General features: G+C 48.1%; 7 protein-coding genes and 1 long non-coding RNA gene across 33 annotated transcripts; 4 read left to right on the top strand and 4 right to left on the bottom strand.

Annotated features, from left to right (window-relative positions):
* Positions 1-15,934: 15,934 nt before the first annotated feature.
* Positions 15,935-59,399, bottom strand: MMP28 (matrix metallopeptidase 28). Of its 4 annotated transcripts, none has more exons than XM_073315565.2 (8): positions 59,276-59,399; positions 46,985-47,064; positions 44,234-44,421; positions 30,343-30,564; positions 25,675-25,920; positions 23,420-23,569; positions 21,732-21,899; positions 15,935-17,456 (listed from the first exon to the last, which is right to left on the bottom strand). In XM_073315565.2, the coding sequence occupies exons 1-8, from the start codon at positions 59,372-59,374 to the stop codon at positions 17,062-17,064; spliced, it is 1,548 nt and encodes a 515-aa protein (XP_073171666.1). In that variant the 5' UTR covers positions 59,375-59,399; the 3' UTR covers positions 15,935-17,061. The 4 variants fall into 4 exon arrangements, with proteins under 4 accessions (XP_073171666.1, XP_073171668.1, XP_073171669.1 ...); XM_073315567.2 differs by lacking the exon at positions 59,276-59,399 and adding an exon at positions 58,237-59,033; XM_073315568.2 differs by lacking the exon at positions 30,343-30,564.
* A 10,714-nt stretch (positions 59,400-70,113) lies between these two features.
* Positions 70,114-101,599, bottom strand: TAF15 (TATA-box binding protein associated factor 15). 4 transcript variants are annotated; one of them, XM_073315076.2, is made up of 16 exons: positions 101,467-101,599; positions 96,440-96,479; positions 94,870-94,921; positions 94,563-94,653; positions 94,362-94,482; positions 91,909-92,123; positions 89,892-90,006; positions 78,107-78,141; positions 77,511-77,543; positions 75,651-75,760; positions 74,720-74,849; positions 72,793-72,897; positions 71,273-71,357; positions 71,093-71,181; positions 70,885-70,987; positions 70,114-70,514 (listed from the first exon to the last, which is right to left on the bottom strand). In XM_073315076.2, exons 1-16 carry the CDS (start codon positions 101,474-101,476, stop codon positions 70,475-70,477), a joined length of 1,374 nt encoding a protein of 457 aa, XP_073171177.1. In that variant the 5' UTR covers positions 101,477-101,599; the 3' UTR covers positions 70,114-70,474. The 4 variants fall into 4 exon arrangements, with proteins under 4 accessions (XP_073171177.1, XP_073171178.1, XP_073171179.1 ...); XM_073315077.2 differs by having other exon boundaries at positions 72,796-72,897; XM_073315078.2 differs by lacking the exon at positions 74,720-74,849 and having other exon boundaries at positions 75,662-75,760.
* Positions 101,600-106,434: 4,835 nt separating this feature from the next.
* On the top strand, positions 106,435-110,908 carry LOC140899491 (uncharacterized). Its single transcript, XR_012155352.1, has 3 exons — positions 106,435-106,940; positions 107,260-107,295; positions 110,144-110,908. It is a non-coding gene; the product is annotated as an uncharacterized LOC140899491 (long non-coding RNA).
* A 2,215-nt stretch (positions 110,909-113,123) lies between these two features.
* RHBDD2 (rhomboid domain containing 2) lies at positions 113,124-122,544 on the top strand. The gene is made up of 4 exons (XM_073315100.2): positions 113,124-113,567; positions 115,142-115,543; positions 115,991-116,141; positions 118,559-122,544. The coding sequence occupies exons 1-4, from the start codon at positions 113,381-113,383 to the stop codon at positions 118,932-118,934; spliced, it is 1,116 nt and encodes a 371-aa protein (XP_073171201.1). The 5' UTR covers positions 113,124-113,380; the 3' UTR covers positions 118,935-122,544.
* A 36,980-nt stretch (positions 122,545-159,524) lies between these two features.
* POR (cytochrome p450 oxidoreductase) lies at positions 159,525-220,850 on the top strand. Of its 13 annotated transcripts, none has more exons than XM_073315674.2 (18): positions 159,526-159,783; positions 167,753-167,818; positions 182,812-182,863; positions 183,668-183,860; positions 199,460-199,508; positions 200,438-200,566; positions 201,888-202,037; positions 204,084-204,208; positions 205,195-205,284; positions 206,313-206,411; positions 209,701-209,817; positions 211,078-211,196; positions 212,717-212,898; positions 214,148-214,297; positions 216,011-216,278; positions 217,601-217,746; positions 218,187-218,272; positions 219,088-220,850. In XM_073315674.2, the coding sequence occupies exons 4-18, from the start codon at positions 183,682-183,684 to the stop codon at positions 219,230-219,232; spliced, it is 2,034 nt and encodes a 677-aa protein (XP_073171775.1). In that variant the 5' UTR covers positions 159,526-159,783; positions 167,753-167,818; positions 182,812-182,863; positions 183,668-183,681; the 3' UTR covers positions 219,233-220,850. The 13 variants fall into 13 exon arrangements, with proteins under 13 accessions (XP_073171783.1, XP_073171775.1, XP_073171773.1 ...); XM_073315672.2 differs by having other exon boundaries at positions 167,753-167,822; XM_073315677.2 differs by lacking the exon at positions 159,526-159,783 and adding an exon at positions 162,712-162,899.
* A 2,336-nt stretch (positions 220,851-223,186) lies between these two features.
* TMEM120A (transmembrane protein 120A) lies at positions 223,187-237,760 on the bottom strand. 2 transcript variants are annotated; one of them, XM_073315684.2, is made up of 12 exons: positions 237,596-237,760; positions 231,218-231,336; positions 230,613-230,729; positions 229,178-229,237; positions 228,369-228,464; positions 226,986-227,075; positions 226,387-226,452; positions 226,036-226,097; positions 225,575-225,667; positions 224,589-224,653; positions 223,952-224,020; positions 223,187-223,397 (listed from the first exon to the last, which is right to left on the bottom strand). In XM_073315684.2, the coding sequence occupies exons 1-12, from the start codon at positions 237,668-237,670 to the stop codon at positions 223,284-223,286; spliced, it is 1,026 nt and encodes a 341-aa protein (XP_073171785.1). In that variant the 5' UTR covers positions 237,671-237,760; the 3' UTR covers positions 223,187-223,283. The 2 variants fall into 2 exon arrangements, with proteins under 2 accessions (XP_073171785.1, XP_073171784.1); XM_073315683.2 differs by lacking the exon at positions 237,596-237,760 and adding an exon at positions 235,164-236,792.
* Positions 237,761-241,890: 4,130 nt separating this feature from the next.
* On the bottom strand, positions 241,891-266,250 carry STYXL1 (serine/threonine/tyrosine interacting like 1). Of its 6 annotated transcripts, XM_078849204.1 has the most exons (11): positions 265,886-266,243; positions 264,715-264,821; positions 262,462-262,523; positions 260,947-261,085; positions 260,496-260,552; positions 258,436-258,581; positions 256,831-256,976; positions 255,563-255,657; positions 249,778-249,887; positions 249,307-249,522; positions 241,891-242,168 (listed from the first exon to the last, which is right to left on the bottom strand). In XM_078849204.1, exons 2-11 carry the CDS (start codon positions 264,815-264,817, stop codon positions 242,037-242,039), a joined length of 1,206 nt encoding a protein of 401 aa, XP_078705330.1. In that variant the 5' UTR covers positions 264,818-264,821; positions 265,886-266,243; the 3' UTR covers positions 241,891-242,036. The 6 variants fall into 6 exon arrangements, with proteins under 6 accessions (XP_078705330.1, XP_078705331.1, XP_073172305.1 ...); XM_078849205.1 differs by lacking the exon at positions 260,496-260,552 and having other exon boundaries at positions 265,886-266,245; XM_073316204.2 differs by lacking the exon at positions 249,307-249,522 and having other exon boundaries at positions 265,886-266,240.
* MDH2 (malate dehydrogenase 2) lies at positions 266,011-279,926 on the top strand. 2 transcript variants are annotated; one of them, XM_073316203.2, is made up of 10 exons: positions 266,014-266,199; positions 268,646-268,763; positions 270,359-270,527; positions 271,444-271,527; positions 273,298-273,407; positions 274,171-274,296; positions 274,984-275,061; positions 277,061-277,160; positions 278,040-278,191; positions 279,608-279,926. In XM_073316203.2, exons 2-10 carry the CDS (start codon positions 268,755-268,757, stop codon positions 279,737-279,739), a joined length of 960 nt encoding a protein of 319 aa, XP_073172304.1. In that variant the 5' UTR covers positions 266,014-266,199; positions 268,646-268,754; the 3' UTR covers positions 279,740-279,926. The 2 variants fall into 2 exon arrangements, with proteins under 2 accessions (XP_073172303.1, XP_073172304.1); XM_073316202.2 differs by lacking the exon at positions 268,646-268,763 and having other exon boundaries at positions 266,011-266,199.
* Positions 279,927-280,637: the final 711 nt, after the last annotated feature.

Here is a 280,637-nt window from a genome sequence, read left to right as displayed (position 1 = left end):
AAAGAAAACGGGGCCTTTAGGGTTAGATCTGCTGCAAAGCTGGGCCCTCATGCCCAATGACACAGCCTGGGGTGACCCACCAGGTCACTCCCTGCCACTGGCCTGTGTGTAGAACCTGCCTGGAGAACCCCCAAGGTGTCACAATGAGCCGCGGGCCAGCAGCTGGCGGCTAGGGAGCTGAGAGTGGCTTTGCAGCGAGTGGCAGTGAGGCCTCAGCAGGTGAGGGACGCAGCTCAGAGGCTTTCTCCTGAAAGCCCTTGAAATGTAATCTCCAGGAGGAATTTAAAATGTGATATTGAATCCTGCCTCAGCATGGTGGGCTAGACTAGGTGACCTCTCGAGGTCCCTTCTCCCCCTCCATCACCCTGGTGTAATATGACAAGGGCCCAGACAAGGAGGGCAGGCAAGTCTTTCTCTACCTTGTTTAAAACCCAGCAACAGACTCTGTCTAATCTCCTAACCCTGCCCAATATTGGGACAAAAGATTTTATATTCCCCTGGGAGTGGATTACCTTAGCAAGGACTCCACGGGCTGCTTGATGCCAGAGAGATCAGAGGGACAGACCCAGCAGAAGCATGGGCTGCCTCGGCTCCAGCCATGATGGATTTCATAGGAACTCAGGACTGAAAGGCACCTCCTGGATCACTGCAGCTGATCCCCTGAAAGCCTCATACAATCCCACACTCCGTTCCTCTTGGACCTGCCCACTGGCAGTGATGGCAGTATGCAGGGAGCTCCATTGCGCTGTCCCCAGGCTCAGCGGTGGTTCCAGCAGGAGTTTGGTTTCAAACACTGAACTGTACTGGGCTTTGTCTGGGGCGTCTCATAGTTACTGGCTCTCTAGCTGCATTGACACAAGGCAAATGCTGCAAGAAATGATTTTGCACCATTCCGGCATTCAGTGCTCCCTCTGGGAGTGTGGCATTGCCATGTGCTTGGAGAGAAGGGCGAATTCCTGTGGTCCCCTTTCCCATCCCCTGCTGGAAGGAAGGGGGCGACTCCAGGCCCTGGTTTGATCACTCATTGCTCCCTGCGTTGGTTGGCCATCTCCAGGCAGTGCTCCTGGGATTGGCATGCCACTCACTCGCAAGGGGGGGCGGAGCCCTGATAAGACCCACCAAGTCCAGACCCACACGGCTCGAGCGGCAGAGGTGGAGTGTGGCTGGATTTTGGTGGCACGCACGTATGTGTTAATGTGATTTGTTGCATCCTCCCTGGTGCTGGGCAATACCATGTAACATTATGCAAAGACCATTCAGCCAGTGACAAACTCCTCCAACGTGGTAGCTTCCTTAGTTTGTTCAGTGGCTTAGAGTGCATTGCAAGGATTTTACTTCAGAGCTTATAGACACAACAGGTCCCCTCCCCAAACCACACCCACCATTAACTATGGCCTACTGCAGCTGGTTACAGCTTGAGAGATGAGATGAGCCCCACATCATGCTTTGGAAGGCAACAGACTGTGGGACCAGATAACTGAGTCCAGAGCTGGGGGCCTCTCACTGGCAATGCCCAATGCCAAGGCATCTGGATCCAGCAACCACCAGCCAAAGCACCCCTCATGCTATGGGGTGAGGGCCATAAGACAAAAGGCAGTTTTGTTCTGTGGTTTCACATAAGTGCCCAGAAGCCTTCGGCCACGTGGTCAACCCAGAGAATGACCATCACATGAGTCAGGCAAGAAAGGGCCCTGGCTGATCAGCAGGGTCACTGGTCCTAGCAGCAGGTAGAGGATATAAATATACTGGGGCCTTAGCCCGAACTTCATTTTATGCTGCTGTTTTCCCCTCCCCCAGCATTTCGATAGCTTCCCACGTCTTGGTGGAGCAAAGAAGAGGAGGAGGAGGAAGAGAAGGAGATGGCAGAGGAGGAGGCCGAAGAGCTGGAAGTGGTAGAAGAGGACACAGAGGAAGAGAACGTAGTCTCCTACACCCCCCTTTCTCCTCAGACAGCCAGCACAGAGCCGGTCCAAGAGCTGAACAAAGCAGAGGAGAACTGGTTCTGGGGCTGGCTCTCGCCATTCTCCATCTTCTCCGGGTTGACCACGGTGGCAAACAGGTACCGGCACTGGGAATCTGGGAGCAGGCCGTGCTCTGAAGAGGGCGACCCACCTGGGGGAAAAGAGGGGAGTCGGCAGCAGTGCTGGTGTGCCTCACACCTACAGGAGGGGAGATGTTACTACAATGACATGATAGCTTGGGAGGTGTCCCTCCAAGTCCTCTAGTGAGGCCAGAGGATCACTCCAACCTGCCACCATTTTCTAAATTCCCTGGAGGCTGAAGTCCTCTGTTCCCAGCTCATGCGCAGCACCAGTGGAAGCGTCCCGCACACTGGGCCATCAGTTTTGGCCAGGCTGCTCCAGAGGGACTGTTTGCATGACCTGCTCCATCCGCTGAGATGGATCATTATTAATGCCAGCTCTCTAAAATGATAGGGATGAACTAGAGCTGGGCAGAGACATAATTTTTCAATTCAGTGGCTGAACCAAACCACTGGAAACCAGTTTGTTGTGGGGCAGCCCTGGGGCTTTTTTAAAAAAAACTTGTTAAATATAAAATTGCAGTGAAATGTTTTTAAAAAGACATTTTGCATTAAAAAAATCTAACTGTTCTAACACAAAAAAAGTCAAAATAAAATGTTTTGATTTGGGGGGAATTTTTTCCCCCTTTTTTCTTTTCTGTTTTTAACTGAAACAATTTGACAAATTTAACCCAAAGTCAGAATGTTTCAGTCGTCTCAAGTCTGCATTTTTTGACAGAGAAATTTTTGGCAGAAAAATGTTGTCGAACTGTGACTTTGGAATACCGTGGTGAGAGTTTTCGTGTTATGGACACTTACCCACTACAAGTGGGCCTGAGACTGCCGATAACTCGTTCCATTCAGACCATATCACAACCTTCACGTGGGTAATGACTTTCAATCACTGCTAACATGGACTGGATTGAAAATGGTGACCTAGAGATGAAACAGGCAACCTCCAGTTACTTCAGTACTGATCCCTACAGCCTGCCAGTGTTGTGTGTGTAACGGATATAAAGAGCAACACTATACTTTCAGCCTAAATTAGTTATATTAAAGGACACAACAAATCAAGAAAGAACAAAAGAAAAGTCTCCATATGAGCGCACCATCTGTGCATCTCCTCTGGAATCTGCTGCTTCATTTCTGCCTCCCAAAATGTCAGCAGAAAGAATCAGTGCTCAGAAAGCCAAGTTCGAGATGGATTCCAGACCAGCACTGGTGCGACCGCTGCCTGAATACTGTGTCCATTTCTGGTGTCCACAATTCAGGAAGGATGCTGATAAATTGGAGATGGTTCAGAGAAGAGCCATGAGAATGATTAAAGGATTAGCAAACATGCCTTACAGTGATAGACTCAAAGAGCTCAATCTATTTAGCATAGCAAAGAGAAAGTTAAGGGGTGACTTGATTCCGGTCTATTAGTAGCTACATAGGGAACAGATATTTAATAATGGGCTCTTCATAGAATCATAGAATATCAGGGTTGGAAGGGACCTCAGGAGGTCATCTACTCCAACCCCCGGCTCAAAGCAGGACCCCCAATCTAGCAGAGAAAGGTCTAACATGGCTGGAAGTTGAAGCTAGACAAATTCAGACTGGCAATAACTGTGAGGGTAATTAACCACTGGAACAATTTAACAAGGGTCCTCCTGGTGGATTCTCCATCACTGACAAATTTTAAAATGAGATGGGCTGGTTTTCTAAAAGCTCTACTCTAGGAATTATTTAGGGGCAGTTCTCTGGCCTGTATCATACAGGAGGGCAGACTAGATGATCACACTGGCCCCTTCTGGCCTTTGAATCTACGTACCACATCCAGTCCCCTAGTTTGTCTCCCACTTTACTCCTATGCCCCTTCAGGCCAGTATTCTTCCTGAGGAGGAAGGCAGGGGAGGATTTCCTTCCCAGCATATCAATGGCATTCCTTAATCAGCAGACCGGGTTAGCTGTTGGCAGTGCAAGGCTCTCCCTTGCTTCCTAAAAAAGCTGGTGAGGCTTGTTCTGAAGGCAACCGTATCTTAACATCAGAGCAGGAGCTTGGATCAGAGGGTAAGAATTTAGCAAGCAGGTCAAAATGTGGGTTCAGAAACCTAACCTAGGAACGTGAGACTTGCCAGACCCCTGTCCCAGATAGCTCTGGTTTCCTCCTGGATTGATTAGACCCTTGATCTATCTCCATCTAATCTAGTGCCCTGTCCCCAAGTGTCCACCACCGGATGCTTCAAGGAAGGTGATCGTCTGATCCATTGTACCATGCTGTCCAAAGGCAACATTTCTTCCTTTGTCTTGCAGGTCAGCAGCTGTCACCCCTGAAGGAGGTTTAATGTTTTATTTTCTTAGCTTGCATAACGAATGTTATTAGTCATCTGAAAACTAGCCAGCCATTTAAAAACATGTGTCATTTCATCACCTTGAAACGGACGTCTCTTAAACTTGCCACACCTGTTGCTATAATCAGTGTCATCCTGCAGGGCTGGGGAGAGAGACTAGCTGCACAGCAGAAGCCATGAGGACTTCCTCTCATCTCCCTTTTCCCTTCCAGGAAGAGATCTCCGCAGGAGCCCATCTGTTGCCGGCTGGACAAGAAGAGGCCCCCTGGCAACGCATGCTCCGAGTGCGAGATCCTGTTCTGCAGAAAGTGTGAGGTGCTGCATTGCAACCCGAGGTTCATAGAGCATTGCATCCTGGGCCATGGCAAGGAGGAGCCAGAGGGCAGGTGCTCGGGCCTCATCAGCCCCATTCTGAGCGCAGGTGGGTTGAAGAGAGAGCTGATGGGCTGGGATTTGACAGTTGTGAAGCACTGCTAGGCATACCGGGTGCATGGGCTCCAACCTGCCTCGTGCTGCAGGCATGGCACCGGGCTAGCCCTAGGTATGTCAGGGCCTTACGCAGAGGATCCGTGTGCTTCCCCTTTACCCCCATCTCAACGGAGATCCCCCTCTCTTGCCCTCCCCCTTCCCTACATCAGTCACTTCCCGTCCCTTTGCCCCCATTCTCCCCTTCCTCTTGGTAAAGAGTGGAACCCAAGCCAGCCTCCACGTGCCGTGCCTGAGAAACTCAGTGTGAATTGCACACCCTTCTCTGGGGTCTCCTTGCCTCCGAACCCGCCCATCTCTTCCTGCAGCCCACACTGCTCCCAGAGCCCTGGGCTCTTCCAGCCAGCTGGCTTTCTCTCGCGGCAGAGCTCTTCCCAGAATCATGGCATCCCTCAAACGGTAACGCCCTCGCTAGCCACCTCTCCAGCTCCAATGCTGGCTGGAAGCTCAGCCTGCGTGTGGCGAAACGTCAGCACTGAGGACGCATCACTGATGCCAACATTGCACAGGGTTAGGGTTAGGGCCACAGTAGATTCCCAAGCTGGTGCAGCTGGCTGAGGGTTGGCACCTGCCCTGTGGCAGGGAGCAGCGTCTAGACCAGCGGCAAAAGGAGATGGGGAAAGAGAGGCCTCTAGACCACTCACAATTAAACACGGAGAGGAGACTGAAAGTTCCAGCATTCATCATTCAGGCTGTCAACCCCCCCACATCATAACGTGTGATCGTCCCTTATTCCAGATTCCATCAACCTGGCTGTCGCTCCAGGGGGAACAGAAGATGAAGAAATGGAGAGAAAATGAAGTTGCAACTGTAATAATTCTCCTTTATTCCCCCATAAATCGCCTGACACCGCAAACATCTTGCATCCGCATTCTTGCTCCTAAAAGAAGGTGAAGGGTTGCCTGCCTGATGACGTGTCTACCTGGCCCGGGCGCTCAGTAGTCTTCCGCAGCACACAAGAGCCTTTCCCGTAGGACTGGTTGAAAATTAGCCATTGGAACGTTTTCTCGATGGAAAATGGGGCGTTTCCATTAAACAAAAATGTCTGCAGAAAGCATCTGGTTTTACTCAAACCAATTCGGTGCGTCACTGCAAATGCAAACATCTGAACGTTTGGGACCAAACGACAAATTTATTTTTTGGGTTTTTTTTTAATTTCAACAGGCTTTGGCCAAAACAAACAAATGAACAAACAAAAAAAGTTTGGTTGGCAGCATTTTCAGCCAAAATTTTGTGGGGTTTGGTTGCCAAAAATTGAGACATTTTTCAGTTTGGGGCTTTGGGGTTTTTTTGACAAAAAGTCAAAAATTTCCACCCAAAAACCCTCCCAGCAAACCCAAACATTTTCCAACCAGCTCTCCCCTTGCCAGCCCCACCCCACGGAAGAGAAAAGCAATGCAGGGGGTTTCTTATACACCTCAGATCAATACCTCACCCTCCTCCTCTTCCCCGCTGGCATCTGAATGCTACATATAATAATAAGGGTATAATACAGATTGCATTAGCGACCCAAACTGGAGACAGAGACAGTCCCTGGATGTGGAGCATGGAAAAAAAATCCCAAGGATGCCGAGGGATTATTCAGGGAGATAAAAAGGGCTGCAACGAAGAGTAACGGGGTGCAAGAGGCTAGGGTAGAGTCTGTTGGTGGAGGAAAGCATTTGACAGTGGACGGAGATACATACATGCTGTGCAGTCAGTGCTGGGAGTGGAGAAGGGCTTCAGATCCAAACAAGCGTCTTTCCATTGGCTGCAGTGGACTTTGGATCTAGCCCCAGGGTTTTCTGTGACTGGCACCCCTTCAACCTCCACTCACTGATAATTCCCCCCCCCCCTCAGTCCCGTTTCCACGGACCAGCCATCAGCATGGGTCACGTGTATACTGGGGAGCGTCTGAAATTCTCCTACCATTAGCCTAGCGCTGATGCAACCTCTCCCAGTGCTAGCAGTGATGGGAGCACTAGCCTGGGTTGGCTGCTCGTGTACCAGACTTAGCTGACACCAGTGGCTGGCGTGGAATAGCTCAGCCACCGCTGATAACACAGGTAGCACTGCACTGCTGACAGATCACGGGGGGAAGATTTCAGAAAATCCTAAGCGTAGAGACACCCTGACTTGGAAAGCAGAGTCGGGGGGGATAGCTCCGTGGTTTGAGCATTGGCCTGCTAAACCTAGGGTTGTGAGTTCACTTCTTGAGGGGCCATTTAGGGATCTGGGGCAAAAATTGGGGATTGGTCCTGCTTTGAGCAGGGGGTTGGACCTCCTGAGCTCCCTTCCAACCCTGATCTTCTATGGTTCATTAGAGCCACTCATCAATTGGTCAGGGAGGCTGAAATTCACCATTTTCCCATCCTGCATGGAGACAAAAAAGTCAAAAATCTTCAAAATTTTTATGACCTTAAAATCTTGGGGGCGGAAATCAGTTTGGGTCAATTGAAATATTTCACTTCAACCATTTTGAAACATTTCATTTTGTTTCGCCCTTCCTCCCCCACCCCCACTACAATGAGCTGAAATTGCCAAACCAAAAATTGTTTCAAAATGGGAAACCAAAACTTTGCATTTCAAAACCACTGCAACGGGACAGTTCGACAATTTCAAACCTTTGTTTTCCAACACTGGCTTGAGGCAGGAGCTTCTTGAAAACTGACCCTTTCCTGCCATCAACAATTCCTGAGGAAAAACATTTTGTCAAAAAATTCCCCACCAGCTCAACTCCAGAGCAAAAACCATGAGCTGCTCCAGCGCGAGCTAGAGAGCCAGGCTCTGTACCTCGGGCTGGAGGACCCGTGTCATCTGTGGACTGGGCAAGACACACACACTGACCGGTGGATTACATTGGCCCTCTGCAAAGGGGTCAATTTCAGCCCAAGGAAATTGTGGTCACATTGTGTGTATGAGCATGTGTGTGAGAGAGAGATTTTCCCATGCTTTTCTCTGCTACCTGGAGTTCTGAATTTTTGTTCCTCAAGAAGGTCTTCACCCTCCCTAGGACTTAGTTACTTTCGTGTAGGTGCAGTAGCGAGTTAAAAGCCACAGAGCAGTAATCTGAGAATAGGGGTGCAGTTTAAGAGGTGCTAATTGGATAGCAGGAAGCGCCACTAGGAAGGCCGGGGGGGGGCACTTGGGTTCTGGCTGACGAAGGCACAAGAAAAGCTGAGGTCTCTAATCAGAAAGAGACAAGCTGAGTTTTTCTCTCTGTGCAGCATTCTTTGGCCCATGCTAGCAGGGGGAATTGTTGATAGCCAAGGTCCAGCAGCTGTGTGGATAGGCTGTAAATTAGATGCCTAAAACTAGAACAACAAGGAGTCCAGTGGCACCTTAAAGACTAACAGATTTATTTGGGCGTAAGTTTTCATGGGTAAAAAAACCCACTTCTTCAGATGCATGGAGTGAAAACTACTTAACTCTAGACTACGGACCTTGCTGGGGTCGTGTGTTAAAACATGACGGTGCCATGATCTCCTTATGTGCACAGGACCAAGCTGTGTTATAGCCATGTTGCAGCCCTGGGATTTATACATTTGCTGGTGTAGATGCACCCATCGTCCCTGTTGGGAGAATGGCAGGCTCTGGTTATTGCAGATCTCACAGCTAAACAGACAATTCTCAACCACAGAAGACAAAATGCTTCTGTAAGTGCTTGACTCTGGACCAGCCACATGCACTGGTCTGATGGGACCAGGCTGTCTTCTGTGGCAGATGGCGCCCGATTCATCTACCAGCCATTTCCAGCTCCTCCTCTCCCCAGTCCTCGTCAGGCTGTCTCCTATGGTGCCCGATTCACAACTAGTCCACTTGCTTTTCTCCTCTATCCTCTGCCATCACCAAACACTGTCCTCACTTAGGAGGAATGTCCTTGGTGACATTCCTCCTAAGCGCGTGGCCCTCTGATCTCAGGGGGACGCTCCCAAAGCTCAGTCAATGAAGTGCTCATTAATCTGAAGCCACCCCTCCAATCCCACTGACAGGTGGAAGGAAGGAGGAGTGTACTCTGTCTTTTCCACCACTCGCCCTCCAGAACCTCCTGTCTGCCGCACAGGTGCTATTGGGTCTGTGCTTCTCTACCAACCATTTCCAGCTCCCCCTCTTCCCAGTCCTCATCAGTGGTGGCAGCATGAATTGACCTGCTTCAGGACTGTTTCACTGCCTTCAACAGGGTTCTGCTTCCAGCTAGAAACGTAATGTTCCGAAGATCACCGCACTCCCCAAGGAATTTTTTGCCTTGGATGGGGTGGATTTTTCAAGCCCTGCTTGTTTCAATGGTCTTGGGTCTTGCAACACTGAAAGAGCTGCGAGGTGCTCATCATATCTCTTTGTTCCCACACAACCACAACCCGTGCTAGAAGGGCAGGAAAGAGATTTATAAACAGGCAACTTCCGACCTTCTATATTTGCTCGTATATTTTTCTAGTTGCCTAGCAGGCTGAAATGCCTTCAGCTCCCTGGTTGGAATAGAATCACCCTGCCTGCCTGTAGGTATCCTGATGCCATGGATCTGGTCCCAGGTGAGCAGATGAGTTCCAGGGATATTAGCAGAGCAGGTGTCTGGAAGCTCATCCATTTGCTGGAAGAACTCCAGGTCTAGCTATTAGGTGCTTGGATGCCACAAAGCTAGGTTTCTGGCTGAGAGAGGAACTCCAGAGCTGGCAGCAGATGGCTAGATAGCATGAAGCCAGCCATTTAAGTTAGGGACTTAATCTGAAGACACGTTAGTACTAGGCTGAAAACCAAATACTGGTTTTGCAATCTGGGCTCGGTGGGAATGCAGCACCGCCAAACCCAAGCATATGAAAAATAATGGATCGGGTCCAAAAGAATTCATGAGATTGGCATGAAAATTGTGAGGTTTTTTTAATAATAAATATTGGGTTCTTTTTGTTTGCCTTCTGGTGTTTGAGCCTCTCTAGGATGCGCTTGCTTCATGTCTTTAAGATTTTCTCTGCAATCACAAGGACTAGAAACTTAATTTCTTTTCATTTCTTCTGACTTTCTTCTCTAAAGACCTGTCTCCAGGTTTAAGGGTTTAAGAAGAACACCATTAATTGTGAACGCCGAGAACATGAATAGTTCCCCAGACACCTGCTCTTCTGCCGTGTAACAAAGCTTGCAGGATTACAGTGTCCAGTTTGGATCATTTGCTCAAAACCTCCATACATATAATGGACATTTTGTGGGCCATAGATTTAGCGTCACATGTTTTGGCTGCATCAGTGTAACCCTGCCCCCACCCCCAAGAACGAGTGTGCAAGGAGTTTGTGACTTGACACAGAATTGTACTCTGCTAGCCAACACCACATTGGGGAAGGAGGTCCGAGTGGCCGAAGAATCTCAAATATTCCTGCAGGCTCAGGAATGCTGCGTGCCTGACATACTCGGAGAAGCAAGGTCACGGAGGAGAAAAGACCCATTGTAAAATGCTCTCTGAGACAGGGCTGCCTGGTGGCTTGGAGCTTGCCGTATTGCATGAAGTATGAGCTCCATCCAGCCCAAGGAGCTAAGCTGGGAGGATCTCAGCATAGACAACTGGGGCAGTGCTAATTAGCAGGTGCCCTGTGTATATTTCTTCTGTCCTATCCCAGAAGGGAGGTCAGGGGAAGCAGTTCCTTTTATTTTCCCTGCTACTTCTTGGACTTCATTGGAGAATCCTCCTCCTTCCATTTCTGCTTCCCCACTTTGATCCAGCTCATGTGATTCACTTATTGCTCAGGATCAACCCTACGATAACAAACCAGTAGCCCAGCGCTCCTGAGCAGCCATGCAATAACAAACCAGTGCATGGAGCCCACTGCTTTTGCGTAGCCCTACAATAACAAACCAGCATGTGCTGCCCTACACTCCAAGAACAAAAAACCAGTCCGCATGTAGCCCAGCGCTTCTGAGCAACCCTAGGATAACAAACCAGTGTGTGCGGCCCAGCACTCTTGCATAACCATACAATAAAAAAATCATTACATGCAATGGAGTAACAATATTTCAGCTCGGGAAGAGACTTCCATTTTAAGCTCCAGGGAGTTATTGTGAGTGACAGAGTGGAAAAATGGGGAAAACGGCCTGAAAACCCGCCTTCATCAGAACCACATGCTCTGAATTAGACCCCTCCCTACTCCCCACTGAAGCTCAGAAATCCCTTCATTTCTCAGCAGCCGTTTTGGACATTCCACAATGTTTGTTCTTGAGATGATTTTACAAGTAAGGATGTGCACAGCTGCAGACAGTGTGCTGCCATGCGAACAATCCCAGAATGCACAGAGCCTGACCGCAGAACATTGCACCATGGGATGCCTTCCCAGAAAGCAGTCTGGTCTGTACTGGGCCCAGTCCTGTTCAACATATTCATAAATGATCTGGAAAAGGGGGTAAACAGTGAGGTGGCAAAATTTGCAGATGATACAAAACTACTCAAGATAGTTAAGTCCCAGGCAGACTGCGAAGAGCTATAAAAGGATCTCACAAGACTGGGTGACTGGGCAACAAAATGACAGATGAAATTCAATATTGACAAATGCAAAGTAATGCACATTGGAAAACATAATCCCAACTATACATATAAAATGATGGGGGTCTAAATTAGCTGTTACCGCTCACGAAAGAGATCTGGGAGTCATTGTGGATCATTCTCTGAAATCATCCACTCAATGTGCAGCAGCAGTCAAAAAAGCCAACAGAACGTTGGGAATCATTAAGAAAGGGATAGATAATAAGACAGAAAATATCCTCTTACCTCTATATAAATCCATGGTAGGCTCACATCTTGAATATTGTGTGCAGATGTGGTCACCCCATCTCAAAAAAGATTTATTGGAATTGGAAGAGGTTCAGAAAAGGGCAACTAAAATGTTGAGGGGTATGGAACGGCTTCCATATGAGACTGGGACTTTTCAGCTTGGAAAAGAGATGACTAAGGGGGGTATATGATAGAGGTCTATAAAATCATGACTGGTGAGGAGAAAGTAAATAAGGACGTGTTATTTACTCCTTCTCATAACACAAGAACTAGGGGTCACCAAATGAAATTAATAGGCAGCAGGTTTAAAACAAACAAAAGGAAGTGTTTCTTCACACAATGCACAGTCAACCTGTGGAATTCTTTGCCAGAGGATGTTGTAAAGGCCAAGACTATAACAGAGTTCATAAAAGAACTAGATAAGTTCATGGAGGATAGGTCCATCAATGGCTATTAGCCAGGATAGGAAGGGATGGTGTCCATAGCCTCTGTTTGCCAGAAGCTGGGAATGGGCGACAGGGGACGGATCACTTGATGATGACCTGTTCTGTTCATTCCCTCTGGGACACCTGGCACTGGCCACTGTCTGAAGACAGGACATTGGGCTAGATGGACCTTTGGTCTGACCCAGTGTGGCCATTCTTATGGTTATCTGGAAAAAGCACAGTGCTTTGTGGATGCCTGATTCACAGGGAAGTGCCTTAAACCAGCATAAACAAAGCACGGGGAGACACCCTTCGGCTGCGGTTATTCGGCTTTAGTTATAGTGGAAGAACATGCTCTGTAGAAAAGATCTTATATAGCTCAGCAGCCTTTTAGCTCTGCAGTTAGCAAGATCCCATTCTCCCTTGAGCCTAGATGTTTATCTAGCACCATCTTGCTCTAATCACAGCATCCTAACAGCGCTCCCTGACGAAGGAATGGGTCCTTGCTGTAAAAGCAAGTGACAGGCGAGGAACAGCGAGCTCCGCTCATTGCGCCGCCCGCGTTAACACAATTGGAGCCCATCTATGGGAAAGGATAAGCACGTTTCTCACTAGACAGTGGGACCTGCATGGAGGTGAATGGCACAGCCTGACCGCAAGGTCATAGATACAATCACAGATCGAGTGCTAGGGAAAAACCCCTTCACAAACGACACCCATCCAAGTGTCAGCCCTTACAGAAGCGGTTAAGAGTCTGGCAGTGCCTTGCGTTTGTACAGCGCCTGGCACAATGGGGTTGCGGTCCATGATGGAGGCTTCCAAGTGCTATGATAATACAAATAAAGTATTACCAGAACCCCTGAAACATACAGCTAGGGGCAGGCTCACCTCCAATCAGGTGAATCAGCACCCTTTACTATCAACATCTTGCCTCCTGCCATGCTAAGTACCTCCAGTGACTGGAGAAGAGGACACATTGTTTAATAGTTAGCGCAGGGGCTTGGGTTTTGGTTCTACTCCTGCCACAGACTTCTTGTGTGGCCTTGGTCAGGTCACCTTACCTTTGGGCGCCCCGTTTCCCCTTTTCTAGAATGCGCCTAGCAATACCCACCTCCCTCCTGGGATTGGGGGGCCTTGTAGGATTCAGACACTAAGATGTATCAGGTGCTCTGCGGTCCTTGGATGGAGATGGGGAGTGTCTGTAGCTCAGCCTTGGCCTAATTCCAACACTGCGTGAGATCCTATTTGTCCTTCATCAAATGAGGCGAATCCATGCCACCTCCGGGAACATGCCCTTTCGTTAGCAATTCCACGTCTGATTTCCCTGAAGTCCGAGGAGCTGCCATCCTTTATGATTAACATGCTTGGGCTTTCTTCCCAGCCTCTCTTATCTGAAGAAGAAATTCCTTCCCAGCCCTTTCATAGACCTGTGATTGTTCTGTTCTTTCCCCCTATCTATCTCCCCCACGGCCACTGGGAGCTGGTGGAGGTTAGGCTAGGGGGCCAGATCCCTCTGCGGGGTAAGTTGTTTGAGCTCTGTGGAGTTGGAGCAGGAATGAACTCGGCCCACCCTGCCCTCCGCACGTATTGCGACATCTTCCGCGTTGTTCTGTGCTTTATATCCTGTCCCCCGCCAACATACCTGGGTGTCAGTAGGCAGCAAACAAAACACACCACTGGCATGTTACAACACGAAGAAAAACAAACCGGGGCAGATGCCCCTTTGTCTCTTCAGCGATGGGGGAGGAGTGACTCCTTAGCCAGCGCCGGTGTGGGCTAGGAAGTGGTCAATATTGTGTCTCACCATCTCATCCCCAAACAGAACTGGCATCACCCATGCACTGCCGCTATGGACAGCCACGAGTTCATCCTCCGTGCTCCTTATTTCAGCTCTGGAGGAAAACGAAATTAACGAATCACAATGCTGGAAGAAATCCTTGCTAATCGGGGGCCTGCTCTTGTGAGGTGAGGCCCTTTAATCCTCAGTGAAGGATCGCATCCCAAGGCAGGAGCAGGCCCTTATTTAGTATAATGCCCTTCATACACACCGTAGCCCGAAATGCTTACACAGTTAAAGCAGCTCTTCATTGCAGGGACTGGGTTTTAGTACAGGGAAGAGGCAGCTGAGCAGTTGCTGGCCGGGGTGAAAAAAAGCCCCTGGGAAATCTGCATGATCTGTTGTTGTGCCAGTCGCAATTTGAACAATCAAAGCTGGTTTCGACAGCTACGGATGAAAAGCTTCTGACAGGTGCCTGCGGCAATCAGATCTGAGGGAAACTTTTCCCCACCCCTGGAAAATAACCCACTTTGTGCCTTTATTGGGAACACTGCATTTCATCCTACTTTGGTCCAAAACAGTCTCCAGGATTCCACTAACAAAGCCAGCCCACTCCATTCCCTTGCTGGCAGCTAATCTGTTAAAATAAACTCAGCAATGCCAACCACAAACATTCGAAAGAAACCAACAAGCCATACGCCTCCCAAATAAATCTTGAGATTGGCTTAAAAATCAAGAGATTCCTTTTATTTGCATTTTGAGCTTTTTAGAGTTCACTGCGGTCACATTCTCAAGCTTTTCTCTGCAGCAAGAAAGGCTAGAAACTTGCACTTGTTTTTACATGAAAGCTGAATTTCTCACAAATATCACATGCCTCCGGGAGCAGGGGGCTTTAAGAAAAAACATCGGACGGTGTGAGACCTGGCAATATTGTGAGCTAAGGGTGAGATGCCCGGAGCTGCCTAAGCGATGGGATACCCAGATCCCATTCATTGCAATAGTCCCTCTGATTGAGGGAGTACAGTCACTGTCAGTTAGCAGGGTTCACAACAGAGATACCTGAGGTATCACCTGGTTCCCCATGCTTCAGCAGAGGGCTCAAGCTGGCATGATAAATGTGAAGGGGTGACTGGTACAGCATTCTCTGCGAAGGCTGGAGGACTCTGGAAATTGCTCTCCTACCAGAGTCAACCCAGCCCAATTCGATGGTCTTCTGGGCACACAGTGGAAGATGCTGGTTTGAGAGGCTTTGGAGAAAGGGCCAAGGAACTGGGATTTGGGTTTTATATGGGAAAGGCCTTACCCTACATTGTTATCAAATCCTTTAATTCCTGCCCAGGAGTGCCCTCTGCTGGACCAAACCAGGAGGCCAGGCTACTTTAAGAGCTGCTTAAATCAGCAAAACTGGAGAGCCACACACACTGCGAGAGAAAGCCGGAGAAGCAGGATGTAAAGGGAGCTGGAAGCCAGGAGACCTCCAAAGAGGGTGTGAGCCGGGACAGCTGCTGGTGAGGAGGCAGCTTTAGACAAGGATTCAAACGCTTTTGATGGCACACTCCAGCAAAACATGTGTCCCCTTCTACTTCCGAGACATTCACTCACTTTCCCGGGGGCTCAGGAGTTGAGAGTCCAAAGTGTTCTTGAAAAAAAAACAGGGCAACGTCTCTGCAGGCCCCTCTCCCCGCACAGGAACAAACCCTGCTGGGCAACTTCTGCAGCGTGGGCAGGATGCGAGCGTAGGGTTACCACTCTGGTTTCTTGATTTCCTGGGCTACCCAGGCCAGCTCCTGCTGAGGCATCCAGAAGAGACACATCTCCAGGAAGATGGAGAGAATGTCGTAAATACAATCCCCAGAGACCAGGCAGAGAAATTCCCTAGCTGATCCATCTGCGTGATGTGGCCCCACCACTGAGCACCACATCACAGCCCAGTCTACGGCATTACCTGGGAAATCAATACACAATCACTGAATCGGCCAGGAGCCACAGATGGAGCAGAGTTATTATGTCCCATGAGTCCAAACCACCCCCACCCTCCCACCCCTGCTATTTTGTCTATTTGCCCAGTCTAGATTTCAGTTTCCAGGAGCGTAGCTTTCACCATTGCCCTTAGGAGATTATGCTTTTTTTCAGATGCTCCCAGATAATTCAGAAGCACAAGCCGACGATGTTTCAAAGGGTTTTAATTGGCGTGTGCAGTGTTTTGTGTTTACAGTAAGGATACTTTCATGGCTACACAGACCACCTCCTCCACCAAGCAAACAGATGCCAGTCTAAACTGCTGTAATTTACAACTTCTTCTGGATCTCTCAGCGAGTTACAGTAGCCTACGCTAACCCCTGAATTTGGCCTGGAGAATGATCAGAGTTGTTCTCATTTGTCACCAAATGAGCACAGCAAGATTAGAGCCACTGGAAAAACGGAGGAAAAATTCGCCAGTCATTTGGAAATTACATTCCGCTTCGCAGGTTCAACATGGGCCCATTCTCCCTTGGTTTGTTTGTTTTAATTGAAAACGTTCAATCTGCATTTGTCAGCTCCCCCCTTTTTCTCGGTAAACGGTCCAGTGGAAACCCCAGTTTGGGGTAAACGAAAAATAGCAATAGCAGGTTTGATAAAAATTCCCATTAAAAATATTGTGAAAAACAACATAAAAAGTATGTGGAAAAAGTCAACAGGGTTTTAGTTTTTAGAGTCTCCCCCGCCCAAAACTTTTCATCTTACGGGAAATATGTTGGCATCTTTGGACCAAAAAATCCCTTCCAAATATGTTTAAAGTTTCAGCCATCTGGACCCTGGCACGTCAGGGTGGTAGTTCTGGGATTATCCAACCCTGCCAGGCTAAAGGGCCAGTCTCCTCCTGTTTGCAAGTGGAGATGTCTTTGAACTGAGAAGCTGGTCTTGTCTTCTCTAGAGCTCTGTAAAATGCCCATTTTAGTGCTTCTGCTTAGGGGGGGCCATGGGCTAACCCACTGAAGAACACGCAGGCCGGAGAGATCTGCCCACTGTTCATCTCAAGGTAGCGACTATCCCTGCTCGCCTGTGCCAGTCATTGGGATGGCTCCTGAGACAAAAGTTCAAGTAGATCATTGGCAAGAGGTACCTGGGTGAAGGACCGACCTGGGAAGCTAAACATGTATCTAATTAAAAGCCCTCCCCATGGGGATCAGCCGCCATCTTTTTGATGCCATGTTCAGGGCCGGATTTTGCCCTTGTCTGTGCCCAGGGCATCAATGCGTGGAGGGGGACGGAAGGCACAGCATGGCCCCGGTCATGTCCGATCGTGTGGGAGATCAGAAGAGAGTCTGACTGGAATTCCTGCCCGAGCAGCCAATCCACGGCAGCTGGACGGCCCATTTCCCAGTCGCCACCACCTGCAGCTTGGCCTGGTCGAACTTCCAGTATTGGTCGTCCCTGAAGAAGTACACGAAGCCATCCTGCTGCGTCAGAGCGCCGTTCGCCCCGGCTGGGACCCCGTTCCAGTCCCTCAGGCTCCTGGGGTAGTAGCGCTCCACCCGCAGGGACTCCTCGCTCAGCACGTAGTACTTGGGGCCCTTGAAGAGCACCAGGTGGCGGAGCTGCTGGAAATAGAGGGCCGCGTCGAGGTGGCGAGGGAGGTTGCTGGTGCTGCACTTCTGGGGGAATCCCGCCTCCAGGGCGGACCCTTTGTATCGCCAGCATCGGCCGCCTGGGGAGAAGCCGGAGACAAAGCTGGTTAGGATCGCTGCGGGGGGGGGGGGGGGGGGGGAGGCCGTGTAGGGGCCAGGACACACAGAGGGGAAGTCAAGAGCCATGATCTATCGACAGCATTTTGACAATGACAAGAGAGAGACAGGGAGCTGGTTTCTCAAAGGTGTGTAGGTACTAAATACTAGACAGCACGTTTCATCAGCAGATCTCAAAGCGCTTTACAAAGGAGCACAGCACCATTCCTGCAATTTTACAGATGGGGAAACTGAGGCACAGAAAGGCAATGCAATTTTGTTCAAGGTCACCCAGCAGGCCCGTAGCAGAGCTGGGAATAGAACCCAGGTCTCCCGAGTCCCAGTCCAGTGCTCTATCCACTAGGCCACATGGGCAGGTCAAATAAGCACTTGGAGGAGGACAGATGGTGTTGTGGTTCAAGTGTAACACTGCACCCCACGTGGGCTGCCGGCAGGAGGGATCTGGATCTAAAAGCAGGAGCCTTTCCTGCCAACCTAAATGACCCAAGGCTGCAACAGGCTCGTCTGTGGCCCAGTACCACGCTGCGGGAGGTCCCACGCCCTGGGCTGTGATTCAGATCTGGGGCCAGCTCACCCGTGGTGAATTGCACAGAACTCAGACAAACTGCCTTGGAAGGATGAACATCTTCTGGATGGTGCCCATACCCAGCACTGCCCACCTTAGTTTGCAAACCATAGCTACGAGAGGTCAGACCTGCCCGCCCTCATTCACCTCCATGGGCATGGACCCTGAATCCTAATGCCTGCATTTGGTAGCAGACTCTTTCCGCAGACACACCCAGCCGCTCTGAGATCATGGGCAGACCTGGGGAAGATGGTTTCCACAGGAATATTATTAGTTCCCATAGCCAGCTGCTGTGTCCTTGGACCATCCATCTATACATGCTCCCCAGTGCTGGTCACACATGCCTGCTGCACCACTGATGGCTGTCCATCAAATGAAAACAAAAGGAGGGGGGGGGAATCAAGGCCATGGCTACAAAAGGCTGACTCAGAGGGAGATGGGTGTAGATTTCTTAATGACAAACAACCAGCAGGTGTCAGTGTGGTCCAATTTATGATAGGTTCCCCAGCCCTACATCAGAATCCCTGAGCGATTCCCAGGGGGAAGAGGGATACTTACCAGGTTTGGGGTTTATTATTAAAAGACAACAGCCCAATTAATGCCCCCTTCACAGATCGACGCGCAACAACAGAGGATCCTAAAGGGCTAACGTGGACTGCAAAGAGGCCTAGATGCGCTCAGGAAACCTGTGATCAAACCCAGCTCCGGGCTCACAAGGGGGAACTCACCTGCACGGGATATCCTACCTAAGGTACTTATAGGGTGACCAGCACTGTAATACCTAAGCACCTCACAATTTCTTTCACGCTTTTCTCCTCCCAACACCCTGGTGAGACAGGGCAGGGTAGGGCTGTTATCTCCATGGCACAGCTGGGGAACTGAGGTGCAGAAAGGCTAAGTGACTTGCCCAAGGCCTCTCAGGAAGTCTGTAGCAGAGCAGAGAACCGAAGCCAGGTCTCTCAAGTCCAAGGCTACAAACACCTGTCTTATTCCGATTATATTTACTCCGTGCCAGACACGCCAAGCAGCTCGATAAACTCTAGGTCAGTGATTCTCAAACTTCTTGGCTCCTTTCACATAGCCCCGACCCCCAGTTTGAGAACCCCTGCTCTAGGTCTTCGCCCCCTTCTGTTCAGGAACTGGAAGTGGGAGAGGCTGGCTGAAGAGACTGGCAATGGGACACAGGGCCATTCACCTCTTCCAGGGCACGGACTGAAACCCCTGTGAGAAGAGCCTGTCTCCGAGCAGGATTTATGGAGCGCTTTGTGCTACCCAGGAGATGGAGGAGTGCTCAGTCCCTCTCCCAAAGGGCATGCAGCCTAAATGAGGCAGGCACTAGTGGATGAAAGCAGCGGAACTGGCCTCCTTAGAGATGGACTGAATGGGCTGCTGGCTAATCTCCCCTCTCAGCCCTTGTGAGGCGATCCCTCCAGGGCAGGGGTGAGGCAAGATCACCCTGCTCTTCCTGTTCCTGCTGCCCGAGGGCTGCCACAAGTTGTGCAAAAACCAACACAATACACAACCAGCTGAGCACTTGCTATTCCCACTGCTTCCCATAGGGGCCGCTGGTGCGCAGGGCCTCAATGCCAAGCCAGTCACTCCAGAGCAAAACCAAGGATCTCAGGACAGATGCAACCAGCGGGGAGTGCACGGACCAGCCCTTACTGGGATCCTCCACACCGAGGACCCTCCATTGCCACTGAGTGCACCTCCTCCTGCTGGCGAGCCCCGAGCGGTGCAGTGAAGTCCCGGGGTCAGGGCCGTCCTTACCCATACGCAAAGTACGCAGCCGCGTCGGGCACCAGGAAATTTGGGGTTGCGTGTTGCTCCAGCCCCCGCCCCGGCTCTTCCCACCCCAGCCCCCTGGGCTCTGCAGCAGGGCTGGGCCTGCACTCACCCTCTTCCCCAAGCCAGCCTCCCGCCCTGTGGAGGCCTGGGGCCCCACACCACCCCTGCGTGGGGGGGCTGCGTAGGGCCCCCCGAATAGCTAGGGATGGCCTTGCCCAGGGACCCCGGAGATCAAAGGGAAACGTCCCCAGCTGGCATTTTGGGCTGTAAACTGAGATCTCTGCAATTGCTGGCTAAAGGCCCCGGACTCTGGCTGTCTACTATGGACCCGTTACCGTTGTGTCCGAGCATCCCACAATCTCTAATGTCTTTCTCCTCCCCACACCTCTGTGAGGTCGAGCTGGGCTGTTATCCCCATGGTATAGATGAGGAGCCGAGGCACGGAGAGGCTAAGTAACTTGTCCCGGGCCATGCAAGGAATCTGTGGTAATGCAGGAATTGAAGCCAGTTCTTCCACCACCCACTCTAGTGCCCGAACCACTAGACCATCCTTCCTTGCAAGGGTGCTTGTACACTGGGAGAGCCGCCCTGACAATCCTTGTAACCGTGCCCTGCCTTTGCGCCTCTCTTCTTTTCCACTGCGAAGCCATGCCTAAATGAGCGTGCCTACGGCTGGCGGGTTAGTGTTATTAGTTTGTATTATGGCTGGGCCCCCTTGTGCTCGGCGCTGTACAACCACATCGGCAGACAGAGCTGGGGCCCTGATCCCTCCCTGGGGGTTATGGCAAAACAAATGAAACAGCCAGAACAGCAGCAACTCCTTCCCCTGCAACCGCAGGCCCTCGGCACATGGGCTGATTTCCCACTGCCCCATCAGCCTCAGCGCCGGCTGGGCACTCGGTTACTGGACTATGGGTTATGGCAAGGGAAGAAAAACAAAAACTCTTTTCAAAGAGCCTCCCCCGCTCCCAGGCTGTTTCTGATCCTAGCCCTGCAGGAGGGGCGGGGGGCGGAAGCCAGGGGCGGGAGGGAAGAGGGACTGCTGGGCTCCACCCTGCTGTAGGAACAAAGCCCCCATTCTGAACAGCCTCCAAGCTGTTACAATTACAAGCCAATGTGTCACTGACATCCATTCTCCTTTGCAGCCGAGTGCCTGGGCCTGCCCTAATGACCCTGAGCTGCCCCTTTAAATGCTGGAAATGGCCCAACTTGATTATCATACACATTGTAAGGAGAGTGATCACTTTAGATAAGCTATTGCCAGCAGGAGAGTGGGGTGGGAGGAGGTATTTCTTCATGCTTTGTGTGTATATAAAAAGATCTTCTACACTTTCCACAATATGCATCCGATGAAGTGAGCTGTAGCTCACGAAAGCTTATGCTCAAATAAATTGGTTAGTCTCTAAGGTGCCACAAGTCCTCCTTTTCTTTTTGCGAATACAGACTAACACGGCTGTTACTCTGAAACCTTTAAATGGCCAGTAAGTCAGCCCACTGCAGCAGTTCGCAGTCAGATGGGGGACTACATCGTCTTAGCCATTGGGGTCCCAAACACCATGGCCACAGCCCCTGTAACACTCAGGGCTCAGAGCGCTGCACTGGCCTCTTGCTAATCAACAACACTTAGCGCTTGGAAAGTGCTTTCCACCCCTTCGTCCCAAAGAGTTTCACAAAAAAGAGGGAGCGTCTTTCTCCCAATTTTACAGATGGGGAAACTGAGGCACAACAAAGCAAAGGGGACCTGCCCAAGGTCAACAGCGAAGCCAGGAACAGAATCCAGAGTCCCAACTCCCAGTCTAGAGCCCGATGCTCCGGACGGACAGACAGATCAAGGACACAGCCACAAGGGGGAGATTTTTGCTCCTCCCCATCTGGGTCTGGCTACCTTTGAAGAAGTAGAATTTGCCGTCTGCCTCCGACACAGCAGCCGCGTCAATGCCAGCTGGGAGCTCTGCCCATTGGGTCTGGAGCAGCTGCGGGTCGGTGGCGTTGCCTCCCTTCGCCACAACCCAGTAGTGGTGGCCTTTGAAGATGTAAAGGTTGTGATCTGCATCTGTGCAGAAGGGGAAACCGAGTTAGAGGGAGCGTGGCCTTGCAAACCTGAGCAGGGGGTCCTATCTCTGCAAGCCAACCGGTCCCCCTCTGCGCCCCACCCAGAACAGAAAGCAGCATGTGCAAATCCACTACAGCAAGGGCCTCTCTCCTGCCCATCCAACATCTCTGCCTCTTCCCCCAGGAATCCACGCTCAGGCTCCTCACTCACCCTGGGGAAGCTCATCTTCTCCAGGGCCAGCCCCATCCCCGTGTGTGTCAGCTCCACCTTTCTGCCCCAACATCTCCACCTGGGGGCCCTGCAGGCACCTTGAACACGCTATGGCAAACCCGCCACTTCCTCCCAAGCCCCCCGCTGCCCGTCCATTCACAACCCCACCTGCCCATCTCCTCACCACAAGGCCATCTTTGACTCACCTCTCCTCTCCCTACATTCAGGGTCTGTGCAAGCCCTACCAGCTCCTCTGCTAAGCCATCTCTAAGCCCCATCCCTACCCAACAGCACTGACCCTTCGGTCCTCTCTCCCCCGACCCCTGCAGCCGCCCGCCCCTCCATGGCCTCCCAGCTTCTCCTCTCAATCCATAGACACTGCTATTGTGGAAGGCGTCTTCCTCCCCGTCGCTCCATCTAGGTTACTCCCCTTCCTCGCCTGCCTTTCGCCAACAGAAGTCAGCCCAATAAAAGATACCATCTCACCCACCTCGTCTATCTCCTCCTGCATCAAGTTCATTCTTCGCCCTCCCCTTCAAGGCTCTGCATCGCTGAGTTCATTTCCTACTACATCCGCTATGCCTTCCTCCTCTGTACTCCTCCCTCAAGCCTCCTCGCACCTTCTTCCTCGCTACCATGTGTACTTAGCTACCCCCCTGGGGAGCATGTTACAGGTCTACCCCTCTGTGCCTGATCTGCCGAGGATAGGAGTCTGTCACAGTCCCACCCTGGGACACTTGGCTCCTGCTTTTAGTTCTGGAGGTCCCCAGTTCAATCCTTGGTGTGTTGGCCAACACAGCAGCTCTCCCACTTGGCATGTCTTTCTCTTTCCCTGCACACCTCTCCTCAGGACACACGTGCTACTTCCTCAGCTCTTTCAGTGGTACCCTAGACTTGATCCCCCAGGGGGTTATTAACACTGCCTCCGCCATCAGCAGCTGGAGGGGAAACGGGCCAGTGGATCTAATACAGTGCTTCTTGGACTTTTGTACTGGTGACCCCCTTTCGCACAGCAAGCCTCTGAGTGCGACCCCCCTGAGGGATTAAAAACACTTTTTTATATATTTAACAGCATTATAAATGCTCGAGGTAAAGTGAAGTTTGGGGTGGAGGTTGACAGCTCGTGACCCCCCACATAATAACCTCACGACCCCCTGAGCGCTCCCGACCCCCAGTCTGAGAACCCCTGATCTAATAAATCTGTCTTTTCCATCTCGAACGTCTACAAATGACAAGCAACAAGAGAGGGCGGGCTGGACGGAGCAGCCGGGAGAGGGCTCCAGCTGCGCGTTGGCGTCTGGGAGACTCACCGATGGTGATAGCATCGAAGAAGGACTGGCAGTAATAAGAGCCGAGGCTCCCCTGCAGCTGATTGTCACCTGGAAAATCAGGGCTCCAGTTCTGGAAATGAGCAAATAACTTCCCAGGAAGCCGCACAGCGGAGCCCCTCAAAGGCTTTCCTGTGATGGAAAGGGAAACCATGAGATGTGTAGAGTGGCTGCACAGGGCCAGACTGGGTCAGACCAAAGGTCCATCTAGCCCAGTGTCCTGTCTTCCGACAGTGGCCAGTGCCAGGTGCCCCAGAGGGAATGAACAGAACAGGTCATCAGCAAGTGATCCATCCTGTGTTGCCCGTTCCCAGCTTCTGGCAAACAGAAGCTCGGGACACCACCCCTGCTCATCCTGGCTAATAACCATTGATGGACCGAGCCTCCATGAATTTATATAGTTCTTTTTTAACCCTTGTATAGTCTTGGCCTTCGCAACATCCTCTGGCAAAGAGTCCCCCCAGGGCTTCGGCAAACCCAGGGAAAGCGGGGGTCTGTAGATGCACTTAGACATCACGCAAGCCTTTTATCTGGATGCGAGGTTACGACCAAGGGACCCAAGCTGGGTGAACCTTTTCAGCTGAAACATTTTTTTCAGCAAAAGATGCAGATTTGGCTACCCTGAACCGGTTTGGGAATTCACGTCAATTTCACTGAATTGTTCAGAAACATTTTCAGATGATCAAAATCTAAATGAAACTTTTCAATGTTGCTGAAACAATTTTTTTGGTTACTTTTCAATTCACCTGAAATTCTGACTGGTTTTGGTTTTGATCAGACAACGATTCCCTGCCCACCCCCCCACCCACCCCGCCCTCTCCCCCGACATTTCAGAATTGCCAGAGAACCAGAAGATCCATCATTCACCCGGTTCTAGCTGAAACAAGAGGGTATAATAGAGGGAGAGTCAGAGCCTGGGGCACTGGGCCTGGTGCAAGATCTGAGGCCTGAACCAGAGGCCGTGAACCAAAGTCAGGCCATGGATTAAAGCAGATGCTCACAAGTTCGTTATCCAGTACATGAACTTGGCAAAGTTGTTGCTAGTTGACGAGGCACTAGATATTTACATAAAGATATTCCAGCTAGTACAGATAAGCCCAGAGGTGAAAGTAAGCTGGTACAGTATGGTGCAGCGTACTGGCAAGAGCCGGTACACAGCCGACCATACTGGCAGGGGGCAGCTTCCCCAGGCGGGCAATTTAAAAGGGCCCTGGGCTCCCGTCAGCGGCTGGAGCCCCTGGCCCTTTAAATTGCCGCCAGAGCCCCGCTGCCGGAGCCCTGGGGTAGCAGCGATGGCTGGGAGCCCCGGGCTCCGGCAGCCATTTAAAGGGCCTGGGCCCTTTAAATCACCACCAGAGCCCCAGGGCTCCTGGCTGCCGCTGCAGCTACCATAGGGCTCCAGCGGCGATTTAAAGGTCTCGAGGCTCCCAGCCACCGGTACCGCAGCCGGAGCCCTGGCCCTTTAAATTGCCTCCCTGCTGCCAGAGCCCCAGGGTAGCGGTGGTGGCCGGGAGCCTCGGGTCCTTTAAATCACTGCCAGAGCCCAGTGGCTCCCGCTGCAGCTAACGCTACCATGGCTGCTACCAGAGCCGGAGCCCCAGGCCCTTTAAATCACCCAGGAGCCCCGGGGTAGCAGCAGCGATTTAAAGGGCCCAGGGATTTAAAGGCCCCACCCCTTCTGCCTGAGGCCCTGCCCCTTCCGCCCGAGGGTCACACACCGCCGCCTGCTCAGGACCCCGGCCCTGCGTACCGATAAGTCCCTTAAGTTACTTTCACCTCTGGGTACACCCCAGCCTAGTTCAAGAGAAGCTGGTTTGACAATAGGGATGTTTTGTCCAAGATATAAGGAACAAGAGAAGGTAACAAATAGATGTCATGAAACACGTAAGGTGGTTTATCCCAGTTGTATGTCTCCATCAAAAACCTCAGGGTACCTTGTCTTAACCCTTTGTCCGGCTTAGGGGGCAGTAGAAAGTCCACTGCTGACGAAGCCGGTCCGTCATAATGGGCACGCATGTGTTCGTGTACCTGCAGAATCTGCGGGGCCCTAGTACTGTACTTCGTTGACAAGAAACCTGGCCGAGCGCCTTCACCACCAACCTGCGTCTGGGGTCCCTCTGGGTAGCACTATCGATGCCTGCAGGGTCAGCTACCCGTGCAGAGCTGGGGCAGCGCGTGGAGAGAACATACACACAAGCCAACAGATGATAGAGGGGATCCAGGAGACCTGTGCTCACCGTACAGGTTCTGGACAGCAAGGATGTCATCCCAGCTCAGCACAAAGTCCTTGCCCAGCTTCTTATAATAGGGAGACATCAGGGCGCTCCTGACGGGCGAGTGCTCCAGCCCCAGGGTGTGCCCGATCTCGTGTGCTACCACCACAAAGAGGTTGCGACCCTTGCCGCTGTGCAGGGACCATCGCTCATCGCTGTCGAAGTGCGCCTCCCCCCGGCGGGGGAAGAACGCGTGCGCCAGGGCGCCCCCTGGTGGAAAGAGAGGAGCAGAGGCGGTTACAACTGACACAAAGGTCACATGCACGTGCCGGTCCTCTTCTACAATGGTGAGGGACGTCTGGGCACAAAAGGGCAAAGGATGCTGTCCATGGGGGCACTAGGTGTATATATAGATTGAGCAATTGCTTAGATTTAGTATTACCCCTAAAATATCCATCATCTTATTTAATGTGGACTTTTTAACAAGTATATTAGTACGGGCTGTGCTGGTAAATGTTTTGGTTTGTGGAAATAATGCAATTAGTATTTTTAGGGGGTGGTTGAGCTATACGGGGGGGGCAAAAACATTCCTGTTTAGGGCCCCCCAATGGGCTAGCACTGGCTCTGGATACAGTGGCAGCTAAGTCGGTGTGCGTGAATACAACACTGATGGGAGATTGACAACCCCAAAGGTAGAAGCCCTGTTTTATTCCCAGATCAGGGAGTATATGGGCAGGGAAAATTTGCTTCCTCAGTGGTGGGGAGAATCTACGAACAATTCATGCCAAATGTCCTGTTCTGTCCTTAACCTCTCCACTGACTCTGCCAGTGGGTTTGGGAAATGGAAATCAGCCCAATAGGAACTGGCATCTAATCCCAGCTAAGAAGACATTTTGTTTACAGCTGATCTTGGCTGGATTTGAACCACTCACCTTCAGATAAATCCTCGCTGGCTCCCTTTCACTAGCTATTCATCTCCTTTCACACGCCACAAACATTCACTGTGGAATCACTACAAAAACTAATTTCCCCCTGCTGATACTCAGACCTTCTTGTCAACTGTTTGAAATGGGCCACCTTGATTACATTGGCCTCATTAGCACTACAAAAGTGATTTCCCCCTTCTTGTCAACTGTTGAGAATAGCGCACTTCCACCTTAATTGAATTGGCTCGTTAGCACTGACCCCCCACTTGGTAAGGCAACTCCCATCTTTTCATATGCTGTGTATATATACCTGTTACTGTATTTCCACTCCATGCATCTGATGAAGTGGGTTTTAGCCCACGAAAGCTTATGCCCAAATAAATTTGTTAGTCTTTAAGGTGCCACACGGACTCCTCGTTGTTTTTGCTGATACAGACTAACACGGCTACCCCTCTGAAACCCATGGAATCTAAGGCACCGAGAAGTGATGTCTGTATCAGGGGCGCTACAGGTCTGACAGCATTTAAATCGAATCCCTTATTTGCAGGGATAATTTAAAAAGGGCTCAGCCCAAAAGCAACCGTTCTTTTAAAACCAAATGCATTGGTCATTTGGATATGATTGTCCCAAAAATACATTCTTAAAATGTGAATTAAAACCAGGCCTTAAAAAAAAAAAAAGAAAAAGAAAAAAGGCTGGCGGTTGGATATTGTGGACTAATCTCTTTAGCAATAGTGAGATTAAAATGATTTCTGTTATTCATTTCTAAATACGGGCGATTTTATCTGTAGAGTGTGTTGTTCCATTGAAATTGGCATGAAGATCTTTATCACATGGGTTAATCGCTTGGGCGTGGGAGTAGTCACTCTGCAGTAACTCAGTATGAGCTACTATGCTGCACTGGCTGAAGGCTACGGGGATTGAAATGCCCCTGACATAGCAGAATGGCTTAGCAAGGGATGTGATGGACTTGGAAGGAAACAGTCCAAGCTGTGAAAAGTTTGTGGTCCTGGATTTGTGTGAAAGTCCACAGCACAGTTTACCAACTGACATCACAAATTCAACACACAAGAACATAAGAACAGCCATAGCAGGTCAGACCAATGGCCCATCTAGCCCAGTATTCTGGCTCTGAGAGTGGCCGGTGTCAAATGCTTAAAGCAGTTGGAGGTTTAGGCACACCCGGAGCATGGGGTCGCATCCCTGACCATCTTGGCTAATAGCCATTCATGGACCTATCCTCCAGGAACTTAGCTAATCCTTTTTTGAACCCTGTTATACTCTTGGCCTTCACAACATACTCTGGCAAGGAGTTCCACAGGTTGACTGTGCATTGCGTGAAGAAGTTCCTTGTGTTTTTTTTAAACATGCTGCCTAATAATAACAAATTCTAAGGAATCACAAATTCCTTAAAGCCAGGACATTAGGAATAAATATCTGCAACTAACCTCAGGTTTCGAAGGTGTGGAATTTGTAGCCGTCACCCCAGAATCGAGAGGCCCACATTTTACCACTGTCATAAATATAAAGGGAAGGGTAAACCCCTTTAAAATCACTCCTGGCCAGAGAAAAAAATCCTCTCACCTGTAAAGGGTTAAGAAGCTAAAGGTAACCTCACTGGCACCTGACCAAAATGACCAATGAGGAGACAAGATACTTTCAAAAGCTGGGAGGAGGGAGAGAAACAAAGGGTCTGTGGGTCTGTCTATATGCTGGTTTCTGCCGGGGATAGACCAGGAATGTAGTCTTAGAACTTTTAGTAAGTAATCTAGCTAGGTATGTGTTAGATTATGATTTCTTTAAATGACTGAGAAAAGAATTGTCCTGAATAGAATAACTATTTCTGTCTATCTTTTTTGTAACTTAAGGTTTTGCCTAGAGGGGTTCTCTATGTTTTGAATCTAATTACCCTGTAAGGTATCTACCATCCTGATTTTACAGGGGGGATTTCTATTTATTTCTATTAAAAGTCTTCTTGTAAGAAAACTGAATGCTTTTTCATTGTTCTCAGATCCAAGGGTTTGGGTCTGTGGTCACCTATGCAAATTGGTGAAGCTTTTTATTCAACATTTCCCTGGAAAGGGGGGGTGCAAGTGTTGGGAGGATTGTTCATTGTTCTTAAGATCCAAGGGTCTGGGTCTGTAGTCACCTAGGCAAATTGATGAGGCTTTTTACCAAACCTTGTCCAGAAAGTGGGGTGCAAGGTTTTGGGAAGTATTTTGGGGGGAAAGACATGTCCAAACAGCTCTTCCCCAGTGACCAGTATTTGTTTGGTGGTGGTAGCGGCCAATCCAAGGACAACGGGTGGAATATTTTGTACCTTGGGGAAGTTTTGACCTAAGCTGGTAAAGAGAAGCTTAGGAGGTTTTTCATGCAGGTCCCCACATCTGTACCCTAGCGTTCAGAGTGGGGAAGGAACCTTGACAACCACTAACCAGCTTCGGAGGAGAAATAAAAAGTAGGGCACAGATCCATGCCTAATGTCTAGTGCCTAGATCCATCAATGGTGCAACATTAATTTACACCACATGAGGATCTGTCCCAAGTCCTTGGGAGCACAGCTGTGTCTAGGAAAGATCTCAGGGCATGCTTTACAGGACTAGTGTTGTTCAGTACGTAGACAGGAGTGAGACAAAGGCACTTGCGTAGTTAGTCCCAGTGTCCTACCCAAACTCCAGCTAAGTAACAATTACATTCTACCCCCCTAAATCCCTGCCTCAGTCTCCATTGGACGGCCTGGCCCCAATTCTGCTCTCACTTACACCTGTGTAAACCAGGACGAACTCCGTCCAAGGAATGGAGCTGGCACCAGAGTGAGATCAGAGACACAGAATCATAAATGCAGAGCTGGAAGGGACCTGAACGCACTATCAAGTCCAGGCCCCTGTGTCGAGGCAGGACCAAGTAAAGCTAGACCAGCTCTGACAGGTGTTTGTGCAACCTCTAATGATAGGGATTCCACAACCTTCCATGGAAGCCTGTTCCAGAGCTAAACTCCCCTTAGAGTTAGAAGATTTTTCCTAATAGCTAACCTAAGGCTCCCTTGCTGCAGATCGAGCCCATAACTTCATGTCCAGTCTCCAGTAGACACTGAATCATAGAGCCAGAGGGTTAGGAGGAACTGCAAGGGTCATCTAGTCTAACCTTCTGCCAAGATGCAGGATTTGTTGTGACTAAACCATTCAAGACAGATGGCTATCCAGCCTCCTTTTGAAAACCTCCGGTGTAGGAACTTCCATGACTTCCCTAGGCTGTTTGTTCCATTGTGCTAAGGAGAACAATTGATCACAGTTCTGTTTATAACAGCCCTTAACATATGTGAAGACTGTTATCAGGTCAGTCTTTTCTCAAGACTAAACATGCCCAGTTATTTTAGCCTTTGCTCACAAGTCAGGTTTTCTAAACCTTTGATCATGTTTGTTGCTCTCCTCTGGACTCTCTCCAATTTGTCCCCATCTATCATGAAGTGCGGCACTCAGAATTGGACACAGTGGTCCAGCTGTGGCCTCACCAGTACCAAGCATAGAAGGACAATGACCACCCACGTCTTACATAGGACAGCCCAGAATGATATTAGTCAGGCCCATCCTTCCCCTTCAGCCATCGTGTGCTATTCCTGGCCAACGACACTAAGCCGATCTGCTCATGGGGGTGGTACTGGAGCATCACAAGCCTCTTCCCCTTCCTACCCCTCCCTCCCTTGCTTGCTGCCTGGTAAGAGCCCCCGGTGTAAAAGAGAAGCTTACGATGAGGGAGCGATTAGCACCTGGCCCATCGAAGGCGTTGCTGAGTCCATCGTTGTGGTCGCCGTGGAAGAAAGCCAGGCGGATGTCAGCAGGGCTGTCCAGCACCTCCCAGAATACCAAGGATGAGACGTTGCTCCAGAGATCGAAAGCTGCCTTCACCGCCAGCCGCACCTGGCGCTGGGGCAGATACCAAGGCCAGTTCACGATCCGGTAGGTCAGGTGCCGCTTGTACCACTTTCCACCTGAAAGAGGGAGGGTTTTCTTTTATGCCTCCATTGTGCTTCCCATCCACAGATCTCACTGCACCTTCCAAAGGAAGGCTGGGATCATTATACCCATTTTACACATGGGGAAACGGATGCACTGAGAAGAAAAGTGATCTGGCCATGTTAGAGCTAGGAATAGAAGCAAGTGTCCTGTCTCCTGACCCAACACCCTATCCAATGGGCTATACTTCACCTCCACTGAACAGTGCATTCAGAAATCCTACAGATCCTGATCTCAGGTACAACAGAGTTAATCTGGAGTAGGTTCCTTTAATGGAGTGACTCTGGTTTCGCATTGGTGTAAATGAGATCAGAATCCAGCCCTGTTGATCTGAAGGTTCTTTCAGCTCAACACACCTCCTCCAGTTCACACACCAGGCAAAATTCAGATCTCAGTGACGAGAAGAAAAAATCTGGAATAATTCCACTGCCTTGAATGGAGTTACTCTGAATTTACACCAGTAAAACTGACAGCAGGATTTGGCCCACTGAATCTCTTCTCGGCAGCAAGGATCTCCATTGCCTACCACCCACAAAGGTTTGCCAGACAAGGGAACAATCACCACCACTGAATTGCTGGAGAGCTGAGCATTTTGAAGCCAAGGGGTGTTTTGATCTAGTTAGGAAAGAAAGTGGGACCCACAGCCTGAAGGAGGGCGTTTCCCCCCCAGAGCCAAGCGGAGTAAATGCACGTAGAGGGCCAGATCCTCAGCTGGTGTGGATGGGTGCAGCTCTGTTGAAGTCAATGGATCTATACCGATTTGCACGAGCTGCCGATCTTGCCCCATAACTAGCTTTACTACCTGTGGGTTTCAGTGAATGAAAACAAGGTTGCTGCTGAAAACAACTGCCCTGCAGGCGGAAAGAAATAGCAAAGATGTGGGAAGGGGAATGACCTCAAACACAGGGGCAAGGCTGGGGGTGGCTGGTAAGGCAGCCCAAAAGGAATGCAAGATTTCAGGCACACGTCGCTGAACTGTCCACACGGAAAGCCAGGCTTCGGTGGCAACGCTCCTGGGCAGCACGTGGGTGGGGTTGAAATGCGTCCCCAGGAAGGAACAATGTGAAAAGGTGAACCAGCAGCCGCTGAGCTCAGGTCACGGAGGCTGGGAGTGGCAGCTCTTGGGATTGACCGGTGGAGCTGAAACCCAATTCTGCAGAGCGGGTTTCCCCTTGCACCCCCCGCCGGGCCACGTGGCGAAGATCGGCTCCGGTGTCGTAAGGCTACAATGCTGCTTTTCAAACCCAGACGGCTGGCTGAGGCTGAGAAGCAGCAGGGGAGCATTTACACCCATCCACCACCAGCGCACGAGCACTCGTGTAACGTGTTTAAACCACGGATCCAACAGTGCTTTCCAAGGCAGGTAAGTATCATTGCCCAGCCCCTTTACCGAGGCAGAGAGTGGTCCAACCGCTGCCCTGTTATATCAGACAGGATCCTTTCACCATCACCTCGCCTTCTCCTCCTCTTCTGTGTTTACCTTTTGTCGCTTGATACATGCTTAGATCGTAAACTCCTTGGGGCAGGGACTATCTTTTCATTATACACCTGTGCAGTACACTGGGGCCCTGATCCCTGACCAGGACCTCCCCGAGCTACCCTCATACAAGTGATAAGTTACGGCTGATATCTGTACAGTGGGGTCAATGAGACTCACCTCCTTAGTGAAGCCCTTTGAGATCTACTGGTGCAAAGCTCTCGATAAGAGCTAAGGGTTGCTATTATTTCAAAAGTCAATGCTAATTTTAGGGGCATTGGTTTCTACATATCCAACATAAAGCACTCGGTAACCTCCGTGTTTCCACTCCATTGTGGGGAAAACAGAGCCGTTTAGTATCCGAACCACCAGCTGTAGTGACCAGGATCTCTGGGGGAAAGTGGCATTGGAGTGGGGGAGTCCTACTGGGGTTCAGATTTCCATGAAGACACATTGCCTGACGTTTTGGGCAGTCTCATGAACATTCCTCCGCCCCCACGCTGAGTTTTAACCTTTGTTTTTCTAAGGGATTTTTTTTTATTACATTTCTAACATAGTGGAAACTGTGCTAAATAAACTAGATTGTAGAGGAGCTTCAGTGATTTACAGCAGCAGGGGATGTGGCCCAAAGAGGCCTATGTGAACGCTATTCTCCTTGCCCTATTACAATACTAGGATGGCTGTGGGTAAGAAATAGCTAAAGCATTCAGCAGGCTCAAACTTGCTTTTTGCCAGCACCAGGTGGACCTGGAACCTCAGCGGTTCCACATTCTCGTTATACTTAGAACTACAATTCTTGAGCTTGTCAACCTAGCAGAGAAAGATACAAAACTATCCAACGGCTAGAAGTTGAAGCTAGACAAATTCAGACTGGAAATAAGGTGTCAATTTTTAGCAGTGAGGGGAATTAACCACAGGATCCATTTACGAAGGGTTGTGGTGGATTCTCCATCACTGCAAATTTTTAAATCAAGATAGGATGTTTTTCTAAGAGATCTGCTGTAGGAATAATTCTGGGGCCGTCCTCTGGCCTGGGTTATATGGGTGGTCAGACTAGATGATCACAATGGTCCTTTCTGGCCTTGGAATCTATGAGCATGTTCTAAATTTGGCACCAGGAGTTCTTCTGGTTCGATTACAAGACACTTTACATTGTCCATTGCAACGTTGTTTCATAGTGTTTTATCCACATACTGAGCCATTGAGCCAGCCACCCTGTACTGTAGTGGTTGAGCATCTCACAATACATTTATCTTCACAACCCACCCATGAGGGACAGCAGTGCGAGAATCACCATTTTATCCATGGGGAACTGACACAGAGAGGGTAAATGATTGGCCAAAGGTCACACACGAAGTCTGTAGCAGGATAGAGAACTGAACCTAGGTCTCCCAAATTCTAGGCTAGTTCCCTAACCACTAGGCCATCCTTCCTCTCAGAAAAGCAGTGTAGCACCGTTAAGTAAATGGATCTATGAACATCAATGCAGCCAGCCTGCTGCACCAGCTGCGGGTCTGGCTCATTACTCCCAGACAACCGAGGAGTTCTGCACACACACACGCAAAAGCCAAAGGATGAGAAGCATTTACTGGCAGTTATGGGGGGAGGAAAAAGAAATTTCTGGTTCCTCATGTGATTTACATAAGGTCCGAGTGGCCTAGGCTATAACATGTGCCAGCACTAATAACCAGCCGGCCAGCTGGATGCAGGACATGGGAACCGTGCATTTGGAAATGCTTCACATAACTCTGCCTTATGGGGCATCACCCAGGGGAATGGCTGCACCTCTAATGGTTGGAAAGCGGACATAGGCACAAAGCATTTCACACCTGGTATAAATTGTCAAATGCAATTGAGAGCAAGGGATTTTTAAACACTGAAGTGGACTTTCCTGAGCCTTCGGGCTGAGAACAGACGTCATGCAGGACTCTGATGGATTGTATAACCCTGAGAAGATACTGTAAAGAGACATCAGCAGAGAGTTTAATCCAAATGCTCAAGGGTGGGGAAGGACAGGGAAAGAAGCTTACAAAACCATAAATTAGAGACGTTTGCAACATTGGGCTGAATCTGCCCCAGTCACAGCCAGAGAAATTCCCTTAGTGGAACAGCTTATTATTCACCTTGGTACAACAATGGGAACTGGGGCTCAGTCCTCAGAGGTATTTTAGGCACCTAACTCCCATGGGAGTTTGAGGATCTGGGCCTTGATCCTTGAAGATTTTAAATCCAGATTTAAATCTTGCCCTGCAGCATTTGTAACCCATGGTTGCAACAAGATGCTGGTACTGAGAACCAGAAAGTGTAACTGACTCAACACTAAAATTAAACCAGCTGGGGCTGGATTTCGTTGGCCCAGGAGAGTTAAATGTACAAAGGGAACAAACGGGACAAAGCATTTAAACCGTTGTTCACTTGGTCTAACCCCAGGCAGTGTCTGTGATGTAGAGAAGGACCTTTTAAAAAGACATAGGGCTCAATTTTCCAGGGGCCCTGCACTTTGTGTCTTCATCTGCGCTGGTCCAAAGTGAGTGTGAAGTGCATGCAACATACCAGATCAGAGTGGTAGCATTTTACACTCCCTGGGGTAAGTGACAATGCAAGGGTGCAGGGCAACAGCTGATCAGGCCCCTGGCATTTAACCAGAGAGTGTTAACCAGATTCCGAGTCCGGTTGTTCACTCCCCGGCCCTGCAGGGTGGAAGCAGCCAGTTCAGCCTGTGGTGGGGAATATGTCCCTCTCATCCCTGAGCATCAGCCCCTTCCAACTGCGCAGACACCAGGCACATCGATGAGGCCCCCTCTTGCTCCTAAAGGCTTCAGGCAGGATTTGGATCTCACTTGCACTGGTGCGAATCAGGAGAGACTCCAGTGAAGCCAATGAGTTCCAGCAGAATAAAATCTGAACCAGGCCCTGCGTCTGCACATTCTGGGGCCAGAGCAGCCCGCAGCTAAAGCAGAGCGAGCGCTGGGGTCTAGGAAAAGGCAACTGCAGCCTGGACGGATGGGTCTTTCCCCGGTGGGGTGCCTATTTCCTGCTGTTTATCCCGGCTCGGCTCTGCTTTTGCAGGGCTTTTTCGCAGCTAATCCCCGTTGATGGGCCAGCGTTTCCAAAGCCTGCAGAGGCTGTTTCAGGGCTTCGTTGCAGATACCTCGAGGCACACTCTTCTCCTGTCGTGGGCACAGCCAGATAAACTTCTGGGGCTGGCGATTAAAGCAGGTGACAGGACATGTCTTTCTAACAAGCTCAGTCCCCTATTGTAAAGGCAAACCATGGCTGGGGCTTAAAACATCAAGGAACACTGCACCAGACATCAGGGAACACTATGGGGAGGTGCCTGGAAGATGCGGCCCTGTTCTCACTGCAGCAGCCAAGCCAGGACCTACAGATGCTGCAGCCTGTCTGAAGTGAACAGTGGCTCAGTTACGTTTCCCTCACTGCCAGCCCCAACTCAGCAGGGTAAGGATTCTATAGGGCTAGAGGCAGGGGCGGAAAAAAGCAGGGAAGGATTCAGGGGCAGATGCAGTCTGCAGCGTGCTTGCCTCTATGAGCATCCGGTGCCTAAATTAGCATGGCCACAAGCAGCAGCATGCTCCTCCCCTGCCATGATCAAAACATGGCTCCATCTTGCTGCATAGAACCAACCCTGGTCTGACCCCAGTTTGGACTGGGGTTAAAACGTGGTTAGGTCCAGTCTACACTACAATATGCAACAGTGTTTTATCCACAGCAGGGAACTAGCATGTTGTAGTCGGGAGCTCGCATTGCAGAGCACACGGGTGAGACTGTCACCTAATAGAAGATCCCATCACGGCTATTCCCCTTTTTCCAACAAAGCTCACCCCGGCTCGGACAGATTGCTTCCTGTTGAAAGCAGGATAAACAATGAGCTCAGCAGAAAGCTTCTGAAGGGTCTGGTTTCCCAGCCACTGGGCCTAATCGCTCTTTGTCCTGCCACAGCCACTCTCGGCATTTCCCCTGGGACGATCACGTGGCAGGAGTGTTCAGCTTCTCTTCCCCTTCCCCGCCCACACGTCAGCATATTTCGTAGATTCTAAAGCCAGAAGGGACCACTTGACCATCAGGCCTGTATAACACAGGCCAGAAGAACTGCCCCAAACTAACTGTTGGAACTAGAGCATCCTCCCTGGCTTTGGTCCATTCTACCCAATTCGCCCCCTCGAGGAAGCTGGCCTGACAGGACGTGAAGAGCCAGCTGAGGAATCCATGTCTCCCCTTGCCCACTTCCTCCATTCCCAGGCACGCTGGAAGCTTCACCCCCCAAACTTGGACTGCCTCGCTTAGGGACTCTTCCTCCCCAACCCCCTCTCCCTGGAATGACTCATACGGGGGTGGGAAGGGAAGATGGTTTATGGCTTCAGAGAGATGATTTCTCCCGAGCTGCATTTCTCTTCTCTTGTGGGTTTCGTCTCCGTTGCGCCCTTAGATGTCCCTGGGCCAAGTCCATCCCTGGAGAGAGGCCACTGGCTTCAGTGGATGGATTAGACCCCAGCGGTCAGACTCTGGTCTCAGATGCACACCCCTCACGCCCATTGACTCCATGTGCACCACCAAGGGCAGAATTTGATCCTCGGGGCCACCGCTGCAGCAGGGGTTAGAGTAAGCAGGAGTAGGGGGAGGCCCAGCTAACAGCAGTAGCCTCTCCCTGGCTTGGGGGAGCAGTGACCCACCCACACCCCTCCTCTTTTACTCTGCTTTCACCACTGCAAAGTCCACGGGGCGGCCAGCACCAGGCAGGATCAGGCCCCAAGTTTCTGGGGCACTCACAGAGCCCAGCAGGTTATGTGATGTTTGCACAATTCACAGCCCATCCTGCTGGCTTCGCTCTGAAGCCAGCAGGGCCCAGCTGTCCCCAGACACAGAGAGACACAGCTCCCAGCGACCAAAAAGCCTCTCATTTACATCGCCCCCGCCAGGCCAACCGGGTTCACACGCCCTTTGGCAAGGGAAGAACGCACCTCTCTGTGCCAGGTTTTCCTCTCAAGGCACCATGGATTCTGCAGCATTCCAATTCCCGATCCACATCGGGGCTGGGGGGCTTAGCTCCAGATGTGAAGTGCCTAGAAGTGCCTGGCACGTTCATCACTACAAGGCAGATACACTGGGATTCCCTGCAGCTCCCTGCGCGTGGGTCGGTCAGATAAGCTCCTCTCTAGTCTCCATGTACACTGAAGATCTCATACGTGTAAGGGTTCCCTGCCAATCCTTCCTCTCCCTGCACACCATGATGGCTGCTGCCCTTCACCCCAGAGGTGGCTGCATTTCAGTGAAGAATGGAAAGATTGTTATACATGATCTGTAAAGTGTCCCAAGACTTTTGAGGATGCAAGAGACCACTTCCCAGCCGCAGTGAGTCCTGCTGCCAACACTCTGGCCAGACAAAATGATTTAACCTGTCACCGGACTGGACATTTCACATGCATGCACACACATCATACGTCACTTCAGCTTGTCATCACCATGGATAGGGTAGAAATAGATGCACTGGAAACCAGCATCAGGAAAGGATCAACAGCTGCCACGTACAGCTTCAGGATGCCCAGATTAACCCTGGGTGTCTGTACCAGAGAGAGGCACTGTCAGACCATGTTCTGCCTAGCCCAGTGTCCTGTCTCTGACCGTGTCCCATGCCACAGCTTCAGGGGGAGCGCACCGAACAGGGCAATTCTGGAGTGATCCACCATCTTCCACTCCCTGTTTCTGGCAGTCAGAGGCTTAGGGTCACCTTGAGCATGGGGTTCTGTCCCTGATCACCATGGCTATTGATGGACCTATCCTCCATGAACGTATCCAGTTCTTTTTTGAACACAGTTATTCTTGTGGCCTTCACAACATCCCCTGGCAAGGAGTTCCACAGGTTAGTTATGCCTTGTGTGAACAAGTACTTCTCGTTTGCATTAAATCTGCGGCCTATTAATTTCATCAGGTGCCCCCTGGTTTTTGCACTGGGTGAAGGGGTAAATAACACTTCTCCATATACTTTTTCTACACCGTTCGTGGATTTATAGACCTCGAACATCTCCCCCCTGTGGCCACCGCTTTTCCAAGGTGAAGAGCCTTCATCTTTTTAGTCTCTCCTCCTACAGAAGCCATTCCATAGCCTTGATCATCTTTCTTGACCTTCTCTGAACCTTATCCAGTTCCACCAGGTCTTGCTGCCTCATCCCGGCAGCAAGGACGCCCGGCCCAGGTTTCCTGGGACAGAACAGGGCTGGGCGAGCCAGAACAGGGAGGGTGCATTAAGCAAGGCTTAGAGCAGGGGACCGAGGGTCGGGATTCTCCGCAGCCTCCCCGAGCCCCTGCTCTCCGGCCTCTGGCAGAACGCTGCTGCTCTGCTTCCGATGCGGGCAGAGTAGCCCAGCACACAGCACCCTCCCCAGACCAACCCCGTGGCTCTCGAGTCAGTCCAGGATCCTGTTCCAAATCACCCCCCTCGACCGCAGGGGGCTGCTCTTGTCTATCTCCTGGTCTCTCTACAGCTCTCCCTGCTCCCTAATCTTTAGCACTCCCTCCCTTCTGCTCCACCACAGTTCCAGCACCTTCTCCTCCAGAGCCCATGTGGCCCTGCCTGCCTCGGTCTCCTCTGTAAACCTGCTTTGCCTATATATCCTGTTCGCTTCCCCGCCCCCCGCCTACAAACGCTGGGTCTTATCTCCCTGGAGCCCTGCCAAGGTAGAGTTTGTAGGAAAGATGCGAAGAAGAGTCCCGTTTTTGTTGGAGGGAAACCAGCTGCGTGTAACAATCCTGCGCGGCCCGGGGGGGGGAAGTGCTGACTCTGGGGAACATTCCCCACCCCACCACCAACCTCAGCCGCTAAAACAGATGCAGACTTGTCACTGGCACTTACCTAATCGCTCATTAACTTTTCCCATGTCCCAGGCACAGCTGCGCCCAGCCCGCTCTCACCACAAAGCACGTTACTGACCGGCATATTTGGAAGGCAGCTGAGGGGCCGGGTAAATGGGTGTGACGGTGCTGACTAGCCTGGCATTAGGCGTGCCCAGCTCAGAGGCAAATCCGGCCCTGTAGCAACAAATCTATGACGAGAAAGTCTGAAGCAATTGACTCAATGGACAGATATACACCCAGACTGGTGATCACGCTTTCCTCCTCGCAAGGCGCTTTGAGAGTCTCCAATGGGAGGCACTACCAAGGTGCAAACCCCTACGTTCGAACACAGGCACCTAGGGCAAAGCATCCTGAGTTTCAGAGCCGATGCCAATCTGGAACGCCCGCTAATTTCAACGGGAACTGCAGTTGTTCAGCAACTTTGAAAATCAAGGCACTTTGATTTAGGTGCCCAAATACGGATGGAGCTGCCCGACCCTTAATTTGCAAATTGTGCCCATTGTTATTACTGGCAGGGTCATGTGTCCAGTTTTAAGGAACGTGGTTTTGTTATAAGCTGCCCTAAAAGAGAGCCTCCTAACCTGGCCTAAGTAGCCGTCAGTCCCAGAGAGGTGTCCAGCCTGCCTTAATTTCCCCTCCTCCAAGCAATCTTCCCTGAGCAAGCTAGAAACAATAAGAGGTCTTGGTCCTTATCTTCAAGGCACTCAATGACCTGGACCAAGGTGCTCTGTCTTCCCTGCCAGAAAAGATGTTTATGTTACAGTGAGATAAATAGGCCATCATAATCCTAACGCAGATAAGGCCATTGTGATGTAGCCCAGCAAGGTCATCTCTGGGTGTTGATCTTGAAAGCTACACTGTGGGGAAATCTACCTGTGCCTTAGCTCCACTTGGATTTCACGATGAGATGGCACCAGTGCATTAGTTATCTTGCTTTAAAAAAAAAAAAGAATCACCAAACTTCAGGACGGGGTCCAGAGTCGACAGCTCCATGCCTCAAGCACCGAGGGACTTTCTGTTATAAGGGTCAAACTCACATGTGCAGGAGACAGAGCATCCTCAGGGGCCAGTGTAAGAGTATATCCCCAGAACCGACAGCCAACTGCGACCGGACAGCGTCATCACCAATGAGGACCAGAAGAAGATCATCATAGATTCATAGAATAGATTCATAGAAGGTTAGGGTTGGAAGGGACCTCAGGAGGTCATCTAGTCCAATCCCCTGCTTGAAGCAGGACCAATCCCCAATTTTTGCTCCAGATCCCTAAACAGCCCCCTCAAGGATTGAACTCACAACCCTGGGTTTAGCAGGCCAATGCTCAAACCACTGAGCTATCCCTCCCCCCTGGTGGACACCACAGTGCCCTTTGAGAACAGGACGATGCCCGAGCTCGAAAGGTAGAGAAATATTCCCCTCTGGCCAAAACCTTGAGAGCTAAGGGTTACCAGGTTGAGACACACACACTGACTGTCGGAGCCTTAGGCACATGGGACCCCCGGTAACAAACAAGTGCTGAGAGAATGCGGAATCGGTCCACGCTACACTCGGCCAATACGGCAACTCATGGTGTCAGATGCCATCAGGTGGACATCTACATAGAACACATCACTGGACATCAGCAATACCAGGAGGGATGAGCCAGAGTGCCAATGAGAAGCACGGTCAGGAAAGTAACAAAGACTTTCCCCATGGATTGTATTTTCTAAATGGACAACCAACCTAATTCTCAAATTACTGAGGGACAATCTCCACTCACTGATATATTTTGCTTTGCGCAACCAAATCTCTGTGCAACTTTTCATGAGTGATGTACCTGAGTATTCGGATGCTAATATCTAAACTGTATTGTTAAATCTATTCACCTAAATTTGGGTTATTGCTGATTATGTACTCTACGTAGCATATGACATTCAAAAAACTAACTTTGTATTTGTGAATAATCTAAGCACTATACCCAGATGTACAGACACTCTTTTCCCAACTAATGTACTATCTAATTTCTTTTAACATTAGCTTTAATAAAAATTTTAAATCCTAACTCCCACAGGACCCTCACAAACTTTACCAGCTTCCACTCCAAGTGCCAGGCACACTCCTCTGACCTATCTTCTCAGGTACAAACACATTTGCTTGGACATTTAAAGCAAAACCAAACCCTATCCAAACAAGACACTCCACAGCACACACACGGCTCCCCCAGGGAGGAATGAACTACGCATGCCAGAGGTTACCCATGTTACTTAATGCACAATTGGAAGATGCTCAGATACAACAGTAAAAGAGAGAGAATAGAATAGAACCCGCACAGCATGAACTTGCAATACTGAGAGCAATGCCGAATAAGAGTCATTTACAGCAGTGTCTTTGCAAGCTATTGTCTGTGGAGAGAAACTTGGGACAATTTTCAGAATCAACGTTCAGTGCGATTCCTTCCAAACAATCCTAGTGCTGGGATCAACTCAGCAGTGGCTCAGCCATTAACCTCCAAAAGGCTGGAACAGGCAGATACATGTTTTCCAAAATTTCCTTCTCACTAACAAGCCTGGATCCCAGTCACACAATTTTAATTTCGGGCAGCTATTTCCTTGATGTTGATCAGAGACGTTAAGTTCCAATGGGTGAAATTATGTTTAAACAGACAGATGCATTCAAATGTCCTTGAAAGGGAGAAAAGATAATTCTATCTTCTTGCCCCATCTTCTCCAAGGATAACATTACTGCAGTAAAGCCAGGAAAAGAACTAAATAAAAGATACATCCAACTGCCCTGGCCACGCCTAGAGCTGGACGCTTGTAGTGGCTGCCAAAGTAATTTAAAACAGACCTAGCAGGACATGCGGAGATGATCTGGAATAAATAACAGGATCTCAGGGTTGCTAGACCTGGTTAAAATATTTCCAACAGAAGAGTTTTCTATTGGAAAATGCAGCTTTGTCAAAATCAAAATATTTCATGGGACCATGTCCATTTCAATAAGGAATATGTTGAAACAAATTCTTATGGGCTCTCATTTCGAGAAAGTCAAAATGTTGCATTTTGATAAGATGCAAAAGTTTCATTTAAGATTTATCATTTCGATTTGTTTAGACATTTATATTGCATTAAATATTCTTTTAATACTATAATATATACAGTATTTATTATAATACTTTTAATTACATTATAACATTTGGACACTACCAAAATGAAGTGTTTCAACATCAGTGAAATGGAAGAATGTGATGCTCCCAAATAGAAATTTTTTGGAATTTTTGTTCCATGGGAAAGTTTGGCTTTTCATTATGATTCAGGACAATGAAAAAAAGAATTTGGGCTGTTGATTAATCACAGTTAACTCACACAATTAACTCAAAAAAATTAATCACGATTAAGCGCACTGTTAAACAGTAGAATACCAATTGATATTTATTAAATATTTTTGGATGTTTTTCTACATTTTCAAATACATTGATTTCTATTACAACACAGAATACAAAGTATACAGTGCTCACTTTATGTTATTTTTTATGACAAATATTTGACTGTAAAAATGATAAACAAAAGAAATAGTATTTTTCAGTTCACGTCATACAAGTACTATAGTGTCATCTCTTGATCATGAAAGCGCAACTTACAAGGGTAGATTTTTGTTGTTGTTACATAACTGCGCTCAAAAACAAAACAACGTAAAACTTCAGAGCCTACAAGTCCACTCAGGCCTACTTCCTGTGCAGCCAATCACTAAGACAAACAAGTTAGTTTACATTTACAGTAGATAATGCTGCCCGCTTCTTATTTACTATGTCACCTGAAAGTGAGAACAGGCATTCGCACGGCACTTTTGTAACTGGCGTTGCAAGGTATCTACGTGCCAGATATGATAAACATTCATGTGCTTCTTCATGCTTCGGCCACCATTCCAGAGGACATGTTTCCATGCTGATGATGCTCGTTAAACAAATAATGCGTTAATTACATTTGTGACTGAACTCCTTGGGGGAGAATTGTGTGTCCCCTGCTCTGTTTTACCCACATTCTGCCATATAGTTCATGTTCTAGCCATCTCGGATGATGACCCAGCACACGGTCATTTTAAGAACACTTTCACAGCAGATTTGACAAAACGCAAAGACGGTACCAATGCGAGATGTATAAAAATAGCTACAGCACTCGACCCAAGGTTTAAGAATCTAAAGTGCCTTCCAAAATCTGAGAAGGACGAGGTGAGGAGCATGCTTTCAGAAGTCTTAAAAGAGCAACACTCAGATGCAGAAACTGCAGAACCCAAACCACCAAAAAAGAAAATCAACCTTCTACTGGTGGCATCTGACTCAGATGATGAAAATGAACATGCGTCGGTCCGCACTGCTTTGGATCGTTATCGAGCAGAACCCGTCATCAGCATGGACACATGTCTTCTGGAATAGTGGTTAAAGCATGAAGGGACATATGAATCTTTAGGGTGTCTGGCACGTAAATATCTTGCGATGCCGGCTACAACAGTGCCATGAGCCTGTTCTCACTTTCAGGTGACACTGTAAACAAGAAGCAGGAAGCATTATCTCCTGCAAATTGTAACCAAATTTGTTTGTCTGAGCGACTGGCTGAAGTAGGACTGAGTGGACTTGTAGGTTCTAAAGTTTTACATTGTTTTATTTTTGAATGCAGGGGGGTTTTTTTGGACATAATTCTACATTTGTAAGTTCCACTTTCATGAGAAAGAGATGGCACTTCCGTACTTGTATGAGGTGAATTGAAAAATACTGTTTGTTTTTTATAGGGCAAATATTTGTCATCAAAAATAAATATAAAGTGAGCACGTACACTTTGTATTCTGTGTTGTAATTGAAATTAATATATTTGAAAATGTAGAAAACATTCAAAAATGTTTAAATAAATGGTATTCTGTTATTGTTTAACAGCGCGATTAATTTTTTTATTCGCTTGACAGCCCTAAAAAGAATCTAAATTTCAGAATTTCCAGTGGAACAGAAATTTCAGTTTCCAATCAGCTCTAATTGTTGCTGAGGTCAGATTGTGCAAAAGAATGGGTAAAACTCAGCAGAAGGGCCCATCTTCAGGCAGCTTCTAGGAACAATCCATCCTAGGCAGCAGCAGGACGAGGTAACTTACTAGGTCTTCTCCTGCTCTTGTTTTCCTTGGATTAGCTACCAGCGCCTCAGCCAAGTGATGGGAGTGCTGGGAATCAAGTCACAGTATGTAAAAGTTCAGAAGCATGTAGCCAGGTTGAATTGGCCAGCAGCCTGCATTATTGCGCTCAGCCCATGAAAATCTCCGTGACCAGTGAAAGCACCTACCCTGCTGTGCGTAGCGCTTCCCGCGTCTCGTCTTGGCCCGTCTGCCGGAGAGCAGGGCATGTACCCGCTCAGCCCAGGCAGCGTGGCTTTCTGCATCACTCACACCACACCGTGGCAGGTTCATCTGGCGGACCGTGGAAGTATCCAGGACCCCGCTGAGAGGCAGGTGGGTCACCCACTGGAACTCCCTGGGAAAGAAGGGGAAACATCGGAGGCAGCGCAGACAGTGGGGAACTGAATGGCCACGCAGGATGATAGCACGACCAGCCCTCAATCACTGGTTCACACGGAATAGCCACTGGCATTGGTGCATTATGGGAAATGATAGTACTCTACACCTCTAGGACCAGATCCCAGTCCCACGGCAAAGCTCTCGTTGTACTGCGAGCAGGATGCAGCACGTGTCATCCACAGATCTGAAAGCTGTTTATAGATGTGGTTACCCACACTGCACAGATGGGAAACTGAGGCACAGAGCAGGGAACACAACAGCAGAGCCTGGACTAGAACCCAGGCCTCCTGACTCCCAGGCCTGTGCTCTAACCGCTGCACCACACTGCCTGCCTTGCTAAGATGAGTCAGTGCATCCCAGTTCAGTTTCTCACAGGCAGGTCTCCACATTCAGCTCCCAGCAGACAGACGAGAAGCACACCTGGCTCTGGCGGGCAGTCTTAGCAGGGGAGGCCCAGGATTGATTGGACCTTAATTAGACGGGGGTACACGCATTGAAGTCAGTGCAGTCACCCGAGTGCACACAGGTGTCTCTGAGATCAGAGCGTGGCCCAGGGGAGCTGGAACAGGAGTCTGCCGTGTGACGGGGCATGAACCTTTTGTAGCCCTGTCCCCTGTCAGGGCATTGGGCCCTGGCACATACAACTCCCAGCACTCCTGCGGTCTCTGCTGCACTACAGGCTCCTGGGGCTGTTAACGTAATACAGCCAGGGGTCGATATAGCGTTTGCTTTGGCCACTGGTGGCCACGCGATCCCTCCTCTAACATGTGCCATTTTACCAGTGTGAAACTCCCCTCTCGCCGATGCTCATAGGCTGGGCACTTGGGGAAGGGAGGGTAAACTCTCCGGAGCCAGGCTCCCTCAGAAAGGGCAAATCTCCACGGCACCAAACGCAATCCATGAGGATGCACTGGGGTGGGAGGCCCACCCCTGGCATTAATCAGTTAACTAAAGCCCCAGGAGGAGCACAGCTTCCTGGAGACAACAATCTTTTTGTTGGGGACTGGTCCTGCTCTGAGCAGGGGGTGGGACTAGATGACCTCCTGAGGTCCCTTCCAACCCTGATCTTCTATGATTCTATGATACCCTTCAATCACGATGGGCCTTCCGGCCTCGAAATCTATGGCCCCTCTACGCCAGCGTAGGAGAGAACATAGACGGTGCGTCCTAGGGAACAGAGCACCTGACTAGCGCTCAGGAGACCTGGGTTCTATCCCTGACCTTCTGGGTGACCTTGGGCAACTCATGTCTCGTGCCTCAGTTTACCCATTTGCAAAATGGGGGTGATGATACAAAGGGGGCCTCCTTTGTAATGTGCTTTGAGATCCACTGATGAAAAGCACCATAGAAGGACCCGGTGGTGTTGTTGTTATAAGTGTGGCTGTCATCCCAGGCATTCATGAAATCTTCCAGCCAGCCATGAACTGCAGCATTGCTGCAGATATTATTCTAACCAGGCCATAAAAGGAAAACTAATCAGTGCAGTGAGATACTGGGCTGAATGGCGCTGGGCATGCGGCTGTGTATTTTAGAACAACCAGCTGTGCTTTTGTCTGCTCATAAGAGAGACAGAGCATAGCAAAAGACCTTTGCTGGGAAGAGACTTTAAGGTTAGGTGTCCGATTTTCACCCGGTCAAAAAGGGATCCTGGCAGCTCCGATCAACGACTTTTCCAGTTGGTGGCCTCCCTGCTAACCTCCACGCCGTGCGGCTCCTGGGAAGCAGCTGCCATGTTGTCCCCCCAATGGGAACTGCGGGGGCAGCACCTGTGGACGGGGCAGCGCGGAGAACCACCTGGCAGCGCCTCCGCGTAGGAGACGGAAGTGGGGGGACTTGGCGGCTGCTTGAGGTAAGTGCCGCCCAGAGCTTGCATGCCTGATACCCACCCCGTGCCCCAACCCCCTGCCTCAGCCCTCATCCCCCTCCTGCCCTCCAAACCCCTCAACTCCAGTCCCACCCCAGAGCCTGCACCCCCAGCTGGAACCCTCACACCCCCCACACTCCAGCCCCCTGCCCCAGCCCAGAGCCCCCTCCTGCCCTCTGAACCTGTCGGTCCCAGCCCAGAGCACTCTCCTACACTGGAAATCCTTCATCCCCAGCCCCACCCCAGAGTCTGCACCCCCAGCTGGAGCCCTCATGCCCCCCCATACCCTAACCCACTGCCTCAGCCTGGAGCCCCCTCCCACACTCTGAACTCATTTCTGGCCCCGCTCCGGAGCCCGCACCCCCCAGCCGGAGCCCTCAACCCCTCCCGCACCCGAGCCCCCTGAGCCAGCCCGGTGAAAATGAGCGAGTGATTGAGGGAGAGGAGAGCAAGCGACAGCAGGGTGCGGGGGTGGAGTGAGCGGGGGGTGGGGCCTCGGAAAAGGGGTGGGGCCAGGATGTTCAGTTTTGTGTGAGTAGAAAGTTGGCAACCCCATCTAAGGTCAGGGGGCAGCTCACACAACCCAGAAGCCGGGGGCTGGATGGGGATCTTGGTCTGCTGCATTTGAAATTTCTACACGAAGGAAGATTCTTACCTCATTGCTTCTGCGAACTGTGCAGATGTGGGTCCACTAGGAGCTGGCTCATCAAAGTAGCCATACTTCTCCAGGAACATCTGCCATCAAAGGAAAAACAGGAAGAGAGAAAACTAAGTCATAGCTGAAGCACAACTGGGGGGAAAAAAAAGCCTGAAAATATTAACAGTCGCTCATCTGCACTTGATTGCTTGGGACACAACGTTCACGTCTGGAAATAGTGCAGCAAAACCAGGCCCACCTAGGAGTACACAGTTGCGTGGATGTTGCTTACTTGTGATTTTCGTGGGGACAGAAGTCACAGAACTGAGATCTTCCCATCCCAAAAGCATCAGCCTCTACCACTTTGAGCTAAAAGGGACTCTTCTTTCTCTGCTGGCATATAGGCCTCATGACATTATTGGGCCATTCTGATTCCAGCCAGCAGAGGGCAGTAGTTTTTGCACTGTCACATACATGCGCCCGTTTGTTACAATACACTGCCAATAAAATACACATTTTTGAGAGTCACTGAGTTTTTGGAAACACTGCGACGTGCCTCTCAAACAGAGAGCTCTGGGAATAGCCTGCCAACCACACAGCCCACAGCCAAAGTTCACCAAGCGTCCTGAAATGGTTCTAAGCCTCTGAGGGACGAGAAAGACGCTGGATGTTGATCAGCTCCATTCTGCGCCCTACAAAGTCAATGGCAAGACTCCCATGGCCTTCAGTGGGGGAAAGGATCGAGCACAGGAGAGATTTGTGGCCACAGTAAAGTTGTGTGCGCAAGGTCTTCTGCTGCAAAGGAACCGGGTGCATCACTGGAGAGGGAACATGATCTCATGGCATTCTCTGCTGTGCAGCAGGGAGTTCTGTTTTCCAGATTGTTCTTTAATTATTAATTATTTAAATAAAGGGACCTCGTCAGGTCAGACTTGGTCCAACATACAAGATGCATAGAAAAGTTCTCAGGAAATTGTCTCCCATCCCAGTGGAAACAGTTTCATTCGACAACCAACCTCCCCGGCTAGCAATGAGAACCAGAGAGCGTAACTGATGGGAAACTGAAGTGAGACCAACTGGGCTGTTTTCATGATCCAAGGTGTCACCAATACATTTGGGTGGGTGGGTTAAGCAGGGTGGATGTAGATATTTTGTTTTAAACTATATATTTGTGGTGTCCTGAGGACCATGTTGGATTTGCAAGCTATCATTTTAAGGGGAGAAGGGGCTCCTGGTCTTGCTTGCAGGCTAGAGGGCTCTGCAGTGAAGCTTGTGATGAGAGTCAGGCTGGAAAGTTATGCCTCCCTGCCCCCAGGGAGCAGCCTGTTTTGTCTCTCCTATTTTTGGGTTCTTATGTAGTTCTCTCTGAATTCTGAGAAATAAAGTTATGTTACATTGCAACCTTTCAGCAGAGTATTTACGGTTTTATCTCACTTCTTTATGTGTATGCTGTCAAACATAACAATGGCTTTTAACTACTATTTTACCCTACACCTCCACAGTTCCTGCACAGGCAAGTTACACTCTGTTGCATTAACATCCCATCCTTTTTGGTGTCTGCCATGACAGGCCATAACCCTGCACCCGCAATGGGAGCTTTGACACTGAATTCAAGGTGAGCAGGATCAGGGCCTAGTTGTCGCAACTCCCTTTGGCGAGTCCATTCCAGGCTCCAGTTGCTATGGCTACGAGCAGATCTGGGATTTCTTCCTCCATCACATTTAGCCTGCTGCTTCTATTATTCTGTGAGACGAACAGTTCCCTCCCTTCACTCCTCAGAATTGTTTATAGCTGCCTTCCTTCAGTCTTCTCCTTCCCAGGCTATAATCTCAATTCCTTCAGACTGTCTTCTCGGAGGCCTTCTTCTCCAGCACTGTCCTTCACTACAGCGTGTCTAAGACAGGCTAGAGCTTTCGCCACGAGATCTGGGTTCAATTCTCAGCTCTGCCACGGACTTACAGGGTGGGAGGGGGGTGATTAACACAGCAACTTGACTGATACTACCATTAACTCAAATCTGACTTAAACAGAGTCTGTTGCGGACAGAGTTACGTCACTAAAAGCCTTTGCACAGACCCAGTTATACCAGAATCGATCATTTTGCTCTGCTGAATCAGAAAAGGCTATACGGATACAAAAGCTTTTAGACCACAAGTGCATCTAGCCTCAGGGTTTTTGCCCCTTTAACTATACCAGCATACCTGAAACAGAAACATTTTTCAGTGTAGACAAGACCATGGTGTCCCCGTGCCTCAATTCACCATCTGTACAATGGGCATCCTGCCCGGCCTCCCAGGGAGGTTGTGAGGACAAATCCATCCATGGTAGTGAGGCGCTCAGGTCCTAAGGTTTCCAATTATTGTTCCTAGGTGTCTGACTTTAAATTCATTAGCACTGAATCTCATCTCACTGCACGCAGCCCTCGCGCTTCTGATTAATTCGGGTGACTTTGCTGTTTGGCTCGGTCTTTGTGAGCAATTGCTTTCAGGGAAAGCCAAGCCGTTTCCGTTAGCATGCTATCCTAGCATGCTACAAAGAGAGCTCATTTCTCATTAATCCAGCTTCTAGCCAAGACTCAGCAGAGACCAGCAGACCCCCAGAGGCACTGCACTGTTCCATCTCTGTTCTCTCCAGTACTTCCCTTTCCTTATCAGCATTCCTGGAGTAAATACACCTGAGTTAAGGGGGGGGGGAAATGCAGGCGGACCACAGATTTCATCATATAGCCCTGCCAGAGACTGTGTCTTTCCAGCTGTGATATACAACATCTGGTATAGCCAAACACACACAAAACGTTAGAGACACAAGGTGGGCGCGGTGATCTCTTTTATTGGCCCAACTTCTGTTGGTGAGAGAGCCGAGCTTCAGGAAGAGATCTGTCTCGCTGGAAAGCTTCTCTCTCTCAGCAACAGAAGTTGGTCCAACAAAACCATCACCTCACTCACCTTGTCTCTCTAAGATCCTAGGACTGACACGGCTGAAACCACACAGCACAGAAAAAAAAAATGTCTGAGGAATAAGACTGTTTCTCTCCCCTCCCCTCCCCTCTTTAACACCTATTCCTTTGTGTTTGTTACTCCGCAGATGAACTTAGATCACCACCAGTTACTTGTATGGTGCTTGCTGGTCTTATTTCCAACTGTTTCATTGCACCCAAAGGTGCAATGCAGCACAAATGGAAAGCCGACGCCCCCGATACAAAAAGTGCATGGTCTTATTACAATATTGTTATGCCACAACATATTTCCAATCAGAGAGTCTAAAAGCCCTTTACAAACATTCAAAGGGAAACTCGGTTTTAAAAAAAAGTCACGTTTTAAGCACATTCCCGTGTGTGTGCTTTAATAATACCTCAAATTCTTAAAACGGGGAGGGGGGGAAATCTAATGTATTTTTCTCTACAAAGGGCTTGTCTGTTGTTGAAAGTTAACTGCAATTTAGGTAGGGTGTGAATTTAAAGCACAGACACTATTCTGGAGTAATTGTGTGTGTCAACAAGGTCTCATGCTGTGTGTGAAGCGCTTGTCTCTATGGAGAGTTACTCCAGAATCGCTATTCCTGATTAACTCTCGGTTTGGATGCTTTTATTCCAGAGTGCCATATTCCAAATCAGTTTAATCCACAAAGTGGGGTTAATCAGGAATAGCTGTGCTGCTTTAAATTCATACTGTGCCTAATCTGAATTAGCTTCCCAGCATATACAAGCCCTTAAAACGTTCTGGATTTCACTCCGCTTTGAAAATGAAACTAGGCTTGTCACCTTGCCTTTAGTTTCTGGCCAGTTTCACTTGCCAGCTCTCATGGGAGGCAATATTTGGGTTGTAAACACAGCAGGGGAATGTTTATTTGGGTTTTTTTTTTTAAATGGTTTCCATTATTACTCTGGGGACCAGTTATGTAATCAATTGCACAGACCCTGGATAGAGCATGATTATTCCTTGTGGGTGACATTCACTCCTGCGCGGAGAGGTAGCGAATACAGCCCTGCAAATCCACAGATATTTGCGGACCTTTTTCGCGGATCATGGATCAGATGCAGATACAAACCTCTAGTAGTGAAATGGATATAGGTTTTATGCTGGCCATCCACAAAGGGGTGAGTTCTGCTTTGCGTGTATAGTTCTCTGGCTCTGCATGGCAATTATAGATATTGAACACGACAAGGATCCAGGTCCCCAAAGGTATTTAGGCACCTAATTCCCACTGAAATCAATGGAATGCAGGTGCCTAAATACCTTTGGGATTGGGGGCAAGGTCCCTGCACCAGAGACCTTTGACTATAACAATGGAACCCAAGAATCCTGACTCTCAGCCACCTCTGCTCTAACCAATAGACAACACAGCCTCTAGAATTGCCACAGCTCTGAACCCCCACCCCGGAGAATACAAATAGGGGGATTTTATGTCACTTGATCAAAACAAGATGATTAAATCTCATTACAGCTACAGTTTAAAGTTACTAGGCAGAGCTAGAAGCCATCATTAAAAGTTTCGCAATGCTAGGAAAGTTTTAGCCCCCACCCCACCCCGTCCGCTGCCACAGAAGGGAAAATTCTATTTTCCATGCAATATAAAAAGCAGCAGGAAATGAATAGTTGAGCATTAAAGGAAAACATGCCCAGCACTCCCTCTGCACCGGAGAATGGAGCAACACAAGAGGGAAATTCTTCTGGCTGGTTCAAAGCCAGACTCACAGAAGGCAGCAAGTGCCCCAGGGAGCAGGTCAAGCCAGGGCAGGAAGGACTTACTATGCACAGGGCTGAGGATGCTGTGGGGGAAGGGATTCATTGGGTGAAAGTGGCGAAGGTATTTGACCCTTTCGGGCCCTGACACGGATGCTCACTGACAAAGGAGCACACCCCTAAAAGGTGGCCTGTATTATCCCATTTGGCAGACAGGGAAACTGAGGCAGGGAAGTGAAATGGTGTAGCCTCTCTGTGCCTCGGTTCCTTATCCATAGGACAAGGAGAACAGCCCTGCCCTGCCCCACAGGGGCGCTGTGAAGATAAATACACCGAAGAGCATGAAGCACTCAGGCCCAGATCCTCAAAGGTATATAGGCACCTAACGACCATTGATTTCAATGGGAACTTGGCAGTTGGCACTTTCATACCTTTGAGGATCTGGAGACTCGAGTACTAAGGCAATGGGGGCCTTGTAAGTACCTATGATACAGATCCTGCTTTCCTGGTCAGGACCTGACCCAAAGCCCATTGAAGCCAATTAGGGCTTTATGGCAGAGACTTCAGCCCTGGAGCAGACAGCCCACCCACTGCTGTTCCCATGAATGACTTGCATGAAGCTTGGCCCTGGTTGCCTGCAGCTGGAAGGGAAGACAAAGCTGCAACGTCCTGGCCTCGCTTCGGATAACACTCCAAGAGAGCAAGAGTTCCCGCCGGGGAAAACATCCCTATGGACACTTCAGGCCGAGGGCAAGGTGTTTCCTCACTTGAAAGTGTCCATAGGCAAGAAGCAAACACCGTTTGAATTTCCTCCCCTTGGAAACCACAATTAGAAGCAACAGATTTTAGTTGCAGGTTGAATCCTTAACCCCAAGACAGCGGGACTTCAGGCAGACCGTAATTGTTTTAGATCAGAAACACTTCGAAGGCCCTTCTCCCTCATTTGAATGATAGTTTCAGCTGGATGCCACGTCCTTTGGACCTCAGCCTCTCTCCGGCTATCGGTCCCACCTGGCACAACTCAGAAATCTACAAAGAACCTATTTTTGTATCTCCCTTTCCCCGTCACAGTGGATAAAGTGGCTGCCACGCAAGCGAATCCACATGCATTCCAATTCAGCAGTTAAACCAATAAGTTCCTTCCTGCAAGGTCAGCATTACCAATGGCTAGCACAGTAAACAATTTGTACAGTGGGGGGTGGGGCTGAGAGCCATTGAACCCATCTGTAAACCCTGGATATGATGGAAACCTCTTCAAGCCAGGGGGTGCGGCAGCCCCCCCAGCACCCCTACTTCCAGCACCCCTGCTTAGGGGTTGCGAAGACACGCAGAGGGCCAATAGCATCACTGAAAGTCAATGGGAGCTGCAGGTGCTCATCACCTCTGAAATGAAGGCCCTTAACTCCCATGCCTCAGTTTCCCTCCAACAGGGATAACGATACTTACCTACTTCACAGAACTGATAAGGATTTAATTAACGTTTACAAAGCATGGCAAGATGCTTGGGTGAAGAGCGCTATAGGAGGATAAACACTGTGATGGTAGGATCCATGCTACCTGCATCACCCTAAACTATTCACTGCTTTCTAAACATGTGGTTTAGGGGGATGCAAAGACTTCTTGTTTGTCTATTTCCCACACTCCCAAGCTGCACTCTGGATGGCACAACCTCTTGGAGTGAGTCCTCATGGATCTTTTTTCAAACACACATACGATACTTCAAGTACAGCCCTAGTTTCCTCCATCACTGAAAAGGTACACGAACCAAGTTCAACGGAAAACGAGGTCCGAGATCGGTTAAACCAACACCCTGCTTTACTCTTCCTCCCATGCCACCCCTGCATATGAAATTCCTCCATAAGGAATGCCCTCTCCTGCATGTCCCTCAAGACCCACTCCAACATGAAATTAACCAACAGACAACAGAATGATTGGAACAAAGATAGAACATGTAAGCTGTTTACATTTTGACTGTATATTTTAAGCCTTTTCCAAGCTCTTCATGCTTTGTTTGTCTTCTTGACCTGCCTTTTCTGGGCAGGGACTGTGGGCTAGATCTTCAGCTGGTGTAAATGGAGTATCTTCATCAATTTCAGTGGACCAGACCTGCAACGGCATTATACCAACCTGGCCCAGTGGCTTCCTGCTTGTTTGGAAAGCGCCAAGCAGAGCCCGGGTGGTGCTGGAACACCAATAATACATAGTATATCCCTATAAAAATTAGATACATCTAACCACCACGAGGAGCTTGAAATGCACACAGTTTCAGACCTGTGTCTCATCTGTGCCGTGTTATTTTCCACTGAGCAATCAAAGAGATTCTTCTCAGTTGCTTCAATATTAAATAAATAAATTTCACATCAGCATAAACTAGAATTTCCCCTTTGCTCGTGAACTGTATGCCTCCCCCCTCCTTTCGTCTTCTGGCCTCCGCGTTCTGGCTACCGTAGACTCCCTTCACTCAGCACAGACGCTGGGAAAATAACTGCCGTTGTAAACGCAGACAGCCTTCTCGGCTTTGCCCTGAGCGACTGCAACGACTTGGGACTGAGCCTGCATTCCCCGCTCGGTGGCCCAATGGTCATCTCGCTCGCCCCCGGGAGAGGCAGGAGTCGCTGTGGTGCAAGTGAAACCAGATGGGTTAAGGAGCCTGGGGGAGTTTTGCCAGCGTTCAGAATGAGGCTCTGACCCAACAAACACCCAAATACCTGCCGAACCAGTTTTCACCCGCTGCTCTTTTTAAAAAGTATTAATGTTTGGGGGAAGGGGGGGCTTGGTTTTGTTTTTAAAGGGATATCAAGAGAGGGAAAAAATAGAATCCGTCACCATTAGTCAGAATAAAAGTCAGGAAAGCGAAATCTGACTGGTCCCAGAAGCTTTCAAACATTTGACTCCAGGGCGTTCTTTTCAGCAACAAGCAATGATTGTTTCATGACCCAGCTGTAAAGAAAGTTTGATTGTTCACGCTGCACATTCACATCTGTGACTCATGTAATTGCGTCGCAATTATCCACATGGAGGTTCACGTTCGTAGAATCGTAGAACATCAGGGTTGGAAGGGACCTCAGGAGGTCAACTAGTCCCACCCCCTGCTCAAAGCAGGACCGATCCCCAATTTTTGCCCCAGATCCCTAAATGGCCCCCTCAGGGATTGAACTCACAACCCTGGGTTTAGCAAGCCAACGCTCAAACCACCGAGCTATCCCTCCTCCCCCCCCCACTTAAAATCTTTGAACTTTGACACCTTGGTGTGATCACTAGCCATTGTTAGCAGCTATGATCTAATGAGCCTTTTATTCCTCCTTAGATTACAGGATCAATAAAATGATGACGGTTATTCCTTACAGGAAATCGACTCATGACCTCTCCCTCCACCCCAGTGCTGCTTTTCCTCCTGTTAAGGGGGGAAATATACTGGAGCCAAATTGAAGGAATTATTCCAGCAGCAGAATTTTTAAAAACAGTTTAATTTAAATCTTTCACAAGGAAAGTTTGTGGGGGTGTCACTCTTAGCAGAAATACAATAGCACCTACAGACCAGCATCCCACTGGGCGAGACCCTGCGTAGATACTTGGCAAGAGATAGTCCCTGGCCCAGAGAGCCCATGTCTGGACAGCTACGGGGCTGCAGCTGGGCTGCCATGGTGTAGATGTTTCCGACAGCGACAGAAGGGGTTTTCCCGTTGAGGTCGTTATTCCACCACTGCGAGGCGGTAGCTAGATTTACAGAAGAATTCTTCCACCGACCTAGTTGTGTCTTTCCCCATGGATTAGGACTCAGGGTGTGAAATTTCTCAGAGCGTGGAGCTAAATCCATCTAATCTTTAAACGGAGAGCAGGCCTAAGTGATTTGCACAAGGACAGTCGGTGGCCAAGCTGGGAGTGTAAACTAATGCATCCAAATCCAGTGCTTTCCCCAGAAGGTCTTAGTTTTCAAGCAGCATTTTTCTTTCTTTGCCTATCTGTAAATTTCAAATATCATCCAAGCATTTTCCCCCTCCCTTTGGGTGTATATGCTGAAATTGACATTTATTGACGTGTGCTGATAAAACCTAACCCTTCCCAGCCTTGCTCTGATGAAAAGTCTCTGATGTGGGCAACGTGATAGATCCACAGTTCACTAAAGTGGGACATATTTGATTTCTGCCACTCCAACATCACCTATTTCCTGCTGTGGTAGGAGTGCGAGGTTAGCCCCACAAGAGTGAGGTTTTGGGTAGGGTTGCCAAACAATTTTTAAAAAAAAATCACAATTAATTGTAAGATTAAAAAAAGTCATGATTAATCACAGTTTTAAACAATAGCAGAATACCAATTTAAATTTATGATAAATATTTTGGATGTTTTTCCTCCGTTTTCAAATAAATTGATTACAACACAGAATGCAAAGTATGCTGTGTTCACTTTATATTATTCTTATTGATGACAAATATTTGCACTGTGAAAAAGATAAACTACTGAAATAATATTTTTCAGTTCACCTCATACAAGTACTGTAGTGCAATCTCTTTATTGTGAAAGTGAAACTGAAACTGACAAATGTAACTGGTTTTTTACCTAACTGCGCTCAAAAACAAAACAATGTAAAACTTTAGAGCCTACAAGTCCACTCAGTCCTACTACTTGTTCAGCCAATCACTAAGACAAACAAGTTTCTTTACATTTTTACGGGAGATAATGCTGCCTGCTTCTTATTTACAATTTCACCTGAAAAAGAGAACAGGCATTCACATGGCACTATTGTAGACAGCATTGCAAGGTATTTACATGCCAGATATGCTAAACATTTGCATGCCCCTTCATGCTTCAATCACCATTCCAGAGGACACACTTCCATGCTGATGATGCTTGTTAAAAAAAAAGAGAGTTAATTTCTGTTGGCAGCATCTAAGTCAGATGATGAAAATGAAGGTGCGTCGGTTTACACGGCTTTGCATCATTATCTTTTTTACCGTGCAAATATTTGTAATAAAAAAATAATAATATAAAGTTAGGGTGACCAGATGTCCCATTTTTAAAGGAACAGTCCTGTTTTTTTGGGACTTTTTCTTATATAGCCATCTATTGCCCCCCACCCCATCCCGTTTTTTCCACAGTTGCTATCTGGTCACCCTATATAAAGTGGGCACTGTACACTTCACATTCTGTGTTGTAATTGAAATCAATACATTTGAAAAGGTAGAAAAACATCCAGAAACATTTACAATACATTTAAATTGGTATTCTATTACTCTTTAACAGTGCGATTAAAACTGCTATTTATTTTTTAAATCTCGTTAATTTGTTTTGCGTTAATCACTGGCGTTAACTGCAATTAGTGGACAGCCCTCGTGTTTAGTTCCTTTAAAGGCAGCACCAATTCCGCTGAAGCCGCACAATACAACAAGGGAGAGGGAATGCACACTACCTCTCACAACACAGCAGGCTAATCCCAGCACTCGATAACAAACAAAAATACAAAATCCACTCCTGCCCGTGCTGGCAAGCTCAATTTTACACACACAGACTGAGTGGCTACGTTGGAGGAGCTACTATACCAAGTGAAGGCAGATTTAGGAATATTTTGGTGGATTTCTCAGCACATATAAATACTCCTAGGGAAGTGCATTCAGTTTGTGCTCAAGACTGAGCATGTGAAGGGGGAGAGAAATGGGAGCCAGACACCACAGTGATATGGGGGGAGGAGGTATTAAAAATTCCTCAGTGAGGTTTCAGCTATGCCTTACATTCTCTCTCACTTCTCCAACAACCCTTTATGCATCCGATGAAGTGAGCTGTAGCTCACGAAAGCTTATGCTCAAATAAATTGGTTAGTCTCTAAGGTGCCACAAGTATTCCAACCCTTTCTCTGTCTTTCTTTTCTAAACAATCTTTCTGCCTATTTCTAATGGCTTCATGGTATTTCCTTCATCAAGCTACAGGGATTTTGTCATTTAATGCATTGTACACAGAGAGCCAGATTCCGGAAAACACTTCCGCACGTGCTTACCTTTAAGCATGTGCTTAACTTTAATTGATGCCAATGGGACCGAAGCACACACCCCACTGTTTTAAGAAAGTCCCGCTGACTGCAAGGAGAATTGGCAAAGTGCTTCCCTGAATCAGCTAAACGTTGGCCAGTGCCCTCAGCATGGGACTGGGAGCCAACTCTCCCAAATTCGAATCCAATCTGAATCCACACCCTCCTTTTCTCCATGTGCATAGAGGGGATAATAATGGTTCAACATTCAGATATTTCAGATGTAGCTTTTCAACTTTATTTTTTATTGCCATCACAGTCACCACTAACACAAAGAAAACCAAAGGCCAAGCCAGGGAATAAAACAATTAGCAATTTGCACACAAACTCGTGCGTCTAGTTTATGTAGTCCAGTGTTACCTACTCCTGTGGTTTTAATGACAAGTCTCGCCAAATTCAATGTTTTTTCTTAAAACTTCAGCTTCTAGAGTCATGTGATTAATTCAGGATAATTATTATTATTGATACCACCACCACCTAGCTCTTAGATAACACATTTCATCAGCAGATCTCAAAGCGCTCATCTCCACTTTCATGTAAAAACAAAAATAAACGTTGACGGTACTTACGTGGCCTGCGGGACTGTAGTATCTGAGCATGTCACACTTGAACATATTCATCCTTCCAACCTGCCGTGACGCAGTGCTATTATCCCCATTTTACAGATGCGGAACTGAGGCAGAGAGCAACTACATGCCCAAGGCCACACAGGAAGTCAGTGGCAGAGCAGGGATTTGAATAGAGGATTCCCAAGTCCCAGGCCCTAAACACTGGTCCATCCTTCCTGTTTTTCTAACCCTCAGGACTGAGGGGAGGTGCTTAAAAATGTCACACACACACACACACACACCTTAAGGCTCAAAACCCAGAGGGGAATAAAAAGAATCCAAAATTATTTATTTATTTGTAAATCTCATGATTTTATGCCAGTCTCACAATTTTAAGAGCTGGGCTCAGGGTTCTGGAGCAGTTGGGGTTGGGAATGCAGATAATAATTGGGGGGAACGGGGGGGGGGGGTGGAAACAGCTTCTCCCAGATCTTGTAGGTTATACTTTAAAACCATGCTGCTGCCTGGTTTTATGCACGTGCTTGATTTTTTATAACCATGAGCAATCCCAGTTAACCCAATGGCACTCTACCCATGGTTTGAAAATTATGCATCTGTGTAAATCTTCACTGAATCAGAGCCCCCATGAGAGGAACCTCAAAGCCCTAAAGGCTCCCTTTGTTCTGTGCCAAAATCTGACACCTAAATTCTCCAGAATGAACAGGAGGGGAGACCCCCCTTCAGTGCCATAAAGACAAAAATAAACTGAAACCCAAATAAAATGGCAAAATGACCCAGATAAAGGAATCCCCCCATTTCCCTTAGAGCCGATTTCAGTCGGTCTCTCACGTAGCCCCGTGTTGTTCTAGGGCGAGGGATAGCGGGATCTCCCCATGGGCCCCCCGGGATCCCCACAGCCCCCCAGAGCCCCCCGGGATCCCCGCAGCCCCCCCCAGAGCCCCCCGGGATCCCTCTGCCCCTCCCCAGGGCGCCCTGCCCCGCGCACCCCGGAGTTCCCCCCGGGCTGGGCAGCTCCCCCCGCCTCGCCCCAGCCCCTCACCTCGGCGGCCCCCCGCTCCAGGCTGGCCCCCGGGCCGGGCGCCGCCAGCAGCAGGAGCCCCAGGGCCAGGGCGGCCAGGGCGGCAGCCGCCGCCTCCATCCCCGTGCGCTCCGCCGGCAGCTCTGGCGCCTGGCCCCGGGAGCAGCCCGGCCGGGCTCGCCAGCTGGGGCAGGGCTCGGCACGCCCGGCCGAGGCGAGCTGCCTGGGCGGGGCGCTCGGCTCGCCGCCCCCGCTGGGGGCTGGTCCCGGCCCCGGGGCTCCGGCAGATCCGCCGGCAGCAGCTTGCGGGGACCAGCTGGAAACTCTCCGCTGGCCACGATTCTGCTGGGTCTGTGCCCCCAAACTTTGGCCGAGTTCCCCCCGGCTTCAGCCGCTGCGCCCCATAAACCCGCCTCGCCGCTCTGGGGGCCCCACTCCCCCGTCCTGGCAGCCCCCCCGGTGCCCCGCCGGGCTCCTCGGAGCTGGGATGAACCGAAGGGGATGAGAGGCGACCTCTGGAAGGTGCCAGGGCCCGGCCCGGCCCGGCCCCTGCTGGCCGATGCACCCAGCTCCTCTGCAGGGCACTTGTCCTCAAGCGGCTGGTTAGTTCTGCCAACCCCTTTCCCCCCAGGTTCCCAGTCTAGACCCGAAGAAGAGCTGGGTGTGAGCTGGCCAGCCTGTCTTTGTTGGCCCAGTCCAAGATATTGCCCCGCCCGCCTGGTCTCTGGGGGGATAAAAGGAGACAGGATGGACCCGGAACAGAGCTGGGCCAAGAAGGGATGTTTTGGGTCCCTGGCAATTCTGAAATTTTAAACAAATATATATATATTATACATGGTTTGAGGTCAAACCCAAGCAGGGATATTTTTGAATCAAAAGGTTGACACATTTTGTTTGAGATCAACCGGAATGTTGCGTGGTGACTTTCAATCGTGATCCTTTAACAAAATTAAAGGAAATTTTGAAATAGAGAGACATTTTGAATGGCAAAATCAAACCCTTGAGCGGTTTTCTTTTCTTTCTTTCAAGGTGGGGGGGGGGCACGGAAAACAATTGGGCACCATGGACACAAATTCACAACACACTGTGGGGTAGGTGAATCTGCAAAAAGCTTTGGGCTAAAAACATGGCCTAGCTCTCCTCTGGTGGCACAGGGCCCTGCCCTGGCTCTGCAGACAGCCACGAGCTTTGTGGGGGAGCAACACTGTGCCCATTTCACCTTGCCCCCCACTTCCTCAACAGAACAGTCTGGCAGACGCTCCCCCTCCAGGCAGCCCCTTTCCAGGGCAGTTTGCACCAAGATTTTGGTGTATTGCTCTGGCCCACGTGGCTCATCTGCAGTTGTGTTCATTTAAGCTAGGCATGGCTCCAACCCCTTCCAGCTCATTAATGAAGATGTTAAATAAAACCAGACCCAATCCCGGCCCCTCCAGACCTAGGGGCACTGCAGAGAGCTAGTAGCAAGCTACCGGAATTCACACCACGCTCCAGCCTTACATCATTATTATTTGTGTATTTCTATAGCAGCTGAAGTCTCTGACGCTGAGACCCCCTTGCAGTACGTGCTGTACACATGTATAGCAGGAGACAATCCTGATGCATTTACAGTATAAAGAGGAAGCGGAAGTTTTATCAGCCCCTTTTACAGATGGGGAAACTGAGGCACCAGGAAATTATTATTTTTTAATGACCAGCCCAAGGAGGTCAGAGCTGAAAGTTGAATGCAGTCCATTGAGTCTCTTACCCATGAGACCATCCTTCATCTCAAGGAATTCCTAACCTGCTTTCAAGACTTTACCCAGCCCTTTGTTCCGACTTTTATCCACCACGGACTAGTAACCCGGGAACAACAGCGACATGGGGTTAAGAAGCCCTGATCAAAAGTCTAACTCTTGTGTGTCTTTTGCAACTCAGAGTATGTCTACACCGCAGCTGGGGGTGTCACGCCCCCCTTGGAGAGACATACTCTGAGTTAGGTCTGACTAAGCCAGCATGCTAAAAATCACAGCGTGGTAACAGCTGCACAGGGAGCCAGAGGGGCTAACCACCCTGAGGCCAATCCTGTTTGAAACCCTAGGTCCATCCTGGGGGCGGTTACCCCATTGTGCCCCCCTGTGCCCGGCTGCAGTGTAGACGAACCCACAGGCTCATTGCAACTAACTCACTCAAATTTTTTCTTTTCCCCCCTTTTCCAGTCCTCCCCATGCTGACTCCCGCTGAGCCTGTCCTGCTCCCATGTACCCCGTCCCGCCCTGCAGACAGTGGGCTCGCTTCCCAAGATTTCTGCACAATTGCAGCTCCTAGAAACTCATTTGGATGGAGAATACAGGGAGGCCCAGCTCAGTTTGAAGGGGTTCCAAGGCCCATAAGTCGGTCTCAGGAGAAGGACTCAGAGTTGGGCCACCTACGATTGATGCCAAAGTAGCACCAGTTTATATAGGCCACATCAACGCCCATCCCAACTGAAAACAATAGCCAGCCTCTGATTCTCCCAGCACGCCTTGCCTGATGTTTGTCTGTCATACAGATTGCCAGCTTGCAGGCTACAGAAGTGATTTAAAGGAAGAGAGAGGGGAGACCCTGGTGCTGCAGGATATTGGAGGCTGAGCGATAGCCGGCCCAAAGACAGGAAACGAAGGGAGTGGCAAGGCTGGAGTTGGGGCAGATGCTCAGATATCAGGGCAATGAGCCTGAATGCCTGGAGGGGCGAGGTGGGATATCATAAGAGACCGGGGCCAAGATGCGGGAGGGGGTGGTTCAGTGGAATATTTGGTGTCCGTTTACCGGCACAGCCAAGCGGATACAAGATCAGAATGTTCCTCAGGGCACTTCTAAGCAACAGTCCCTTTTGCAGGAAGAAAAAAAAAAAAAGTCTCCTACACACGCATCAGTGTGTGAGATGGCTTGAGGAAGTAACTGTCCATCTGCTGTTTCACTTGAGAATACAACTATGGGAAAGTGACTGGCTTAGGTCCAAACAAAGCAGGAAACTCCATCCTCACATTACCCCGCTGCGCAGAGGTGTCTGGAAAAGCACCTGAACCAGGGCCCCCTAATGACTCAAGAAATGTTTGAACCTTCTAACTGCATTTCCTGAGTTTCCTTTCTGTGATTTTTAGGTTTCAGAGTAACAGCCGTGTTAGTCTGTATTCGCAAAAAGAAAAGGAGGACTTGTGGCACAAATTGGTTAGTCTCTAAGGTGCCACAAGTACTCCTTTTCTTTTTGTGATTTTTAGGAGGCTGGTGTCTGACCCATGCCGAAGCTGGGTCAAGGAGCCGGCCTTGAGCTCAAGGCTGAGTCAGGGCCCAGGCTCAAGTCTGGATTCTAGAAAGCCCAGGTCTGAAAAGCTGCTGCTCAAGAGATTTTGGCCCCTAAAACCAGAAACGTGAGTTCAGCTGCTCCTGTGAGAGCAATAGTTCTTTCAAGAATTTGGACACAGCTGAACTTAGACCTGAACTAAAGACCCTTTCAGGTTCAGGATCAAACTCAGAACTGCAATGTAGGGTGGGAATTACGTCCAGGAATTTGAACCCTGCCACTTTTCCTTCTTCCCCAAACTGAGAGAGACTCAGGTTCAAGGCTTTAAACCGTTTTCATCACACAAAATCCCAAAGAATATTGCAAATTACCTAGACCCAGGAATCAATTAACCTAGCATGGAAATGCAGCCACCTCTTGGGAGGAGAACAGCAGCCAGGCAACCAACACGCTATAGAGCAGCACCGGGAGGGGAAGTTTGGCCACAGACACCGTACAACAGCACCACAACTTCTTGAACATCCATACAGGGCCTTGTTTCTGGAAGATCGTAACTGCAGGGACTTCAAATTCTCCTTTTCTCCCCCAGCAGGTGATGAGACTTCCAGAATTTGAACCTCTGATTCTAAGGTGGCTCGCATCCCAGTGCTTAGCCTGAACTGCAGCCTCGAGTATTGTAATTGTAGCCTAAAAAACGTAATGGAGGGTAAAATACATCGCTACAGCAGCAGCTCTGCAGCCGTAAAGGTTTATGAAAATATACGGGGGGTGATGGCGTAGCAGTGCCGAGCAGCAAATAAATCATCGTCTGTTTCCGGCGGAGGTGAGTTCAGGAAAAGTTTATAAACCAACATTATGAATCACTATCGGCCAAGCATTCCAGGCTCCTCTGTTTGTTATCTTGATAACAAAATGACAACAAGAATTACTCTTTGCCGGGCCTTCTGGCAGATGGAATTGATGCGCAGGGATTAGATATGTAACTTCCCGTTGCATTGTGATAACGTTTTCCCATTGGTCTCATGCACATAAGAAAAATCTTGATGAAAAGGAGCTCCTACATAGCAGCCGCTTTTCAAAGCTGGCCTTTCTCCCATCCACCAACAGAATGGTTAACAGCTGTTTAGCAATAGGAAAGGTTCAAGGCAATTTTAATGCAATTAAAAAAAAAATCAAGTGGAAGGTGTTCATAGAATATCAGGGTTGTAAGGGAGCTCAGGAGGTCATTTTCAGGCTTTATTTTGGTTAAAATTTCCCAGGAATTTATCAGTGTTTATTATAATTTTTTTTAAAAAACAGGACAAAATTAACTGCATAGTTCTCTGGGTAAATATCAGGATTAACACTGGGGGATGGGAGGCCAGAAGAAAAACAACAAAGAGAGACAAGTGGGCCCAGAAGCAGAAAGGGAGTCATCTCCTCATGCTACCTCCTCCAACTCTTCCATTTCTGGGCCCACTTCAGTTCAGCAACCTGACCAGGTTACTGAGCCCCCATCTCTCCTTCCACAGCGGATAGCCGGCTCCAGGGAGTTACTGCACTTCTGTTTTTATGACTCAAGTACCCACCTGCACAGGTGCGTATCTTCCACTACCGTACCTTACTTTAACAGACAACCTTGCATTTGTACTTAGACTAATTTATTAACATAAGCACACCTACCTAATGTAATGGATTGGATTTCCTTAACGTGATCAGTATTTTCCATGTACTTGAGTGGCCAAAATTCAGGGGGAAATCAGTACAACCCAAAGGTAAAAAGGTAAAACCCAAGGTAAAAATTGGTAACCCAAAAACGAGGGGCCTTACCCTTACCCAGTGTAACCTTGGGTTAGCACTGACATGGCTTGAGTTGACCCATTGAGCTGAGTGGGAAAGACAGTGTGTATCTTCCATCTCCTGAACCACACAGTTCCCAGAAGACTATTTTTAAATTAAAGCTATTTGAGTTATGCGTGCGTAAAAATAAGTAAAACACATCGCAAGCTTAGGCCCCTGATCCTGCAAGGGTTTATACGCATGCTTCACTTTACGCGCTGAGTCTCACTTCCTTGGAGCCAAAGGAACTTTTCGGCGGGCCTGCAGTTATGCGGGATCAGGGCCTCGTTTGAATTACAGAAGGGTGTCAGAACTAAAAATTGAGGAGTTGGGTTTTTTTTTAAAAAAAAGCCTGCTCGCACCCGAGAGTGAATTTGGACTGCTGTGTTGCTGCCAAGCTTGTATAACGAAACTGAGGGCAACCAAAATTGGGGCAGGAGCAGGTGCCGCCTACTGGTGGAAACATAATAGATACCTGTGTCTGGGCTAATCTTGGTGTTTCTACTGGATGCAATCCTAGCTACACTGAAGTCAAAAAGAAAAGGAGGACTTGTGGCACCTTAGAGACTAACCAATTTATTTGAGCATGAGCTTTCGTGAGCTACAGCTCACTTCATCGGATGCATAAAGCGGAAACTGCAGAAGACATTATATACACAGAGACCATGAAACAATACCTCCTCCCACCCCACTCTCCCACTGGTAATAGCTTATCTAAAGTGATCACTCTCCTTACAATGTGTATGATAATCAAGTTGGGCCATAGCTGGAAATGGCCCAACTTGATTATCATACACATTGTAAGGAGAGTGATCACTTTAGATAAGCTATTACCAGCGGGAGACAGCACTGAAATTGCTTGGCCTTGTGTTGAATTCTTAGCTATTTTTGTGGCATTACAAATTCTGGAATTACTGCATCCCCGCTTTCTGTGCTGGCATCTCTCTGTGGTATGTAGTTATTTTATAAACTTGTTATTCCTCCTGGCAAGTGCCAGATGCATTTTTATAAATAATTTGTCACTGTTTCATAACAAGACCTTCCGAAACAACACCCCCGCTGGCCTTTTTAAAAATGGCGAAGTCTTTACATCTCTTGTGTTAGGTGCTGTACATGTAGGGATCGGGGGAGTGAAGGGGGAAGAATTAATCCTTACCCCACAGCCCTCAAACCCATTTATTCCGCCAGTCTTTCCCTACATGATCTGTACAGGAGCTGTTGGCCTGTTTCTCCTTTTGGCTGCATTAATTATAAACTTGTCAGGACAGAAAGCTTTCCATCTTATAGCAGGCTGGCCTAACGGACAGCACAGCCAACTAGAACTCAGGAGACCTGTACTCTATTCCTGGCTCAGCTAGTCACTTGTTGGGTCACTTCGGCCAAGTCAGGTCTCCTCTCAGTACATCAGTTTCCTCAGCTGTAAAATGGTGATAATATACTAATCTCCTTTGTAAAGTTGCTGTGAAGTCTACTGATGAAAATTGCTACAGGAAGGCAGGGTATTATAAAAGCATCCTATCTTTATTTACATAAGTCCATATAAAACCAGAAACCCTCCGCTGAACCCTTTAGGAGTTGCACTGATTTAGATTTGCAACTGCGCCGTAATTCTGGGAGTAAATGCAGGCAGTTTTCTAGCCTAAGTGCAAGACACTATAGGGTCAAAGAGCAGTAACCTGCTTAATTGGAAGGCAAAGAGTTAGCAGCTGTCCTTACCTTGTCTGGAAAGCACAAGTCTGGACACAGCTCCTGGGCAGCTCCCAGCTATTCATTTTCCTTTTAGCTCAAAAACCAGATGCCAATTCCTGCCTCATTAAATCTTGTTCCACTGATCTTCATCCAGTATCCACTGATGGACCTGGTAGGAGTGCTGTCATACTTAAACTTTCATCTGGGCTTTTGCACTGGTTACAAGACCCAAAAACACCACAATAAAAAACAAACACGCCACTGTCTTTAATGCTGTATCTAAGCAAGACCAGCTAAGAGAGTGGATCTGTCATTAGGGCTAATGCTACCCTTCCCTGGCTGGCCAGCAAGTTTCCCACAAGACACAGCATTCAGCAAAAAGTGTCATTCATTTCATGAGAAAGGTGCAAAACATTGGTAGCAAAATTAGTGGTGCAGCCAGCAATGCTAAACCCAACCCAAGCGACATGAAGTTTTCATTGCAACAGTGGGAAGAATAAAGCTCCAGTGGTTGGCCTGGCCAGTTTAATTGGTCATTTACCTGCTTAGTAAGACAGATGGACTTCAGGCACCCAAGGCAGCATTAAGATTCATCATCCTGCATACACAGCATCAGGCCATTTGAAAGCACAGATGCTCTTAACTAAGGGAAAGCGCTTAGGTCTCAGTGGGAGCTATTGAGACTGCACCTGATTTGAAATGAAAAAGGCAGGTAGCAGTGGTTTTAAATCTCAAAAGGTGGTGCGGGGGAGGGTGGTTATTAAGATACACTCATGCAATTTGGAAGCGTTTTTATGCCCAAAGAACTAACACCCTGTTCAGTTTCCCCTGCTTAGATAAGTGACCAAGGCCCTTTGTGCCACTTCCTGCAATTCACTGTCCTTGCTTTGGCTCTTCCAAGGCAGCACTTTCTACCTGAGTGAGGAGGTGCTGGTGCAGAGATCAATCTTCCTCCATCTTCTCCGTCAGCCCTGATATTCTATTTTCCTCCCCATTGCTCCCCTTGGCCAGGTGTGCTGCTTGCCCCTAAACTAGCCCAAGGGGCAAACAGCACTGCCTAGCCAGGTGAGCATGTGCGGTGGGGAGAAGGGGAAGATTTAAGTTTTATTCTTGCTAGTGGCGTATTTGACTTGATTCAAGCCATTCTATACCGAAGGGGGGTTTTATTTGACGTGACAAACTTCTCGCTAAACTCTAGATATGTGAACTCACCTTCCGCGTGACTTTATAATTATGTTGTCCTCCCACTAATCCAGCTGCTCATCAGCCTCGGCTCGTGTTCATTTGAGGCCCCAATCCTGCATGGAGAATTGTGCACGTGGATCCATGCATCCACATAGAGCCCGAGGGCTTGAGATGGTAAGCTCTCTGCGACCAGGATTCCATCTATCAGGAAGGCAAAATCACAGTGCACAGCTATGGAGCTCTGTGGGTAATAAACAACTCTGCCTGTGTATTTTGGACTGGCCCTCGCCAGTCAAAGCCAAGGCAATTTACAAACTAGGAAACCTCAGTTTGTTCAGGGTATTTTTTTTTTAAGGGGGGGGGCGGTTATGCTGCAACAAGATTGCAATCACATGAGCATAGGAATTTACAATACAGACTGCCTAGCTGAATGGTGTTGCATACTTAAGGCCTAAACCAAAAAAGTACATCTACAATCTACAAGAAGCCATAGAGCAAACGTCTGTTTGACTAACATGGCAACGCCGCCTGCACAGAAACACCAAAGCAGATTGGTGCTCACCGGCTCCAGTCTTGATGTGGTTCAGGGGAAATACGTAACACCTAAAGGGGTGAAAATGGGAAGCGCTCATTTAGTTTTACGTTACCTCCCCCTCCACAATATATATGTTCCATTCCATGCATCCGATCAAGTGGGCTGTAGCCCACGAAAACTTATGCTCTAATACATTTGTTAGTCTCGAAGGTGCCACAAGTCCTCCTGTTCTTTTTGCGGATACAGACCAACACAGCTGCTACTCTGAAGCCTCTCTTCTGGCAGTGGCCAGTGCCAGGTGCCCCAGAGGGAATGAACAGAACAGGTCATCATCAAGTGATCCATCCCCTGTCACCCATTCCTACCTTCTGGCAAACAGAGGCTCGGGGACACATCCCTTGGGGACATAGAAAATGTCCAGCAACCATTCTGCTCTAAAAACGGACACTGAAAGGCATCGGTTAGATCTAAGAGTCATGGTATCTTTAGTACCCATGCAGAATTGACAAGAGGTCTGTTTTTGAGATGATGCCTCAAAGATCCTCACACAGCAAAACTGCATCATACCCAATTGATCTACAAGACGAGGAAGCTGATCCTGTCAATATTCTACTGTTACTGGGAGGTTATCCTAAGATTACAAACACAGAATGTGCACCATGCCATATGTCAGCGTTTACTAAACTAACTAAAAGCCTTTTGTTGTTTTTCCCAAGTCCATGCAGAATTGAACAAGGCAAACTGACTACAGACACGGATCAGCCACCCATCCAGTTATTAGGATCAAAACTGGCCCTCATAGCCCACAAATGATAATATTTTGCCCTGCAGGAGGCCTTAGACTATCAGCTGTCCTACCTTTACTTTAGGATGCTGGATGTAATGCTGGTGTAAGATGAGCACTAAAGATCAGGCATGTTATTCACAAAGCAGCAGTGCAAGACTCTCTCAGCAACCCACCAATCCGCTGCAGCCTTGATTTGGAGGGACCACCTTTAGGAGGCTTTCTCCCTTGCTCCTTCAAACGATGGCTTCCCTGCTGAGTGCCCGCTGTGGCTTGAATTATCTGGGTTACCCCTCTACTAGGTGGGCTGAGAGCCCAACTCATCCTTAAAGAGGCTATGGAATATCTGCCTCTTTACTTTTGTTCACCACCGCATTGGTTTCAACAGCAGTGACTCAGAGGTGAAGCGGTACGTAGCTATTTACTTCTCTTTTGAGCCATCCTGTCCCAGCTTTTGACTTAACATTCCCTTAGTTTGATCAAGTCCCAAACAGCATGGGGACACACTGGCACCTTACGGTTTCCCAGAGGGACCGCAGTGAATTCCGAAGAGTAGCAGACGCTCCCAGGTGAGGGCTGACTTGAGCTTCTGCTCAGCAAGGAGGGAAGGAAAGTGCAAAGTAGGGGAGTTGTGGATCTGCCACTGAGCTACGCTGCTAGCTCTGGGGCCAAAGACATGGATGGCAAGTAGCTTCTCCAGGACTAAACCAGGGGAGGGCAAACTACGGCCCGGGGGCCGCATCCGGCCCTCCAGATGTTTTAATCTGGCCCTCGAGCTACAGCCGGGGAGCAGGGTTGGGGGCTTGCCCCACTCCGCGTGGCTCCCAGAAGCAGTGGCATGTCCCCACTCCGGCTCCTATGTGTAGGAGCAGCCAAGGGGCTCCACACACCGCCCCCACAGCTCCCACTGGCCAGGAACCACGGCCAACGGGAGCTGCAGGGGCAGCACCTGAGGATAGGGCAAAGCAGAGCTGCCTGGCCGCGCCTCTGCCTAGGAGCCAGACGGGAGACATGCTGCTGCTTCTGGGAGCTGATTGAGGTAAGTGCCAAGTAAGTAAGTACCTGGAGCCTGCACCCCTGACCCCCTCCTGCACCCCAACCCCCTGCCCCATCCCTGATCCCCCTCCAACCGGCCAAACCCTTCGGTCCCAGTCCAGAGCACCCTCCTGTACCCCCAGTCCCTCATCCCTAGCCCCACCCCAGAGCCCTCACCTCCCTCACCCCAATCCCCTGCCCCAGCCTGGAACCCTCTCCTACACCTTGAACTCCTCATTTCTGGCCCCACCCCAGAGCCCACACCCCCAGCCAGAGCCCTCACCCCCTTCCGCACCCCAACCCCCAATTTCGTGAGCATTCATGGCCTGCCATACAATTTCCATATCCAGATGTGTCCCTTGGGCCAAAAAATTTGCCCACCTTTGGACTAAACCAAAGAGGTTCTAAGAGCACTTCATGGAGCTAGGAACATAAAGCGTAATGTCATTTGTAAGCAAGACTCTTATTTGTTACACAGGTTGCACCACAAAAAGACGGGGAATGTGGAGAGAAAGGATGGGGCTTAAAGTTATGAAGTAATTGGAAAAACAATGTAAGATTTCACAAATAAAACAATCAGCTTTTATTGTTGTATTACAAAACACTTTCGATATTGGCAATATTTTACAGTTCATTCTGTTCCTTCTTATAGCCGGCTGAAGAGCTCAGGGGGAGAAAACAGGAGAATGTTGGAAATTAAAGATGAAATTTCAGTGGACTTGCTAAAAAAAATAAAAAAATAAAAAAAAAACAAAAAAAACAAAAAAAACTTCCCCAGTCCCTCCCACCAAAATAAAAATCCAATTTCATGTCATTCGCCATCCAAAAGCGGCCATGGGTAAAGCAGCAGGCAAAACTCCGGCAATTTCACTACTGACTGCATCAAAGAGACAAAAAGAACATTCACAAGGGTCTCTAATATGGCCTGTTGCGCTGGTCATTTCTGAAGTCATTTCTGAAAGAAAAAAATCTGAGAGTCTAGTGAGTCACAGTAAAACTCCATCCTTCCCCACACCAACTTGTGCAAATTCCTTCTTTACCCTCCCCTTCTACTGTGCGCATTGCCAACTGCTGATAGCTGACATCTGCCTAGCAGAAATTATTATTAGTGACCTGTGTTTGTATGTCCTTTAGCAAAAGGAATCTACATTATGAACACACAGTTATACTACGAAAAATACATGTGCTTAATACTGTTACTTCATGATCCATGACTCCCCCCGGACTGTTCCAGCCAATCACATGTTCTATTAGTCAAAGAAAAGCCCACACTCCTAAAATCTACATCCCACACGTACTGACAAAGTAGCAAAGATAATGCTTACCTTCCTCCCATTTTACCACCATAGCCACCACCTCGGTCACCCCCTCTGCTACCGCGCCCTCTGTATCCTCTTTCACCTCCAAAACCACCTCTCCCACGAAAGTCTGCAAGGGAGAAATGCAAGATCAAAACCATGTTGTTAAAAGGCCACAAATGTAACTAAAACCGTCAGAAGCAACTCATTACACTTGTGCTGATCTCTTACACACCTCCTCCTGATGGACGTGAATCTTCCGGTCTGGGCTCATTGCACTGATTGCAGGAATTCCTGCGAGCAAAGTTCATATTACCACAGCTCCTGAAAGAGACAAAGATTCCTCAGACGGAGTTTTCTCAACAACTGAATGTACATACATGAAACACTGCTACCAAACTAAAACAACACTTACGGGTTAGGACAAATCCAATCACCATTTTTGGGATCCCCACTTCTACCCTGGAAGCCTCCACCTCTTCCAAATCCACCTCGTGAACCTGTGGATAGAATTATAATTAGAATAAAGCAGGGGAAGTGCTCCTGTAATCTACACACGAGACATTTATTTGCAGACTATCACTGACTTCAGGCCCCAAGTGACAGACTCAGTTTCTTGGTAGAGCAATAAGAGATAGTTGATTTAATCAGCCACCTTCTAAGATTATAGTTTCAGTGAATTAGGAACTCTGGAAATGGATGACAGCCTGTAAATAACAACAAAGTGTAATTTACAAACTGAGCACTTTAGAATTTCTTATGAAATGCTAAAATGTAATTAGCCAAAAGAGAAAACATTTAATATTTAAAGGTACTGCAAACGCTCTATTAGAGTTTAAACATCTGTCAAACCTCTGAACTGTAGGACTCAAGTCTCCCCCAGTGTATGTATTTGGGCAGCTATAGAGCTTCAAGTATGAATGTGCTTATTTCAGCTCACGCAGAAGGGGAAATATTGTGCAGGAGCAGCACCTGGTGGCCAGGAAAGTCCACTCCATGTATTTTCTACTTCTTCCCTTTTCAGCACTACAAGTACTTTACCAGCTGATAGATTTATAATTAATCAGCTTGAACTCTGTCACACGCATTACTGAAGTTTCATTGAAATTCTAATACACATCCAACTCCAACCACACATGAACAGATCAAGTCACAGAATAAACTAAATATATGCTCTCCCTGACCATGTACACCAGGGTTATTCCAATACACGCATCAGGATTCTGTCCTTGCTTTTGGCATCAGAGTCCTGACCTTTTACACAAAATGGAGTTCTTAAAAATGATCTGTTTATCAGCCACCTAAAATTCTTGGCCTAAAAACTAGTGTTTGTTCACAAGAGTCACAATGTGTAAAACCCTCATGTTAAAGGAAGTGTAGTAAGATCAATATCCAGCAGACTCATTTGATAAGGCTGTACTATGCGAAGGGTCTGGGATTTTCAAAGAGGGCTATGGGAGTTGGGCACCCATCTTCCATTAACTTTGAGCAGGAGTTGGGTGCCCAACTCCCTGCACTCCCTTTGCAAATCCCAGACAATGCATCCTAAAACAATCGCTGAGAACGCAGTGTTGTGTAATTATACACGCCCAGCCTTGAAGTTGCTACTTCACCATTTCTTTATAAGCCAGAATGAGCACTGAACCAGAGAGCATCTCCGCATTGGGAACATATAGAACTAGTTATAGTCCAGTCCAGAAGAGTGGACTACAGACTTCAGTTTTCCTGAACTCCCACATGCTGGTGCCATCCCTACTAACCCCCTAAGTGCCAGAAATCTCTTCCACCATGCCTTCCCAGAGCCCACACTTCATTATTTAACAAATTACTGCCATAAGGTTAGTCCTCTTAATAATAATTTAAAAAAAAAAAAAAGAGAGATCACAAGCTAAAGCATTTAACATGCACAAGGAAAGACCCTCTCAGTTTTACTACCACCTCGACGTCCGCTGCCACCACCACCTGCTCCACCTCCTCTCAGAAATTCAGGCCTCCTGGTTGCAAACGAAACTTTGATAACGTTGCCATGGAATTCCTTTCCTAAAGGGGGACAGAGAAAGAGGAACAACTCACAGGAGCTCAATAATGAACAGCAAGATCCAAAGGGACCGTAACTTGCATTGTTAAATTCAACACCAGCAGTATGAGAAAAAACATCCCGGTAAATCAAAATGCTTTTGAAAATATGAGTTGTAGCATCGTATCACATCAACGCACAGATGGCAAACAGTAAGGAGATACAGATTTGTATTTACATCTGTTCTTGATATAATATGCTATCACAAAGAGATGCGTATTTAAATCAAAGTATGATCTACAAGTTGCAATTTAAATTAAGGTCACATGATGCAAACACGTAACACATTTCCCTGCTATGCTTGACATCAGTATAGCTTATTACAGGGCAGTTTAAATATGTAAGAATCTTGATCCTGCCAATCAGACAGCAAGTTTCCATATCAATATATAGTATGGAACCAATATATCCCCACGTGGGAAAAAGACAGGCACGTGTTTATTGTAAGGTTGCAACCAGCATGTATTATAAAAAGTTAAAGTTTTATCACAGGACACTATGGGGCCTATTACTGTTAGGGTGCATCATACAGCAACCATAGTAATGTCCTTAAGATCAATCAATTTGAAACACAGTAGCAAAAAATAAGGCATTAAAAACAATTTGCTAGTCAATTTCTTTTTGCTTACCATTACATGAACTCCAAGCCTAAGCACATCCCTCACTCTTTGATGCTTAGGTCTATGTATGCCAAGTGTCAGTGAAAACACAAAGCCATTAGAATGGGGACTAATATTGTTTAAACTTGTTGTTACGATAAAGCAGTATAACTGTCCTTTTTTCTGCAGTGGAACTCTTCAAGACTGACAGAAGCATGTTTTTGGAACCTGCTCCCCCTCTCCATTACAGACAGTTTTCAGAACTTCAGGGCACAGCCCAAAGCTTCCGATCAAGCTTTCAACTGGCTATGCGATAATTTCTAGCTATGGGGCAAAATATTGTTTTTCAAAATCTTATTTTGAAGGACTTGTTTTGCTAATATATGGTTTTAATTGTAAGATGCAATTAACACCCATTATAAAGCGTTTAAGGAATAATAAGCTAGCACCATACGCTGTATGCTCAAACTAGCTATATACATTGGTTACTGCAGTGCCCAAGTTTATGTTCTCACAGATAAATGTTAAAGAAAGCATCCACATGAAGGAAAAATAGGAGCATAAATGAAGGGAAGATGTTACAAAAAGAATCATGATAGGGCTCAATTTAATTTGGTTTGAAGTACTTTTGGAGGCAGTGTGGTCTAATGGACAGGGCAACAAAACTGGAAGCCTGGAGACCTGGGTTCCATTTCCATCTTCCAGGCTGTCTTGCTTTGGGCAGATCACTGTTCTGTGCCTCTGCTTCCCCTCCTGCTCTTTGTCAGTTCTTTAGTGCACAAGACTTCTTTCACTGTGTTTGTAGAGTGTCTACCACAATGAGCTCTTAACCTTGTCTGGGGTTTCTAGGCACTGCCACCAAAACCATGATACCTCCCACACCACACATCAGTTTTTATTCTCCTGCTTACTGCGATATTCTAGTTTCATGGGCTGCACATGAAGATGCATGGTCTTGAATCACATCAGAAAAACCCACCCTCACATTAGCTAAACTGGATACAGGGACAACTGACATGCAGCCCCATAAATAATGGTTTTCGTCGCAACTAGTACATCAGAGAAAAAACAGGAGTCTGCTTGAAATGAATTTAAAGAGTGGCATGCAGTCCACATGTGAACATTAATATGCAGTCTCTACTGATTGCTAAGTTTCACGCACAAAAGGAAGAACAGGCAATCTTACCATCAAACCAGTCAATGGCTGCTTTAGCAGAAGGAGGGTCATCAAAAGATACTGTTGCTTCTCCCTTTGGTTTGCCTGTATCCTTATCTGTATATAGATTTATCATAAGCTTGCCAGTCTTTTTGTTAGTCTGGGGGGGGAAAAAAAGGTGTATTTCCTCAACATTCAGTTAATGGAGAAAACTGCTTGAGCCAGTTAACAGTAAGAGCTGTTATAATTAATTAGTGTTCACAGAGGAGATTCCTGGGGGCTAGCTTACAGAAACAAAGTGGTTGATGGAAGAATACTGACTGCCCTCCAGCTCACAGCATGAACCTTAAAATGAAGTGGCCCCAGGCCTTGTTTGGACATTAGTTGAGGTCAAGTACAGTGAATGAGAGCTCTGATTTGGATTTCTGGGGATAGGAAGAAAAGCCCTGAGTGAGTGGGTCATGGAGCATAATTACTTGTTGGAGCATTTGAGATTTTCTACTGATAGGGACATGTGGTAAGGGAATTGATTAGAGAATTAGGAATAGAAAAGAGAAACGGCAGCTGACATCTGTGCTAGTAAGTTGGTAGGACCAGCAATTTCTTTTTCTGTAAACTGTCATCTGCGACCCAGTAGGATAAAAGAAAGATCTACAATTTCTGGGAAATAAAAGGGAGGAAACATGCTGCTATTCAAGACACTTCCAACATATTCGATCTACAGGTTTCCTAATAAGAAAAGGAGTACTTGTGGCACCTTAGAGACTAACCAATTTATTTGAGCATAAGCTTTCGTGAGCTACAGCTCACTTCATCGGATGCTGTAGCTCACGAAAGCTTATGCTCAAATAAATTGGTTAGTCTCTAAGGTGCCACAAGTCCTCCTTTTCTTTTTGTGAATACAGACTAACACGGCTGCTACTCTGAAACAGGTTTCCGAATGATCTGTCACCACACACACCTTTATAATACCTATTTGCTTGAAATAATCAGCCACTTGATCTGTCGAAACACCTTCTCCAAGTCCTTGCACAAAGATGGTGTTGTTATCAGAGTTGTCAGATTCTGTATCTATTAAAAAAAGTAAGTTTTTTTACCAAATGCTTTTGTACGGATTAGCCAGAAGCAGATGTTACATGCTGCAGCCGTTAAAAATGTTACTTCATCTGAGGTCAGAGAAAACCTGCATCATTTTAGACTCATATCTGTGGTCCTGCAACATTTCCTTGGATACCTGGCGGATTGGGAGCTCTCATATTAACGAAGGGAGAGAAGTCTGAGGTCGTTCTGTTAGCGCTAACACCAACAGCTTCAGAAGTACAGAAAGATAGCCTTAGGATGCTACAGTACGTCACAGAATGATTACATTGACTATCTGACAACTTTTCTCTGCACCTAGGACATTCAAGTAGAGTAGGCCCCAAATGCATAGATTTTAAATAAAAAAGAGACCTATAAAATTTAACTGAAATACCACGGAAGACACAAAAGCACTGTATCAGCATAAAAGAATCAGAAAAATGAAACCAAAAATAAGTGTGAAACAGATTAGTCTACTTTCATATCCAAGACAGAGTGCAAAAAGTGAATAGCAATTGTAAAGAGTAATTCAGCTTTTGAAAAGTCCTTCAAGTTTTAGTGAAGGACTATGGTGAAACAAGTATAAAAATTAAAAGAATGTTGCCAAAATAATCTAAATCAGAAAATTATCTATATTCAGCATCTTCAAGGAAAACAAGATCATCATCAGTTACTTGACTCAAGTCGATCCAGAATTCACTAGACAAAACTTGACTTTTACTTGCTGAGCAATGCGTTAAACATTAAAAGAATACGCTTGTATAGTGACATGCACCAGTATTTAACAGAGCTGATCTATCTCAGAAGAAAGCCCACCTGGTTAAACTACATCTGAATCACACAAAAATCCCAGCCACCCCACCTCTTTCCAGGCATGCATTTTGAAGTACATCAAATCATAGAAATGCAAGGTTGCAAGGGACCTAGAAAACTCAACAGGTCCAACCCCCCTGCACTGAGGCAGGACCAAGTAAACCTATATCATCCTGACAGGTGTTTGTCCAACCTGTTCTTAAAAACCTCCAATGAGGAAGATTCCACAACCTCCCTCGGAAGCCCATTCTAAAGCCTAATTACCCTAACAGTTAAAAAGTTTTTCCTAATATCTAACCAAAATGTTCCTTGCTGCAAATTAAGCCCATTACTTCTTGTCCTACATTCAGTGAACATGAGCAACAAGTGATTACCATCCTCTTTATAACGTCCCTTAACATACTTGAAGACTTAGGTTAAAAAAACTGGGGGGACCTGCTTTCTTCATAGGTCAGATTTCCTAAACTTTTTATTGCTCTCCTCTGACTATTCCCTATTTGTCCATATCTTTCCTAAAGTGTCACCCAGAACTGGACACAGTTCTCCAGCTGAAGCCTCATGAGTGCCAAATAAAGGGAGACAATTACCTCATGTCTTACATTCGGCACGCCTGTTAATATACTCCACAATGATATTAGCATTTTTCACAACTGCATCACATTGATAACTCATGTTCAACTTGTGTTCCACTATCACCCCCAGATCCCTTTTAGCAATACTACCCCGTAGCCAGTTATTCCCCATTTTGTACGCGCACATTTGATTTTTCCTTCCTAAGTGTAGTACTTTGCACTTGTCTTTATTGAAAGTCATCTTGTTGTTTTCAGATCAGTTCTCTAATTGGTCAAGATTCTCCAAAGTGCTGGCATATGTTACAAATGCTATGAAGGATGAAGAGCTGCAATCCACACAATGCTTGTTTTCTTACCAGCATCTGATTTCTGTCCATAATCCCTTTGACCTGTAGAATGGGTAAAAAAAATGAAAGAAAGGCTACTTTAGCAAGAACAGCCTTTTAAAAAAGCTTGTTAAATAAGATAAGAAGATATTCAAGCTACATATGCAATGTATCTAAAATCTATGTCACTAACCAGAGATCTGGAGAATATTTAGATTAAAATGTTCAATAGCAGGCATCTGCAGAATGTTAACACGTTCTTTAGCTTGCAGTATATGGCATCTGCCACATTAGCATTATGCTGGTGTTTATCTTGCAAATGCTGGTTGTCAGACGACCAAGCAGTTTACCACAATTATTTTGTCACTAGTACCTTTCAAAGCAGCATTTGTAACAAAAAACCCAAAATCCGGTGAAGGTTGTAAATCTCCACAATTTCTTTCATGCAATTTGACAGAGTAGAAATCCAGTTTATTGTTAAAAGATTGACTTTTAAAGCACACAAACACACCAGCCCCAGAAAAACAGAAACGCTAGAATGCTTCTACTGGATAGTAATAAGATATTGGTGGCTTTTAGATTTATACAGAATTTCCACTGAAACATTTTGGATACTTGGCACTTACCACCAAAATTTTTGAAGCCACCACGGTCACCACCACTGCAGAGGAAAAATTGAAGAAATGATTTCTTCCTCAAGTCTCTACGTGCTGAGCCTAAGGCTCAATCTACACTTATCTGATCAAAAGTTATTGTCTATTGGCTAAAGCATCACCTCTATGTTTTGCACACTATTTATTTGTGTTCAAAGATTATTCTTTCAGATAGCTAATCTCCTAGGGTACGAATCCCAGAAACTAATCTCCAAAAGAATTGCTGAAACAAAGGTGGGTGTATACACTAATTAAAAAACCCTTTTCCAGCTCACAAGCCAAACGAATGCTATTTAAAACTGGGATTTAAAACAGAGGCATACTTTTTATAAAAATTAGTGGGCTTTATTCCAATCTAGCAGCTGCATGGATAGTTAATTACCACTTGTGAACTGAAATTAATTAATCTCTATTCTTATGCATTCAAGTAAATTTGGATAAATTAGTATTACTAAGCACACTGTGAAGTAGGATGTGTGAGGATCTGGGAATCTGTACAACAATGTACTGCTAGCATTTGACATTAATGATAAAGTGTGTGTATGAGAATGAGCTTCAATAGCAGAGGTCGTGAACTTTTAATTAATTCATTCTGAAACCTGTGGCACAAAATGTAGACCAAGTTAATAGTTTACACACACAGATTGCCAGGGAATGAGGGGAGTTTAGTTGTTTTGAAGTCCCATTCCAAATTTAATGGAAGTAAAAGCCTGATATCTCCCACACTTATGCTATTTAATGTGTGGTTCATGGTATTGATATTTCCCACATTTAACATTAACAACTAAATCCAGGTGCAAGGATTAAAACACTCAATATTCAAGGCCTTTAGAAAAAGATCAGCAGCATTTTTAAAGTTAACAGCCAAGCCTTTCCAAGTTTACAAGACTGCCGGCTTGTGTGGGAGCGCAGGTTTTCCACAGCAGTTACCAGCAGTAAACTGGAAAGTTCATTTCTCATTGTGGGAACTCTTATGCAGAGTAACTAAGATAAAGAGAGTGCAAGTAAAAATCCTCAACTAGCACTCCTTGCCTAACCCTTGGAGGTTCTGCCCCACAGCTAATGCACCAGCCACTGCAGTAGTTTGTTTATGATTAAAATCTGGAGGGACTCCTAATTAACTCCAATCTCTCAACTTGTCAAAGTCCAGGTGTGGGACAAGAGCTCAAAACAAGGGACATTAGTAAAATAGGCTTGTGACGTTGCACCCCATAAGGCTTAATGGAAATATGCTTATGAATGTATATATGACATAACTGGAATATGTTTTATGCTACATATGCCATGTAACATCCCTAAAGGTTATGATCTACTGAATACATTCCTCCTATTTGTATGCATGTATCATTTTTGTACTTGAAGTTATGAATATTGGCTGTATACTTGCCTGATTTCTAAGTAGCCTTAGTAGAGCATTTGGTCAGCTTCTTGAGAAAGGAATGTGCAAGTTAAATGCCCAATCAAGAACCACTTAAGCCAACAATGAACTTGAAAATGCCAATCCACATCTGAGCTTTCCCAGGAAGGTGGCTTGGCTGATAAGAAACTCAGTCATACGTGTACATGTGACTTGCCCATGTGACACCAAAACTCCATTTTGTAGCTGGATTCTACACAGGTGTAGAAGAGAGAGAGAAAGTCTATTTAAGCCCGTGGGAGACCCCTCCATTTTGGTCTTCATCTGGCTAAAGAGATAACCTCTCCACCCCCAAGGATACCTGGAAGAAACTGGAACAAAGACAGTAACTAAAGGGAGTGTGAGAGATTGCTGGACCCAGACTAGAAGGAGACTAGTCTGTAAAAGGAAGTTTACTGGAATTCCTCTAAGGCTGAGGTTTTTATCTGTATTCAGTTTTCTTAGACATAGATTTGCGTGTTCTATTTTATTTTGCTTGGTAATTCACTTCGTTCTGTCTGTTACTACTTGTAACCATTTAAATCCTACTTTCTATATTTAATAAAATCACTTTTTACTTATTAGTTAACCCAGAGTATGTATTAATACTGGGCCAGGGGGCTGCGGGGGAACGACAGCTGTGGATCTCTCTCTATCAGTGTTATAGAGGGCAAACAATTTATGAGTTTACCCTGTATAAGCTTTATACAGGGTAAAACGGATTTATTTGGGGTTTGGACCCCATTGAGAGTTGAGATCTGAGTGTTAAAGACAGGAACACTTCTTAAGTTGCTTTCAGTTAAGTCTGCAGCTTTGGGGCACATGGTTCAGAACCTGGGTCTGTGTTGGAGCAGACTGGCGTGTCTGGCTCAACAAGACAGGGTGTTGGAGTCCCAAGCTGGCAGGGAAAGCAGGGGCAGAAGTAGTCTTGGCACATCAGTTGGCAGCCCCCAGGGGGTTTGTGATCCAACCCGTCACAAGGCTATGAAGCATCAATATGGGATTCATTTCTTTAGGATACTGTATATACATTTTCTGTTACAACAAATGTGAAGTCATGAATGCAAGATGTAATTTACAATTTTAAAAAGTCAAAAGTTTTCTGTGAGGTGACGGTAAGTCTGTCTAAAACAAGGGCCAGGATTTCATTAATCATTATGTAAGCTAGCTTTAAAGACTTATTACCATACAAGGAAAACAGCTGTTATATCATGACAAAACCTTGCAGCAACTGCTGTTATATTTACATTCATGGAATATTACCTTCAGCTAGGATCTATTTTCATGAACTTGCTGTTGACTTTCAAATGTTATATATACACAAAGTTATTTGAAACACTAAATGGCAGACATTCATATGCAATTATATTCAGCTGCATGAAAGATAAAAATGTATGGGTTCCAAACACTATTTACAGTAGCCTCTGCTAAAGGATGGATAATTTTAAAGACTGATGATAAAACAAGAATGGTGATCACAAAAATTCTATTGCAAACACACTTCTGCCACCCACAATTCACTTCAATCCCCTAAGAACCGACCAACAGGTTTCCTTGTACCCTTCTTATTAAATGTCAGTTAAAAACTTTACCCCATTGGCATATTAGCTCAGAACTAGGTACACTGATTTATAGTGAATGAATCAGTCACGCAAATTTTGTCTTCAAGATTTCAAACTCTGGATTCCTTCCCCAATTCACCAGGACTGCACGATTCAGAACGTGCATTTTTTCTGGTTTGTAAATATACAACATGAAAGATGTAGATAGAGAAATAAGACACTTATTTACAGTAAACAATCAGGATGTTATGGAAAATGAACACTGTGAGTAAAAAATGTATGCCCCAGGATTCAAGAAGGTGACTGAGCTGGATATGTAATGCCTGAAGCCACAGGCCGAAAGCATTACTACCCAACAGAGATCACTTTTTGCAACTTATAGACTGTTTATATTTTTACTATACACCTCTACCCCAATATAACGTGACCCGATAGAACATGGCATCGCATACAACGCGGTAAAGCTCCGACACACTGCTCTGAGCAGCGTATTAAGGGTGCCGAGCCGGGGCCGAGCGGTTGGATAAGGGGCAGAGGGTCTCAGGGGCGGTCAGGGGCTCCCCCCTGCAGGGTCTGGGAGTCAGAAGCTGTGGGGGGGGGCCCTTTTGGGCCCCGCAGTCCCAGAGTAGCCCAGGGGATTTTGGGGGGCTGGGAGCAGCCCGCTCAGCTTCCCTTGCCCCAGCCATGTCACTTGGGGGAGAGGTTTTGGGGGAAGGGATCCCCCCCGACACTCACCGGCAGAAGCGGAGCAGCCCGGCCCCAGCCCGCTCCACTCCGCCAGCTCCCAGCCACAGCGCTCTGCTTCCTGCCGCAGGTGAGTGCGAGACCTTTCCCCAACCCCCCGCCCTCCCGCGACACAGCTGGGGCCGGGGCAAAGAAAGTGGAGCGGACTGTGGCCGCGTCACTCCGCTTCCCGCCTCTGGTGAGTGCGGAGGGCGTCCTTTCCCCAACCTCCCCCCACTCACCGGCGGCGGGAAGCGGAGCACCGTGGCTGGGAGGTGGCGGAGTGGAGTGGCCAGGGGCCACATTGCTCCGCTTCCCACCACTGCCAGTAAGTGCCTGTCAGGGGGCGGGGGTGTGTGGTCCTTTGGGTGATTAGGGACAGGGGTCTCTGGAGGGGGCAGTCAGGGAACAAGGAACCGGGGGGGGGACGGGACAAGCAAGTTCGATATAACACGGTCTCACCTATAACGTGGTAAGATTTTTTGGTCTCCTGAGGACCGCGTTATATTGGGGTAGAGGTGTATTCTGTAGAAGTGTATTGTTGTCCTAATGTGCTTCAGTGTTGGTTATTCTCCGCTATGTCTCATGTGACCAACTGAACTAATGTATCTGTATTAGTTAGATGGCAGACCTCTTGGATGAATGTAAGTGACAGATTTTCCTCTTTCACATGTACTTTAGTATTACATTTTCCCCTGAGATCGTTGCAAATAGCTGCTGGGGACCCAGGGACTTAAACATCTTATTTCTCACCTTCCCAACATGAGTTTAGGTTTCTTAAGAAAGAGAAGAGGCGCATGGATATCGATCCAAAATTCTGCACTAAGTGAGGGAAAAGTCACATAGACCTGTTTGCTCTAAACAGCTGATGCTGTGCAGCCTCACGTTTACCATGAAGACCTAGTTAAGAAAACAGTCTCAGCAACTGGACTGTTTGGCAATACATGGATGCAACAGAATACACACCCCTGTCCTGGGATGTGTGTAACATAACTAGTATCACACTGTATACTGCCTTTTAGAAGCTTTATATATAGACTGAATATGACAGATAATCGGCTTGAGTTCCGGTTTTTAAAACATCCTTTAATCAGTCAGAAAACTAGCAAAAAATTCAGCCATATCACCAATGCAAAAAATTGAATTCTAGGCAGCCAAAGTGAATCCTAATCACCATTCACAAAAATTAACCCTAATGCCACAAAAATGCTGTCACTAGATTTTTCTTGTAAGCTGGTATCCACTCATCTTCATTTATTTTCAAACCTATTGGCATAGACTGGCGTGACATTGCACTCCATACGTTTTATTGAAATATGCTTATGAGTGTGAATATGATTTAACGGAATATGCTTTATGCAAAAGGTCTCTTGTAAGGTATCATAATGAAGGTTATAAACTACTAAATATATTCCTCCGATTTGTATGCATGTATCATTCTTCTATCTGAAGCTAGAAATATGAAGTATAACTCTGAGGTCCTATTGTCATTATGCAAAGTGTGGGCCATTAATGGTGGTTTAGAACCTTGATGGCTCCCATTGACTAAGGACAATTGGTTGTAAATGGTTTATTTATCTGCAAACCTTCCTGTGTACGTGTGGGCCAACCAAGGAAGAATAGAGACTAGGGGTCTTACAGTGACATGTGACCATGTCACCTGATAATGAAATCCATCTTAAATCTGGTACTTTTCCATTTACAAGGAGGGGCAGTAGCGTCATGGAGCCGGGCTCATACTCAGAAGGGGCCCTGGCCTGCTCTGCTTGCACTGTGCCCTGAGCCCCCAGGTCTGGGGCGGTGGGGATACTCTGGCCATAGGGAATCCGGGGGGTGGAGGGGAAGGTATTCTGGTGTTCAGCAGCGGGGCTGCGTGGCATGGCATGGGCCCACCCCTGAGGGGAAGGGGGCATGCTGGCAGCACAGGGCCGGGTGGGCCACTGTGCATCTGGCAACTGCCTGTTTGTAAATAGTGCCCTCGCACTGGGCTGGGCGGAGTGGGGCAGCCCTGACATGCCATGCCCCATTGCCTCTTGCTGGTCCCTCGCTCTGGGGACCTGGCCCCACGCATGCTCCATTGACCCTAAGCGGGGCCCACAAATATGTTTGGCACCAGGCCCACAAAATGTTAATCTGGCCCTGAGAGGGGTGGAGACCCAGAGAGAAAAGATTCCCGCCTTGTGACAGAGCTATAAAAGGGGGTGGAGCAGGCTGCCAAAGTGGGCTGCCAGTCATGAGAAAACCCCTACTTACCACCTGAAATGTCTGCTGGAACTAACGACTGTACCAGGTGAAAGGATTGGGCCCAAACTAGGAAGGAGTATAGTCTGTGAAAGAAGCTTATATGGAACATCTTTGAGGGAGAGATATTACCTGTAATCAGTTAATGTATTAGGCTTAGACTTGTGTGTTTTGTTTTATTTTCTCTTCGTGACTTACTTTGGTCTGTTATTACTTGAAACCATTTAAATCCTATTTTTTATACTTAATATCACTTTTGTTTATTAATAAACCCAAAGTAAGTGATTAATGCTGGGGGAGCAAACAGCTGTGCATCTCTATCAGTGACAGAGGGTGAACAATTTATGAATTTACCCTATATAAGCTTTATACAGAGTAAAACAGATTTATTTGGGGTTTGGATCCCATTGGGAACTGGATGTCTGGGTGCTGGAGATGTTTTCAGTTAAGTCTGCAGCTTTGGGGGCGTGGTCCAGACCCTGGGTCTGTGTTGCAGCAGGCTAGTGTGTCTGGCTCAACAAGGCAGGGTTCTGGAAGTCCCAGGCTGGCAGGGAAACCGGGCTCAGAGGTAATTTCAGCACATCAGGTGAGAGTCCCAAGGGGGTCTCTGTGACCAAACCTGTCACATCAGGAATAACAGCTGCTAGAATCTTAGGAGTACAGGTATCACCAGTGTTCCCAAGATCATGGTTGAAGCAAGCAGCATCTTTCAGCTAAAATTCTTCAAATAGCTTTACTACTCCCTTTTTATCAATGATGCATACTTGTATTGTCTTTAGAGGGCTTCAAGCCATAAATGTTCCTTTCAAATAGAAAAAAGCTGCAGATATTGGAACAAGTAGCATTAAAAGCCAAAGGCCAAATTCTTCCCTCCAATATGCACCTAGACTTCTCATTGAGCACAATGGGAGTTACATGCAAGGACATAGCTTTCCAAATATAACTGAAATGAGAACTGACTATTTAGCACAGTACTAAAGACACAGATTCTGCTAACTATGGATTTTACTTTTATCAAAGTATTAAATTTATGCTAGTATAAAGAAACACAGCTGCAGGAAGTGACCTACTTGGAAGTGTAATGGGGATACAAAGAAATGAGAAATCACTATTGTTATCTTATGAAGTTCCATACAAACAGTTATTTATTCACTGAACTCCATAAACCTGTGTCCCTGTTTATTTTCTTCCAAACTTTGTAAAGCCTGAACATGAACGTACAGAAACCTAATAACGTAATATCAATTCTAAACACAGATGGCATGATAATACAAGCCACTTTAGCTGTATGACAATTTCTTGGTATTAGATTAGGCTGAGTCCCCACACAAAGGAACTAAATATAACAAATAAGCAGCAATGCATACTTTTCACTTGTAATATAATAAAGTTAAAATCAGGTTTAGATTTAATCACACACAACCAAGAAAATCCTATGTTTAGCAGTGTGATAACTCAATGACTGAGTGGAACAAATTCTGTTTTACGTTGCACAAGAAGCTGCATGGGTGTAGCCCAATTTTCAGTGTAATCTGAAGGCAGAACTTTACCCACTGAGTCCACAGATTCTGATACAAGGGGACAGAACAATTATGGTCGCTCCACTGACACTGCACTAATTGAGTGACTTTTTCTGGATTTTAGGTACACCCCCCCCCCCACACACACTTTCATAGCACCTTTCATCTAATGGGCTCGAGACATTTTGCAGAAGAGGATTAAGTACCACAACAACCTGAGACACACATTCTCTATTTTCCAGAGAGAGGAAAAGTGATTTGCTCAAAGAAGAAAAACAAGCTGGAGGCAGAGCCGAAAACAGAACTCAGGACTCCTCAGTCCTAGTGCTGTGTTCTAACCATAAGAGTACAGAATGGGTGGAGGGGAGGGGAAAGGGCATATAGAACAGTCACTACGCAAGTGCCAGCGTGACCTCTCCCTCAAATCAGTGCATCTCAAGCGACAGGTGAGGGTTTTGTTTGGTTTCAGTTGTCAACTTTTTTTTTTTTTTAATGGTTTTATAGTATAGATTTAACGTTTGTTCTTAGCTAAAGTCTGGCACAAAGGATCTCAGCAGTCTATTTTAAAAAACAACAAAAATGGAAGTTTGGATGGATTGTTATTTTGCATCTAGAGTTCCAAGAGATCCAGCTCAAAACCATTTTTAAAAATAAAAAAAGCAATTATCAGACCACTGGTTACTTACCACGATGCAAGCATTTGGGGCAGAAGTTAACTACTGAATTTGAATATGGGTTACTGGATTTGAGCAGCAATTTTCATATAAAGCACTTTCCCCCAAAGCTGCTGGGCTCTGCACATGCACAGGAAGTGAACTGAATGCTGTAGGCATTAAGTAAGGTACATTTTTGGGAATCCCTGCACATTATCTTGAAAGCAATTAATTCATTCATTAAGTGTCAGGACAATATTACACATTTTAAGAAGCATCTATATTTTCAGCTACTTTTGTCCAAAATGCTTATGGAAACAATAAATAATTTGGTTTTGTCCCATACAAAAGCCTGGAATCACACAAATACAGATGACTCCACACCTAGCAATCCTCCCTTGTTAAAAAAAATGCTAGCAAAGAACGTCAGGACAGTGCCAGCAAAGGCACTAACTGTTGCTGGCATTTTAACGACTCTGTTGCTCATCATGGCTCACAGTAGGGTTAGACTAAGTCAGGGGTAGTCAACGAGTGGACCATGGGCCAAAGCTGGACCGCAAGACCCCTTTGAACAGACCCCAAAATCTTTTTATTTATCATTATTACTTTTTTATTATTTTCTCTGAAGTCTGGACCTTGACTATACCCTGACCGAAAAATTCGGACCTGGACTAAGTGGTAAGAACACCCGTGGCTGGACCACCCGCCTGTCACTGTTACCATCAGGGAAGCTAGAACATCTTTATGAACAGCTAACATGCAAAGGACATTCATCCATTGTAGTCTCAGATTAGCTAATGCTTTCATGCAACATCCAGGAAAAGTGCAAAGAAGGCACTTCAGACAAACGTTACAGCATCTTTAAAGAAACATATTTAAATTTTTAAGCTGGAAATGTTTAGTGCAACCTAAGGGCTGGTCTAACTTTTTTTTAGACCACTAACTGCAAATGTTTAAACCTATATAGTTATATCAGTACAAAAACTGTGTTTAGACAAGCCTTTAGAGTTAAATACTTCCTGATATTACCGGAAATATCACATTTAAGTGTTACCGTGAAAAACACTATCGCAGTCAAACACTGTGTAACAAATAACCATCAGAAGTAGCCTCAGCATATGTGCACAAGTTGCTTTTAGGTTTGGGCTGATTTGGGGGGGAGGGGGGCGGCAAATATTGTTCTCAGGACTAAAAGCAGGGATCTGTTTCCTTATTAAAGTTGTTCTCCTTCCACCACATTAATTTTGTGATTGCAAACAACTCAAGCTTTTGTTAGAACTTGGTCAAGAAGCGTTTGAATGTGGAGTAAAAATTGACTTTTTAGGAGTAGAAACCTTAATCAAAATAGAAGACAACTGTATCTAGGCTGAAAAATTCTAGGACATATTTTAGTTTGAGTCATTAAGCTTAAACACCATCGCTGTGCTGTGCTGAACAGAGGAAAACAGAATCATTAAAAATGGCTCCATTCCCCTCCCACTAATACATTCCTTCACATTTTTCAACCCCCATCCACACTCTTTTCCTTTCCTGGAAGTGGATGTCAAGCAATGGGATCAACTATATTTACATGCCAACATGATTATTTACACATCTGTTGAAACAGCAGTAATGCGGGAGTGATTTATTTAAATTTATTTTCCTGGCTTCTGTTTCACCACCTTGCAAAAAACACACCAAGTTTGTTCTGAATGGACATTGTCCACCAGTTGTATGTCTTTTGATGCTTACTTTAAAATTTCTTCACTAAAAGAGGCTCAACGACAAAGACAAAAAAATCTGGTTTTATCACGGGAGTTATAAAGACCCTTACCCACAATGAAGCAGCTACAATATTCTTAAAAACCTCAATTCTAACTGAAATTGAACATCTGAAGAGGGTTTGCTGCCTGTGAAGCTTACACGATACAAAAGCTGCCAATTATGAAGGAGCACAGAGTTCACTCACTTCTAAGATCCATCTAAAATGAGTTTCTAGTAACTTTGATACCATATACCAAGTCAAAATATTCAAGATCCATATACGTTATCGAACTGGTTACAAAGAAGAATAATGTAGGACCAACCTAGTTAGAACATGATTTGGACATTCCTATATGGATGGGATCAGAGTAAACCATGTTATAACCAAGTTAAATGACATGATCTCATTTTTATTTCAACTGTGAGAAACACTGAATCATTTTCATAATATAAAAGTGAGCACTAACAGTCTAATATTACAAGAGAATCTATGGAAAGCATTCTACAAAATATCCATTCAGAGAAATACTAAATTCGCATGTGAAAGGCAGTCCTACAACATTATGAGACATGCAAAGGAGTACTTGTGGCACCTCACTTCATCGGAGTGAGCTGTAGCTCACGAAAGCTTATGCTCAAATAAATTGGTTAGTCTCTAAGGTGCCACAAATCCTCCTTTTCTTTTTGCGAATACAGGCTAACACGGCTGCTACTCTGAAACCTGTCACTATGAGACATGGTTATTTTACTTAAACCTCGACGGCTCCCCACAAACAATAGGATATCTACTTCTCATTCCACCTCAGCAGATCTAGCACTAACTCAAAGCAGCCCCATGTGGCAGTGGAATGGTGGTGTTAATAAACAACAGTTCATGGGTTGCTGGCAGCTTTAATTTCTATTTGACACTGTCTTGCTTTACATCCGTAGAACTGCAACTCAGAACTGTAGGTAGCAGGTATAAATTAACAGCTTCTTTGCATCTTTGCTAACTTTATATGTAGTTTGGGCAGTTTACATGGATTTTAAAACAAAGGCCCCCAATCCTGCAAATTCATGCATGTGCATGAACGCTATACATATATACAGTTAATATAAGTCTGTCTTTGTAGGATCAAGGCCTAAATCAGCTGTAGAAACATTTACAGTAAGTATAAAAACCTGACATCTAGTAAAGGCAAATAAACTGAATTAGAAGGCCATCATCGTTTTAGTTTGATAGCTAAAACAGTGACAGAAAAACGTAGCTAAGCTGTTGAACTCCTTCAGGTTCATGTTTGTTTATTCAGTCACTACTTCAGAGGAAATACTGGGGGGAAAAAGTAGTCAAGATCGAGTAATCTGAGTCTTTCTGCTTTATTAAAGACATTAGCCAAACCTTGCATATCATCTGTAATAATACTGGCCTTCTTTGTAAAGCACACTGAAATCTATTGATATAAAGCACTCTAAGACTTGGTGATATTACTGTAATAAGTCACCATATACGGAAAATGCTTTCCTGCCTGAGGGTTATCTGCCATTAGAACCTTGGCTCTAAATTCTATTTTTGAGCCTCTCTCTCTTTTTTTTTTTTTAAAGGCATCTAGAAAGAATCTTGGTTTATAGCATGTAAAATACTTGATGTCAAAGAGTGGTCTCTTTGAGAAGCCTTATATCACAGCCATTAGATATAAAATGTAGCCAAGTGTCTTTATGATCATCACTTTAAGTCTTGTCCTATTCCAATATAAGTAATGTTCCCTGGGCTAAATCTTTAGTATTTCAGTGCAGGCTGATCAGCGTAATTTTAGGAAGCAACAACCTTCTGTTTTCTGTGCTCAAAGATCTGAATTGTGTTATCTTAAACACTGAAACCAAAGCAACTAAATAGCAAGATATTACAAATACATTAGCAGGTATTGGGATTAGATCACTTACGTTAATCCAGACATATGACCTCTTCCATCCATTTCATATCCCCCTCTACCTCCTCCCTGTGAACCGCCGTATCCTCTATTATCTTCTCCATACCTACTCTTTTCACGTCGACCATCTAGAGAACCACAAAGTATGTGTAAATTGAATGGCAAGTTTATACTAAACCCATTGCTTAAATTTTCCAATTAAAAAATAAGACTTTCGTGTTTTAAGCTCTTTTCTTGCATCTGTTCCACACAATCACAAGGCCTAAATCAAGTTCTGATTTATCTCCCTAGATTACTATGGGACGTGATATTCCTTAGAATGTGGATGCCACCATATTCTGGTACATCACATTTTGCAGAAAATAAATCCATAGCGCCTAAAATCCCAGCTGAGTTTCTCCTACCCTGAAAAAGACAGACATGTAAATAGTTCGGTTAAAGGCTACGTTTTAATCTTCACATCACTTGTTTGTCAAGACAGAAGCTGAGACATTGGTGCTGTGATAGATAAGTAAAGCAGATCAGACCACTGTCCAGGGAGGTAAAGACAGATTCCAAGGTGCCTAGTGCCTGTGCATATGGAGATATTTCTTCCCTCCACTTCCCAGTAACCCTCCAATACAGGCAGGCAAATAAGACCACAAAGCCCTGGAATATGGAACCAGCGATAGTCAGCTCTGGCCCTGCAGCTTCCACAATACCACTGAAGGAGAGAGAAAGCCTTTCTCCCCCTATCAAGTCTCTCACTTTTTCTGCCTTTACTCCACCTGCAGCTGCAAAGTCTCTTATTCTCCTCCTCCCCCCATGCTGCTTCAGACTCACCATCTTGCTTCACTCCCCACTTGTATCTAATCTGGAAAAGAGTGTAGTAAAGAAGAGAACCTGCAGTGACAGCCACCAGGGCAGAAGGATGTAACTAAGCTGCTGCAAGCTGATGGGAGACAGTAAACAGAGGGAGCAAAAGCCTCAGGAAACTACAGGTTCCTTTTCCTTAGCAGCTTTGACAAAGTGGCAGAACTTGAACAGGAACAGCTTCCTTCTCATAGATTCTGCCCATAGGACGCAGCTCCCTTTCAGAGCCCCTCTCTTCTTTTCAAACATACTTTAAGGAGAGGAGGGACAACAAACATTCTTTACATGCAGGGAAAGTCATTTCATCTGCCTGTCAACTTCCTGTACAGAGCTTTGATCTTCCATGCACACAGCCAGACCTCCACATCCAGCCAGTCTTAACAAAGAAGTGACACAGGGCAGCAAATCTGCACTCTCTCTAAATATCTTCATTTTTTCCCCCTCAAAAGGCAACTGTGCTCCTAGACATTGGAAAGGATGGAAAGCCTTTCTGGTGGGACTCACCCTTTATAGGCAGGTTTCAGAGTAACAGCTGTGTTAGTCTGTATTCGCAAAAAGAAAAGGAGTACTTGTGGCACCTTAGAGACTAACCAATTTATTTGAGCATGAGCTTTCGTGAGCTCATGCTCAAATAAACTGGTTAGTCTCTAAGGTGCCACAAGTACTCCTTTTCTTTTTCCTTTATAGGCATTCACTTCCCTCCCTCCTCTTAAAAATATAAACACTCCAAAGGAAAGAAACATCAAGGGGGCTGAAAAAGGGCATGCCAATCACCTGATATTGTTTAATTTAACTAAGGCAGCTGCAGGCTTGGGATGAAGATTCTTATAACATTAGTGTTGATCAGGGCACCCACCCTCAAATCTAAAGTGAAAACCTTTCTTCCCACACATAAGGAAGAAAAAGGTGAAAAAAGTTTCAGGGATCAGAAAACTCATGCATAGATGCGGACACAATTTTTGACCCCACCAAGTCATGAGTAGGTAGTAAGAGTTCTCCATCTCCATCATTCTACAAGAAACACTCACCAAATTGGAGAAAAAGACTTTCACTGCTTTCCATCTCCCCCAAATAATAATCTGTATGCAGAAACCCAAAACATTTCATATCACAAAACAGAACGAAGTTCTTCAATTTAACTTGGCTAAAGATTACTATACTCATTCTGCATGCTCTACCTTGCATGTTGTGACTGTAGCTTTCCTTTTGCTGTGATTGATAGGATTTCTGATGCTGACCATATGAACCTTGTTGCTGATCATAGCTTGACTGCTGGTCACATGAGCCCTGCTGCTGGCCATAGTCTGACTGTTGGTCATACGATCCTTGCTGCTGACCATAGCTCGACTGCTGGTCATAGCTTGACTTGGGTTCATATGAAGAGGCTCTTCCACTGAAAATAAAGAGGAATAATAATTTAATTATTAGACAGTAAAGAGAGTTTATATTCCCAGTATAGAGAGAGCAGAATAATGGCTAAAAATGCATGATGATTCTGATCAGACTTCCTAGTCTTGATTTCCTTCAGGACTCAAAAACAAAATACAAACCCACAAACCACCACCTTTATTTATACAGAAATACCACACTGTTTGACTTCGCTAGGTGTGGCTTCAGATGCAGGGGAGCAGAAACGCATGTATTATCATCACATCATCTGTTTAACAGCAGAAACAAACCAACAGAAAATGCTATTAACACCATAGGAAACATGGGTTTTGTTTTATTGTTTTCTATTGATGACTTTAGCAATCATAGTGAAAATCCAGACAGCGAATGCAAGGACTGTTCTGCCTGGTTTACACCTACTTCCACCAAGATCCTGGACCACAATCAGCCTCAGAGTAACTCCATCAAAATCAAAAGAGTTACACAGAGGATGAATTTGGTCCTCCGTGCTATTCGGGATAAGAAGATTGAATCCAGATGCTTTCCCAAAGAAAGACAAAGTAAATTATATCAAATATGAAGTTCTAGCTATAAATTTCCCAAACTCTGAAAAGTCATTCTTCCAGAAAACATCTGGGTACAAATGGGCAACCAATTTTATAAGATACCTGGGGATTCAAATCTCAAACACCCTAGAAGAACTCGACACTTAAATGTCAAACCACTATTTCAGCAAATGAAAAGATCTGGAGTACTGGGGGCAGTATGCAATTTCTTAGTTGGGGAGAAGAGCCACAGTCAAAATGAGTATTTTGCAAAGGGATCTCTTTCTTCTTTCAAAATCTTCTTGTAGTCATTCCAGATAAAACTGTAGCAGAAATACCATGGAGGATGTTAGCATTTATACGGAATAAGAAAAGACCAAGAGTGAGTGCAGATACCGTGGACAGATCCATTAAGCAGCCAGCTCAAAGCAGTAGCAGATTAGAGGTGCTCTAACCCAGCCAACAGTGGGTCTTTACTGAAGAAAAAAAATTGTGGCAGTGTAAATACTGCTAGGCTACCATGGATTAATAAAAAATTCACACCCTCCAGAAATGTACACACATCCTTTAGCAAAGGCTCCTCTATGAGTCTGGAATAGAACTAGAGAGAAGTTCTTTTCCCTTGCCAACTACACCAATTACAAATAATCCAGCTCTTAACCCACATCATGAACCAGAGAAGTTTAAAGACTGGGACTATTCAGTACAGAAAACAGCACATTTGTCCAGTTTTTTTGGAAAATTTATATTTGACAGGCATGCCTGATTACACATTTAAACAATCACTTTAATAAAAAAATAATCACTAGAAACAACATGTTCAAGCAGGCTTGAATGGTGTTATGATGCTCACTGTAATATGGCAACACCCTGGTAACCAGAGAGCTCTAAGGAGTATATTATTTGTATAGTGTCTCCTTAAACAAAAAGGTCAGCTTTAATGGTTTTGTTTCTGATATTTACATGTGAAAGATTTGTAAACCTGTTAAAACTTCCTAAATAAACAGTAGTTAAACCACAACAAAAAGATGGTCTTTATCCACTTCATGATTGCTAAAGCTTCCTGCTGTTGAGACAAACATCAGACCCCTACTGCAGTCTGCTTTCCCTCCCTTATTCCTAAATCAAGCCGCCTGAACAGGGAAAAACAGCAGGCAATTGGTATTTAAAGTCTTCAGTTGTCAAATATCTAGATTGTCCTACAGTGTCCTGGCACTGAATTGGTTTACATACAATTCTGTATAATCAAGCATTTGTATCTGTGACTATAAGATTAGTGACACCTTCCAGCTCCTCTCCAGAGGAGTCGTGCAAAGTATTTTACAGTGAAAGTAGGCAGCCTTTAAGAAAGTCAAATACCTCAAATGTCTATTGATGTTCTATGTAGAGTATTTAGATCATATTGTATTGGTAAATAATCTTTAGTTTAAATTAAACACTATCCATGGTGTCAACAATATAAGCAATAAGGAAGCCACAAATATCAGGACAGAGAATCGTTAGAAGACCAGACAATTGCTAGTATGACTGTTTAACCCATTTATCAGAAAATTACATTTCCATTTAAAAGCTTCCAGAGCTGGGAGTTGGAGGATGTTCTTAAAGATTGCTCTAATAAGTTTCCAAATATAGCTACTTAACAAGGTATCTATGGCAGACAGTGCTTGAAACTTACATGGTTAACTTTATTTCCTTACCCTCCAGATGATTCTTTTTGTTGCTCCTGATTGCCATAAGACTGTTGGCCATATGAGCTCTGATTCTTATTTTCATAACCAGATCCTCTGCCATATCCTTGTTGTGAAGCTTGTCCATAACCTGAAAATTGAACAGGAGAATTTTTTATGTAATCAAACCATGAATATTTACTAGACAGGAAATTCAGCAAGCTAGCCAACCTGTTTGACTTTGTCCATAGTTTCCTTGATAACTTCCATAGTTCTGTCCATAAGAGGAACTCTCCCCACTCTGCCCATAGCCAGAATAACCCTGTAATTTAGAGAAAGATTTCAAGCAGAGGTCAGATCCACTAGAGGAAATAATGTCTTTCCTTGTCTAGACCGGGGGCCTGCATCAGTGCAGCTCTATTCCACTGATGACTGAAATTGGGCTATTTCTTAATGCAGACAAGTCAACAAAACAATCATCTCTTACTCGGGGAAAAAAAAAAAAAAATTAAGAAGCACAAATTGTATTTCAACCTACCTGTGGTGCCTGTCCATAATTTTGATTGCCTTGACTGCCATATGATGAATAGCTGTAAAATATATAATTTTTTATGTAAACTTGTATCAAGTATTAGATAAAATAAAATACACAGTATAAGGAAAAGTATATAGTAAACTATGCTATGTAAACTGCAAGTTTCTTGTACTTACTGTGATTTGGGAATATTTCTAATTTAAATATTTGTCTTTTTATGTATTTAACCTATGTGCCTACAGTGATAAGCAGATTAGAAATGCAGAGATAAAATAATGGATGACTAAGATGAAAGATTTGGTAGACAAAAGCTGGAGAATTTAAACTCAGATTCTGTTTCAAGTATAGATTTTAGGATATAGGAGCTGAGCCTTATTGTAATTTTCCAGAATATCCTATAATGAAAATGAATCTTATATGAACCCAAATTATTCAAAATTAAAGAACACTTAAAAAGGTCAAATACAAAAACACAAAAAGCATACTAACAGATTTTAAGTCAGTTGCCTTTTAATCAATTACTATTCCTCTGATAATTTGCTGAGGAGTCTAACAATATTGTAGTTCATCCTCATGAAAAACTGCACCAGCTTCAGACTATATTTACTTGATATTGTCCCATTTTACTGAATCCATCATGAACTTCACAGACAAGTTATGCACTAAAATAAGGTACTGTTCAGCTGTGTATAACATACATTGCTATGACCTATTTAACCATGTGTTAATGTACACACACGTACTGTAGACACTTTCACTAAAACAGTCAGGTGTATCCAGGATTTGAATACTTTTGTGAAGGAATACTATTATCGATAATATCTTTCTCACAATTCAGATTATTGTAATACTGCCTAGATTCCAGAATTAATGTAATTTCTGCAAATGTGCATAAACCCAGTTGTAGTCCATTTTTCCTATTTCAATACAACACTTTTAAACATCAGTTTCTCATGGTGAAAACCAGATTTACACCTATATCCTGCTATTTGATCTCCATGGGGAGAGCCCCAGCAAATTCACTGGAACTATGTATGGGCATAAAGGTCTGCCTGTGTAGATCCAATTGTAGAACTGGGGTTTTAGAGTTATAACACACAAACCAGCTACTGTATTTACATTCTATGTGCAGCAGAGAGACAAATCCCTACAATTGGTTAGAAGAGGCATTCTGGGAACAAAAGAGCTTAAGAGCCACTTGTCCAATAACAAAACACATACAAGAGATTGTGAAGCAGCCCTGTATATTTAAAATGCATGGGATAGATTGTCACATGGAAAACACCTGTGGCTATTTTATGAATCAGCTTTTAAACATTCTTAGCTATGAATTTATCAATTTCAGGGAGCACAAAGGTAGGTTTTAACTTCTTTCAACTAGTTTTGGGAAGAACATTTACTTTACTTGACACTTCTGACTACCTATTTTGCTCAAAGTCTTACTACTTACCATATCTCTGACTACCCCACAAACACCTTAAGAAAGTAACAAAAAGAAAAAAATACTTGTGTATATTTATGGCATCATCCACACACACTTTCAAAAGTACTTCATATGTTATGTCATACATACCTCTGCTGCTGGCCCCCAGATTGACTGTAACTTCCAGAATCTATTTTAAAAAAAAAACAAGAAAAAAAAAAAAAGGTATTTTAGTAAGAAGCACGGAGCGCTTCTGATTCACCCAAATGAGACCTCAATTCTAGAGCACCTAGGTAAAGACTGACAAGAAAAAGTCTTGTAAATAGAGTTAAGATGGTAAGAACCAAAGGCAGAAGTTAACGGTTAATCCAGAATTTCTTCTAAGTCATTTACAGATTTTCAATGAATTCAAAGAAATGAGTTTTACATAAAAAAAGTCAACCTATGAATGCATGATATGTTTATTACACAGTTTTTAGAGTAGTCAAAATGGACAGTCACCAAAACAGTAATGTGTCAAACTGAAGTCATTAAAGGACATCAAGTTTAAAAACAAAGACATTTCTTTGAAAATCTTTTATCTATTACTTTCAGAAGTAGCTCCTAAAATTATTGTAAATGAAACAGAGAAAAAAAATATTTTCTCGGGTTATTTTGTGCATTGGACAGTATTTATCAGTTTAGTATTTTTGTTTTATAGTCAGCCTGTTTCCCCTTTGGTCTCCAAGAGAAAACAGGTGAGAGAAAATCATTTTTTAATCTCTGTTTGTAAAACAGCAGAACTAATAGTGGGACTCAGGCAAGTGCAGCACTTGTAACTACTTTCATCTTGCGTTTTGAAATATAGATTTACTTTGACACCACTTTAAGTCTCAAGGATCACATGACTAATGAACAGGCACCCTCTGATGGCTAGAGAACGAAATACCATTATCAATTAAGAATACATCATAAACATCTTAAAATAAAGTAAACAGACAAAGCCAAATCTGTCAGTTTTATCTGATGTCCATTTTAAGACAATGGGTTAGGTTAGAGAGCTTTTCTTGGCAAAGGAGCAGAGGGTAACGTGGAATTTGGGGGAGCATTAGTGGAAAGAAAGACCCCCGCACCTTCCCCCGTGACATTTCCCTGCCTTTTGGCAGTGGCAGAAAAATTATAATCACCAGCACAAGCCAGACAGAAACCCCAGTTTTGGTTGTTCATTTACAAAGGATGCAAGTTGTCCGAACAAAGGTCAAGACTTTACTACTCTACTTACAAATGATGGAATCTTTCTGATAGCAGGCAAACAGATTCAGACAACACAAGTACATTAAAAGAATGTGGCTTTTGAGGGAAAAAAATTTCTCAGAACCACAGTAATTAAGATCAAGTTAAACCTGTACTTTGTAAGACATCTTAGTAAGGATCCTGAGCAGCAAAATCTGCACCTGAAGCTCCCCAGAATATACTATTACCACATCAGGTCTACGAATCTAGACTTTAAAAGCTATCAGAGAGCAACATTAGGGTGAGCATGCCCATTGCCTAGGTATCAGGGATTTAATATTCTGAAGTGTGAATTGCCTTTCCCTGATAGATTAGGCCTATCATGTTCCTCTACAACAGTTACGGATAAAGGTGGCAAAAAGAAAAGGAGTACTTGTGGCACCTTAGAGACTAACCAATTTATTTGAGCATGAGCTCAAATAAAGATAAAGGTGGATTTCCTTGGCTTTTTACATTTTAATGGCTGATACCATTTACAATGTGTAAATGTCAAAAACTCTTCATAGACCTGGTGAAATGGTATCTGTTAGAGCAGTGGTGGTCAATGGTGACTACGGTCATCGGGAGCTGCGGTGGGCTGTGCCTGCGCGCGGTCAACGTCAGCAAAATGTCTTGCCACCCGCAATCAGATTACCTTGATGGGCCGCATGCAGCCCATAGGCTGCCCACCACGGAGTTAGAGACTGAACTTTACAAGTCATCTACATATGTTCCAGTAGTCACTTACCCATTGCCATGCCAACTTTGGTCCCTTTAGAAACTACACTACCAGTCACAACCAAAATTCTAATAATTTGTGTAATTACTTTTTTTAAGTACTTCCTCAATTCACCTGCAATCCAACCCAAATTTAAGTCTCCAGAGATGAAAAATTAGAACATAACTATGGTTTCTGTGTATATTAAAAAAACAACAACAACTATTTATATCGCCCTACACAGCCAGGCCTACTTTCACAGTCCACTATTAACTTTGTCAAGTTTTGACACTATCGAATTAGGCCTGAATAAAGACTGGGAGTGGCTGGGTCACTACAAAAAATACTTTTCCCTCTGTTGATACTCACACCTTCTTGTCAACTGTTGTGAATGGGCCACATCCACCCTAATTGAATTGGCCTCATTAGCACTGACCCCCCCACTTGGTAAGGCAACTCCCATCTTTTCACATGCTGCATATTTATACCTGCCTACTGTATTTTCCACTCCATGCATCTGATGAAGTGGGTTATAGCCCATGAAAGCTTATGCCCAAATAAATTTGTTAGTCTCTAAGGTGCCACAAGGACTCCTTGTTGTTTTTGCTGATACAGACTAACATGACTACCTCTCTGAAACTGTGACCTAAAACAGAGTGAAATTCGCATGTTTCTTTTCTTGTCCAAGCTGACAAATGCAAAAGGGAAACAATCACCATAAAGGTGAAGATTAATTCAATTTTAAAATTTTTTAGTTTTAATGATTTAATAGAGGTTAATATTAAACAGGTAAGGGTATTTTTAATAAATTTTTAACCTGAATGTCTAACAGCTTTCATGAGATATCAGTTTCAAAATGAACTGAAGCACTGAACCAAAGAGTACCATATCAGTTAAGAACGTAGCCAGCTTTAAGTTATTAACTTGTCTTTTATCCTCCTAATTTTTCACTTGTGAGCTTCTGCAAAAGTGGGACTTTTCCAAAAAGACTGAGGGTAACTGAACAAGGAGTATGTAAGATAAGAGAATACATTTTTAAAAAAAAGAAAAGTATTTTTGTATACTTTTTCTAATGTTTTGAGTGTCCTTTTTTACACTGAATAGAAATAGATATACTGGGTCAGACCAATGGTCCATCTAGCCCCGTATCCTCTCTCTGATAGTGGCTGGTGTCAGAGGCTTCAGAGGGAATGAACAGAACAGAGAAAGTTTGAATGGTCCATCTCCTCTGATCCAGTCGCAGCTTCTGGCAGTCAGAGGCTTTAGGGACACCTGGAGCACAGGATTGTGTCCCTGACTGTCTGGGCTAATAACCACTGATGGACCTATCCTCCATAAACTTATGAAATTTGTAGACTAATCAGTTATGTGGTTTACTTTGATAGGCTTAATAGGTACTAATATTTTTGAGTATTTTTGGAGAGTTTAGATGGTTATTTTGGGAGTTACTGTATATGCTATTTTTAAAAAACCTGTAAGAAGTCCCCAGGGGCTTTGGCTGGGACACAGGCAGTGCCTATCAATAAAGCAGCTTCCTCAGCAGTTTTCCTTGAATTCAAGTTACTTGAATTATTAGCATGAGACATCTCTGCCTCTAAATTTTATCTTTTTATATGAAGAATCGTGAGTTTGAGTAACGCAGGAAAAAATGGAAAAGCCTATTCTTAAATTCCAAGCTGCTAAACCTTTTGGGGTGTGAGAAGAAAACTGCTACAATTTTGCTGCCAAATCTCCTGAGACCAATCTCATTCTCAATTTTTAGGCCGCTTTTGAAATCTTTTCTTTATGGTGAAAGACTGTCCTCTGTGCCTTTCCACAAGACACTGAACATCTCATGCCTTTCTTAGCCATTCTGTCATCCAAAATGTCACAGCCTGAGACAGCACTGTAACAGCTCAACCCTGACAAAGTAAGGCTGACCCTCGGAAGCACCTGCAACAGGACTTCTATCTTCTCCCTCAGCTGCTATTGCTGCAGAGCTTAAAATAGGGTTGATTTTTATAAACAAGCAGAAACAGCAATGTTATTTTCACATTGTCTCCCCACCCCCACAACCCTCCATCTACAATCCATTCTAGGTACCATGGATCCTGTGACGACAGGACACTTTCCCAAGAGATCAGTACCAGAAGTCAAAGACATTTGCGCGCTGACAGATGCAAAGGGACTGGTGTGTTCTCAAGGAAGCCCCATGGAGACTATGGGCCAGTTAATGCTGTGACAGCACAGCCTCTACTCCCCACCCCATCTACAAAGAGCCTCACCACGTGGAGGCAGGTGCTCTTTGTATATCACGCCATGTAGGGTGTAAAGGCCCCTCTCTCAACTTTCTGCTGGGGGCGAGGAAAAGGCAACAGACCCTTGGGCTATGTGGTGGCTGCAGGCCCGCAGACCTACGGAAAGCGAGATGCCAGGGTCACCCAGCCGCAATCAGAGCTAGAAGCAGGAGCCATTTCCACCCTGTTCCAGTGGGTGCCAGGAACCATACAACCCCCAGGGACACCCTCACGGCCACTGACGGGGACATATACCTTCCAGGGCTGCGCTATCACCCCCCAAAGGGTGCCCAGGGCCCTAGTCCAGCGAGGGCACATAAGGGGGCCCCTGCTCACCACCACGGGGGCACCCACCCACTGAATGGGAGACAGGAGCCCCCATGAGTCAGGGAGCCGCCCCATGTCCACACTCCCTAGAGAGAAGAGAGGCAACCCCCCCTCCCCGACGCAGGGGGGTAGGGCTGCCCCCAACACTGCCCCCAGGGGAGAGGCGCAGGAGGAGGGGTCGGGGCTGCCCCCAACGCTGCCCCCAGAGGGGACGACGCAGGGGGGTGGGGGCGGGGCTGCCCCCAACGCTGCCTCCAGGGGAGAGGCAAACCCCTCTCCCCGACGCAGGGGGGTAGGGCTGCCCCCAACGGGGAGGACGCAGGGGGGCCTGCCCCCAACGCTGCCCCCAGAGGGGAGGACGCAGGGGGGTGGGGGCGGGGCTGCCCCCAGGGGAGAGGCAAACCCCCCTCCCCGACGCAGGGGGGTAGGGCTGCCCCCAACGGGGAGGACGCAGGGGGGTAGGGCTGCCCCCAACGCGGCCCCCACGGAGGGGCGGGGCTGCCCCAAGGCTTCCCAGAGGGGAAGATGAGGCCCCGGGGGCGGGGGGGAGCGGCGAGTCCAACCTGGCGGCGGCCAGGCCCGCCCCCGCGGAGCGAGGCGCTTACCGGAAGCCATCCCGGCCGCCGCTGCCGGGGCGCGAGAGGGAAGGAGGCCGAGGCCCGAACAACCCTCGCGCCGACTGCGGGCCCGCGCTGCCAATCCGCGAGCGCAGCGCCTACCACCCGGCTGCACTGGGGGGGGGGGATGGGGAACGTACCAAGTAGTTGCCGTTCGGAGGGGGCGAGGGTTGGTGGAACTCTACCACTGTGCAAAGGAGGGGGGCGCGGATTCTACCACTCCACGCTACAGCATTAGGTCGATTTTAGTTAAGTCGACATCGAGCCTCCGATGGAAGCAAGTCGATTTTGCACGTCCCCATTGTGCTCGTTGCGTCGGCAGAGTGCATCCTCCCTAGGTAGCCCACAGTGCCCGGAGCCAAGTGCCAGGTTGGGTTGGGCTTGCAATGCCCCATGAGACCAAAACGTTTGCACAGGTGGAAATGGAACATGGCATTAGTCTGCCAGGATGCACCCACCGCCCTCCCTCCCTCCCTGAAATAAACGGCAAACAAACCAAGCCTTTTTCGCACCCCTTGTTTCCTACGTCTAGGGTTGCCAGGTGTCTGGTTTTTGACCGAAACGCCCGGTCCAAAAGAGACCCTGGCCAGTCCTGCTGATCGGCACCGCTGACCGTTGAAAGTCTGGTTGGTGGCGCAGCGGGGCTAAGGCAGGCTCCCTGCCTGCCCTGGTTCCGTGCAGCTCCCGGAAGCAATGGCATGTCTCCCCTCCAGCTCCTATACGTCCCAGTTCTGCAGCTCCCATTGGCCGGGAACTGCAGCCAGTGGGAGCTGCGGGGGCAGCGCGCACGGCCGCCTCGCCACACCTCCGCGTGGGAGCCAGAGGAGGGACATGCCAAGGGACCTGCTTGAGGTAAGCGCCGCCCAGAGCCAGCACCGCTGAGCCCCTCCCACACCCCTGCCCCATCCCTGATCCCCCTCGCCGCGCCCCCCCCCAGCCCTAGGTGGTCCCCAGCCCTGGGGCTCAGGCAGCTGGGCGGCACAGTCGTTACGCCCCCAGCCCTGGTGCTCAGGTGGCCAGGCACCACGGTCACTGCGCCACCAGCCCCGGGGCTCCGGGTGGCCCCCAGTCCTGGTGCTCGGGTGGCCAGCCCCGGAACACCAGGCAGGCAACGCGGCCCAGCACCAACGGCCCCGAGTCCCCGCAGGAGGCACGCTGGCCTGGGGGCAGGGCCACAGTAGGCTGTTTGGGGCGGCACAGCCTCCCCTTGCCTATGATACCCACTGCCCATGCTCAGTGCATTTCCCTGCAAGCCACAACGTAAGCAGAACCCCTGGCTACTGCAAGAGTCAGTTTGTTGCTGCAACCATGGTAAGTGAGGCCACGAGGCAGGGACGGGAGATCCTGTGCAGCGGCTTTTGTTAAGACATCCTTGGGATCAATGGTTCCAACCTCAGCACAGCCCCCTTTCCCATAGAAACCGGGATGGTGCTTGAGGACAGGCACCGGCGTAAAGCCCCGCAAATAGTTTGATTGTTACAGAAGCAGCACCTGGTTGGGATTGAAGGGAGACGAACAGGAAGTGTCGCCCCTGGTTTTTTAAAATGCTGGCTGCAATATGGGGTGATCCCTTCCAACCACGACCAGGGCACGCTCAGGAAAGTGTGGTTGTGTGACCCATAATTCAGCAAACGGGTGGATTACTTATTGAATTGATTGCGGTTTACGGACTAGCATTTAAAACCTCCCCTCATTTCCCCTAGGTGACCGTATGCAGTATCACTCTCCTGAGGGTAACAGATGCGGAAAGGGAGCAGATGCTGCAAGCGTCTGGGTACAGATCTGGTCCTTATGCTGCAATGCTGCGCGCCGCAATGATGCCAGAAGAGTTAATAAAAATGAGAGCATGTATCCCCGGCATCACACTCCGCCGACAATTGCTCCTGTGAGGGGATGGGCTCCAGAGTTAAAAAAAAGTTCTTGGATGTTGGGGAAAATGGATCCTCTGCTTGCCTGACACGCATTCTCCTCCTCCTCCTGCTGTTCCTCACCAACAATGTCCTCCTCCTTGTTGCCCGAGGTCGCCTGGGGCCCCTGGGAGGTATACACGGAGCATAGTGGCGGGGTTGCCACCTAGAATCGCATGCAGCTCCTCATAGAAGCCACATATCTGTGGCTCAGAACCAGAGCAACTGTTCAGTCTTCTGGTACGCTTGCCGAAAGCTTCTTTATTGTCACGCGGCACTGCTGTGTGTCCCTGGTGTAGCCCTTCTCCCCCATGCCCTGCGCGATTTTGGCATAAATGTTCGTGTTTTTTCTGCAGGATCGGAACTCTGCCTGCATAGACTCTTCTCCCCACGCAGCAATAAGATCCACCACCTCCTGGGTGCTCCATGCTGGAGATGTTTGTGGCCTTGAGCATCCATGGTCAGCTGTGCTGTTGAGCTCTCCACACTGATCAAACAGGACATGAAAGTTCAAAAGTTCCCGGGGCGTTAACAGGGGGTCGGCTGTTTCCTGTGTACCTGGCTGAAGTGCAGTGGAGTTGAAAGTGGTCTCCAGAGTGGTCACAGTGGAGCACTGTGGGACACCTCCTGGAGGCCACTTGATTCGAATTACACAGCACAGTGTCTACACTATCCCCATGTCAATGTATGGATGTCAACTGAAGCACTACGCCTCACGCAGAGGTGGAGTACAGAAGTCAACTCTACAAGCCCTGTAGGTCGGCGGAAGCGACTCGGAAGTGTAGACACATACATTATTAACTCGACTTAACGCAGCAAATGTCGACCCAGCTTTGTGGTGTAGACCAGGCTTAAGACTCTATCCTGGGGAAGGGGTAGCTGACTGCACTAACCTGCAGGTATGGGCGTGCATGGAGTGTAGCACCATCCTGTGGCAATCCAGGCCTTTGGGACCTCCAGGCTCCCCCTGGGACTGCCCAGGAGCCTCAGCTAGTGATGTTTAGAATCACAGCAATGCAGGGCTGGAAGGGGCCTTGAGAGCTCATCTAGTTCAGCCCTTTGCACTGGGGCAGGGTCCTAGACCATCCTTGACAGGTGTTTGTCCAACCTGTTCTTAGAATCCTCCAATAACTCGGATTCCACACCCCCCATAGGAAGCCTCTTCCAGAGCCTAGCTACCCTTATGGTTAATTTCCAACCCTCCCCCCCGCCCCCCACCAAATCTAACCTAAATCTCCCTTGCTGCAGATTAAACCCATTACCTCTTCTCCGACCTCCAGTGGACATGGAGAATAATTGATCACCATCCTCTTAACATGCCCCTAATGTATTTGCAGACTGTTTTTAGGTCCCCCCAGTCTTCTTTTCTCAAAACTAAACATGGCCAGTTTTTAAAACCATTCCTCATAGGTCAGGTTTTCAAAACCTTTTTTCATTTTTGTTGTTCTCCTCTGGACTCTCCAATTTGTTCACATCTTTTCTTAAAGCGACATCCAGAAGTGGATACAGTCCTCCAGCTGAGGCCACATCAGTGTTGAGTAGAGTGGGACAGTTACTTCCCAGGTCTTAAATGACACTCCTATTAATACACCCGGGAATGATATTAGCCTTTTTTACAACTGCATCACACTGTTGACTCTTGTTCCATTTGTGATCCAGCCCCAGGTCCTTTTCAGCAGTACTACGTCTAGCCAGTTATTCCCCATTTTGTAGTTGTGCATTCGCTTTTTCCCCGCAACGTACAGTATTTTGCACTTGTCTTTATTGAATTGCATCTTCTTTATTTCAGACCAATTCTCCAATTTGTCAAGGTTGGTTTGAATTCTAACACTGTCCTCCAAAGTGCTTGCAACCCCTCCCAGCTTGGTGTCACCTGCAAATTTTATAAGCATACCCTCCACTCCATTATCCAAGTCATTAATGAAAATATTGAATAGTACCGGCCTCAGGACAGATCCCTGCATGACCCCATTAGATACATCCCCCCAGTTTGACAGCGAACCATTGATAACTTCTCTTTGAGTAGTTTGCACTTGCAAACTTGTGGGCAAAGAAATGAAAGTCCAATTAAGGCTGGGTCAAAATGTGGCCATTGCTCTATTTGTATATTATAAATTGGATCTGGATTCTTGGTCCTAGATTGATCTTTGTAGATGTTAGAATACAGATATTCAGGCCTGCCTGTAAAGGCCTATACTTTAAGAACTTAGGTGTATTTTTATCACTTAGCTAGTTACAGCGCTATAAAACAAAGAATCAAAATCGCAGTCTGCCTGTGTAAGGGCCTTCTCTCACTAGGAGAGTCTGGGGCCTTGTTCTTAGGCTAAGGCCTTTGGCTAAGCAGCAGGGGCACGGTTACATCCCAAACCAGTCACATTGAAATAAGGTGGTATTGGGCTCTTAGGAATACAATCCTGTCCTGATAGTGCCCTTCACCACCAGATAAAGATGGTTAAAGAAAACTTCGTTTGATAGCATCCTGTCTGGCGAGGGTGACCAGATGTCCCGTTTTTAAAGGGACAGTCCAGTTTTTTGGGGACTTTTTCTTATATAGGCACCTATTACCCCCACCCTCTGTCCTGTTTTTTCACAGTTGCTATCTGGTCACCCTATGTCTGGCAAGAAATCACTTATCAATGGTTGTGGTTGTGAAACCCTCATTTCTGTATATTTTATCTTTATGGCCCCCATTTTTCTATTGTTAATCTGTCTGGTTCTCTAATTATTTCTGTCTAATGTATAATTAATTTCGCTAGGTGTAAGTTAATTAGGGTAGTGGGATATAATTGGTTAGAGAATTATGTTACAATATGTTAGGACTGGTTAGATAGATTTCAGTAAAATGATTGGTTAAGTTATAGCTGAGAATATTACTATATAAACTGGGGTCAAACAGGAAGTGGGAGGGAAGGGAAATTGGAATCATGTTTGCTAAGGGGGCGGAGGAACAGGAATGGGAACAGGGACACAGGCAAGGCTCTGTGGCGTCAGAGCTGGGAAGGGGGATATGGGCGGGGTAAATGCTCTGCAGTATTAGAGCTGGGAAGGGCGACACTGGGGAACAGACTCTATCAGCATATAGACATAAGCCCAACTGGTGTGAAGGGCTTCAGAGCATGCTTGCTTGGAAACTAACCCCAATAAAGATCTCATTGTCTGCACTTTGGACTTCTGGTCTTTTGCTGCTTGCTGTCTGCGTGACAAGAACCAGGGAAGTTGGAGGGTTGAGGGAAATCCCTCTAACCGTAGTTTTAACTTTATATTCCCTTCCTGTCCCTCCCAAAGTGCACTTTAAATGGGTGAACTATAAAAAGGACCAAGGATCTGATTCATGAAAGCTTTGGAAGAGTAGCGTTCTTCCACGGCTGGAGAAAGAGAAAATATAGTCCTTTTAGTATACTTCTGTAGCGGAGGGCACAGGAATATCTGTGCCAATTAACTGACTCACTTTGCTCACAGAAGTTACAAAACAGCATTTCAGCAGAGGATGCAGAAGCTTGTGTGACGCTACAGACAAAAGCCTGTCAATCCATTTCAAGTCCCATTTCAAAGCTGGTAAGAGAACTTTAAAAGAAAAACTGAGCAAAGAAGTTTAGTCTGTACCCAATCTGTATCTTTAATAAATTAAAGGTTAGGACAATATTGATTCAGAGTGCAAACCCCACTCCACTGGGAATAAGGGTTTCTGATTTCTTTTAAATCACTATGAATATATTAACTTAAGGATTAGATCTCTTCAAAATACTTCAAAGATTTAGTTTAAGACTATGTAAGACTAGAGCAAAATAAAAGCAAGTTCAAAAATAATGAGTTGGAGGAAAAATAAGCCGTTTGTACAATTTTCTTTTAAACCTTAATGTGTTTGTTATTTCAGATCACCCTCAACAGCTGGAGAAGAACAACGTAACTTGTAAGTAACTTGAGTTTCTGTCTGTTTTTTAAATGGAGAAAGAAAAGAGTTTTCTGATTGCAGCAGATCTGATTGAGGAGACTGGTAAACAAGTTGGGTTGTTTCTTTCCTTCGAGGCATAGCAGGAGGCAGATCCTATGGCCGCAGCCCAGAAGGAAGTGAAAGCATTTCTGTAGAACAAGCAGTGACTAGAATATTTAATTAAAGTGAGGTTTGTGTTGTCTCTCTGTCTGGACAACTTTCTCTCCCCTCAGTGAACTGCATTTTCTTCTGTGCTCCCAGCCTTACTATGTAAAGCTGGGACCAAAGCACTCTACCCAAAGAATTGTCCATGTCCGTTGGAAGTTCTCCATGTGACATGCTCTTGGGATTGGGCCAGATTTTCCAAACTGCTCAACTCCCATTTAGGCACCTAAGTAAGGACCAGATTTTACACAGCACTCGGCAGCCAGCAGCAGGATGATAGAGATCAAAATCAGCAGCTTATGGAGTTCTCAGACAGCTCTCTCCAGCACCACTCAGAATCCCTGCACCCGTCAGAGAATCCTGCACTGTTACCGGGGCAAAAGAGTTCTAATTCGGATACAGGCGCACAGTCAGTTACATGTCTTTGCCCTTTAAACAACCCCAGGTGCTTCTAGCAAATAGAACAGACTCAGGAGGCCTGAGTCATTGATGCTGTCTGGCCCCTTGGTGCCAAAGCTAAAATTGCTTTATTTTAAAGCTAATTTTGAAGAAGAAGACGAAGACGAAGAAAGTAATTTGAAACTTCTGAAAATCTGTTCCCCATGCTCCGCTCATCTCCCGCCAGGCTCTAAAAGTCTAAAATAGTTCAAACCATTTCTACCTTTTCCTGCTAAACATTGTATCCTGGGAAGTTATATACTGTATTTCTTTCAGCTAAATTCCATTTAAATGTGAGAGCAATTATCCTTTTAACTTTCATACAACACAGAGGTCCTGGATATGTGCTCGTTTCATAGATCCTGTTTCACTTGTCACAAGAACAGGGGTGTCCATGGCCAAGTTCCAGCTCAGATAATCCCAAACTGCCAACCTAAGGCTCCAAAGATAAATGCATGTGCTTAACTTTGTATGCTGTGAATAATCTCACTGATGTTGATGGAACACATCAGAGTGCATAACAGCTAAGGACAGACCTAAGCCTTTGCAGGATGGAGGCCTAAATTGCTCCCTGCGGTTTGACTTGTGTACATTGTATAGAGTTGTGCACTGTGAAGTAGCTACCATGCTTCAGGCTGGAGGTGGCTGCATTTTAGTTAAGGGCTTTCTTTTTGGATATATGCGTAGTAGTGTTTCAAATAGCACAAGGTTAAAGTACACTAGGGAACCTTTAGTATGCACCAGCAGAGTCTAAATGGACCAATTAATACACAACATGTCAGTGCACTTTGGAAATCACACCCCTGTAGTCCACATTACTGCTCTGTGTAGACAAGCCATTAGATACAAGCCAGGGAGCAGAGACTTCACCTGTATAAACAAACTGCATGGTGGGGAAAGGAGTGAAGTCAACACACATTGAGTAACCATTTCTGGTGTTTATTGGATAAACACTGATTTCATATACAGTATATCTAGCATGGGGGTGTTTATCGGTTAAGTCTGAAAATCAGAAGCCCTACTAATAAATGCTCCCCTGCTTAGGACACAGGCAGTTCTGCAATTAACACTTAGCCCAGCCCTGGTGGTGGGAGAAGATTGCCAGTGATGGACATAAACAAACTGAATATGCAATCAGAGCACCTTGCCAGAGATCAATCTGGGTGGTGCTCGATTTGCCAGCAGGCCGTGTCCCTTTGAGATTTGCAATGATGATGATGATATAATACACCTGCAGGAAGCAATCTGACGTGTACACCTTTAGACATCAGGCAGAGAGCCTTTAAATACACGTTTATTATACAAACATTTGCAGTTGCAAAACAAAGTTGTCATACAGCAGAAAAAAAAAAACTATGGGGACATAAAAACAGTAGAGTTATGGATAACCCCCCTATGAGACGTTCTAGTTATGTCTGGTTGTAGCAGTTTGGAAAGCTGAGCTGCTTAGAAAGACATAGCCAGAAAAATATCTAACAGATACTAGTCCCCATGAGTTAGGAATCCCCGGCCCCCATTGCTGTGTTTGCTCTGTATTATGTCTCTCTATTTAGGCACTAACATGGCCAGCAATACTGTATTAGCAATGCCAGTCTCAGACTGTAAGCCACGTGGAGCATAGACTGTCTCCTATGTACAGCACCAAGCACTGGTGCTCAGCAAATAATATTCTGCAGCTAGGACAATACTCGGCTTTTTATCCAAGGAATTTCCTACTATTTCAGGTAGCAGTGATGGATGGGAGCCTGAGTGTGAACAAGGTGCTGGGGATTTTGCCACTCTATCATCGAACTTTGCCGACAGCAGTACTCAATAACGCCATGGTCAACTTGCCTGTGGCTGCCACGGCCTTGTCTACTGCCCCTGCTGTTGCCAGTGAAGCTGCACTGGTGTAGCAGCAGCGAGACATTTTAAGGCTAGTGGGAAGTCAAAGGTGGACATTTTTAACGGAGGGTAATTAACCTTTGGGGCAAGTTATCAAAGGATGTGGTAGATTCTGTATCACTTAAGATCTTTACATCAAGATCAGATTTCCAAAAGATAAGCTCTTAGTTTAACGACAAGTTAAATGTTTGATGCAAAAATCACTGGGTGAAATTGTATGGCCTCTGCAATGCAGGAGGTCAGACTAGATGAAAGACAGCCTCGTCTGGCCTTAAAATCTATAAATCTATGGAGTCCTTCCTTGGGTCTCCATCCCTTTGTGTCTTTGTTTTTAACCTAGGTCCAGCTAAGCAACATGGCTTTGAAGGGAATGTCTCTGATATGTCTGTTATTCATTGCTACGTCTGTCATCAGCATCTCTCGCGCTCAGAACCCCCTGGCCTTCAGACGGAAACATTTGACCCTACTGGACACCATAGACCACAACAGATGTAACAGTGAAATGAGAAACAAGCGGATCGCAATGACTAGAGATGGCTGTAAAAAACTCAACACGTTCATTCATGCTCGCGAGGAGGTTATCGATGCCACATGCACCATGGGGAAAGTGCATGTCATAAAGGGCCAGGAGTATAAAAAAAGTATTCATAAATTCAGGGTCACTAATTGCAGACTCTCTGGGGAATACCCTAATGACTGCGAGTACATGGCGGAAAAGAGCGCCTGGAAATATATAGTCATCTCTTGTGACCAGAACGATCGCCCAGTGCATTTTGCAGGGACACTGAACTGGTAGGAGTCAGGAAGTGGGGGAAGGGGCTTATTCCTAATGCTTCGGGGTGCAGCTGCCTCTTGTGCTGCAAATCACACCATTTATACTGTCGCCTAAACGTATTTTTTTGTGAGTGATTTGAAATGCTGGAGGCCTCAGCAACAAGGGGACACTGCTCTCTGATGGGTCTGGTGGTGGGAGAGCAGCAGAGAGATGGAGGAAGGAATAATAATGATGCTTAGCAGTCTTATAGCCCTTTACGTTTCCAGAGCATTGTTCCAACACTAGGAAAATGAAGGGGAGTGCCTGAAAGAGGGGAGTGGGGGGTTTAGAGTGGGGGAAGAGGATTGTTGAGGATGGGAAGCGAGATGGTTATAGGGTCTGATCCCAAACTCAGTGAAGTCAATGGACTTTAGATCAGCCCCATAGTGAGAGGGGGAAGCAGAGGGATCTTGAATGGGAATTAGTAAGGAAGACATGGAGGATGGTCCAGTGGTTAGCATGTTAGCCTGGGAGACCCGGTGGCAATTCCTGCTCTGCCGTAGACTTCCTGTGTGACCCTGGGCAAGTCATTTAGGGCCAGATTTGTAAAGGTATGTAGGTGCTTGCAGATGCAGATAGGCACCTGGTGTGATTCTCAAAAGCGCCTAGGCCCATAAGGCCCAACAGGAGTGATGATTTTCAAACTCCCTTCACTTCCCTATAGAAAAGCCATTGACTTTGCTGGGTTTGGGATCAGAATGTTGCCGGCACCCAGTGCCAGAGGCGAGCAACAGTGGTGGGGGGAGGGAGGAGGTTTGCTACCCGGTGTGCTTCACCCAATAATCACAACGGGGTGGAGAAGCAGAAAAGTTTATTTGAAGCTTCAAAAAGGTACAGGAAGATTACAATCTCAAATCCTGTACCCAGAGCAAGAAGTTACACAGGTTTTTATACATGCTTTCTTCAGCATACTTATTCAATGGCAAGCAGCCCTAAGTATCCACATAGCCAGCCAATCCAGTTACCAGCTAGTTCCCTTGTTTTTTGTATCATTTGTTAAACTATACATAAAGCTGCTTTATTCAGCATTGTTCTTCCATATCTGCCCTGTTTGGCCTTGTTTAGTTTCAGGCAGTCTGACTCTGCAACATATTGTTGCAGATCCTCAGCATAACTGCTGCGAGTGCCTCGAGGCGGAGGCGGGGGGGGACAAGGATACTTGGGCCAAGTGTGAGGGGGCTTCATCGACACTCGTGGCCTTCCATCCCCTCGAATTACCTAGTCGCCATGCCCAGTGTCCCCAACAAGACCCTATAACCTTCTCGGTTCCCATCCTCAACACCCTCCTCCCCCACCATACTCCCCCACTCCCCTCTCTCAGCAACGCCTTTTTATTTCTTTAGGTAGCCGAAGACCTTCACATTTCCAGCCCTTAGTCTCTTTGTGTCCCAGTTCCCCCTCTGTACAAGAGGGATAATGGCACCAGCCTGTCTCGCAGGGGCGCGGTGAGGCTTAACTTGGATTTAAACTTGGAGAGCTATTACCAGCAGGAGAGTGAGTTTGTGTGTGTATGGGGGTGGGGGGGTTGTGAGAAAACCTGGATTTGTGCTGGAAATGGCCCACTTTATGCACATTGTAGGGAGAATGGTCACTTTGGATGAGCTATTACCAGCAGGAGAGTGAGTTTGTGTGTGTGGTTTTTGGGAGGGGGGTGAGGGGGTGAGAGAACCTGGATTTGTGCAGGAAATGGCCCAACTTTATTATCATGCACATTGTGTAAAGAGTTGTCACTTTGGATGGGCTATCACCAGCAGGAGAGTGAGTTTGGGGGGCGGGGGGGGTGGAGGGTGAGAAAACCTGGATTTGTGCTGGAAATGGCCCACCTGATGATCACTTTAGATAAGCTATTACCAGCAGGACAGTGGGGTGGGAGGAGGTATTGGTTCATATTCTCTGTGTATATATAAAGTCTGCTGCAGTTTCCACGGCATGCATCCGATGAAGTGAGCTGTAGCTCACGAAAGCTCATGCTCAAATAAATTGGTTAGTCTCTAAGGTGCCACAAGTCCCCCTTTTCTTCGTCCGAAGGACTGTTCGGGGTTGGGACTCGACAGTTCTGGGGGGCCACCTAAGGTAGAGAGGAGGGTCCAGATTTAGGGGTGGGGGACGGGTGAGGAAGAGGCGAGCCGAGAGGGGGAACAGCCGCGAGAGGGGGGTTGGGGAGGACGAAGAGCGGCGCCCAGGGGAGGCCGGCGAGGCCGTTTCTACACAGTCTCTTGCTAAGGGAAACTCTTGGCGTGCGCCGGCCCAGGAAATGCGCTTTCGCTCTTGTCCAATAACAGCCAACGCCAGGCTCCCCCCTGCACTGACTCCCTGCCAGGCGCCCTGGGAGCGGGGCCAAGACGGGACCGACGGGGTGGCGCCCGAGTCTCCGCCGGCGGCCCAACGCCCCGCAGGGTGGCTCTGGGGGTCCCCCGGCGGCGCGGGGCCGGGGCCGGCACCCCGCCTCCAGCGCCTGGGGCCTGGCTTTGACCCGCCTGGGCGTGGCGCAGGCCGTGGGGGGGGGGGGGGGGAGACGTCACTGGCACCGCAGGCCAGAGCGAGAGGCCTGGGCCGGGGCCTAGGCCCCGCGCGGCTCCCTGCCCAGGGCGCTGCGGGAGCGGGCGAGGCCTGGGGCGGGCCTCGCGCCCCGTTGCTACGGCAACCGCACGACCCCGCCCGCCTCCCCCGGAAGCGGAAGCGGCAGCGGCGGAAGCGGAAGGGGGCCCGAACCCGGAAGAAGCCGGGCCGCGGCCGGACGCTGGCCCCGAGCCGAAGGGGAGGATGCTGGCCCGGCCGGGGAAGAGCCGCTGGGCGGGGGCCTGGCCGTGCTTCCCCACCGCCGCCTTCCTCACCGGGCTGCTGTCCCTGCTGGTGTCCGGGCCCGGCCTGCTGCGCTGGGCTGGGGCCACCGAGCCGCCTCCCCCCTCCGCTGGCTCGCTGCGGCCCGGGCCGGTGCGCGATGGGGAAGGTGAGGCCAGGAGACCTCCCGCCTCCATGGGGTCCGCCCGGGACGGCCGCTCGGGAGCTGCCCCCCCCCATCGGCCACCGGTCGCCCAGGACTCCCCACCCCTCGTGCATCCTCCCCTCCCATGCCCCCCCCCGCATCCTGGGGCCCCCTCACCCCCTGCGGGCCTCTCTCCTGGCTTGGGGCCCCCCTACCTCGGGATCATGCCCCAGGAGATCCTTCCTCCAGTACACCCGCCACCATGGGACACTCCCCCCTCCACGTCCTATCTGCTGGAAACCTCCTTCTGCATCCTGGGGTCCACCTCCCTTCTCACCAGCTGTAGAAATCCACCAGCCCTGGGGTACTTTTCCAGGCATGCCCCTCTGCACACACCCCCCTTCTTCAAAGGGGCCTCCACATCCTGGGGCCTCCTCATCGCCAAGAGATGGATCTGTCCACCCAAAGCTGCTGGACAGTTGCATAATACTATTGATATTTCCTGCCCTACACTGTTTCGGTACCCACTTCTCTGTCACACACCTCTCCCCGAGGTCCTTTCTCACGCTGGAACACCATAGCCTCAGTGGAGAACTCTCCTCATTTGGGGACCTGTCCTTCTAGGTTGCAATGTTAACACCTTAGAAGCTGGTAATTGTGTGATGTGGGGTGAAGGGAGAGTTCCTGAGTTCCAGAATGTTCTGGTAGGGGGGTGAGGTTAAGATCTCAGGAGCTTAAAGAATCTGCCCTTCCATTCTTCACTTTCCCCATATACCCTTTTGTTCATGCCCTTAATCCCCATGTTGTCCACCCTCCAGTACTGAATGATTTTTGTGTTTCTGCTCTGGTTAACTTCATCTGTAATGTACTCTTCTTACCTTCTCTTTGGTCCTAACCAGTTGTATCAGACAATATTCTCTTTCATTTTACATATTATAAGAATCTCAGAAGTTAGAGTGGGAGGAGGACTTGTTGGGGCACCAAATCCTGCCCACAGATTGAAAATTGTATGGGTCTGAGGTCTGTGATTTACTATGTTCAGTCGCAGCCCAGTGCTGAAGAAAGAACTGATAGTCTGAGGGTCCTGTGGCACTTCTAAGGTATGATATCTTACAAACCTGTCAGCATCCTTCTGACGGTCCAAAGAAGAAATATCAGCTACTAATGTGTTACAGTTTAAGTGAAAGAAATAAGACCACAATTAGATTGATGTAATTTTAAGGTCTGGTGCGCCTCTTATTCTGACAGGGCTAAAAAATTTTTGGCAAGACCAATTCAGATATTTCCAGACTATTACACTTTCCCAAATGCTGGTGCTGGGCCAAGCAGCAGAAAGAAAATGTCCCCGGGGCTAGCACAGCACTAATCCTGACTGCAGTTGGCGCATTGTCCAGGCTAGATTTAAATGCCCCAAGCTGTTTGTTTTCCACCCCATTCTGTGGAAGATTCTTCTCCAGCCTGATAGAATTAAAAAACAAACAAAAAAGTCCTGTGGTTTCCTATTTTATTTTCTCCTCTTCTGATCAAACTTAACATAGTAAATGGCCTAAAGCAAACTCACTGCTGTCTGTACCTCTCTAAAAGGACTGTCTGCTCAGTTCACAGACTGGTGACCTATATCTTTGTCTATGAAGATCTGATATCCCTGGTATGCAGTGGCGTTATCATCTGGTACTTTGCTGGCAGCTTTGAGAAGAACGTAGGCACAGTGAAGCATTGCTTCGTCACCTTTGCTTTTGCCATTTCTTCGGCCCTGTTGTATCTCTTATTTGAGGCTGTCGTCTCTGGGGTGTCAGAGGTGGAAGATGCCAAAGGATTTACACCAGTTGCTTTTGCCATGTTGGCAGTGTCCACCACACGTTCACGCATGAGAAGGGCACCACTCTTTGGGGTTAATGTTCCTATGGTGCTGGTGCCCTGGTTAATGCTCTGCGTGGCATGGTTTATTCCCCACTCCTCACTCCTGAGTAACATATGTGGCCTCATAGTTGGGAAAGTCTGTATCCTTTTCAGGTGTGATAACCTGTTTAACCAGTGAAAAGAGCATGTGTGGAGCCTGACTTGTGCTGGGGAAGGAGTAGGAAAAAATGCTAAATTCTGATTGCTTAGGCTCGCTGACTTTTTGTTGTGCGGGTTCATGGCTTTCTGTAGACTGCTTAGTGACTCTTAGGTTTATTGTTGCTCAGAGGGGCCTGATCCTGCATTTATTTTACACCCCTCACTTCCATTGCAGTCAGTGAGGCTTTTGTGTACGTAAGGAATGCGTTCAGGAGAGTCACGGTGCTCATTGGGTCTGAAAACTGAGGGGAAATTTTTTCCAGACATTCCGCCTTGAGAGAAGCCTTGATTTGGTGGTAAAAAGGTGGTGTATTTAGAGTGGTTGTATGTAGAAAGTTAATTCCATTTTGCACCTTCCACAGTCTTCCTTAACACGCTGCTAAACTCAGATGGTCTTGGCTACTGCTTCTGTTTGGATCTCCCAGAGTCGGTGGTATCTAGGCTGGATCAGAAGTTCCCTTTCAGCCTGCTGAAGAGAATACCAGGGCTGAAGTATATTCCAGGGTCTTTAGCAGAGAGAAGAGTCTCCCAGAGTAGGAAGTAAGTACATGAACTCCAATAACACTCCCGATAATCCCAAAGAAAGGCTGCAGCTGTGATGTGTAGGGAGTGTGGTCTGACAACAAGCGCTGGTGTGAAATGACCTTGCAAAGCTATATCATGATTTCCACAGTATTGTCTCCCGTGTTAGAGGAGGGACTGGGATCTAATGATTAAAACTTTACACAGGACATATGGCTTTTGTTCACTGGTGACCTTTGGCAAATCACTGAGCCTCACTTTACCTCATAGGAATGTTGGGATACTGGACTTATACAGCACTTTGAGAGTCCTCTGATGAAAGGCTTGATATAAGAACACGGTATCCATTATTAATTTGTCGTTGTCTTCATTACAGAGCACATTTCCAGTGTAGAGGGAAGATTTCTCTGCAGAAATAGAGTTCAGGGCCTTCCAAGTCCCATTATGTCCTGTAGCTGTGAGTGCTCACTTGTCTTCTGATACATTTAGAAATTTATCCCATTCTAAAGCACCTTTACTACCAACATTCCAATCTCAGTGAACAGAGCAGGATTTTTTTAGTAGGGTTAAACTTCTATGTATCTGAATAACTGTAGTGAGTTCTCTAACAGAGAAGTATTTCCCCATGATTACAGCTGTTCTCTTATGACCAAAGGGGGACATCTGAGGTATAAAACCATGCCTGTAACAATAATACCTCGGGCAGTGTCACTAGATCTCCTTCGCTAAACTGGAACATGCCATGACAATGCTTTCAAGGGAGACAAAGGGCTTGTTTCTATGAAAAGTTGATAGGTGGGAAGCTGGGGTGTAGATCTACAGTGCTGTAGTCTGCTGTGCACCTGCCATGTGCTAAAAGTTCCATAGTGGGCTTTGATCTACAGCAGGATGGAACTTTGTGGGGCGGGGGGAGAGCTCCGTGGTTTGAGCACTGGCCTGCTCAACCCAGGGTTGTGAGTTCAATCCTTGAGGGGGCCAGTTAGGGATCTGGGGCAAAAATTGGGGCTTGGTCCTGCTTTGAGCAGGGGCTTGGACGAGATGACCTCCTGAGGTCCCTTCCAACCCTGATATTCTATGATTCTAGTGCCTGGTAGCAGGGTCCATGTGGATAGATAGCGCATGGTGGGTTACAGCACTGTAGATTACACCCCAGCTTATCATGCACTACCTCTCCATATAGACGAGCCCAAGGAAAGCTGGGGAGCTGGAGGAAGTTTGTACCTCGGGGGGTTATACTGACCCGGTGCCTTTAAGCTCTTTGGGGCAGGGACTGACTTCTGCTGTGCTTTTGTACTGTGCCTAGCTCAATGGGGCCAGGACTTCTACTGGAGCCATGAAGCTACTGTACTATTACAATAATGATGTCTTTGTTGATGAAAGCCAGTGCTGTGCTTCTGAAGGCTCCGTGTCTTGGGCGAGATGAAATACAGACTCCTTTGGATGCAAGATGTTATACAAACGTTAGCTATCAATAAATGTCTGTGGGGGAAGGTGTTTCTAGGACTTTCCAGATTAACTGAGCTATGCTTGAATGTAACTTTATTTACCAAACACAAATCCTATTCTTATTTCTGCAACTTAAGTTTATCCCCCTGTAAAAAACCAAAGCAACCGTTAGGTTTTTTGCCATCTGTTGTTCCACCTGTCTGCTAAGATTCAAGATCAAATATAAAGTTCACAACCAGACAGAATAGATTTCTACAGCGTTGTATGCTTTTGCATAATGTTTTGTGGCCCATGAATGCAAGAACTGATGTCGAGGTCATTAAAGGAACAATCCTTCTGGGTATTTGGCAGTTGTGGTCTTTGTGACTCCTCATTCTCCCGGGTTGATCAGTACTCGCCCTGGAGAATGGGGAGTCACAAAGACCACAACTGCCAAATACCCAGAAGGATCATTCCTTTATTACCTGTTGGGCAGAGCATCTCCTGGTCTGATTCATCCTGCTGAGTCACACCACCTGTTAGCAGTTGCCGTTTCTGAATCCCCTCACTCCCGAATTATTCATTTTACTAATAACTGCCCTTCAAGCTCAGAACTACCTATTTTTCTCTTCTCCTAAAGCCTTCATGACATGTTGCTAAATAGCACTCAGCAAGTGAATGGTTAAAAGACACACACCTTAAATGGAGGCACAGGAGATGCATACAGAATTCTTACCTTGCCTGGAGTTCCATGCGTGCTTGTTCCACAAGACTATGGCCGTGTATTTTCTCCACTGAGGGGTATGGAAATGTCTCTAGTGGGTGGCTGACCACCCTGCTTTTATTTAATTGCAAAGAAGTGGCAGCTGAGCTCAGCCTGTTGTGATGGGGATTGACTGTAATGACGGTTCTGAGTAGTGGAGTCGGAGAGGAGTCTGCCCGACGGGCGCTTGTAGATATTTGGAAATGCCAGATGTGAGCACACTGTAATTTTTCTTTCCCCTTTTCAGGATTAATCCAGTGCCAGGCTCATACCCCACCCAGAGCTACTATTGCTCTTCACCTCCAGCCCTTCCTGTGGCTCAGTTGCAGCACCCCAGTGCCCAGAGCCTAGGACCCTGGCCCAACTGCACACCAGGGCACATCCAGGGTCCCCCCCCTTACCCAACCAACCCTGCCTTTGGGAAATTCTATGTGCAGGGCCACTTCGGTGCCTCACCTGGACACGGCTGCCAACCAGCTGATCCCCATTCCCCCCACGGTGCATGTCTGCCTGATTCTCGGATACCCATGGGGATGGAGAACTTGGAGGCCCAGTTTCAGTATGCATCAGGTTCCCCTGCAGCGAAAATGCCAGCTGAACTTTCAGGAGTCCAAATACACTGATCATCCAAAGAGGAGCAGGACCCTCCTCCCCTCGCAGGCCCTTGTGTGAACAGCTTTCAGTGGAGTGCTGCTGAGAAAGGAGACTGCTTCAAAAGGATTCATTTGATTTTAACTGAGGGTGCAGGGTCAAATCAGACAGTCGACGGCATCCCCTGAGTTTTCTGTCCCACTGCAGAGTCTGCTTAGAGACATTTTTTCCAATGCTCAGGTTTTTTCTTTTATTTATATTCCTTTTGAATTTTGATACATTTTTTAATCTTGGCTGAAGGCAGTGACCACTACCTGTCTGTCCCTCATTCTCATGTGGATTCCTCACTACACATTGTGGCTACAACCTCATCTCTCTATGCTACAGCCACCGGCCTGGTTACAACATACTTGTCCCTTGACTCAATTATACTGTAGTGTAGATGGGCACTAATGGTCAAAACACTGGACTAGTTGGGTGTTAACCTGACTACAGGGACTAAGGTAGGTCCCTGACTCATTTACAGTTGCAGTATAGCCAGGACCCACATGCTGGGTTTCCGGTGACCTGACACCGATTTAATTTAACAGCACTGTTTAAATGGAGATGGGGAAGAGAGAGATCTGTTTTTTATAGTTATGCCTTGGAAGTTCTGTGCCCTGTGTTACAGAGGAGGACAGATAAGATGATCACAATGGTCCTTTCTGGCCTTGGAATCTGAGCTGAGATTCGGGGGACGGTGGAGTGAATTATGCGGTGGCATTTTCTGCCACTCAGAATAGCAGCAGTTCCATCTGCTAGAGTCTCTAATTAGCATCAGCCACACGGGCTGCCTTCCCCAATCATGTTGCTGTCACATAGTCTCTATGGCAGGCACCCACAGTAACTTTGCATGCTGGCCACAATGCCAGCTTTGATTCATGAGACCGTCCTAGATATTTGCAAAAGGGGTGGGTGAATCTTATTTAAGAGATTTAGGATATTCCTGGGGAGTATGAGGGTAGACTTAAGCTACTGTATATTAATTAATAAAGTCCAAGGCTTGAGAAGGGCCTTTAAAATGGACTGGACTGAATCAAATGGAATTTAGCTGTTACCCTTCTATGCAGCATTTGATGAGCTTTTAGAATTCTCTTTGGTGCCAAAATTAGTATCGGAGACAACTAACATAAGCAGGGGGTTGTGGGCGGTGTCCGCTAGTTAGATCAGCGTACTGGGACTCAAAAGAGCAGGGGGGAGGGATAGCTCAGTGGTTTGAGCATTGGCCTGCTAAACCCAGGGTTGTGAGTTCAATCCTTGAGGGGGCCAGTTAGGGATCCGGGGCAAAAATTAGGGATTGGTTCTGCTTTGAGCAGGGGGTTAGACTAGATGACCTTCTGAGGTCCCTTCCAACCCTGAGATTCTATGATTCTATGAAAAGATCTGTGTCCTAGTCCCAGCTCTGTCACTTCTCACTGTATTACCCTGGATGGAAAGTCCATTCATCAGTTTGCTTCCCCATCTCTAAAATGAGGATAACTTCGGCTCTTAGAGGGAGGTGAAATTTGCTTATTTTATGGTGTGTTGAAGTACTTAGTTTTCACTTCATTCAGCACCTTTTCTATCCTCATAATTCAGTGCCTAACATTACTATAGGCACCAAAGTAAAAGAAAACTGTGTATCAGGGAGAATATGATGGTTTCTGTTCTGTTCCGCATCTGGATTCTTGGGTCAGGCGAGAAGGGCTGGGTTAGGCGCTAACATCAATATTTATCCATCGCCTACTCCTACATTTTCGTCCCCTGTCAGTGTCTGAAAGGGCAAGGTACCTCTGCGCTGATGCTCCACTACCAGGTGTTAATGTTCGTATCATAGCTGACTGGCAACCACCTTCAGAAGACAGAGACATTGAGAGAAGATTGAGGTACAAAATTAGGACCTTGCGGGCCAGGGTTGGAATAGCCAGGGGTGTTGCATGTGAAGATGGAGGTCCCTGGGCGGAGCTCTCTGAAGAAGATGTGGCTGGTCACAGAACCCGTGTGTGTTCCTGCTGGAGGTGGCTGCGGTTACCATCTCGTTCGCGAACACTACAATTCACTGTGTGCCACCACATTTCAAAAGATGACTTATGCGATGGCATACCTCTTCCCTAGGAGCTGGAAACATTTCTACTGTGACTGTATTTAGTGACCGATAAGATGCTTTTCTAGAGTTTTTGTTCTGATTTTCTTTAACAGCCTGGAAGAAACACTAGCAATAGGGATAAAATCAAGGGGTGAGTGACCACTGTTAGTCAAACACATGCCTATATTTTTACCATACCATTGGTCACTGACAAGTGTGAGGCCTTTTGCCTACAAACCAATAGGCTCTACCAGAAATATTTCCAAATGCTGTAGCCTAGAGATGAGCATTGGTACTGGCTGCTTTATATACTTTTCCATGTAAAATGTAACCTTTTAGTTTAATTTGAAAAGCAAACAACTTAGTAGCCTCATCTGATTTCCTGGCCAAAACCAAAAACCGGAGTGTGTCTTCTATAGTGTCTGGAGATCACATTCATCACTGGTGGAGCCCCACCGCTGTCCTGGTGAAGGCTGGCTAGCTACAGCATGCTAGTTTTGTTAGCTGGTGAAGAGAGACACCCACGGGTGAAAGCTGGTACTGCAGAGGCAATAGGGAACGTTAACTCTTCTCATCATTGCTGAACGCGGGGTCTGGCAGACGTGATTTAATGGTATATGCTCGTGGAAAGGCATAGCCACTAAAATATTGACTTCTAAAAGTTGCTCCCATGTCCATCGCGGTGAGAGCAGTGAAGGACATCCCCAAGGTATAACGAGCTTGCAAAAATTCAGCTAAAAGGGACTTCCCTTACTCTGCCCTCCCTGTTGGGTGAAAAGCCAGGGTAAATCAAGCCCTTGCACCAAGCTGGTCAAGAAGCCAGGCCTTTGTTGGACGGACGGGGGACGTGTGCTGCAGCCAAGGACCCTCCAGCTGTTCAGACTTGGAGAGCAGCCCAGCTGAGCTCACTTCCCAGGATCAAGCATGAAGACTGAAGCATCTTCTGAGTGCATAAATCATGCCGGGCTTTGTTGGTCAAAGTCAGCCCCCTCAATTGCACCTGGAAACTAACTGGAAGCCACCAGTGCAGACCCTGGAGACAGGAGTTGTGTGCTTTGTATGAGAACCACCGGTGGGCGGCTGCTTTCTTCATTAGCTGGAATGTCAAGTAGTCTTCAAGTGGAGCTCACTTTACAGTGCGTTACTATCATTCGAGCTAGTGGTGAAAGGCTGATTAGTTGTACAAGCGAGGTCTGTACTGGAGAGGAAGGTTCACACCCTCCTTGCCAGATGAAATAAATATGTTGGCTACTGCTGTCACTGGAGAACCTGGTAAGACCTTCAGCTTGTCAATCACAGTAATACTAACCATCTCAAGGGAGGGAGAAGAAATCACTTCTGCCTCCATGCGACCGTTATCCTACCTGGAGTAAGTTACAGACACCTCGCTTTTATCCAAGTGCTGATCTCTGTCCATTGCTGCACCGTTTCCATCCAACAAGAGGAGAATGGGGAGGGGATGAGTTGGGCCATTGTTTTCTTAATGCATATGCTTGGATTCAAACACACTGGAAAAATAAAGGCCTTACCCTCATGCATTTCTGCTCCCCTTGCTCCTCATTCTGCTCACAGCCTGGGCTGATGACTGAAGCCATATGCAATCCCGTGCCCCCTTGCTAGCTACCAAACCCATCAATTTATTAAATCAGTGAACAGCCAGAACTAGTCAGTCACAGTGACTCTCTACCAGAATACTTAGAGTGGGCCTGTGTGGTGTGCATCACCAGGGAACCTTGGGAAATTGATGCAGGATCCAAGTGGGAAGGAATGTGAGGATGCACAGAAGTTGCATGATGGGCAATGCTTCAGCTTCATGGAACACTCGATGTAGGAAGTATAAGCATTCCGGGGGCTCTCCTCATTAGCTGAAACTATTATTAGCTTGTCTGCCTTGGGCCTCTGTTTCCCCGATTGTAAAGTGATATCTATCCACCTACATGGTGTGTGGGTAAATGCACTAAAGCCTTTTGAGATCTGGGCTAGGAAGCTGCTCCAGCAAGGCAAAATGTTTTTATACAGGCGTACACAGTATTTTAAAGTATTGATTCCTGTGTCCAGTGATTTCCTCTGGGTTGTGTACGCTCTTCCTTCACCCAAAGGCGAGCCAGACATCTAAACCCACTGATCTGCTCCTTAATGAAATCAGAAGCATCTCCTTTCCCCTGCTCCCCTAACCTTTATTGATGTTCAGTGCATTAGTTTTATTCCCCATTCTCTCTCCTCAGTTCTTCCTTAGTGGCTTTTATCGATTTTTCTTTGACTGTAGTCGTGTTGAAGCGGGTGCCGCATACCCTCTGCTGCTCCATTACCCAGCAGTGTAAATGTGAATGCTGCTGGCAGCATGTTACCCAAGGAAGCTGAATTTCACATTGGTACCATTCCGCTTACAGATTTTTCTGGCCTCATTTTTATCATCAGGCAGTAAAATGTTGCCCCAGGGAATCTTCACCAGAAAACATGCAAATGGTAAGCTTGGGGCATGCCTAGACCACTGGCTGCAGCAGTATAGACACAATACATGCATTACAGGCTGAATTAGAGACATAAACAACGCTGTTCAGGGCCAGTTGGAATCCGTTGACTTTTGGTACATCATGAGCCTAGCTCATTACTGGTGAAGCTCCGCTGGCTTCAGAGGAGTTCCATCAGCAATGAATTTAGCCCTACTGTGCTAAAACAATCTGATTTATCTGCCTTAGGTACAGGTACAGAGTCGCAAGCCATGAAGGATCAATCTTAAGAGCTATGGCATCCAAGTCAGTCCATTCATGGGAGTAATAAGCACACACATGTAAGCTGCATCTTTGCATAACTAGACCCTTTCTGCCAGGAGCTGGGCAATGAAGTCGGCTTATGAATAAGCCTGCAGGGTCTTTGGTACACACTGCATCTTCAAAGGAGCATGCGGGGTATGTGATCTCCTCTGAAAATGTATTCTCACACGCCTGTCAAACCATGCACCCAATGCAGCTTCATCAGTTAGGTTGGGGAGCAGAGCACAAGGGATGACAAACTCCAACCCAACAAGCACCGTGCACGTCAGGTGAGAAGGTAGGGTTGCATCCATGGAACAAAAGGAACGACCTTAGTGAATGCAGCATAGGGATGCAGAGTTTGTTTTTTTATCATGGATGGAATGATCCCTTCAGTGTAAAGCAGCTCATTCTTTCCTGGGCTACAAAGGCTCCTCCAGCTGACAGGGACAGAAAGATGAGCTACCACCTATAGAAACTGAGTACATAGGAGAGAAGGAGTTCTTGTAGTGGGCCATGACACTGCCAATCATAGTGATGGTGTTCAGGGTGCTAATCACCAGCCTAACCTATCGGCAGCAATGGCTGGTCCCATCCACTCATGAATGTAACGGTAGCATAGTCCTAGGGGAGGGCAGAGGATGGTGGTTGAGAAGGACTTGTTTATAATGGCAGTGATGGATGGTAATGGCAGAGACAGAAGAACAAGTACCTGGCGCACTGGCTTTACGGACGGAGACGTCTGGGCACATGTTGCTAGGTCCTTGGTCAGATGAGGACAGCTAGCAGCGGACGCTACGGTCCATTCAAGTGCCCGGGGTGCAGCTGCTGGGAAGAAAACCACAAAGCTCCGAAGTGATGTCTGTCCATTCTAGCCGCAGAGCAGAACCTGCACGCTTAAGACTTTGAATGGTTTTTCAAACTTCATCTTGTGGTTTCCGCTCTCTCTGGCTAAGCATTTTCACTTTATGCTAATCCAACCAGTTCTCTCTGAGGGAGCACTGCATTGGTGCTCCTGATGGAAAAACGTACACTAAGGTCATTCACTCCCAAGTGAATCATTACGGGAGTGCATTCTTCTCGGGGATCCAGCAGAAGAATTCACATGGGGGCCTAGTTAGTGACTGCTGCGGGTTAGTTTATGTCCATAAAGTACCCAAAACTCCTTGTGAGACAATTGGAAATTTTACTCTTATAGTTCTTATCTGCAATATCACTAACCTCTACTTCTTTTAAGAAATAATTATTTCTTACCCTGGCAACCAGTGTCTCTTATTTCTCCATCATTTGGACAGATCCTCCCCTCCCACCCCATCCCCCACCAGCATCCCAGTCACTAGGACATATTCAACTATATAAAATGTGTGAACCACATCTAGGCAAGCCATCGTTTCTACTGAGCACCTTTACTCTAAGCAGCAATTTCACTAACGCTAGAATTAGTCTATCTATTTTGATGCACTGGCTCAACAGGGGACTTTGACCCAGATCCTCAAAGGTACGGAAGTTAGGAGCCTACATACCTTTGTGGTTCTGGCCTTTCTTCCTACGTCACTATAAAGGGAAATTCGCGAAGTCTGAATTCACCAGGACTGGGTTCAGTGCTTCTTTCCAAATTCCTCATAGCAAAGGGGGGGGGGAGAGGGACAGAGAATAGGGTCACAGGAAGGAAAGTGTGTAAGGCTCAAGGGAGGTGTGAAAGGAATCTACTGCATGCCGCAGTATATTCCCCTCTCTCACAGCAGCATTGCTGGTTGAAAGCTGCACTACACTGTTTTTCCTGACTGGGGAGCCAGAGAATTTAAAAAGGTACCATAATTACTTGAAAAAATAATCTGTCTCTGAGATAGAATCATAGAATCATAGAATATCAGGGTTGGAAGGGACCCCAGAAGGTCATCTAGTCCAACCCCCTGCTCAAAGCAGGACCAATTCCCAGTTAAATCATCCCAGCCAGGGCTTTGTCAAGCCTGACCTTAAAAACCTCTAAGGAAGGAGATTCTACCACCTCCCTAGGTAGGTGATCTGTGGAGATCTGTGGTAGCTCAGTGCTTGTCCCTAGCTGTGCATAAGTGTTGGACTGTGGCAGGGTAATCGCCTCCGTTTCTGCTCTCTCTAAAGGGAGTTTTGTCCCTCGGAGGCATTCCTGGTGGATTTTCCACTCTTCCAAAGGGGATGCCTTCCAGCACACACACCTGGACAGCAAACGCAGCTTTGAACAGCTCTGTTGTGTGCCTGCGACTTTCCAAGCCCTCTTTGTCAGAGTGACCTTCGCTGGCTGAGGACAGCTGGCCGCAGTGTCTCTCGCTTCCTCCCCTAGGGCCCAAGTGTGCTGTGTTTGCAATGCTCCGGGTCCATCAGGGCGAGTGGAAGTGGGAACCCAGCCCAAGTTTCTCACCTGATAGCACTGTGCACAGGGTCAGTGAAAACATTTACAGGTGTCCCAGGGAGATCAGGATTGCAATTGTGGGGTCCTGGAGGCAGGTGATTAATTGTATCACCAGTGCACTGAACCCCACAGGCACCTGTTCAGATACTTGCATGGCCCTTGTCTCTGTAGTATCCCAGGCCCAGCTCCTCCAGGCATTTAGTGCTTCCCAAGTAATAGAAGTAACCACAGCAGTGTCCCCCCTCCTCACCGCTCCCCCTGCACTCTCTCCCCCTTTCGCCCGCTGGAGGAGTGAACCCCAAATAGGATTTTTTTCCCCTTCTTGACACCCAGCCTGAAACCTGTCCCCACACTCATCCAAAGCCCTAATGTCAGGAGGGTACTCCCTTACAGCCACTGGTTTTGGACCCCACAGTCCAGCACAGATGGCACAAGGTGAAGGGGCTCAGGAAGACAGATGGATTGAATGGCGGAGGTGAACAGCACTGATTCTGCCAGCTGGATCAAGGCAATATCGTGGGTGCTGGGGGAGTGAGCATAGTCAGGGTGATGGGTGATCCTTGCCACCAAGCGCTGCCCCTCTGGGGAGCTGGTCCCACCCCCTGCTTGTGTGCCCAGCTGCATGGAGAACGCCGAGGATTTGCTGACAAAAGAAAAGAGAGGGAGGGTTATGCTGGGCAGCAACCTGATGCATCATTGCTAGAGGACGGCTGGCTTCTAGGTTTGGCCACTGCTGACTTCTAGGTTTGGCCACTGCTGGCTTCTAGGTTTGGCCAGGTAGCACAACTTCCATGGGCCAAAGACAGCCAAGACAAGGTGGGATGGGCTAGCGGTGAAGACACTGGACTGAGACCCAGGAGATCTGGGTTGGATTCCTGGCGGCTCTGTCACAGACACTCTGTCTCATCCTGGGCAAGTAACTTAGGGCCAGATTTCCAAAGATATTTAGGTGCCTAGTGCCCGTCTGTTAATGGGAGTCAGGCACCTCGTCTGCTTAGGCATTTTTGAAACCCCACTAGGCACCTAGTTGCATCTTTAGACACTTCAACACCTTGGAAAATCTGGCCTTTAAGACTCTCTGGCCCAGATCCTCAAAGACTCCTAATTGCCACTGAAATTAAAGGGCCGTAGGAGCCTAAATATCTTTTTCAGGATCTGTCCTGCTACGCTTCAGTTCCTGTCTGTTAATGAAATTTTCTGTGTTCCAGCCTTTTGTCTGTTTCCACTGTAAACACCTCAAGGAAGTGACTGCTATCACTGTATGTACTATGCCCAGCGCAATGAGCCCTCATCTCCGCTCAAACCTTTAGGTCCCAAACAAACTGCAAGGATCTTTGTGTACAAAAAGCACATCCACGTAACTAGGGCCTGACCTAATCCAGCAGGTAATTCAGGGCAAAGACCTAAGACTGGCAGAAGTGACCAAGCTGATGACCATGTGTGGTCAGCTTTGTGCTCATCGGAACAGGATGCGGTCGTACACGCAGTGTCCCGGTTTTATTTCTGTCTGGGTAATTACCACCTTCCCTCCCTGTAATGCCTTTGCAGTATTGTTCAGACATTGCATTCTTTGCTTTGCTTTCTGGCCTGCGTGCGAATAAACAGGTGCCGCCTATCATTATAAAACTGGCAGTGGTGTGCAACGTCCTTCCTGCATATGTACAGTATGTAAATGCTCCAAGATCCTTCAAGATAAATGGCACTACATCAAGGTACAATGTTACCTATCGTCAGCCTGGCCTAGAGCAACTGATGTGGCTTATTTGCACATGCATCACGTTAGCTCTCCCTGTCTCATCTCCACAGCTGGGTCCATGTATCGGTTTTCAGCCTGGGGGCATCCAGGTTCTCTCACTCTCTTGCCCTTCTGTTGCGCTAGAGGTATCCATAGAACTTCCTTCCCCTGATTAAAATGAGCATGGAAGAGACAGGCTGATGGATCTCACCAACACGCACCTGGTTGTGACACAACTTGCCCAGCCCTCTGAGATCAGGCTTCCTGCACATACTGGGTCTCCGTTCTTCCACACTGTGGCTTGCCATGGCCACCGTGCATCAGGGTCACCCACGTGCAGCATTAGCGCCGACGAGCAAGGGCCATAATCTAATAGGAATTAGGTGGAAACCAGTGTCAATGGTTCTATATATTACAGTAGCGCCTGTATTATATACATATACGAATTGAGATGAGGTCCCCATTGCGCCTGGTGCTGTACACACACAGAATAAGCCTTTGTCTACACACCCACGTGGCACTGGTTTATCAGGTTGTTGAACTGGTTTAGTTAAACTGGCTCACAGCCCCATGGGGACACATTTTGGTTTAACTTCAAGCAATTTTTTTTGACTGGATGAAGCCAAATCAGAATGAGCCACGCAAATTGAAATAAGAAAAGGAGGACTTGTGGCACCTTAGAGACTAACAAATTTATTTGAGCATGAGCTTTCGCCTTCTCTACATGCTAATTTAGATCCAATTAGAGCAACCCCCTGTGTTGACACTCCTATTTCAGTCTAAGAGTGGCTTATTTCAGTTCAGCTTAAATCTGTTCTTAAATCGATTTCGGGGCTGGTCTACACAACTGAGCCTTCGCTGGTATAGCTATGCTGGCAAGGCCGCCTAGTGGAAATGCAGTATTGGCCCACAAAAATAGTTCCACCAGCATAGCCACACCACCTCTCTGAACATTAGCTATGCTCCCAAAGCACGCTTCTCTTTGTCTTGTTGTGTCTACACAGGGGTTTTGGTGCCACAGTTATGCAGACTAAGGAGGGTGATTTTCCCGCACATTTGTAGCCAACGTAGCTATGTTGGCAAAACTGTGTAGTGTAGACCAAGGGTAAACTAAATCAGCATACGCCTGGCTTAAACCAAAATACAAGGGTCTATGTGGCCTTTTGCCTAATGTAATAAAAGTGGTTTCAAATCACACCTTAAATTAAAACACGTAGAACGCTGCAGGGAGACAAGGCTACAGACTGGTGCTAGTTTGTGGGCAGGCCAGGCCTGAGAGAACGTCCCTGCCCCAACGATCTTCCAGAGAAAGGGGGAAGAGAGAGGAAATGAACATAAACAAGAGACCGTCTGATTCTTCTGCGCTGGGCACGTCAGAAAGAAGTTTGGGGGTCATCTCATCAGAGGAGGCCAAAGCTTTCTCATGCGCTCTGTGGAGTTTATGGGCAATAGGGTGCTTTTGTTTATCAAGATGGTAAAAGTGGTTTTAGACTCTGGACTCCTTGGAATGTGCTAGGAACTGGCCTGGGGCCAGCCACACTGGCGGCTGGAAGAAATTGTGTTTGAGTGATGGCAGGGAGATTAATACGGAGGGTTTGCCATGGAGGAAAGGGGGTGGCTTCTGCAAAAGCCCTGGGGTTAGACGCAGCCACTGGGTGGGGTGCAAGTTTGGACTGTTGGGCATGGGTGAGTGGTTTTAGGGAGGGGGGGCGCTGTTTGGGAGAAAAGGATGAGCCAGTGGGTAAAGCACTAGTCTGGGACTTGGAAGAGTCTGGTACAAGTCCCTGCTTTATCACAAGCTCCTTGTGTGACCTTGAGCAAGTTAGTCAGTGTCTCTGGGCCTCGGTTCCCCTTCTGGACAATGGGATACCAGCCCTGCCCTGCCTTGCAGGGGGTTGTGAGGAGAAATCCATTAAAGACGATGATGATGGGCCATACGAGGACCTGAGATAGATACTTGTCACTGAGGGAGCAAGCGTCTCCTGGCTCCTTAGCTAGTTCTTATTTACCCTCCTAGGGATCCCTCACCTCACATTGCCAGGGCTTGCTGGTGTCTGCTCTCCTTAGCTTCATAGCCAGACAGGGGCTCTCTCTCCTGGGTGTGGGTGGAGCAGCTGCTCTCTTCTCCAGAGGTCTGATCCTGTACCAACCCAATCAAAGGGCATTTTTACATTGACTTTAATGGGATCAGGATCAGGTCCTGGTGCATTCCTCAGCCAGAGGCACATTCCACAGCACCTAGGCATGGGCCAGGCCCTGCTTTTCCCATGGATACTTAGTGTGTTAAAGGTTCACAGTAACCCGAAAAAAACACTGCACTGGGGTTGAACCAAGGGCTTGGTCTCTGTTTCCTATTCCAATCGCATGCTACATTCCAGGCCAGGCTAAATAACACAGGCCTTATGACGGCAGAGGGACAGGGCTACGGAAACACACGCTCACCTCTCACCAGCAAGCTGCCGACGTCCATGGGCATTTCGGCTTTGTCCCCTGCGCCCTGGTACCCTTGGGCCAATTCGTGCGCCACCGTGGCGTTGCTGAGCCTCGCTGCCATTTCAATGCCACTGCTGAACTGCAGCCTGAAGTGCACCGTGAAGGGACTCGGGCTGCAACAGAAGCAGAGGGGGTAGCGGCAGGGAAATGGCCTCTGCCCAGCCTAACCCACTCCCCTTTGGAAACAGATGCCCTAGTTACCCATAATCCACCCTGAATGCATCAGAGGCAGGAAGATCGCTAACAAGGCAGCCTGTGGTACTTGCCAGACCAGTCTGTGCAACGCCTGACAAGCTGCATCCCAAACGTCAGGGGAAATCGATCTGGAAAGTTCCAGATGTTGGTTGAGACGATCCAGATGTTCCCCAGACAGCGCCATGAAATGCTAACTGTGAAACATGCCGCCGGGGGCGCTGAGCGCTCACAATGCCAGCTGCACTCAGCACTTCTCCAAGCCAGGCCCGTCAGGGTGCCGGACAGAAAGCGAGGCCCTTCCTTGGATTAGAACGGCACCCACAGGATCTCTTAGAGCCGGATTGATTGAGCCAGTCCAATAAAGGGGGGAAGAGGGGACGTGGTGTGCGGGGAGGCTAGGGTGATTTTTATCCCTTTCATCACCTTCTCCTGTAATGTACTGTATGGCTCTGGCCTACTATTCCAATCCCTCTGGGAGATAAATGCCTCAAAATATACTCCTAGAGTATGAGTGGCGTAAGTAACTTAGGGGCTGTTACGTCCCATTGACTTTTACAGAGACTTTGGCTTCTTAGGGCCAGATTGCATTGTTGGGTGCCTAAATACCTTTGTCAAATAGGCACCTAGTAGAATTTTCAAAAGTGCCCAAGCACCTGGGCTTGAAATCAATGGGGGTTTGGCACCTAGTGCTTTTGAACACCTTGCTAGGTGCCTATCTCCATCTGTGGGTGCCTAAATACCTTTAAAAATCTGGCCCCTGGTGTTTTTGTCACTTTGAACATAGGAGTCTAAGTCTTGGTGAAATTCTCTGATGTCATTTAGGTGCCTCTGAAAGTTTTACCCGGTAGCAAAATCTAAGGCATCACTAATATGAGTTAATTCAAGTGGTCATTTTTTATTTATTAGTACTTTTATAATCATAGAATATCAGGGTTGGAAGGGACCTCAGGAGGTCATCTAGTCCAACCCCCTGCTCAAAGCAGGACCAAGCCCCAAATGGCCCCCTCAAGGATTAAACTCACAACCCTGGGTTTAGCAGGCCAATGCTCAAACCACTGAGCTATCCCTCCCCCAGAAAGAAAAACTACACTTAAGGCAACAAGACCAAGTGCCCAACATGGAGCTTGAACCCACAACCCTGAGATTAAGAGTCTCATGCTCTACCAGGTTTCAAGCTCTGAAACGTAATCAGTCCTAGGAAGTGTAATAGTTTTTATTTGGCTTGTCATTTCTTTGCAGTGTGCACTGAGGGTGCCGACAGTGACAGTGAATTTGGTAGGAGTGCTAAGTGTGTTGATGGTAGTGGGCAGACGCTCTGGGTCTGGCATTGTGCCGGGTGAGGCAGCTGCTCTAGGATTTCCTTGTGTTTTAGTTACGGCTGTGTTCTGAGGTAATAGACTTGCGATTTCTTAACTCGGTGTGAATGAGGTTCCTGGTGGGTGGAGATATTTTCCAGCGAAAGGTACAAACAAAAGCCCTGGACCCAGATTTCCCCCTGGGGGAAAGTTTAGCTCAGGCTCCAGCCTTCACAGCTGGATAATCAGCCAAATCAAAGCCCTGGCTCAAACTCTGGGAAAGTCCAGATGTGACCTTTGTGATGCAGTGTTACTACTTTTTAATCCATTTAAGCCGCATGGCTAAATCTCAGGTCTGTGCAATTAGAGAAGAGGAAGGGGAGCAGGAAAGGAGAGAGAGGAATACACATCACATTGTTCCCACCTCTGATTTTCCTCGTGTATCCTGTCTGTCAGTGTGCTACAGTGTAAGGGCTCCAGGGCAGAGGCTGGTTGACCCATGTGTATGCATTGTGAGTGCATATCACAAGAGAAAGGGAGCTTGTGCAGAACCAGAGCATGCCTGCAGACTTCAGCGACGATGACTTTTTGTGGAGACGAACGTCCGTACATTGTGTGTTCAGGAAAGGTGCCTGTGTCCACTAAGGATGTTGCACTGGTACCGATCAAATATACTTGATCGAAGAAGCTTGTTTGAGCTTTGGGTTTGTTTGGGTCATTTTCCTGCTCTTCTGCACCTCACAAAGTAGAAGCCCTGGGACTCTTACCAGGATCACAACTCCTACAGCATTTCGGAGCCAGGGGCTCTCAGAAGATTTGTGGCCACATTGATTAAGCTTCCCAAAATTGGGGAGTCTGCCCACCACCACTGTCAACACAGCTGCGGGACTGCGGTTGTGTGATGAGCCAGCATTGTGAAATACACCAGGCCGAGCCCTGGTAGCTCTTGTTCAGGGCACTCCTACCAAACACACCAGCGATCTGCAACAGAGAGGGAAAAGAACAAGTTACAGACTGGTCCTCCCTCTGGTGGGTGGATTTCCCCTGTGCTCAGAACAAGGGTGGGCTTTATCTTAAAAATAAAATGTATTTTGATGCTGCCTCAACAGCCCTGGAAACCAACGCCCTTGATTTATCCACAGCCTAGGCAGCAGCAAGGCTAGCTTCCCACGTGGTGTCCCCTGCTGGTATGCCGGGACTATGTGGTGGCATGTGGTAAGAGTTCGTTCACCATGGCCCATCAGTCTGTGACCTCTCCTCTAAGCCACCAGCGGGAATCCCAGTGAGAGCCAATAGTGAGGCTGGGTTTCATGATGTGGACATACAGATCCATTAGGAACTGGGTATGGGAGCACATCTGAAAGCCGATCCCTGCCAACTGGTCTTTCCAGCCAGCTCTCTGTATGACTCACACCTCCATGACTTTTCTCCTCCCTATCTCTCCTGGTTTGTACTCTGCTGAGCTTGATACCGCCTGCTCCCACCCAGCAATTGAGGTCTTTAACCCGAGTAGCTGCTGACCTCTGATGAACCGAGGCAGCAGAATTCCACTCTTGTTCATCCTGACTCCTGATCAGAATCTAAACACACTTTGTACTTTCTGCAAGAACTTTATTGACTTTGCAGTGAATGTCAACTGAGTTTAGAAACTGCGCAACAGTGGAAAGGCCTGTGGACTCCTTCATGTAGCTAACTGAGGTCAGCCCTACAAGCTCCCCCAATCCCTCCAACACAGTCAGCCTAGTGTTGATCTCAACTAACTGCATGGAGTAAAACTCCCTGTGCCTTGCCTCTGGGACGTCACAACAAGATAGCTCTCTCAATGCAAAACCACCATCCCCAAGTGGCACAAAGATGAGCTAGAGTTGCAGCTTTCTACTCGAGAGAGTGGTGCTTCAAACAAACAAGAATGAATTCCCTGGGTACCATGAGAAACAAAGGAAGATGACAAATTCCCTGCCTTCTGTAGGCTGTGTCTGCACTTAAACTGCTACAGTGGCCCAGCTGCAGCGTGGACCCTCACTACAGCGACAGAAAGGGTCCTCCGATCGCTGTAGGTGATCCACCTCCCCAAGAGGCGACAGCTAGGTTGGCTGAAGAATTCTTCTGTCGGCCTAGCATTGTCTGTGCTTGTGCTTAGGTCAGCTTAACTACGTCACTCAGGCGTGTGGATTTTTCACATCCCTGAGCAACGTAGTTGGGTTGACCTAATATTTTAGTGTAGACCTGGCCTGAGTCACTGAGGAGACCTGTGTGTTTGTGTTACTAAAGAACAGGGCAAAGCTTTTGTCCATCATTGCTCTGCTCTGCCCAAATCCCCTGTTTCTGGGCATGCACAGGTAAAGCTGCAGGAACATACAAGAACCGTGTTATCCTCTGTGCTCAGCTGAGCAACCACTATGGATCCATGTGTTAGGACAGATGGGCCAGATTTTCAGCTGATGTAAATATCGATGTAGCTCCACTGACTTCAGCGAAACTCCATCCGTTTACACCAGCCGCAGATCTGGCCTGGCAGTGTTGCCAACCCTACATGTTCAAACATTGTGATCAGGCCCTGAAAACCACGAGATTATCTTGAAAATAATGGGAATTAAAAATATTAAGTATTAGAGGTTCTTTTCATTTGCCTCCTGTCATTAGTGAGCGTAGGAGTCACGTTTTCAAGCTTTTTCTGCACGCACGGTAGCCAGTTCTATTTTTTTAGAACCAAAAAGGAATTCCCGACCTTAACAGCAGCGGAGCTGAGATTCTCAGGTAATAACTTGATTCCAACATCTGGGCCTTCATGAAAAACACCAAATAGTGGAAGAGTTGCAACACTGAGTCCTTCCATTTCTTTGCAGTAATACACTCCTTGTTTTATCATTACAAACCAGTCAGACCTCCCAAGCTGAGCAGGATTGAGCTAGATCAACACTTGGATGAGAGACCTTGGTGATTCGTACATCATCATTTCCCAAAGGGATGGATCTGCCAGGCTTACAGAGGTCAAGCAGCCACCTGTCCCAAGCAATGGATCCACTATACCAACCCACTTCCTTCACACGCCAGGTGGAAGTAAGGTCAGATCTGCTGTAAGCAGAGATACCACCAGGGATGTCAACAGAACAGCACCTGCTTCCACCAGTTCTAAATTCAATCCTACATATTTATCTTCCCCAGTGGCACAAGATACACCTGCACTGTCTACACAAGGCAACACGTATGCATCGTTGTGTTTTATATACCAGCCCCTCGTCGTCCTGTTCTAGGCAGAGCTAGCCATAAAGGCTGGCGCACTCACAGAAGTCACAATCCAAGTGGCAACAGTCACTCCGCTGGCCAACAAAACTCTCACACATGCACCCAGATACCATGGCGATAGGCACCTTGTACTCGTGTGTAATAATAATAAATGATGATGATTCATAACTGACTGGGCAGGCTCACGGCTGTTTTGAGGAAAGAGTTTATCACCGAGAGCTCCTTAGCTCTTGCTCTGTCACCAGTGAGGTTCAAAACAAGTCTAATAACGCCTTGTAATCTGGCCAGGAAAGAAATCAAGCTCCTCTTCATTCTGGCTGCATTCAGATATCTTAATAAGACACTGTGGACTTCTCACTGCATTCTGCAGACGAGAGCACTTCCCTGAGGAGAGCTTACCACACCTCACTGGTGGGAACTGGTCTCTAGGGCCCTCTTTCCTTTCTTTTAACTTTACCTTTTCATGGACTAGTCATGTCACAGGCACTCTTGGCCTCTCCTCCACGTGAAGGCCACTCTTCTTTTATAGATGTGTTATGGGAAGAAATAAGCAGGTGTCAGGCTTTAGGATGCTGTGTGGAGGTGCAGGGCTATTCTGCTGATTCACCTTGGCAGTCAAACCAGGTGGGCTCATTAGCTCCAGCTGTACTAAGGCCTGCCCTACGCCTAAAACTTAGGTTGGCCTAGAGCACCAAGGCCTCCTTAGGCCTCCGTTGCTACTTGCTCAGCCACATGGGGTTTGAAGAGTGACGCAAGGTTCTTCTTCCTGTTCAGACAGTTTTACTGCAGGATAACTTTGTAAATGGCAGAAAAGAAAGCAGAAGACAGAGATTCCCAGGGCAGCAAGGGCTTGCTGGTTTTTCTCCTCTAGGGTACTTATGAAGCTAAGTCCTATATAAAGTAATCCTGCAACACCGATAAGAGACCTTAGAGAGGGATGCAGGGTAAATAGTAGGTGATTGTCTCAGCCTGTTTCCAGCAGAGCTCTTTGAAGCTGTGACTGATTAAGATTCCTGCTGCGATGGAAGTGAGGGGATTTGAAATGTCTTGATCAGGTTTTTCTTTACCTCCCCAACCCTCAGGGTGGGTCTTCATGGGAAAGGTCAGAGGAAATAACTCAGGTTTGAAGATAAAGCCTATTACTTTGAATGAGAGCGCCCACACAGGGTTTAATGCGCTTTAACGTCACACCTTTAGTTAATTCATCTTAACCTTCCTGAGTGTCCCCATGTACACAAGCCCAAAGCAGGAATACATGATGTGTCTAGACACGTAGATTTCTTCCTTCAGGGTAGGATGCTTGAGTCCTCAGTGGGCTCTCTCTATTCATCATAGGCCTGGTCTACACTTCAAAATTACATTGACCTACCTACGTTGTGAAAAATGGCATGCCCTGAACACTGTAGTGAGGTCAAACTAGAATCCAGCATAGATGCAGCCAGGTCGACAGAAGACATCTGTCAACTTAGCTCCTGCCCCTCGGAGAGATGGATTAACCGCATCAGCGGAACCCTCCGCCGGGAAGCATCGATAGTGCAGACATTACCCTTTGGATCTCCCAGAATGCTCATCACAGTCATCTCTAAGAGCCAGTATTCAGGCTTTATACAGCGCTCGGCATGATCAAAGCCCTGTACAGACCTCAGCTAATAAATCCAAATTCATTACCGGCTTTGCTGGTTCCCAAGCAGGTCATGTTTCAGGAAAAGAGGCTTAGAGAACGAATAATTAATCAGGAGCAAAAAGATTAAACTCTTTTCCCTTTCCTGACTCTGGAACTTTGTCAGCCCGAAGGAGCTTTACCCCACTCCACATCCCAGCACCTCCGTCGGGGCTGCTTGTTTAGTTGTAACCCCCCTTGCCTCGTTGGGTCTGCTCTCCAGATAGCAACCTGACAGTCCCTTTCGGAGGGCAGCCCTCACCTAGTTGGCCATGGATTAGCTGGCAGTGGGGAGAGGGGTGTTTCTGTCCATGCTGCCCTTCGAGCCCCAAGGCAGGGCATACATCTCCCTAGACCCCAGCTACAAGCTGTGTCATTCTTTTCAGACCCATTTTCCAGCATCCCTGTTTATTACTGGCATTTGCAGGCATCACCTATGCTGGCTGCAGAACTGAACTTATAGAGCGGGGTGGGCAAACTACGGCCCGCGAGACCCGGTGCTCTGTGCTATGCAGCGCAGCTGCCTGTCCTGGTGCAGCCACACTGCCAGCCACCGGTGCTCCAGGCAGTGCGGGCAGGGAGCGGGGGGTTGGATGGAGGGCAAGGGAGTTTGGGGGGTGGTCAGGGGCGTGGATAGAGGTCAGGGCAGTCAGAGGGCAGGGAACAGGGGGGTTGAATGGGGGAAGGGGTCCCGGGGGGCAGTCAGGAAGGAGAGGAGGGGTTGGATGGGGCAGCGGGGGGCGGTCAGGGGACAGGGAGCAGGGGGGTAGATAGGGCAGGGGTCTAGGGGGGCAGTCAGGAAGGAGAGGGGAATTGAATGGGGTGGTGGGGGGCAGTTAGGGGTGAGGGGTCCAGGGGAAGGGGTGATTGGATGGGGCAGGAGTCCCGGGGGAAGGGGGGGCAGTCAGGAAGGAGAGAGGGGATTGGATGGGGTGGCGGGGGGCAGTTAGGGGCGGGGGGTCCCGGGGCAGTCAGGGGACCGAGACTGGGGGAAGGATGGGGCAGGGGTCCCCAGGGGGCTGTCAGGGAATGGGGAGGGGCGGTTAGATGGGACAGGAGTCCCAGGGGGGCTGTCAGGGAGCGAGAAGCAGGGGGGGGTTGGATGGGGGTGGGGGCCGGGCCATGCCTGGCTGTTTGGGGAGGCACAGCCTCCCCTAACTGGCCCTCCATACAATTTTCAGAAACACGCCCAAGGCACTTTGCGACACGCCGGAGGGGAAGTTCTGTCTGGACCTCGCCTCATGCCCTAACACACAAGGTGTGAGAGACCTGGGCACCTGAGCCCACCTCCGGTCAGTGAAGAATCCAATATTCCCTGCCCCTTCTAGGGGATTGAGTCACCCCATCTAGAAACCCGTCTCTTGCCTTCGATCCTTGCCTGGTCAGACACTATGACCAGGTACATAACATAGGAGGGTTTTTGCTGATACTCCTCCCAGCAGCACTGTGAGAAGGATCAGTGTCCCTGGGAAACAAAGCTGAGACTTAGTATGGACTTTTCCTGCCTCTTATTAGCCTTTTATTTACTGACAAAGCCCTGGAAGATGGGTCAGATTTTTCAGACCGGCTGCCAGCAGGCTGACCAATATTTCCTTGTTCTCCCCTTTTTATCTGTATCCATTTGTTGTCTCTTACACTTAGATTGCCAGCTCTTTGGGCCAGGGACCGTCTTTTGGGCCTGTGTCTGGACAGCAGCATGGGGTCTTCATCCAGGATGGGGGCTCCGCGGCTCTCCCATAATACAAATAATAATAATTAATTCATAATAAATCAGAGCGGGCTAAAATTGTGCTAGCTTTGACCTCTGCTCTGAGCCATGTGATTGTTCAGAGATTATCTTGGATAAGTCATTCTGAAAAATTAGGAACAGCGAAATGACTGGTTCCTAGAACTACTGTTCTGCCTTCCCTCGGCAGATTTTTCTGCCATGGCACATGTCAGGCAGACCTTGTACCGTGACGCTGACTCCGGAATTTACCATAACTGGTGGGTTCTCCTTGACATTCATGGGTGCAACGCCCATTTGTTATGTTCCTCTTTTGTGTCAGTGGGAAGAGTGGGGTACTTCTCTCTGCATTCAAAGCTCATATGAATGAACAGAGAGAGAAATGCAGTGTTGCCAACTCTTGCAGTTTGAGCACAAGTCTCGCGATATTTGGTGTTTTTAAACTGACCCCCTCCCACCCCCCTGCTGCTGCTGGATTTAAGAGATTGCAGAGGAGTCTCATCTTTTATTTAAAAATCCCAGAGAAAACAGCAGGAGGTCAAAGCACGCGAGGGAACTTTTACTGTGCAGCAACAGGGTCCACCCTGACGGTTAGTGCGTGGCACACCGGAGTGCTGTAGAGTTACATCTCAGCTTGCCACACTTTGTGCCCTAAGCATGTGTTTACCCCGTGGCTGCAAAGAGAAGATGGGAAGTGTGAAGCAAGTGGATCCTAGAAGACTCAGAATCCAGAAGGCAAATGAGAGACCCCAAAATTTACTATTTCCAAAAAAATCTCATGAGTTTTAAGTCAATCTCGTGATTTTCTGGGGCTTGGCTCTGGATTTTGGCAATACTCCAACACCCCAACAGACGTGCATCCAGTTTCTGACCAGAGGGAAACCATGACGTGTATACACATTAAGGGTCCCCTTCTCTTCATGGGATGCACAGCTGGGGCTCCCACTGATTTAGGAGACTCTCACTCGGACTGTGTTAAGGATAGTTGGCATTTCTGAGCTGGAGCGAGGAGTAGAACTCCTGTGATAAAGATTCAATGATTGTAAAAGGAGCTTTTCTACCCGGTGCATGTGCAATTGTGCATGAGATTTGCATGTGCATCTGCCACTGTTGTGCATGCAAATCTTGCAACGCCGGGCATGGCCCTTGCCAGTTAGACACAACCTGCCATCTGCATGTGAAACTGCCTGACTGCACTAAGCTCCGTGCTGCATCCCAGCTCCAGACTCCTGATATGCATGTCCCTAACTTCCCCTCATCATTCCTCCAACATCCCTCCACGCATCCTACTCTCAACCATCCCCCTTCTCACAATAAATAAAAACCCCGGCAAAGAACACAAATGAACACTTACCAAGACTATATGCCACTATCATATCTAATGACTACAAAAACGTAGCCAGGGATATTAAATCTTAATACCACCTATGGTGTCTATAGCACTTTTGAGCCATAGATCTCAAAGGAGGTGGCTATCATTATCTTCATTTTACAGGTGGGGAAACAGATACAAGGAGGAAAGTGACTTGCCCAAGGTCACCCAGCAAAGCAGTGTCAGAGCTGGGAACTAAACCAAGTTCTCCTGAGTCCCAGTCCAGTGCCCTATGCACTAGGCAGCAAAAGAACATAAGAGCGGCCATACTGGGTCAGACCAAAGGTCCATCTAGCCCAGTATCCTGTCTTCCGACAGTGGCCAGTGCCAGGTGTCCCAGAAGGAATGAAGAGAACAGGCAATCGCCAACTGAGTAATTAACTTCTAACTATTAGAGACCAGGATGAGAGCTAATGTAGGGGGCAGATTCTCCCCGATCTGCTGCAGTGGGGGGAGGGGTTCTTACACCGTCATCTGAAACATCTGGTGCTAACACTGCCAGAGACAGGTCACTGGAAAGGATGGCCCTTGGTTCTGAGCCAGTCTGGCGACTCCTGTGCTCACCCCAAAGCTTTCTGAGCCTCCTCTCAAAGGATGTCCCCGAAGCACCCGGCTGAGCGTGCAGGGGAGAAGCCTCCTGTACTGCAGGAGCGAGAGGCGAGTCAGGCACCCCGAGTTCTGCTGGCAGCAAGAAAAACAAACCACCTCTGATGTATCATGGGGTCCCAATGGCCAGCACAGCACGAGCGGACAGCCACAGGAGTTTGGACGTGGCACCGAAATGACATCTTGGGATTTATCTGCTATCAAATCACCCAGCGCGCCAGTCTCCTGGGCACCTATAGACTCCATGAGAGGAGGGTTTCTCGTCCCACCCCAGATCGAACTCGTGAATGTTCCTTGTAAAAGCACTCCCCTCCCTCAGTCTTTGCCTAGACAGAGGCACAACCCTGGTGATCACCTGAACCTGGGGCATCACATGCTGCCCGCAGTGCCCAGGAGAGCGAGCATGGACTTTGGTGCTGAACGGGGAGGGTTAAAACCTCCCCCCAGGCGAGAGATAATCCCATTTCACACACAGAAAAGGGAGGGTGATTTGCTGACCTCGTGGAATAGTGGGAACGCCATACAAACACACAGAGAGTCTGTCGGGGGGGAAGGGGGGGAGAGTCAGAGAGGATATTAAGTCATTGCCTAACGGTTTGCAGCTCATAATCCAAACTAGGGTCTGGAGGAACAATGCTGCCGTTGCTTGGCCTCTTCCTGCCTGGGGGAGTTGACGAGGGTAGAGCAGAGGGAAGCAGGACTCCAGAGTTCTCACCTTGCCTCTGTCTAAGCCTCACTTGATGAACCCTCTGTCACAGGTTTCAGAGTAAATAGCCGTGTTAGTCTGTAACTATTAACTTATTACAATTAACTTAGGCTTGAATAGAGACTGGGAGTGGCTAAGTCATTATGCAAGATAACCTATTTCCCCTTGTTTTTTCCTACCCCCCCCCCGCCCCCAGACGTTCTTGTTAAACCCTGGATTTGTGCTGGAAATGGCCCACCTTGATTATCATAGGTTTCAGAGTAACAGCCGTGTTAGTCTGTATTCGCAAAAAGAAAAGGAGGACTTGTGGCACCTTAGAGACCAACCAATTTATTTGAGCATAAGCTTTCGTGAGCTACAGTTCACTTCATCTGAATGCATCCGATGAAGTGAGCTGTAGCTCACGAAAGCTTATGCTCAAATAAATTGGTTAGTCTCTAAGGTGCCACAAGTACTCCTTTTCTTCTTGATTATCATACACATTGTAAGGAGAGTGATCACTTTAGATAAGCTATTACCAGCAGGAGAGTGGGGTGGGGGGAGAGAAAACCTTTTGTAGTGGTAAACACCCATTTTTTCATGCTTTGTGTGTATAAAAAGATCTTCTGTACTTTCCACAGTACGCATCCGATGAAGTGAGCTGTAGCTCACAAAAGCTTATGCTCAAATAAATTGGTTAGTCTCTAAGGTGCCACAAGTCCTCCTTTTCTTTTTGCGAATACAGACTAACACGGCTGTTACTCTGAAACCAGTTAACTAGTGAAGTGCTTTGAGATCACCAGGTCTTTCCCAGCTCCCCCAACGCTTGCTGGATCGCGCCGGACCTGCACCCCATTCCCTCCTCAAGACAGTGTTCCTTTTGCCAGCAACTTGGATCAAAGTTTGCTCTCCCCACCGACACACACATACACACTGGAATGACCGGCCGTGCTGAGCCAACCACAGCGGTCACGGGCACAAAGGGGAGAAGGGAGCCCGTCCAAGAGCAGAAGTGCTCAGTCATGCACATGCAACCTGGGCAGGCCTCCTAGCCCTTGGGAACGAACGCAGCTGAACTGAGCTTTGCAGCCAGGGAGGGAAGGAGAGATGGGGCCTGGGAAATATCATTCCTGCCTAGAAGTCAGGGGAGAGTTTGGGCAATAAGCTTGGATTCCACTGCTGGGTTCACAGGGATCTGCCTGGCCCATTGCGTGGGCACATGGTTGGGGGATCAGCACTACCCTGGGTGCTGCAATGGCATATGCAAGCCCCAGAGTGAACATGTGACCCCAGCCCCTGCCCAAATTGCCAGCTGGGGCAGGTCAGTCCTGCTGGAAAGTGAAGTGACTGACACCAGCTGCTCCAAAGCCTCTCTCAGGCTAGAGCTGTGAAGCTGTGGGGCAGCGGGTAGTTGAGACACGTGGCGTACAAAGGTAGACTAATGCCAGCATCCCTGCTATGCACTGAAGGAGGAAGGCAGAGTTAGAGGGACTGTGGGGAACTGGGTTCTGCCGCTGAGCGCAGACGTCAGCCCGGCATGTGCCCAGTGGGAGGCCCCACGTTGGTGCTGGAGGGAGCCAAGCTGAACCGAGATACCACCTCCTCACTCAACCCTGGAAATAGCTCTGTGGGCTGGCACTGGAGAAGGGTGGGGGGTTCTGGACGTGCCTTGTCCTTGCTGATGTCAGGGCCCACGCGTATATGCCTGTGGCAAAGGCTGAGATGAATATCTGTGTTCAGAGGCCTTCACTCCCCAAGGTTCCTGCTGGCAGCCAGATTTATCCCCCCGGTGGTTCTGGTGCCCTTCACCCCAACCCTCGCCCGCTGGCAGGGAGTCAGCAGCACAGAGCAGCCCTTGCTCTGAGTGATTCCCTCCTCCCCAAGCTACACCTCATGGTCTGGAAACAAGATGGTTATTCAGCCAATTGACCCAGGTCTGTCCCTTCCCTCTGTCTCATGGGCTGTGTTTCTGCAGGGATCTCTCTTCTCCCCAGTGCATTATGGGTGGCCTCCAAGGGTCTTTGTCCCCCCCACCCCCAATACATTATAGGAAGTGTTTTCCCCAATGCATTATGGGAAACATTCCCCCAGCCTCAGGGGTCTCTGGTTCCTACCACATTATGGGAAACGTTTCCCTAAGCCTTGGGGATGAGTCTGGTTCCCCCAGTGCATTGTGGGAAATATTTCCCCAGCCTCAGGGGCTCTCTGTTCCCCCCAGTTCACTAACTTAGCTCAACTGATTTAAACAGAGTTAGGTCTGATTCACACTGCTCCCCCGCCATGCTTCATTACACAATGTAGCTCTTGCATTAAAGTTACTCTAAACTATTGAAAAGCTTTTACTATCTACTCCAAGGGAAGAGACTTTACTGATTGTCATGTATCACTTATCACTGAAGATTATTCTTAGAGACAATCCGGTTTGCTCTTCTGCACAGCCGTCTCTTCTTTTAAATATCTAGGCATGGAGCTTAATCAGTTTATACTACCTGAGGATCTGGCGTCTAATTAATGAAATGTCCTTATTTTTATTATTTAAGCACTGACAAGGTGCTCAGCACCAGCTTAGGATCTGTCTTCACTGCAGAGTTAATGTGGGTTCTTACTCGTGTGTTGTCCCTCACCCCCTCCCATCCACACATGAACCCTTCTCTCTTGAGTTCAGTGGGGCTTTTCAACACAGGTTGGCTGACCCATCCTGGGGTACAGGCTAAAACCCGAGTGAGGCTTTCACTTGGGCTAGTAACCTGTCCACTAGGCAGTGAGGACGCAGGCTAAACCACTTGAGTGCTGACAGTCCGCACTGCCTTCCCACAATTTTCCCAGTGTGCCCAGAAGGACAGACAGAATCTCCCACAATTCACTGTGACTGGGCTAACTGCAGTGCAGACATACCGATAGACGGTCTTTGCTCTGAGGAGCTTACATACTCAAGGTGAGTAAAGCCCTTAGGTTAATACCGTACTCTGCTTAGAAGCCAAATCTCCCAGGAGGTACACACCCAGGTAGCTCCATTCAGTGGAACTACGCCATCGTACTCCAGCTGAGGCCTCTGTCCCACTGGTGTCAGTGGGCTCCCATTCAACTGGTGTAAGGGCATCAGCATCTAGCCCAAAGTGGTGAGACTGGGAGCCCGAGAGGAGGGTTTGGCATATTTTTGTCTGACTGACCTCGCTCTCCTCTCTCTCCGTAGGAGAGGTTGGGTGGAGAAGGCTTTTGCCCTGGGTGTGGTGGGTCTGTGGGTGTTGCAGCAGGAAGCAAATAGGCCACAGAAGTGGCATTGCTGGAAGAAAAAGGGAGCACGGTGAGCAAGGGGCCAGATAAAAGAGGAGATCTGAGGGGCAGACTAGGACGGAGGCATGCAGCGCCATCGGGGCAAGGATATGGGGCTGGAGGAGCGCCACTGAAATCAGTGGGGCTATGGACCAGTTTAAATGTGATACGATGGTGAAGGGAATGGAGAGCAAGGATACACTAAGGGTATGTCTACACTACGGAATAAGGTCGAATTTATAGAAGTCGGTTTTTTAGAAATCGGTTTTATATATTCGAGTGTGTGTGTCCCCACAGAAAATGCTCTAAGTGCATTAAGTGCATTAACTCGGCGGAGCGCTTCCACAGTACCGAGGCTAGAGTCGACTTCCGGAGCGTTGCACTGTGGGTAGCTATCCCACAGTTCCCGCAGTCTCCGCTGCCCATTGGAATTCTGGGTTGAGATCCCAATGCCTGATGGGGCTAAAACATTGTCGCGGGTGGTTCTGGGTACATATCGTCAGGCCCCCGTTCCCTCCCTCCCTCCGTGAAAGCAAGGGCAGACAATCGTTTCGCGCCTTTTTTCCTGAGTTACCTGTGCAGACGCCATACCGCGGCAAGCATGGAGCCTGCTCAGGTAACCGTCACCCTATGTCTCCTGGGTGCTGGCAGACGCGGTGCGGCTTTGCTGCACAGTAGCAGCAACCCCTTGCCTTGTGGCAGCAGACGGTACAGTACGACTGGTAGCCATCATCGTCATGTCCGAGGTGCTTCTGGCCACGTCGGCTGGGAGCGCCTGGGCAGACATGGGCGCAGGGACTAAATTTGGAGTGACTTGACCAGGACATTCTCTTTAGTCCTGCAGTCAGTCCTATTGAACCGTCTTATGGTGAGCGGGCAGGCGATACGGACTGCTAGCAGTCGTACTGTACCATCTTCTGCCGAGCAGCCATGAGATGTGGATGGCATGCAGTCCTTCTGCACCGTCTGCTGCCAGCCAAAGATGTAAAAGATAGATGGAGTGGATCAAAACAAGAAATAGACCAGATTTGTTTTGTACTCATTTGCTTCCCCCCCTCCCCTGTCTAGGGGACTCATTCTTCTAGGTCACACTGCAGTCACTCACAGAGAAGGTGCAGCGAGGTAAATCTAGCCATGTATCAATCAGAGGCCAGGCTAACCTTCTTGTTCCAATAAGAACGATAACTTAGGTGCACCATTTCTTATTGGAACCCTCCGTGAAGTCCTGCCTGAAATACTCCTTGATGTAAAGACACCCCCTCTGTTGATTTTAGCTCCCTGAAGCCAACCCTGTAAGCCGTGTCCTCAGTCGCCCCTCCCGGCGTCAGAGCAACGGCAAACAATCAGGCATCTGAGAGTGCTGTCCAGAGCAGTCACAGTGGAGCACTCTGATGGGGCTAAAACATTGTCGCGGGTGGTTCTGGGTACGTATCGTCAGGCCCCCGTTCCCTCCCTCCCTCCGTGAAAGCAAGGGCAGACAATCATTTCGCGCCTTTTTTCCTGAGTTACCTGTGCAGACGCCATACCACGGCAAGCATGGAGCCCGCTCAGGTAACCGTCACCCTATGTCTCCTGGGTGCTGGCAGACGCAGTACGGCTTTGCTACACAGTAGCAGCAACCCATTGCCTTCTGGCAGCAGACGGTGCAATACGACTGGTAGTCGTCCTCGTCGTGTCCGAGGTGCTCCTGACCACGTCGGCTGGGAGCGCCTGGGCAGACATGGGCGCAGGGACTAAATTTGGAGTGACTTGACCAGGTCATTCTCTTTAGTCCTGCAGTCAGTCCTATTGAACCGTCTTATGGTGAGCGGGCAGGCGATACGGACTGCTAGCAGTCGTACTGTACCATCTTCTGCCAGGCAGGCAAGAGATGAGGATTGCTAGCAGTCGTACTGTACCATCTTCTGCCAGGCAGGCAAGAGATGAGGATTGCTAGTAGTCGTATTGTACCATCTTCTGCCAGGCAGGCAAGAGATGAGGATGGCTAGCAGTCGTACTGTACCATCTTCTGCCGAGCAGCCATGAGATGTGGATGGCATGCAGTCCTTCTGCACCGTCTGCTGCCAGCCAAAGATGTAAAAGATAGATGGAGTGGGTCAGAACAAGAAATAGACCAGATTTTTTTTGTACTCATTTGCCTCCTCCCCTGTCTAGGGGACTCATTCCTCTAGGTCACACTGCAGTCACTCACAGAGAAGGTGCAGCGAGGTAAATCTAGCCATGTATCAATCAGAGGCCAGGCTAACCTCCTTGTTCCAATAAGAACGATAACTTAGGTGCACCATTTCTTATTGGAACCCTCCGTGAAGTGCTGCCTGAAATACTCCTTGATGTACAGGCACCCCCTTTGTTGATTTTAGCTCCCTGAAACCAACCCTGTAAGCCGTGTCGTCAGTCGCCCCTCCCTCCATCAGAGCAACGGCAGACAATCGTTCCGCACCTTTTTTCTGTGCGGACGCCATACCAAGGCAAGCATGGAGGCCGCTCAGCTCACTTTGGCAATTAGGAGCACATTAAACACCACACGCATTATCCAGCAGTATATGCAGCACCAGAACCTGGCAAAGCGATACCGGGCGAGGAGGCGACATCAGCGCGGTCACGTGAGTGATCAGGACATGGACACAGATTTCTCTGAAAGCATGGGCCCTGCCAATGGGGGGCAGGTTCATGCTGTGGAACGCCGATTCTGGGCTCGGGAAACAAGCACAGACTGGTGGGACCGCATAGTGTTGCAGGTCTGGGACGATTCCCAGTGGCTGCGAAACTTTCGCATGCGTAGGGGCACTTTCATGGAACTTTGTGACTTGCTTTCCCCTGCCCTGAGGCGCATGAATACCAAGATGAGAGCAGCCCTCACAGTTGAGAAGTGAGTGGCGATAGCCCTGTGGAAGCTTGCAACGCCAGACAGCTACCGGTCAGTTGGGAATCAATTTGGAGTGGGCAAATCTACTGTGGGGGCTGCTGTGATGCAAGTAGCCCACGCAATCAAAGATCTGCTGATATCAAGGGTAGTGACCGTGGGAAATGTGCAGGTCATAGTGGATGGCTTTGCTGCAATGGGATTCCCTAACTGTGGTGGGGCCATAGACGGAACCCATATCCCTATCTTGGCACCGGAGCACCAAGCCGGCGAGTACATAAACCGCAAGGGGTACTTTTCGATAGTGCTGCAAGCTCTGGTGGATCACAAGGGACGTTTCACCAACATCAACGTGGGATGGCCAGGAAAGGTGCATGACGCTCGCATCTTCAGGAACTCTGGTCTGTTTCAAAAGCTGCAGGAAGGGACTTTATTCCCAGACCAGAAAATAACTGTTGGGGATGTTGAAATGCCTATATGTATCCTTGGGGACCCAGCCTACCCCTTAATGCCATGGCTCATGAAGCCGTACACAGGCAGCCTGGACAGTAGTCAGGAGCTGTTCAACTACAGGCTGAGCAAGTGCAGAATGGTGGTAGAATGTGCATTTGGATGTTTAAAGGCGCGCTGGCGCAGTTTACTGACTCGCTTAGACCTCAGCGAAACCAATATTCCCACTGTTATTACTGCTTGCTGTGTGCTCCACAATATCTGTGAGAGTAAGGGGGAGACGTTTATGGTGGGGTGGGAGGTTGAGGCAAATCGCCTGGCTGCTGGTTACGCGCAGCCAGACACCAGGGCGGTTAGAAGAGCACAGGAGGGCGCGGTACGCATCAGAGAAGCTTTGAAAACCAGTTTCATGACTGGCCAGGCTACGGTGTGAAAGTTCTGTTTGTTTCTCCTTGATGAAACCCCCCGCCCCTTGGTTCACTCTACTTCCCTGTAAGCTAACCACCCGCCCCTCCTCCCTTCAATCACCGCTTGCAGAGGCAATAAAGTCATTGTTGCTTCACATTCATGCATTCTTTATTCATTCATCACACAAATAGGGGGATGACTACCAAGGTAGCCCAGGAGGGGTGGTGGAGGAGGGAAGGAAAATGCCACACAGCACTTTAAGCACAGCACTTTAAAAGTTTACAACTTTAAAATTTATTGAATGACAGCCTTCTTTTTTTTGGGCAATCCTCTGTGGTGGAGTGGCTGGTTGGCCGGAGGCCCCCCCATCGCGTTCTTGGGCGTCTGGGTGTGGAGGCTATGGAACTTGGGGAGGAGGGCGGTTGGTTACAAAGGGGCTGCAGTGGCAGTCTGTGCTCCAGCTGCCTTTGCTGCAGCTCAACCATACACTGGAGCATACTGGTTTGGTCCTGCAGCAGCCTCAGCATTGAATCCTGCCTCCTCTCATCACGCTGCCGCCACATTTGAGCTTCAGCCCTGTCTTCAGCCCGCTACTTACTCTCTTCAGCCCGCTACTTACTCTCTTCAGCGCGCCACTTACTCTCTTCAGCCCGCCACCTCTCCTCCCGGTCATTTTGTGCTTTCCTGCACTCTGACATTATTTGCCTCCACGCATTCGTCTGTGCTCTGTCAGTGTGGGAGGACAGCATGAGCTTGGAGAACATTTCATCGCGAGTGCGTTTTTTTTTCTTTCTAAGCTTCACTAGCCTCTGGGAAGGAGAAGATCCTGTGATCATTGAAACACATGCAGCTGGTGGAGAAAAAAAAAGGGATAGCGGTATTTAAAAAGACACATTTTATAAAACAGTGGCTACACTCTTTCAGGGTAAACCTTGCTGTTAACATTACATACATAGCACATGTGTTTTCGTTACAAGGTCGCATTTTGCCTCCTCCCACTGCGTGACTACCCCCTCAACCTTCCCCCCTCCGTGTGGCTAACGGGGGGAACATTTCTGTTTAGCCACAGGCAAACAGCCCAGCAGGAATGGGCTCCTCTGAGTGTCCCCTGAAGAAAAGCACTCTATTTCAACCAGGTGACCATGAATTATATCTCACTCTCCTGAGGATAACACAGAGAGATAAAGAACGGATGTTGTTTGAATGCTAGCAAACATACACTGCAATGCTTTGTTCTACAATGATTCCCGAGTACGTGTTACTGGCCTGGAGTGGTAAAGTGTCCTACCATGAAGGACGCAATAAGGCTGCCCTCCCCAGAAACCTTTTGCAAAGGCTTTAGGACTACATCTAGGAGAACCGCAAATGCCAGGGCAAAGTAATCCTTTCACATGCTTGCTTTTAAACCATGTATAGTATTTTAAAAGGTACACTCACCAGAGGTCCCTTCTCCGCCTGCTGGGTCCAGGAGGCAGCCTTGGGTGGGTTCGGGGGGTACTGGCTCCAGGTCTAGGGTGAGAAACAGTTCCTGGCTGTCGGGAAAACCGGTTTCTCCGCTTGCTTGCTGTGAGCTATCTACAACCTCATCATCATCATCATCATCATCTTCTTCATCCCCAAAACCTGCTTCCGTATTGCCTCCATCTCCATTGAAGGAGTCAAACAACACGGCTGGGGTAGTGGTGGCTGAACCCCCTAAAATGGCATGCAGCTCATCATAGAAGCGGCATGTTTGGGGCTCTGACCCAGAGCGGCTGTTCGCCTCTCTGGTTTTCTGGTAGGCTTGCCTCAGCTCCTTCAGTTTCACGCGGCACTGCTTCGGGTCCCTGTTATGGCCTCTGTCCTTCATGCCCTGGGAGATTTTGACAAAGGTTTTGGCATTTCGAAAACTGGAACGGAGTTCTGATAGCACGGATTCCTCTCCCCAAACAGCGATCAGATCCCATACCTCCCGTTCGGTCCATGCTGGAGCTCTTTTGCGATTCTGGGACTCCATCATAGTCACCTGTGCTGATGAGCTCTGCATGGTCACCTGCAGCTTGCCATGCTGGCCAAACAGGAAATGAGATTCAAAAGTTCGCGGTTCTTTTCCTGTCTACCTGGCCAGTGCATCTGAGTTGAGAGTGCTGTCCAGAGCGGTCATAATGGAGCACTCTGGGATAGCTCCCGGAGGCCAATACCATCGAATTGTGTCCACAGTACCCCAAATTCGAGCCGGCAACGTCGATTTAAGCGCTAATCCACTTGTCAGGGGTGGAGTAAGGAAATCGATTTTAAGAGCCCTTTAAGTCGAAATAAAGGGCTTCATTGTGTGGACCGGTGCAGGTTTACATCGATTTAACGCTGCTAAATTCGACCTAAAGTCCTAGTGTAGACCAGGGCTATGTTTATAAATCTCCCCACTGTATTTTCCACTGAATGCATCCGATGAAGTGAGCTGTAGCTCACAAAAGCTTATGCTCAAATACACTGGTTAGTCTCTAAGGTGCCACAAGTCCTCCTTTTCTTTTTGCATCAGGAATTCTGAGTCATGAAGCTGAGGTCAGAGACAATGGGGCTTATTTCACTGCAGACACCCCTGAGCTCCAGCTCTTAACTTTGCATGTGTCCCACGTTTGTATTCCAACATCGGGAACGGAATAGGCTCCCATCTGCCCCCAGCAAAAGAAATTTTGGCTCATGGCTGAACTAAAAAAAAAAGAATTTTGGTTTCAGGTTGACCCAAAATGAAAACAAAGTCTGTTTTGGCACACGGCAAGGGTCAAAAATTGTGGTTTGTTTGACCTGAAACAACAAGCTTCATTTCATTTGAGGGTTTGGTTTTTTTTAAACTTTTTTTGTTTGAATGAAACTGAAGTCAAATTTGAAATGAAAAGTTGTTGCCAATAAAAATTTGGGGTGGGTTTTTTTCTTGCCCCTGACTGAAATAATTTGGCGGATTCCACCCCAATTCTTGACCCGAATCTGCATCATTCGGCAGAAAATGTTTCCTCTGAAAAATTTCACTGGGCTCTGCTCGGCAGAGGGGAAAATAGAGGCCGGATGAATGGTGGGGAAATACAGGACTCAGTGGGGTAAAACTTGAGCCCCCAAATCAGCACGTAACCAGGGGAGCTGTGGAGTTCTGCTTCACAGAGGCAGGGGCGGAACACACAGCTCAGAGCCCAGGACTCCACATGAGGGAGGGGGAACATGGGGTGCAATCCAGAGCCCACTGAAGCCAATGCGAGTTCTGCCGTGGACTTCAGTGGGGCTAGGATTCCCCCCTCGCCTCTGGGCTCACCAGGAGTGGGCAGCAGGACAGGGAGCTCTGAGTGCTGGACTCAACAGCAGGGAAGCATGGAGCCATAAAGCTTTCCTCTAACGCTTTGTGCTTCTAGGCCACTTTCCCCCTATCCCCATAGCCCTTTTACCCTCCCCGCCCCACGAGCCTTGCCGGAACTTTCCTGACCAGACTCCTCGCCAGCTCCTTATATAAGAGGCTGAGGAATTGCTTGTTTGTGTCTTGGCATTTATACAGCCACACACTGAAATGTTGAGAACACCAAGGCAGGCTGAAAATGGCAGCGAGCCAGGAGGGGGAAACTCTGTGCAATGCTCCCAGCACAGCATGGAGAGTGGGTGCCTGATCTAATCATGGGTCCTCACCCCAGTGCATGGGGCACAGGACCATATCCTGGTGTAAAGGGGGCGCAGGGCGCAGTGCATGGGGAGCAGATCTTTGCTGGAGCATTGTACAGCTGGGTATTGTAGGCCAAGAACTGAAAGGGCTCTGGGATTGATGCACACTGGCAGGGAGTGCCGTGGGCAAAGCTTGCACTGCTGTGGCCTGCGTTGTACCTATGCTGTCACTAGTGAGAGGATGAGAGAGTTTCCACCAGGGCTGTTAAGCAGGCACGTTTCCCCAGTGTGACATTCACTTACCCATGCAATGCAGATTATCCTGCACCGAACCACAACAAACAGCATGCAAAGAGTTAACAGTCATTGTGTAGCAAGCTTCCTATGCAGAAGCAAGATCAGAGGGTGGGAGGCATGCGGTCTATATCAGGCTCCATCTGGTCCACCCCTAGAGTCCTATAGAGTCTTTTCTCCACAGTATTGTCCTGCGGCGCCTAGGGTATGTCTACACAGCACTGTAAACCCAGGATTTGAACTCAGGCTCAAGCCTAATCCCCCTTCCGTCTACACACAAATCTCAGGGCTTGGACCCAGGGTCCCAGGACCCCATGGGGGAGGAGGGTCCAAGCCTGAATCAAGCCAGGACTCAGGGTTCAAGCCCTATTGCACTGCAGTATAGACTCATGCTCTGGGGGTCCTCCAAAAGTATCTCACAATCCCATGGGCCGACTTTCTTTCTACACCTCCGGACAGTCAAGTTTGGTGGACAGTTAAGTTTTCCCAAACTGCACCATGAACAAAGGGCTAGAGTGGCCACCTTTTGGGAGGGCGCTAGGAAGTCTGGGAGATGAGTGGCTGGACTTGAGCCCCCATAATGCAGTGTAGACGCTGGAGCTACAGGTTCAACAATTCCTGCGCTCAAGCCCTGGGTTTGCTAACTCGAGATCTACTAACCCTGGGCTTACACGGCAGTGTAGACATACCCTGAGATACCTTGGCGATGAGTCTGGTCCTGTATCATTCAAATCAATGGGAATGTGGTCTTTGACTTCAATGGGTGCATAAACATCTGGAGAGAGGGATAGATTTGGCCAATCTAGTTTTAGATACATCATTCAGTCCTTTCTTTCTATCCCAGCCATTGGTGGTTTCTGCTTTCTCCCCTGGGCAGTTCATTGTCTCTTTTGTTTGTGTAAGATGGCCTTTTGTGCCTCCTCTCTAGTTATTTATCATTATCATGACAGACACCACCAGCACATCCCATTCTGGGGAGCTTCTGGTTCAGGAAAGCATCTGATCTTGTTATAGCAATAAAATAAAAACCAGCAGGATCTTATTAAAGGGGAAAAGGAAAAATGCCATGTTTATTGTGAAGACAGAAAGAATCATAGTAAGCAGTTAGTTATAGCTATAACATTCCATTCAATCTCATATTTATTCACACATTCATTCATACACACACACACACAGGTTCTGCAAGGTTGTTATCATAGTTATCAGCCTTAGAGTTGCTCATGCCAAGCCACTGGCTAGGTGGCCTGGACATGAGGAGGGAGCAGGGCCTTGTCAGATGCTCATCTGATGCTCCTGGAAGTTGGTTTGCAGAATCAGACCCCAAAGTTCTCACTTTCTAGAGTCCATTTTTGTAGGAATTTCTTCCTATGCCAGTCTATGGGAATTGCTTCGTCATGCTGTTGCTGAATCAATCAGTAGATAGCACATTCCTGACGGATCCATGCTGTGTGTAGTTGCTGGTGAGAATATGCTTTGGGTTGGCGGGTTGTCTGTGGGCGAGGACTGGCCTGCCTCCCAAGGCCTGTGAAAGTGGGGGACTGTTGTCCAGGATGGGTTGTAGATCACGGATGATGCGTTGGAGAGGTTTTAGCTGAGGACTGTATGTGATGGCCAGTGGAGTTCTGTTGGTTTCTTTCTTGGGCTTGTCTTGCAGCAGGAGGCTTCTGGGTACATGTCTGGCTCTGTTGATCTGTTTCCTTATTTCCTCGTGTGGGTATCGTAGTTTTGAGAATGCTTGGTGAAGATCTTGTAGGTGTTGGTCTCTGTCTGAGGGGTTGGAGCAAATGCGGTTGTACCTCAGCGCTTGGCTGTAGACAATGGATCGTGTGGTGTGTCTGGGATGGAAGCTGGAGGCATGAAGGTAGGCATAGCGGTCGGTGGGGTGGTGTTAACATGACCATCACTTCCTAGACACCAGAAGCTTCCACCCCAGACATGCATCCAACCTGAAGCATATTCTCACCGGCAATGACACACCGCACCATAGTAACTCTAACTCAGGAACCAATCCATGCAACAAACCTCGATGCCAACTCTGCCCACATATCTACACCAGCAACACCATCACAGGACCTAACCAGATCAGCCACACCATCACCGGTTCATTCACCTGCACGTCCACCAATGTCATCTACGCCATCATGTACCAGCAATGCCCGTCTGTTATGTACGTCGGGCAAACTGGACAGTCCCTACGTAAAAGGATAAATGGACACAAGTCAGATATTAGGAATGGCAATATACAAAAACCTGTAGGAGAACACTTCAACCTCCCTGGACACACAATAGCAGATTTAAAGGCAGCCATCCTGCAGCAGAAAAACTTCAGGACCAGACTTCAAAGAGAAACTGAGCTTCAGTTCATTTGCAAGTTGGACACCATCAGCTCAGGATGAAACACAGACTGTGACTGGCTCGCCAACAACAAAAGCCGTTTCTCCTCCTGTGGTGTTCACACCTCCACTGCTAGAAGAGGGCCTCATCCTCCCTGATGGAACCAACCTCGTTATCCCTGGCCTGATTCTTGCTTGCATATTTATACCTGCCTCTGGAAATTTCCACTACATGCATCTGACGAAGTGGGTATTCACCCACAAAAGCTTTTGTGCCAATACGTCTGTTAGTCTCTAAGGTGCTGCCGGACTCTTTGCTGCTTTTATCTGTGCGTGTGTCCGAGAGACTGACAGAGAATACTTGACCCTAGAGGGTCAGAGTGTGGAGCAACATTTTCTTTTCTTTAGATGGTAATAAAATGTTCAGTGCTTCACGATCTCCTGCCCCGATTGTCTTTTGTGACCAGCCCCCCCCACAGAGGGTCATGTCCCACTGGCTGAGAAACACTCATCTCAGCAGGGGACGGGCAGCCAGGAGCTTCTGATTGGAGGGATAGCTCAGTGGTTTGAGCATTGGCCTGCTAAACCCAGGGTTGCGAGTTCAATCCTTGAGGGGGCCATTTAGGGATCTGGGGCAAAAATTGGGGATTGGTCCTGCTTTGAGCAGGGGGTGGGACTAGATGACCTCCTGAGGTCCCTTCCAACCTTGATATTCTATGATTCTAGTCTTGGCCCCGCTACTGACTCCCTCTGTGACCTTTGTCAAGTCAGTTGACCTCTTTCTACAATCACACGGAACAGACGGTAATAGTAGTAGCACTTCCCAGATAGGCCCAATAGTTTCTGCAGAGTTTAAGCTTTGGCTTTAAACCAAATACGCTTCTGGCTTAGCACTCCCATTTGAGGGGGCAGATCAACACTCTGCCATATGGCCAAGGTGTGACTCATTTCAGGGTTGCCCAGGCTGCCTGGTTGAATCATTACCACCTGCTTACAGTAGGAGGCAGCCCTGTCTGCATTTTCCAGGGGAAACTCTCCCCAGCCACTAGCTGATGGCAATACAGGCCCTTTGCTCCAGGCTCTGCGCGTCCCCCACTTTCCCCCTGCAGGCTAACAATTTATACTCTGCATTTTGTTACCCTCAAGTGCCAGTGCCCTGTCTTCTGGACACCTGGCGTTTACACTGATTTGCTGCCTCCATGAAAGGAGTGCACCCCAGCTCACTTATTCCATCTCAGTCCAACATGCTGGTTAGCACAAGGTGCTTAGGTTTATGGTAAAACCAAACTGACGTTCATTCAACAGAGCCTGTGATAAAGGATCAAATAAAAGCAAGTAGAAGAATTTGGAAACACCAGGTTATAGGTAACAGAAAAACATAAGATGCAATCCATAGTCTATACTTATTTGTGCTGGAAATGGCCCAACTTGATGATCACTTTAGATAAGCTATTACCAGCAGGACAGTGGGGTGGGAGGAGGTATTTTTTCATATTCTCTGTGTATAAATAAAGTCTGCTGCAGTTTCCATGGTATGCATCCGATGAAGTGAGCTGTAGCTCACGAAAGCTCATGCTCAAATAAATTGGTTAGTCTCTAAGGTGCCACAAGTCCTCCTTTTCTTTTTGCGAATACAGACTAACACGGCTGTTACTCTGAAACTTATTAACAGGTTACTGGAAGGGGACTCAGCTGGGCTCGTCCCTCTGCGGGGTGGTGGGGAACCACACCGCCTCGCTACACCCTCTCTGCCAGGTTGGGGAATACCCAGTCTATGGCCCAGACCTTCAGGCGGGCTGCACAAGCAGTACGATAAAAGCCCACGCCCTGGGTCAGGGTGGGGCAGCAAGCAAATAGTCAGAAGCTCAGGCCCTCAGGCAGGGGCAGAGCAAGCAGTTGAACAGCAAACCCCCAGCTCCTGGCTCTGAGCGACCCAGGGAGATTGCCACCCGCGAGGTGGGTGGCAGGGGGGACGCAGGCCCACCCACTCCACTGTGTCCCAGCCCGGGGCCCTAGCAGCAGCAGAAGACCCACTGCTGTGTCAGCGGGGACCCTGGCCGCAACACACTGACCCTGGGCTACTTCCGGACTCCCCCTCGAAGGGTACCTGGGTCAGGGTGGTGTCCTCGGAGGGTTCCAGCACCATGGATTCCTCCGGGTAGCCGGCAAGGGGTAGGCTTGGCAGCTCCTCTGGGTAGCTGATGGCAGGTCCTCCATGCACCGGTCGGCATTAGGCATTGGCCGGTCCGGCCAGTCCTTGGGTCAGCCACGGATTGCTAGGGTCTCCCAAGCCAGAGCCAGGCCACAAGCATCTGGCCTCTCCAGCAGCTGCAGCCCAAGTAAGCTCTGGGGTTGGGCTTTTATACTTCCTGTCCTGCGCCTTGACCTCTGGGGTCTGCCCACTTTGGTGTCTGGGGAGGTTCTTCCCCCCGTGGGGTGGTGGGGCACCACACCGCCTCGCTAGTTACTTTCTCGGCTAATAATGTTTTCCTCACCCAAATATTATTGCTTGCAGCACTAACCCAGTCCAATGAGCTGTGATCTGCTTTGCATAAGAGGTCCCCACTGGCAGAGGGTGTCCTCCTGTAATGGATCACAACTTGGGCCATTTCTCCTGCTCTTATATAGCTACCACTGTTTCTTAGCCCAGGGCACTCCCTTCTTCAGAGCACCCTCCCGGGCTCCCTTTGTCTTTGTGGATGTTCAAGTCTCCATCCGGCCCAGACAGTAAACAAGAGGCTGTCTCCATGGACGTCCATTGTTCCCAACATTAACTGAAGTAGTCCTGAGACTGCCCACTCACTTCAGCTGACAAGAAGTCTGACTGCAACAGTTTTGCAACCTAACATCCTACACACGTTATCTGCTATTTCCCATAGAACATCTTGCAACACCCATGACAAGAGACACCACACAACCCCTGTTGGTGTAATATGGAGAAGATGGCCGGATGCGGGTGTAATATACCCGCCTAGGTGTGCTCTGGGCACCTCTGAGTCACAGAAGGGCACTTTGTTCGTGCTAATGGCACGACTGCTGTGTGTGTGAAGTGGTTGGGTCATCCCGCAGGAATGACATGGTATTTGCACCTGGCTTGGGCGTGGCTCCGGCCTGTTGGTGTGACTGATTTATTAAACGTTGTTACTACAGGTAGAGCTGGTAGCTGTGGACTAATAGCGTGTGAGCATGAGCACAGCGTTAAAACCTGTATCATAATGCAGACGCACCGGGGGGCCGAATTAAGGCTGCACAAGCAACTTTGGAGTGCTTGACTTTGCACCTTAAAATTCTTTTAATGTCTTTTTCTTTTGTAGGTAACTTATCGCTTATACTGCAGTACCGGCCGGACACCCCAGTAAAGATCAGGGTCCCATTGTGTCCCATACTCTGGCTGTAACTCTGGCCTCTCGTTCTGTGTCATACACTGGGGGAATACGATGCTGCAATTGCTTTGGGGAGGGGTGGCATGCTTTTATTGGCCAGTTGTGCTATTGTTTATAGAAGAAATATAGTTGTTTATGGAACTAATGACTATCATTGCTTTCGTGCCCAGCTGCTTCTGCCAAAGGAGATCTTTATCCTTCTGTTCATCTAGCCCAGGGGTGGCCGACCTGGGGCTCTGAAGCCACATGCGACTCTTCAGACGTTAACGTGCAGCTCCTTGTTTATTGGCACCGACTCTGCGGCTGGAGCTACAGGTGCCAACTTTCCAATGTGCCAGGGGGGGCTCACTGCTCCACCCCTGGCTCTGCCACAGGCCCTGCCCCAACTCCACCCCTTCCCCTGAGCCTGCCGTGCCCTCACTCCTCCCCCCTCCCCCCACAGAGCCTCCTGCATGCCAGGAAACAGCTGATCAGGAGGTGCAGGGAGGGAGGGGAAGGTGCTGATCTGTGGGGCTGTCAGTGGGCGGAAGGTGTGGGGAGCTGATGAGGGGCCGCTGACGTATTACTGTGGCTCTTTGGCAACGTACATTGGTATATTCTGGTTCTTTCTCAGGCTCAAGTTGGTCACCCCGATCTATACCCGTGATATTTATTAAAGCAGGCCCTCTACAGGCCTAACTCAGTGGTTTTCAACCTTTTTTCATTGGTGGACCCTGGGAAAAAGTTGAATGGAACTCCCTTTGGAAATCTTAGACCACTGGCCTAACAAAAATGCCATCAGGAGCCGTTGCCACCATTATGGAGGAATTAACTCGTTTGCTCCCAGGCTCTAAAGAAGTGACCTGCCGTGGTGCATACTTGAAGCATAGACTGATGAGGAGGTACTCATGTACCACACCTGGATCGGTGCATGAGGCGAAAGGGTTCTTGGCCTTGCGCTAGGCAACATGTCTGTTAATGACCCGGAAGAAAACAGAAAATCATCCCTGATAAAGTTTGCAGACGACACAAAAATCGGGGGAGTGGTAAGTAATGAAGAAGACTGGTCACTGCTACTGAGCGATCTGGATTGCTTGGCGATTGGGGCACAAGCATACAATATGCATTTTAATATGGCTAACTGTAAAGGATCTGTTCTAGGCATTATTTTAGGGCAGTTCTCTGTCCTGTGTTATGCAGGAGGTCAGCCTCGCTGATCTCAGTGGTCCTTTCTGGCTTGGGAATGTATGTCCTAGTTAGGTCCAGGCAGAAGGCGACTGCCACGCTGCTCACTGCCCTGGTTACATCCTGTCCGGCTGCCCCTGTATGGCTGAAGTGCGCAGGCAGAGCGCTCCTGCTGCGGAGGTGGATCTCTCCACGTGCACCCTAACGCTCTGTGGATTTCAGTGAAATGCTGAGGAATGAGGGCAGCCCCGCAGGTGTGGTAAACAGCCAGCAGTGAAAAAGTTAATTGCGTAACCAGTTGTCATTTTGACGAGAACACTGGCCTCTTCCACAGAAACGTGCAGATTTCAACCTTACTGTTGTGTATGGACAGGAAAGTACAGAGCGTCCCTAGGTCATTTCCTACTAAATATGAATGATCGCATTTCTGATTTTAAGGGGCTGGGCTGTGGAGCAAAGGCAGAGCCCCCGCAACCGGGTTTAGCATAACCCCTCCTCCCTGCCATCTCCGCCCTTTCCACATCTGACTTTCCCCTCAGCTTAAACCACATAGGCTCAGCCCAGGAGATAAAAAGGAAACCGGAGAGGCAGTTCTTCCTTTTGCAGATACAGTCAACTCTCCCGCAGAACTACAGAGCCCAAACCTTGTTACTCGGCTTTATGTGGAATACGGGCCCCAGAAAAGGACGTGTGAATGCAGCAGGCTTTTCCACCTCAGGCAACATCATATGACACCAACTGGATGGTAAAAATCAATCGATCAAAATAATCAAAGAACCAGGACAAGAAAAGAGCCAAAGCTGGTGACATTGGACAGATCTACCTTTGAGAAGGTTGGTGGTCTTAGTTCCCACCTGCTGCATTCACTTTGACTAGTACCCACAATTGTTGTGCCAATATAACTCACAGTTAGGGGGTGTGATTTTTACTGGTACAACTCCTTGTGTGGACACAGTTATATGGGTGTAAAGGTGCTTAGTGACCAGAGCACTAGACTGGGACCCAGGAGACCTGGTTTTGTCCTGCTGGGTGACCTTGGGCAAGTCATGTCACCTTCCTGTGCCTCAGTTTCTCCATCTGTAAAATGGAGATAATGATACTGACCTCTTTGTAAAGTGCTTTGAGATCTATGGATGAAAACTTCTACGTAAGAGCTAAGCATCCATATCGCTCATTCCCCTTCTCTATTATACGAGTATAACTATACTAGTATTAACACTTTTATACCAGTATAACTTGGTCCAAACTAGAGGGCTTGTACTTCTTTAACTATACCACTTAAAGCAGTACAACTTTTGCTTGAGGACAAGCCCAGGAAATCTTTAGAGCGTGTTTGACTGGTCTGGCTTCTGCTCTTGCGGTCACTGGTTTGCTCTTGAATGAATATTGATTGTGTAACAGAGGCAAGGGGCCTAAGGCACCACTGTTACTCCACTTTTATGCTGATGTAACTGCTGAAATCACTAGCTGGATTTACACTAATGTAAAGGTGGAGAAATGCAGTGGGGAAATCAGACACAGGAAATCCAAGGAATTGTCTGAACAGTAACTGGAACCAAAATAAGAGGGCTCTACTTTGATATAACTTAAATCATTAAAAATCAGCTTAAAATTATATATAAATCAGATGTTCTTATTTTTCAGTATCATAGAATATCAGGGCTGGAAGGGACCTCAGGAGGTCATCTAGTCCAACCTCTGCTCAAAGCAGGACCACTCCCTGATTTTTGCCCCGATCCCTAAATGGCCCCCTGAAGGATTGAACTGTATCACAACCCTAGGTTTATCAGGCCAATGATCAAACCACTGAGCTATCCCTCCCCCCTAAATAAGTGTCCCCACACACACTTCCACTGAAGATGTGAATTACAACCCATTTAGTTATTTTAGTTTTAGTTACCTCGTAAACAAGCCCCAAGACCAAAATCTGACGGTATTAGAATAGGTTTTCCTTCAGCGTTAGATAGTGAATTATCTTTCCAGGAACAATAGTTTTTTTAAATTAAATCTAAGAGCATGTACCATGGATATTAACAGGTTTCAGAGCAGCAGCCGTGTTAGTCTGTATCCGCAAAAAGAAAAGGAGGACTTGTGGCACCTTAGAGACTAACCAATTTATTTGAGCATGAGCTTTCGTGAGCTACAGCTCACTTCATCGGTGGAAAATGAATGCATCCGATGAAGTGAGCTGTAGCTTACGAAAGCTTACGCTCAAATAAATTTGTTTGTCTCGAAGGTGCCACAAGTCCTCCTGTTCTTTTCATGGATATTAAGTGACTCACTGATGGCTTTTTCTTAGGAAAGATGCTCTCACAGAAAATCTTGTAGTTGCCAACTCTGCCACAGCTTCCCTGTTTGACACTGGGCAAGTCATTTAGGCCACGCGTACACCTACAACAGCACAGTTGCAGTGTTGCAGCTGTAGTACAGACACTTCGTACATCAACAATCGGGGCTTTTCCATCAATGCAGTTAATCCACTTGTCCCAGGGGCGGTAGCTCGCTCGATCTTCCGTCAACCTAGCTGCACCTGTACCAGGGGTGACTCGACCTGTGTTGTTGAGGGTACACCGTTTTTCATAACCCTGGGGGTATTCAGGTGCCTAATGCCTATTGATTTCAAATACCTGTGAGGATCAGGGCCTTAATTTCTCCATGCCTCAGCGCCGAGCTGTAAAATGGGGATAATACTTTGTCTTGTCTAGATAGATCTATGGGGCAGTGACTGTCTCTTGCTATGAATCTGTACAGCTTCTAGTACAATGGGGCCCCAGCACCCCCATCCTTCCCCAGCCCTCAACTGGGCCTTGCATCCTGAGCCCTCAGCAACCCCCACCATCTTCCCCCTGCCCCCCAACTGGCCCTACGCCCCAACCCCCCATCTTCCCCCTGCACCCCAACTGGCCCTACACCCCAACATCTTCCCCCTGCCACCCAACTGGCCCTACGCCCCACCCCCCATCTTCCCCCTGCCCCCGAACTGGCCCTACGCCCCACCCCCATCTTCCCTCTGCCCCCCAACTAGCCCTACGCCCAAACCCCCCCATCTTCCCCCTAACCCCCAACTGGCCCTACACCCCAACATCTTCCCCCTGCCCCCCAACTGGCCCTATGCCCAAACCCCCCATCTTCCCCCTGCCCCCCAACTGGCCCTACACCCCAACATCTTCCCCCTGCCCCCCAACTGGCCCTATGCCCAACCCCCCCATCTTCCCCCTGCCCCCCAACTGGCCCTACGCCCAACCCCCCCATCTTCCCCCTGCCCCGCAACTGGCCCTACACCCCACATCTTCCCCCTGCCCCCCAACTGGCCCTACACCCCACCCCCATCTTCCCTCTGCCCCCCAACTGGCCCTACACCCAACCCCCCCATCTTCCCCCTGCCCCCCAACTGGCCCTACGCCCCACCCCCATCTTCCCTCTGCCCCCCAACTAGCCCTACGCCCAAACCCCCCCATCTTCCCCCTGCCCCCCAACTAGCCCTACGCCCAACCCCCCCTTCTTCCCCCTGCCCCCCAACTGGCCCTACGCCCAACCCCCCCATCTTCCCCCTGCACCCCAACTGGCCCTACACCCCAACATCTTCCCCCTGCCCCCCAACTGGCCCTACGCCCCAACCCCCCGTCATGCCCCTGGCCCCAGCCGGGCCCCCCTGGGCGGCGCTGTCTCTTTAACACGCTCCCCACCCCCGCCAGGCCGGGCGGACTGTACCAAGCGGGGCCGCGGGGGGAGGGTGTCAGCGCCGCTCCGGGAGGAGGCCGCGGGGGGGGCGGCGGCTCGGGGGTCGCGCCGAGGTCGCGGCTGCTCCGGGGTCCGGGCGGCGGCGGCGCAGGAGGCCCCGGTGGCGGGGCCAGGCCCTCACCCCCACGTCCCGAGGTGGTAGGTGCCGCCGTACGTGCCGGCCGGGCTGTGCTGGGCCCGGCTGCAGCCGCCGAGGAGGAGCCGCCAGGTGGGTGCGGGGCTGGAGCCGGGACTCCTGGGTTCTTTCCCCAGCGCGGGGGGTCTGGTGGGGTACATGGGGGCTGGAGCCGGGACTCCTGGGTTCTTTCCCCAGCGCGGGGGGGTCTGGTGGGGTACATGGGGGCTGGAGCCGGGACTCCTGGGTTCTTTCCCCAGCGCGGGGGGTCTGGTGGGGTACATGGGGGCTGGAGCCGGGACTCCTGGGTTCTTTCCCCAGCGCGGGGGGGGGTCTGGTGGGGTACATGGGGGCTGGAGCCGGGACTCCTGGGTTCTTTCCCCAGCGCGGGGGGGGGTCTGGTGGGGTACATGGGGGCTGGAGCCGGGACTCCTGGGTTCTTTCCCCAGCGCGGGGGGGGGTCTGGTGGGGTACATGGGGGCTGGAGCCGGGACTCCTGGGTTCTTTCCCCAGCGCGGGGGGTCTGGTGGGGTACATGGGGGCTGGAGCCGGGACTCCTGGGTTCTTTCCCCAGCGCGGGGGGGGGTCTGGTGGGGTACATGGGGGCTGGAGCCGGGACTCCTGGGTTCTTTCCCCAGCGCGGGGGGGTCTGGTGGGGTACATGGGGGCTGGAGCCGGGACTCCTGGGTTCTTTCCCCAGCGCGGGGGGTCTGGTGGGGTACATGGGGGCTGGAGCCGGGACTCCTGGGTTCTTTCCCCAGCGCGGGGGGGTCTGGTGGGGTACATGGGGGCTGGAGCCGGGACTCCTGGGTTCTTTCCCCAGCGCGGGGGGTCTGGTGGGGTACATGGGGGCCTGGAGCCGGGACTCCTGGGTTCTTTCCCCAGCGCGGGGGGGTCTGGTGGGGTACATGGGGGCTGGAGCCGGGACTCCTGGGTTCTTTCCCCAGCGCGGGGGGGTCTGGTGGGGTACATGGGGGCTGGAGCCGGGACTCCTGGGTTCTTTCCCCAGCGCGGGGGGGTCTGGTGGGGTACATGGGGGCTGGAGCCGGGACTCCTGGGTTCTTTCCCCAGCGCGGGGGGTCTGGTGGGGTACATGGGGGCCTGGAGCTGGGACTTCTGGGTTCTTTCCCCAGTGCGGGGGGTCTGGTGGGGTACATGGGGGCCTGGAGCCGGGACTCCTGGGTTCTTTTCCCGCTCGGGGAGGGGGTCTATTGGGTGAGAGCAGCGGGGGCTGGGAGCCAGGACTCCTGGGTTCTTTCCCCAGTGCTGGGAGGGGGGTTTAGTGGGGTACATAGGGGGCTGGGAGCCAGGACTCCGAGGTTCTCCCCTTGCTTGGGGAGTGTGTGTGTGGGGAAGGGATTGGGAGCCAGGACTCCTGGGTTCTTTCCCCACCACTGAGTGGGGTCTAGTGGATTCAGGCAGGGGAGCCAGAGCTCCTAGGTTCTGTTTCGGGCTCTGGTGGGTTTGAGCCAGGGAACCAGGACTCTGGATTCTGTCCGTGGCTCTGTCTGAATGCTGGCAGAAGTCTCTCAGAGCTGAGTGGCTCCTGGTGCTGGGTAGCCTGTCTGCCATGTGCCCCATAGAAGAGCTGGGTGAAACTTTTTAGATGAACAGTTCATTTGTTGGAAAGTGCCGGTTTTAATTGACCTGAAACTACTGGCAAATTCGACAGGGGTCTGTCAAAAATGCAGTTTGGTCAGAAGGAGAAAGACAGGCTAGCGTCACAAATAATTGGGGAGGAGGTGATGGGGGGGTCGTGCCCCTGGCCACCTTTTATTGTGGGACCCTGGCTCAGATCCCCGTTCTGCAGCAGGGATTTGAGTCCAAGTTTCTTCTCTCCCAGGTGAATGCCCTAACCACAAAGCTATAGGCTCTGCCTTTCTTGGTCTCACCTGTTGAAGCGGGTTCACTCTGTATACATAACTAAATATTCATCGGCGCAGGGCCTGGAACCCAGGTCTCCCTGGTGAGGGCCCTAATCACCAGGCTGTAGAGTCCTCCTCGCACTCTATTTCTGGCCCAGTGACTGTTCAAGAATTTTAAACCAAAATGGAACAGCTTCAACAGGAGAGCTGGAGGAGACCTGCCCCAGAATGCCCTAGAGCCTGGTGGCTCTGCACTCCAGCGATGTCTGTTCCCATCCAGCTTCTGTGCTGGGGTAGAACTCTGACTTGGCTATTAAAACTCCAAACTCCTGTGTTATCTCCGCAGGTGTTTTTCTTGCCATGTAGGCAGCTTGGCCTGGGAAATCTTTTTCCGTCTTTCAAATATCTGTAGACAAAGGGACATCGCTAGGAGTGGTGGGGTGAAGTTTAAAAAAAACAAAATAAAAATGTAGGTTTCACAGACTGAAGAAAAATCTCCCCAAAGAAGGTGGTGGAGAGTTAAAACTGGTGGGACGAGCTGCAGGGAACATAATGACCAAGATTAACCAGGGGAGTTTATCAGGTTTCCTCATTCATAGGAATAAGTGACCCATCCTGCGGCACTTAGACTGGGTTTTGGCCAAACATTTTTATGTAACCTTGGTTGAAAGAGGCTATTGAAGCTAAAATAAGCCATTGGAAGAGTGGACCAGATATAGAGAGGACGACTCCTTGGACAGTTTGTTCATTTCATCTGAAGAGGATGAATTATTGTATCATTGACATTCTTTTGCACGTTCATCTTTCTGATTTTTTTAAAATCCGAGTTTGTTCAACAGTTAACTCGCAGGCCAGAAGCCAAAAAGAACTGAATCTCCTTCAATCCAATCACTTAAAATTTTTCCCAGTTCTGAATATGAAATGACAATATTTTTACTTGTATGGAGCCTTCAACTTCAAAATGTGTCAAACTTGATGCGCGCTTCGTAGTGGTCGCTTCATCCACTGCTGAAATGTAGCCACCCCGGAGTGAAATAGAGTAACTAGTTTCAATAATGCACACTGTCGCTGCAACAGGTCAGACTTGGAATTAGGGCATACCTTTGCCCTGTTGAAATGCCCTGTTTGCACCATGCTGGGGCATTCATTCAGAGGGAAGAGCACCACCTACTGGATTGCAACACCACTTTTTCATTCATTTAATTGGCAGTCTTTCATCCGTGTACTACAGTAGTAATAGGTTTAACTGCAGATCTTCTGCCGTGATAGCTGAGGGTGGAATGGGTGCAGAATTCCAAAGCTCTTTTTTTTTTTTTTTTTGGACAGGTCTGTTCTGTGCCTGTAAGGTTGTATTTATCTATCTGTGAGGGCAATAGCAAGACTGCATTAATAGGTTTTTTGTTTTTCCTTCAGGCCCTCAAATGTGTATTTTGAACATTCAAGTCCTCCCGAATGTGTTTAAAAACAACAACAAACAGAACCTCTCTTTGTAATTTGTGTGGTTCCATTAATAACTTGAAATATGCTTTGAGAAGCTATTAACTAAGCCAGCTATTAGGGGAGGATCTGGCCAAACTAGTTGTTTACATATATTTTCATTGGTAGGAGCGAAACACCATGGTTCTATAACAAAAGCAAATAAACTCTTCCAATCTCATTTGTTTATACTAAGCTTACCTGTTTTAAAGTACAAAATTTGAACAATAGGTGGAAAAAATTTGAGACTATTGGGCTTTGTAAGTTGGCATCTCTTTAAGCAATTGACCTGTACTTATAGTAATTTCATTTACAGAGCAGTCTGTTACTGAATAATCATTCTCACTTTTCCTCTGTTGTTCATTTGATCCGTTTCCCCTGTTTGTGGGGATCTTTTATACCGCAACAGGAATGAGAAAAAAAGTTAGAAGCAGGAGAACTTGCTTGTGAAAACCACCAAAACGATTGGGGCCCTCAGAGGCAGCTGTAAGACCTAAATGACTTTTAACTTTCTTCTTCTTCTTTATTAAACTGATTGGAGTTCAGATTAACAGTGCCCTTGGAACTTCAGACGTGAATGAAGCAAATTTGCTTCATAAGTTACAGATAAAGAGTAACTATAGAATTCCATAGGGTAATTTTTTAGTCAATCTTTTGCGTTGGTGTGATCTTCAGAGAATTGGAGTAATCTGTTACCTTGTTCAGTACCATACCCATCCTGGTCTCTCCCTTTTTCTCTTATATAAAAAACTACCAAGCGTTTATAGTTCTCTGATATAAAAAACTACATCCACCCTGATCGAATTGGCCCTGTCAACACTGGTTTTCCACTTGTGAGGTAACTCCCTTCTCTTCATGTGTCAGTATATTTATGTCTGTAACTTTCACTCCATGCATCTGAAGAAGTGAGGTTTTTACCCATGAAAGCTTATGCTGAAATAAATCTGTTAGTCTTTAAGGTGCCACTGGACTCCTTGTTGTTTTTGTGGATACAGACTAACATGGCTAACCCCTGATACTTGATACCAAGAGGATGTTATCTACCCTGGATTAACTTTGTTCTGCTTTCTTAACTAAAAAACCATGGTTAATATCTTACGTAAGTTGCTTTCCCAGTATAATTTGATCCTAGTGCTAGGATTACGCTTCACAAGGTATTGTAAAAGGTGTGTCACATGTTCTACTGTATTGGTGCACCTATTCAAAAGATCAATATTTAAAGAGTCCTTAATAAGCTTAATTACCTACTCTATTATATGCAACATGGACAGTCTGAAATTTAATAATCTGTGATTACCTCTTTCTCAGTTAAACACAAAAATCCATTTGTGTGCTGCTTCTGGGCCATAGAACCTGCCGAAAGAAAACATTGAGCAAGAAGTCTTTGTAGTACTGAAGGCTACTCCTAAGAACCGTGACAGTCCAAAGTGACACACAGGGAAAGTTGGTTTGACTTTTAGCTGCGTATTATTTTAATGTTCTTGCTTAGTTAGCAACTAAGGGTGTTTTCCTAATTGTGTGGTTTTTTTTAATGATACTTACATAGTTTCTTTGGAATATTCCACAGAGTACTAATAGCCTAATTTTCCTTTTACATTTGTACAGTGCCTGTACAGTTCTGAACATTTCGAAGCACTTTGCTAACAGGCCAACTTCATCACCTCTTGTGAGGCAGGTAAATATGTTTGTTTTACAAATCAGAAGAGGAAATGGATTGGAATTGAGTAGGGAAGTGAGTCATATTTTCAGCTCTGAAAATCTGGCCTTAATTGAGGGTGTTGAAATTTTTTAAAAAAATCTGGCTCTAAGTGCCATACTTAACTTGCTGTAAGTTGGTAGCAGAGCTGGAAATAGAAACCACTAGTCCTGGTTCTCACTTTTCTGCACTGACAGCTACACTATCTCTCATTATAATATCCAGATACCATGCAAGTCACTTCTAAAATGTAACTATTGATCACCTCTCATGCAACATGACTAGGATTTATTCCAGTTTCTAGTTAGACACTACTTTGGGGTATCAGCCTGGTAAAGTACAGGGTAGAATCATTGCACAAGTCATGATTATGTAATATTGGAGTGGCATATACGTAACTGTGTCAGGCAAACAATAGCCACTCACACTGAGACAAAGGAAAAACACTCCAATAATTCTCAAGTATACAAAGAGAAAACAAATACACGTGACATATTTCATGCTCACTAAACCCCAAATGTGAAGACTGTATCAGAGAGCACTGAATTAGAACTGTTTCCCCCCCCCCCCCCCCATGTTTCCTGGTAAAATAAAACTTTCTAACTCAGACTCCTTAACCTTCAACAACTATCATGTGCATAGGGTGGCTGTAGTTAAAAAAACAGGACTGGGAGTCTGGGGATCTGGGTTCTGTTTTGTGCTCTACCACTGTAGTGCATGATATGGGCAAGACACAGCATCTTTGTTCTCTCATGTAAAATAATACTTCCCACCCTTGTGGGGGTGTTGAGACAAACGTCTAATGGATGTGAAGTGCTTCGAAGAAATGGTGTGATAATATACTAGTGATGAAATCTTGGGTTTTAAAAAAATCATACTGATATTTGCTACACTTTGGGTTAATAATACGTATTTGCAATTCTTTCACTTTTGCAGAATCTAAGCTTTCATTTAACATCACCCCCGCCCCCCCCCCATCACCCAGACTCTCTTTGCTTTTTTTTTAAAGCACATATGGTTGCGAAGGAAACTGTCAAAATAAGAACCAAGGAACCCCTGCAGGGCTGTCTGCCTGATTGTGCAGCCAGACAGTTCTAGAGCCCTGGGTTCTGCTCAGTGCTTTGCCATGGGGCAGCAGAGTGAAAACTCAGTCTTGTCCCTTGTCAGGGCTGCTGCTGGAATCATTGGGAAACGGTGAAACTGACAAAAATTAAGTCAGTTTCCTTCTGCTGGTTGGGAAAGCTGAGAGCAGCAGAGGCAGACGCTGGAGTTGCTCACTGGGGAGCAGGATTTCCAGGCTGGGAACCTACCCTTGTAACAGCCAGGAAACAATGTGCTGAGAGAGAAGCCTCCTTACCAGAAGCCACAGTGTGAGGGATCATAGAATATCAGGGTTGGAAGGGACCTCAGGAGGTCATCTAGTCCAACCCCCTGCTCAAAGCAGGACCGATCGCCATCTAAATCATCCCAGCCAGGGGATTCCACCACCTTCCTAGGTAACGCATTCCAGTGCTTCACCACCCTCTTAGTGAAAAAGTTTTTCCTAATATCCAACCTAAACCTCCCCACTGATGATGAGGGCTTCACATTTATCAGACACTTAATGAATCCCCTGGCCAGTTCCGGTGGCTTTACAATCACCTGTTAATCAATGTATCCCCCTCCCCCCCTCGCTGTGTGAAAGGCCTGTTTCCCATTTGTGTGGATCAACTATGAATACAAGGGGACTCAGTGGAGACGACTGTGCACAAAGTGCTCTCAAATGCACACAGTTAACCATCTTCTGCCCTGTCTTGATACATGGATTTTTTTACAGTGTTGGTTTTGCCCTTTACCACGCTGCTGTTTACAATCTGAACTTGTTTTCCACTGGGAAATCAAACTGGTCAACGGTTTTGGTTGGAAGAAGGTATTCTCTTACCTTGTGCCCTCATTGTTTCAGTTTATCTAGGGATCAGAAACAAAAACATCCATGCTGACCCACGTTAATTGGTGTGTAAGTAACTGTGGAGTTCTTGGTAGGGCAGTTTGACACTGAGGCAAATACCTCACAATGGTTGGTGCTTAAAATAAAAAAAAAAATAGACAGGCTTTTCAAGGCTGGAAGCTTTCAGGGCTGTTGAAAACAGCTGTTCTCTAAGCTCACAGTAACTAATAACACCAAATTAAATACAAGAGGCTTCAAGCTACAAAAATAAGTTAACCTGAATTGGCATGCAGCCCAAAGACACAATCTTTGTCAGCCCAAGGACAGAATTCTCTTCCTGTCCCTGTGAAACCATCCTCCTCTTTCTGATGCTCTGTCTTCTAGCTTTTACAATCATTCCGCTCTTCTCAAGTGAGAGCTGCTGCCAGTTTTTTTTTGGTTTTGGTTGGTAATGAAAGCCCAAATGTACCATGCTTGAAGCTGAGATCATGTTTAAAAAATCTGCTAGGAAGAAATACAACACTGGCACAGATTCTATTCTAAGTACAGTCTTCATCCTGTGAGAGTTACAGCATCAAGATTTGATGAGAAGGGAATGCCTTGTTGAGTGGCTTTTTTGTTTACGTTTTGTATGTAAAAAAAACCCCTTCACAGTTATGCGTTATGCAACATGTTTTTTACTCCTACTTCACTTGCTCCTAGAGCCAAGCCGTCGGCTCAGATTGGGAATTCTGAGCTGTTGAAAATTGTCGAGAAACCAGTGTCTTGCAAGGGAAGACAACCACCATTACCATTGCCTGGTGAGGCTGGACCTCATTGCTCCATGCCCTAGTTTCCTGATCAGAAAAATAGGACCTCATCCTGGTTGTGAGGCTGAATCAGTGCTGCTTCCACAACACCTTCCGACCAAGGATAGAAGTGCCAAGCAGTGGTGGTATAAACATTTATGCAAAGCAAGAAGAGATTTATTTGAGCTTTTCCTCAAAACTCTTACATGAGGAACAGAAGATTTAAAAAAATCTAGCTCACATAAAAACTGTGGAGTAGGTCAGTAGCGTTGCTGGGGGGGAGCGAGGGAGCGGCCGCTCCCCCACCGAGCACAGGTGGCGCCTTGTCAGTGTCTTGGCACCTTTTAAATTTTCTCCTGCTGAGGGAACAGGAGGAGCGATCCAAAAAGCAAGGTGTCACCCGCCGCGGCCCTTTTACTCACCCGGCGGCACTCCGGGTCTTCGGTGGCACCTCGGCGGCGGGACCTTCACTCGCTCCAGGTCTTCGGTGGCACCTCGGCGGCGGGACCTTCACTCGCTCCAGGTCTTCGGTGGCACTTCGGCGGCGGGACCGTCGGTGCCACCGAAGACACCAGGAGCGAGCGATGGCCGGCCGCCGGAGCGCCGTGGGGTGAGTAAAAGTGCTGCAGCGGGTGCCGCCTTTTTTGTGGATTGCTCCCCCTGTTCCCTCCACCTGGCTATGCGGCTGGAGTAGGTGCCTGATCCTGGTTGGTGCTGAGCAATCCTAACTGACCTGGATTTCATCAAGAATTGATGGAACTGAACATCAGTCAGGGCTGGGTCTGAGTGCAGTGAAACGTTTGCAGTTAGGGTAGGAATTGGACTAGGACTGTGCTTTGTGTCTCTGACAGGATGGATCACAGAACCCCCCCGGGGGCTGCCAACTGATGTGCCAAGACTACTTCTGCCCCTGCTTTCCCTGCCAGCTTGGGACTCCAGCACCCTCTCTTGCTGAGCCAGACACGCCAGTCTGCTCCAACATAGACCCAGGGTCTGACCCACGTGCCCCAAAGCTGCAGACTTAACTGAAAGCAACTTAAGAAGTGCTCCTGTCTTTAACACTTAAATCCCAACTGCCAATGGGGTCCAAACCCCAAATAAATCCGTTTTACCCTGTATAAAGCTTATGCAGGGTAAACTCATAAATTGTTCGCCCTCTATAACACTGATAGAGAGATATGCACAGCTGTTTGACCCCTCCCCCCCAGTATTAATACATACTCTGGGTTAATTAATAAGTAAAAAGTGATTTTATTAAATACAGAAAGTAGGATTTAAGTGGTTCCAAGTAGTAACAGACAGAACAAAGTGAATTACCGAGCAAAATAAAATAAAACATGCAAGTTTATGCCTAGTACAGTAATAAAACTGAATACAGATAAAATCTTACCCTCAGAGATGTTTCAATAAGTTTCTTTCACAGACTGGACGCCTTCCTAGTCTGGGCACAATCCTTTCCCCTGGTACAGCCCTTAAGAAAAGGAGTACTTGTGGCACCTTAGAGACTAACCAATTTATTTGAGCATGAGCTTTCATGAGCTACAGCTCACTTCATCGGATGCATACCGTGGAAACTTCAGCAGACTTTATATATACACAGAGAATATGAAACAATACCTCCTCCCACCCCACTGTCCTGCTGGTAATAGCTTATCTAAAGTGATCATCAAGTTGGGCCATTTCCAGCACAAATCCAGGTTTTCTCACCCTCCACCCCCCCCCCCCACACACAAACTCACTCTCCTGCTGGTAATAGCCCATCCAAAGTGACAACTCTCTACACAATGTGCATGATAATCAAGGTGGGCCATTTCCTGCACAAATCCAGGTTTTCTCACCCCCCCCCCCACCCCCATACACACACAAACTCACTCTCCTGCTGGTAATAGTTCATCCAAAGTGACCATTCTCCCTACAATGTGCATGATAATCAAGGTGGGCCATTTCCAGCACAAGTACTCCTTTTCTTTTTGCGAATACAGACTAACACGGCTGTTACTCTAAAACCTTGTTCCAGCTCAGGTGGTAGCTAGGGGATTTCGCATGATGGCCGCCCCCTTTGTTCTGTTCCACCCACTTATATATATCTTTTGCATAAGGCGGGAATCCTTTGTCCCTCTGGGTTCCCACCCTCCTTCTTAATGGAAAAGCTTAAAGATGGATTCCAGTTTAGGTGACATGATCACATGTCACTGTAAGACTTCCTTACTCACTTGTAAGGAATACTTACAGGTAAAACAGAGCCATCTACAGTCAATTGTCCTGGTTAATGGGAGCCATTAAGATTCCAAACCACCATTAATGGCTCACACTTTGGGTAACTACAATAAGACCTCAGAGTTATATTCATATTTCTAGTTTCAGATACAAGAGTGATACATTTATACAAATAGGATGACCACACTCAGTAGATTATAAGCTTTGTAGTGATACCTTACAAGAGACCTTTTGCATGAAGCATATTTTAGTTACATTATATTTACACTCATAAGCATACTTTCATAAAATCATATAGAGTGCAACGTCACAGTGTCTGTATATTCAATTACCCTATTCATTGAGATCTGCGAGAGAAGAGATTATTCCTTGTGTCGAGGCTTGGGAATCATAGAATCATAGAATATCAGGGTTGGAAGGGACTTCAGGAGGTCATCTAGTCCAACCCCCTGCTCAAAGCAGGACCAATCCCCAATTAAATCATCCCAGCCAGGGCTTTGTCAAGCCTGACCTTAAAAACTTCTAAGGAAGGAGATTTTACCACCTCCCTAGGTAACACATTCCAGTGTTTCACCACCCTCCTAGTGAAAAAGTTTTTGCTAATATCCAACCTAAACCTCCCCCACTGCAACTTGAGACCATTACTCCTTGTCCTGTCCTCTTCTACCACTGAGAATAGTCTAGAACCATCCTCTCTGGAACCACCTCTTAGGTAGTTGAAAGCAGCTATCAAATCCCCCCTCATTCTTTTCTTCTGCAGACTAAACAATCTCAGTTCCCTCAGCCTCTCCTCATAAGTCATGTGTTCCAGACCCCTAATCATTTTTGTTGCCCTCCGCTGGAAGTTTTCCAATTTTTCCACATCCTTCTTGTAGTGTGGGGCCCAAAACTGGACACAGTATTCCAAATGAGGCCTCACCAATGCTGAATAGAGGGGGACGATCACGTCCCTCGATCTGCTCGCTATGCCCCTACTTATACATCCCAAAATGCCATTGGCCTTCTTGGCAACAAGGGCACTCTGCTGACTCATATCCAGCTTCTTGTCCACTGTCACCCCTAGGTCCTTTTCCACGGAACTGCTGCCTAGCCATTCGGTCCCTAGTCTGTAGCTGTGCATTGGGTTCTTCCATCCTAAGTGCAGGACCCTGCACTTATCCTTATTGAACCTCATCAGATTTCTTTTGGCCCAATCCTCCAATTTGTCTAGGTCCCTCCGTATTCCTATTCCTGCCCTCCAGCGTATCTGCCACTCCTCCTAGTTTAGTATCATCAGCAAATTTGCTGAGTGCAATCCACACCATCCTCCAGATCATTTATGAAGATATTGAACAAAACCGGCCCCAGGACCGACCCCTGGGGCACTCCACTTGACACCAGCTGCCAACTAGACATGGAGCCATTGATCACTACCCGTTGAGCCCGACAATCTAGCCAACTTTCTACCCACCTTATAGTGCATTCATCCAGCCCATACTTCTTTAACTTGCTGACAAGAATACTGTGGGAGACCGTGTCAAAAGCTTTGCTAAAGTCAAGAAACAATACATCCACTGCTTTCCCTTCATCCACAGAACCAGTAATCTCCTCATAGAAGGCGATTAGATTAGTCAGGCATGACCTTCCCTTGGTGAATCCATGCTGACTGTTCCTGATCACTTTCCTCTCATGTAAGTGCTTCAGGATTGATTCTTTGAGGACCTGCTCCATGGGAAGCTCATCATGCCAATCGTGGAGAGTTAGAAAAGATTCTTTTCACCCAGGGTGAACAGAACTTTTTTCTTTGGGTGGGGGGGAAGGGGCCAAGAACAAAAGGGTAAAATATCCTTGATAATGAGGAGGAAAAACTAACCACTTGGGTAGATGGCAGGCAAGTAGACTCTGCCTGGGCTGATACATCTTCCTGGAAGTTGTGTAATGCTGGTTAAAAGAGGTTTTGGCATAGTAATTTTTCTTCTATACCTGGGTATTGTCTTCTATCATTGAATCAAATAGCGCATGCAAAGTTATCCTTGTATGTTTCAGCAGCCCCTCTGTAGAGTTCTCTGTAGTTTCCAGCAGGGGTTAATTTTACTGACAGAATCTTGACATCATCCTTCTGGACCTTTTCTGTCTTCCTACTGGAGAAATCCCATTTTCCTACTGGCAGTTGTATGTTGGATCTCTATCCTGTATTCCTACTGACCACTGACCCAGTGGGGGTTCTGTCTGCATAAGGAATATAAAACCAGGCCCTTTGACTATAGCAGGCTGAGGTAGTGTCATGCGCAAAGAAATGCCATTGAATCTGTGAGAGAAGATGGGTGAGGTCTTGTATTGGACCAGATTCTCTCGGTGAGAGAGACAAGCTTTCAAGTTACACAGAGCTCATCTTCTGACTTTGCGATCTGTTCACCATTGCTGAAGCGAGTGTGACAAGCACCCAGAAGGAGAGGTCACTTGGGCTGCTGTGGGGCTTCTCTCCGCTGTCTTTTTGTCTAGATACCAAACAATACGTCTGGTACCAACCAAGAAAAAACAGAATAATGGTACTTTAAATTCCCTGTGGGTGAAGTGGGAAGGAAATGGTAATACCTATAGCAAGCCACACTGACATGAGACACTCCGCAGCACATCTGCTCAGAGTCCTCCCTGCTTTATCTGGCCAGCCGAGGGAGTATTATCAGGGTAGGCTGTGTGCTTGGGACTGTGAAGGTGTGGAGAAAAAGAAAATTTTCTGAATTGCCCTGAATTCAAGCGGTGAGGAATGGTAAACGATCTGCATCAAAGCTTTCATTCTAGTGAATTGTATTTGTTTGGTAAGGAAAATGGTGCTGAACAGACATGGAGAAAGACCCACGATTCTTTCTGGCTAATGCTGCACGTTGTAATGTTTAAATGCCATGTACCACAAAGGCTGTGAGATGGGTTTCTGTGCTGAGTGTCCTGGAGCAGAAGGCACTGATTTTTAAGGCACAGTGGGGTGTTAATAATGAATACCTAAACGTTGTATAGCACTGTTCATAATTAAATCTCAGCAAGCTTCACAAAGAAGGTCAGTGTCATTATCCACATTTACAGATGGGGAAACTGAGACACAGAATGGGGACATGACTTGCCTAAGGTCAACAGCAGGCCAGTGGCAGAGCCTGGAACAGAACCTAGGTCTCCTGAGTCCCAGGCCAGTGCTTTAGCCGCTTGGCCACAATGCCTCCCTTAAGCAGCCGTAGCTTTTGTATCACTCCAGATATATATCAGTTTGTCTCCTCACTGCTTATTATGACAGTGGTTGGCTAACATTAGCTGTGCTCACTTTAATGCCTCTCTACTAAATACGTTTTAATAACATCTATCTCTTGTAACTTTGATAGCTGAAAGAACTGAGTCACTGCCCTGTATTTCAAAATGAACACCTTCCTTAATTTATACTGCCTGTTAAAGGTCGCCCCCTGCCCTATTCATAAGAGCCGGGTATGTCACAGTTGTTTATCTAGGCTGCTTCCCTCCATTCCAGAGGTGGTTGCATTTCCGTGGTGCTGTTTGTGTACAGTTTGTAAAGTGCTCTCATGGCTGATGTATTTGACCAAGCACTTTACTCCCCCCACAGATATTGGTATTTCCAGTTAAGTTGTAAAGAGGAGCAAATGGTTCTGCTTTCCCTTATCTTTGTGTTCATTTCTGCTCCTCGGCTGCAGGCAGGGGAAAAGGTCAATTGTATCTTAACTGGGAGAGATGATGATTTCTGCAATGATGGTGTAATTCTTCGTGTTCTTAGCGATACCAAGGGTTCCTGAGATGGAAAATCATTGCTGCCTTGCGTTTCAACTTCCTTTTTATTAATGGTATCTGTGTTGAGTCATGCCAATTCTGGGGTGTCATGTGGCTGCAGAAATGTGACAGAGTGCTGATCTGCCAAGTCATCCCATCTGTTGCCACAGATATTTAGCTGTGATTCTCTATATCGGCAGCACACGTTCTCCACCTTCCCTTTTCTTTGGTTACTTGCATCAGCATTTTCTCTGTAGCCGTCGTTTTGCTCTGACTGGAACTTCTGCTTCAACAACTCAATCTTAAAATAAATGTTTTCAAGCAAATTGAACTTTGCTTAAAGCTTTGAACAGGGAATTGGGGGCTATTAGTCTCACCTTTCCACAAAGATTAGCACAACACTCAATGAGTAAGGACTTTCACTTAATATCTGCATGATGAAAGGCTCCACGCCCCATTATCAGTTCTCTGACTCTTGTCTATAATTGGAACGTACATCTTCAGTAATTGAAACTATTCGCTAAGGCCTGGTCTACACTGCGGGGGGAAAGGGGGGTGTCAATCTAAGTTACGCAACTTCAGCTATGTGAATAATGTAGCTGAAGTCGACATACTTAGATCTACTCACTGCCGTGAGTCGACTACTGATGCTCCCCCGTCGACTCCTCTCGCTCCGGTGGAGTACAGGAGTCAACGGGAGAGCGCTCGGGGGTCGATTTATCGCCTCTAGACTAAACGTGATAAATTGACCTCCACTGGATCGATCGCTGCCCGCCGATCCGGCATGTAGTATAGATATACCCTTAAATTCCTAATTGCAGGCCTCTGTGTACGTGTTGCCAAACGTGTCCTCTGCAGATCTGCCAGCAGTCTCCTGTTTTAATCTCCAGCCCAAGCTCCTACAGGTGGCTGCTTCCACTGATTTTACATGTTCGGAAACAGTGTGTAGCTTGCCTTATTGCTTAGAATAAAAGTTCATGGTACAGGATAGAAGAGTAATGATGTAGAAAACATCTCTCTAGGTCTCTTTTCTTCTGTCTTCTGCATTGCATATATAGAACCAGATTCTGTGTAGACCGTGTGTGGGTTTACAGTGGTTGTGGATGGAAATGGAATTCCCTCTTCCTCATCCATTTCTACCTTGCATGGCTTGTGTATGGGCTGGCACAGTTGCAGACCTGATGGCAAAGTGTCCTGGATGATCCAGTGCCTGAAAACTCAGTGAGACCGAAATGACAGAGACAGAGTTGTTAAGTTAGGGAAGAGGAGTGAACAGCCCAGAGGAGTAGTTTGGAGCTTCACTTTGTGCAGTGGTCCTGAATCTTCTCTTGTATGCATGAATGTAACTCACTGTCAGTGGAGCTACACCCAATTTACACCAGTGCAAGTAAAAGGAGAATTGGGCCTGGAGATTGTCGTCACTAGGTATTGTAGGGAGAACCCTGAACTCCAGTCGTGGGGCATATGTAAGACATGGGGTAATTCTTTCACCCTGTGTGACACTGGTGAGGCCTCAGCTAGAGAATTGTGTCCAGTTTCGGGTGCCACGTTTAAAGAAATTGAAGAGTTCAGAGGAGAACAACAAAAATGACTGAAGGTCTAGAACGCCTGCCCTAAAAGGAAAGGTTTAAACCCTGGGTATGTTTAGTCTGAAGGAAAAACGCTGGAGGGGGCCTGGTAATGGTATTGGTGATCTACTACAAAGAGGAAGGTGATCGATTGTTCTCCGTGACCACTGAAGGCAGGAAAGAAGTAATGGGCTTCATGTGTAGTAAGGGAGATTAGGATTAGATATTGAGAAATCCTTTCTAACTATAAAGATAGTTAAGATCTGGAACAGGCTTCCAACGGGGGCTGTGGAATCTCTGTCATTGGAGGAGTTTAAGATCAGGTTGGACAAACAGCTGTCAGGGGTGGTCTAGGTGTACTTGGTCCTGTCTCGGCACAGGGAGCGGGACTAGACAACCTCTTGAGGTCCGTTCCAGCCCTTCAGTTTTACAATTATATAACCTGGAAGTGAAGCTGACCTAATATATGTAATTGCAACAATGTCTCTACACCTATCTGTTTTCTATTAATGTTGGGTCACAGATGTTTGTGTAAATAAAAGGCCTCTTTGTTTACCTTGCAAAAAGCTACAACATTTGTTTTTTTAGTAAGTTGGTCTGGTTTTCACATCTCTGGGCTTTTGGGGCACGTTCTGAGGTTTGATTCTTTTCTAGTAACTGCATAGCAAGGGCTCATGTCATTGTCAGAATGATGCATGAGTCAGGGAAGAATCCAGCTCTCTCATATTGCTGTACTTGCTCTTCAGTATTAACTGGCCTGTACAAACTTATCTGTAGGAGGATGAGACACTGAGTCACCTACTGCTGACAAGAGCTAACAAGTTTTAATTCTGACCCCACCTGGTCTCTTGTTTCCAAGGAAAGCCCTGCCTTTAACACTTTGAGTTACTATTTGAATAAGACATTCTCATACAAACTTCTATTTTCTTTAATACTTCTTCCTGCCTTATGCCCTAGCTTATTCTCAACTTCTCTTTAAGGTCTCAGCAAAAAGTACATATGGAAGTTGCTGACTCCTGCATGGGAAACTGAACATGGTAGCTGCTTTATTTTATAGCCCTGATCTGCCCAAGAAAGGAGGAAGTTGAAGGCCTTCTAACAAGTAGGCAGCTGATTAGATAGATATTTATGCAAGGTGCATTTTTGCCAGTCCATGCAGAAAATAAAGAGGGTCCCCAATCCTGCAACCCCAACTCACATTTGAGTAGCTTCATGGGCATCGGTGGGGTTACACATGAGGAAGGACTGCAAGACCAAGCACCAGATGTCACATCCACCCTTCTGAACATCCGCTGTCCCTTTGCACAAAGCCAAACCAGCATTTCTGCTTCAGAGATCTCCCATCACTTGTGTCTTTCAGGGGAGATTTCAAACAGGCACAACCTGAGACACCGGAAAGGGCCTGGTTTACAGAGTGTGGGCACTTGGAACTGTGAGCCCCTCTGAGGTGACTCAAGATGGGCAAAGACTGAGGCACCCAAAATAACCAATCACTTCTGAAAATCTGAGCCTTGGTTCCCATTGGTGAAGTGGGATATATTTCCTTTTCTGCCTTGTCTATTTACTCTGTCAGCAAAATGGGGACCCTTCCCCCATCTCAGCTGGGACCTCTAGGCAGCAATATAATACAAATTAAGAAGTAATGGGGGGATATGTTAGGCATGGTTATATTTTAGCCCATTCAACTTTGAAATGGTCCCTTTTCAGGCTTAGAGCTCTGGTATTGTGTTAGATTTAGAAGGTCTGGTCCCTAAACACATGTATAGTTGGGGTCATTGTGAAGTCACACAGAAATGTTCTACAGCAGTGAATTCATGCACATTTAATTTGTCTTTAATTAAAAGTCGTCAAACTTCAGTGCCAGACATTTCACGGAATCGGGAGCATCAAAGGGCCTGATTCTGAAAGGTACTGAGCACCCTCCACCATTGAGTTCAGAGTCAGTGGAGGGTGCTCAACAGGTCATAGGACCAGGCCGTAACACTAGTGAATTACTGTCAATTAAGTCATTAGTACAAACACAGTCCTTGGCAGGAAATGTCCCTGAAAAGTGGCCAGCAGCCTAAAAACTCTCCCTGCAACTCTGGCACACAATGCATGTCAACGATCAATGGAGATGTGCAGACATCCTTGAGAACAAGAGAGAGCCCTAAAACACAAGTTGCTTGGCACAAGGTACAGAGGCTTTATCATAAAGCCTACTCTGTAATTGCATCTATGGTATGACCCACCTCAGTTGGCTCAGGGCAACCTGTGGTAATGTACAAAGCCAAACCTTACCTCCCGGTTAACACTCAGATCTCAGAGTTAGTTTGCAGGGGTGCTGGCTAGAAAAAAAACTTCACTTTTAGGCAGTCCAGACAATGAAAACGACATCATGGGACTCCTTGTTTAATCACTTCGCAGAGTAGAATCGCATTCTTAAATTCTTTAGTAAAATAAAACTCTGAACAGATCTGAGAATCAATTGTTCTGTGTTTATTCCTGAACTAGCCTTGCAACGTTGGAAGTGCAAGCTCCTTGATTCGTGCACCTGAAAGGCCTGTCTAATGTCACTGCAAGGTGCATATGTGCATCTCTATACCCTCTACTGAAGTGCTGATTTGTAACTTTTGAGAGCGGGGCTGTTCAGCAATTCGCCATAGTCCCACAGTAACATCCCACTAGAAGGGTTCTAACAACAAATTTTTTGGTGGCCTCAAAGTGTTTTCTAGATAATAAACACAATAGGGGATCACTCTGCTTGTGGGAGTGTCTCTACGCTGCATTTTGGAGCAAGCCTACCAGTCTGGGTCGACAGACTTGGATTAGTGGGGCTTGTGCTAGCTCTTTAAAATCGCTGTACAGACAGTGCTTTGAAGTTGCAGCTCGGGCTCTGACGCCCACCCACTTTCTTAAGCCTCAGAGCCTGCACGCGAGGAGGAAGGGTCCCAGAACCCAGGCTCCAGCTGGAGTTCAAACGTCCACACCTCAGTTAAACAGCCCCATAGTTCCAGCCTTGTGAGCTCAAGTTAGCTGACGTGGGCCAGTGATGGGTGTTCAGTTGCAATGTGGATAGAGCCAGTCCACTGGCACGTGGAGGGGGAGTTACCTTAATCACATCATTTCTGCATCTAAGAACAAAGAATTCCCCACACTTACATGATGAGGGACTCTATCCTGAGAAGCAGCAACTCTGCAAACAGTTTGGGGCTGTGGTGAATAATCATCTGAACAGGAGCTCCCAGTGTGATGCTGGGGCCAAAAGAGCTAATGTGAGCCTGAGCTGTATAAGCAGGGGCATCTTGAGGCGGAGTAGAGAGGTTATTTTACTTCTGTATTTGGCCCTGGTGCAGCCACTGCTGGAATCCTCTGTCCAGTTCTGGTGCCAACAATTCAAGAAGGACAGTGATAAATTGGAGAGGGATCAGAGAAGAGCCGTGAGACTGATGAAAGGATTAGAAAGTCTGCCTTACAGTGATAGACTCAAGGAGCTCCATCTATTTAGCTTAGCAAAGAGAAGGTTAAGGGGTGACGTGATTACAGTCTTTAAGTCCCTACATGGGCAACAAATATTGAACAATGGGCTCTTCAGTCTAGCAGAGAAAAGTCTAACATGATCCGATGTCTGGAAGTTGAAGCTAGACAAATTTAGACTGGAAATAAGGTGTAAATTATTAACGGTGAGAATGACTAACCATTGGAAGGATTGTGATGGGTTCTCCGTCACTGACCATTTAAAAATCAAGATGGGATGTTTTTCCAAAAGAACTGCTCTAAGAATAATTCTGGGGCAGGTCTCTGGCCTGGGTTAAAGAGCAGGTCAGACTAGTTGATTACAATGTTCTCTTGAGCTCTGTGAATCACCGCTCTGCCAGTTTCCTAATGTGACGCTACCATTGCAATGACCTGTGCTGCTTACTCTTCCCGCTGTCAACTTTGTCACTACTCTACCCCCATGGATCATGGTTCAAGTTAATCATCTGCTTGCCCACTCAGAACTCTGTTCTGCCCATCATGAAACTAATCTTCCAGTGTGAAGCATGATTGCTAAGAGTTGGTAGCTTGGGGAAACAATGGAAGAGGAAAAGCAGTAGCTATTTATTCTCAAAGGGCAGGGTGGCAGTAGTTCAGGTAGCAGTCTGGGACTTGTGAGACCTGGGTTCAAGTCCTTGCTCTGCCACACACTCCATGTGTGACCTTGGGCAAGTCACTTAACCTCTCTGAGCCTCAGTTCCTCACCTGTACAATAGGGATAATAGCACTGCCCTGCCTCACAGAGGTGTTGGGAGGATAAATACATTAAAGATTGTGAGGCATTGAGCTAATGTGGTAATGAGGGCGAAATACAGATGCTCCCTGACTTATGCTATCGTTCCGTTCTGGAATGCCTTGCGTAACTTGAATTTTGCGTAAGTCGGAAATATATACCCGACCATTATGTGCAAAAACAAACAAAAAAGCCCTCCTATTTCTAGCTTACGCAACCTGAGTGCGGATTTGCCTAAGTCAGGTCTTATGTAACCTGGGAGCCTCTGTAAGTACCTTAGCCAGATGGATCAGGGGAACTGCTAGTCCGAATGTGCTCACAACGATCAGCTCTTTTTTGATGCTTTTCGGGGGGGGGAATAAGAATAATTGATAATAGATCAGTAACACATGATTAATTGCATGCAAATCAACATCGAGGTGTTCTTTGAACAGTCCCATCCAATCCATTACATTGCTCTTTGTCATTTCAGAAATCTGTCTTCATCTAGCCACTTTAATGATCTAGAAGAAAGGAAAAAGCAGGTATTAATAAACCTGACAGATACTAAATGAGTGCAAAGGCAATAGTATAAATGGACCTTGGATTTACTAGAGAGAATAGAAAGGTGGGCAAAAACGAACAAACTGGGATTCATCTTGAGGAATAGGAATGCGAATGCTGTTGTGCCAACAGGGACCTAAAGGTGCTAGTGGATGGCAAATTAGACATGAATTTGAAGCAAAACAAAAGTGAACACAGCTTGAGGATGCATCCAACGAGGCATCGCACTGCTATGGAGGAAGGTAACAGGCTCTCTCCGTGGCTCTGGTGTGGTTGAGTCATATGGCAGTAAATTCTGCCCCAGAAAGATACAAGAGAGAAGAGCAACAAAAATGATTGGGGTGGCTGGAGGAAATGAATCCTCCAGAATATGTATTACTGGGGCAAGGACCAGTTGTGAGTTTGATCTGGCTCCCATCACAAGCTTTGCCGCTGACGTTGATGGGAGCCAGATGAGGACCTCTGGGAGAGGCACAAGGCTACAGCTGTTTGAAAGGTGTTTATGCCAAGGATGGAGTGCAAGCTGGCTAGGGTTGATACAATTTGAAAGTAGGAATTTTGGCTGAATATAGCAGAAGGCTTCTTTTTCGCAGTGAGATGCATTAGGCTGTGGAATGATCTCCTAAAGGATGGGCTAGCTCTTGAGACATTGAAAACTATAGTGAACACAGCATGTACTGGGAGGTCTTTTCCTAGGTCTCTCCCATCACATTCCGGTGATGCTCTGGCACGGTTGGCATTTTGATTATATGTAATTTATTTTTTTCCCTCTTTCCCCTTTCTAGCGTTGCCAGTTGCCATGGGGGATTCTGCCATGGACTCCACTCTCCCCACTCCTGAGAGCTCTGTCCCGGAGGGCGCACTCTTCAGCATGACTGATGTGTTTCTCTTCTCACTCATCGTTGGCCTCCTTTCTTATTGGTTCCTCTTCCGCAAGAAAAAGGAAGAAATCCCTGAATTCACCAAAATCCAGCCAGTGTAAGTGACTGTCCTGATGAACTCGGCATAAATGTGCTTCTAAATCCCATTGGTATGTTGTGAAGGGGAATGCTCACCGCTAGTCACACCTAGTGGTCAGGCGGGGTTGTGGTAGGTTGTCTTCCTCCCGGGTGATCCCCTTTCTCATTATATAGTCGCCCTGTGGTGATCTGTCATTTCAGTGTCTCTGCACTCCGGCCGAGTCACAAATTCAAGTCTAATTTGTTTGGGTTACACAGAGTCCTATGATGGAGAAGTCTTCAGAAATCAGCAAGGGCTTCAGGACTTCCCCCTCTTGCATCAAGGTCTTGGGTGTGGACCCTCGTACCTTCAGGGTCTTCCCAACTTGGTTCCTTGGTGAGGGATAGACTTTTGTCATTGTCTCCTTTTTGGGGGTTGGTAGGAGAGCCTGAGCTCACCCTCTCCACTGGGCTCCGATCTGGGGCCCCAGTGATTGGCAGCTAGGCCCTGTACATTGAGGTGCTATGCAGGTGCCTCCCTGGATCGCTTCCTGCCAGTGCCCCTCTCTTCCCACAAGGTAAAGTAAATAACGGAACACACAGATAAAGTTTCTGATTTTCAAAAAGTCACCAGTCTATGCTTTGCAGGCTGGGTCAGGTCAGTATTACCTGGCTTCAATCAGCAGGTGCCCCTGTGGAGCTCCTTCTCGGCAGTTAAGAGCACAGGTCAGCTCACTTCTGTTGTTTCTCTGCCATTGTGTTACTCAACTTCCCTTTTTACTGGCTTGTGCAGGCTTTGCAAGTGTGTGTGTGTGTGTGTGGTGGGGGGGGGGCTGCCTGGGCCCAGAGAAGCTCCTTAACCCTTTCTTCTCCAGTGTGGGGTTTGTGTGCCCCATCACATACAGTCATAACGTTTCTTCAGTTTCCCCTCCTTTTCTGCCCCTCCTCCCGCTCCTCTGTGTTAAGTGAGATTAGCATGTAAATCCTATTCTTACCAGCCAAGGTGGGAAAGTCATGACTGGCCTCACTCCGCTGGGATGCCAGAAGGGGAAGAACTGGCTTTCCCGCTACCAGAGAGTAGTTAGGTGGTACTGTCAGTGCTTGTCTTTACCTTGTCCCACTGAGTTGTTGGGTGGGACGTGGGGGCTTGCCACTCATAACTCTGCCACGTAGAGCAGGAATAAAGTCAGCCGTTATACCTAGTCTTTGCTTTAAACATACTTCCAGAGCGAGGAGAAGAAAATCTGCCCTGCTTGGTTATTCTCTTCACTGTCATCCACTGCTTTGATTTCTGCAGCCTGGAAGGTGAGACACCAGGAATCAAATTAATTTCCTGGGTGGCAGTGTGAATTCAGTAGACTCCTTCCCGTGCAGCAGCCGTGGTATCTCCCAGTATTGACTCCACCCACTAAGGTGTGGCGTTGATGTCTCCAAGGGGATCCTCCTTCAGAAGAACTGTGATGTGGGGCCGTATGGGTGGATGGAGGCTCTCTGACAGTGTGGGGGGGAACGTCGGAGAAGCAACGATCACTTAGACAGGCCTTTGTTTGGGGCAAAGAACACCTCACAAAAGGATTGGCATGGTGGGGTAACGTCAGGAGACCTTTCTTCAGAGTTTCCGGCATAGAGGAATCATTAACAGAACTAATCAGATGACCCACTGGCCTGTGACCAGAATATAGAGCTGGATTAACTGAATGCTTTTGAAACCCAAAGAGCCAAATACATGCCTTTTGCAAGTGCTTGTGATGCCACTGAAGTCAGCGGAGTTGTGCATGCTTAGAGGGCTGCTCCACATCTCTTCGCTCTCGACAGGTACTAGAGGGAGGAGGAGAGTTAATGATTGTCTCCTTTGTTTATTTGTGGGCCGTTTCACCCTCTCCTTGCCTTGCACTTGCCTGCTCTGTAACACCTCATAAGAGCAAGGTGCTGAATCACAGTGGCCCACATCCTGGCCATTACTCCCCTTACTGGTGCCAGCATCCAGCAAGACAGGAGCAGCCTGTCTGAAAGCCTCAGGCTGGACCTTGCCCTGCTTAGCAGTTGCTTCTGTCGCTCTTAAGCGAATGTGGCTTTTAATAGCAAGTACAGAAGAGAAAACACATCAGATAAAATGGTAACCATTCTCTGGCAACACAAGCATTGCATCTGGGGAAGCTCCTTTATTAGTTACTGAATCCGAAAAGCACTCCAAGCATTCAGGGGTTTAACCATGACTTGTCTTTGTGCCTCACTTTCTTGGGCCTCCTATATCTGCCCTACAATGTTCTAATTCTTCTAGATCAGGGACCATATCAAGAGCATGAGCCCTGGGCACCATGTTTCCCAGTGTTAGTTGGGGCTGGGTGCTCAGTTTGTGCATACCCCTCTAGCCAGTTCCTTAGTTCTCCCCATCGGTATTTTTTATTACTGTCCTTTTTTTCCCCTCCTTTATAAACAAAGCCCAGCTTCATTAATGCAACGTTAAAATCAAGATGTCAACCCCACAAAAGCTAAGAAATTCAGAATTCTTTGAGTGCACGTGTCCATTCCCCTTCGTGTGTGTGCGTGCCCAGTGCCCCAGAATCAGGGATTTTTCCCTTAACATTGGGGCAGCGCATGTGGCCTCTGTTGCCTCATACTGCCGCATGATGGTATAAAGGGCCAAGCTGCCCCGGACCCCCTCAGTTCTTTCTCACTGCCTGTGATCGGTAATTGGAGTGTGTTGGCTTGCTTCTGCAAGTTTATCCCCTTATGGGGAATCTCTCAGCTTTACTATAAATAGTTGGCACTTGTTAGTCGTTTAGATTAATATAAGTTTCATTTATTATTTGTATTGTTTTATTGGCGCATCAGTTCCCCTTTTGTACAGGGCGCAGACCCCCAATACTAGGGTATGCCATGATCTCCAGTGTTTAAGCCTCGTGCCAGCTGCAAAAGACCTGTGCTGGTAAGTTACCCTCATTCCACCTGCCTAAAGCGTCTCAACAAGGGTCACATTAGGGACCGCTGCCAAATTTGCAGGGACTTTTAAACCTCAAACGAAGAAAGACTGAGATGGAGGCTGCCCTGCATCTACCTTCTGAGCCTTACTGCTTGGGGCATGCAGCACAGGGCTCTTCAGCCTGGGTGTGGAATGCCTCTCCGGCCACTGTCTTGGGATGTCGGCACCAGTCCCCTTCCCCATGCCAAGGAGCTGATTTGTCTAAAGAGCTGAGATCAGTAAGTGCTCAGGAGGACAGAGGAAGGGGCCCTTTGGCAAGAGACTCTCCCCGTACTGACCTATTCGCATCAGGGCTCATCAACTCTGGCAGCTGATCCCTGCCATTGTACCAACTACTTCTGGGCAACAACATCTGCAACAGGAAAGTATCTCTGTACCAACAATGCCAGAGGCACGTCTGGCCGCATGAGATCTACTCTGCCTTTGGGTGCCAGGCTCCCTGATGGTACAGGAGGCAACTCACTCGGTGACGGTGCATCCTCAGGCCCCAGCTACGGACTTGCCTGAAGCTAGTGAGTCGGCACTGCAGGGGGATAAAGCTTTCAACCATCTGGCGTTTTCTCAAGCAGTGCAGTCCTGGGATAAACCTACTTGGATATCTCAGAGCTATGTGCCAATAGCTCCAGAACAGTGCACCTCGACCTCGGGACCGCTTGGTATGGCACCACTCTGATGGGCTGACTCAGGGTCTTGCTCGGAGCCTGAGGTAGGCTTTTATGCCCCTTGCTCTTGAGACAGATGACCGCGCTCCTCTCCTCCGTCAAGGGAGGTGCCCACCGGAGATACAGAGACACTCCAGAGAAAGGAAACCTTACTCATGGTTGGGGTCCTGTGCTGTACCAGTGGCCCTACTGGAAGCCATGGAGCATGTTTTTAGTTTCCAGATCCTCCCTGGTTCCTCAGTCTCTTAGATCTCCTACCACGCTCCATGAGGAGTCCCAGGAGGATGTTTTCAGTACCGAGCAAAACGCTCAAGGCCTGCAAGCTTTGGAACATCCACCCGCTACACTGCAGGAGGATCAGCCTCAGCCTCCTTTGCGTTCGTCCTCACCTGCTGAGACTGTAGCTCCGAGAGACGCTTCCCTGGTCCAAGATGACTACAGGGAGTACCAAGACCTTTTCGTAAGAGTGGCTTTGGTGAATTGGCCTTTGTTTTGGAATGAATTTCACCTTATTTGTGAAATACAAAATATTTACCTTGCAAATAATTTCTAAATTGCAGGTCCCCAGTATTCTGGTAGGGTCTGTCATGTGGTCACAGAATGCATACAGACAAGGAGACTGGATCTTGATTTCTGCCCAGTTTCCTGCCTTCAGATGGTGTTACTGTCTCAGATGTGATGGTGCATTAGTATTTTCGGTGGAATGGGTTTCTCTGTTTGTCCACTGCGCACCACTTAATTTAGGCCCCGTGCTGGTGATTACTAGTGTCTTTTACTTTGAAGTATCCTTTCACTACTGCAAGAATTACGGTTTATCGCAGAATGCCTGTGGAAAGAAGTGTCCATAGCATGGTCAAATGAGCACCCTTGACACAAGGCTTAACTGGTCCACAGATGCCTTGCGTTGGCCCTCTGCACAGAGGTGAATTTCAGCAAGGGTGCCATGCTTCTGTTACTGTGAATGTAACACCAACTTTGATTTAGGCACTAGAAATGAATGTTTGTCTCCGTTTATCTTTCCCAAACTCCTGGATCTGCTGCAGAGTGAGTTAACTGAAGGACAGGGGGTCCGGGCGAGGCTGGTGTTTCACTCCTGTGCTCTGTTGTGGGTCACAAGTGAAAACGAGGGCATTGGGTTTCATTGTAATCTCTCTTCAGCCACTGCTTTAATCTGGCCCCAGTGTTAGGCGTAACTGAGGCTGTGCCCTGCAGTTGCTTTGCTGTAACTCCCCCATGTGGATGCTGCGGGCATGAACTGAAAGGTTTCTAGTTCTCATTAATGTAATCCTGTCTGAAGAGGACGATGGTAACATGGAATAGAAACCTTTCAGTTCGTGCCCGCAGCATCTGCACAGGGGAGTTACATCACGGCACTTCAGTGCTGCAGCATAGACCAGCCCTGAGTCTCTGCGCAGAAGAGAGGCCAGGAGTGAGGTGGGTTGTGAAATCCCCGGGGCGAAATGTCACATACTAACAGAGAGGAAACAGCATGGCTTCAGATAAGCCATAGGAAAATGGATCTCACCAGGAAGAGGAAAGTTCGCGCCCTGGCTAGAAGTTTAAAGGGAGGAGCCCACGTTGTTCGCAAGCATCTTGCAATGAAGTCACTGTATGGGGCAGAGAGGTGGTTGTGCGTGTGTGTGTGTGAGAGAGAGAGAAGCAGCTGGTACTATGCATGGTCGTTGTTCACTAATTGTCATCTGTCCTAACTTCAGTTGTAACCTGTGAGTTTCCTTGGACCATTCAAGCATCCCTCCCCCCACAATGGGCTTGCTTGTGAATGGGGTATGTAGGGTGACCAGATGTCCCCATTTTTATAGGGACAGGCCTGATATTCGGGGCTTTGTCTTATATAGGCCCATTACTCACACTCACAGTCACCCTGGCTCAATTGTTCACACTAGCTATCTGGTCACCCTTGGTGTATTTATCTGCTCCAGCCTTCATCTCTGGGGAGTTTAATAAGAACCGATCTCTCATGATGGGAGCTGGGGTAGCTAGGGGAATGGTATTGCCAGACTCCCGCAAACTGGGACACTGAATTAGATTCCTGTCCCATCATCTGCTAAAACTCCCAGGGACAGCTCTTGTGAATGTGAATCACACAGCGCTTCAAAGGAGACGATCCTGCACCTTGCAGAGGAACATGCCATAGAGGAACCCTGAGATCCATCTAGCTCTCTTTGGGCTGTTCGCGGCTGCCTGTCACCCCAGTATGTGACCACCTTCCATGTAAAATCGGTAGCAATTAGCAACATCCCTAAAGGACTTCACGGAGTCTCTGGCGCTTCTCATTTGATGTGTGTTGAAGGAAGAAGGCATGCCGGGGTCATAGGAGAAAACCCTGTCTCCCATCCTCTGTTGCATAGCATGGGATGGCCAGCAGTATTCACCGGATTCATCTCAGGCACTGCAATAAGACATAGGGCTGTGATGGTCTCTCAGATAGCTTGGCCCTGTATTAAGGATTTAACTGTAAGACCATGGCCCCTTGGCTGGAAGGAGTGTCCCAAAGCCCCCTCCCTTTTATCTGCAGGAGTCTTGTTGCCCATAGTTTTATATTTTTGTTTTGAGAAGATGATTTGGTGCTTATGAAAATGAAGGAGTGAAACACTCATTTGGGCGGTGGTTAGTGCAGGCAGGCACCATAGATCTACCATTGAGTCTCCATCCTGAGCTTCTGTATCACCCATAAGCAGAGACTGCTGGCATTGTGAGGCTTTTTTATTTGTTTTTGTGACATTGGCCAACTCTTTTCTGGGGCTGAGAGCCACTGGCCATTTTGTAGGGCTTGATTTCCTCACCCCCATCCTGTACCTTGTGTAGTCATTTACATCTGGGTAAAATACTGCTGTCTGGGTGACACCTTTTCACACTCACTTTGCACAGGTGTTTGTGATTACACTCGTTGCAAGGCTGGGGAGAATCCAGCTCCAGATCTCATCAGGACTGTGTTTGAGATGAGAGGTTTTAGAGTAGCAGCTGTGTTAGTCTGTATCCGCAAAAAGAACAGGAGTACTTGTGGCACCTTAAAGTTTAACAAATTTATTACAGCATAAGCTTTCGTGGGCTACAGCTCACTTCATTGGATGCATAGAATGGAACATATAGTAAGAAGATATATACACACACACACACACACAGAGAAGGTGGAAGCTGCCATACAAACTGTAAGTGGCTAATTAATTAAGATGAACTATTATCAGCAGGAGAAAAAAAACACTTTTGTAGTGATAATCAAGATGGCCCATTTTGACAGCTGACAAGGAGGTGTGAGGATACTTAACATGGGGAAATCGATTCAATATGTGTAATGACCCAGCCACTCCCAGTCTCTATTCAAACCCAAGTTAATGGTATCTAGTTTGCATATTAATTCAAGCTCAGCAGTTTCTCGTTGGAGTCTGTTTTTGAAGCTTTTCTGTTGCAAAATTGCCACCCTTAAGTCTTTTACTGGCCAGAGAGGTTGACGTGTTCTCCTAACGGTTTTTGAATGTTATGATTCCTGATATCAGATTTGTGTCCATTTATTGTTTTGCGTATAATAGCTCACCTTAATTAATTAGCCTCTTCCAGTTTGTATGGCAACTTCCACCTTCTGTGTGTGTGTGTGTGTGTGTGTGTGTGTGTGTATCTTACTATATGTTCCATTCTATGCATCTGATGAATTGCCACAAGTACTCCTGTTCTTTTTGAGATGAGAGGAGCTCATGTCCTAGCAGCCCTTCTGTGTCTCCCAGCGGAACAGGCCATCCATTCTGCACTGAACACTGGGCCTGTCTGTGCTGCTTTGTATGGTGGAAGCATCCAGCCACACACATTCTGTTCTCTTCCCCGCTAAACCTGAGCAAGGCGTATGGGCTTTTAGCTTAGAATGTGGTAGAGGTTTGGGGCCAGTGTGAGTTGGTTCAGGGGGTTTTCACCCCTTTATCCTGCACTGTCACTTATTCTAGTTCTAGCAGCTTTGCACTGTACGTACTATGCTGTCGTCCTTGTGCGGCTGCACTTCTGCTTCACTGGGGGGTTGGGGGGGTCCATTAGGAGCTGTGGAAGAGCAGTACCTCCTGTTTTCCCTTGAAGTGTGAACATCTCCTGCCCACTGGGACATTGCCCGTTTCCAACAGCTGAATGAAGGCAGCTTGCAAGGTTGCTCTGTCACTGGTGTGTCTGGCACAATTACATGTTGCGACTTCGGTAACACACCCTAAGTCTTATCTGTTTTGATATTAAAGGGGGATGGGAAATGAGCCTCGAAATGGCTTCTTCCCGTGCAATCCAGAGTCAGCTCTGCTGCAGTGACAGGCTGAGGCTACATAAGTCATGTTAGCAAATTGCTTGGAGGCTTTACCAATTGCCCGAGCCGTAAGCCAGTGACACCAGAAGCTGCGTGCCTGCCACCAAAGGCAAAACTAGAGGCTGCAGCTGGATTGGGGCCCTGGGATTGTGATTGTAGCTACATTTTTAGGATAGTTGGAATCTGGAGGGAAACGAATGAGTGAGGCTGTTTTATCTGTGGATTTACTTCCCTCCCATCCTCTAGCCCAGGGTAGGGTTTCCTACTTGATAAATATGCAAAATCGGTGCATTGCAGAATCAGTCTATCAGTTACTACTAACTCTGGCTTCAAGATCTGGCAGCTAGCCTAGCCCTCTTGATGGGTTACCCTGACCCTGAGAATGGATTGACTAGTCAGCCAGTCTCAGCTGGGTATATTAACCAGGCAGGACTCAGAAGGCCTGATCCTAGTAAATGCTCAGCACCCTCAACTCACTTGGATTTCAGCTCAAGCTGCAATTGTTCAGTGCCTCTGGGAATCAGGCCCACATGGGCAGTTGGCTTTTGCCTGAAGCTACCAATGACTTAAGCCCAGACCTTTATTGTTACAGTGTGTTGGTTTTATTCAGTGCTGTGATTTTCCTCCCTCATGGCTGGCAGAAGCCTTCCCAGGTTGCATTGTGTTAATACCACTCCTCAGACCGTTGTGGGCACGTTTGTCCTATCACGGTATAAAGCTGCTGTTTGTTTCCTACCTCTCTCAGTTCAACCTGTAACTACAGCAGTGCCGTGCATTTGTTTTTTAAAGTCATGAAAAATCAGTGTAGGCACATTATATTGGTTGCATCCCTTGGCAGATTTCTTCACGATGCTTTGATTCACATGGCACTTACTAATATGCTCCTTCACTGGCACTAGACACTCACAACAGGGCTGTGCCCATTTACAGAGAAGAACCACCAGTTGCCTGTCGTCTTCGTGGGTATTAGCTATTTGCTCAGCATCCACCGCCTGCGTCAGGGCAGTGAGCATCGAGTCAGGTTGCTGGCTCAGTGTCTGTCTATGCTGATTATGGAGCAATTTAGTTTGTAGCCTAAACTCACGGGATGGAATTGAATCGTTGCCACAATGGATGGAAAAGGCCAGATAAAAGGACCTCACCTCTGCCCGTGAAAGGAGAGAACTGTTGATAGATTAGTCCAAAAGACATCCTGGATATGAAACTGCTGCTACTCGAGAGGTGGATTAAATCCCAAATGGAGATGTAGTTTTCAGTAAGTGAAGAATTTGAGTAGTTCTCCAGATTGCAAAGGGGATAATCCCTAGATGCCCTACTGGAGAAAATGCTGCAAATCAAGGCTCTTCCCTAATTGCATTGGGCTAGAGGTTACAGCCTGCCCAGATCTCCATGCAAAACAAACTGAACAGCGGAACCAAGAGCTGGGAGGGAGACTGGAGGTGTCTGTGCACTGTTACTTCACAGAAGGATTTATTTAGTATGAGCTGCTGCTGGGATGTTTAGATTGCTCTTAGATGGAAAATGTTCTCTTGATTTGATAATGCAGAAGAGGATGTGATGGTGCCTTGCATCATGTGTGGTGGGAGTCTACTGTACAACTGTGTTTCTGACACGGTTGAGATTATTATGGTTACTAGGGAAACGGAGCTTGAGCCAAAGATCCTGTTCTGGACAGTCTGAAGCGGATGGAGAGCATCCAGCAATACATGCGATCTGCCACAGTAGGAATGGCAGCATTCTGTCACGGCTAGGGCACAGAAACAGAAATCAGGACTCCTTGGGCCTATTCCATAGCTCAGTCGCTGACTTTCTGTTTTGATTTGGGCAAGTCACTTGACTCCTCTATGCCTCAGCTTTCCCTCTGCAGAATGGAGGTCATTTCCTCACAGGATGGGATGTGAGGCTTAATGTTTGTAAAATGCTTGAGACCTTTGTACAAAAGACTGTGTATAAATACACAGCATAATTGGCCATTCATGGCAGGCGAGCACATTGAAACCTAGAGAAGTGTGCTTGCATTTTGACCATTCAAAGACTTAATTGAAACCGTTAGGGTAGCATTTTTAGAGCGTCTGCTCTGCAGATGTCATTAGAGAGGAATGTCCCTTTGATCTCCATAGTCTCATGGACCAGTGAGTATGCAACTTGCCTTTGGGTGGAATTATTGGGCAGCTAGCTCTTTGCAAGGCAGTGTATGTGTTTTTCGTGATCTTAGATTTCTCGCCATACCCTAGTGCATTCCTGTTTCTCTGCTGTGGTATTTGTTAGATGGAGACTATGCTGAGACATGTTAGCTGGTATGTAATTATTTTCCATCTATCCTGCAGCATTATTTGGGACGGAAACTGGCTTATCTGTATCCTCAAATGTTAAAGAGATTCATTCCCTGTATTTAAAGGGCTTCCTAGTTTTAGGAATTGTTCCAGTTTCTCAGCTTGATTAGTTAACTTATTAGGGGCGGGGGGTGAGAGGGAGCGAGACCATCTCTAATTTAATTTAATATGACCCCAAAGGGAACAAACTCGCAATGATCAATACAGCCTTTCTTCCTAATGGATGGCACTAACATAGTAACATTCAGCGCCGCCTCTCTGGTGTCTGGAATCGCTTCATTCAACCTACATGGTTTCCTTTAAAAAAAAAAAAAAAAAAAAAAATGAAAAAAGCGGCTATGATATAAACTGTTGCTGAGGTAACAAGGGTACAGGGGAGGGAGTTTTATCCCCCCCTTCCATACAGAAGCAGGGAAGTTGGCGGTGGGGGGAAGAGTGTGCTGCAAAGAATCATGGGAGGTTTCATTCTCGACTCCTAATTCCTTTCTGCCACTGCTGCCAGATGTTGCAGTTTCTCAGGGTTGTGTGGATCTGCTCGGTAACTTTCAAAGCGTCCGGCGAGAATCCTAGCGAACTGAACTGCTCCAACCATGACCTGTGTAGGGACTTGGCATGCAGGCTCCGTTCTCCGGAACAAAAGGAAACTGGCGATTTGGCTTTAAGCTCCGAGAGGTGCAGAATGGAAAGGCCTGTGTGCACATTTTTCAACAGCTAAGTTAAAATCTCTCCCTTCTCGGACGGATACAAAAGCTCTGGGATTCTTTTCGTTTTGCCTTTTTTCCACCCTAACCATGGGATGTCTGTACTCGGTACCGCAAGAGGACCTGACTCTGGGGAGGTGAGTCAATCTTCCCGATCAAGCAATCTGTAGATCTTAATCCCAGGACCGCGTCTCTCTCAAGAGCTACATGTAATTGTGTATTGATCTCCCTGCTGAACTCTGAGGGCAGGAAGAGAAGAGGAAAGGAGGTTCTGCCTAAACTGCTACTCAGACTGAGAAGTACAAGAGACTGCTCTCTGTCCAGTGGGACGGAGGGTGTACAGGGCAGTTTCTGTTTTTTTTCTGACTCAGAGCGACATCTGGACCTAGGATCTTGTGCTGAAAAATACGTACAAGTTAGTGCCATTGGGGGTCCTAAGGAGGAATATTTTTGGGGGCCCCCCCACACAATACATACTAATAATAGGGGGACCTCTTGAGCTGCTCCAGGCCCTAAGCAATTGCTTAATCTTAGTGCGAGCTCTGCAAGTTGGTAACTAAACAAGACCGCTCTGCTGGGAGGCTGCTGCCTTGGGAGTTTGGGATGTGGATGGTTATGATCTGGAGACTTCCAGACCCTCATCGGGCTGCGTTGGCATTTCTCTCTTTTGAACTGTTGGCTTTAAACTCGAACAAGAGACAGAGTCTGAAGGAGGCTCTCTGCATTCTTGGATGTTGGTAGGAAGAGTGAGAGAAGCATAGTCTGTATAGTTGTATATTTTAAAGATGTAGGTTAAGTTAACACCCCCTCCCTCTGCCTTGTTTCTCACTTGTGGTACAAGCTATACCGTAGACTATTAGAAATAAAAGAGCATTGTACATATTGACGGTACTTTTCACCCCTTAGGTTTACTGTTTTGGTTCGCTCTCCTTTTGGGGCAATGAAAATAGACTTCTGGTATGGCTTTTATCATCCATTTCTGTTCATTTTCACATTCAGGTTCTCATGGTCTATCAGGGTGCTGCAGTGGGTTGTAAAAACCAAAACCTGTTGTCTTTAATTTGTTTGGTGTTTATGGAGCGCCCATCACCACAATAGCTAAACGCTAGATGAGTGTGTATCTAAATAAGATACACACTCTACATACTGTGTATGGAAACATATTTTCTTTTGGTTTTAAGTTGTGTAACTGCTTCTAACAACCTAATCCCCTGATGGCTTTCCCTTAAAATTGGTCTAGTACAGCTGCTGTGTAAGTTACAATGTCTACGTGGATCTATCATTGTCTGATGCTGGTTTCTTCTAATCAGTTAGACCTCCTTGCACAGTTCTCTCTCCCCTGACACCTAACCTGTAGCTGCAAGGGACTTATTTCTTGCAAAGAGAACAGGGTCCAGTCAGAGCCTAGTGAGGGGAGCTGTAGCAGTTCATTATTTTGGGGTGGGGAGAGAAGGCCTGGAGAGAGATTTATTTAAAGCCCTCTTTGTGCTGGGGATGTGCTCAGACACATTCTCTGGGATCCCTCCTTTGGGGCTGCACGGGTTAGGAAACTGTTAGCGAACTCTGCACATTCTCACACGATCAGAAGCCAGAGCCTCTTGTTTTTGCCCAGAGGCGGCTCTCTTCCCACGGGAGACCCAGCCTCGCATTCTTCCACCGTGAAAGGGAAATGGGAACGCGTCCCATGCTCCTTGCTTCCTGCGTGCTGCTAAAGCCCCATGTGGTGAATGAGAGTGAGCAAACGGCTGGCACTCATCCTTCTGTCTGGGAAAAGACTATAGTGAGAAAGCCGCCACCTCTCCTGGGGTTCCCAGGACCGGATCACAGTCTCATATAGTTTATTTCTATTCAGTTCCAGAGTCATCTGGGTCGCTTTCACCAGTGTCACCCTTGTGAGACCAGTGCAGTTGCACTGGTGTGACTGAGACCTTGTGTATACTGTCTTTCTAGCCACTAATGACCCTAGTGTAGACACAATTTAGACTGGCGGAGTTTGTCCCTGTTTCAAAGTGGAGCAAGCTGCACTGATACAAATTGGACTATGCTAGTATAAATTGTGTCTATACCAGAGGCCTGCATCAGTGGCTGAAATCCCTGTGTAGACAAGGCCTGAGAGGAGACTTTAGCCCTCAGATGGCAGCAACCTGCTTGCAAGGGACTTTTGGTAGCTCTGATCAGTAATCAGTCTCTCCAGAAGCACAGCTCTGTTCCAAGGAGATCTCCAGGTGTTTGCTTCTTTGGATGCATCTACACTGTGACGAAAGACCCGCAGCTGGCTCGGGTCAGCTGACTTGGGCTGCAGGACTATAAAATTGCAATGTAGCCATTTGGCCCTGCGAGCCGAAATCATCTGACCCAGGCTCTGACACTTGGTGCTGTGGGTTTTTTTATCACAGCATACACATACCCGCTGGTTCGTTCTGTGAGCAGAGCAGCCGTGTTCCTTCACATCCAGTCCCCAGCTCAAGCGGTAACCACAGGACACAGGCTTGTCCCAGAAGCTTTGTAATGAGGGGCAGCTGCGCCTACGGGCCGATGTGCCTGCTTTCTGAGTCAGATGTGTTTAAAATGTACTCTGTTCTCATGCTAAGCGGATGAAAGAGCATCCCTTTACTGTCTCTGGAGAGAAGCAAGAAGTTCATCCTTCCCTTCTCTTGTCCTGTGTTCTCCTCAGCCCTGCCCCATGGATTGCGCCGGCAAGGGGATGTCGGTGTGGGGCAGTCATGAGAACCCCGTAGGATAATGAATCTCAGAACAGATCATTTCAGCCAAGAGGTGGGAAAGGACGTTTGAAGGGACTTGGGTGGAAATCCATCTGAACTGGAGGTCTGTGTTGAGCTGCAAGGTTCCGAGCTTGCGTCACGTTGAGGTTTGCCCGAGACGGGGCGGGAGTTCCGGGGAGCTGTGCAAACTGAAATGTCTGTTCAGCTTGTTGGCTGGATTTTGAGATGAAGAAGCCCTGCGACTGACCAGCCGGGGTCCTCGAGGCTTCCTGAACGTAGGGACTGCCAAACCAGAAGAGAATAATTGCACATCTAGTCTGGTAGCATATCTCTAGCAGTGGTCATCGCCTGCCGCCCACCGGTGCAGCGCCGGTGGGAGAAGGAGAGCTTATTCCCAATCCCAGACTGGAGATCAGCTTTTACTCACGCCAGGTCTATACTAGGCGCGCTTTGCTGGTACAGTTATCCCAGGCCCCCATCCTTGCTGAGTAAAGCAAGCTATGCTAGCAAAAGTACAGTGTGATCGATAGAACTGTCTGCTCTGTAGGGTTTGGCCAGCACAGCTGTCTCTGTCAGGGATGTCTCCCTATCACACCTCTGACTGATCTGGGTAGGCCATCCAAAGTTGGTAGTGTGGATCTGGACTTAGAAGCATGAGGAGTAGCAACCCCTTCTAGTCTGTATCCTCGCTAGCTTAAGTGCAGATGCTGCTTTTATTCATATAGATGATTAATTGTTGTTGTTTTTTTAATTCTTTCTCCACTTGAGCTCTTTCTTCCTGTTGCAGTGAGTTCAGTGGTTAATGTTGCATAAAAGCATTTCGATTGTTTCCTTTGTGTGACTTCACTGAGTGCCTTCTGGGGCTGGTTAAACAAAAGCATTCGATTTTGAACGTCTCTGTGCAACTTGCTGTGTTTACAGACGTCTATCCGAGCTCTGCTTTCTAGATTAAATAGTCCTTGGGCTAGAGTTACAAAGGGATTTAGGTGCTTGAAGACGCAGCTGGGCGCCCAGAGGGATTTATGAAAGTGCCAAAGTGAGTTAGGCACCTGACTCCCATGGGCGCCCCAACCCCAGTGACCGATTATTTCTGCTGTCCTTCTCAGTCTGTCTCTTGTGGCCAAAGTGGAAGCACCATTGCTCAAGGCGAGGGTGTACCCATGGATTCATAAAGCAGTGATGTAATCTCAGTAGCTAGGGCAATTAAACCAAGAAAATAATCGAGACGGGGAACAGTGTCTGGGAGAGAGGGAGCATCACTGTTCGCTGTGTGTTCTTGGTTTCCAGTGACGCTAGCGTGTGAAGATCAAGGAGGGAACAGAAGTAGTCAGGCCCTACCACCTTGAAGAGGTTTATGCTTCCAACATAAGTGTTTCAGTCTCAATCCATAGCCCAGTGTCCCCCAGTCTGGGGGAGGCACAGGGGGCAGAAGGCTCAGCTAATTCAATAGATTGTTTTGTAATCCTGAGTCGTGTCTGCATTTTAGGGTGGGGAGCTTAGGACGGGGAAACAGGGGTGTGTGTGTGTGTGTAAGTTACTGCCCATCTCCTTTTGGGGCTGACTTTCCCCTCCCCTTTCTTCCCCACCCATTGGTCTCCCCAGTACATGTCACTTTGCGGATCATCCAACTGCCAGTGCTCTTGGAGTGGGCTGATCTCATCTCTCAGGGTGGTGAGGGAAAGTCCTCTCTGCTCCATCACTCCCATCCTGCTCCAGGTTCCATGTAGGTAGGATCTCAGGGTTATTAATGCACCTGGGCCCTTGTGAATGGCAGCGGGACATGTTCACCAGGCTGTTCCCCTCTGTAGCCTTATCCCGCCTCTGTGAAGCGGATCTCTTCCCTAGCCATGTGTAGCAAGCTCCTGCTCCACGCTCTGACTGCCCCATTCTGCCTCTCTTCGGATTACACATCAACTGAAAGGGAGGCCTTTGCTGTCTTTCAGAACATCCTCGGTGAGGGAGACCAGCTTCGTTGAGAAGATGAAGAAAACGGTAAGTTTTTCTTTCTCTTTTCTGAGGCTGTGAAGGAGCAGGTTCTTCCTGTTTAGCCAGTGTGGAGGGGATGGAGGCCTCTTCCTTCCCTATGGTGAGAGAATTGCCTATCCAATTCCTGCCACTGTTCATGGCACTCCGGGGGGGAGGCTGGGCAGCTTCTTGTGTGAGTTACTAGACCCCTCCAGCGCTAAAGAAGCAGGAGCTGCTTAGCAGCTGAGCTGTCTAGCTAGCATCAGCAGTGAGCTGCTGGGAGATGGATTCGGTCCTGCTACTAATGAGCATCTTTGTGCAGTACCTGAGTTCTGGAAGGCTAGTCAAATTAAAAAAAAGGAGGGTGGGAAATCAGGGCTGTTTCTCTGCAGATATCCTTTTGTACTAGACAGATGAAATCTGCCTCTTTGAAGAGAGAGGTAATTCAGGTGAGGGCTTAGCAACAAAGGGAAGTGTAATGTGAGGTTGGGGTCAGGAGGAAAATGGTGGATTCCTTAAACTCCGTGGCTGATCATTATTTGTGGTAGCACCGGCTACCAAACGCCTCAGAATGACCAGTTTCCAAACGCCTCAGAATGACCAGTTTCTGCTCGAAGGAGTTCCTATTCAAAGGAGCTGTTCTCCAATCACACACTGTTCATCGCTCCCCAACCCCCTCACAGAATAATAACGTAGCAGGTTTTTTTTGCGGGTGTCCACGGTGGATCTCAAAGCACTGTGCGAGCAGTAATTTAGCCTCCCAGTCCCAGTGCGTAGGTATTGCAGAGAAGCCCAGAGATGTGATTTGCCCAAGTTTGTGTCAGAGTCAGGAATAGAATCCAGGACTCCTGACTCCCGGTCCTTTCCTTTAACCATGACAACACCCTCCTTGCTCCTGAACTCCAGTTACTGGCCAAATTAGCAACTCGTGTGTAACTGCATCTCTGTCTTTCCAGGGGCGAAACATCGTGGTGTTTTATGGTTCCCAGACTGGTACAGCAGAGGAGTTTTCCAACCGCCTTTCCAAAGATGCCCATCGGTACGGCATGCGAGGCATGTCAGCGGACCCTGAGGAGTACGATATGGTAAGTTAAACTTCGCTGCACACAGCATCTTTACTCTTATCGAATTCCGTGCGTGCGAAGGATATGTAAGTGGTGCCTGCGACCCGCGGGCATGCTGAAGGGATGTGTTATTAATTAACAAAGAAGGGGAAGAGCTGTTAGCATCGGCTGCTTGCAGCAATTATTAAGTAACTGTGGGCCCAGTAAGATATGGCACAGGGATGAGGAATGTGTCCTTGAACCATTTAGTGCTAGCAAAATCAAGGGCCTTAGCCCCTGGAGAGTGATGTGCTGCTTCTTGTGGGAACGAGGAGGGGGTCACCACCTGCTTTACAGAGTTATTCCAAAAAGGGGAGCAATCGTGAACTGAAACAACCATTTTTAGGGTCCCCCAAAGAGCCAGACTTTTCCCGTCTGCTGGGAGGAGAGATTGGGCCAATGGATTTCTCCCTTTCTGGCAGTGGGACCGGGGCAGGGCCGTGAGCCGCCGAGCTTGGGTGTGCTCTGGGGCTTCAAGCAGGTTCTTGGCTCGATTGTGCCAAGAGCAGGAGCGGAACAGGGCAGATCATGCCGGGCAGTGAAAGGGTGGGAACAAGCAGGAAGCTGTTGCGGGGCGTTTGGAAAGAATGAGCTAGCCGCCTCTGGAGAGCTCGCCCGCTCTGGGTCCTGCTCCTCCATTAGCTGAACGGAGACCTCTGTGACCTCGGCATGCCAGTCAGATGTGCTGCTGAAGAGTATAGACAATAATAGCTGCTTACAAAGTGAAGTGAGCCAGAAGCTCCTCTTCTGAGGCCTGGCTGGGTAGGAGGCCACCTTGTTCTGGGATCTGAGTCGGAGAGGACCTTCGCTCCGAAGAGGAATTGGACCTCATGCTCTTAGAACCAGTGGGTGAGAGAAATCTCTCAGCTGGGGCCAGAATCAGTGCTCCGAAGTCCTTGCAGATGTTCCACCACCTCTGTATCACAGAGGACACCTCGGTTCTGGTGACCTGATAGGTCACCTTTACCCTGGGAATCTGTCGCCAGGCAACCTGAAGGGTTCTGAGGTGCTATTTGGTCTCACCATTCATAGCCTGTTCAGAATATTCCTTGGTGCTTTCCTGAAGAGTAAGAGTGTTAACCGCAGTGTCCTGGCCGCAATCCTGTTGGTTAACAATGCAAAGTAACACCAGACAATTGCCACATTGCACACCAGAGGCAGTTGCATTTTAGTGGTGGTGATGTGAACCTCTCTCCCCCCCCACCCCCACCGTAATAACGTTCACAATGATTGCTCTGGGATCCTTGAAGTTGAGAAGTGTTACATAATGTAAGGAACTTAATCTCTCTGGCCTTGTTTCTAGTCTGATCTGAGCCACCTCTCTGAGATTGACAATTCCTTGGCTGTGTTCTGCATGGCTACGTACGGAGAGGGTGATCCCACAGACAATGCTCAGGATTTCTATGACTGGCTGCAGGAGACTGATACTGACCTGACTGGTCTCAAATTTGCAGTAAGTAAACCAGCTCTGCGTTACTGCTTATGCCTGATTTAGGCATGAAAGTCCCCCATGCATATGCCCAAATCAGACATGAATTTACAAGTGAGCATGCAATCTCAGTTTGCATGCCTTGCATCCATGCCTTGCATGTCTATGTCAGGGGCTCACCATTGTGTGCTGCATGTTTGCAAACATGGTTCTGTGTGCTTTAAAAAATGACTCATGACTCCCTCCTTCCCCTCTGCATCATGAAGGATCATTGAGTCCATATTGCTGCAGACGGCGTCTAGCATGCACTTGAATGCGAAGGCTGTAACTAAGTTACAGGCTACTGTTATTGTTTAGCAGGCTAATTGGACAGCCTTAGGCCAGATATTCTCCTGCAAATTAGGTCATTCCAAGAAGCATATCATTTCTTTCCTGTATTTAAATTTAATAATTGCTGAGATGGAACTGCCTTACCTACCTCCCCTGCAGATTTCCTGGGCTGGGTGGTACCCAGAATTGCAAAGCATGAGATAATCCATTGCTTGGTCTCCAAATGAGGTAGTTTCACCCCAGTGGGGGTATAACATACGGTACAAAGATGTCCATCGCTGACAATGGAATGGAAGGGATGGTAGATTAGAGAGCTGGATATTGATGAGAGATGTATAGCCAAGAGCTCTGTTTGGCCCCAGAAGAGGTGCCACTTCCCTCACTCTTTCCCACTCATGTGCCTGAACCAGTGTGGCCTAGTGGACAGAACTCCAGACTGGGAGTCAGGAGATCTGGGTTCTATCCCTGGCTCGACTGGCCTGTGGGGTGACCTTGGGCGAGTCCCTTCCCCGCAACATACCTCAGTCTCCCCATCTGTAAAGTTTCAGAGTAACAGCCGTGTTAGTCTGTATTCGCAAAAAGAAAAGGAGTACTTGTGGCACCTTAGAGACTAACCAATTTATTTGAGCATGAGCTTTCGTGAGCTACAGCTCACTTCATCGGATGCATGCCGTGGAAACTGTAGCAGACTTTATATATACACAGAGAATATGAAAAAATACCTCCTCCCACCCCACTGTCCAGCTGGTAATAGCTTATCTAAAGTGATCATCAGGTGGGCCATTTCCAGCACAAATCCAGGTTTTGTCACCCTCCACCCCCCCCCACAAATTCACTCTCCTGCTGGTGATAGCCCATCCAAAGTGACAACTCTTTACACAATGTGCATGATAATAAAGTTGGGCCATAATAAAGAAATGGCCCAACTTTATTATCATGCACATTGTGTAAAGAGTTGTCACTTTGGATGGGCTATCACCAGCAGGAGAGTGAATTTGTGTGGGGGGGTGGAGGGTGACAAAACCTGGATTTGTGCTGGAAATGGCCCACCTGATGATCACTTTAGATAAGCTATTACCAGCTGGACAGTGGGGTGGGAGGAGGTATTTTTTTCATATTCTCTGTGTATATATAAAGTCTGCTACAGTTTCCACGGCATGCATCCGATGAAGTGAGCTGTAGCTCACGAAAGCTCATGCTCAAATAAATTGGTTAGTCTCTAAGGTGCCACAAGTACTCCTTTTCTTTTTGCATCTGTAAAGTGACCACCTTTGCAAAGCACTTTTGAAATCTACTGATGAAAAGTGCTATGAAAGAGCAAGGTGGTGATATTCAGATTATTTATAATGGGGGAGAGGACAGTTCAGACTCATGGCTCATTCAGTGCTGGGCCTCTTTCTTGAGGCTTCTCAAAAGGAGCCAGTTTGGGGGTGCTTTTTAGTACGGTTCTGTCCCTCAGGAACTGAAACCCCCAGCTCACTTCAGAGAACACCAAGTAACCAGGAGATGGGGACAGCTTTTGGTCACTGTGGAGCTGGGTTGAATTTGAACCAGTGACCTACAATAGTGGTGAAAGGTTATAGCCACAGAAAACCTACCTCCTTAGCCAGCCAGAGCCCTCCAAATGGGCTCCCCGACTCCTTTTGATAGAGATTTTATATGTTTATAGCCATCCTCTTTGGCGTGAGGTTTTTGAATTAATGCATTGACTTCATCTGATTGACTGTCATTCTCTTCCAGGTGTTTGGGCTGGGCAACAAGACTTACGAGCACTTCAACGCGATGGGGAAATACGTGGACAAGAGGCTGGAGCAGCTTGGAGCCCAACGGATATTTGAGCTCGGCATGGGAGATGATGATGGGAAGTGAGTAGAGTTGGATGTTTGCTTTGAGCATTGGCTGGCTCGGAGCAAGCACAGAAGAACAGACCATATTGTGTGTGTGTCTCTATATAAAACGTATGGGGGCTAACGTTCTGCTAACTAGCATATGTACCTAGCAGGGACTGGCTGGGGCTAGGATGTCTGTTGAATTGGGAAGTGGGCTTTACGTCCTCACTGGGACAGAGACCTGTGGGATTGCTGTTCGGTTCAGAGTCACGTCGTTTGCCAGATCCCTTGTGCCTCAGGAGCTGGCTGTTTTCATAGAGGCAGCGGGGTGTAGCTAAAATTTTTTAGCTTTTAAGTGTATAAACTAGCTGGACCCCTCTGTGTCTCCCTCAACCCCCACGTCCGTCTCTGCCTGACACGCTGTGGTTACTGTAGCTTTTGATTTGCCTTTACGTGCACGGGTGCAGTCACTCCTGCGATTATCCCAGCAAATGGAAACGTGCATTAGCCCAGAGCTTGCCTTAAGTGTTCTCAGTCTGAAGTTAAACCTGTTCAATAAAATAAAGGCCTCCCGAAACCTTGACTGATCTTTCTAGGTAATGCTGCCTGCAGACTCCCCACCTGGGCTTCTGATCTTATTAGTGAGGGTCAGGTGTGGAGAGGAAACCTCTGGAGGAAAAACCCAGAAGTGCAGAAAGCATTGCTGTACATTCTTCTGTGTGAACTGGAGTTCACCAGTATCTGACCGGCACCCTCTTGTATGGCTGCTGCCTGAATCACTGATGATATTGCTCAAGTGGAGACATGGCCCGGGTCTGAATGTGAATTCGTCATCCTAGGGTCCAGCTAAAATTAGTTGTTTGGTGCGTGAACTAGAGGAGGGCAGGTACGGAGGGGTGTACGGGGTATGGGAGGAGATATTGCATTGGGGCCTCACCCTGCAGTTTGCTTCCGGAGCACCCCTCTGGCTGGCTGTCCAGGACATGGCATTGACACTGCTACTTCTCTCCTGCCCTGAACAGCCTGGAAGAAGACTTCATCACTTGGCGTGAGCAGTTCTGGCCGGCAGTGTGCGAGCACTTCGGCGTGGAAGCTACCGGAGAGGAGTCCAGGTAAGTGTGGGAGCAGGGGAGATACCGGCATGGATTTTTTTGCAGAAATCCCAAGTGAAAAGTGGCATTTTGGCATCCAATCCCCATCCAGGCCTGAGCTGGTGTCTGCTTTTCAAAGAGCAAAGACTCACCCCATTGAGACTTAAAATTAGCGAGAAACCTTAAGTAGATTCACCCTTGTAAATGAAAGAGGGTCCAGTCCAAACATCCCTACGTCCTGGGCTAAGTGACTCCAGATCAGAACTTTTTTGGCTCCATTTGTTGAGTTCACTTCTCCATGGCACAAAACTCTTTATAAATAGTTGTCAACCTGGTGATGAGTCCAGTGATGCTGCTGCTGTTTCTCTGGTCTCCCTCTTATGTCTCACTAGGCCATCTTCCAGGCGCTGCCCTACCCCATTTATCGTGCTCTGATAAAATACTTAAATCATCTGCCAAAGCGAGCCTGGGCACCAACATGTCACGCTGAATACTGAGTGAATGCAGTCTAGAACCATCTCTCTCCCTGTAGTTCATAAACTATAGTTCATAAATGGGGACCGTTTGTCTGACAGCCTAAAGCTGATGAATTTTGTGTCGATTAACAGCTTGGGAGCAAAGTCCCGCAAAGATCGTTTTCCAATCAGTCGTAAAGCGTTCAGCAAATATCAGCACTTAGTGAACATTGTTTTTCCTTTGGAAGCTTCCCCATGTAGCTCTGGCCCTGATCTCTTCTGAGTAAGCTGAGGGTTGTGCCAAATTACTAAGTGTTTTTTGTGATGAGGCCTGTGGTCTCTAGGCCATTAGACTGAGACCTCCAAACTTGTGGTATGTGTGACCTAAGCAGCTTTGACCAGCATTTTTGAAGCTTAAAATGCTAAAATAACCCATCATGCCGCTACTTCCCACCACTTCCAAAAGTGCTTTCTCTGCATAGGGACTTTGACTGGGAAAAGAGGGTTATTGATTACACCCAGCAAATCAGATGCAACACATTGTCCAAGCTGTGTTTGGTGGTTCACAGCTGCCTCCTTTCTCTCTTTCTCCAGCATCCGTCAGTATGAGCTGGTGGTCCACACAGACATCAATATGAACAAGGTCTACACTGGCGAGATGGGCCGGCTGAAGAGCTACGAAAGCCAGAAACCGTAAGTACCAGATTATTCCAGGTAACTTTGGCTGAGAGTGGTCAGTGCAGAAAAGTCAAGGAGCATGTCCTTCAAAGCCTAATATTAAATGCTCTGCTGGAAGTTGTCATTTCCCTACCATGGCCTCCTAAAATCCCCGCCAGTGCTTAGACCATAAACTCTTCGGGGCAGTCTCTTGTATTAGGTGTGTACAGTACGTAACACAGTGGGACTCTGACTGGGGCCTCTAGGTGCCACCTGGATAATGAGGACTAATACAATGGTGATGAAAAGTCAGCTATATTAGACATGCTGTTGTAGACTTCGGCTTTTGAATTTAGCCAGTGCTGTTTAAGGCCACACTAGGAATTAAGTTGTTCCTGCATGGCCATGCCATTGTATATACAAAACCCATGTGCAAAGGCTTATTCTGCCTGCATTACATTGTCTGCGTGGGCATATTTTGCAGATTAAACCCCACTATTTGAATGTGTGGCTGTAAAATACCCGAGTCGAGATTGAGAAACAAAAGTCGTGTTCCACAGTGACCTGACGGAAATGCTGCTACTGACTTTCACCTAGAACTTCGGGACGCTCTTCTCTCCTGTCTCATTCCCGAGTCCTGATTTAGTTTCCAAGAAAAAGCATTGAGACAAATGCATTGGCGAGGTCAGAGCAGAGCCACAAATGTGGTTGTAATGAAAGGTTGAGGCCTGTGAGGAAGTCTAAGGGGGAAGCCAGCTGTCTTCTGCAGGGGAGAGGCCTCAGTTTCATGTAGGACAGAAGAAGGAAGAGAAAGATTACTTGGGTTAAGTATCAGGAATAACCATAAGGATCAAGCTGCCAAGGGAAGCTCTGCCCGGATAGTCAGGGCTAGACACCCGTTCCTTAGGGACGGTGTAAAGATAATGAAATCAGTCCTGTTGAACTGCAGCGTGACGGAGGGGTAAATGTCCCAGTAGAGGGCTTCTTCAGATCCAACTGATCTGATCTAGTTTTTCATGCTACCAGGGGGAGCCATTTTGGGCTAGTGAGAGAGAGCACTGATGCATCTTCTAATACTGTGTCAGTTTACAAGATTGCATTGTACTAACTTTCAACTCATTTAGGGGGGTGGAAGAAGAGAGGAAGGGTGGCGCAGTGGGTTAGGCACTAGATTGTGACTTGAGAGACCAGGGTTCAATTTCCTGCTCTGCCACAGACTTTGTGTGTGACCTGGGGCAAGTCACTTAGTCTCTCTGAGCCTCAGTTTGCCACCTTTAAAATTGGGATAATAGTACTGCCCTAATGGGGTTTGGTAAATACGTTAACGATTGGGATGTGCTCAGATGCTACAGTTATAGGGGCCATATAAGTACGATAGATAGATGAAGGGGGTGGAAGGAGCTTCCAAGCCATAGCCCTCTCTTAGCTGCCCTTCTGGAATGGCAGTTCCTGAACTCAGTGTGTTGTGAAATACCCTCTGCTCCCTTGAGTGTAGAAGGCCAGTGAGGAAAAACCATGTGACGCTCTCAGAAGATCCATGCACATGTAGCAATGTCTATTGAAACGTGCTCCAGAGAGGGTGGGGACAGCGTCACTAATTTGCAGACAGATAATAGAAACCAGCGCTTGGCACAGAATCTGGAAGGACAAAACCCCATGAAAAGTCCATTGCATTTTCCCTGCGGTGTCTGTTAACCTTCAGAGGTTTGGCCCTGTAAAGCCGCGAAGCTGCGATCCAACAGAAAGTCCTCTGATACCAGGTGCAAGGTCACCCTCTGCATTCTCTCAGTAAGGACACTGTGGCTGTTCTTCTCCTTAGGCAATGATCCTTTGGGTTGGCTCACGAGCAGCGCTGCATTTGGGAACATGAAACGCTGCACACCCTCCCCTAGTGCTGTTGGAGGGAGAAATCCTAGCGGTTCACAGGAGCTGCTTTCCCTCTTGGGAGCTACAGGGGAATTGCAACACTTCGAACAGGCTGTAACAAAAAACCCCTTTCTGGCAGGCGGGAACTGGTACTTGCTCTAAACGCTAGAGGCTACGTTTTTAGCCAGGGCGTTTTAACAGTGTACAGATTTGAGAGGCTGAATGGACTTGTGTTTGAGACGCTAAATTAGCAATCAGGAGTTCTGTTCTTGGCTTTGCTACTCGTAGACTCTAAGGTCAGAAGGGACCATCATGATCATTTAGTGTTACCTGCACATTGCAGGCCACTCACTTGCTGGATGGCCTTAGAGGAAATTGCTTCCGCACTCAGTTTTCCCCATCTGTACGAGAGAGGATCCTTTCTTATAATCCTTCCTTATCTCACCCGGGCATTTGGGTTAAATTCGCTAGTGCATATGAGGTGCTCTGACGATGTGTGCTCTAGAAAAGTGTATAAATAAATAGGATTTTAGTTCCTGAATACCTGTTGCATCTACACATCCCATAGTTTCAGTGCTACCTGCTGGCATCTCTCTCTCTGGCAGGAACAAACTTAGGGGCCGGATCTGAAGCCCTTTCTTTGTAACCTTGATTAAAGCAGCACCTGCAGCAACTTGGATTGGGTCCGCATTCTGCAAAACCTGTCGATTTTCCTTGGACGTTTGGGGAGGTGGGAGATACGTGAGGGTTGGTGTGATAGGGAGGGAATTGGGGGTCTTTCATCTCTTTGGTTGGTTACTTTTGTGCTGTTGGCAAGGATTTGCTGCTTGGTTTTATTATTTTGGTATGGACAGTTTTAAAGTTTGTCAAAAGCTCCTGGGCCATCACATCTATGATTATAAGTGGAAAGAGACTAATTTGTAATCTCCCTGGCACCTGCTTGTAGACTTAATGCAGGGAGCTCTGCATTCATCCCCATGCGTCAGCAGTCAGGCTGTAGGTGGTGACCTGGGAGCTTCTATAACCAAGTGCTGCAAAGTGGAATAAACTGTATTCCTGCCATATAGGGGAGTGGGGGTGTCAGAGGTTGAGGTACTATTGTGCTGGGAACAGTAATATGAATACTTGCTCTTATATAGTGCATTTCATCTGTAGATCTCAAAGCACTTTACAAAAGAGGTGGTATCCCCATTTTATAGATGGGGAGACCCATAAGTAGAAGGACCTGGAAAAGGAAGGTCTTATTCATTGATGTTTTCATGCCTCCAAGCCAGCCAGCTGTTACTCTGTGTAAAGTCAACTACTGACCTATCAAAAAAAAGAAAAGCTCCATTAGAAAAAGGAAGAAAATGAACCAAAAGATCCGTGCAATGGGGTGAAACTAATCGTGCCTTAAGTTGCACAGAACAAGGATACTGTAAAGTCTGGTTGTAAATGGAGTGCTTGCTGTTCCCTCCAGCCCGTTCGATGCAAAGAACCCTTTCCTGGCACCTGTTACCCTGAACCGAAAGCTGAACCAGGGCGGAGAGAGGCACCTCATGCACTTGGAATTGGACATCTCTGGCTCCAAAATCAGGTACCCCTCTGCTGGGGGATATTATACTGGGACAAGGTGTGGGACCATAAGTGAAGCTCGGGAATTCACGTGCCTGACTCCTCCCAGAGCTTAGATTGGAGTCTCACTATTGTGTTTTCTGGCACCAAGGTTCCTTTGTGGTTTTGGATCAGGATAACTTTGACCAATTTTTATTTTTCTCCTTGCAGTTATTTCCTCCTGTTTTAAATACTGTGTTGTTTAGTCACAGAACGGCTGCCGTGTTCCACCCCAGAGGTGGCTGTATGTGTCGGTCACAGTTGAGGAATCCCTGTAGCTGCAGTCTAATGGTCTTCGGGCTCCTTCTTCAGTAAATATGCTAGAAGAAGAGAGCATCATCATGGGATCAGTACACTCATCTTTCTGGCCTCACTTCAGACAGGGCTGTTCAGGCATCCCACTATGATGGGCTGGACCCCCTGAGATATCACCTGAGGTGCTAACAATATCACTGAGCCCCTCTTTTTCTGCCAGCCTGGGCCCCCTTGATCCCTGTCTTGCCGAGCCAGGCTCTTAAGCCTCCTCCAGCAAAGCTCACAGGCAGGGCCACCCCCAGCTGCAGAAGATACAGACGCTGAGATCAGCTCTGGGAGGACTCAGCTTAAGGGACTTACTATAGCACCCTGATATTCACCCCCCTTGGGTATAAGGCCAAAGTTATATGAAGTTCGCCTCCTCCCTCGATGTGGAGGAAGGTATGCCCCCCTGTTAGAAATTGTATAAACTGGGTTATATTATAAACAATAGATAATTGTAACACTACAAAAAGGTGTATTTTAAGTGGATAAAGAGGTGGGAAACAGAGCAAAGCAGATTACTAAGAAAATTGTACAAGGCAGCAAACTAAGCTAGATTCCCTAAAGAAACTGGTTACAAATAATTCCTCACCCTAGATATTGGTTCAGGTAGAGTCATTCACAGGCCAGAGGTTTCTTTTCTAGCTTGGGCCCAGCAGTTCCCCCCCACCCCCCCTTCAGTTCCAGTCCTTTTGTTTCCAGGTGTTTTCAAGTATCTCTTTGGGGTGGAGAGCAGAGGAGAAGCAAGCTGAAGACAATCGTTGTTTTCCTCCCCCACCTTATGTAGAATTTCCATAAGGCGGGAACCTTTTGTTTGATTCCCCCCATCCCCCTGTGGAACAGTTCAGCAGTCCAAGATGCAGGTTAGTATCAGGTGACCAGGTCACCTGACTCTACAGTGTTCATGAGTCAGTGTTGCATGTTGATATCCTTTTCCTCTCCCTAGGTATGAGTCTGGGGACCATGTTGCTGTGTACCCAGCTAACGACACATCACTAGTGAACCAGATCGGCGAGATTCTGGGCGCAGATCTGGATATGATCATGTCCTTAAACAACCTGGATGGTTAGTAGTCCAAACAAGAGCGATCGTTCCAGCAGCTGAGCGGAAATTTGCTCCTTTTCTTTGTGTCTGAGTTTTTGTGTGTTACTTATGCAGAGTGGGATTATCCCTACATGAGACGAACCGAAGAACTGCTTTTGACCATGCTATCCGTATTTTTGCAGAGAAGGATCTTTTGGTTTGGATCATACTTGGCCTGAGGCTCTAAGAATCAGGGCAGTGGATTTGATCCTTCTGCCTTTCCATCAGGACCCAGATTAGGAAGAACTTCAGATCCTGCTGTCTCTGTGGGGCGGGGACCATATTTTTGTTCTGTGTTTGCTGAGTTTTGGTCTGTGACCGTGGCTTTTAGTGTCACCAAAATACAAATAATTCATCATCATAGAAACAGGGCTCAAAGGGACCTCAAGAGGTCGTCGGTTCCATCCCCCTGCGCTGAGGCAGGATTATGGATAACTGGCATTACTACTGCCGAGTTTGAGTGCCGTTACGTAATGAAGTAGCTCCGTTGGGAACGTGCTAGGCAGGCGTATGCACAAGCGAGGCGACTGACATGCCCCTCGTTACAGGATACCAGAGCGAGTCTGCTGTGTCCTGCCCATACATTACCTGATACTCGGCAGCACCAGGACGGCACTTGCTCCCGAGCGCCATTATTTAATTAAAGGGTTTGTCTCTGCCTTGCGGCGTATTGAACCGTGCAGTGATAGGGCCCTTATCACAGCACCGCACAGCCTTCCACACATGGCTCTCGGCAGAGTCCGCCGAGGTTGCTGACCCTCCTCGATGGCACTCTGGCAGGACAGCCTGTAAAAGCTGTGAACGGGCACCGTGTGGGGCGTGCGGCCTTTTCACCTGCAGTTCTCTTCTTCTGTGTTGGACAGTAGCCTAGTCTGGACTCCTTGAAAACAGGTTGTTATAGGGCAGGGACACCCAAGCTTTATCCTCGGAAGGCAACTTCCTGGTGGCTGAGAGCCAGGGCCGGCTCCAGGCCCCACCTTTCCAAGCAGGCGCTTGGGGCGGCATTCAGAACGGGGCGGCGTCCCCTCCTCTTCCGGGCACGGCGGCGACTGCTTGGGGCAGCAAAATTGGTAGAGCCGCCCCTGCTGAGAACCAGTGCCCCAGTTTCCAGACGGTGAAGCAGCTTGTCCACTTCTTTAACATGCAGGTAGTGACGACAAGCTTCCGGCCTGCAGGGCCCTCTCTGTCTGTTACAGCCACTGGCAGCATACCTTGGACTCTTTCCTAGCTCACTAAACTGAATTAACTCCGGCTTATGTGCTGATCATCGGGGTAGTCACGGAGCATTTGTGCTGGTGATTAGAGTTAATTACACTTAGTGATTACAGATTCATTCAGAGGGTGCTTGATCCACTAGGCCACACTGCCTTCCGTGAAGTCAGTTCTCCTTTCTGTGTCTGTTGCCCCATAAATGTGGTCTTCCTCATGTACTTTCTTTCTAATGGCCTCACAGAGTCTCAACAGTGTTGCTGAATTTCAGCCTCCTCTTTTCCCTTCCCCAGAGGAATCCAATAAGAAGCATCCGTTTCCCTGCCCCACCACGTACCGGACAGCCCTGACCTATTATCTGGACATCACCAACCCACCGCGCACCAACGTCCTGTACGAGCTGGCTCAGTATGCCACAGACCCCAATGAGCAGGAACACCTCCGCAAGATGGCGTCTTCCTCTGCTGAGGGCAAGGTGAGCACACCATTGCTTCTGTGGGCGAGGAGGCTGTGTAACAGGGATTCTCTCTGTATGGGCTGGTGGCGGGCCGTCTAGGAACTGCCAGACGGGTCTGTCTAGCTCAGTGTCCTCTTTCGGACACTGGCTGCTCCTGGATGGATAACGAGGGTGTAACCTGTTTGTAGAAGTTCCATCCTGTAACCTGTCAAAGGTTGGCTTATGCCTTGAAGTATGAGGATTTATATAGATGGGTTTTTTTGGTAAATATAAAATATTTTACCATTTGTAATGTAACTGGGGCTGAACTAATTATCCATCTATGTGTCCAAGGCTGACGATATGTCATGGCAAAACGAGGGGGGAAATCATACTTAAAGTAAATAATGGCCCACAAACCTTGTAATTGGTTTTGCCACTGGGAAAGGGTTAACTAGGTGTCATGAGTAGTTAAACCCCTGAATATCCACCTGAGACAGCCAGGTGTGTACAAATCCCTAGTAGAGCCTTGGGCAGCCGGAGCCAGACAGGGGAGAAAAAGACAAGGAAGGTTTCAATGAGTGTGTGTAGTTTGGGTTCTTTCCCAAAATGTTGGCATTAGGAGCCTAAATCTCATTGACCTCCAGTGAGACTCAGGCACCCATGTGTCTCAGTCACTTCTGGACACGGGACTTTGGAGCCTATGGGTCAAAGGTATTTTTGAAAATGTTGCCCCTAATCTTGTCGATGCCAAGTATCTGGGTGAAGGTGGAGAGGACAGAGGCCTTAGCGGTGGCTTGCCTTGGTTATTAGGAGAGAGGCTGGGTGAACTCCAAGAGTCCTATCGTGCTTGGTCTGTGACAGTGGCCTGTGCCACGTTACAGGGCAGGGAGGTAGCGCCGGGTGGGGTGGGGTGGGCGGAGGAGTGTTCTGGGGGAGGAGTTAAAGGCCGTGAGTGCAGGTATCGCTGGGAGTGGCTTTGCTGATGACAGGCAGAGTGCTTCCACCTGCCCTGCAGAAATAACTTTCCCCAGCCCCATCCATCTCGGTGCAATTCCCCGTGTTTCCGCTACGATTTCCTCTCCTGCTCCTGTGTTCCCTACACAGAGCTGCTCCTTCATTGTGCCAAAGGATGGGTGCAAGGAAACCGGGTGACTGATGTCCGATAGTCACCGATTTTAAGTCCACGAGGGATGATGATTATCCTCTAGTCTGACCACCTGTGTCTCACAGGCCATAGGATTTCACCTTTGCCTTGTTCTCCTGTCTACACCCTCTGTGCACCTAGACGCTGTACCTCAGCTGGGTTGTGGAGACCAGAAGGAACATACTGGCCATCCTGCAGGATGTATCTTCTCTCCGACCTCCCATCGACCACCTCTGTGAGCTGCTGCCCCGCCTGCAGGCCCGTTACTATTCGATTGCCTCCTCTTCCAAGGTGAGTCCTTTCCCTATGCCTCCAGGAGCTGGGCAGTCTATCAGCCCTGGGGAAGGACTTTGTTTCTTGCCATGAGCAACTGAGCAACCCTGAGAGAGTCCCCTCCCTTTCCAACCCCCCAGCCATCCTGACAACTCCCTGCATGGTTGGGCGCCTGGGGGCTGGGAAAGGAATGCAGGGATTTCCCCTTTAAGGAAACACATCCTGTGTGCTTGGTCTTCCACATGTGGGATGCAGAATCAGTGTCCCCATCACAGCCCTGAGGCTGCCTCACTCTGCTCCTGCTGCTCTAGGGCCCTGCTTCCATGGCTTGGTAGCTAGGTGGATTCTGGAGGTAAATACTCTGTGCCTTGGGATTGTTTTTGTTCGCACTTTGTACCAGGAGCTCAGAATGGGGCAGAGCCCTACACCTCAGCTCTGAGTGTGCACCGGGCTGAAGCCGTAGCTGAGACTCAGACTGACGTCAGGTCTGCTGCAGTAATAAGTTTTCTGCGAGGCTGGAGATGCCGTTACAAGCTAGCTCAGGACAACGGGATGCTGAATTGAAAATGTCCTGAGCTGTCATTTGGAGAGAAGCAGAGGAGCAGCCCGGCCCAGGGATCTGACATGGTATTGCGGGAGAGGTGCATCCTCTGGAACAGAGCACAGCATCCTTTCAGTTACACATCCCGCACGCCGATGCAGAGCTCCCGTTCCCCCAGATAGCCCCTGCTGACCTAGCTCCGTCCCTAACTCTAACGGAGAGAACTTGGGGTGCAGCAAAACCTCTCCTCGCCTCAAAGCTCAACTAGTTCCTCACTCCTCCTGCAGTGCAGGGGGACAGGGAATGGGATCTGTCACAGGATTCAGTTAGAGAGCACGCCATACCAGCACTCCGCCTCCTCCCCGTCCCGCTGGGCAACTAACCCGGCTCGTGATACCGAGATCAGCTCACCAGGACTCTGGCATTCCTCCCAGCAGGGGCGCTAAAGGACAACTCCCTTGAGGATAGAGACTAGCACGGGGGTAGTCAATAGGGGGCCAAATCCGGACCCCCAGTTCCTTTTGCACAGACCCCCAACATTTTTTATTTACTTATTATCATAATTATTATTATTTTTCTCTGGACCTTGGCTAGACCATGACCAAGAAATTTGGACCGTGACAAAAAATAATTGATTCCCCCATAGCGTCTTGTCCTGGTGCTCGGATTTCACGCAGTCTGTGGCATGTGTGCTCTGCAGTCAGAGGTGTGACAGCATCGGGAGCTTTGCTCTAGGGAGCCTGAACAAAGCGTAGCAGGGAAGCTGTGGCAGCATGGCGGCGGTTGCTCAAGTACAAACCCAGCGGGCCCATGCCGCCATGGCTTCACCGCTGTTCTTACTGGAGCTGGCTAGGTCAAAGCTGGTGCTGCAGTCATGCCTCTGGCTGCCATGGGGACGTGCCCTGAGTGGAATATAGAGAGGCAAAATTGTTCCCATGCAGCCCTGTAAGAGAGAGGGGGTATAAATTGTGGCTTTAGCAGGAGGTGCACTTGGGTTGTTATCTGGGATCCTGAGAGCCGCAGGAAAGAGTGGCTTGCACCAACTGTTCTCGTTAGCTTCCCTGCTCCAGTGGGTGCGGGTTCTCGTCTGTGGATAGCCAATGGGACTAATTCACCCTCCCGTGCCGCCCAGAAGCCAAATGGGTGACCGCATTTCTCTAAAGCTGGTGCCAATTTTGGTTTTGCTCCAGGTTCACCCTCACTCCATCCACATCTGTGCTGTGGTTGTGGAATACGAGACCAAGTTAGGCCGGGTGAACAAAGGAGTGGCCACTACCTGGCTGAAGAACAAGGTGCCCAATGAAAACGGGCACAAGTTGACGGTGCCCATGTACGTCAGGAAGTCACAGTTCCGGTTGCCTTTCAAATCCAGCACCCCCGTCATCATGATCGGGCCCGGGACTGGGATCGCCCCGTTCGTTGGCTTCGTTCAAGAGCGGGCCTGGCTGAAGCAGCAAGGTGAGTGAGCAGCCGCGGTGCCAGGCGGGCTGGTCCCGGAGCAGCCATCGATTGGATGTGCTGCCTTGTCGCTACAGTGCCAATGTCCAGTGACAATCGCATGTTGGCTGCCAGAGGTGGGCCCCCTCCCATACACCTGTGGCTCCTTCCTGAGGGGGATTCAAAAGTAGCTCTCTGTAGCATGTGTGGGCCCCCCCCGGGGGGGAGACTTTCAGCAGCCGTAAGGGTTTGGAGTTTTTGAAGGTTAGAATGTAAGTGTCGGTCTGTTACGGGAGCATTGTTCTGATTATTTCCTGTAACCCCTGCCCCCCGCCCCAACTCCGCGCACCTGCCAATCACCTAGGTCAGCACGGTTTGCTGCAGGCTTGTAGGGGGCACCCCCTCCCACCTTGACCTGCGGTGACTGACGGCACCACGGGCCAATCATGGCTCTCTTGTTATCGTGGGGCTCTATGGAGCAACCCTGGGGTGCGCTCAGGGCACCAGCGGCAGCCCATCCTGCGTTCGCTTGCAACCCTGGGAAGCTGCACGACACCTGGGCTGGGGTCCCCTGGGATAACGAGGGGCCCCCTTGCCCTACCTAAATGGTGCCACGTCTCCTCATTGTAACATCTGGTCCAAAATACCTTTTCCCCCAGGTTCAGCTCCTACCCCAGCACACACGGCTGGGGGGAGCAGGTCCCTTTTCCTCTGTGGGCCCAGCCGCTGGGTGGCACTTTGGTCCAACACACACAGCTGCGCCATTCAGTGCCAGGAAAGCAGGAGGGAGCGTTGCTTCCCTTCTCTGCAAGGGGATACAGGCAGCATGGTGGGTCTGTCAGCGCTGGGGAGCTCAGGGAAGGTGGGTCTGACCAGCGTTGTGCCCACGCCCAGAAAGGAGGAAGCACCCGGTGGTGTCAGTAGCGGAAGAGGTTTCAACTCAGCCTCCTGCGATTAGCTGCTGCCCTGCCGCTTTCACCGAACCTGGCTCGCGCTTGTGGAATCAGTGGCAGGTGGAGCTGGATAACGGCGCTGTAGAGACCTGGCATGGGTTGGAGCAGGAGGTTGTGTGGCTGCAGGGGTGGAAGGTTGCTGCCTTCTGCTAGCCCTGGTGGGGTGGAAGGATGGGCCACCGACCTGGCTTCTATTCCCTGCTCCGCCACAGACTCCCTGCGTGACCTTGTCCAAGTCACTTAGGCCCACGTCCCGTTGCAAGCGGTGGAAGTTAGGTGCGGTGCTCGGACACGACGGCAGCAGGGGCCGTGGAAGGCCGGTCAGTAGCTGGCTAGCCGGCCATGTGGAGGTGACAGGGATGGGCTGACAGCTGTCCCGTTGGGTCCCAGGGAAGGACGTTGGCGAGACGGTGATGTACTATGGCTGTCGCCATGAGAACGAGGACTACCTGTACCGAGAGGAGCTTGCCCAGTTCCACAAGGAGGGGGCCCTCACCCAGCTCAACGTCGCCTTCTCCCGGGACCAAGCCCAGAAGGTAAAGCCCAGCGAGGAGGCTCCAGTCCCTACCTCCCTCCAGCCCATGTGTGGGCGGCTGGACTCTTGCAGTCGGGTGGGTGGTGCGGGAGGAGCTGCCAGCCCCAGCCCAGGCTACTTGTCCAACTGGTCCTGGCAGCATCGGCCTGTACCCCGCACTTCAGAGCGAGGCAGCCCCACGCCCTGCAGAGAGCACCTGGCTGGGCGTGAATGGGGAGCCCCAGTCTGCACTCCCGCTTGGCTTGAGAGCCTGTCCTAATGCCGCCACCCACCAGGCTGTTGCCGGAGTGGGTCAGGCCTGCAGCTTTGGTTCCCTCCTGGCGGGACGTGCGACGGCTCCGGGACGAAGCCGCCAGCTCGGCTGCGGGCCGAGTTCGGCGCATGGTATTGGCATTGCTCCCTTCCTCGCTATTCTAAACCCAGCTGCCTTTGTTCTGCCAGGTCTACGTTCAGCACTTGCTGAAGAAGAACAAAGCGGGGGTCTGGAAGCTCATCCACGAGGGGAACGCTCATATCTATGTGTGCGGGTAAGGCCAGCCTGGGGCACTGCTGGGCTCCTCGCAGGCTCAATTGCATCGGGGCCTTTGGTTGGACGGTTGGATAAACTGGGAAACGCCTGGGGAAGGAGAGGGGGCTGGGTGGGTTCCAGGGAGGGAGGAGAGCTGGCTGCAGAGGGGCCAGGGCCAGGTTCAGTGAGTGATGTGCTCCAACACCTCCCCTCCTCCCAATGCAGCTGGGGGTGGAAGAGCAGCAGTGTGGTCTGAGCACAGGCCTGGGAGCCAGGAATTCCTTGGTTCTCCCCCAGCTCTGCCATGGACTTGTCAAATAGCCTTTGGCAAGAGACACCTCCCCTCTGCTGATTTCCCAGGATGTAAACTGGGGCAGCTCCTTGAATTGCAGGGGTGCTGTGCAGATTAGTGAGCGCTTGCCAGTGCCGGGCCAACGTGCGCTGCTAGCCCCGGGGGGTGCTTGCCGGTGCTGGGCCGACGCACGCTGCTGGCCCCAGGGATAGTTGCCCACACTTCATAATGTGGAGTTTACCTGCTCAGTGTCCCTCTGATCTCTCAGCAGCCAAGCTCCTTAGACCTAGGACTGATCCTGGCTAGGCCAGATGCCACTGCAGGTGCCCACATGGCAGCCTGGTATTGCTTGGGCCCAAACTAAGCCACCTTCCTCAAGGGAGATGCACAGCTGAGGCCTGGCACCAGAGGCTGGGGAGCTGGTACCTTCCTTTCCAGTCTCTGCCCAGCCTGGCCTCTGCAATGTCTCGCCTTTTCCCAGGGCTACGGAGCCGAGGAGCGATGCCTGCCCTCACACCCTCTCTGTGCCCTTGTCATTCCAGCGATGCTCGCAACATGGCGCGGGACGTGCAGAACGCCTTCTACGAAATCGTGGCCGAGTTCGGCAGCATGACCCAGCCCCAGGCTGTGGACTATGTAAAGAAACTGATGACCAAGGGCCGCTACTCCCTGGATGTCTGGAGCTAAGCCGGGCTCCGAGGCTGGAAAGAGGAAGGATTCCCAGACGGCTGCTGGACGGGAGACGAACGGCCCCTGCCTCAGCCATTCCAAGAACGTGCCATGAAACTAAACTAAACCTTAGATCCCCTTACCTGGTAGTCGCCCTTCTATACCCACCTCCCCCTCCGCTAGACAGCTCTTGAGAGCCCTGTGAAGGGCGGGGCAGGAACTGTTGGAACCCCCCTGGGTTTTTTGGAGGGAGACGCATCTCCACTGAGATGGATGGGCTCGCCCCAGGAATCAACAGAAGCCAGGGCTTGATGAACTGCTCCTTGGTTCCCCTCTCCTGCGGCGCAGGGCAAGGCCAGTTAACTGGCAGGGCTGCCCGCTCTGCTTTGCCGTCTGTGCAGCGAACCATCTGCAGGACGCTCACTCCCTCCTCTCTCCGGAGCCGCTTTGTGCTCCTGTGGAAACTGTGACATGGGGGCGAGGGGCTGCCCTTCCTGTACCCAGCCCCTGGCTTCCAGCCTACCCCCTCTGGGCCCAGTCGCATAGACCCTAATACCCCCTCCCCTCCCAGGGAGCTGCCTTGGTTTTTAACCTGTTCTTTGGGGACAATCTGGTGCAAGCAGAGGTATGCCCCCTGGCTGCTGCACGTGGGGAGCCCAGTGCTGAGGGCAGCGAATTGGAAAGAGGGCCTAGCTCCCTCGCAGGGCATCAGAAGGTCTCCACTGGCGGAGGCCAGGATGCTGAGTCTGTGTCTCCCTTGCCCCACGAGACTTCCAGCACTCGCTGCTTGCTGTGATGGGGCAGCCTGCGGCGTTGCCCACCTTTGAAATTCTCCTGTGGTCTGAAACCAGCCCTGGCTAGCTGAGAGCCTGCGCTGCCTACCCTGGCCTCAGTGTGTGCTGGGCAACACCCAGGCCAAGCCCCTGCTGGTGTAAACTCCTGCCCAGCCTGTGCTTGGAGGCCTCTCTGGTCCGGCTGGAGAGCTGTGCCAGTCCGGCTCTGCTGCGAGGCTCGCCCCAGCCCTGGCTCGGTCCCACAGGCCCTAGCAGTAAGTTGGCGGGTGGGGGTGGGGAGCTGGAGCCAGGGCTGCCTCCCAGTGGCTTAATGCTCAAGTCTCAGCAAATGGGGGACTCGCTTTGTAAGGTCCCAGCCCAATGACAGAAAATCCCTCTGGAAGCCTGGGCCCTGGAAGGGGGAGGATGGCTCCCTCCTGAGCAGTCACTAACCTCCCTGGCCTGGGGTTTGTCTTTGGGGAACCACTGCTGCGATGCTACCAGGTCAGGGACTTAACGGCAGCGCTTGCCTCCACTGAACCTTGTTTCCTTAGTCAGAGGGGACAGGAGATGGCCAACGCCACCTCCCTGTGAAAAGGGGGAGTAATTCCAGCTACTGGCCTGCAGGAGGTACTCATGTGCAGCTGTAGTCAGCCTAGGGGAGCAGGGAGGAGAACTGGGTCCCCCCTGGTTAGTTACATGAACTGAACCCCCCCTTTGCAGCTTCTCCAGGCCCAGTTTTGGTATCTGTGTTTTGTGTTCACCCCTGCTTGAGATCTGCTCATGGGAAAGCTCTCTCAGCCTGTCCCATGAATGTAAATACTTTAAATATACTGTCCCCTTGGAATAAAACAGGGTCTTTATTTTGCCTCCTGCTTCATTTCAGCGAGAAACAGACGCGAGCTGCAGGCTGCTGCCACACCCTGTCACAAAGCCTCCATTGCCAGGGGAAAGGTCACAAGGCACTCCTTCCTTGCGAGAACAACTTTACAGGTGGCCTGCCTATGCTTCAGGTGCTAATCTGGGACCAAAAGACCCAGCTGCTGTCCCCTGCTTTGCCACAGCCTTTCCTAGGAGACCTTGGGCATGTCACTTAGTCTCTTCCCTCTTTTCGGTGCAAGACTCTGCTGGAGAGATGGGGGGAGGGATCTGAAGTGCATCATGTCTCCAGGGTGTTTAAAACTCACTTCCGAAGGTGGCTGTTTCCTTGGTACCTGTGCATGCAGGCTCCACCTGACCTCATTTTCCAGTAGCAGTGAACCTGCAGCATGGGCTAGTCCCACATACAGCCCTAGGCAGACTTGAAGGGCAGCTCACTGCTGGGATCAAAGCTAGCTCAGGTCTGGCTCTACACAATGCTGGCACAGCCAGCCCTCAAGAGCTCAAACTGATTCAGTTTTTCTCACCTCATGGGCTGACTTTGGGCCTCTCTCCTTCCCTCCATACCCACCTCTGTTCATTCCCAGGCTGGCTCAGAGCTCCGCTTTCTTTCCAAACAGGCCTCCAGGGGAGCGCTGATGGAAAACAACCGTGTACTTGCAGCGAGTCACGTGTTCAGCAGTATGATTAACACTAAGGGCAAGACCAAACCACGTAACTTCCCCCGTCCGAAGGAAAGGGGGACTGGCCCTAAGGCTGCACGTGGGGCAGTTACACCTGGGCTAGCTTGAACAACACTAGCTTTGCACAGAGCCCTCCCCTGGCAGGGCGTCTTCCCCTTGCCCAGTCTATATTTCATGCTGGGGGGGTAGGGGGGAGGTGTAAACCTAAGCAACACTTACCCCTGCCGAGTTACCCCTCAGCAACAGAGCTCTGGGCAGAGGCAGTGAGAATGGACAGGGCTCCCCCAAGCCTCTTCCTTCCTTTGAAACAACATCTCCTCCCCCCAGCCTGGAACTACCCCGCCAGTGGATTAAGAGTGGTTGGGGTCAGAGACAGCTCCATCACAGGAAGGGATGGCCCCCTTCCTCCCTTTATTTTGGATGAACTTCCTGTCAAAGGAGGCACAGACATTAATACAGGTACGACAATTCCCACCGTGACATGTCATCCGCAGAACCAAAGCTCGTTAGCTGATCAGACTTCCCCCAGCAGATCACAAGCCAGCCAAGGACAGCTGCTCCAGCAAGGAGGTGGGAGACCAGTCCAGGGAACCTGCTGGCTAGGAAGTCAGAGCTCAAGTCCTCAAGCTACTTTCTAGCACCAGCTACACACACACACTGTGTCCTGTATGGTTTTTGGCATCTCTTCCCTCACTCTGCTTCTGCTGCCCAATGAATTGATTTGGGAGGGTGTTTGTGTGGAAGGGGAGGCTGGGGCATTAGGCTGCAGCAGTTCCAGGATGCCCTTAAAGCATCCTGCTGGAGCAGAGAGGATGCAGAGCAGCCCTGGGCTGAAGACCAGCCGCCACCTCTGTAGTAAAGAGGTCAGAACAGTTACAAAGCATGTTTTCTCCATCACTCGAAGGAGATTTACGGAAGAGCCAGGCCTTAGGGAATCTGCTCCCACGATGGGGCTGGGAGAGCCTGGTTCCCGCAGCCGGAGCACTTCCACTGGGGACTCGGCACCAATAAGGAGCCCGTTTCCATGCAAAGGGGATGGTTGCTGAGCCGTTCACCCCTTGTGTCTCAGCAGCACTGTCCATGGGAAGGGGAGCTGGGAATAAGGTCAGGGCTGGGGGTTGCTCCCTCCCCCTCAGGCCCAGCTGTCCACACAGGAGTGTTCAGAGCAGAAGCTTTGGAAAAAAAGGAAAGAGGCTTTGCCCCACCAGCTGTAACTGGGGGAATTCAGTTCCCAGGTTACTTGGAGCGAGCTGGGTATTCATGGTAGTGGTTTGGCCTGACCCCTAAGAAAGGGGTCACATTAACATCAGAGCTGAGCACAGGTGGGTCTGGAGTAATTGCCCTAGTCACCCCAATTCTGGAGCAAAGGGGCGGGGGCAGAGTGGGACAATGACTGCCTGGCTGGCCACGGTGCCCTCAGGGGAGATTGCTCCCATCCTCCTGCATCGCAGCAGGTGTGCAGCGGCTCCAACTAAAGGCAGCATTTCCTGGGGCCAGGATTGGGAGGGAGCCTCGCACCAGTCAGGTGCATTGGACTTCAGCAGCCTGGTTTACTGGATCACACACATTCCCCCGAGGTTGGCTGCACAGGCCTGCCTCTGAGGAACGGGCACGTGTTCAAGGGGTGAGGAGGAGAGTTGGATAGCAAAGCCTGGACTATGGCTAGGAGATGGGGGGGGGAGGTTGGAGAGAGCGAGACACCCCCCCCCCCCATCTCAGCATCAGCTCCTCTTCTCACTTGGCCTTCGCGTCTTGCTTCTGGTTCTGGAATTTCTGGTGGACGACCCGCAGGGTGGTGGTGAAATTCCCCGCGAAGAGCACGAAGAAGGGGAGCCCGCACATGAGAACCTGAGAGTTTGACAGGAGACACTAGAATTAACCCACCAGCAGGAGCCCAAGAGGGGTATTGAGCTGGGATCTCCGTGGCCAGCGAGAGGGGCCACGGCCCATCCATCACACTGCTCTGTCTCTTCCCTGCAGCCTGGCTCAGACCTCTCTGCATATGGCTTGGCTGCTGCATGTGGACATATTCCTGCCTCAGCACGGGGGGAGGGACTAGACCTGAGCTCCCTGTGCTGAGGGCACAGGTGGGCCCTTCACCCCTGTTCTGACCCCCCTAAGGGGAGGGAGGAAGCCTGGCGACCAGACTGCACATGCCCCAGCTAAGTCGGCAGCAGGCAGTGAATGAGGAGAGGAAATTGCCAGAATCTGTGATCCTTACACAGCAGAATGGCTGCACCCACCACACACAAAGTAATTTCTCTCTTGCCTGGGCATCTTGCTGGGAGGAGAAGGGCTGGCAGCGAGGGGGGCCCGGGGGCGGCAGTTTCCAAGGCATCATCTCACTTCCCTGCTCCACCACCTCACCCTCCATGCTCCCTTCGCCTGGGTCGCTCGCTCACCTGCCATTCCTTGCACTGCGGATGTCTGACCAGACGGAAGAGGGTGACCGCGTTGTAAAGCTGCCAGAACTGAAGGAGACACAGGGTTAAGGGACGGTTTTCACAGAGACTCATGTAAGATGGTCCCCAGCGTGGACGTGTCCCAGGCCAGCGCCATGGGCCTTGCCTCCTGCTACCCAAATACCTAGCCTGAGGCACTTGGCAGCTCTTCCTGAACATCACTGGGATCTGGGGTAGCTCTGCCTCTGAAAAGCCCAACTCACTAGGCAAGAGCAGGTGCTGCTCAGCAGAGATGCTGGTTTAAGTATTTAAGGAGCCTTGTTTTATGCACATCTCCAGCCGGAGGGGCCGTCCCGCTCCCCAGCTTCCTGCACCTGCCAGACGCCAGCATCTCCCAGGCACTCTGCTCGCACTAACGCGGCCTGGAATCTCTCCTCCCCTGGCACCTGGGCGGTAGCACGCTAGCCCATGGCGTTCGCGCCCCTTCCCTCTCATCTGTCTCCAAGGCTGATGGAATTAGGAGTGAGCGCTGCTAAACCCCTGAGAATCCCCGATCCTTTACAGCAGTGCTTTCTGGGCGGCACAGCCCCCTTGCCAACAGGCAGAGAGCCGCCCCTGGCAGACGGTGCGTTCTCACCTGGCCAAAGAAGAGGAACGGCAGCAAGAAAGTAAGGCCCCTCCACATCCACGACTGGAAGCCCTCTGCAGAGACAGGACATGAAGGGGGCCTTAGAACTCCGTGCCTTACAGCTGTGAGTACGGGGCTGGATTCAGCCAGCCCCAAGAGCCATGCAGCCTTGGACACACAAGGGACACAGACATCAGGGACAACCCTGGTGTCCTAAAGGATCCCACAGCCCCGAGAGAGGCGCTAGCTTCCAGGCAGGGCCGCCCGCTGTAGGAGACGGCCTTTATTGGGTGAGCAGCATCTTAGAGAGCCAGGGAAGAGTGCTGGAAAGCAAGGAGGGGTGCGTGTGGCATGCTGCGGGTTAACAGTAAGGCGGCTCAAAAGTTTCTATCTACAAGAAAACTTGATTGCAGAAAATTTTAAAAGGAACCAAAATCTTCCCACTCCAACTGGTGCCAGAGCCTCATGGGAATTGTAGTCCAGAGGGTCTGCACTCCCTTTCGCCTCTCTGGGCTGGGACCTCTGGCCGGACTACATCTGCCTTGATGCACAGCTGCCAGGGACCCCTCTGAGGCGTGCCCTCCTCGCACTCGGTGCGTAGGAGGTGTAGTCCAGCTGGAGAGCGACTGAGCCAGGTACCCTAGAGAAACATGCCCAGTGGCCCCAAGTGAGGCAGACATTTGCGGGATGACCCAGCCCATGCTCCCAGTCTGCTGTGCCGTAACGCCAGCGAGGGGAACACCAACAGGCGCCTCAGGGCGAGAGCAGCAGGGCTGCTCCGGCCCTCAGATGGCCGACGGGCTGCACTGAGTTTGAGGATGGGCCAAGCTGCCCCACGGGCACGAAGTCAGGGTCGGGGCCTGATCGTTTCCAAGCCAGCGTCTCTGCTGCTACGACAGCCAGCTGGGAGGTAGATTGCAGCTTCCCACCTGGGCAGGCGGTGGCGGGCTCTGTTTCGGCTTTGGCCACTGGCGGGAAGACGGGAAGCAACTTACCCACGGTGAGATCCATGTTGTGCCTCTCCCCCAGGGCCCTCAGCCGGTACAGGCACCCGCTCTGGTAGTAATACTGGAGGAACTGCACAAAGCCTGCGAGGAGAGGAGAGCTTCAGGGAGGGGAGATTCCTGCCCAACTGCCAGCGTGCAATCCGCTGGCCTGCAACAGGCCCTCCCAGCTCCGGGCAGTGCCCTACGCAGGCCAGGCCAGTGCTCAGTCACCGCTTCCTGAGCCTGCGGAGCGCCAGGGAGGAGAAACAGTCTCATTGCCCCTGCCGGCCCATCAAAGAATCCCCCTGTAAGCGCTGTGGACCCAGAGGGCATGGCTGAAACAGGCCAACAGGAGAGGGACGCAGCCGCCAGCCCACTGCTCTGGGGGCTCCCGCTGGGCGGTTCCAAGCAGCCCTGGTTTCCAAAGCCCAGCACCCAGGCTTGCTCCCCGCCCACACAGGGACACTCACTCTGATACATGGAGAAGGAGAGGAACTGGTTTCGGAACATCTGGTACATGAGCCCGTCTGGCCTGCGGGAGAGAAGAGATGGCTGGGGATGCTCAGCGCATTACCGTGTAGGGAGAGCCCTGCTGGCATCAGCCTGCTCCATGGGTTTTATCTGCGTGTGTCCCACAGCCCCATCCCCTGGCTACTCCCTTTGAGGCCCCAAGGGCTGCAGGGACCCAATTTAGGGGGAGGCTGGCAAGAGCCCGTCCAGGTGAAATCTGTCCTCTAACTCATCGTGACCCAACTGCGAACCAGGGAGGAGAGGGCAGGATGATGCAGGATCCGCAGCGACGGGCAGAGATGGAGACTCACCAAGTCAGCATGACGCCTGAGAGGAAGGTAGAGACGTAGTGATGGAAAACCCACCAGCCTTTGATTCTGGGGGATCAGAGAAGAGGGAGACAGACTTAGACTCCCACACAGGTGGGGCTAGGTTTGCAAGGGAGGTGAGGGCCAGGCTGGCCCCTCCAGCCAGAGGAGACAGGCCATCAGTTCCTCCCCTGCTCACAAGGAGCGGGCAGAAAACAGGGCCAGGGCGGATGCTCAGCTTGGCACGAAGCAGTGACTGCCGTGCCCAGGCTGTAATCAGCGAGCCAGGCTGCTGGAACAGCTACCCCTGAAGCTGTTGGTTCTCCTCCCATGGCCCCATCCCAGACACCGCTGACCCCCCCCCCCCCCCGGGGAGTGCTTCACAATACTGAGCAAGCTGTTCTCCCAGTTAGCAGAGGCGACCCCGAGTGGGGGGTCTTTCGCCCGCTCCCCTGGAGCTCGGGGCAGCTCTAGGAGCAGAGGCTAATGCAGCAGGCAGGCGTCGGTCTGCTCAGCCTGTGTGCTGCCCCTCCTTGGCGAGGCTGGGGACACAGGGCTCAGATGGGTTCAGCTGTGGGATGGGAGGGCGGGACCCTGCTCACCTGGACCCGTTGGTGATTAAGATGCACTCGCGGATGGTAAGGGTACAGTAGTACCAGACCAGCAGGAAGTTAAAGACAGCGTCCGTCACCCTGTCACACACAAAGCGGACGGTGAAGAGGGGGAGCAGAGCAGGGTCTCTGCGGCTCCACCGGGGACCAGCCAGACATCACTGCAGGGCGACTCTGAACGCCCCCCTGCAGGAGCGTTCAGCCCACGTGCAGAGCAACAGCTTGGGGCTGAGTGTCTGGCTCACTAAACAGCTTCCGCTACCACGGAACTGCTGGGAACAGCCACACCAGCGCCGCAGGGAGGCAGGGATGCAACGCAATGCAAGCTCTCTGGTGCATTCCCACTCCTGACCCGCATGCTGCTGAGAGGCAAGCTCTGGGATAGCCTCTAGGGGCGCGGCGTGGCAGGACGCAGGAAACAAGTGCAAGGAATGTAAGAGTGGCACGGAAACAGCCTAACCTGCTCACATAAGGTCAAGCTCTTTGGGAAGGACTTGAAAGCAGTGGCGTGGCTCTGGAATAAAGACAGGAGCACACTTTTGAGAAGCCAGGGGTCTGAGCGCACCCCCGAATGGGCATTTCCAAGTGTGCAGTTATTTCAGTGGGGGCCACCAGCTCTGGTCTCAGTGGGGAGCTGCTCCAGCCACACCGAGAGGAGTGGAAGCCTCTCATGTTAACCCAGGTGCTGAGACAGGTACAGCGACACCGACTGGCCAGGGTGTGAGCATGCAAAAGGGTCACCAGCTATTTGGAGAGTCCTGCTTCCCGAGCCAGTTACAGATCTTTGACCCGGTCCAGCCATGCTACCCCTTGGATGCTACATCCCTCACGCCTTTAATGAGATGGAAATTTACTGCAGAACAGACACCAGGAAAATCCCACCCTACTGTGGGGTGGCAACTTGTGGAGGTGCCTTGTTCAGCACCTGGATTGCTCCCCCAGGTGGGTACCGTTCCCCATGGCCGGCCAGCCTCAACCACATCAGAACCCAGTGGGCTAGCAACAGACACACTGCATGCCTGCAAACCGGATCCAAGCTGGGGAGACGTGACCGTCCCCTTTCCAGTCCGTTGACCAGGATCCCATCTCCAGCCCACCAGGGGAATGTTTCAGCTCAAGATCTTGTTACCTCCAGCAATCCTATTGTAGCCCCACAGTCTTTGCAGGATCCTATAGAGGCACCAGTCTGCAGTTTGGTTCCCATCATTCGGGGATGGCAGCCTGAGTCAGAAGCTACTCAACCCGGCACCTTCCACGTGAGCCCCATGCACCTCACCTAAGCAGTCTGTTAGCAGACCCTGCTTTCAGCCCAGGAAATGGTCTCTGTTGTAAGGCTGCCCACATGGCTTAGTGAGCATCTCGCTACAGACTCACCTGGAGTTGAGAAGGAACCTGCAGGAGAAGGAGATGATGAGCAGGATGATGGTGAGGTAGAGCTTGAACTTCTCGTACTCATCTTTATAAGCAAACCTGCAGGGAAGCACAGCGAAGGGTCATGGTGTGCGGAGAATAAGCCCAGTCTTCAGGCAACGATCAGTGGACAAGGGCTATCTCCCGGAGTTACAAAGAGCAACCGGGTAAACCTGAGCGACCCTGCGGCCGTACCAGCTTGGACTGTGAGCTACTGGGTCTCGGTCAGGAGACCCACGATGCTGTAGGGAAGGGTGCTGGGGCTCTTGGTTGAGCAAGTCTTGGATTATGTCCCAACATGGCATAAGGGGTCTCTGTGCTGCCAGAGGCTCCACCTGTCCTTACACCAGCCCCAACCCACCAACCCTAACGAGGAGGGAAGAATGCCACCTACTGAACCACTAACAAACCTGCGTTTTCCCAGTACATCTCCCATCAAGGCTTGACCGAAAGACCCCTGCCAGAGGCAGGACAGTTGTAAGAACATGCAAGAGAAGGTCAGGTGTCAGAGGTTAACTCTAGGGAAGGGAGTGTCCTAAACCCAGCCCTGGGGAGGGTCAGCATGACAATCAGTCTGCTGGCGGAAGAGGGTCTCTGCGGATGCTGGGACGGGGAAGAGTGCCCGTCAGTGCTCAGCACTGCAGCTCAGCTTGGCCAGGGTCACGGCCAGACACGCTCACGCGCTGGCAGAAGACGTCCCGCCTCTCCAAGAGCAAAGGGAATTCTACTGCCCATAAGCGGCCGCAAACAGATGGATAGCAGAGGGGCATTACTTAGCCTGCTTGCTGAGTAGAGTCACATTCACGTTCCCAAGCACCAGACTCAGGTACAGCCTAGAAGAGAACAGAAGGAGAAGTGAGAACATACGCAGGAGGTGTACAGCACTCCCCCTCCTGCCCACTGGGGCGGGGAGCCAGCTGCACCGCCGGGACAGTGGCCGGACTTGCATCCGAGATTGAAAGGGCTCCTGCTGCGTGGCTATCACGCACAGGCATTGTACTGGCCTGAACGCCGAGCATTACTACGCTCACGCTCAGCGCAGACATACGTAGGCTGATTCATTCATCTGTCGGTCCCTTGGTGGGAACACCGGCTGGGACAGGCACCCATCCATTTTCCACTTGTCAAGGACACAGCCACAGGTCTGTCATTAGCACAGCGGAAGGTGGCTTCTGCCCAAGGCTGCCTCGGGCACCCGCAGCAGTCTGGATAAGTATGGCCAAGTGCAGAACCTGTGCCCCCTAGGACCTCCCCACCAGTGCTCACGAGGGTCCGCGGGCAGCCCTTGCTGGGGACGAGAACTCTGGACCAAATCGGGGCCGCTGCTGTCACAACCAAGTCAATGGCAGGAGGATTTAGGAAAGTCACTAATGGCAGCCATTAGCACAAGCGGGGTATGGAGACAGGAACCCTGCACATCACATCAGGCAAAATATGGGGCCATTCCCGCCCCAGGACTGCGATGGTTACTGCCGCTCTGCCAGCCTGCAGAGTAACTGCTGAATGGAAGGCTCCCTGCTTAGCAGCACATTGCAGATGCTGTGCGGGGGAACCAGGAACGCAGGCAGCCCTATGCTCCGCTGCCTGGTAACACACCCGAAACATCTCGCGTGGGACCTTAACTCCACCCCCGGGCTCTCACCTTCCTAACCAGCGATACTAAGCAGCATTTGTCACTGTTCCCACCCCCCCACACACTTTACTGCATTAAGGAGAGACTGTGACCCTAGAATAAACATCTGTTCAAACACCCCACTAATGGGCCTCTTGCTCAGCCAGCGGGAGGTTGGCCTGCTGGTCACGGGACAACACCAGTGCACGCTGGAGAGCGAGCGTCAAGCCAGCGGTGTCCAAAGACACTGCTGCTCCAAGCAGCCAGCCCCAGGGGTTATACTCTGCTCTGAATTGGCAACACACTGTGCCAAGGCCCCTAGCCTAATCGGTCTCTGGCTGGTTACTCTGAGGTTTTCCCGAGCCCGGTGGAAATGGGGGCTTGGAAACTGAATCAGGAGGATGGGGATTGAGAAGAAGCGATGAGAAATTAACTTGCACCAGCTGCGTATCAGGTCTCTCACTGACATCCTGCTAGAGTCTGGGCAGTTTTTGGCTGGTAACCCAAGCAATCTCTGGTAACGGCTGTATAGAAGTCAATAGCTTCAGTCCTTTTACTGCTGGCTAAGACCCCAAGACCATGGGACGGCTTCTTACCCATTCTTCTTTGGCAAATATGCCTCCATTTCAAAGAAGATGCTCTGCCTCTCTTTGATGAGGCTCTGGATCTCCCGGATGGACTCTTCCTGTTCGGCGGTTATCGAGGACTTGCAGCTGGGGAAAGGAATGTGATTTGGTCTGACAAAAAGGACCACCAGCTGCAGCTGCGTGACATTGTCCCACTGCAGGACAGCGCGACAGCAGGAAATGAGAGATTAATTCAGAACTAACTGAGGGATGAAATCTGGGAGCTAATCCCTGGGTCTGCCCCCGAGTTTCTGAATGGGACCTAGGCTAAGAGGAAGCAGGGTGTAAACCAGCATGAACAAGCATCCACCAATTTTCTAAGCCTAGGAAGTCAGCGTGGGGAGCTGATGTTTAATGTGGGCAAGGGATGAAGGAACGACTGGAGAAAGGAAAGGAGGGTATGAGAGAAACAACAGACCCTTCATCCTACTCCGCCGCCATGGTTCACCTACTCCAAACCATTCCTCCCCCCATCAGCACCCCATGGTATAGGAATGCTGCTCGCTAGGCTCCCACGCTCCCTCCAACCAGGGTTCCGCAAGGATCTCCTTATGTCGTCCTACGTAACTCCTTACCTTTTGAAGGCAAGAGACAGCTCCTTCAGCCGCTTCTTCTGCCTTGCAATGGAACTGGAGATCCCATCCTGCAGCTTGGTTAGTTCTTCGAGCTTCTGCTTGTACAGCTTATGGGCCTCCTGGCAATGGAAAGGACAGATCAGCGGTGAGCCCAGGTGCCTCAGCTGGGAGCCTGTTTAATTCTCCAGGAGGCTGCAGGTGTGAGCGGGAGGGTGGGCTGGGGATTCAAGCAGAGGAACAGGAGGCAGGACCTTTGAGAACTATCCCCGGCTCCACCGCCAACTCGTGGCATCCGCTTGGGAAGTGTATTTGCCCCTCCGTTTGGGGCTGGAAACTCACTGGGTAAATGCTTGGAGGCCGGAGAAGCGGGGTTTGCTTCCCTGGCCTGATGCAGCCTCTACAAGCAGTGGGAAGTGAGCCCAGAGCCAAGCATCTCACCCCCCGCCCCCTTCAGTCCCAAACTGGGATTCAGCTTCCCTTAGAGACGGTCTCTCACACCCCTGCCCCCTCCCCACCCCGTAGGGGGTGCTGTTCGGATGGCATAAGCTTGCCCATTGTGTTCCATTGCTCCTCATTGCCGAGAGCAAGTAGTTGGCAAGGAGCCACCTCCAGCTAAAGCCTAGACTTGGCCTCGGACCTTGGCTTCTGTTCCCAGCCTGCCACCGACCTGCCGGGTGACCTAGGGCATCTCCCTGCCCCACGCTGCCATTTCGCTTCCAGGCCCGGGGAGCCAGCCAGGGCCAGCTGACTCAGCATTTCCCAGCAGCCTCCCACCCAGCCGGGGAGGAAGTGCGCACAGCTGGGACCTGTCTGTGACAGAGGGGAAGCTGCTGAACTAAAAGCCGCCCTATAGACCAGGCGTCCGTGAAGAGCCCAGCATCCAGCCTCCAACTGTGGCAGATGGTTCAGGGGAAGGTGTCCCTGTAACATCGACTGGTCCCGTACCGTGTTGACTGACAGCCTGCGGGAGGAAGGAGCCCCTACCTTCCCCCAGCTGGTGATCAGAGGTTATGTCCTGCAGCCTGGGACGGATGGTCTTTGAAATGCTGCCCTGCCTTGTTTTATGTTTAGGAACTCAGTGGTAGCCCTTGCCACATCAACGCTTACCCTTCTTTTGAAAGTCTGCTGAGAGATGCTACATGTTTGACATTGATGAACAATTCAGAATAGCACCTTCAACTAGAGAATTAAAGCTGAGCTCACAATTAGTCTTATAGTGGACCTTCAGTTGAAGATCTAGAATCTCAAGCCAATCTACAGCTTTTACCAGTAGCTCTCAAAATGCTTTAGGAAGTTGGTCAGTATCATTATCCTCATTTACAGTTGGGGAAACTGAGGCACGGAGCAGCGCAATGACTTGGCCAAGGTCACCCAGCAGGTCAGTGGCAGAACTGGGAACACAACCAAAGTCTGAGCTCTAGCCCAGTGTTCTAGCCACTATCTTTTTAATTACTTTTATCTGTGTCCTGCAGCAGGGAGTCCCGCAGGTTAGTTCTACTTTGCTGAAAACAATTCGCCACCCAATTTAAATTTGCAGGCTTTTAATTTGCACACTGTGGTGCAAGCAGACCAGCTTTGAGCGCGCTGTGGAATATTTGAGAGCTGTCGTCTCGCAAGTTGCTTCTTAAACAGCATGTTCTTGAGCCCATTGCTTGTAGCAGGTAAGAGGAAGGAACTGAAGCTGTTAAGATGTTAGATTAGATCTTTGCCTGCTTTTCACAAATTGGCCAAATCAAGAGCAAAACAAGGATAGGTCTCTCAAGAGCAGGTCGCTTTCCCAAGAACAAGACTGTCCCTTATATTGTGCGGGTGGGGGATGAGAGCAGATTACATCATTTCTCACTCTGCCTCCTCAACCCTTCACACAGCAACTCTGGTACATTTCACTTAACCCTTCTGGGGAGAGGCACACAGATGCTCTTGGTAAATCAGAACCAGGGGGCTTGGAGTCCAGCACGTCTTGAGACACCAGTGAAACGAGGTGGCTGGTCTCGCTCAGGTGCCCGGTCTCGCTCAGGTGCCCCTATTTGCCCCAATCAAGAGACCACCAGGCAGTTTGTGCTTGAGAGTCTCTGGTCTTGGAACGCTGGGGGGTGGGGTAGGGTAGAGGTAAATTGCTGTAACTGCACGGGAAAGTTTGCAACAGTTCATTCCTGGCTGTAACCCATGCCAAGCACCCTGATTTCTGCAGAGCTACTGGAATCCCACTTCTCTGAGCAGCTTCCTCCCCCTAGGCTCCGGCAGTGAGCCGCTGAATGGGAATATGCATAAACAACCACCAGTGGGGCTGGAAAACCCCTGACTCTATGACTAACTCCTAGAGAACTCCCATGTACTCTGCTGGGTGTGTGTTAATGGGACTTGGCCACCCATAAATTACTGGGCACGACACTCAGAAGTTCGGAGCAGCTGTAAAAGCCTTCGTGAACACAGTACTTGGCAAGAACTGCAGTCATTCAAGCAGATGCATCAACAGCCAGACATCTAGGAACCACTGACAGTACCAGAGGCGGCTGTTTCTGAGCCAGGACACCCACAGCTTTCCACGCAGGGGCACTCAAAAGACCTTCACCGATGCCTAGTGTGTCCCCTTCCCCGAGGCTGAGCGTCTCCCTAGAGCGTAACCCCTTCCCTAGTCCTCAGCAACGGATGCCCCATCTGAAGTCACAGCCCTGATAGTGGTTAGTCATCTGTGGCCGCAGCTCCGGGACAAGCTGAGTCCTGGTGTAACAACGTACAGCTCCACTGACAGCAGCCCTGTGTGCCTCGCCAGGGAACGGAAACATTGGGTAATCTGTGGCAAGGTTCACTGCACTTTGCACTGGGGATTCCTAGCAGGAGGCACAATGTCTAACTCATCCATGGAGTCACAGCAGAAGCAAATTTTTACGGTCACTAATCTCAACTATTAAAGGAGCAGGATGGTCCTAAGGGTTAGGCACTAGCTAGGTCTTGGGAGGCTCAGGTTCAGTTCCCTGCTACGCCACAGACTTGTGTGTGGCCTTGGGCAAGTCACTTGGTCTCGCGGTGCCTCAGTTTGCCATCTGTGAAGTGGTACTTCCCTACCTCACAGGGGTGCTGAAGATTAGTATCTGAGCACCTCCTAATCTTTTAGAGTGACAGGGGCCATATACGGCCCTAAAATAGATAACACACCTTTCAGTATAAGGGTCTAAATATGCCCTTTCCTCTACTATTTGGTATAACTACTAGGTGTGAGGCAAGGAAATTTTACCCCATTTCGCACAGGACACAGCGACGTACCCCAGGACACACAGGTAGCCTGCAGCCGAGACAAAACTGAGGCCAGGTCTCCCAAGTCCTCGTCTAGCGTTCTATCCATTATACCACACGTCCCTCTTGTAGAACGCGGCGCTACATATGCCATGCAAGCTGGCTTTGCTGTTCTGGGGTGGGATTTCTAAAAGCAGGACTTGGTGCTGCATCACTTAGATGACTTTGAGACGCCCCCTTTGAATCTGATCTCTTTCTCGTATTAATAAATCTTGTTCTGCAAGGCCGCTAGAGTGACTGATTAGGAATTTCACAGACTGTCCCAAGAGGGAAAAAGCCATCAGCATCTGAGGGGAGCCAGTGAAGAAAAGCTGTCCTGAGCATACTCTGTATCCTTGGTCTCCATCAAAAGGACATGGACAGAGGAATCTTCTCCCCTAAAGCATGTCACCAGTAGGTCTTGGATCTAACTGACACAGGAACCACCCAAGTACCATAGACAAGAACCAAGTGGAGAGGAGGGGAGTTAAAGTGTATTCATACCAAGTAGATCACAAAATGCTTTGGAGAAGAACATATACTACACATACTGTCATGTAAATCACACCAGGCAGGCGGACAAACACACTGTAGTATATTCACTCCATAGTGAACACATTAAAGCATTCAATCATTTACCAAAAGGAAAATAGTCAAGAGGCAGGGAGCCTACCAGTAAAACAGATGCATCTTTGAACCTGTCCACAGACAACAGACTTCCGAAAGAGACCTTAAAATGATTGTTTCCTTTCCAGCTGCATCCACAAGAGATGTAAATCCCAAACAGCTCGGCCCAAACACACACGAGGGCTTCCCCAGCCAATGAGACTGTTTTGTCCTGATTGTCAAGGACAGCAGATAGCCAGTATGTGACAAAGCAGGAGAGACATAGCAAAGGAAGTGTGAACGGAAAGGTCACCAACACTCCACTGATCACTGACTGACAAAGTGTACATGAGAGAAACTGACAGCGAAACATGGTAGACTCAGTTATTGAATGATAAGCTTAGCAGCAATGAAAACCTCTTGCTTATCACAGACAGGGATACAACATGGGGACTGCATGGTTCTCTGTTATTTCACCTCTATTCTTTTTTCTTCTACCCTTGCCTGAGATCACACCTCCAGTGTGTGTTTTGACACTAGATAAGGATCACTGGGTCACAATTCACTCAGCAGCCTTATACTTCCATTAAAGGCCACCATTCCCCCCACATCTCCCTGCCACAGCATGAATAAAGTCAAGATAAAAATTCCTTCCAGACTAGAAGCTTGACTGGCCACAGCAGGACCAGTTCTCACTATGCATTTATATATGGGTGACTACTGAGGTAGAATGATTAATATTGGACATAAAAATAAATGAGAATAGATGCTCAAAATGGCCACTCTTGCATGCCTTGACTATCTGATTTCCTCCAGAGCCAGAGATTACAGATTGTTGTTTTAAGAAAGTTCTTTTTCAAATGTTTAGACCTGTTGAGGCAAGAACCTTTGGCAACATACAAATAAAGGAGACTAGAGATATTCTAAAATCAGCAGTTACTCGTGTATCACATCCACCCTGAACAATACAGGACTGGATGAATGCATCTCCAAAGGCAGTGCCACATCATACCAGCACTCCATGGCCTGTATGACTGCCCACTGAGGGGCCTGTAAGGTGGGGGAGAGGGGCGGGAATTTCCCATGAAGCTGTTAATTGTTGGTGATCTGGTTGCCTTACGGCCTCTGCCCCCACACAGCACAACGGTTGTGATCAGTGGAAGTGCTGGAGTCCCCTGGAACTGGGGGGGGCTGGCAGGGTATTTTTAGTGGAGGGTCCTCAACTCCAAGATGTATGTCCCCCTCTTCCCACCAGAGCTTGGGTGTACCACCCTTGTGGGCACAGAGCAAGGGTCAGCATTTCGCAGGGACACGCAGGGCACGGTTGAGAGGCTGTGGGTGGCAGCGAGGCATGCTAGCCAACTTCACCGCCACAATCGCGGGGTTCTCGGCAGGCGAGTCACAGCTTGCGTCCCAGGGTGCGCGTCGGGGTGGGTTGTCAGTGTCTTACTGAGGGGGCAGGTTCGAAGCAGCTTTGTGAAGCCCCCAGAGTGTGGAGAGGCTGCTGGGGCCCAGTGGCTGCTTCTCACATGCACCTGCTGCCGCCTCCAGGGAGAGGCCTCGCTCTGGTCTCCTTGCCCCCGGCCTGCTGGGCCTGCAGCGTGGAGCCCAGAGCTGGGCAGCAGTGAGATAGTGCTCCCAGCCCAGCCCTGACAGTGGGGGAGCCCCAGCCCTGGAGACAGGCACTGTGGTACCCCCATAGCTCCCCAGCGCCTGCCCCCGGGACCTGCCCCCCCATAGCTCCCCAGTATCTGGCACATGCCCCCCCCAGCTCCCTGGTACCTGCCCCCCCATAGCTCCCCAGTATCTGGCACATGCCCCCCCCGCTCCCTGGTACCTGCCCCCCCATAGCTCCCCAGTATCTGGCACATCCCCCCCCCAGCTCCCTGGTACCTACCCCCCCATAGCTCCCCAGTATCTGGCACATGCCCCCCCCCAGCTCCCTGGTACCTGCCCCCCCATAGCTCCCCAGTATCTGGCACATCCCCCCCCCAGCTCCCCGGCGCCTGCCCCTCCCCCCCCAAGCTCCCCGGCGCCTGCCCCTCCCCCCCCAAGCTCCCCGGCGCCTGCTCCCCCCCCCCGGCTCCTGCTGCTCCCCCCCAAGCTCCCCGGCGCCTGCCCCTCCCCCCCCGGCTCCTGCCCCTTCCCCCCCAAGCTCCCCGGCGCCTGCCCCTCCCCCCCCGGCTCCTGCTGCTCCCCCCCCCCCGGCTCCTGCCCCTCCCCCCCCCCCCGGCTCCTGCCCCTCCCCCCCGAAGCTCCCCGGCGCCTGCTGCTCCCCACCCGCACCCTGCCACCCCCCCCGCCTGCCCCTCCCCAATACCCACCGCTCCTCCCCGCAGCTCCCCAGCGCCTGCCGCTCCCCCCCCAGCACCTGCCCCAGTACCTGCCCCTCCCCCCCAGCTCCCCGGCACCTGCTGCCCCCCCCGGCGCCTGCCCCTCCCCCGGCGCCTGCCCCCCGGCGCCTGCCATCCGCCCCCCCAGCTCCCCCTGCCCCGGCACCTGCACGTGCTGGAAGCCGCCCTGCAGCTCCTCCCAGTCCCGCAGACACTCGCTGACCGAGGCGCGGAGGCTCATGGCGGCGCCGGCGGGGTCACGGAGCGGCAGGACCCGGCAGCGCCGCTCCGCTCTCCGCGGCCTCCGGGGGGGGGGCGCTTCCGGGACCCGCCGCGGCCAATCGTCCAGGGCGTCCTGAGAGCGTCATCCGGACGTCACAACCAATCGGCGCTCGGGAGCGGTGCTTTGGAGCGCCACGCGACGGTGGGGGGCGGGGAAGGTGGCGGCAGCAACAGCCGGGATGGGGGCGGTGTCGGGGGGTGGCCTGGGGGAGGGGCCTGGGGGAGGAGCCCGGGGGGGGGTGACCTAGGGGAGCACCCCTGGGGGCGCTGTCGGGGGGTGACCTGGGGGTGGTGTCAGGGGTGACCTGGGGGAGCAGCCCTGGGTGCTGGGGGGTGACCTGGGGGAGCACCCCTGGGGGCGGTGGCGGGGAGTGACCTGGGGGCAGTGTCAGGGGTGATCTGGGGGAGCAGCCCTGGGTGCTGGGGGGTGACCTGGGGGAGCACCCCTGGGGGCGGTGGCGGGGAGTGACCTGGGGGCAGTGTCAGGGGTGACCTGGGGAAGCAGCCCTGGGTGCTGGGGGGTGACCTGGGGGAGCACCCCTGGGGGCGCTGTCAGGGGGTGACCTGGGGGTGGTGTCAGGGGTGACCTGGGGGAGCAGTCCTGGGCGGTGTCAGGTGGTCACCTGGGGGAGCAGCCCTGGGGGGGGGTGTTGGAGGTGACCTGGGGGAGCAGCTTGGATGGGGGTGTATCTTCCCATTGATCTCAATGGGCTTTGGCCTGGTCCCTTATACCACGCTTATTGCCACCATGTTTGAGGCCCAGATCCTCACATGTATTTAGGCACCTAACTCCCATTGATTTCAAATCAACAAAATCATCATCACTTTATAGGGCACATGGTCTAGATTCTTCCCCTCTTCCTCCAAGCCTGCTGGGGATTTTTGTATTCCTCCTCCATCATCTGCCTTCTTTCTTTTCACTGTTGTTTTCCTTGTGGCTGTGGCTACATCTGCAATACCGGGAAGTCCATCTTCAGCCCCCCCCAGTGTGTTATTTTGATGTTCTTGTTAGATTAGAGTTATATTTTTTAATGTGAGGAAATCTTTGTGCAGTGTTTGTGAGGATCTGTTCATTCCTTGCTTATTTTCCTCTTAGGGGGCTAACTTCATCGACTGTTTGCCCTTTCATTGTAAATCGGCACGAGCCTTCAGCACTGCACACAGCGCTCACTTCTGGAGATCCTTCTGGAGGGACATTGAAATCAGTACATCTGAGATACTAATGCAAGTATTATCAGAGGGGTAGCCGTGTTAGTCTGGATCTGTAAAAGCGGCAAAGAGTCTTGTGGCACCTTATAGACTAACAGACGTACTGAAGCATAAGCTTTCGTGGGTGAATACCCACTTTGTCGGATGCAAGGGCTGGAATATTCAAAGGAGTCTAAGAGAGTTAGGTATCCAAATGCCATTGCAATACAATGTGAGATGAGTGCCTAACTCCCTGGGGCCCCTTTGAAAAGTCTATACATTTGCTACAGAACAAATTGGAAGACTGCACAAGCCTTGTGGCCCATTAAGGAAAGAATTGTAAGTAAGTCCTTTATTGAGAAGTGCCACCAAGTGGTTAGCGCTTGGAACTGGAAGTCAGCAAGCCTGAGTCCTAGTTGCACCTGTCACTGAGGATATAAACAGCAATTAAACCTCTGCAGCTGGCCTGTGTCAGCTGACTTGGGCTGGCTCAGGCTGTGGTGCTGTAAAACTGTTCTGTAGATGTAGAGTCGGAGTTCTGGGGCCCAGTGAGGGGGGAGGGTCCCAGAGCCCAGACTACAGCCCGAACCCGAAAGTCTACACCACGGTTAAACAGCCCTGCAGCCCAAGTGCCATGAGCCCAAGTCAGCTGACATGGGCCAGCCATGGGTGTTTAACTCCGGTGTAGCCATACCCTCACTCAATTAAACAAGTCAAATCACTCTGTGCTTCTGCTTCCCCATATGCAAAACGGGTAGAATGAGATCCACCTTTATAAATTGCTCTGACATCCTGGGAAATAAAGGCAGATCCTCAGCTGGTGTAAACTGGCATAATTCCCTGGAAGTCAATGGAGTTCTGCTGATACACATCAGCTGAAGATCTGGACCATAAGGTGCGACATAAGTACATAGTATTTTCTTAAAAAATAATGGTTCTGAATCACAGAATCGTAGAATCTCCGGGTTGGAAGGGACCTCAGGAAGTCATCTAGTCCAACCCCCTGCTCAAAACAGGACCAATCCCCAACTAAATCTGAAACTAAGTACAAAACTGATAGACCCATTTATAGATCTCACTGCAGTGAAAAGACATTCGTACAGAAAATCTACCTCTGATTGCGATTTACAGCACCGGTGCTTATTTCTGGTCACCCAGTTCCCACAAAGCATACACATTTCAGCACTCAGAAGTAGTTAGTTGTCTAAATTCATTAGCAAGAATGTCAAGGTTGAGTAATTCTGTCCCAGGCTAGAGTTATTGAGGCTGTAATAATGTTGTGGTACAAATGTGTCAAAAAACATTTGAAGGTTCAGATCTAGGATGAAGATTTAAAATGAAGGACATAATACAACTATCAGGGTAAGGAGGTCAAAATTTCGTGTAAGGCCTAAATAACATTTTCTATAAACTCTTATTCTATGCTGCTAATGTACAGAATTTACAATGTTAAAAAGGAGATAGATCAGAGGTGGGCAAACTACGGCTCGCGGGCCACATTCGGCCCACGGGACCCTCCTGCCCGGCACCTGAGTGCCTGGCCTGGGAGGCTAGCCTCCAGCCCCTCCCCTGCTGTTCCCCCTCCCCCGCAGCCTCAGCTCACTGTGCCGTTGGTGCCATGCTCTGGGCGGTGGGGCTGCGATCTCCTGCCGGGCAGCGCAGCTGCAGAGCCATGGCTTGACCCGGTGCTCTGTGCTGTGCGGTGGTGTGGCTGGCTCCAGCCGGGCAGCGTGGCGGCCTGTCCTGGTGCTCCGGGCAGCATGGCTGTAGCACCGGCAGCCACTGGTGCTCCAGGCAGCGCGGTAAGGGGGCAGGGAAGTTCAGGGTGGTGGTCAGAGGGTGGGGGTGTGGATAGGGGGCAGGGCGGTCAGAGGGCGGGGAACGGGGGTTGAATGGGGGCAGGGGTCCCGGGAGAGCAGTCAAGAAGGAGGGGGGGGAGTTGGATAGGGCGGCGGGAGGTAGTCAGGGGCGGGGGTTCCAGGGGCGGTCAGGGGACCAGGAGTGGGGGTGGGGTTGGATGGGGCAGGAGTCTTGGGGGGCAGTCAGGGGGCAAGAAGCAGGGGGGGGTCGGATAGGAGGCGGGGGCCGGGCCACACCTGGCTGTTTGGGGAGGCACAGCCTCCTCTAACCAGCCCTCCATACAATTTTGGAAACCCGATGTGGCCCTCAGGCCAAAAAGTTTGCCTGTCCCTGGGATAGATGGTACTGAGCTTCATCATCATGTTCCCATTACACCTCTGGTGTTTAGGGCAGCGACGAAACTCCTCCACTCCTGTCTGTCTTTGGCAAGTCTTTCAATGGTTCCCTAGCTGTGCCCCAGGTTTTCCAGCTCGGCTTCCACAACTCTTCGCCAGATTGTTTTTGGGTGGCCTCGTTTTCGCTTGACTTCAGGTGTCCATCTTATTGCTACTTTGGTGACGGAATCAGCTTGGGCAGGACTTTAATTTGGCTTAGTATAATAGGACTGGAGCTTCAACTAGAACTTCAAGGCAAAGAAGTCTGACTGTTGAAATATGAGGATGCAAGTAGGAGGCAAGGCTGGAGAGCCTGGGCCCCAATAAATCAATGGGAGATGCATGCGTGTGTGAAGGCATAACTCCATCTTGGTATTGGACTGTACATCTGAGAGAATACATTTGTAATGGGTGAATTCCTGAATCGTTGAATTCTGTCTCACATATTTATCTGTTGAAACTTTGTCTGGTTAAGTACCCAGTTACCATCCAAGGATAGAGATCCATGGACGGGTTTTCAATGGTGCTGCTCACCTGCAGCCCCTACTGGCTTCAATGGGAGTTGCAGCTGCTCAGCACTTTGATAATCAGCCCCCAATTGTCCCAGCCAACAAGAGTGACAATTAAAACAAAACGAACCAAATCCTGAAGTCATTACTCATGCACAGCTCCCACTGACCGTTCAGCAAGTTTGCCTGAATAAGGGATTAAATCCCAAATGATGTAAATAATAACATGTGAAGATGAAAACCAATCCTAAAGGTTAAGGTTATTATATTATTCTTATTATTTTACTCACAGCAACCGATTCTAGTCAAACCTTACCCAAACAATACAGCTCAAATTAAACGGTGGTACAGATGGAAAGCTTCTTTGCCTGTTGGATGCTCTCCTTGCTGCCTGTCAATAATGTGGTTCGGAGATATCTGTGATCGCTGACCCATAGATTTGGCTTTCCCAGTCTGACAGCTGTTGCACAAAGCCACGGTTTGGTCTCATGTTTGTTTTGCATCTCTGGATGTATTTCCAAGCCCCCTACAAATACAAGTAAAGACAGGGAGAAGACTCAGGAATGTGCTTATTGTGTATTGTCCAGCTTACAATTACTTCTAAGTCTTAGAATGATTAATAATTTGCATTTCCATAGCACCTAGGAGCTTCACTCATGGCCCAGGACCCTATTGTGCCAAGTGCTGAGCAAATACAGAACAAAAATGAACCAAATCTGGTATCTGGACCAGTAGAGAAAGAAAAGGACACAGTCAATTACAAGGTTTTTTTAACCTTCCATTTTTAGTAATACACAGTTAGACCTCTGAAAATAAGAAGTACCAAGGCAACTGTCTGAGGGAAGTAGTATTATGATATGGAGCCTTTCTCCAGTCCATGAAGATCATTAGCTTGAGTCCAGCTCAGTAATGATCAAAATTCATGATCAAGTGATGGCTGTCCAGTTGCCTATGAGAAAGGAACTGGAGGCCTCAGTCTAGTTTCCATCGGATAGATGTCAGTTTCACTAAAGCCATTGACTCTACTTAGCAGCCTCAGCAGTGAGGCTAAGGGCTGCATGGAGACTGAAGTACTTCTCTCCCAGAGGTGGTCTTTGCAAGGCAGGGGTATAATGGTGAACCTTGCACATTGAGCAAAGAGTCTTTCCCCCTGTGTTTCTACCAGGGATTTGGAATTAAAATTATGTTATGGGGCTTCGGAGGGTTCAGAGGGCAGAGACTGTCTTTTTGTCCTGTGTTTGACCAGCATCTAGCACAAAGGAGCCCTGGTCCATGACAGGCTCCTTGGAACTACTACAAATCAAATAATAACAACATGATTGTCTCACCCTCAAACTGTTGCTCATTTGGGAGCTCTTGGCTTAACACCATGTCTCTCTTCCACCCTCACCTTGGGCAGCCTTGGTATCTTTGTTCCCTTAGCCCTCCCCTGCCTCAGGACCCAACTCCAGTGCTGACCTGTGGTTGAGTGGCCAGAAAGGGCCTATGAGAAGATGCAAACGTTACCTTCCTCTATGGAAAATAAATGTGTTATGATTCAAACAATACATTCAAAGTCCTTCAGTACCAAGGCGATTGATATCTTATAAATACCTACAGTAAAGGCCAAATCCTGATCTCATTGAAGTCAATGGCAAAACTCTCATTGCTGCTGAAAAGCCAGGATTTGGCCCTCTGCCTCCCAAGCAGAGGGAGGATCTTACGTCTGCTTCCCTAACCATAGAACAGCACAATACCCCAGTGACCATGCTGGCTAGTAAAAGTAATTTCCTTGAGATGTATTTAAAGTGACACAAGCAATCAAGTCTGTATGCGAAACACATGAATTTTTCCTGACCATTCACTAACAACTGCACTGGATTGTAATGTACTAGTTTTGGGGAGGCAGAACAATCTACCATGGGTTGGTCTCCACAGCAAACAATTGGGGCACATCCTTTTACACTGAAACCTTAGTTAACATAAGAACAATGTGGCCATAATGGGTCAGACAAATGGTCCATCTAGCCCGGTATCCCCTCTTCCAACAGTGGCCAATGCCAGATGCCCCAGAGGGAATGAACAGAACAGGTAATCATCAAGCGATCCATCCCCTGTCACCCATTCCCAGCTTCTGGCAAACAGAGGCTAGGGACACCATCCCTGCCCATCCAGGCTAATAGCCATTGATGGACCTATCCTCCATGAACTTATCTAGCTCTTTTTTTGAACACTGTTATGGTCTTGGCTTTCACAACATCCTCTGGCAAAGAGTTCCACAGGTTGACTGTGCATTGTGTGAAGAAATACTTCCTTTTGTTTGTTTTAAACCTGCTGCCTATTAATTTCATTTGGTGACCCCTAGTTCTTGTGTTATGAGGAGTAAATTTTTTTTTTACTTATTTACTTTCTCCACACCAGTCATGATTTTATAGACCTCAATCATATCCCCCCTTAGTTGTTTCTTTTCCAAGCTGAAAAGTCCCAGTCTTATCAATCTCTTCTCATATGGAAGCTGTTCCGTAACCCTAATAATTTTTGTTGCCCTTTTCTGAACCTTTTCCAATTCCAATATATCTTCTTTGAGATGGGGTGACCACATCTGCACGCAGTATTCAAGATGTGGGCATACTATGGATTTATATAGAGACAATATGATATTTTCTGTCTTATTATCTATCCCTTTCTTAATGATTCCCAACATTCTGTTGGCTTTTTTGACTGCTGCTGCACATTGAGTGGATGTTTTCAGAGAACTATCCACGACTCCAAGATCTCTTTCTTGAGTGGTAACAGCTAATTTAGACCCCCATCATTTTATATGTATAATTGGGATTATGTTTTCTAATGTACATTACTTTGCATTTATCAACATTGAATTTCATCTGCCATTTTGTTGCCCAGTCACCCAGTTTTGTGAGATCCTTTTGAAGCTCTTTGCGGTCTGCCTTGGACTTAACTATCTTGAGTAGTTTTGTATCATCTGCAAATTTTGCCACCTCACTGTTTACCCCTTTTTCCAGATCATTTATGAATATGTTGAATAGGACTGGGCCCAGTACAGACCCCCACCACTATTTATCTAGTTTGACCTCTGGGAGTACAAACACAGTAGTAACACTCACTACTAATAGAATACTCCTGCAGAATGCAGACTGGTCCTAATTCCAAAGTTCAAATGCAGGCCCGTGGAGTGTTATTAAAAGACACTACATACAATGTCACGCAGATACTGTAGGAAGCAAATGTAACACAGTTACACTGTGTGGTTCTATTTGTAAATTACACAATTACATATTGGTTCCCACCACATTATGCACTACATAGCTAGGGATTGGTATGAACCAGAACAAACCTGGAGGTAATTTGGATCAGATCTGAACTTCAGGGTAGACTCTTATTTCCATAATTAGGGCCCTACCAAATTCACGGCCATAAAAATGTGTCACGGACCATGAAATCTGGTCTCCCCCAGTGAAATTTGGTCTTTTGTGTGCTTTTATCCTATACTGTACAGATTTCACAGTGGAGACCAGCATTTCTCAAATTGGGAGGGGTCCTGACCCAAAAGGGAGTTGCAGGGGGGGTCACAAGGTTATTTTAGGGGGGGGGTCGCAGTATTACTACCCTGATTTCTGTGCTGCCTTGAGGGCTGGAGGCTGGTGGCTGTCAGCCGGGCGCCCAGCTCTGAAGGCAGCACCCGCCAGCAGCAGTGCAGAAGGATGAGTGGCAATACCGTACCAGGCCATCCTTATGTCTGTGCTGCTGGCGGCTGCTCTGCCTTCAGAGCTGGGCTTCCAGCCAGCAGCTGCTGGTCTCCAGCCCCCCAGCTCTGAAGGCAGCGCCGCCGTCAGCAGCCGCACAGAATTAAGAGTAGCAGTGTTGCAACCCCCGCTCCCCCCCCAGACTCCTTTATGGGTCAGGACCCCTACAATTACAACACCATGAAATTTCAGATTTAAATCGCTCAGATCATGACATTTATGATTTTTAAAATCCTATAATTGTGATATTGACCAAAATTGACCGTGAATTTGGTAGGGCCCTATATATAATGAACCAGGATATCCTAGTTATGAATATTCCTGCAGTGTCAGGCCTCTTTCTTCATCTATGATGTACCTGCCATCATTCTGCAGCAAGACAGTGCCAGAGCCCTACCTTGGGCTACTGGGTCTGATTGTAGTGTAAAATGCTAACAATCTGTTTCAGTGGAAAAAGCAGAGAAGCAGCAGCTACCTAAAGCTGCATGACAGAGGTTCTCCTGTTCCTGGAGTGGCACTATATGCTATTACACAGTGGTGATCTAGAGCATCAAAGCAGCGGTCCAGCTATCCCGAAGTGCTAATTACAGCCATCTGGATTGTTTGTTAGTTTCAGGTAATTAGCTCGGAATGCTGTTACACAGCAGGGTTGTTACACAAATGCACTGAACTCCTCTCAGGCTACACTACTGAAGTTGCTGAGTAATGTCCCCCTCACCAGATAAAAATCAGGATTTCTTATAGCAATCAGGAGCATAATTAGGATTGCTTAAACTTAATGAAAAGGAGTACTTGTGGCACCTTAGAGACTAACCAATTTATTTGAGCATAAGCTTTCGTGAGCTACAGCTCACTTCATCGGATGCATTCAGTGGAAAATACAGTGAGGAGATTTATGTACACACAGAACATGAAAGGTGAAATGGTATTGCATGGTTTCTTCTGGATGTCTGATACTGGAGACCAACAGCCTAAATCTCCAACCTTCCTATGATTAATTCCTAATCAAACAAGTAATCAGTGGGTCTCCACACACACTAGTTACTCATATGAGTAAGGGTTTGGTAGGAGCATGTTCTACCACTGCAATTTCTTTTAACGTACTCATGTCTCCAGATCCCTGAAGCCTCACTAAAGCATTCCAAGACTTTTGTACAAACTGGGTCAAAGACCTAATTGAAAGAGCAGCTTGAGTATATTTCACTGCTGCAGTCCAGCAAGATTGTCTATTTGAATCATCCCATAGGAAAGCTTCGTGCAACAGGAATCTCAAGCATTCAGCCTGTTTCACTATGGGCAGCCTGTGGTGGGGGTGCTCTGGAGGAGATGTATTTCTGTTTAGACTCGACAAGATGTTAAAACAAAAATGTTGATCACGATAAAGGGAAAAGTCAGTTATCAGCCTTGGACTTTTGCACTGTGGGCACAATAAGCTAAGTATTTTAGTAGGGCTCAGCATGGGAGGGCATGATAGTGATAGAACTGTTATCAGTCTGTGGGAGCAATCACATCCAATATTAGTAGGGTAGGTCCGTAGGTTCCGGTGTCTGTGCAGAGTACACAGCAAGTCTCTATTATTCCGCTGGCAAACTCATTCTGCAATTACTCTTTGATGTGCCTTGCAGGGTAAGAAGCCTCATTTTGTGTTGCAAATGTTTACACAAAAAAATGGGCCAGATCCATGCTCAGCTTTAGGACAGTTTGGATTCAAATACTGTACTCAACTTCCAGAAGAGGGGCTCCTTTTCCAAACACAACCAAGACTTTTAGCGGGAATCACTTCAAAGGCATGGAGGAGATTGGATACCACTGATACCCTGGTCTGCCCAGAAAAGGCAGAATGAGAGACAGACCTACCTTTTCAAAATGCTGGGACACTGAGTAAACCGAGGAACATCCTGGAGTTTGGGGATAAGCAATCAATCTAGTATATAGCTAGGTACTTCTCAGCCTTCACTCAATATTTTTCTGAAGACTTGTGGAGCTACGTAATGAGGGGTTGTCAGAGTTCCCTCCCCACTCGGAACTCTGGGGTACAGATGTGGGGACCCGCATGAACGACCCCCTAAGCTTATTTCTACCAGCTGAGGTTAAAAATTCCCCAAGGCACAAATCCCCTTTGTCCTTGGACGGTATGTTGCCACCACCAAGTGATTTAAACAAACATTCAGGGAGGGCCACTTGGAGCCCTACCTCCCGCAAAATATCTCCCCAAGCCCTTACACCCCCTTTCCTGGGGAGGCTTGAGAATTATATCCTAACCAATTGGTTACAAAGTGAGGGCATAGAATCATAGAATATCAGGGTTGGAAGGGACCCCAGAAGGTCATCTAGTCCAACCCCCTGCTTGAAGCAGGACCAATTCCCAGTTAAATCATCCCAGCCAGGGCTTTGTCAAGCCTGACCTTAAAAACCTCTAAGGAAGGAGATTCTACCACCTCCCTAGGTAACGCATTCCAGTGTTTCACCACCCTCTTAGTGAAAAAGTTTTTCCTAATATCCAATCTAAACCTCCCCCACTGCAACTTGAGACCATTACTCCTCGTTCTGTCATCTGCTACCATTGAGAACAGTCTAGAGCCATCCTCTTTGGAACCCCCTTTCAGGTAGTTGAAAGCAGCTATCAAATCCCCCCTCATTCTTCTCTTCTGCAGGCTAAACAATCCCAGCTCCCTCAGCCTCTCCTCATAAGTCATGTGTTCTAGACCCCTAATCATTTTTGTTGCCCTTCGCTGGACTCTCTCCAATTTATCCACATCCTTCTTGTAGTGTGGGGCCCAAAACTGGACACAGTACTCCAGATGAGGCCTCACCAATGTCGAATAGAGGGGAACGATCACGTCCCTCGATCTGCTCGCTATGCCCCTACTTATACATCCCAAAATGCCATTGGCCTTCTTGGCAACAAGGGCACACTGCTGACTCATATCCAGCTTCTCGTCCACTGTCACCCCTAGGTCCTTTTCCGCAGAACTGCTGCCTAGCCATTCGGTCCCTAGTCTGTAGCGGTGCATTGGATTCTTCCATCCTAAGTGCAGGACCCTGCACTTATCCTTATTAAACCTCATCAGATTTCTTTTGGCCCAATCCTCCAATTTGTCTAGGTCCCTCTGTATCCTATCCCTCCCCTCCAGCGTATCTACCACTCCTCCCAGTTTAGTATCATCCGCAAATTTGCTGAGAGTGCAATCCACACCATCCTCCAGATCATTTATGAAGATATTGAACAAAACCGGCCCCAGGACCGACCCTTGGGATTAACCCCCCGTGGGTCTTAGGGCACTGAAAATCAATCAGGGTCTTAAAAGAAGAATTTTATTTAAAGAAAAGGCAAAAGAATCACCTCTGTAAAATCAGGATGGAAGATAACTTTACAGGGTAACAAAAGATTCACAAACACAGAGGAACTCCTTCTAGGCTTAGTTCAAAGTTACAAAAAACAGGAATAAACTTCCCTTGAGCAAAGGGAAAATTCACAAACTAAAACAAAAGACAATCTAACATGCCTTGCCTGGCTTTACTTACTATTTTCGTAATATTAGAGACTGGTTCAGGATTGGTTGGAGGAGATGGATTTCAGCCTGGCCTCTCTCAGTCCCATGAGAGAGAACACCCAACAAAAAGCACAAACAAAGCCTCCCTCTCTCCAGATTTGAATGTATCTTCTTTCCCCACTGGTCCTTTTGGTCAGGTGCCAACCAGGTTATTTGAGCTTCTTAACCCCTTACAGGTAAGGAGGAATTCTAGGCTACCCTTAGCTGTATGGTTATGACAGGTGTGCTGGTCCTTTAAGGTTGAGGAGGGCACCCCTCCTAGACTAGTGCAACCCTATTCTGGGTTTCCCTAGAACAATATCTGTGGGTCAAGGTATGTGGTCTTGGGTAAGCAATCTGGGATTTTAAAGACAGCCATGCTGCTAACCTCAGCTTTAGGGCACAAAGCCAGAGTTCCACAAACAGCGTGGACTGGACTTCCTATATCCCTCAGTAGTAAGGGACAAAGCCAGCTCATGGTAGCTCCCAGACTCAGAAAGTCTCTCTCTCTCTCTCTCTCTCTCTGAGATCCAGGAGAGCAGAGTTTCTTAGATTTGTAATCCTTCCAGTAAGTCATGTTTGTAGTCCTGGCTTCTGGGCGGGTCTGTTGGCAAACAGGGGAGGGTAGATATATATCACTCGCCACGCAGATTCTGAGCTGCATTCTCACAGGCCCACCCAGGAATCAAACCCAAGTCTCCTCCTTGATATTACAGATATGTCACACAATGTATTCAGGGAGTCTGAATTAAAGCACAGGTTATTTGCTCCTCCTTACTACATACCTCAGAAGAGTTCAGAAATAGAAATGTACAGGAGAACAAGTCGCTCTCTGCAGAAAGCAGAAGTGCCAATGTACCTTTAAGGGATAATGGGATGAATGCATGAGGAAGGCCATTACTGCCGTGCTGCTCCGACTTAGACCCAGGGTAGAGAAAACCAGAACTGCTCCAAGAGCCATCTGAGCATCTAAACAAAGAAAAGTGCATTACAAATTAGTGTCTTGAAAATCAAAGCCAGACAACTCTCCCCACTCCTGTTATTTTTAAAGTGAATTTCTAATGCTGGTGAAAGGTGCCAGATAAATAGTCCCAGAGACACAAGCCCACTTAAACCACTGAATAGGTACAGCTGGGCAGTGTCAGGACACGTTTCCCTACACTGCCCCAGAAGGGTCCGTCCCATCGCTATAGGATGGATTGGGTTAAGAAGTTAGCTTTTGGACCTACGTTAGCCTAAGTGTGGATGAGTATGGAAAATTGAAGTTGCTAGTGTGAGAAGTTAGAGATAAGTTGGAGACAGAGTGTTATGGGAAAGGAAGAGTTAGCAAGGATAAGATGCAGGGTCATGTTACTGTTATGTTTTGGTTATAACTAGTTTAAGCAAGGTTTTTAATGAGTGTTTTTGAGAACTGTGAATGTTTTATTAAAATGCTATCAATATTTACAGTGTAGGAAGGACATTGGTGCAGATGTTAATTTAAATAATATGTAAAATAAACAGCCAATAAGGAGCCCACAGCTGAACAGGGGATAGATCCCACTCTAGGGAGCACAAATGACTAATAACAGAGACTTGGTGGGATAACGCACATGACTGGAGTACTGTCATGGATGGTTATAAACTGTTCAGGAAGGACAGGCAGGGCAGAAAAGGTGGGGGAGTAGCACTGTATGTAAGGGAGCAGTATGACTGCTCAGAGCTCCGGTACGAAACTGCAGAAAAACCTGAGTGTCTCTGGATTAAGTTTAGAAGTGTGAGCAACAAGAGTGATGTAGTGGTGGGAGTCTGCTATAGACCACCGGACCAGGGGGATGAGGGGGATGAGGCTTTCTTCCGGCAGCTCGCAGAAGCTACTAGATCGCATGCCCTGGTTCTCATGGGTGACTTTAATTTTCCTGATATCTGCTGGGAGAGCAATACAGCGGTGCATAGACAATCCAGGAAGTTTTTGGAAAGCGTAGGGGACAATTTCCTGGTGCAAGTGCTAGAGGAGCCAACTAGGGGGGGAGCTTTTCTTGACCTGCTGCTCACAAACCGGGAAGAATTAGTGGGGGAAGCAAAAGTGGATGGGAATCTGGGAGGCAGTGACCATGAGTTGGTTGAGTTCAGGATCCTGACATAGGGAAAAAAGGTAAGCAGCAGGATACAGACCCTGGACTTCAGGAAAGCAGACTACAACTCCCTCAGGGAACGGATGGGTAGGATCCCCTGGGGGACTAACATGAAGGGGAAAGGAGTCCAGGAGAGCTGGCTGTATTTCAAGGAATCCCTGTTGAGGTTACAGGGACAAACCATCCCGATGAGTCGAAAGAATAGTAAGTATGGCAGGCGACCAGCTTGGCTTAATGGTGAAATCCTAGCGGATCTTAAACATAAAAAAGAAGCTTACAAGAAGTGGAAGGTTGGACATATGACCAGGGAAGAGTATAAAAATATTGCTCGGGCATGTAGGAATGAAATCAGGAGGGCCAAATCGCACCTGGAGCTGCAGCTAGCAAGAGATGTCAAGAGTAACAAGAAGGGTTTCTTCAGGTATGTTGGCAACAAGAAGAAAGCCAAGGAAAGTGTGGGCCCCTTAATGAATGAGGGAGGCAACCTAGTGACAGAGGATGTGGAAAAAGCTAATGTACTCAATGCTTTTTTTGCCTCTGTCTTCACTAACAAGGTCAGCTCCCAGACTGCTGCTCTGGGTATCACAACATGGAGAATAGATGGCCAGCCCTCTGTGGAGAAAGAGGTGGTTAGGGACTATTTAGAAAAGCTGGACGTGCACAAGTCCATGGGGCCGGACGAGTTGCATCCGAGAGTGCTAAAGGAATTGGCGGCTGTGATTGCAGAGCCATTGGCCATTATCTTTGAAAACTCGTGGCGAACGGGGGAAGTCCCAGATGACTGGAAAAAGGCTAATGTAGTGCCAATCTTTAAAAAAGGGAAGAGGGAGGATCCTGGGAACTACAGGCCAGTCAGCCTCACCTCAGTCCCCGGAAAAATCATGGAGCAGGTCCTCAAAGAATCAATCCTGAAGCACTTACATGAGAGGAAAGTGATCAGGAACAGTCAGCATGGATTCACCAAGGGAAGGTCATGCCTGACTAATCTAATCGCCTTCTATGATGAGATTACTGGTTCTGTGGATGAAGGGAAGCAGTGGATGTATTGTTTCTTGACTTTAGCAAAGCTTTTGACACGGTCTCCCACAGTATTCTTGTCAGCAAGTTAAAGAAGTATGGGCTGGATGAATGCACTATAAGGTGGGTAGAAAGTTGGCTAGATTGTCGGGCTCAACGGGTAGTGATCAATGGCTCCATGTCTAGTTGGCAGCCGGTGTCAAGTGGAGTGCCCCAGGGGTCGGTCCTGGGGCCGGTTTTGTTCAATATCTTCATAAATGATCTGGAGGATGCTGTGGATTGCACTCTCAGCAAATTTGCAGATGATACTAAACTGGGAGGAGTGGTAGATACGCTGGAGGGCAGGGATAGGATACAGAGGGACCTAGACAAATTGGGATTGGGCCAAAAGAAATCTGATGAGGTTCAATAAGGGTAAGTGCAGGGTCCTGCACTTAGGACGGAAGAACCCAATGCACAGCTACAGACTAGGGACCGAATGGCTAGGCAGCAGTTCTGTGGAAAAGGACCTAGGGGTGACAGTGGACGAGAAGCTGGATATGAGTCAGCAGTGTGCCCTTGCTGCCAAGAAGGCCAGTGGCATTTTGGGATGTATTAAGTACGGGCATAGCGAGCAGATCGAGGGATGTGATCGTTCCCCTCTATTCGACGTAGGTATGGCCTCATCTGGAGTAGTGTGTCCAGTTTTGGGCCCCACACTACAAGAAGGATGTGGATAAATTGGAGAGAGTCCAGCGAAGGGCAACAAAAATGATTAGGGGTCTGGAACACATGACTTATGAGGAGAGGCTGAGGGAACTGGGATTGTTTAGTCTGCAAAAGAGAAGAATGAGGGGGGATTTGATAGCTGCTTTCAACTACCTGAGAGGTGGTTCCAGAGAGGATAGTTCTAGACTATTCTCAGTGGTGGAAGAGGACAGGACAAGGAGTAATGGTCTCAAGTTGCAGTGGGGGAGGTTTAGGTTGGATATTAGGAAAAACTTTTTCACTAAGAGGGTGGTGAAACACTGGAATGCGTTACCTAGGGAGGTGGTAGAATCTCCTTCCTTAGAAGTTTTTAAGGTCAGGCTTGACAAAGCCCTGGCTGGGATGATTTAATTGGGGATTGGTCCTGCTTTGAGCAGGGGGTTGGACTAGATGACCTCCTGAGGTCCCTTCAACCCTGATATTCTATGATTCTATGAAATGTGTGTGACTTAGAGGAGGAAGTTAAGAAGGAATTTGGGGGAGTAGAGGAGTGTCTCCCCACTGATCACATGGGAGGGTTTGCCCAGACCAGATTTGCTGGGTCGGCGTCTGTGCTCCCAGGCACCCAGCCCGTGGCTCAGGTTTTAAGAGGGAAATGTGTAACTGACCTCCCAGAAGGGAGCAGTCATACAACTGACCTCTTGGGAACAGAGAGAGGGGTGACAGAGGGTATCCCAATACAGGTCCCACTTTTGCAAAATGCTGTTCCTAATGTACTTGTGAAAACTAACTCTGTCTCTTTAAGACAGGATAAGAATCCTACTAACGACTTGAGTGTCAGTGAAAATGCTAATGACCCACCTGAGAAAGGGGAGGAGGAAGCAATCTCCCAGGCAGGTAAAATTCACCCAGAAACTAAGCGAAAGCTGCTGAGAGAAGGGGGTGGGGAAAGTTCCAATGTTTGGAGTGAAAATTACAAAGAAACCCTAGAAGGGAGGGTGGATTTTTTGTATGGGCACAGCTCTGGAGATGGAATGCAGCTCCATAGGGAGCCAGCCAGTAACAGCCGTAACAGCCAGCACAGCAGAAAAACCATAACAAACCTAGACTGCTGTGTAGAAGGGGAAACTGAGGCACACCATCTCATGGCATTGGTGGCTAAATGCCAAGACACCTACACACCAAAGGTGTTGAGATCTGCATTATGTTAACAATGCTACACACAAAAATGTTTCCTGGCAAAAGAAACACAGAGCTTTGCAAAAACACCTGTGGATGACACTCCAATGTTTGGTAAAACTTGGGATTTGTAGAACCATGACCTAAGGAGGACATCAGGCACACTGCCTTTGTATTTGTCAGTGACTAACCCTCTGACAGTAATCTGAGGGGGGAGGTGTGACACTATGCCCCATATTCTTCATAGAGATATGGTTCTGATATGATTATGGCATAACTAAGTTGTATTTTATGCAAGATATGTCATGTGAGGTATCATTGAAAAGGTTATGATTCACTGAATGTGATTATCCTATTTTTATGCATGTATCATTTTTGTATCTAAAGTTAGGAATATTGTCTAGGCATCTATTACAAATGTGTTTACACCAGGGGAACACCCACTATGCAGAATGCAATCAGTCTAGATTGCTGGCTGGAAAGGGCCATTAGGGAGAACAGTAGGTCTTGGAAGATGCTAATGTCCCATCCGGGAGCCATTCTGGGAGGCCATTCCTGAGGATCTTACAGACAGCCTCTGTCTCATGGCTGCTGTGGTCCTACAGAGACATGTGACCAAGTCACCTGGTACTGGACTCCATGATAATACAAGTGTTTTTCCACTGACTGGGGCATGGGAATAAAAGTGGGAGACAAAGGGTTCTCGCCATATGTAAAACCTATTTAAGGCAGGGGAGTGACATCATCGTAGTTCGTTCTTCACTGACTCCCCGCCCAAGAAAGAAGACTGCTGAAAACACCTGAGAAACAAAAGACTTGAACTTGGGGGAAGGGCTGAGCCCAGGCTAGAGGGTTTACTCGCCTGTAAAAGGAATATCTGGAGTTTTAAGCTGTTAGCAAGTGCAGCTTGCCTTCAAGAATCTCTGCATTCTGCCTAAAACAACATTCAGAGTGAGAATTTGCTACTTATAACCACTTTATTTAGCGTATTAAGCTTAGGCTGCATTTTTTGTTTTATTTGCTAGGTAATCTGCTCTGATCTATTTGCTATCCCTTATGATCACTTAATAACTATCTTTTGTAGTTAATAAACTTGTTTTTGTTTTGTCTAAAACCAGTGTGTGGAAATCATAACTTGGGGCAGAAAGCTGTGTATATGCCTCTCCACTTTGAGGGAGGGGGCGAATTTCATGAGCTTATGCTATACAGTTCTCTGTGCACCGCAAGATGGTATAATTTTGGGTTTACCCTCTAGAGCGGGGTGCATGCCTTAGGAACAGGGAGGTGCCTTAGCTTTGCCTTCCCATGCAGGGGCTGGTTAAAGAACCTGTGTGCGTAGTGCTGCACCTGAGTGTATCCCTACCTGTGTGTATGCTGGTGAAATAGCAAGCTTTGAGAGCTTAGCAACTTGTCACAACATTACAGGGTAAAAAGGGAGTCCAGGCTGGTGGGTCAGGCAGGCTCAGTGTTACCCCAGTTCCAGGCGGCACCCCGAGAGTGGGGGAACCCATCACACCAGTAAATGGACTGAACACCTCCAGTAAGCAGTGGCTGTTGGGACCATGTTTCTAGGGGTTAAAACTACAAACCTCCACACTCAAAGGAACAGTGTGCACACTTGATAGTTGTAGATCAGAAACCACTCACCTATGAAGTGACAAATGGTGGGGAAAAAGGAAAAAAGATCTGCGTCGGGGGAATCTGCCACAGACACATGAAGTGTTTTGCTTTCATCTGTGAAACTGGAAAGGGAGCGCACAGAAGAGATGTTAAACAGGCCAATAAAGTAGCTCTGCCAAATTCTACTTGCCTGGGGCAAATCAGTAATATTTTATTTGCATTTCCATGAGTAATAACTTTTCATTGTCATCAGCATAGTAAGGAAGGGTGAGTAAGACACTGAGGCTGCATTAGGTGCATAACCAATAGTTCCATTATCAGTCAGCCACCCTAAACTGTGTTGGTATTTATGTATTAACATGACCCTATAGTATGTTCTACCTGGGAGTTTGATGAAGGCAGATAGCTGAAAGCAAGTGTTCTTTCATGTCAGACATGTTTTAGGAGTTTCCTAAATATATAATTAACATACACAGATGCTGCTCCATGTGGTTTCTTATTAAGGTGTTATACACCTTACAAGGTATCTCACCTCACTGAGAAAAGGCTGCAAAACAATGAAGAGGAATTTTTAAGCTATGCAGATGCATTTCATGTAATGAGCAGTGACTCAGAGCTGAGAGTTCTCTGAGATTTTTGAGGGTTCTCTTTGGAGCCAGATACACAAGAAATGCTTGGTTATTAGTAAAACTGGCTGTGCAGACGTAACCAGGCAGAAAGCTATATTCTTCCTCACTCGCTTCATGCTGGTCACATCCTTGCAAAATGTCACTGGGTTTTTGGCTGTATCAAGCTGTAGTTCTAATATCACTCACCCACTGACTTGAGTGGCTAGTCAAATAGCTTCAGTCATTGACAAATACAGAAAAAGAAGTAAGAGAAATCACACAAAAGGTAAATGAATTGCATTTTAAAGCATGTTGGTTTGTAAGTTTTCCTCTTAAATGTTGTTTCAAAATTTAGCATTAGGCTCATTGTGAGGATTGGTGCTAAGTGTTGAACTCCTAGGCCCAGATTAGGTACCTCTGAGGATCTGGGTCCCAGTGCTAAAGATCCCATTCTTGCTCTACATAGTCTCACTTCTTCTGAGTTACGGTAGGCTGATGCAGTAATGAGTCATTGCTTTGCAACCTCTATAGCAGAGAAGTCAGAAGAACAAGCATGAAATAGCTTTAAGTTTATCCCACTACTTCTAATCACCATCCTACTCTGACTGAATGAGTATCTCACAAGGTTCCTGGAAGGTTTCCTAACATGCAGCTTCGATGTAAATCTAACTGGACCATTTGACTTACAGTGTTGCAATCTCCTCTGAGATGTTGACTTGTGCTTTGATTTTCAGATCCTTCTGAATCTGTTGGTCACAGGCCTGTCTGCAATCTCCCATATATAACTGACCGGGCAATATCTCTACAGGGTATGGCTGAAGAGCATCCAGTTCCTGCACAAGAGAAACAAAAGGATCAATGCAGTTGAAAGAATTGTATATCTATTTGCCTTAATCTTAGTTTGTAAAGTTCTTAAACCTGAATCCTGAGAAGAAATGAACCAGTGCTAAGTTTATGTTCTGCACCTACATTCAAACAGAAATGGAGTACATTCATTTAATCAGACAGATATTCTGAAGATCAGAAGTTATCTCTAGACTCAGTCAATGAAATTAACATGGTCACTGCCAATTTGGCCCTGCTGGAATAAAAAAAAGAATAAGAGATAGACTATGTCCTTTGTAATGTAGGGAAGGACACTAGTACCTCAGATTAATTATAGTTTATTAATTACTCGGTACAATGCCAAATGAAACCACTTGCCAAATGGGACAGGCAGATATAGTGTGACTGCATAACACAACTCCAACTCATCGCTTCTACCAGAGCATGAAAAATTCTGAGCATAGCTTAGCAGACTACTATTTGGGCAGCATGAAGGCTAAGGACAAAATTCTGTAGCCATGCCAAGGGTGAAAGGGAAGAGAGTTGAGTAGTGACTGTGCACCAGTGTTCACCACTGAAATGCAGCCCTCACTAGGATGAGACACAATAGCTGTTTGACAGCACAAAGCTGCACTGAACAATAGTTTAGAGAAGGCAGATAGGAGAATGCTGTATCTAACTGTAACTGCCGTGAGAATTGAGGTAGATGGAGTGTCAGGCATCACAAAGAAGCAAAAAAGGGCACAAAAACAATTAATTTTCTCCTTTGCAGCTTGTGTGAAATAGAAGAAGTAACAGAAAGAAAAGACATGTTGCAGTGACGTGTCACTACCTTTTATTTTTTTTTTAAGCCTTGCCCTAGATGTTAAAGTGGGATGCTTATCTCTCATGCCTAAGCAGGCTCCAGTCAGGTTAATATTTGGATAAGAGAACGCTGCTGGAAATAATATAAGTGACTCAATAGGTGGCCCTTTTCTCCCTGAGTCAATACTGAAAAAAATGTATCCATTTGCTTTGTGATCCTTTGGGATGAAAGCCATTGCATGTAAGAAGTTATTAAAGACATATCATTAAAAAAAAAAAAACAACAGTCACAATTTCCGCCAAACATGTTTACCTGCTATTGTTATAACATCTCAGATGAGGATAACTGAAAGAGATTTGTTTAATCTAACCGCACTTTCCGGTTAGTCAGTTTCCTCTGTTGTTTTTGTGAGTTTTTCCCCACAACATCAGGGAGAGAAAAATAGATACTTGTGGTTGTAAAAGAACAAAAATTAGCAGAGGGACTCAGGGGCAAGGGTATTACTTGAAATGACTTTTGACTCCTTTTTTAAAATTGACTAGACAGCAGATTGACATTGTCCCTTTAATTATTACTAGGGAATTCACTGGAATTAGTTGAATGTACATAGAAAAATTCTGTTTATAGCATGAAAGCCTGGCCCTTCTCTCCAATAATCTCACCTGAGGCATCCAGAATATCTTCTGAGTCCTCAAGAAATGGTAGCACGCAGTGAAGCGCTCATACCCTCCTTTCAGGATGCGGACAGGGTGGCGGGTTAATTGCGCTAAGACTCTGGCACACTGGATGGCAGCCCCTACCTCAGCATCTAAAGACATGGAAAAGCTATTATACATGGTTGCTGCAGGGAATCAGATGCGGGAGAGGGTTATTTCCAACAGGCCCTGAGTACTTGGGGTGAAATCCCGACCCTACTGACATCAGTGGCAAAACTCCCTTTGGCTTCAGTGGGGCCAGGATTTCACCCTGATGTCTGAAGAACCTTGAGAGAGCAGGATTAAAAGCTACAATCACTCTCCAGCCACTGCTGCTGTAAGGAAGCCACTGGGGATGTTTCTGACATTCCCTGCGAACCTCTTTTTCTATTGTCACTTTTTTTTTCCCTGTGGGGAACATGTTTTTCTTTCTCTTGCTCCTGTCATAGGTCCAGGTATTATTTTAACTCCTGTTATTCTCTGTGGATCCCCTGCAGTGAGGTACACCTCAGGGAAGTACTGCTATTTTAAAACTAAATAATATTCCTGGTTCTTGGGGTGGCTTTTTCTTTGCCTCATTATGCCACCAAACAAAAGGCAGAGGGGACACAGGGACGTGCCTTGGGAAATTTTCCCATCTTTGATCTTAACATGACCCCAAGTGAGGCTAAAAATAGGGGATGTAGGATGTTTTCCTCCCCAGACTCATCTCTGATTGCCTTCAGCTGTATCTACTTTAGAAGCAGTTAACTTAGCACAATGGAAATCTGATTCTGGTTCTCCATCGCATTCCATTTTTCATGTCTCATTGGAGATGATTTTCTCTGCAATAAAACTCTGAAATAAGGTCCCATTTTAGTGTGTACCTAATGAGACTATTCCTGTGAGCAAGTTATGCATGTACATAAATGTCTGTAGGATTGGCTCTTAGATTTAGAACAGGAGTCTCGATCAGACCGTTTCAAATCAAATTACATGTTTAGAACAACGTACCACAGATACAGAAGAAAAAAATCAATGAGCTTGATGCAAAGATGAAGGCTTTACATTTTCCAGTGCCTAATGATTTAGTGTATCAATTCTGGGGTGCCCAAGTTGAGACACCATAAAGGTATCTGAATTTCAGAAAGTGCCGAGCACCCGCTCTCTGAAAATCAGGTCTCTTTAAGAAGTCTCAAGTTGAAGCACTCCAAATTGTTCGTCACTTTTGAACATATAGGCCCAATGATTTTCCTGTACAGAATGTGAGCCCTAAGCCTTTTATTCCATAATGACCTCTGAGCAGACAGGCCATTGCAGAATCAAGGCCTAAAGCTCTGATTGGAGCATATACCAAAGGCAAGGTACGGGTTTGTTCACTTCTTAGGCCTGGTCTACACTAGGAAATTAGGCCAGGATACTGACATCGCTCAGGGGTGTGAAAAACCACACTGTGCTGCTGCATGTGTAGACAAGACTTTCGTTAGGTTTTCTGGAAAAGTTTATCCAGAAAATAGCAACTAGCTGGCTTTTCAGAATTCACAAAGCTACTTTTAAGAAATTAGCAGTTGAAATGTCAACTTTCTTAGCTTTGTCACTTTCAAACTAATGCCTGAAACAAGGTGAAATGTGCACAAAGTGGATCATATCCTCTTAAAAACATCTGTATTTGCAAAATACTTCTATGCTAACTAGAACTGTTATCACAACACTGGATAACGGGGGGCAGGGGAGATCTAGAAGCCAGGGCTGTGATTCTGCAATGAGCTGCCATGTCACTACAAGTTCAGGGTCTAAAAGGTAATCTGCCATTTGGGAAAAAATAATTTCAATGTTTCCTCGTATCTTTAAATGAACTCAACAGATGCACAAAGCTATCAGTGCCACGATCTGCATTTTAGTCTCTGGGTTTCCAGACCTAAGCATTTGCCACAGAACTTCATCTAATTACTACTCTCATTAAAGGTAAGTCCTATTTTTGTAACTATGATAATGCAAATTCTTCTTTTTTTTTATCCTGAGCTTACTAACAAAAAGAAAGAACTCACTTTGTGAACATGAAGAACTGGATTTAGATCTTGAGGTCTCTGAGGCAGCTTTAGTCCCTAAAAAAGCAATAAATAAACAAACTCAACCCCAGTTGAACTGGGAAAAATAGCCTATTTTCACTGAAATAATTTTGAAAGTAAAGGGTTCACACATATTAGAAGAGGAGCCAGCCTAGACCCAGGGACCATGAAAGAAAATCTAGGTTTAGAAAGCCTAGAATAGAACATGTGAAATATTATGCCAGACAGAGGCTTATTGATGGTATTTACCAAAATAAAGGCTGTGCACTTAAATATTCTTGTCACGTTATTTGAAATAGCAGTAAGGTAACAAAGGCAAATGAGGAATGAGAGGCATTCACATACCAAGGTGGTGAGCTTGATAGAAGAGAACAGAATACAGCTGAACTGTGAGCTGTAGTAAGAATCTCTTGCTAGCCAGTAAACATACCCTTTTCATCCTTCTCCTTCTCCTCATAATCATCATAATAGGTATCATCCAAAAAGCTGGTTTTGCCATCATACACGACACAATATTTGACACACTCCAGCTCAACTGATTCAGGTACCAGATATTCCCCCATAGGATTCTAGCAAAACCACAAAAGAATCTTATTAGGAGGGGGACTGCATTTTTCCTCATGGAACTATCCCTAGCAATTTCTTCCAAATTACCTTAGTACCTTAGTTTGTACCTTAGTTTGAAGAAAGTGGGCAGAATTCAGAAGTGATGTAATTTACATGTCAGCAAGTGGGTCTGGGTCTAAGTCTATGGGAGAGCTAGGGTGGTGTGTAATTTATATGCCGAGGAACTGCAAGAAAATGTAAGCTACACCAACTCATTCCTGATTCACTGTTGCCTTTCACCCTGAGCAATCATTTACACCAATGTAAAGTGGGTATAACTACTTCAGAATGGTAGCGATTTACATCTACATTGCACAACTGTAAATGCAAAGCAGTGGACAGTGTGGCCTCCTCAGAGTCACCCCTTTGTTTCATCCTGTCCTTTGAGCATCAGCTTTCCCCCCCAGATCTCTGAATGTGTTTCCCCCTAAGTTAGCAGCCTCCAGCCCTGCAGTATTTATTTATCACTACAATGGTCACCATGGAACTATTTTAGACCAGCTCAACTGTTCCTATTTTCTTGAAATCTTCACCTGTAATTTTTATTGAATGCAGTGATGTTTACCAGTGAAGGCACTTAAGGCTGTGATTTGCAAAGCCACCTAAGGGAGTTAGAAGCACAGTTCCCATTAATGGGACTTGTGTAAATAACTCCTTTAGGTGAATCCCAGAAGTTAGAGATGGAAAATACCTAGAAGGTCACTTTGTCGGCTTACCTGCCAATACAGTAGATTTTTGAATGCTTTGTCCTCTCTAATGTTAGACATCTCAAGCAATGAGGGTTTCCCCTCAGCCCTTTGTTAGACAACTCTGCAGTGTAATAGCTCTTATTGCTGGAATATTCTTCGTGATATTCAATTTCAATGTCTCCCTTCTTTAGGCTACTATAATCTCACTTCCCCTCTTTCCTACCCTAATCTGCATCAACTCTTGTGGGATAACTTAAACGTTCCAGAACCAGGCAGGGGAGTTCCTCATCCTTTTCGGCTAATTCTATCTCATTGCTAAATGCTAAATCCTAGACTCATTAGTGTGTGTGTCTCATTAATGATCCAGAGCATTCACCCCTGCTGGAACACAGGGATACAAAAGTGTTCTCTTCCCATGACAGCAAGGGCTGCTGTGCATTAGAAAGATACCCCCCTGAGAAGCCTAAGTGGTGTTTACACTGCTACTTTCTGGAGGAGGGGCAGCTTTAGCTTGCTGTCAGCTCCCTGGAGCCCTTTTGGTGACACTGACCAGGTGATATGCTCATTAGTGTACCCCTCTCCCCCCAACCAGAACAGAAGGTCATGGACAGCACACATGAATGACAAACCCACTTGAAACCGTAACTTACCTGTTTAACCCTTCTTGCTGTAATCACATGGCTTTCATTGTACTCACGCTTTGTACGGGCATCTGAAAATAACAATGAAGATTGTGTGAATGGCTTACATAGTGTCTTCAAGACAGAATCCTGCTCCTAATGAAGCCAATAGCAGTTTAGATTGCAAAGAGCTCTACAAATCTTACAACTAGATACCCATCACCAAAATACAGATTGTAAACATTTCTTCATGGGATTCCATGTTTATTGTGCCTATTGACTTTCAGATTAAATGTATCCGTTTGCAAGCAAAACAATATTTTTTCAAGATGTCAGCTTTATGAATTTAACCTGGGGTCTGAAAATCAAGCTGCATTATTTCCTTCTCATATTTCATCACTGAAATTCTGCAGATTTCTGCAGGACCAAAGATTCTGCAGGACCAAAGTCTGCAGTCCTTGCATGGAGATTGCATAAATGTAATACAGGGCAGAATTTGGTGCTGCAACTGGAATTTAGCAAACAATTCTATTGATGATGCAAAAGCCAGACCAGTATCCAGCAATTTCTCCCATAACTCTATTCCTCTACTGTGCTAACCCAAATAATAGTTACAATTTATTTTGTTATTACAAATAGATATCTATTAAATATCCATCCATCCATATATATCCATCCATTAAATAGATATGATGGAACGCACCCAGAGAGCAAGTGTGTAGAGTATGTAGGTGCCATTTTAACGTGACCACTTTTATAATATGGCAACATTAAAACAATGTCTATGAAAAATTTCTAAATGAATCAGTAGTTCCTATTATAAAATAATATAACTCATTAACATTTATATAGCACTTCATGTGTTCAAAGCATCGTTCAAACATTAACTAATTATTCCTCCCAACAACTCTGTGAGGAAGGCAATATTATCAGGCAAAATTAATCCCAGGTGTAATTAAATGGACTTACGCCAGGTATGGATTTGGCCCATTATCACCATTTGACTGAGGGGAAATTGACTGAGAGCCAATTCAGAGATGATATAAAAGGTGTTGTAAGTTACACACAGGTAAGGTACACGAGGGATAGCTCAGTGGCTTTAGCTTTCTGCTAAACCCAAAGTTGTGAGTTCAAGCCTTGAGGGGGCCATTTAGGGATCTGGGCCAAAAATCAGGAATTGGTCCTGCTTTGCACAGGGGGCTGGACAAGATGACCTCCTGAGATCCCTTCTAACCCTGATATTTTATGATTCTAAGGTGACTTAAGGGTGTAATTTACATGCTGACAGGGTGGGACTGGAGAGTGGTGTGTCAGAGAAAGCAAATAATACAAATCGGCAACAAAGCCGGAGGTGTCTGCTTTCCTGTTACTTGCTTTTCCTGTTATACCCCTTTCTTCCACCCCCCACAGCAAGTAAGTTACACCTACTTAAAGGCACGCAATTAACACTTTCATTTACACCATTTCTAAATTTAGTCCAGAGAGATTAAGTGGACAGCAGCAGAGCAAGCAGTGGACTCAGCATTTTCCCGGATTCCAGACACATGCTCAGTCCTCAAGACAATGGTGCCTCTTCTAAGGCTATGTCTGCACTGCAAATAAAGGTATATTTATTACATTAAGACACCTATTCTGAGAAAGCCACCTCAGTGTGATATCCTAGTGGACACAAGTCAACTCCTGTGTCTCGTCTCAGCTAGGCTTTCACATTGAGATGCTTATCTCCAAATAATTATCTCACTGTAAAACACATCTATATTTGTAGTGAAGACATAGCCGAAGATAAATAGTCTCCCAAATTCTAATAAAAGATGCAGCTACAAAGTAAAATACTAACTGCTATACATAAAATCACAGTGACTCACAAAGACCTCTGGGCACCATACAATCATATGATACTAATGGTTCAAACAGGAATGAGAGACCTATCCCTGTTGCCCTGAACCTTGTACAGTCATTTTACAAAGGGCCTGATTCAACTCATATAATGTCTTCTGCAGTTTCCACAGTATGCATCCGATGAAGTGAGCTGTAGCTCACGAAAGCTTATGCTCAAATAAATTGGTTAGTCTCTAAGGTGCCACAAGTACTCCTTTTCTTTTTGCGAATACAGACTAACACGGCTGTTACTCTGAAACTCCCATTACAGTTACTAGGCATCTTTTCACTGACTTTTATGGCAGTTGGGTCACTCCCAAAGCACATACAAAGTTTTCCAACAATTTAGCCCCTGTATGACAAATTGCACAACAAAAATACACATCAACACTCTCATTAGCTTACCCAGTAAACAGAGATAGTTAGGCTCAGTTAACCTGGAGAGCTTCGTGGACTGGTTCAAGATGTTGTAAAGCTCTATGGGCTCACAGAGAACCAACCCTGCCATTTTACTGGATGGAAATAATAATTAAAGAGTCAATACATTCTTAAAAAGTGAGTTCTTGCAAAATAACCAAGCTAACATGAAGAATTTACTTTTTATTCATCCCAACTCATCTATGAATGAAAACAATAACTTTGAGCCCAAGCTTGAGTCCTTAAATCCTTGCCTTCATAAGGGATATTTGCTCCATGAGAACTGCAAGATCAGACTTTTTAAAATATAGGTCAGAATTCAATCTAAAAAAATCTAATTTAAATAGTGAAATATAAAAATGGAATATAATGTACATTGTACAGAGCATCCAAACCTGTGCACATCACTCAGATATGAAACGAACAAGGACAGATCCTATTGCCTAAAATCATACAGACTAACACAGCTGCTACTCTGAAACATTTCTTAAAATTGTTTTCTTGGAGAAAAAAATCCATGTTCAGTATTTCTATATTTAGGGACTGAGTGGTGCTGAGGCTGACTCCACTGGCAGATGTAGGAGCTCAGCATTTCACAGGATTGGGGCCATGGTCATTAACAATTTATTTCTCAGTAATTTAGAAACATGTGTTTCCCAAGTGTCTGTGTTGTTAGGAAACAGAATAGATAGACACCACTCCTGCTGGCAATGGGAGACGGAAAAGCCTGAGATCTTCCTCTGACCAGATCCAACCTTCCCCGCCCACCATCCCCTTGGAGTTTCTCTTTATATTTTGTCAAAATATATGACATCAAATTTCAATTAATACAAAATAGTACTCTGTTCAATGCCACTTCCATGGAGTGTGTAGCGGTAGTACCCAGTGTCTGTTGCTATGGCATCAGTTGCCATGGCACCTATCACACCTGTGGCATCCGTTGCCATGGCACCCATGGAGATTTATTAGCATGGCACCTGTGGCATCCGTTGCCATGGCACCTGTGGCATTTGCTGCCATGGCACCCATGGAGGTCTGTTGTCATGACACCCGCGGCCCCTGCAGCTGTGCCCCCTGTGGTACCCATTATGACTGTCCAGATGGCGCTCGCTCAGGCGGGGTCTTGAAAGCCCTGGGCCCAGCCCCACTCCCAGCTCACCTCCCGGTTGCTACGCAGCGACGCTCGGCCGTAACCAAGGCTGACGTCAGTTGGGGACCACCCCTTGCCCAGCTCTCGCGAGCCTTTGGTGGGCGCAGTCTCGCCCGGGCGCGCTTGGAAGCGGCAAATCTCGCGGGGCTTGGGGCTGGCGCTCTCGCGTTGCCCGGAGGCCGGAGTCGCGGGGGCGGAGGTGATCTCGCGGTGCTGCCTGTGGTGGAGGTCGTTGGAGTCACCGTCCCGGGCCCGTCATGCTGCTCTCCCGCCTCAGCGGCCCCGCCGCCGCGCTCCGCAGGGGGATCGCCACCTCGGCCCAGGTACCGGCCGGGCGCGGGCCCGAGGCCTGCCCCGCGCGCCGGCCCGCGCTCCCTCCCCCCCCCCCCCGCTCCCGCGCGCGCTCCGCTCCGCTCCCCTTCCTCCCGCGCGCGCTCCGCTCCCCTCCCCCCCCCCGCCCGCGCGCGCTCCGCTCCCCTCCCCCCCCGCCCGCGCGCGCTCCGCTCCCCTCCCCCCCCGCCCGCGCGCGCTCCGCTCCCCTCCCCCCCCCGCCCGCGCGCGCTCCGCTCCCCTCCCCCCCCCGCCCGCGCGCGCTCCGCTCCCCTCCCCCCCCCCGCCCGCGCGCGCTCCGCTCCCCTCCCCCCCCCGCCCGCGCGCGCTCCCCGCCCCCGCGCTGCCCCGCGCGCTCCCCTCCGCGGGCGGGCTGCGCTTTGCTCTGCGCCAGGGGAGCGTCGCCGCGCTGCTCTTCAGTCCCTGCCCCGCCCCGGGACCCGGCTGCTTGGGGTGAAATGGGGAGGGGGTCCCCGCGCGGCGCCTTCCACCACGAGCACCCCCCCCTCCCGCCCCCTTCGGCCAGGCAGCCCCACCTGGGAGCCTTGGCTGTAGGGCAGCCCCCTCCCCCTCTCCAGATGGGGGGAATTGAAGCGCAGCCCGGGGTGTGACTGCCCCAAGGTCACACCGCACATCCCAGCCCTGACTGCCTTTGACTTGCCCTGGCTGCGAGGCCACGCTCCCCCGAGATCGACCGGTCGCTTCCCCCCCCCTTCCCCTTTACACGGGGTCGCAGGTGCCAGCGATTCTTCCCCGCTCCTTGCGGCCCCTGTCCTGAGCTTGTAGGTTTTAGGCGTCAGGCATTTTTCTTTTCAAATGCCTCTTGGCAGTCCTTCCGTCGCCTCTTTGGGCTTGCTCATCCTTTTTTGCTGTCCTCCTTCCCATGCTTCCTTGTTGCTTTTCTCCCGTTCGTACCCTATGTCCAGCCTACCTTAGGCGTGTGCTCTCCCGCCTGTCTCCTGTGGGACAAATCAGATGTGTTGAAATGGGGTCTTTTCAGTTTAACTCTACTGTGCCCATGGCACGTGTAGTCAGTTACAGTGTTACACGCCGCTTGTTCAATTTAATGCTTGCGTTTGAATGACGAATGTTAACTTGAGAGACAAGGTGGATGAGGTAATACCTTTTCTTGGACCAACTGTGGTCCAGTAAACCTCTGTGTGGCTCAAAAGCTTCTCTGTCATCAACAGAAGTTGCTGCAATAAAAAATATTACCTCGTTCACCTTGCCTTGCTGATATTCTGGGACCAGCATGGTTGCAACAACACTGCAACCAAGTATTACCTTATTTAAGTTGGATCGCCTGTTAAATAGTTACTACAAACAACAAAACAGGCTAGACATGGGGTAGCAACCCTGAAATACTGGAGTGAAAGGTGGGGCATATTGGACATCTTTAGGTGTCCAGCAACACAAATAGTTGAAGGTATTAATTTTGTGACACTGGGCCACAAAATAAACATGCCATTCTGCTTCTCTATCCTTTTGGCTATTCACTTCTGATCAGGACAGAAATGGTCTCTTATTGGTCAGATGTAGCTAGTAATCAGCAGGTCTGTGGCGACTAAATATTGACAACATTTTAATGGAGCTGAGAGGTAGATTGGTATTGATTACATCAATCCTTTCCTGAACATAAATATTGAATTGTTTCAAAGTAATGATGGGAATTAAGGGTGGAGGCTGCCGATTAAATCTGTTTAAGTCAATTTATGCATGAAATTTGGTCTTTGTCATGGGGGGAAGACTAGCATTCTATTGCCTTCTATCTTAAGTAAATAATTTCTCAGTGGTGAAGTGTTCATTTAAGAGGACTATGTCTTAATCGCAAGAGACTATAAAGCTGATTGTGTAAAGGGGACGACTAATAGAAACATTCAGACATACTTAGAAATGAACTCACTGCCTATTAATTTTCTCATGACTTCAAGTCATTTAAAAGATTTATAAGACTTCTTACCCTAAGTGTGATTTCAAACAATGCAGACTTGAGGTTCATTGGTCACTTCATAGCAGTACACTGCCTATGACCATTGCTAGATTTTGATCTCTGTGGGAGAGAGCATTTATGCAGAATTTTACTTTCTCAAGTAACAAGCAGGCTGGATTACTGCCAAAGTGAATCCACGTTTTGATAAATAGTCTAATTACTGTTTTGTCACAGTGATATAGTCTTCCCCCTTTAAAGATAGAGCCACTTAAACAGATTTTTCAAAGGGATTGAAGAGTTCAGGGGCCCAATTCCCATTGATTCTTAGTGGGATTTGGGCTTCCAGTTCCTTTGGGCCCATTTGAAAATCCCAGCTTTAAACATTAGTCATTAAAGCTATATGATTTATATACTGAGTCAGTACATTCATTTTAAAGGGGCACTGATTCCAATGTACCTTAGCAAGATAATTCTATCAGTAAAATAAACTTTCTTCTATTAAACTTCAGCTGCATTTAATTTTCCTTCTAAAAATATGAACATGAGGCAGTGCAGAGGTGAGAATGCAAAACTTCGTTTTCGGCAGCCCTTTTACGAGTCAGAAACTACCTCTGAAAAATGCAGCAGGTAACCTAGTCTAAACAATACGTTTTAATGCATATTCACTCTCTGCAATCTAAGTGGATAGAGTTCTTAATCAGGAACTAAGAGCAGAATTCTGCATGGCAAGAGCGAACTACTAAAAATAGAATCTTCTGTATAATTCAAATTTCTGTTTTCAAGCAGTAGCGCTAAGTAGCACTCATTCAAGAAATCTATTCAAAGACTTGCGCTCCGCTTTTATGCTAACCCATGCAACCTGATAGCTGGTTAGGAGCATACCTTTGTGTGTTCATGTACTGCTTGTTAAAGGCTCAAAATTGTCAATCAGGCATAGTAAAGGTCCTCTAGTCACACAAGATGGTACAACAAGGCCATACGAGTGTTCTCTCTCACTGCTCTACCAGTGTGTCTTCATCCTGATCTAGTGCTGTCAGATGGCAGTTTAGTTACATGAGTTGGGTTTCATCAACTAGCAATCTATTGTAGAGGATAGAGGCTTCATAATGATTCACCGGACCATGCCATTTTAACACTGCAGTTAAGTGGTTCCTGCCACTCCAGTAGAAAAAGTGATGCACCGCTTGTTTGCGAACACATGAATTTAGCAGCCACATTTCAGGATTTTTCTTCCCTGCATTGTTAACTTGAACTATAACTCAAGTTTTGCCCCTAACGCAACTCCTGTCCACAAACTCATCTATTTTGATTGTGGTGCTTTAAGCTAGAGCTAGCTGGCCTGTTATGGAGGGTGGGTTGAAGCCCAAATGCTGCTAACACTAGAGCTAGTAATGCAGTGGAGATGCAGCAGCTCAAGATACAACTCATCAGCTGCTAATCGAATAAGTAGCTGGAACGTCCTGCAGCATGGTCACTCACTGAGCTAGCTTAGGAGGAAAGCAGATTCTTTCTTCTCATATTGACAACTAAAAATGGAATAGCCACAGAATTGTGTTTCCCTACAAAACCAGAAGGTAGACCCATAGCTAGGGCCCTACCAAATTCACAGTCCATTTTGGTCAATTTCATGGCCACGGGATTTTAAAAATCATAAATGTAATGATTTCAGGTATTTTAAATGTGAAATTTCACAGTGTTGTTGTAGGAGTGTTGTGTGTGGGGGTGTGTGTGGGGTTCCCCAATTTGAGAAATGTTAGTCTTCTCCCGTCAAATCTGTATAGTATAGGGTAAAAACACACAAAAGACCAGATTTCACGGTTGTTTTTTTTCATGGTCTTGAATTTGGTAGGCCAGTACTCCTAGCAGAGTTCTGGATGGCATTTGCCATGTTGGGGGGGAGGGAATCTCCAAATTGAGAGACAATTGTTTATTTGATTACCTTTCCTTACTGAAAAGAATCCAGCTTTGAAGAAGCATGCATCTCTTAAATGTTTGTCTTGTCTCTCCAAAGACTTGCTGCTGATATTCCCTTTAAGAAATTATGTCTTCCATAAGAATTTAGTTTTGAATCCAGTTTGCCCACTGTCTGGTTTAAAACAAAACTAAACTTAGACAAATAGAGCTCTTCAAAAATCAGTAGCAAAAAAGTGTGATGAAGGCTCCAAAGCCATTACTGAGTAACTACTAAAAACCATGTGTGTCCTTCTTTCTTTTCTCCTCAGAGCAATGCTAAAGTGGCAGTGCTTGGTGCCTCTGGAGGGATTGGCCAACCTCTTTCCCTTCTACTGAAGAATAGCCCCTTAGTGAGCCACCTCAGCCTATATGATATTGCTCACACCCCTGGTGTTGCAGCTGACCTCAGCCACATTGAGACAAGAGCCAATGTCAAAGGTATCGTAAGTCATTGTAAATTATCTGAGGCACGTTACTGTGTGCACAACGGTCCTAGCTTGAAATGATTCTTAAATGTGTTACGTGTAGGCTACACACCAATATTACTGTATATGAAGTGGGGAACTACTTGTCCTTTATAAATTAAATTCCTGTTAACTTGAAACTAAAACTGGAAATGGCTTATTTCTCCGAATAACTTCTCAGAACAAGATTTAGTTAAATAGATCAGCTGCTGCTGAGATGGTCGGAACATCTTTAGCTACTTTTTCACTTTTTTTTTTTTTTTGTCCACTGAAAAACTATTTATGGTTAATGTGAAAGTTCACACTGGCTACCAGAATAAATTCAGTAAAAATGGAGACATTTGATCATAGACTTTAGCTAGCAGCTGTATTTTCTTACTTCCATAAACTCAGAACTTTGTAGGGAAAACCGGTTACCATAGTAGCTCTTTGAGATAGCCTGTCTGAATCTACACTTCTAGAATGCCTCTCCCAAGGATGTGGCTTGGTATAGGCAATCTCAAAGAAAAATTCTATCTAAACTTTCACTTTTATGATATGTTTACCCTTCTGGTTTCCATTTCATTTATAGGGTCTGTTATCAAAAGAGAAAGTTTTGCTTGGTGCTTGATAGGAGGCATAGGGATTTGTTTTGATTCATGGAATATAATTACAAACATTTCTTCTGAGGACAGAGGTATTTGCATATTAGATTGTTTGAGTCCCTCTAGTAAAATTTAGCCATTCTCACTCTAAGGGATGAAATTAATATTGAAGAAGGCAAAGGCTACACTAAAAATTAACATGGATATCCTTAAACATACAGTTTCATACACTACTAAATTTGATTTGGACAGTTTAATCTTTCACTGGAACAGTAACCGCATAGTTACCTGGATCTTCCATTGCAGGTTTTATTGGATCTGAGCAGTTGCCAGACTGTTTGAAGGGCTGTGAAGTTGTAGTTATTCCTGCAGGAGTCCCTAGAAAACCAGGTAGGTCTTAATTTTATTGAACGTAGCACTCTAAAATGTTTGGATTATTGTGGTAAGGCCTGAAATGCTACACCATTACTTATGTCTTGAGTCTGCAAGTCCCTCAGAAAATCATCTTGGGTTTAGAGCACTGGATGGACTCTAACATTTGGGGTCTGTTTCTGGCTGTGCCATAGAATTCCTGTGAGACATTAGACAATCTTTCTGTTTCCTGGTTCCTCATCTGTAAAAGGGAGATACTTGCCTACCTTGCAGGTGTGTATTTAATGAATTATTGAATATATGAGGCACTCATGCTAGAGTTATAAGCATCATAGAAAAGCCCATAAAGGCTTCATGCTGAAAGTAGTACTGATGGATGTTCCAGGAACAAAACTTCATTTTATCCTGCTGTTAACTGGGACTAGAGGCCAATCTTGGGAGTATAAAATTAATGTAGTACTGACATTTTTATACTACTGTCCCTTCTGAGGATCTGAGAACTGTACAAATGTTAATGAAGCTTCACAACACCCTTGTGATGTATTACCTGAATTTTACAAATGAGTGGAAATTGCTTTTTGTTTGTTGGTGTTTTTTTTTTTTTTTTTTTTGTTCCTAAGGTCATACAGGGAGTCTATTTCCCAACTCTGGTATATAAATCCAGACTTCTTGACTCTAAATCTTGTTCTTAAACTATTGTGTTAGGAATGTAACCAATAGTGTGGAAGAACATAAGAATGGCCATACCGGGTCAGATCAATGGTCCATCTAGCCAATTACCCTGTGTTCTGACAGTGGCCAGTGCCAGATGCTTCAGAGGGAACAAAAAGAACAGGGCAATTATTGAGTGATCCATCCCCTGTTGTCCAGTCCTAGCTTCTGGCAGTCAGAGGATTAAGGGCACCCAGGGCATGGGGTTTCGTTCTGTTACCATCTTGGCTAATAGCCATTGATGGACCACTGATGAACTTATTCAATTCTTTTTTTTTAACCCAGTTATACTTTTGGCCTTCACAGAGAGGACTGTGGCACCCATACAATGAGCAGAGTATCCATATTTGACAGTTAATGACAAGATACTACAGTGATAAGGGCCTTTTAAGTACCTGGACACGTAAAATGGGGTAAACACTGTGCACTCTTCTTTGAATGTTTGCCCCTACTGGTATTTGTCCGGACTGATGTGGCGATAGTAATACATTAGGCTGCTGTCTAGACACCAGGGTTATGACCTGTGGCACCTGCTCCCCAGGCCAGTAGGCAGTCAAGCATATTTGAGGAGTGAGAAGTTTAGAATATGTCTACACTGTGGAGATTACCAGCAGAACTACATTGTCGTAGCTATGCTGACATAACCCTGTAGTGTAGAGACAACCTGCACTAGTAGAATGGATTTTTCCATTGCTGTAGGAATACCATCTGTCAAAGCTATCTATGCTGCGAGTTAGGTTGGCATAGCTACATCGGTCAGGAGTGTGGACTTTTCACACCCCTGACCAGTGTAGCTATGTTGACCTAACTTTTAAGTGTTTACCAGGCCTAAGTGTCTTCCTAGCAGAAGCTAGTTGTAAGGGATAACCTTGACACTAGCCTTGGAGGACATGAATTGCCTTCTCAGAAGTGGAGAGTCTCCAGCCAGGAGAAGTAGGAAAGAATTCGGTGGGGTCTAATACAACACTGATCCCTCCTGGTGTTATGATGGGGTTAGGATGTGCTCACATCCCTAACCACTGTAATGGGAACAACTTGGTTAACTTCTGGAATGATATTCAATTTGTTGATTCCCAGGTATGACCCGTGATGACCTGTTCAATACCAACGCTACCATTGTTGCGAATTTGACGTCTGCGTGTGCCAAGCACTGTCCAGAAGCCATGATCTGCATTATTGCTAACCCGGTAAACGTTAATGTCTGGGAGAGTCTGAATACATAACGAAGCCAAGGGACTAGCAGCATTAGTTAACTGACTGTATTAACAAGCCAAGAATTAATGTAGTACCACCCTTATTAACACATTTTCCAATCTTGTTGTGACTGAAAACAAATTGGCTAGAGCTAGATTTCCAAGTTCATGTTTAAGTCCTGTGAATATGACCAGTTCTATAGGCATAAAATGGTGTAGCAGTCCTAAACCAAAAGCATGCAGTACACCCACAAGAGACAGCTACACAGGATTTGTGACTACCAGTAAATTAGTCTGCTTAGAAGCTTTGGTTCTTTAACATGCAACCTTTCATAACATGAATGAACCAGTGAGCGTCTTGATCCACGCTTGCTGAAGCGTTATTTCAGCCAGTCTGAGTTCTGCTCTTCAGTTTAGTTATCGACAAAGACTTTGAATAAATTTTTGTTTGCTGAATGCGTTTAACACAGGAAAACTGGACACTAGTATGTACAGAGGTATTTGAGCACTACTGTCAGCTTGCTTGTGTAATAAAATTGTGATGGTACAGTAGAAATGACATCATAGGTATGGTAAAGAGGCTCACTCTACAATGTTAGTGAGGTCTGTTTATATTTTTCTCTAAACAAAAGCTCAGTTTTGTAACTATTAGTTTGTTTGATATTTACCTGGTAAGGGTTTGTAAGTCTGTTAAAACTTAAGAGCTACCAAAAAGTATTAGTGGGGTAATGCATGCCTACCTGCTTTTCAATTATAGGTAAATTCTACCATCCCAATAACCTCTGAACTTTTTAAGAAGCATGGGGTTTATAATCCGAACAGAATCTTTGGTGTTACCACACTGGACATTGTCAGAGCAAATACTTTTGTGGCTGAACTAAAGGTAGGTTGTAATCTTCCTGCTTCAATAGATTTGTCGCTATGAACCTTTACCATTCATGTTAGCAATGCTCTGTCATAAATCATGAGTGAAAAGAGCCAAGTGGTCTCAGATTCCCCAAGACCTGGAGGATGAGGGGACATGTTTTACTATTTGCAGTCTTTGGATAGTCTAAGGATAGGGTCTCTGTCCTTCACAGTGCAGTTGTCGTCAGAAGAGAATTTCATAGCTGCAGCTTGAGTCTGGAGCCACACGTTTACCTTACTGACAGTGGCATTTTCACTCCTGCTAGTGCTAGAGTCCAATGCAACTGTGGAAGAGTGAGCTGGTTTCTGACATGCCCCACTGAGCAACAGACTTGTTACAGGATGTTGTCTTGTGGGATAACAGCTTGATTTTCATATGCAGGGTGGAGTTTGTAGTGCTGGCCTTTCAGTTCATTTATAAAAGCCTAGTGAGAGTAAGTTCACCGGGATAACAAACATAGATTTCTATGATGTGGTTTTAATTCATTCTTCAGAACATGACTAGACTTTAAACCGCTTGCATTCTTTTACACCATGTAGCATTACATTGCAGGTGTCTGATTAAATGTCCAGGATAGAAGGGCACACTGTGTCTAAAGGCATACTGCTTTTCTTGCCCAGACGCTTTTAAAAATAATTGCTAAAGCCATGAGTTTTCCTGCAGGGCTTAGATCCAGCTCGAGTAAACGTTCCTGTTATTGGTGGCCATGCAGGGAAGACTATCATTCCTCTGATCTCTCAGGTATGTTACAGTAAATACCCAATGTATGGAAATGTTCTTTCTTCCCCCCCACTCCCATTCAGTATTGCATTAGTGTTCATCTGAAATGCTGTTGCTGATGTCTCTTTCCAGCTATCTGTGTGTGCTCATTCACAAGGGACTGTGCTGTACGATTGGAAATTTATTCTGCACACTTCCAAAGTCCTAAACCTAAAATTCCTCTGACTTCTAAATCGCCATAAACTTATGTGGCATTTGAGAGTAAGACCCTTTTCCTCGAGGAGCTTTTAGTCTAAGATAGACAAGAGCGTGGCACATCTGTTTAGGGAAGAGAGCTGAGAGAGATCATTAGTACCTGCATTTGTGAAATTCACTGTGTTGTGTACACTTCACAACCGTAAATGAGTTAAGCGGCATCCACCTCTGAGAAGTGTCGGTAACTGAAGCGCAGAGATGAAATGAACGGCCAACGGTTGTACTGGGAGTCTTTGGGCAGCAATGAGAAGAAAACCCACATCTGACCCCCAGTCCTGTGCCTGAAACACAAGACTTTGAAAAAAGGGAAGAAGGAATCCTGGAAGTGGGTTGTTGCAAAGATAAGAGATGTGTGATAGATGAGTGCTAACAAGACATGATGGGGAACAGTAAGGAGAGAGGGCTGGGAATGGGAGGAATTATGCTCAAGTGTAAGTGAGGAGTGTGATTATATGGAGCTAGGAAGGGAAGGTCCAGGATCTTGAGTTTGATGTAGTAAAAGGAGGAAACTAGTAAAGGGGTGGGTGCCAAAATGACTGGAAAAGATTATTTTAGCAATGCGGGGAGCACATTTGTTAATGGTTGGTGTGGATGATGCCATAGTAGAACAGAGGACTTTAAGTGTTCACAATCCTTGTAAACACCAGCAGCAGACGAGGTTCTCAGCAGTGTGTATCCAGAGACCTTTCCTTGAGGTAATCCCCTGTGCTAGAGGTGTGGAAACCATTAGTGACTCAGGCCTGCACAACATGCGGCCCCCGTGGTCTCACTGTGCGGCCCGCGGGGAGTGAGTAGGCAAGTGGCAGGGTGGGGCAAGCCAATGGCTGGCTGGCGGGCAGGCGGGGTGGTGAAGAGGCCAGTGGCTGGGGGCAGGTGAGCTGGCGGTGGGGGATGGGGGCTGAGGAGGCGAGCTGGGGAGGGTGGGGGGATGATGAGCTGAGCGGGCAGTGGCGGCAGGAGTGGGGGGGGAACCTCAGTACACTCCCTGCTCCGGGGAGGAGGAGGAGGAGAAGAGGAGGGAGCGTGGCCTTGGGGAAGGGGCTGGAATCAGGGCATATCCCCTCCAGCCCCTGCTGTGAGCACCCCCATAACCCCAGCCCACCCTGACCCCTGCACCCGCCTCACACACACCCAGCCCCCTGCACCCCCCACACGCTCAGCCCCCTGCCCTGACCCCTGCACCCCCCACACCTCCCCAGTCCCCTGCACCCCCCCACACCCAGCGGGGTGGCACTGGGGAAGGAGGGTTTGTTTTTGCGGGGGAAGGTGTTTCCGCGGGGTCAGGGGGTTTTGGCCCTCAGCTGTTTTTCTTTGGAGTAATATGGCCCTTGCCGCTTTACGAGTTGTGCAGGCCTGCATTAGTGTATAGCTTTGAGAAGTCAAAAGCCTACTATGCACATTATTTGAAGGGAGTCTGTCTGGTGAAAGAGGCTGCAAGATGGATCTGCTGGGTTCTCTTCCTAGTTCTACCATTAAGTGGCAGTTTGACCTTGGACAAATCACTTGGTGTGATCTAGCTCTATTTATAGTCAATGAGAGCTTCTCTGTTGGCTCTGATGGCAACTGGATCAGGCTACATAATGGCTCTGCCTATCTTGGAAATGGGGATACGTGTCTGCCTGCTTTGAAGCACTTCGACTATGCGCTGATGAAAATTGCTATAGGAATATAAAAAATACTGTGTGGGTATTTAGGCCTCTAAAGCATTATAATGAATGCGAAAGAATGCTGAGATTTACTGATAACTGATACCTTTCCATTTTAGTGTACACCAAAAGTGGAGTTCCCTCAGGATCAATTGGAAACGCTTACAGGGAGAATTCAGGAGGCTGGTACTGAAGTTGTGAAAGCTAAAGCAGGAGCAGGTTGGTTCTTGGAAACTGTTTTGAGTCTGTTGTTTGACCAGTTCCGAGGGCGAGCAGTACTCTTCTGTTCCGGAATAGACTGGAAACCACAGGGCGATGTAATGCGTTGGGGTTTACAAATCTGTGCAAATGGGTTAGTGCTGCCAATGACATGCTTAGAAGCAATTCAGTCTTTAAGGTGGGATTAAACAGTAACCTACTGTATGGAATCTATTACTGTGCAACAGCCCTCGCCACCAGCAAATTAAATGGGTCAAACACATACCACTAAAATGGCATGCCAGTGGCCAAAAGTTACTGTTTAGTGTTCGATTCAGGGCTTTTGATCTTGTGCTATGACATCCCTCGGACTTGACGAGCGTACAGTTAATTACGAACAGTTAAGCACAACTCTTGCCCTTTACTGCTCCCTTCTGCTATACAGCTCTTCTTTATTTAAAAAAGACACACAACTTGCTTATCTCATTGCAGCACAGAGGGAAGTAAGGACCAGCGAGTGCAAATGTGAAAAAACAAGCAGAGGAACGTCACAAAGGAAAAATTTATTCTGCTCCTTTTGATATATAGTGCAGTAAAAGGCAAAGCTGCTTCCCCCCCGCCCCCCCGTGCAACCTCTTTAAAAGAAAAGATGCCCTTGGTATGATGGGGACGGGTTCTGATGCTTCCGAAGTATTCAAAATATGTAATTACGGTATCTTCTGAGCTTGTGGCAGCCACCTAGCCAAAAATGTGACAGTTATTCAAACAGCAGAGACTGTAAACCAGTTTACATCCTACACTAGTACTAACTTCTCAGTTGGGTGTAAAGTTTAATAACAAGTGTATTAGTCCATACCACTAGGATCTCTCATATTTTTGTTCTGACTTCTGTTTGCACAGGATCTGCCACCTTATCTATGGCATATGCTGGTGCCAGGTTTGTCTTTTCTGTCCTGGATGCAATGAATGGAAAGGAAGGGGTTATTGAATGTTCCTTTGTTAGATCGGAAGAAACAGAGTGCCCATACTTCTCCACACCTTTGCTACTTGGGGTATGTATCTTGGACGGTGGTGCTTTTAACTGACATGTTTAAAGTAATAAATTGTACTTTATTAAGCCAGAAGGGTGTTGCAGAATTAGCTTGCTTGGCTAATGCAACACTTGTTCAGGAAGCATTTTAACACTTTGGATACTTGGTTCAGGCTTTTAATAATCATATTCTAATGTTTTTGTTTGACTGGGCAGTGCCTTAAACTCATAAAGCTATTTTAATTTCTCATTAAAAATGTCAAGGACTATGGAATACTTTAAAGAAATATCTGCAATAGCTTTTGAGCTCCTGGTGTTTCAACAAAACTAAATAAAAGAAGGGCTTGGCTATTTTAGTACCTTCCTTACTCAGGCAAGTGCAAACTTCCTGTTTCAGTTGTTTCCTGTCTTTAGTTCTGCATTTGAATTGACTGGGTAACCAGGTCCTCTAATTTAAATCAACGTCTCGGCCTGAACTTTTGGTTCCTAGTCACTCTAAATAGGAGGTTGTAGTGTCTCCATTGATGAAGAGCTTTCAAAATGTCAATAAAAGCCCAGTTGTCTGGTCACCTTAACTTAATCTACTAAAATAAATCCTGTACACATTGACTCCTGTGTGTGTGGAAGTCACACTGAGGCTTCAAAGTGCTACTGGTGTCCAGGAATTGCAGTTTGATGTGGCCAGAACAGGTGCTGGGTTCAGGATTGTGGCCTCTGGAAGTGACATAAGAGAGTTTTATAGTGTCATTAAAACACAGTAATGTCGTTTTATTTTATGTGGACTATGTGAAGAGAAGCTTTTGAGGCAACAAAAAGAAAAGGGAGTTTCAGCCCTTGTAGGAAAGAATTAATTATGGACAGCGAAAGAGTATTGTACTCACTCTGGTGAGTGGACAGAAGTAAAGACTGGAGTGAAATAAGTGGGCCAAGCAGGTCAGATACAGGGTGGTAGTCTCTAAACTCTCTGGGATCTAGAAAGCTAGAAGGATAACTTTCAAAGAGATTTGAAAATTCATTGGAAGCCACTGGTGAAAATGTATGTGATGGTCGTCTTCCTGCAGAGTAAATTTCAGGTCGTTGGACTAGTGTGTGGCTTTAGGAAAACAGAACACTTGAAGGGAAGGGATGAAAGCACCAAAGGAGCAGTTGGTATTTCAGCTCCTCTTCCAGGAAGGAGTCAGTCCTAAAATTAGACGGGACACATTCTTTTGCCCCATCCTGACTGTGGGTAGGAAATTCATATTGAAATATAGGAGCTATGTTTGAACTGCTTTGTGAGATTCTCCTGCAGATGTACCAGTTCTAGAGACCTGAGGAGGAAGAGGAAGTTTGGTTTTAAACCCAAGTTTAACCCTCTAACTAGGCACAGATATGAAAGCTATTCCTTGCTAAAGAATGCAATGATTGTGTAACCCAAAAACCCTTCTTCCCCTGTCAGAAAAATGGAATTGAGAAGAATCTAGGTATTGGCAAGATCTCTCCTTACGAAGAAAAGATGATAGCTGAGGCCATGACTGAGCTGAAAGCTTCTATCAAGAAGGGAGAGGAGTTTGTGAAGAGCATGAAGTGAAGAGCGGATAGGGAAGAAGAATCACAGTTTCCTTAATTTATTAAGGCATCATGTCACTTTAAAAGACTCCAGATGCAAAGCACAAGCTTTGATCGAAGTCACTCTGTATTAGTGTATTATCTGCTCTCAATTTGTCAATTGGAATTCTACTCATCAATAAAACAGCCTCCTGGTTTTTTTCAGGGTACGCATTGTGAAACTCTCCACTGTGATTTCTGGCTTTCTAAAGCTGGAAACACTCTCATATACGGGCAACCGTATTTCAAAGATTACACTTTCAGGTTTCACCCATACTGCAACACCCAGTTATGCTGACATTTGCCTACTTAATATTCACAAACACAGGATTAATTCTTCCTTTCTTCAAAGAAGGGAACACAGTAACCTATGCAGAAGCTGATATGTGCTCTGTAACTTCTTGAGCTCCTCTTTAGTCATATTTAGTCTCTGGGAAATCCTGAGGATCACTTCTGGAGAAACTTTGGGAGCTGCTTGAGTAAATAGTACACCATCCTCTCTAGAAGAGAGGCAAATGGATTTGGCCAGCTGTTGCAACAAGATACGCTCCAGTTAAATTAAAGAGGAATTTTCCCATTGCTTTGTAACATTCCATTCTGTAGCTGCGTCTGGCTTCCCCAGCACAAATCTGCAGAACATCACCTCAAGCTTGGCCTTGCAAATCCCTTGGGCAGCTTCTTTGTAAAACTAGCAAAGCTCAGGCTACTGAAAATGGCCAGTACCCCCCGCATATCATTGTCACATGCACCACAATTGGTGGCAGACCCGTAGACTCACCTAGTTCTAACCTCTGACATACAATACAACAAATGACTTCTAGCCACACAGCCTTTCCCTCATTTTACTAAAGCCTTCATTTTAGAAGGCTTTTACTCGCTAG

Source organism: Lepidochelys kempii, chromosome 17 (assembly GCF_965140285.1).
Source record: "Lepidochelys kempii isolate rLepKem1 chromosome 17, rLepKem1.hap1, whole genome shotgun sequence".
Taxonomy (NCBI): Eukaryota; Metazoa; Chordata; order Testudines; family Cheloniidae; genus Lepidochelys; species Lepidochelys kempii.
This window is presented reverse-complemented; position numbering and strand designations above follow the sequence as displayed.

Coding starts and splice junctions, on each gene's coding strand:
- MMP28 (XM_073315565.2), bottom strand. CDS start 59,374: ATGGAGGCGGCGGCTGCCGCCCTGGCCGCCCTGGCCCTGGGGCTCCTG. Junction 44,422..46,984: donor CAGTTCGCAGAAGCAATGAG/GTAAGAATCTTC, acceptor CTTCTTTCCCAG/GGAGTTCCAGTGGGTGACCC. Junction 21,900..23,419: donor CTTCGATGCTATCACCATCG/GTGAGTCTCCCA, acceptor CCTTCTGCACAG/ATGCAGATCACAACCTTTAC.
- TAF15 (XM_073315076.2), bottom strand. Junction 72,898..74,719: donor AGCCATTGACTGGTTTGATG/GTAAGATTGCCT, acceptor GTCCCCCTTTAG/GAAAGGAATTCCATGGCAAC. Junction 71,182..71,272: donor GATTGGATTTGTCCTAACCC/GTAAGTGTTGTT, acceptor TGTCTCTTTCAG/GAGCTGTGGTAATATGAACT.
- RHBDD2 (XM_073315100.2), top strand. CDS start 113,381: ATGCTGGCCCGGCCGGGGAAGAGCCGCTGGGCGGGGGCCTGGCCGTGC. Junction 113,568..115,141: donor GCCGGTGCGCGATGGGGAAG/GTGAGGCCAGGA, acceptor CTGTCTGCTCAG/TTCACAGACTGGTGACCTAT. Junction 116,142..118,558: donor AGAGTCTCCCAGAGTAGGAA/GTAAGTACATGA, acceptor TCCCCTTTTCAG/GATTAATCCAGTGCCAGGCT.
- POR (XM_073315679.2), top strand. CDS start 183,682: ATGGGGGATTCTGCCATGGACTCCACTCTCCCCACTCCTGAGAGCTCT. Junction 205,285..206,312: donor GCTACCGGAGAGGAGTCCAG/GTAAGTGTGGGA, acceptor CTCTTTCTCCAG/CATCCGTCAGTATGAGCTGG. Junction 212,899..214,147: donor CTTCCTCTGCTGAGGGCAAG/GTGAGCACACCA, acceptor CTGTGCACCTAG/ACGCTGTACCTCAGCTGGGT.
- TMEM120A (XM_073315683.2), bottom strand. CDS start 235,469: ATGTTTCGCTGTCAGTTTCTCTCATGTACACTTTGTCAGTCAGTGATC. Junction 230,730..231,217: donor CTGTCTCTTGCCTTCAAAAG/GTAAGGAGTTAC, acceptor TCCTTTCCCCAG/CTGCAAGTCCTCGATAACCG. Junction 226,098..226,386: donor TCAGGCGTCATGCTGACTTG/GTGAGTCTCCAT, acceptor TCTCTCCCGCAG/GCCAGACGGGCTCATGTACC.
- STYXL1 (XM_078849204.1), bottom strand. CDS start 264,817: ATGGCAGGGTTGGTTCTCTGTGAGCCCATAGAGCTTTACAACATCTTG. Junction 262,524..264,714: donor TAACTATCTCTGTTTACTGG/GTAAGCTAATGA, acceptor TGTTATTTTCAG/ATGCCCGTACAAAGCGTGAG. Junction 256,977..258,435: donor AGATATTCTGGATGCCTCAG/GTGAGATTATTG, acceptor TCTCTTGTGCAG/GAACTGGATGCTCTTCAGCC.
- MDH2 (XM_073316202.2), top strand. CDS start 266,134: ATGCTGCTCTCCCGCCTCAGCGGCCCCGCCGCCGCGCTCCGCAGGGGG. Junction 270,528..271,443: donor GACAAGAGCCAATGTCAAAG/GTATCGTAAGTC, acceptor CTTCCATTGCAG/GTTTTATTGGATCTGAGCAG. Junction 278,192..279,607: donor CCACACCTTTGCTACTTGGG/GTATGTATCTTG, acceptor TTCCCCTGTCAG/AAAAATGGAATTGAGAAGAA.